General features: G+C 42.1%; 11 protein-coding genes and 2 long non-coding RNA genes across 24 annotated transcripts in view; 4 read left to right on the top strand and 9 right to left on the bottom strand.

The window, feature by feature from the left end:
* stxbp5l (syntaxin binding protein 5L) overlaps nt 1-109,811 on the bottom strand; it is a 124,932-nt gene extending 15,121 nt beyond the window's left edge. Inside the window, exons 1-23 of one of the 3 annotated variants that reach the window (XM_061841069.1) lie at nt 108,319-109,811; nt 106,376-106,586; nt 105,991-106,185; nt 85,400-85,497; nt 45,392-45,473; nt 40,120-40,220; nt 34,724-34,858; nt 28,791-28,854; nt 26,924-27,007; nt 26,288-26,411; nt 23,159-23,234; nt 22,848-23,002; nt 22,691-22,763; nt 22,365-22,629; nt 22,206-22,273; nt 20,228-20,268; nt 18,482-18,696; nt 18,094-18,275; nt 15,967-16,092; nt 12,871-13,022; nt 9,147-9,212; nt 4,613-4,717; nt 1,106-1,159 (exon numbers count right to left, since the gene is read on the bottom strand). In XM_061841069.1, the coding sequence (XP_061697053.1) occupies nt 1,106-1,159; nt 4,613-4,717; nt 9,147-9,212; nt 12,871-13,022; nt 15,967-16,092; nt 18,094-18,275; nt 18,482-18,696; nt 20,228-20,268; nt 22,206-22,273; nt 22,365-22,629; nt 22,691-22,763; nt 22,848-23,002; nt 23,159-23,234; nt 26,288-26,411; nt 26,924-27,007; nt 28,791-28,854; nt 34,724-34,858; nt 40,120-40,220; nt 45,392-45,473; nt 85,400-85,497; nt 105,991-106,164 (2,440 nt within the window). In that variant the 5' untranslated portion in view covers nt 106,165-106,185; nt 106,376-106,586; nt 108,319-109,811. Of the gene's footprint in view, nt 1-1,105; nt 1,160-4,612; nt 4,718-9,146; nt 9,213-12,870; nt 13,023-15,966; nt 16,093-18,093; nt 18,276-18,481; nt 18,697-20,227; nt 20,269-22,205; nt 22,274-22,364; nt 22,630-22,690; nt 22,764-22,847; nt 23,003-23,158; nt 23,235-26,287; nt 26,412-26,923; nt 27,008-28,565; nt 28,675-28,790; nt 28,855-29,254; nt 29,331-34,723; nt 34,859-40,119; nt 40,221-45,391; nt 45,474-85,399; nt 85,498-105,990; nt 106,186-106,375; nt 106,587-108,318 lie in introns of those variants that run through there. The other 2 variants (XM_061841070.1, XM_061841071.1) reach the window with 2 other exon arrangements.
* Nucleotides 109,812-118,845: 9,034 nt separating this feature from the next.
* Nucleotides 118,846-127,711, bottom strand: gtf2e1 (general transcription factor IIE, polypeptide 1, alpha). Its single transcript, XM_061841398.1, has 6 exons — nt 127,532-127,711; nt 126,594-126,889; nt 125,030-125,187; nt 121,391-121,586; nt 121,045-121,283; nt 118,846-119,740 (listed from the first exon to the last, which is right to left on the bottom strand). Exons 2-6 carry the CDS (start codon nt 126,884-126,886, stop codon nt 119,280-119,282), a joined length of 1,347 nt encoding a protein of 448 aa, XP_061697382.1. The 5' UTR covers nt 126,887-126,889; nt 127,532-127,711; the 3' UTR covers nt 118,846-119,279.
* Nucleotides 127,712-127,902: 191 nt separating this feature from the next.
* Nucleotides 127,903-134,080, top strand: rabl3 (RAB, member of RAS oncogene family-like 3). Of its 2 annotated transcripts, none has more exons than XM_061841422.1 (9): nt 127,903-127,997; nt 128,275-128,389; nt 128,744-128,835; nt 129,801-129,930; nt 130,020-130,134; nt 130,270-130,420; nt 130,543-130,614; nt 133,026-133,064; nt 133,198-134,080. In XM_061841422.1, exons 1-9 carry the CDS (start codon nt 127,989-127,991, stop codon nt 133,252-133,254), a joined length of 780 nt encoding a protein of 259 aa, XP_061697406.1. In that variant the 5' UTR covers nt 127,903-127,988; the 3' UTR covers nt 133,255-134,080. The 2 variants fall into 2 exon arrangements, with proteins under 2 accessions (XP_061697406.1, XP_061697405.1); XM_061841421.1 differs by having other exon boundaries at nt 127,964-127,981.
* A 476-nt stretch (nt 134,081-134,556) lies between these two features.
* LOC133512115 (granzyme B-like) lies at nt 134,557-138,475 on the bottom strand. Its single transcript, XM_061841423.1, has 6 exons — nt 138,338-138,475; nt 137,564-137,737; nt 137,322-137,469; nt 136,928-137,063; nt 135,041-135,307; nt 134,557-134,966 (listed from the first exon to the last, which is right to left on the bottom strand). The coding sequence occupies exons 2-6, from the start codon at nt 137,616-137,618 to the stop codon at nt 134,802-134,804; spliced, it is 771 nt and encodes a 256-aa protein (XP_061697407.1). The 5' UTR covers nt 137,619-137,737; nt 138,338-138,475; the 3' UTR covers nt 134,557-134,801.
* On the bottom strand, nt 138,352-144,974 carry LOC133512112 (UDP-glucuronosyltransferase-like). Its single transcript, XM_061841420.1, has 5 exons — nt 144,007-144,974; nt 142,775-142,906; nt 142,579-142,666; nt 140,719-140,938; nt 138,352-138,634 (listed from the first exon to the last, which is right to left on the bottom strand). The coding sequence occupies exons 1-5, from the start codon at nt 144,862-144,864 to the stop codon at nt 138,352-138,354; spliced, it is 1,581 nt and encodes a 526-aa protein (XP_061697404.1). The 5' UTR covers nt 144,865-144,974.
* A 5,863-nt stretch (nt 144,975-150,837) lies between these two features.
* Nucleotides 150,838-158,620, bottom strand: LOC133512272 (UDP-glucuronosyltransferase-like). The gene is made up of 5 exons (XM_061841734.1): nt 157,695-158,620; nt 156,286-156,417; nt 156,090-156,177; nt 154,843-155,062; nt 150,838-153,108 (listed from the first exon to the last, which is right to left on the bottom strand). The coding sequence occupies exons 1-5, from the start codon at nt 158,553-158,555 to the stop codon at nt 152,826-152,828; spliced, it is 1,584 nt and encodes a 527-aa protein (XP_061697718.1). The 5' UTR covers nt 158,556-158,620; the 3' UTR covers nt 150,838-152,825.
* A 24,950-nt stretch (nt 158,621-183,570) lies between these two features.
* Nucleotides 183,571-184,999, bottom strand: LOC133512274 (uncharacterized). Its single transcript, XR_009798149.1, has 3 exons — nt 184,879-184,999; nt 184,208-184,276; nt 183,571-183,845 (listed from the first exon to the last, which is right to left on the bottom strand). It is a non-coding gene; the product is annotated as an uncharacterized LOC133512274 (long non-coding RNA).
* serp2 (stress-associated endoplasmic reticulum protein family member 2) lies at nt 184,871-189,855 on the top strand. The gene is made up of 3 exons (XM_061841735.1): nt 184,871-185,005; nt 187,234-187,306; nt 189,423-189,855. Exons 1-3 carry the CDS (start codon nt 184,922-184,924, stop codon nt 189,461-189,463), a joined length of 198 nt encoding a protein of 65 aa, XP_061697719.1. The 5' UTR covers nt 184,871-184,921; the 3' UTR covers nt 189,464-189,855.
* A 1,645-nt stretch (nt 189,856-191,500) lies between these two features.
* On the bottom strand, nt 191,501-226,731 carry LOC133512359 (TSC22 domain family protein 1-like). Of its 2 annotated transcripts, XM_061841916.1 has the most exons (4): nt 196,001-196,031; nt 195,316-195,553; nt 195,014-195,065; nt 191,501-192,932 (listed from the first exon to the last, which is right to left on the bottom strand). In XM_061841916.1, exons 1-4 carry the CDS (start codon nt 196,014-196,016, stop codon nt 192,666-192,668), a joined length of 573 nt encoding a protein of 190 aa, XP_061697900.1. In that variant the 5' UTR covers nt 196,017-196,031; the 3' UTR covers nt 191,501-192,665. The 2 variants fall into 2 exon arrangements, with proteins under 2 accessions (XP_061697900.1, XP_061697899.1); XM_061841915.1 differs by lacking the exons at nt 195,316-195,553; nt 196,001-196,031 and adding an exon at nt 223,396-226,731.
* A 37-nt stretch (nt 226,732-226,768) lies between these two features.
* Nucleotides 226,769-251,024, top strand: slc15a2 (solute carrier family 15 member 2). 5 transcript variants are annotated; one of them, XM_061841920.1, is made up of 23 exons: nt 226,774-226,909; nt 226,990-227,127; nt 231,125-231,263; nt 232,631-232,718; nt 234,528-234,669; nt 235,580-235,844; nt 237,234-237,324; nt 237,399-237,476; nt 240,110-240,192; nt 240,310-240,393; nt 241,633-241,722; nt 241,800-241,844; nt 242,006-242,041; nt 242,888-242,976; nt 243,050-243,131; nt 244,110-244,235; nt 245,010-245,174; nt 245,885-245,931; nt 246,000-246,107; nt 247,580-247,679; nt 247,771-247,914; nt 247,989-248,093; nt 249,586-251,024. In XM_061841920.1, exons 3-23 carry the CDS (start codon nt 231,255-231,257, stop codon nt 249,805-249,807), a joined length of 2,199 nt encoding a protein of 732 aa, XP_061697904.1. In that variant the 5' UTR covers nt 226,774-226,909; nt 226,990-227,127; nt 231,125-231,254; the 3' UTR covers nt 249,808-251,024. The 5 variants fall into 5 exon arrangements, with proteins under 5 accessions (XP_061697905.1, XP_061697904.1, XP_061697901.1 ...); XM_061841917.1 differs by having other exon boundaries at nt 229,677-231,263; XM_061841922.1 differs by lacking the exon at nt 226,774-226,909 and having other exon boundaries at nt 229,677-231,263; nt 235,580-235,672; nt 235,745-235,844.
* A 96-nt stretch (nt 251,025-251,120) lies between these two features.
* On the bottom strand, nt 251,121-258,263 carry hspbap1 (hspb associated protein 1). 3 transcript variants are annotated; one of them, XM_061841926.1, is made up of 8 exons: nt 258,161-258,263; nt 256,835-257,036; nt 256,548-256,732; nt 253,455-253,591; nt 252,758-252,929; nt 252,422-252,505; nt 252,243-252,353; nt 251,121-251,613 (listed from the first exon to the last, which is right to left on the bottom strand). In XM_061841926.1, the coding sequence occupies exons 2-8, from the start codon at nt 257,031-257,033 to the stop codon at nt 251,263-251,265; spliced, it is 1,239 nt and encodes a 412-aa protein (XP_061697910.1). In that variant the 5' UTR covers nt 257,034-257,036; nt 258,161-258,263; the 3' UTR covers nt 251,121-251,262. The 3 variants fall into 3 exon arrangements, with proteins under 3 accessions (XP_061697910.1, XP_061697908.1, XP_061697909.1); XM_061841924.1 differs by having other exon boundaries at nt 258,057-258,213; XM_061841925.1 differs by lacking the exon at nt 258,161-258,263 and adding an exon at nt 257,949-258,057.
* A 166-nt stretch (nt 258,264-258,429) lies between these two features.
* On the top strand, nt 258,430-286,910 carry slc49a4 (solute carrier family 49 member 4). Its single transcript, XM_061841923.1, has 9 exons — nt 258,430-258,730; nt 264,286-264,379; nt 267,992-268,272; nt 269,494-269,623; nt 275,580-275,688; nt 280,146-280,213; nt 283,621-283,748; nt 284,009-284,191; nt 286,774-286,910. The coding sequence occupies exons 1-9, from the start codon at nt 258,430-258,432 to the stop codon at nt 286,887-286,889; spliced, it is 1,410 nt and encodes a 469-aa protein (XP_061697907.1). The 3' UTR covers nt 286,890-286,910.
* On the bottom strand, nt 283,880-288,075 carry LOC133512363 (uncharacterized). 2 transcript variants are annotated; one of them, XR_009798176.1, is made up of 3 exons: nt 287,939-288,073; nt 286,759-286,941; nt 283,880-284,225 (listed from the first exon to the last, which is right to left on the bottom strand). It is a non-coding gene; the product is annotated as an uncharacterized LOC133512363 (long non-coding RNA). The 2 variants fall into 2 exon arrangements; XR_009798175.1 differs by lacking the exon at nt 286,759-286,941 and having other exon boundaries at nt 287,939-288,075.
* Between the last annotated feature and the right edge of the window lie 283 nt (nt 288,076-288,358).

Raw genomic sequence — 288,358 nt, 5'->3', positions numbered from 1 at the left:
TTCATGGCATGAATAATTTATATTGCTTAAAAAGATGGGAAAAACAACTGGGTGGCTACTTAAAATCTGTGTGCACGTTGAGTGAAATCTGCATCTAACAGGGAGCCAAGCAATAACAGCCACCCCCCCATCCCCAAGCTGTGTGTGGGTTTTATCAGAAAGATTTCAAACAGATGCAAGACAGACTCGTTTTGGCAACAGCAATTGGCGGAATGTTCCACAGGCAACTGGCGTAGAGAACAGAGAAGGACAGTAGAATCCCAATGGAAAGAATGCATTCACATCATTCATTCAGAAAATATTGTGATGTCACTCGAAATATAATGCACTACCGTTCAATTGGTATTCCCGTGAACAGAAGATGGATGTTCCGAATTTTAACATGAGCATCAGTTTTCCTTTGCCTTAAATATACTTTCAATACAGAATAGAAATGTTTGTGACTTTGAATTTTTGGTTTGGGCTTTTGCTCTGGCTGCAAGGGAAAAAAGAACAGGTTATTGCAGTTATTACACAGGCACTCGTGTACGTGGTTTGAGAAGCAGAAAGTTTTTAGGCAAGACAGCACGTGGGATACTGAAGAAGCAGAGCAAAAAAGGGAACCCACGATGATGTAGATGCGGTTAGACATGTATGGCAAGAACGTTCAGGCACTGCGATGCTGTTAAAGAAGAAAATGATCCAGTTACAATGGGAGAGGCAGTGCGTGATCCAATCACTGTCGAGCAACGCTGTCAATGGAGGAAAGGTTGCAGAAAATACAAGCGGATGGACCAGTCAAGATTACGTGATAGAGAGCTTCATGTCGAAATAAGAGCCATGGATTACAAGTGGCCTTTTGTAAACACTTGCAAAATGTCGAAGAAATGAATGTAGAAGACTGAGATCAGAATCACGAGACACTAATGGGAAGGAAATGGGCAAACACGTCAGGCCTTTTCATGGGCTGGTTAAACGGAGGGAGTGACAAAGAAAACAAAGGAGGAAAAAAACTGAAGAGAAAGTAAGAAGAAAGCAACACAAAAGCCTAGAAAACATGACAAAAGTAGAAACCGAATGACTCAAAGGAACACACGTGAAAACTGCTGGCTTTCGCCTACCGTACCAAGATTGGTCTTAAGATCTGTTGGCAGACTTAACTTTCTGCCGGGTCCCTTTACTGAAACAAAGGAATAGGAAACAAAGCAACAGTTAATCCTTTCGAAAAAAAGAAAATAAAACTGAAAAAATGAAATAGAACATAAGGGCGGCTTAGTCTCGGTCAAATGAAGAAAAAAAAAGAAGAAAAATAAGAAAAACAAAATGGAAATCATTGACATGAAACCTGATCATGCAAAATGCAGCAGGTGCAGATTTTTCATTGCATGCCGCATTGACGTTCCCTGTCAGCACTCTCAGCAATCGCTAAGAAACACGATATCTCATTTGGCTTCATGTCAATAGGCGCACTGGAAAAATAAGTAAACCTGTTTGTGTTACAATATAAACAGCTTTCACTCTTGAAAAGAAAAAAAATGATCTGCAATTGTCTTTTTTTAATTTAATGTTTCAGTCTTGTCGCGCTTAAACATCGGATTGCTCAGAATGGGAACGTCTGACAAGGAAGGCAAAATAAAATGATTCGACCAAAAAATAACAGACACCGGGGCCAACAAAAGTACTTGTAAACCACATTTTGCAAGCATTTAAGTGGAAATCAGTAATTATGAAATTTAAAACTTGAGATGGCATAGTGAGTTTTCCTGTCAAAACAAACAAAAAAAAGACAGTTTTAAGGAGGATAAAAAGTTTGAATGAATACAGTCAACTTGTTTGAATATGTCTGGCTCGAAAGTACATCATTCTTCGTGTGAATGGCCTTGTCGGGAGCTTGGTATTGACGATCATTTGAAAGAAAAATATGTTTGCTTGACTCCAGTGGATTAGTAGCGTTGATTAAATTGACTCTTTTCACTGAGCAAAAAAAAAAAAAAGGGAAAAAAAACCCTCCTTTGTGGCCTTCACAATAAAGTGCCTTGACCAGATGCTGCAGAAGTCAAAACACAGGAAAGCCTTGCATAATAAAGCGCTGATATAAAATATTTCGAAAAAAACTAAACACCTAAGGGCTGATTGCTTATTGCAAAGATGAACATATTTAATCATCACCGTAATCTTTTGTTTTCTGTCTCCATTATGACACGATCAATGAATATCCCCAATTCCCCTGCGGGTGTTTGGTTCGTGGGATCCTCTTGTTACACCATCAAGCAATGACAATTATTCACACATTAGCCGTGAAGTGAACGTGGTGGCGAGCCAAAAATTTGGAATTGCGATTTCTCAAGTTCAACGCAATTAACATCACTGCAGTAGACATCGGACCATCTGGTCAACTGCACCGTACAGTAATGCCTACTGATTAATAATTAAGCGTTTTGATTACGGAAAGAATGTTGGCCCCAAATAAGCAAGGGCCGCTTTTCATCAGTAACACATTTAGGAAAAGAGACGAGACAGGCAGTCATGAATGTGTAGCAGAAGAGAATATTTAACGTTACGCGTGGCAATAATGTAACAGCATGTTTCGTCACCGCGGCAAATACATTTTTGTGTGCGGTTCCGGTGGAGATGCCACAGACATGCATGGAGTGAAGCACTAGAGGAAAGAGAAGTGTCCCACGGGAATGCGAACCCTTTCCCGCCCCTTGCCTGCCCGCCATCAAGGCTCCTATTGGTCAAAGTTCATATACATAAAGCAAACATGTCCACCCAGTGATGAGAGTCACCTGCATGAAAGCATGGAGGACACTGACAACATTAGAAAAGCCTTATTCTAGAACACGTCAACATTTAATCCGGGCATTTATTCAATTTTTGCATTTATTTGATGTCCAACTTAAGATCCAGATACTAGTATTCACCTTGTCCTCGTGAGTGAGAGAATTCAGGGCACAAGTAGGTCAAGTTTGGCAACTACAGTACACTAATGAGGCAAAACCAGCTGTGTGCTATTTGACATCGGTGTGCTACTAGTACTACTAGTGGTGTTCTAGAGTTTCACTACTAGTACTACTAATTAAGTTATAGTCCACTAATTAAATTCTAATAGTAATCCCTGTGAAGTTCTGGATGTTAAGATGCAGTATTACCAGTGAAATTATAGATGTTAACTAGAAGTAGTAGTAGGATACAGTTGTCAACAAGTGCCTCACTAATAATGTACGTAGTTGTCTGACTCATGTCAAAGTTGTCCTACTAGTGAGCTCAAATGGCTTTATTGATCATCACAAAACAATTCTTTATACTAGTAGAATGACAAGGGTACTCTTGTAGAACACCAGTGTCTTCCTAGTAACACTTTTTCCACTACTGTGACATTTCTACACACTAGTAGGCCAACTCTGGAATACTAGTAGAATAAGTACATGTTATTAGTGCGGCAGAACTACTAGTAGTTTTGTTTGTACTACTAGTGCATGAGATAAGTCTCATGGTTGGGCATAGTAGTGTTACTAGTGCTCCATCCTAGATAATCTTAAGTTTGAATTGTGTACTAGTAAGCCAAAAGTGGTACTAGTAGTGTATTTTATTTTATTTTTTGTCTTACTGGCTTCCAGTCAGGTTTAGAATAGATTTTAAAGTTCTGCTACTGGTCTATAAATCACTAAATGATTTGGGTCCTGAATACATGAAAAAAATGCTTACGGAATACAAACCCAGTAGAGCTCTGAGATCGACTGACTCGGGTCAAATAGTGGAGCGCAGAGTCCAAAGCAAACACGGTGAAGCAGCATTTGGTTATTATACTGCACACAAATGGAATAATTGCCAACAGGGGTGAGGTCAGCCCCAAGTGTGAATGTTTTTTTTAAATCCAGGTTGAAAACTCTTCTTTTTCCTCATGCTTTTTAGAATATATCCACTTTTTGATCACATTACTTGCACTGTATGCAGTGTTGTCTTTTTTTTAATATTGTCTTTGTCATTTTTATAGTTTTTATCCCGTTTTAAATGTTTTATCTCTTTGTTTTCAAATGCCTTTAATCATGTAAAGCACATTGAGTTACCTCATGTATGAAATGCGCTATGCAAATAAATTTGCTGTGCTTACTGTGCGCTAATAACTAATAATGCGCTGAAGTGTCTTACTAGACCCGACGAAGACCTTAAGCTGGATATCAAGGGTATCGATTAAATGCTCAAAGAGCTTTCCATGTTTTTGCGGGCTCTCCAAGCAACGTGGTTAACGGCTCTCGGTTGTGAACAATCGTGTTGTGTTGTGGCCCGATTGTGCAGTTTCGGTTTTAATTTAAAAAAACAAAACAAAAAAAACAAATGGGGGCAATTTTTTTTTTTTTGCTTTTGCAAATCAATTGCCATGAGAAAAACATGCCCCCCCCCTTTTTAACATCTTACGTAAGTCCTCAGTTTAAAAAAAAAAAAGAATAAAAATTCGCAGGTGTTATTGCGCACAGTGTGGAAGCCCACTTAGCATGCATGGTGCAACACTGAACCAGACACCCGTCCAAAAAACATCCCACTTGCCATTATCAACTTAATTGCTGCGTACGGTGCAAAAGCCACAAACAGATGTCGATGAGGCGGATCGGTGACACGTCCCTCCTCTTACCATTGTCCAATAAGTAAAAGACTGGGCTGCAGTGGCTGGCTCTCAGACTGGCCACGGGCTCTGGCAGGACACGTGGGTCATTGTGAAGGGAGGTTGGGTAATGAACTGGAATAGGAGATCCAACAGAACAGACAAGACTTTTCAGAGCAAAAGAGGAGAGAGAGAGACACATAATGGGTGAACTTGGGAAAAGAAAGACTTGCCAGTAACAGTAGTAGTAGTAGCAGGAGGAGAACAGTAATGGGAGGTTATTCATAAAGGGAACGTTCATATGAATATGAACTGAAGTGAACTTGTTGCGAGAAAAAGCTCGGTGTAGTGTTGCCAAAAAAAAAAAAAGGTGCACATCAGAGGAGAAGCCCACGCGCAAAGCAATTGTGTCTGTCATCGCCTGACAACACGAGAGCCACCGAGGTGAAACAATGATGCGCGCCGGTGCCGCCCACCCAACCCGCTTTGTTGGAAAAGGAGCATTCCAAGCGCACAGGTTTCAAACGCTCCTTACGTGCCACTGCGGAATCGTGACTGCAACTGCTGGCTATATTTGGAATTTGGTGAAGGTAGGTGGTTGTGGTGCATAAAGACAGCAATTCTCTGGAAGGAGCATTTTTTTTTTATATTTGTGACAAAGAAAAATCATTACCATAATTATTTACACAAGCACATATATGCAAATGTGCTTGAGCGAAAATGAAATCCATTTATCGCTGTAAAATGAAACACTGAATGCAGTGCATCATAAAATAACTGCGGACCTTGGAGCAATTTAATGAGCTGAAATATTGCACACAGTGAGCATAAATCAAAGAATTTCAAATCTGTTCCCGTCTTTTCACAAAACCACCTCAAGAAGCTGAACCGGTGACATGATTTCAAGCACACCGTCTTCCTCCTGTGCTATGCTAACGGCTAAATATATCCTGCCACGCAAGGCACAGCTCAGTGGCATGTCAGCTTATTAGCCCATCTCCCGACTCGCTCTGGCCCTGCTATATTACTGCCAAACACGGTGCAAAATGTCTTCGAAAAATGGCACCAGCACAGATCAACCGTGATAGGGGGACTGCTTTCAGGCAGGAGAAATGCAAATGAATGCACCTAATGGCAAAAAAAAAAGGAGTGCAAAAACAAAAGGTGGGGAAAATTGGACAGGATGAGGCAGAGTTGAGAGACACGAAGGCTGGATTATTAAATAAAGTAGCCGGCTTTCTCGAACATGAAGTACAGGACAACGATACGGCCACACGAGAGCTGGACCATCAGGAGGTAAGCAGATAATTCTTATCTCATACATTTCCTCCATCTCAGTTCGCATAACCTCGTACAATCTCTACATTTGAAAATGACGAGCTTATAATGCAACAGAACGACCGTGACCTTTTCCACATCACGCTTCTAAAAGGCTGCCAAGACTTGGCCGGTTACTCCGTTTAATTTCCATCATCTTCTTTGCTTCCCTCCTTAAGAGACCCGACGGCCTGCAGTCGAATGATAACAATAACAGACTGAATAAGGAAAGTGAAGCTGGAAAAGACAATTTCCTTCATTGGTAGTCGCTCCTAAAAAAAAAAAAAAAAACCTTTTATTGTCTGTTTTATGATGGAGGTTACTTTACAAAACAAACATTGTGCTGTAATAGAACCACGGATCAAGATCATCACGACAACCGCATAAAACAAGATGGCACTCTGGAGAGCGCAGACCCAACAATCGGGATTTGCACCAGCACCAAATTGTCAACAAGACACTTAAAAAGCTGTCATCAAGTATCATGCGATATTACCTCGCCGGATGTATTTCAAACGACTCGGGGAGCTGTCAAAGACATGATGAAAAGCTAAATATTGAAAAGATTTGCTTATGGAGCCAAGCCCCGCCCCTATTCCCCTCAAATGCAAATGAATGGAAAGGTTTCAAATTTGTGATCTTATCCGAATGGGCACATTTACATGGATGCTATCCTCAGGACACGCGCAAGCACGCAGTTGATAATGTATCCTCCCCCACTGTTGCCATGACACTTTGGAGCTTCAATTACACACCTCACTTTGTGCCTCAAATTGCCTTGGCACAAATCCCGAGCTTATTCATACCACTTGCGCTCGGCCACTTATGGCTCTCTCTCTTCTCCCGAACGAGGCAGCAGACTCGAACCGCTGTGATCTATCTGCCTGACCCCCCAACACGCCTGGCCACCAAAATAGAGTATTAGTAATACATTTAACTATGATGTACAGCAAGACTGATGTCATACAATGGCCACTTAGCTGCCAAATTATCAATGATCGTGTTTCATATCCGGGGCAGAGCCGCTTCCTCTCATCAGCCTTTTTTTTTTTTTTTTTACACTCACTCTGATTCATACTTTTATTTTTATGTGAGCTGAGAAGTAATTTACAGAGGTAAAAAAAAAAGACACCGGATTTGCACAACAAAGTATTTATATTTACACTCAAAATTACTCAACATTAAAACCTCAATGCTCAATTGTACAGCTTTGGATCAGGGAGCAGGTGGCTGTCCATAAGTCAGACTTTGCAGGTCTCTACAAGCAGTGGAAGTTTTCGGTATGTGCCATATATGTGGTCGGCATTTCTGAGGACAGTCAACGTTCCCCCCACTGACAAAAAAGCTAATATTTTCTCTTGACGTTTGTATGCCAATGGACCTTTCCGACCTGTCAATCACGCGTACAATAACAGCCAATCAGATAGCCGCATTCTCTTAAAACCTGGCTTGACACGCCCCTCTTGCCGTATTCTCCCACAAGCAATGCTGGTTGTCAGTAGCGTGCGCTTGGAAAAGTTCATGTTACGAAGAAAATGGTCCTCAGATGCGCTTGGGAACATGCAATTTTGATGAAAGATATCCTGCTGGGTTACAAAGGGCTCGGTTGATTCATTTTCCAAAGCCTAAAACAGTTGACGAAGTGTCTACGATGGATTAAGGCTTGCGGAAGAACTCACGTACAACTAAATGTGAACAATATCAACAAACACAAGGCTGTAACTTTGAAGGTAAGTCAGGGAGAAGTATCTTCTCTAAGTGTAATTGAATTATTATCAGAGAACAACTTTCACTTTGTTAGTGTATCAGTGACCTGCTGAATGAAGTGTGTCACGTTTTATGCAGAAGAGTCGGGTTAGTGATATGTAAATGCGCGATATGTCATGCAAGAGAAATGTCTATTTGTATCACATCTGACTTTTAAGACAGAGCACTGGTTTACGTTATGAACCAAGTCAAACTTTTTCATCTGGTGACTACGGTACTGACTGAGTTAATCACCATAGTTTAAATGTAGAAAATTGAACCTAACTCACTTATAAAGGATACAATGATATTACTCGTGATCTTTCCAAGTAAAAACTACTCACCCTGCTTTACATGTGCAGTACGATTCCACTATTTTATCTTGCTGGATTTCAATATGAAGTTTGTGAGGCGTCAAACTTTTTTGCGTCGATTGCCAACGTTTCACTGTAACTCAGCCATTGGGTCCTGCTTTGTCCAAAATCTTAATTCCGTGTACATATCCTTGTGTGAAATACTTGAGAACTCTCTATGGAACTTTCTTGGACAAGTCTGACACATTTGGGAAAAAAAAACATACCGTAATATTATCTGGGATACGCGATAAAGAATCATCTTCAAACCTGTTCTGTTCAGTTGCCATTTTGGAAGCTTGTGGGACATGGCAAATGTAGCTAAGGGGGTCGGAGCTTAAGATCGCCAGTCGGAAAAGTCCGTAATAACTGTGCTTATCAATGTGAGAGGTTGTGATCAAGTTTATCTCACATAAGAATATTAATTAATTAATATTTCTGTATTTTGAGGAAGCAGCTAAGTTTAGCTCGTTGTTAGTTCGGATGGGCACCGAAAGGGGTCTTGGGCCGGCTGCAATTTCAGTTAAAATTGAAATAAAACTGCTGACAAGTTTATTTTGATGTAATAGCTGCCTAACAATTTCCCTTCTGAAGTACACATTTAATTGTAAATTCATAAAACACGTTTGCATTCATGTCATAATAAAAACTGTATTTTAAAGTATGTTTTCCTTTCTTGTTTGCAAAGTTAAGTTACATGAAAGTTAATCCGTTTTTAATAAGGCAGCAACAGCAAGCATGTATTTGCAGCGCAGCAGCTTGACCACCCCGCAGAAATGAAATATCCCCGTCCCCAATCAGAAAATAAATAAAACATGACTTTCCTTTCTTCTCTAGCAAACAGCTTACATCCCAAACACGTTGTGATCGCTCATACGCAACACCGAACATTATGAACTTAAATATGAAACCAACAGGTCATGTAACAGCAGCACATTTGATTTTACCAACCAGCTTATATTATTTTACTGCCCTTCTTCATCCATTCAGCAACATTTTAAAAGACGAGACAAACAATAAGTGACACCGGCCTGGTGAAAGCATACCGTATGTCTCGCTGAGCCCCGAAGGTCATGGCCACCCCGCATAGCATCAATTCATATACTAGCATGATTGTGGTGTTGTCACACGTGTGCGCGGGAGGTTACCTGAGGTGGGCGACTTGCTTCTCTCCATGTCAACAGACTGCTGGTTGTCAGATAGTTCAGTAAGGCCTGCCACAGCCCATGGCAGTCAAGAGGAAAAGAACATAGTATACAGATGCTGCGTGTGATTATTTTGACATCACCGCTTCAACAGATTCAACGGTTCCAACCTGTTTGGAGTCAGCCACTCGGAGCCTTGAGGGGGACAAAATGAACTCTTGCGTTCATATTTTTGGATATTGATGAATATTGTCAAGATTTTGAACAACGTTAGTTAGTCCAGTCAGATTCACAGTTATTTGTCGCAGCTTTGCAATTCAACTATATTTTTTCTTCCACTTTTAGGCACAAAGTGGCTGAATCCTGGTGTGACCTGCACTACAGTCTGTCCAATATAGTCTTCTAATTCAAATTGCAGTGGCATGTTGACATGGTAATCATCCATCCATCAATTTTCTTCGCCGCTTATCCTCACGAGGGTCGCGGGGAGTGCTGGAGCCTATCCCAGCTGTCAACGGGGAGGAGGCGGGGTACACGCTGAACTGGTTGCCAGCCAATTGCAGGGCACATGGAGACAAACAGCTCCACACACGATCACACCTAAGGGCAATTTAGAATGTCCAATTAATGTTGCATGTTTGTTTTTTTTTGGAATGTGGGAGGAAACCGGAGTGCCCGGAGGAAACCCACGCAGACACGGGGAGAACATGCAAACTCCACACAGGTGGGTCCAACCTCAGAACTGTCAGGCCAACGCTTTACCACCTGATCCACTGTGCCGCCAACATCTATATTCTGTAGTGCAAATCTCACACTGAACCAAAATACCGTACAAACAACAAAGATAAAAACAAATAAGGCAAAAACACATACGGGATCGGAATCTCTTAGCATGCATCATGCACAAGCGATTACTGTGATTTCATTTTTCTTGTCCCAGAATTCAGTTTTTGGACAAACTGACCACGTATTGTTCTCTCAACCACTCGAGTCCGCTTTCCTTTCAAAAATAGAGTCCATCAAATGGATCTTTCATAACTGGAGCGGACTAATAACAGACCCCAAGGAGTGGCTGCTTCTGCAAAGGACAAACCGCTGGACATGACTGGAACAGGCAGGTCTGGTTTATTGGCTAAATTAGTTAGGATGTTTTGTCAGGAGAACAGACACAGACAGCTTCGTTCCAAGCATCTCTTTGGTTTGCCTGGGTTATTCCCTTTGCAATAATCCTGTTGTCTGAGCAATCTTAAAACACACACTAACACACACAGACTCCGTATAACCTCTCAGCTAGGCTTGACTTACTCTGGTAGGATGTACGGATCCTTTTCTTTGAATCGGAATAAAAGTTAGACAGGCCTCGCATGCAAAACTCTGTCAGGCAGGCCCGCATGCCCACACCAGCAGCCACAGAGTCACCGTTAGGTTGAAAAAGGGAGGAGGGGGGAGGTGGATGAAGACGTGATGGTAAGGAGGAAGTAGCGGGATGGTTAGAGGTTTGTGAAGGAGAGCGTGAGTATCAGAATGAGAAAACAATTCCGAGATTATTTGGGATGGGCCAGGATTATGGAAAGCAAGTGTGTGTGTGTGTGTGGGGGGGGGGGGGGGTTGTAATGAAGGAAAAAAAGGGAAAGAGAAAAAGAACACACGGTCTTAGAGTGGAAAAGAAAGTGAAATCGAGGAGCAACTGAGCAGCAGAAATGCTCACGTACTATTCAAATGAATTAAATAAACGTATAAATAAATGACAAGAGCACCATTAGCTACAAGCAGCATCTCACAATCTTGCCGTTGTTGCATCATCTCACTTTTGTGTGGTTGCTTAAAAGTTTGGAGAAGCACAGAAAACTTAGTAACAAAGAGATAAAATGTGTCATTTGCTGGAGTCGTCTGAGCCTCTTGTTCAGCGCTCGATTCTGTTAAATCTCGCACCACCTGTGGTGCGCGAAAAGGCCACACTGGCTGTTTTCTTTCTCTCCAAATTGATCTTGTAAAGCCAACACAGAGAGACCTTTATAAGCCATAAGAGCGGTAGGAGCCAATATCAGCTCTTATGCAACAGCCGGGGAAAAGAGTTACCTCTCAAACGCAAAAGTAACCCTTCCATCTACCTGCTCGATGCCTTTTTTTTACACAAATACCAAATACCTTTAACACACGTTCGCCACACTTCTGGGTATTATGTAATGTGAAAATCCCACCACTTCAAAAAGCAGCATAGGCGTCTAAAACATTAAAGAATGTAGTTGATAATGTATTCAGAGATAGGGTCAGACATTTTGACAGATCATTAGAGTGGAAAAAAAAAAAATAAAGAGTCTTTTGACAGTGAAGATCAGTTTCAAGGAGAAGGGGGGCGAAGGTCAGGTGGGACGACAAAGACCTCTACGGCTTGGGACTAAAGGCCTCAGTTCAAGCAGTGCTAAAATATAGACGGGACACAACTGAAAGGGACAACATGCATAATAATGCAACTCGGACTGACACACATACCCTGTTAACATGCACCTCATATCAGAGTGCAGATGTGTGACAGGCATATACACGTGGATGGATGTTTTTTTTTTTTTTGTCTTTCTAATACATGTGTAATAAATGTGTGAGAGGAAGCAAGCGAGAGTAAAGGAGGGAAAGGGAACGTTTTGTCGGACGAACATTGGCATCGATGATTCATTGTTAGTTCTTTTAGTATTTGCAAGAATTATCAAGCTAAATTAAGTACTTAAGTTCTTCACGGGTACTAATGTATTTAATGCGGTTTCCAGTTTGATACGCACTTCTCAAATAAGTCATTTGCTCAAATTATTTGGGCGTGACTCACATTGTCGTCATTGCGCCTGTGAGCCTTTTTCCACAAATTGCATGGTTCAATCATTTTCTTTCTTTATTTTTTTAAATAAATTGGTACCAAGTTGTGTTGATGATCCCTGGTACAGAGGAATGCTTGGTAGAACAACTACAAATTAAAATACAATCTAAAAATGTCCCTTAAAATGTGGAAACCAAATTCTAAGAATTTTTTCAGCATTAAAACATTGGATACATTTTAGTTAGATAATAACAATACCTTTTACATTGGAGGAGTTTAATCCATACTAATACATTATTGGTGTTAAAAGAATTTTTGCAAAATTGTCACGATAATCTTCATAATTAAAAATGTGGAGCTGGAGTGTCAATTCATAAATTAAAAACATAAAGGCACGTTCGAGTTCAAATTACCTCAGGTGTTTAGATTTTAACCTCAATCTTTGGGATTTTATTTTATCCACTTGAATGTTATCTTTTTAAAAGTATGCAAAGTTTCCCTAGTTAAAACTCTGTTGACGTTAGGAGGCAACTTCAATTTGTTCACCCGTGTTGATTGATTAAGGCCTTAAAGGGAATTGTAACGGTTACGGGGGGGTGGGGGGGTGGAATCTAATTAAACCACCTGGATTATTGATTATCCATGAACGCTACTTGTGGATTTTCTAGTTTAAACATAGATCAGCCCCAATGTATGCAAGCACCTGCTGGGAAGCGAGAGAAGGAGCAAAAGAGTCTGCAAAGAAGAGGAGCGCCTACATGTCACGGCCAAATAATTCTCTTGACATTTATGTTGGTATTCAGTGTGTGTTAGTTGGCTACATGCATACACAGAAAAGTGCACGTGTGTGTGTGTGTGTGTGTGTGTGTGTGTGTGTGTGTGTGTGTGTGTGTGCGCATGTGTGTGTGCGTTTGCTACCTGAGGTGGACTGTCGGTTCCTACGGGGGGAGCGGGTAAGGCGTTGATAGGGATCGGCGGCTCCGTACAAATCCAGAGTGGACATGCACAACAGGACAGTTTTCTGCAAGTAGTCGACCACCGCAAGGCCGTTACAGTTCCCGAACGCCAAACTGGGGACACAAAAAAATGGAGACAAATTACACACTTGATAGGATTATTTACATGGAGGAGAGGAATTTCACTAGGGAACCTTTAACGTCTAATACAATGGTGCCTTGAGATACAATATCAAATCATTATTCCACATTGAAATGAATGGAAAAGCCATTAATCCGATCCAGCCCCCCTCAAAAAAGCAACATAAATGTTTGTAATTACACTTCTAATCAGGGAAATAGTACTATATACAGTAATTTGGTACTTTAGAAGTCATGCAAATAAAGGAAGATTTTCATCGCTACATGGCTCCTCTTTTTCCCTTTAAATTCAGTGCTAGTAGCACACTGACAGTCTTTGACGAGGCAGAGCACAGAGAAAAAAAAATCCCCAAAAGAAACTGATTTTCTCAAGCCCGGGAGGTCAAAGTGCAAAAAGTATATTTATATGGAACAGCAAGCAAACCTATCGCCCCCCCCCAACGCAATCATTTGTGTGTCCTGACCAGTGGGCAATCTCGGATTATGCAGACCGGTCTGTCAAATTGGCAAACATGCTCAGCAAGCCTTGTGCTTGGACAAAAATCAAGATATGGTAGATTTTCCACACCGCTGCAGATGCGCTGTCTTCAAAAATACAGCCCAGTTATAATACTTCATGTCACCACATTGCTGTTTTATTTTGTTTTGTTTTTTGTCAGCAGGATTATGCAAAAATATTTCACAGAAACATTTTGTGGATAGCTGGATAAGACTGGTGATCCAAAATTGCTTTTGGAACACTGGGGACATTTTCCTTTTACTTCCCCAATAATGCATTGATCTAAATGACAAAATTCAGCGACATAGACAACGGCAATATGTGAAGATGATCCATGTGCTGCCACTCCAATTTTGGATTGTTTTGTCTCGGCAGATCTGCCCCTCTATATTTCAGTTACACTCGATTTCCCAAAAGCTCCATAACCAATTGCTATTACTCTGCTCGAGACCCAGTTTAACATTAAGGTGACGGATCAACACTGATGGCCCCAAACACACGAAAAGCCTGCATGAGAAATGTGTTTGTGTTGTTGTTACGGGGAGTCACTCCTCCTTCCATTTTATCTTTCAATTATGTTTGTTCTTTTCCTTTGCTTTCCTCTTCCCGTTTCTCTGCGACCACCGCAGCCTCGTAACCACACTTCCCTTCTTCTTTTTTTCTTTGAAAGTGGAGAAATATGGAAAAAAAAACTGGCATCCCCAAAAGGTCAAAAAGCACAGATTTGGAGAAAGTTAGATGGAGAGAGGAAATAAGTGCCGCAAGAGAAAAAGTGCCCAAACAAACATCCATCTTAGCACTTTGCCTTCTCTTCTTCTGTATGTTGACATATACGCTGCAAAAAAAGGTGTACTTACTGCAGAATTCCTGAGAAAAATGTAATAACGTTGTTTACACATTCCCCGTTAGATGCCGTAACCATAAGAACATTCGCAGCAATGACATCAAATAATGAGCTAGAGGACAGTATCGACATCCTCTGACTCACGTTGCAGTTTTGCCTCTCAAAAAACTGGCAAGGAGATCAATATTATAATTTTCCGTCGCAAAAGGAGTCGGAATGCTGGCTGAATCAAGAGGCCGTACTCTCCTATTAGTTGTTCTGTAAGACGTGCGGATTAGTCACCGTAATTTCTTCCCAAAAGAAAGCCGAGGAAACCTCAGAAATGTAGAACGTTTTGCTCGACAACCACAGCGATCCATAACAAACGTGTTTTATGGTAATGCCACATTCCAGATTATTTCAATGCACTGCATGTGCGTGTGTGTGTGTATGCAAGCGTGTGCATGCGCATCTGAACGTTTGCATCATTTTTAATTATTATTGCCAGCCAATCACAAGGCATATGCAAAGTCTCACATTCACGCCAACAGTCTGGACAGTGAACCTAACACTTAGCTTTTGTGTAATGAAGTATATGTAAACCCCACACACTAATGGAGTTTCCCGATTCATTCACGCTATGATTGACTGCCTACTCCTCCTATTCGTGCGTGGCCCTAATTTGAATCCGCCTCCCTCTCAGACAAGGCTCCATAGATACTAAGATACGGTAACTCCAGGCAATCTGGTTATCAATTGATGAGCAGTCAACAGAAGACCAATAACTGTAATGCCTTAGAAAAGAAGCAAAATATCATTTGAATAAAGTCTAATTAATCTCTATGCAATTACATCAAAGTTTAAATATGATTTCTCAATCAATGAGAGGAGAAAAAGCAATAGAGAGATGTTTGTCAAAGCGTTGGAGTTGAGTGTGTATTCAAGCCGCAACCAGGTAGACAAGATTCTTGTCGCCTTTTCAAACATGGCAATGAATCATAATGGAAAAAAAAAAAGATTCAATTTCCACTGAAGGTCTGAGTCAAGGAACATTTTCCCAGTCGAACATATTTAACAAATGTTAAATGTAATCAAACCTGTATTCTGGATATAGAAGTAATGTGGGGAGAAGGCAGAACCTTCAACTACAACAACATGATTTGTTAACTACTTTACATGGCGTTTTGAGTACAATAGCCCCCGGATACGGCCATGGAAGCCATACAATACGGGCGGTGCAAAGTAGAGAACATTATTGCGTAGTGCATGTCCATGCCACTGTAATCAAGTGCTTGTTTGGCACACAGACAGAATCATTTAGCACTTGCACAGCTGGTTAGTTACAGTGATTCCACTGTAAATTAAAAAAAAAAAAGAGATGAGGAAAAACAGTTACAGTAATCTGCTCCAGTTTTCCACCAACTGCTTTGATTGAACAATCGCAGTGAACTATCCAAGCTCCATACACTTGAAATCCTCAACGAGGTAAGCTCGCCCTGCAATCTTAACAACTAGCTCTGCTTTCCCCTGCGAGACCCCCACCACAGTTTATTTTCCCCTGCGGTTCTTGACAAACATACAACCGGGTGACTCACAGGCCATAGGCGGAGTTGATGTCCAGGCTTGAAATCTGCTGTGGAGGTTCTCCATCGATCCAAGGCAGCTGGATCACGAGCTCTGCTTGGTAGCCAGGCGGTACCCGCACCACCCGATCCTTTACTCTTAAATAAAAAACAAACACAAACATTGAGATTATTTACATAATGTTGCATTTGTCATTTTATCTAAGCAATCACTAGTTAGCGTAAACATTTCTGTCCAAGAACATAACGGCATTTTCAGCCAATGTCATGTCATGATCCAAGCCCCTAATCCTCACGAGGGTTGCAGGAAATCTGGAGCCTATCCCAGCGAGCTTCAGGCGAAAGGCAGACTACACATTGAACTGCTCACCAGTCAGTTGGAAGGCAGATAACAATCACATCACTGAGCGGGAATCGATCCCACGCTGCCCGCATCAAAGGCAGGCATGTGTACCACTACACCATCAGTGTTTTCATGCAATGTCTCATTTTCCTTGTCCTAGCATCAAGTCACCTACTGTAATTCCAGTTAAGTTCCTTTAGTACATTTCCCCATTGTGGTCTGACATTCGAGAGCTCCTGTGACACCACTAGTAAAGAAACTCTTCTCTGGTAGTTGACCAAGAAATGGAGAGAAACGGGAAAATGGCTTCCGTGAGAATGACTCACCTACCGCTCTACTTCCGCAGTTAGAAAATGTAAAGGAGTCTGTGCTGAAAAGAAGAATGGTGAGGTGAAGTGCTTGGAAGTAAAACCCAATGGTGGCTGTGATTTACATTTCTCCGGGTACACGGTAAGCTAAGAGATGTGGGTGAAATTCAGACATGGTAAATGTCATTGGTGGACTGGCAAATTGACTGACTTTGCTGTAATTTCTGGCACAGCCGTGCTCGTTTTATGGTGAAGTGAACAGACTGTCTCCTGGCAGGCCAACCATTGCTAAGAAATGCAAATACAACCCAAGCCAACCTTGTGAGAAAATGTAAAGATGACAACTACGGTTTTGTTCCCAGTCGGTCCCTTTAGAAGTCGCTACTTCACTATTTGGGAACTTTACAAACTACTTAAAGCTCCACTGTCATGCCTATAAACATTCTAAAATAGATATTGTAACGAAAAATACATATAACATTATTCACGTCAATGTCTATAGGAAAAAATAAACATGAGCAGAGATCTCGTCATCCACGCGCAAAGTTGCGGAAGTCTCATTCGACATCCAAGTAGTCGCCATATGGCCTGCAACGTCATCAGCAGATGTTACACTGGGGCATTCGCCAGTGCAAACACGTAGTGGCACTTGCTATGGAACACAGGTGCTATTTTCGAAGAAGAGAAGATCTCACAATCGAGTGACGTGACCGGGGCAATATTACTCGATCGTTTCGAGCTATATTTAGATGATATGCGGATCACTTCTAATTAACAACAGACTCCCCGACAGCATGACAGTATGTAGCGTACTCAGCCACGAGCCACGACACATTCAGCACCCCTGACTTATGTACGCGGATCTTTTGTTACATTCTGAGAGGATTACGTCTCCCCCCCCCCTTCCCAACAATTGTTTTTTTTTTTTTAGTCGCTCTATACACGCCTACCTGTCATTTAGAACTCACAAAGCTCTCGTCCTTTGCACCCGTGCAATCCATTTTTCACGACAAACCGGGTCTTTTGGAAAAGTATGACAAGTAAATCCATCCTTCCGAGTGTTCGAACAATAACCAGCAAAACAACGAGCCGGCATTTTGGCTAACACGAAGGAACAACGAGCTACTTTCCAGCAGGTAAAACACGTATGAACACATGAGCCTGCCTGAGTACGCTGCTGCTGTTAACGACACTCCCTGCTTTTTCTCAAAAACAAATCCCTCGAGACGATTTTCATGGCGGGAGTTACAAAAAGCCATATATGTCAAAATCATGTTTTGTGGTAAAAAAAAACGGATGGGTCCATTCCGGCTGCCTTTTTTTCCATTAATCACATACTAAAAATCATGCATGTCATGACAGTGGAGCGTTAACTATTTACAGCATCCACTCGATTTATCCCCTCAACGACAGGTCCCGCTGGATACATTTTGATCTTTTTGAGGAAATCAGAAAAACACCTACATTTTTATTTACATAATGACTCACTTAAGGCAGGGGGTGCTGTCTTTGAAAGACTCCGGTGTTCCGCCGGCGGGGCTCACTGGGTGTTGGTGATGGGCCTGAGGGGAGTGGGAGCCCGAGTGAGGCTCTGAGAAGCAGGGATTGTTTTCATTTTCAGATGGCGAGATGACATCCTCCGGATCGCATTGCAGTCGCACCTCTAGAGACTGGAGAACACACAAATATTATCTTCCATCATGCGAGATGACTTTATTTTCTCATTTTTGTATGGCAGTGTTGATGTCTGACTCGCTGACGTTCCATGAAAATGTTAAATGCTTATTACAAGAGGTTTGACATAAAATACAAAGAAGCCTTATAACAACAGAATTTTTTCGACTTTCTGTCTATTAAAACGTTTCCTCCCACTCACCACAATCTGGGTGTTGGCATCATATTTGCTGAAGCGGTACAGGATGATGTGGGCCGAGATCCCCACGACGCAAAAGATCCGACTTTGGGGGCACCAGTTGACCATTTGCACCGCAAAGGGGTCGTCATCCGCCAGCTCCGCTGCGCGCCCCTCGCTGGGTTTTGGCTTTTCAAACACTTTGGAAGTCTTCAACTTGTACAACATCTGCAGTGTAACTATTTGGAAAAATGTTTATTTGTGAAGATAACACAATTACAACAAAATGCAACACCTGCGCGCTGTGACGAAAAGCGGCATCTAAAATTGGCAGGAAGCGAATTCCCTAGGCTTACAATTTGAGGTGTAACAACACATTAAGGTCTAGGAGATCTCGGGCTGCTCAACATTGTTTTCCTTTCCTAACATTTTTCATGTTTGTGGATAAAATGAAAGTATATACAGTATAATTCAACAGTTGTTTGTGTATGATGTGGTAGATATGTCTTTAAAAAGTACTCGCGTTCAGTCCAGTGTTCTCCAAACCTTATATAAAAATTTATTTTAGAAATATCTCATTGCGCGCTGTCAACAGCGCAGTACAGTGAAAATAAATGGGATCTAGTCTTACATAAATACAAATTTCGAACTGATTAAGTGAAATTGGATGATTTTCCAGAGTGGTGCGGCACAGTGGTTGTCAATCACCGGTCTGGTCGGATCTTCTTGAGATCTAATGTGTCTCTCAGGTCTATGGAACTAGATATCGATTGCCCCTTAACAATATAATATAATAATATAAGACTGTTCAAAACTGAGACGCTTGTGTGAAATAAAACAAACCATTCAATGTGTAGAATGTGACAAGTGACATTTTTTACAAGCATAGGGCAGATATTCGCAAAAGGTGAGTGCGCATACTGTACACTTGGAGCAAAAAAGCACTAACTCATTATAAACATTATGGCAACCAGGTAAATTATAAATAAAACCAATAAGGAGTGACAACATTTAGTAATCACTTAGCATTGTTTTTTTGCAACAAACAATAGAACACAACAGAATAGTTATTTTAATAGATACAAATACCCAATGTTTATTTAGGTGAGAAACATAAACCCGAGTTAGCATATTTAGCTGAGGAGAGTGCCAGGAGGCGGATTCTCAGTCTTCATCTCCTTGGAAGATTTTGAGTGGAAATGACAGCAACTTCTACTTTTAGTGGCTCTAACAGAATATCTGCACTTTCCATATCTGTTATTGACCAATACTGGCCACTCAGGTTTGAGCAGTACTTGCACCATTTGCACAATTGACACCGTTCCAGATTATCGCAGTACTACAGTACTAGTTGCTTTAAACTGCGTAGATTTCTTGAGGTCTCTGAGCCATTTGCACAATGGTCACTGTTCCAGACTATTAGTCAATTTAATTAGCTCTAAATTGCAAGAGGACTCTGCATCAATTTCACAGTTGTCCCCCAAAATGTATTTTCTGTCAAATGGTTCGTCATACCACAGCAGCTCCCAACTACCAAAGACAAATTCCTTGTGCCTTTTAGACATACTTAGCAAATAAAGACAATTCTAATTCTGAGTCTTATCAATCAATATTGTGAAAATATGGGGTATCTCCTGAATAAAGTCAAATTCTTGCACAGGTCTTTAACAAGTTGACAGTTTTAATAAGTGTGTCGTCAAGCCAGAGATGATCATAATGTGATATTGGTAAACACGCCCGTCAAGAAATTGTACTGGTGAGTGGACTTACTTGCAGATGCGTCCCAAAACTTGATCGAGCCATCTGCATGTCTGGACAAAAAATGGGCCAGAACAGTGATAAATGGGAATAATTTAAGTCTTGCGTAAGGTTTCTTCAGATGCAAATTCCAAATGTACATAAGTGGCTCGCCCTTTAACTGTTCCACAATAACTATTTGTTACAATAATAAGGATGGACAAACCAAAGCTGTGCATGCCACATACAGAAATCTGCGAGCATAAACATGCTGAATGAAAGACAATGTTTATTTTGTTTCCCCGTTAAAAAGGAAACGAAATTCCTTGTTTACTATGCGGCAAAAAAAAAAAAAAAAACACCAAAACAAACACACTCAAATGTGAGGTAAAACGTGACTGCAGAGGAGTCATGCAGCAGCAGAGACCAGCTTGCGTGTTTGCTTCACAACAGTTTAACATCTCTGCCAACCTCTCAGAGTGCGGCATGGCCCCACTCTGCGCTGTGCTCATTATGCTGGCCTTGGCGTGGCTCCAAATCTAAAATTATTAAGGCGCACAAAAGAGCCCATGCAAAACACTATCATCTTATCCTGGGATGGATTAAAGGAACTCTTGAACGGTGGGGGGGGGGGGGGGGGGTGATACATTTTCTTTGGTTGGCCGACAACAGGACAGTAAAGATATATAAGTACTGAAACATTGGGTTCTGAAGGTCCAGAAAGGAGTAGGAAAAAGTTCAAATATTTAAATCCTAATCTTTCACGAATACTAAAAATACATAACCCATCAATTTATTATTAACGAATAGAGCTCGTGCACGTGACGTCACCATTTTCACGGCGCCATTTTGCCGGTCAAAAAGAGCTGCTCAACAGCGTGGGGGACATTGAACCAGAGCAGAATATACACAGTGCCCGAGAATAGTTGTGCTGTTGGTTGTTACAACAGATGAGACAGATATTCAAAGAGGTCATTCTAGGGAATACCAGCTGAAAAAAACTGAAAATATCGATGGATTTCGGCAAACAAACGTGATGGATGCTGCCCAACTAAATACACACGACTGTGTAGCGATCACTTCACTTCAGGTAGGAATTATTATTCTCAATCTCAAATTACCAAGAAGTATTGAAAATGCCTAATTGGCTCATTTGAGAACAACGCAAATTTGAATTAAAAAATACGACAGGGAGTCGTCTCCAACGCAACACGCTTCCATGTACGGAGGACCCGATTCGCTGTCTTTTTTTTTTCCAATCATAGTTAATGAATGCGAGTTTGTGTAAAACCAGGGGTCATTTATTTAAATATTGGTATTTGAACAGAAAAAATCTGAGTGGCTCCACCGCTATGTGGGATTTATTCTTGATTGGGAACAGATCCAGCAATGAAGTATTTATATGCGTCCAGACTTTTCTACGCTTTCAAACTCTTCTGTGTAAATCTCAATGATTTACTCACCAGATCCATGTGTGGATCCAGTTGTCAAAGACAAGCGGAAGCAGGTTAACAGTCCAATTTCTTATCGGCAAAAACATCGACTTCGGCATTAAATACGGGTCCTCTATGCCGAGTTTATCCAATTTTTCCAAATACCTTCGTTTATTATCACCTTCTAAATGTTTAACGGTATCGGACAAAAGTGGGTGTCATGCTACAAGACATATTTTTGTGTCGTCTCCATCCGACTTAGCATTGAAGAATGCTTTGCTAGACCGGCAATATGGCCAGTCACGTGATTTTATGACATAGGTGCACGAGCTGTAAACTGATGACTTCTAACTTTTCCAAGACACGAGCCGCAGTCCACCTGATTTTTATTTTTTTTTTGCTCTGATTTACGGGCCGAAAACTACGATTGATACAAGCGCCGCACGGTTTTCAGAAAATTATGGACATATACGAACGCTGTTTGGCGGAAGGGAACTGATCCTAACTCACTCCACAGCAAGTAGCAAATTCAACTCACATCTCAAGACATGGCTATAAAAACAATATTCAAGGCTTACCCAGTGATGATGATCTCCGGGTAGGTGTGCGAGCCCAACGTCCACATTCCCCCACTAACTGGCCACTCCTGGCATGTTAACAAACAAATGTTTGTGTGTTTTTCCAACCCCCAAAAAAATCCTCTCTTTCATAAAAAAGGTAGTTGATTTCCAAACTACCTTTTGACTGAAGCCGGTCTTCTTGTGTTTAGCTCCTATGGAGTAGAGGACAGGGATGATGTCTGGAGGGCAGTCGGCAAAATAAGCCGTGCATGTAACTGGAGACTCGTGGATGTCCATGGGGTAAGGGTTCTCAAAGACGGGGAAGCTGCGGAAATCGCAAACAGAACAGACGTGAATGTCTGAATGGGCCTCCTTTGTTCTGTCTTTATTTCTCTCGTAATTAGTCTCGTCCCTCGGAGGGTTCCGGGTAATCTCGCCGCTCCTTCAAAGACAACAAGAAAGGGCGTCACATCAAAACGACTTGAAATCGGTGAAATACATACTTGCTCTGCGTCAGGTCCACCACTATTAAATCCTTTTCTAAAAGCACCACCACCGCATAAGGATCCTGGACTTCTGAAAAATAAAAAGGCAAAGAAAATACCGTACAGCGCCTTGAATTCATTCCGATGTCGCCTTCGTTCTTTGCTTTGCCGTTACCGTTATTGTAAGGAGTCTCACAAAGAGTCATGAACTCGACAATAGCGTAGTCCATCTCCAGCACCGTAATGGCCTTGCCGTGCATGATGGTTAACGTGGGCCGCCGTCCTGCCTTGTCGTACGAGAGACCTCCAGAGAAGATGATAAAAGGCTCACTGCGGGCGAGAAAAAAGTCCTCAAAACACGACATACCAATATTTCACATGAACAATTTTGGATTGAGAGTTGCAGCAAGATGATCTTTTGCATTGCTTAACAACAGTAATACACGATTAACGCTCAGTGGTTGCGTTTCGGTGAAACAAACTCACCTGTTCCTTGAGGTCTTATAGTCCACTTTCAATATCGGTTTACATGATTCCTTCCTCCCATCTTTCTGTATTTTACCTGGAGCAGAGGAAACAGCAAAAGTAATGCGCGCCATTTCAAAAGTTGACATATTCCGAATGGCCTTATGGACCTGTCAAAATAATAAACATGTTGTCAGCTCAGTACGAATGTCAGCTTAACGCCCTCATTATGCCGTATCACGTGAAAGCCTCAAATCACGAATGCAGTCAAAGGAAGGAGATAACGGGGCCTGCTATTTTTGTGTCTATTACCAACAAAAATGTCAGGCTAGACTGCATCATTTTTTTTTTTATCCCAATGGACAAGTTATTTTTTGTTGCTTCCTTCAGTATTCCACTCATTACAAAGATGGCAAAAGCACTCACACCCAATACTTAAAGCTCCACTGTCATGCCTATAAACATTATAAAATAGATATTGTAATGAAAAATACATGTAAAATTATTCACTTCAATGTCTATACGAAAAAATATATATGAGCGGAGAGCGTGTCATCCATGCGCAAAGTTGCCGAAGTCTCATTCGACATCCAAGTGGTCGCCATATTGCCTGCAACCTCATCAGCAGATGTTAAACTGGGACATTCGCCATTGAAAACACGAAGCGGCAACTTGCTCTGGAACACCGAAGCTCTTTTCGAAGAAGAGAACATCTCACAATCGAGTGAAGTGACCGGGGCAATATTACCCTACCGTTTCGAGCCATATTTAGATGATATGCGGATGACTTCTAACTAACAACAGACTCCCCGACAGTATGACAGTATGTAGCGTACTCAGCCGCGAGGGACGACAATGCCGCAGCCCAGGCGCGATGAGCTGGTCATGGCTGGGCCGCGCCCGGGCATACACGACGCCGCCGACGATGGCGCAATCAGCCGCGAGCGACGACTCATTTAGCACCCCTGACTTACGTACGAGGATCTTTGGTTAGATTCTGAGAGGATTACGTCCCCCCGCCCTCCAACTATTGTTTTTTTTAGTAGCTGTATACATACCTGCCTGTCATTTGGAACCCACAGAGCTCTCGTCCTTTGCACCTGTGGAATCCATTTTTCATGACGAACCGGGTCTTTTGGAAAAGTATGAAGAGTAAATCCATCTTCCCCAGTGTTCGAACAATATCCAGCAATACAACGAGCTGTCATTTTGGCTAACACGGAGGAACAAAGAGCTCCCTTCCAGCAGGTAAAACTAGTATACGCACGTAACTGCCACCAACATCACTTCCTCCTTCTTCTCGAAAACAAATCCTTCAAGAGGATTTTCATTGTGGGAGTAACAAAAAGCCATATGCATTAAAATCATGTTTTGTGGTGAAAAAAAAACGGACGTGTGCATTCCGGCTGCCTTTTTTCCATTAATAACATACTAAAAATCATGCATTTGATGACAGTGGACCTTTAAGAAAGAGCACAAATACTGAAACAAAAACAAAACAGGAGACTCTGGTAAAAGTAGAAGTTCAGATTCAACGCATTTCCTTAATTGTAAATAAAAAGTCAACAAATACAAATTATGAAACATACTTGAGCACAAAAGTAAAAAACTGCATTAAAAAATAGTGTCAATTATATATGATATCAATTTTGATAATGAGGCATAATTTTTTTTAGTGGGGGTAGTCAAAATCCACAGATTACAAAGAGTAACAAATGTTGGCCAAAGTAAGCAGTACAAAGTATTGAAGTACAGGTGTACATTATTTTCAAATGTCATAAAAACTGTTCAGACCCGCAAAGTTTAGTTCGTGGCGAAGCAGGAGATTTATTTCATGGAGTCAGCAGGTGACGAGTTTGTGAATGACGGCCGCTCGCGGCGGGACGTGCGAGTGTAACGAACGACACAAATGGGGGCCGGGGGGTGAGGGTGTGGGCGGTGGCGTCCACAAAGGATTACAAAGTCAGTTTGAAGCCAGAGCGGCAAACCAACATGGCCAACAATCAGCGTCTTGTCATGTTTGTTTATTTTTAGGCCTTCTTACTACTGGAGAGTTTTGATCCCAAGAACATGACTATTGTTTGCTTTGGCCGTATTACCTCAGCTCAGAAAGTTGATATTGGCCTGGCGTTCCCGTATGTCCCTTAATTTGTTATTTGAAACTTTTACTTTTTATTTCGAGTACATTTTTCTCCTCTTGGTATTTTCCTTGGGATCCACACCCTGAGTCAAAACTAAAACCTCACCTCAGGGTTGGAGATGCTCAATTATCTCCGTCAAATCAGATTAGGTTATAATGTTTATTTTTTGGTGTGTGTGTGTGTGTGTGGTGTGTGTGTGTGTGTGTGTGTGTGTGTGTGTGTGCTAATCTAGAATCTTATTTTGTCTTCCTCAAAGACTGTCTGGAGGAAAATTGATATCTGGACAGCTATTAAGACCCCAGATTGACAGGCCTGCACCCATAAGTGACAGACGTGCTTGCAGCTGACAATTACATGCTGTACAAGCCTGACTGAAGAATCCTCTTGTTGTCATGAACAATACACTTGCCTTTCTTTATCCTCCACTCTCTCGTCTCCCTCTTTTTCCATCTGGTCACTTTCACACTAAGAATATACGCACTATAGAATTTGAATCTTTATTGTCGTGGCTATAGCAGTGATTGCCACACACAGCGTGTGACACATCATCGGGAGTGCCACGGCAAATTACCCAATTTCACTTAATTAGTCTGAAAATTATAATGATGTATCTTTGTTTATCCATCTATGCTGGTGGCGCATGGTGGCAGGGAGAACGAGTAAATGTTTTTGGTTTTTTTTTTCACTAGAGAACAGAAGGTATAATTAACCTGTGTATCAACATACAGCCGAAAGATTTCATACTGAGTAAATATTTTTATGGATAAATTGAGACGAGATCATCATTTTAGCACTTTTTGTGATATTTTTGTGCTGTGAAATTTTTCTCATGTAAAAAAAAAAAAAAAAAAAAAGAGTCCCTTGGTTTGCTAAAGACGGGTACACATTGTATTGAATAACATTGCAAAACAGGCATGTAAGAAAAATAACGTCCCACCTCTCTTTTTAAGAAGGTCCAACTAAATGTGAAAAATAAAGCAACGGACTGTGGCTTGTTTTTGATTCTCACCATGCGGGAAAGTGACCTGGATAGGCTTGGAGGTGTTTCTAAGGTTCCACAGGGTCAGGCTGCCGTCTGAGTGGCTGCACATAAACTGTTTGCCTTCATGATGCCAGCTGACTGAGTGGATGGCCTAAAGCAAAGAATATTGTTTTGTTAAGCGCATCTCGTGCACAAGCAAGGTAACGCAATGTACTTTACATGAATAAAAGCATTTAAATATAAATAAATAAAACAATTGAAATGGGGGGAAAACAGAGAAATGATCTTTATGTATTAATCATGCTATAAAAAAACAAATGCAAAATAAAAAAAAAACACTCATATATGAGTCATAGCGCTAGCAAACTTAATATAAATAACATTATTATTTAAGGTTAATTTAAACAAATAAACATGAGGATAGACTGCAGATACATTTCTTCAGTTCTCCATAGTTTTTTTTTCGGTGATTTGTCATCCGACCTGTGGGTAAGTCTAATGCTAGTTCTGTTCAAGTATGATGGTTTAAAATATAGAAATCTTGCTGTATGTGAGGAAAAACACAACCAAAATGTTACCCGGAATCTAAATCGTATCAAATCTTTGATTATTTTCAGAGTGCATTTTAAATGAAAATAGTACACGAGTGCTGCACGAGCTGACCTCATCGTAGTAGATTCGGAAATCCGCCTTTTTGGCCCTGAGGTCCCACTGTACTATTGTACCGCTCTCGAACCCGACCAGAAGCTGGAGGGGAATGAAAGATTATTAGTTAGTCACATAATGCACGCACTGACCCATTTCATTGCAAGCATTATTTCCAGAACATCTTCTTTGTATTTTTAGGCCGCATTACATATTCCTGTAACGTTTCCGCTGATGTTGAGTAATATAGTCAATTTTCATTGTGACAGCAATAATGTAATTCCATTTTTTTTTTACCCTGGCGTGCATTTCTGAGCTTTTGTCAAAGCACCACAAACCGATGATAAAAAACGGAGTACACTACACTGATGCACGCATGCAAAAAGTTTTAGCAGTTGCATCACATATTCAGTGCGTGCCGCGTTGTGCTTTCCTTTTTATTTTGTTATGACATACAAGCCCCCTCCCAAAAAATATATTAAACAAAAATGAGAGCCCCTGTTATTACTTTCTGGCTCATGTAGCTAACATTTTAATAAATAAAGGAACACGGCTTTCACATCCAAAACTGAATGAAAGTCAGGCAGAGTCGCCAAAATTCCATCGGCATGGATGGAAATCGATTCCAGAGGTGGGCTGCTTTCAAGAAAGAGGCGGAACGTTTTCATCCCGCTGAGAGGAAAGACTTTGACATCTCGCACTGGAAGATCAAGAAGTTGAGGGGAGGCGGGAAGGAAAAAGACGGAAGAAATTGTGCAGTCAGCTCGAGTTGTCTCAGCTCTTTCGGTGCAGTCCTGCAGCGTATGTCATTGATATGCAAATATACACGAGCCGTGTGACCCGTAATGCCGTCTTTAAATTCAAAATTCACTTGAAGAATATTCCAATTTCGCTTAAATGCACAAATGGCGTAACTCGGGCGATTGGAAATGGAAAATGGTATTTTCATAAAAGCTGTGTCCTTCAAAACATGGATTTCATTATCTCCTGCATTAATATAGTTTTTCCCTTTAGAATAACCGTTTTTATTACTATAAAAATAAGCACAGTAATATTGTAATATCAGAGCCTATCAGGGTGAGTAATTAAATGTCTAACTTCATGTGCAACACTTGATTGCATTCTCAATTAGAGAAACACATCCAACAGGTGTTTAGTCATTTAAGGCTCAGTATTATCACCCATTTTCAGATGGCATTATGCAAAATTGAGATGGAAAAAATTAGCCAGTAACGTGATCCCCCCCCCCCCCCACAGTTTTTTTTTTTTTTTCTGGAATTATTTTCTATTTTACGTTGTATTTCAACACACTGGGAAATGAGTCATTTAATTCGCCGAGATGCTTGAAAGCATACAAAGACTCGGAGCTCTTAACCTTTTCTCAGACCATTCAAACATTGTTATGATCATCGCCGTCACAACAGCGCCTTGCAAGGATTACAACCCGCATCGCGGCCTGAAAACGAAACGATTCGACTTTTCGTGAATGCGGCATGAAACGAGTTTGTCAGACGTCGCTTAGCCCGGCGAGCGGCGGCGGCAGCTGCGAGCGTGCGTCTTGTATTTCTGTCTTCACAGCTTGTCAAGTCTGATTTCTTTTCAGCGGCCATGAGAAAAGAAAAAAAAGGACGCGGGGCAAAAATCAACACTCGTCAATGACCTTTTTTGCACTCATGGGCTCCTGACACTTTTCGTGACAATGTGTCTGCCGCTTGACACGAAAGCAACACAGCTGAAATCTCTTCAGTCTCTCAAGAACTTCATGTATTTGTGCACCCGCGCGGCTGAAGCCAAGAGAAATGGATTGCCACCACGTTATCGTAAGGATCGACTGAGAGAAGCAAGCCAAAACGAAGGCCTTACTTGTTTTTATCATCCTACTCACCTTGCCTTCATCCTTCGGGCTGTCACTCAAGTGAACTACGGGTCCTGGATGAGTTTTAGTTGAGCTATAAAGGAGAGAAAAGGATAAGCGGGGCGAGGGACAATGTCAAGAAGCACGTTCAATAGTTTGGATTTCTTTCCTTCTGTTATCAACTGCGGATGTTTACTTTAATGTACGACTCGACTACCGGCAGCCCGAGTCATAGAGTCGTGCAAACAAAAAATAAGAAGAGGTTCACAACTATTGTAAGCAATGTTCCCTCTAAGCTGCTCAACTGTGAATGGTAGCCCGCGAGGACCATATAAGCCGCACGCGAGGTATGTTCTAAAAATACCATGGGCCACAAATTGTTACTATTATTTGTGCTTTAAATTCTGAATCTGACTTGCTTATGTGAATTCAAATTTTAAAATACCTGTAATGTCATTTACTACAATAAATTAAACCAAAAATATTTTATGTACGTGTAATGAACTGAGTCGGAAATTTGCCGCAAACAGGTCACATAGCTCTTCATACGATCAGTCCTCACGAAGGTGCCCTCACCCTCAAACAGGTTGCTGAGCCCTGCTCTACTTCCTAGTTTACCTGACACCCCCCTCCCTCCATTTAAAAAGGGTACACTCATAATTACAAACACCGGGATATGTGAATAATACAAGAAAAAGTGGTGAAACTGGATGAGATTTTTTTTTTTGGAGTAAAAAAGGTCTGGTCTGAAGCCAAAGTAGAAAGCGCAGGATGAGATGGTGTATAATGTTAAAATTCCACCTTGGCACAGCCTGATCGAGGATGAAAGCACCGACGATAAAATGCCCATAAAGCTGATTCTGTATTTTAAATATAGGAGGCAACATAACATTAAAACAGTTTTGGAGCATCATTCAGCTTTCAACATGCATTGCGAAAGATATTCCGCAAGCAATACCTCAGTTTTACACCAAGAAAAACAGACGGGGTTATCATTGTGGGTTAAAAAAAAATGGTGTATTGCGATAATGTCTGTCCACAAATATCTCTCATCTTAAAGTAAAACACGAGCCACAGATGCTATTCATAAGCCCATTTATGGCATGTTACATTGTGTAAGTGTTAAGCTAGCAGTGTTTAATGAATAGCTACTGTATGTGGCTGTTTTAAATTCATAACATATAATTATTTATTTATTTATGTACAGGGAGTCCTCGTTTTAAAACGTTGTCAACTTAAAACGTTTCGACTTTACAAGGCCCGTCCCCCGTCCGCCATTTTGTCTTGCAAACACGCTCGTTTGTGTTTGCGCAGCGGGAGTATCTTCGGATTTTTTGCCCTCCTTTTAAGACATTATGGCCCCAGAGAAGAAAATGGTGTCTTCTAGCAATACTTCTGCCAGCTAAAAGAAAATCCATTACCATGGAAATCAAGCTCAAGTTCACAGGTGTCAAACTCAAGGTCCAGGGCCAAATCTGGCCCACCACCTGATTTTATGTGGCCCGCAAAGGCAAATTCTGAGTATCAACTTCCATTATTCAAAAAAAAAAAATCTGTACTAAAATTTCAAATTGTTATATCATAAGTGATAACATTGAGCTATTGCAAGCAATATTCTGTGCCCAAACAACAGAAACAATTCAAAAACACATCACCCTTGATTTGTGATTACAAAACTAGCTCATACATTTAATTTGTAAATATTAGGAGGTGAAAGATTTTCATAACTTTCATACATTTCAACATTCATAACAGCCCTCTGAGGGAAACTGTGACTACAGTACAACGTGGCCCGTGACGAAAATGAGTTCGACACCCCTGCTCAAGATCATTAAAAGATTGGCGAAAAAGGAGAAATACCGACAAACATCGGTAAAGAGTTAGGATTCAGTCGGTCAACCGTGGTGACAATTATTAAAGACATTAAAGAAATGTATTTAACGCATGTGAAGGGTTCCGTTCCTACGTCGCATACAGTGATCACAAAACAACGTTCGTTGATATTTGTCAAGATGGAGAGGCTACTTATGTTATGGCTTGAGGAGCAGATTCCTTTGCAGTAGCTAAGCACAGCCTCCCCTTCTTCTTCTCCATCCACCTCTCAAGTACAGCATCTTATTTGTTTATTCCAATGTATTTTTTTAATAAGAAGTACAGTATGCTGACGTAAATTCTGATTTTAATGGCGATGAAATTCGAGTTACATCACCATCATGGGAACGGAACCCGTTTGTAACCCGAGGACTCGCTGTATTCGTTTCCTATCTGCCAAAAGTTGATTTGAGTTCAATATATAGGACAGTGCAAGAAAATAAACCACCAAACCAGCGAGCCATCACACAGGTCTTTTCATGCGCTCATTCCTGCTTTTACTGCACCACGCAGTAAATAAGATCCCACTGTCACAACCTTAAATGTGTACACTTCTCGCACATCTACCAGCACTCGCAGCACAATATAAGCATTCACATTGCTCGGTGGGTGACTGAATGCCCCCATCAGGAGCAATCAGGAGAGCCTTTTCACATTGTGTCCGGCATGCGGATTGGACCTTTTCAGATGGGGCTTCTTTTGGTGGGGGTCATGAATATAAATCGTAGAAATATTATTTGAGAATTACGTCATTCCCAGGCAGTGAAGTTTGCTAGCGGGGAAAAAATTTTCCTCTTTGAATAAAAACTCTGTATGTCAAGAGGTGACTAAATGAAAATTGATTGCAATTTTTTTTTTTTTTTTTTGTCACTGTCAAAGCAAAACACACAGACACAAAATGATAAGGGAAACTTTCTCAACCTTTTAAACTGATTGGGTGAATTACATCAGTCATCATCTTGTAAATTATATAAAATTAATGTGCATAATGGCTACGTATGCGTTAAAACTTTGCTGCCGATACACAGCACTTTACCGCCGTTTGTTTGCATTGTGCGGGTAACAAATTGTGTCGTATGGAAATTGTTTTGATGATTGACGCGTCGCACAAATGCAGCCTACGGTTATCCTACAAATCCACCTTGGCACAACCCCCCGAGTCACTTGGCATTGAGCATGCGGCATTGACATGTGCAATCTGCTTTGAAGCCCACGTTCTTGAAAAGGTCGCCTGTGAAATCTTACATACTATAGTTAGCCGAGAGAATAAAGAATAATTTTATATATATGGGGGTGTCAAAGTCATTTTTGTCGCAGGACACATTGTAGCTCCCGTTTCCCTCAGAGGGCCGTTATTAATGTGAAACCATAAAAATCGTTTATCGCCTTATAATATTGACACATGAAATTTATTAATTACTTTTGGAATCAGAAATCAGGGGTAATGTGTTTTTCAACTACTGCTGATGTTTGGTAACATAAAAACGCTTGCAATACCTCAACATTATGATTTATAATAGGGCAATTTGAAATTTTGGTACAGATTTGAACAAGAATCACGGACGTTGATGCACATGATTTGCCTTCGCGGGCCACATAAAATCATGTGGCGACCCAGAATCGGCCCCCAGGCTTTGAGTTTTGCACCTCTGATATAGAGAGATGGTCAGTGCATTCAAGTTCTTCTGTCTAGAAGGGTTTTTAATCCACTTTGAATTCAAACAATAGCACCAGAGTGCTATATTACAATAGATTTTTAACTACATTAACAATTGATGCATCTTTGAGTGTCCCCCCCCCCGCAGGGGAGGCAGGGACGTAGAAAATCGATCACATTGTTGACTTATTACACGCGTTTCCCAGAAAGCAACTCCGCCGCGAATAACGCAGAAATCGGCCCAAACTTCATTCACAGGTTCTTTCCAAGAACCCAAAGAAGTTGAAAGAAATATGTGTTTGGTATTGATTCAGCATCTGAGACCTATGCGGGGAGAGTCTTCCCACGCAGACACACAAACAAACAAACACACGCATGCACACAGATACGCACGGTGTTATGACTGCTGACTGTAGTTTGGGTTGTCACAAGAGAACAAGATGGCTTGGTGTGGAAGTGGTGAGTGACTGACATGGTAGCATCGAGCTTGTCAGTGTAACACGAGAGAGTGTGATGTGGGTGGGTGATGGGTTTTTTTTTGGTGGGGGGGAGGGGGCAGTTATCAGATGCATGAAAGCCACATTGGTGTAATTGATGGAGATACCGCTAGTTGATGTCATGCCGCTACCCAAAATGTGTCAGTCATAACAACTTGGACATTCTCATTAATTTCTTCCTTTTGGATGCTTGACAGTGTTATCTTCTAGGTATATATATATATATATATATATATATATATTCCTAAAATCAAAATTCGGTTTTACTGTTTGCTGTCCATTTATAGAGCTTGTGCACCTACGTCATAAAATCACGTGACTTTTGTTTACCTCGCCATATTGCCAGTCAAGCTAACATTGGTCAATGCTAAGTCGGTTGGAGATGACACAGAAATATGTCTTGTAGCACGACGCGAAGAGTCTTGTCCGATACCGTCAGACATATAGAAGGTGAAAATAAACGACAGTATGTGGAAAAATTCGATAAACTCGGTGTAGGGGACCCATATTTAATGCCGAAATCGATGTTTTCGCCGATAAGAAATTGGACTGTTAATTCGCTTACGCTTGTCTTGGACAACTGGATCTACATGTATCTGCTGAGTAAGTCGTCGAGATTTACACGGAAAAGTTTGAAAGCGTATAAAACTCTGGACGCGTGCGAATACTTTGTTGCTGGATCTGTTCTCAACGGGGAGACGGCTCGTGAACACGGAAGTGTGTTCCGTGACACGTTAACCTATGCCGAAATCTATCGATCTTCAAAGCTAGTATTCAATACAAGTGCCAATATTTAACCTCCCGGTTTTACACAAACTCGCATTCATTAACTATGATTGGAAAAAAAAAAAGAGGACCATTGAGTCGGCTCCTCCGTAGCATTTCCCAGGAAGTATTTATAATCCAAAGTTGGCTCATTTGAGAACAATGCGTTAAAAAAAAAAAAGATGGAGTCGTCTCCAACGTATACGGAAGTGTGTTGTGGCCACACGTTAAACTTCGGTAAACTCCTCTATGACAGACTTTTTTTTTTAAATATGCATTGTTCTCATCAGGAATAAATCCCACATAGTGACGGTTTTGACAGCTTGTGAGCGCGAAAGTGTGTTCGACAACACGTTAACCTTTCCCGGAATCCATCGTGTGTGTATTTTGTTTGGGCACCGTCCATCATGTTTAATTGCCGAAATCCATCTATCTTTTCTGGTCTTTTCAGATGGTATTCTATGGAATGTTGTCTTTGAATATCTGTCTAGTCCGTTGTGACAACCAAGAGCACAACAGGTCTCGGGTATTGTAAATATCCTCCTCCGGTTGAATGGCCCCCACAATGTCGAGCAGCTCTGTTTGACCGGCATTATGGCGCCGTGAAAATGGTGACATCATATGCACGAGCTCTATATGCAATTCAAACGGTGGTTAATTTTTCACTGACATTTGCATTCTTAAAAGTCAAGACTTCATCAAGACATTTGCGTTTAAGGTCCTCTATGTCAGTACGAGGCCCCAGTGACCCCCCACCTGCACCTGAACTCTGGCATACCTCTGCGACAGATGCCTAATCGAGTAAAGCACTTTTTATTTTATTTTATTTTTTAAATGTCTGATGATTCAGCTGGCCAAGCACCAGGACATCGTCAACGGGTCATGTTGCACTCATGTCCCATCTTTCATTTCTGGGCCATTCCACCGAATCGGTGGCAAATGTGTCCCCAGGAAATGAGCAATTACGTGTAAAATACATTTTTAGATTGTAATCAAACTGTCCTATTAGAATCAATGCCATGAGGGTTTGTTTCATGTGATTGCTAAGACTACGCTAAAAACCCACCCCCCGTTCCCAATTGGGTGGTCTGGCCCTTGTACACTTTACATCAGACGCGGCAGCGAAATTGCACCCGCCCTCCGCCGCTGGTTTCCGAGGGTTTCGAACTCACAGTTCGATGGCTTTGTTCCACATGATGACATATCCGGACAAAATGAAGGACTCGATGTTGACGATGTGCGTGTTGCCGCGCTCCGTCCCGACATAGAGCCATTTGCTCTGAAAGGGAAGGTGGCAAAATGTGATCCTGAAGAACATAGAAAGAAAAGGAGAAAAAATAAGGTTAGAATATGCATAAAAATTGGTATATATGTGTGCGCATGTGTGTGCTTTCATGATATCTGGGGATTGACACAATAGTGTGTAATGTATTGTGGCCATTGCCGTATACTCACCAGATTTCTTTATCGTCAATTTCAGCTCAGTGTCAGCTTTTAGTCAAATTCAGATGCAATTTTTGTCAGGCACTCTTTGAGGTACTTGTTGTCATGAATATTTTTATGGCTGATGGAAAAACACCGAACACTAACAACAGAACAAACATGTCGGCAAAATGACAAACTCCTGTTGACTGTTAGCCGCCGAAGCAGTGACGGTGGAAATGTAACACGAAACAGCATCATGCGCGTCGTGTCACGATCATATCGACGTGGATAAAATGAGTTTTGATATTTGCCTTTATAAATGGCAGCTGTACCATGACTCATGCACAGATTTCATAGGCCAACTCATCCCTGGAATTTGCATTTAATACTTGGCAGAAACGCTCCGTATCTTTTTACCCCCTCCGGCGCGCGGTGCCTATCATATAAGTATCGTTGTCTATGCTCTGCCCTCCCACCCTTTTTTTACGGCCTCTTTCTTAATTTGAACATTGAACATTTAGAGAGCAATTCAACACCGTTGCCTGAAAAACAAGCATTTGATTGAATTAATGCGCAGCAACACACATTGTATGTATTTATCCTCTTTATACGCTGCAGTATAAATTGTAGTCGGTGAATAAGCCATCACCACAGTCAGCGCTGAGTTTTCCATTTGAGCCACGTTGTAGCCATATTTTGTAAAGTTTCTATTGACCTACGGGAGCGTTGCAGGCTCCCACCTCAGAATTTCGATTCTGAGGGGATGGAATCGTGATTGTGGAAAAATATGGTTTTGGACTGTTGCTCTTCTCAAGCACGCCACCAGTACAAGAGCGGGAAGAAGAAGAAGAAAAAAAATCCTCTCTCACTTTGAAAAATCAATTCATATGTTTAAAAGTCTGTGTGCGTGTGTGTGTGTCATGGTTAAGTTGCAGGTACTCATGCAAGAGCCGTCTGCGGGTTTTGCCAGCTGAGAAGCCATCAGATGAAGCAATCTATGTGACATAACTCCTTGAGAAAAAATGAAAATACACGAATGCAGCGCCATTATGGTGAGAGAACAAAAAATGCAATTGTTGAAAACAGAAGTGTCTAAAGTTCCAATTATGTTCAATAATATCGTTATGTGAAATAACTCGGCGCAAGTAATGCAGAGTGGCAGCGGCAAAGAAGTGACTGACAGCTATCACAACAAAATTATTGCCTCCAAAGTCTGCAAGTCAGTCACGCTTTATTCTGAGGGACATTTTGAGTCGGGGTGTTCAACGCGATGTTGTTTCTGTAGGTTGAGCCCGCAGACACGGAGTTAAATAGCAATTCACCGGCTTTGAAGGATGATTCACGAAGTTCCTTCTTTTTTTCTCCTTTCGTTCCATCTTTGAATGCGATGCGCGGCTCGACTGCCGAGGGCTGCAGAGCCCTCCCACCCTATCGCGCCACAAGACAGGTGCAAACTCGTTCAAAGATCAAAACACCGTTGCAAACCTTCTCCTCTGTGGGCTTGCGTGGGCGTGCGTGTTACGCAGATCAGCTGTGTAATACACAGTGTGCATCCAAGATTTAAGAACGCGCCGTTTTATTCAGAGGGATTTTAAGAATGAGCATTAAACACTCACTTTCTTGTTGGAAAAAAAATATTTATATATTTATATATATATATATATATATATATATATATATATATATATATATATATATATATATATGTTGTGCATTTCCCTGGGGCACAAGTCTCACAACACACATAATTAATTATGTGATATCATATCTGTGCCGGCTCCAGTTAAAAACAGGACAGATGGGGAGAGATGGCGCAAGCGCATCACACATTTGCCACACCGCCAGTCGCGAGTGCCCTAAAATGCTTTCGCCAGCTTGCTTTTTAAGAAGAAAAAGGGGCAAAACCCCCCCTGAAATGAGCAAATTATGCTTTCAAGCTTTGAAATTATAGTCATCATCCAAGCATCCTTGTAATTTATAGAAATATGTACTGGTGAGGAGGCTGGTAATATTTGCTAACATTAATTTTAGTCGACAAGTGAACCTGCTAACACTGCTACAACCAGCACTGAAGAAATATTGAATTATGAGACCGTGTGTGGTGATACTGATATGTCCATCCATCCATTTTCTTTGCCGCTTATCCTCACGAGGGATTGCTGGAGCTTATCCCAGCTGTCAACGGGCAGGAGGCGGGGTACACCCTGACCTGGTCGCCAGCCAATTGCAGGGCACATAGAGACAAACAGTAGAACTCACAATCGCACCCAGGGGCAATTTAGCGTGTCCAATTATTGTTGGATGTTTTTGGGATGTAGGAGGAAACCGGAGCGCCCCGAGAAAACCCACGCAGGCACGGGGCAGAACATGCAAACTCCACACAGGCGGCGCTGGGATTGAACCTGGGTCCTCAGAACTGCTGGTAATTCAAGTTAGCGCTTTGAGATATACAGTACATCATAAGAAACATGACTTGTTGGCTAAATTAATTTAAACATTTAATAGGGGTGTCAAACTCTTTTTTTCTCACGGGCCACACTGTGGTTCCGGTTTCCCTCAGAGGACCATTATGACATCATTAATTTATGATCTACTTTTAGAATCAAAAATCAAGGCTAATGTGTTTTTCAACAATTCATGTGTGGTAACACAAAAATACTTGTAATATCTCATCTTTATCATTTACGATGCATGACAATTTGAATTTTTTGTACAGATTTTTACAATAATAATTGAAATTGGGCGGCACGGTGGCCCTCCTGCCCGTTGACAGCTGGGATAGGCTCCAGCACTCTCCTCGTGAGGATAAGCGGCAAAAAAATGGATGGATGGATAATTGAAATTGATACTTTTGATTTTTGATTTGCTTTCTAGACCACATAAAATCATGTGGCGGGCCAGATGTGGCCCCCCGGGCCTTGAGTTTGGCACCTGTGATTTAGAAGAACTGGAAAAAAACAAACATATATAATTGTGCATTTTATTGATATTTCTTTTGTATTTATTAGCAATGCTTTAATATTTACGACAACAGTAACAGTAGTCGCCGGCCCGCTCATTTAGTTTTATTGTCGCCACTTGAGCTCTCGCTGTGCTTCTCTGCAGCACTCTGTGGTCAAGTTTGACGCACGTTCACCCGCGAAGCTCTTTTCCTTGTCACGCTTGCCAAGTGCTTGCTCATGGCGCAGCGGAGAAGCGGCCATTCATCATCCGCGCCGCCGACGCGGACCGCAGGGTTACGGGAAGTCAGAGCCCATCTCCGCCGACACCGGGCGGGAGGCGGGGTCAGCGCCAACCGATCGCCAGTCGTGAACGGGTTACCTCGCCGTTCGGCCAATGTCAGAGAGGACAAGGCCTCGCGTGTGGCTCGAGATGGGATAAGCGGCATGAGGGACGGGTAAAATGGATGCCTGGATGGCAATTTTTCTACATTTGAAGTCATTTAATGCTTCTGCTATTCTGTGAGAAGACAACCCTGTCGATGAATCAACCAAGAAGCAAAAAATATAGATTCTTCTGATCAAAAGCTAAAAATCCTTCAAGCACACTCACTTCAAATATGAGGTATTTAAACAACGTTGATATCCATCCATTATCTACCGGTTTTACGGGTGGGGTCGCGGGGGAAGTAGCTTCAGCAGGGATACCCAGACTTCCCTTTGCCCAGCCACTTCTTCCAGCTATTCCGGAGGGATCCTGAGGGATTCTCTCAGGCCAGCCGAGAGACAAAGTCTCTCCAGCATGTCTTGGGTCATCCTCAGGGTCTCTTTCCAGTGGGACATGACCAGAAGACCACATCAGCGAGGCGTCCGGGAGGCATCTGGATCAAATGCACCCAGCCACCTCACCTGGCTCCACTCAATGCTAAGGAGCAGCGGCTCGACGCTGAGCCCTTCCCGGATGACCGAGCTTCTCACCCTTTCTCTAAAGGCTCCGTCACACCGTGACGTTCTGGTCAACGTTCTCTGAACATTTCAATCGTTCTATTTTTCAGCGTTCTCAAATGAGGATGACACATTTGGAGTGTGATTAACGTGTGTCTAACTCATGACTAACGTGTGTCTAACGCACGAGAAGCGTGTAACAGCGACCAAATAAAAGCCATTAGCGTTTGCTAATGTGTCACTGGCGCGCGACGAGCGATTTGTCAGCATTAGACGAGCGTGTTGAGCGTGTGACTAAACGGGTGAATAACGACAGAATGGCGTTTTGCTCGCGTGTAATTTTTACAGTGGAATGCGTACGAAAACGTTGGAAATTTCATACTCACTTCAGTTGTTCTCGAGAGTTCTAACAGTCAGCATCATGCCGGCTAGACGAAAAAAAGGTGGGGTGCGGACTTCAGCAACTAGCGCTGCAAGTAAGAATGCAAAGCATCGGTTTATATACCCCCATGCATGGACGTTCGGGAAACGCTCGAATGACGCTCAATGGACGCCAACGGACGTTCATTTGACTTTTGTTACACGCTGTGTGCGGTTGGGGATTGTTCAGTGGCCGTTGACAGGTCGCCAGTGAGTCGTTCACTGCAAAGCAAACGATTAAGTAACAACCAAGTAACGCAAGAGTAACGACTGACTAACGATAGCCAAATGCGCGAACGCTAGTAAAACATTCCACGAACGTTCTTGAACGTTCTGCAGCGTTTAAAATTAAACGTTGATGAACGCTGGTCTCGGGGTTAGGGTTTTTGGACCGGCGTTCTCCGCCGATTCCCAGCGATCACTGATGTTCACTAGCGTTCAAACAACGCTCTTCTGGCGCTATCCCGGTGCCCATGGGCGACTACCAACTTTTCCTGAAACGCTATAGAACGCTGACCAGAACGGCATGATGTGACGGGGCCATAAGGAGAGCTCGGACAACCTGCCCCACCCCACCCATTTCAGCCGCTTGCATCCGGGATTGTGTAAATTCGTGACCGAAAGAACAATGTCGATAAGAAATGAGCTAAAAGGAACGCTGAAATGTGTTTGCGAGAGGACTGCTGCTGTTTGAATGTTTACATTTTTGAGTTGACATCGCTTTGCAAAAGCTGTTGTTTGCCATGTGCGTTGAAAAGCTGATGCCTGGAGCCAGGCAGGCTGCGTTCGGTACTACTCGCGCGTCTTGTTTTGAGCGCACCGTGTGACACGACACACACCTTTCTCTGTTGAACTTGAGCGAATGCAGGATCGCTGGCCGCCTCTGACGAAGATTCCACAAGTGCAACGTGTCATCTGCGCAGGCCGTGACTAACGCGCCCTGGAAGACAATTAACAGCACTTCAACAAAGCAGAGTTGTGGAATATCGCAAGGATTACAATTTGTCATTTCGCTCGGTGCCCTTTCACAAGATCTGGAGGCAACAAAATGAAAACGCCCTGAGGTTTAAAAGGCTTAAAGTGGGAAATATGTAGTGGAGTCTTGATTTGTTGCGTCATGACCACACTCATAATTCAAATTTCAATTGTTTTCATTTCTAATACTGTACTTGTATTTGTAAAAAACAAGTGAGAAAATATTTGAGTAGAATATAAGGTAGCATGGTGCCTCAGCCGGTAAAGCGTCGGCCTCACACTTCTGAGATCCCGGGTTCAATCCCGGACTTACCTGTGTGGAGTTTTAATTGGACACTCTAAATTGCCCCTAGGTGTGATTCTGAGTGCGGCTGTTTGTCTCGGTGTGCCCTGCGATTGGCTGGCAACCAGTTCAGGGTGTACCCTGCCTCTTGCCCGGTGACAGCTGGGATAGGCTCCGGCACTCCCCGCAACTCTTGTGAGGGTAAGCGGCAAAGAAATGGATGGATGGATAGTTATAGTGTCTGTCTACATGTGTTGCTCCACCAATTGAGTTTGAATATCTGTTGCTATTCATCAGCCCATCTATGGCATTTTTTTTCGTTTAGTTTGAAAATTAACAGCTGGGATAGGCTCCAGCAATCCCCACGACCCTCGTGAGGATGGACGGAGTAGAATATAAAGAATCAAATAGTTTGTGCATTCTCATTATTCCTTGTGGCTCCTTCTGGTGTGCGCAAGTTGAAAATCGGGTGCATATAATACGGTCGTGAAAACACAAACAATACTATGAGTGAGTCAGTAATCTGTCTGTATTAATGGTTTTTTCGCAGAAGACAAAGAATATATGCCCGTCCGTCTTGCTATATTGCATGTCTAAATGTGTTGCTGCACCTTTGTAGCCCAAAGGTGCAGCAACACATTTATGACCTCGTCTATGCCTGGCCCCTGCCTCCCCGCCATGTGTTTCTAGGTTTTTATTTTGAAGAAGTGTCAATCCATCCATCCATCCATCCACGTTTTAACTCACCTGGTCAGGGTTGCAGGAGAACAGAATACAAAGACGTTATTAAAAGCAATAACCGAGGGACTAACGCGAACAAATAATTGATGAAAAATGTATGCCGCTCGACCCTCGTTCAAGGCATAACAGATTGTATTTACAATGAAGTGCCCCTGGTGAACTTTTCAGAAGGCTCTTAAGTCTGGAGCCCAGGGAAGAATTACTATTAGATTAAAAATGTAATCTTGGTATTAAACAGTGTACAGCAGCTTTTTCTTCTTATTAATTTCAGTTTTATATTATCCGCTCAGTAGCCACAGGCCACCACATTTTTCACATGAATCACTTTGCATAATTGTCTCCTCATTTTAAGAAAAATTACCTTTTTTTCAGTGGAAGTGCATCTATTAAATTGAAAAAAAAAGCACCACAGCGTATGACTTTTAGGGCCCAATTTTCATGACCGGCCTAACTGTGGTGCAGTGGGCAGCAAACTCGAGGTTGTTGACCAGCGACTCCCGACAGTTCTAAAACTGGACAGGGTGCACCTCAGTGGGTGTGTCTACAACCACATTCACTTGCCACCAATCAAAGTGGCTCCTATCACTCCCTTTAAAGATGGCATAATGACAGTTTCGATGGGGACGTCTCTGTGCTGAAGAGGATGATGGGTAATGGACCTTTCCGACCTGTCAATCACTCATACAAGATTAGCCAATCAGATAGCCGCATCGGCTTGAAACCCTGGTTTGACACGCCCCTCTCGCTGGTTCTGGTTGTCAGTAGTGTGCGCTTGGAAAAGTTAATGTTACAAAGAAAATGGTCCTCAGATGCGCTTGGGGAACTTGCAATTCTGATGAAAGATATCCCGCTGGGCTACAAAGGGCCCGCTGGATTCATTTTCCAAAGCCTAAAACACAGTTGACGAAGTGTCTACGATGGATTAAGCCTCACAGAAGAGTGCACGTACAACTAAATGTGGACAATATCAACAAACACAGGGCAGTATGTTCGAAGGTAAGTGAGGGAGAAGTATCTTCTCTGAGTTTGATCGAATTATTATCGGTGATTTATACCTTGCAGGAGAACAACTTTCATTTTGTTATTGTATCACTGACCTGCCGAATGAAGCGCGTAATGTTTTATGCCGAAGAGTCGGGTTAGTGATACGTAAATGTGCGATGTCATGCAAGAGAAATGTCTATTTTCCTATTTGTATCACATCAAATTTTTAAGACCGAGCATTGGGTTCGATTAGGAGCCAAGTCAAATGAATACACCAACTCACTTATAAAGTCTACAATGATATTACTCGTGATCTTTCCAAGTAAAAGGTACTAACCCTGCTTTACATGCGCAGTACAACTCCACTATTTTATCCTGTTGGATTTCAATATGAATTTTGAGAGGCGTCAAACTTTATTTGCATCATTCGCCAACATTTCACTGTAACTCTGACAATGCGTCCTGCTCCGTCCAAAATCTTAATTCCGTGTACGTATCCTTGCGTGAAATAGTTGAGACCTCTCTGTAGAACTCTCTTGGACAAGTCTGACGCATTTGGCAAAAAAAAAAGCATACCGCAATATTATCTGGAATACGCATTAGAGAATCAACTTCAAACCTGTTGTGTTCAGTCGCCATTTTGGAAGCTTGTGGGACATGGCAAATGTAGCTAAGGGGGGCGGAGCTTCAGATCGCCAGTCGGGAAGGTCCATTGCAGCGTTCCGAGCAACTACTTGATTTAGCATTAGCTCAGCAAGGACCTGCTGGAAGCTCAGACGTATTGCTTCCATTTCTCTTCTGTAACTCCCCGAGGTCTTGGCCTTGCTTTCGACTAACATCTCGGCTCTTGCTCTCGTGATTTTCAATTATTATTTATATGTTTCCCTTCCTTGTGGCATTGAGAGTAAAATACCAGTCAATCTACTATACACGCTTATCCCCAAATAAAATGTGTTTTTGTTTTCCAGTCACAGTGGTAAATACTAAGGGGGGGGGGGGGGGGTCTGTGTTGAATTGACTGCTTTAATAAGGTTGCATATGTTATAAAACTGCATGCTTTACCAACCGATTTTAAATTGTGGATGCACTTTAGTCACCATTTCAGTTTTTAATAATCAGTCGTTTACACGTAAGAAATTTTCCAGAACAGACTGGATTTGACCTGCGGTCCAAGACTTTTACCGTACAGAACTCTCTCTGTAAATCTATAACTGTCTACAAATTCTACGACATGATGCCGAGTTTTCCGCATGCTTCGAGCAAAAGGTTTGCTCTGACAATAAAAACAACCTTGTGCGGGGGCAACTTCATCAAAGCGTTACAATTGTTGGCGGGGTCCAAAGCACTCTTACAAATAAAACTGTGACAGATTATGAATGATGGATTTGAAGTAACCTTCAGTTTCCCCCACGACAACCGCAGGATTTTTAATGAAGGCTTTATAAGCGCTTTATTAACACGAGGAATCTCTTTTGATATGTGTTGTTTACAATGTGGGAAATGGAAAAGTAAATTTAGATCAATACCCCTCACCAAACCTCTGTAGCCACGGTTCTCTTTTCAATACATTATTCATTTAGCAAAATAATGCATTCAGAAGAGGCAAACAAACAAAATAATTAGTCTAATAATATCCTGCACAACACAACCTCTGATCATAATTATAATTCTGCTTAATGTTTCTGCGCATGGAAGAGAGAGAGAGAGAGAGCCGGGATACGGTAATGGAATTCATTGTCGGATGATTGACAACCTACGGGGATGTTCGTGCCCCGGAGTGACGGTTCGCACTGTCATGCTTGAACATGATTCAAAGTGGCCGCTTTTGTGCGCGTAGATGAAGTCAATACATCAAAGTAAATGTCAAGAAGCAACGCTAAGGAAGTGGCCATTAGCTGGCCAGCAACAGCCCACACGCTTGCATGCACGAGGCGAGCAGATGTGACGAGGAGAAAACCTGCAGTACGTTGATCACACGGTCACCGAGAAACTGTTCTGTTAACCTCTTTTGAAATATGACCACATTTGGATGATTGATTTGTTTATAGTTGCGTTTGTTTGAATCCCTGTTTATGTCATGTCTTCATTTACATCCTCATACAGTGAAGAAAATAAGTATTTGAACACCTTGCTATATTGGACGTTCTCCCACTTAGAAATCATGGATGGGGTCTGATATCAATGTATGATTTTTTTTACCAATCTATTTGTGTGATACAGCTGCAAATAAGTATTTGAACACCCATGATGGTCAATTAAAATAGGAGTGGAGCCCCATACAGAATATCACCTCGTGGAGTCTCAATGATCCTTAGAAAGGTGAGGAATCAACCCAAGACTACACGACAGGACTTAGTCAATGACCTGAAAAGAGCTGGAACCACCGTTTCCAAGAAACCTGTCTGATCTAGAAAAGATCTGTGTGGAGGAGTAGGCCAAAATGCCTCCTGCCATGTGTGCAAACCTGGTGAACAACTACAGGAAACCTATGTAATTGCAAACAAAGGCTACTGTGCCAAATATTAACATTGGTTTTCTCAGGTGTTCAAATACTTATTTGCAGCTGTAGCACACAAATAAATCATTAAAAAAATCATACATTGTGATTTCTGGATTTTCTTTTTAGAATATCTCTCTCACAGTGGCCATGGACCTATGATGAAAATTTCAGACCCCTCCATGATTTTTAAGTGGGAGAACTTGCAATATAGCAGGGTGTTCAAATACTTATTTTCATCATTGTATCTTACGCTCCCTCCAGCATCGTCCACTCCCATTTTTTTTTTATTTAAAGTACGATATTGTTTCACGTCTGTCTCTCAACAAGAAAAGTGGATAACTGCATCACTTATTAAACACATCCCATGGGTGGAAATTGCTTTCCATCACTTCATGCAAACAAAAAAGAAAGAAAGAAAAAACATTCAAATGTGTCTGTTTAAATACATATTGGACAAAAGTAGTGACACCCAAAACTTAACCAGTGAATCATTATCGCCTGAGCTATTTTGTACAATTTTTGGGTCCGTGGCAGCCAAGCCCGTCTGGCAACACAAGTTTCCTGCATTAAAACTCCTTCAGCAATAATACACAGGTCGTAATGCTTTGAGCAAGTCGTCAGGACTTACCTCATTGATCAGAAACTGAAGTTGAAGAACCGCTGCGCCGCTCTCGTGCTGACAAAAGCAGTCAACCCCGGGTCGTCCCAGTCTGATGACATCACAGAGTCAAGGAATAATGTGTGTTGCTCGAACCAAAACTAAATGTACGACTGATTTGCTATAAATATCAAATATTGCGACAAAGGTGTCAAGGCGTGGAGGCCAGATCAGTCAGCCGACATTTTTCTTTTCATATGACCCACTAAAGCAAATCATGTGTCGTCTGTTCCAAAATTGAAAACTTTCTTCACTTTTAATAATGCGTGTCGATACCTGCCCTGCGACTGACTGGCGACCAGTTCAGGGTGTAGTCTGCCTTTCACCCGAAGCTAGCTGGGATAAGCTACAGCTTTCCCGCGACCCTTGTGAGGATAAGCGGCTTGGATAATGACACAAAACATTATTTCATATAACACGATGTATGGGTAAGTTGAATATTGGCATTTTTTTTTTACCTAAAATTGTAATCACTAACGTGCTAACGCCAAACCCAAATGCTAATCCTTTAGCAAAAAATAATTTGGGTTGTTTCGAATTCTGTTCTTCTTTTTATTCATTTGTATATGGTCCTCTGAGGCACACCGTAGCCTGAACCTTGTCTGGAACAACAACAAAAAAGTTTTATATCCCTTCATCCCCCTTTAGTTTCCATTTCTTTAGCGGTGGTATCTTCACCGAAAGCTACCGCTCGCATGTTTTTTCTAATCCGACCGCAGAAGGTTCTAAATGCACAGCGATGTTTGATGATTATTGCGTTCCTCTTGCCCCACTTCAGGGCACTCACGTTAGCAGTGAAGCATCCGTGCAAGTGAGGCCAAGGAGGAACAAAACCGGGAACGTCCCCGCTGGCTGTCTCTGAGTCAAGTAAACAGTGTTCAGTCTGCGAAGCTAATTCAAATTATTTTTACGTTTCATGCTCTGAACACAAAGGGGCCTTCTGATTTTTTTTTTTTTTTTTTTGGATAAAAAGTGTAACTGAACAGAAATCAAACATACGGTTTTGTAAATAAAATGCACAGTGATTTGCATTATAATGATTCTGCCAGGGAGAGATTTGTGGTCTGAGCAAATATGAGTAATGCACCGCATAAGCTGTATATAACACTTCTGATGATACCTCCGGTATATGGTCAAGTGCAACAGAACATCCTTTTGCACCAATCTGCAGAGCACATTGCACACTTTGAGTTTTTAGTCGTGTATTGTGAATGTCTTTGTGTGCAAGGTCCTCCACACTACAAATATTCAAGGTAGGTTGAACTTCTCCACTTATTGCCTTCAAACATTCCTCGAATGAACAACCCAAAAAAAACCCGCAAATTCACCGGGGATGAAATGCTAAGAACCTTGATTTAACGGACCACGATTGAACTGGACCGATAATCGTGTTCAGCTGGAAATCAAACGCACCCTTCCCATACTCCTGTAAGGTAAATTTGAACAAACTTTAAACGTTTTCAAACATTTGAAAGTTATATTTTAAATATCGACTGTTATTTCCGGCCTACAGAGTGCCCCTGGTTATAAGCCTCACCCAGTACATTTGTAAAGGAAATACCGTTTGGTACATACATAAGCCGCATCGGTGTAAAAGCCCCAAGTGCCCACATTGAAACATGAGATATTTACATCAATACACAGGAAGAGTATTCAAAGTTTTAATACCTTAGCTTAGCTTAACATAGCAACAACACCGTAGCAAGAACAGGGCTGGTAAAAAAAAAAAAAAAAAAAAAAAAAAAAAACCACCTAAATCAGTGAGATGTGGCAGTAACACAGCAGCAACATGCTACCGTGATGCTAATGCTAGTGTGGCGCTAACGGTAGTGCGGCCCTAACAATGGCGTGGCGCTAATGTTAGCGCGCCGCTAAAAGTGCCGGTTAAAAAAATAAACATACCGGTAAAAATCACAGAGACACGGCACTAACACAGCAGCAACACGCTAGCACAGCACTAACAGGGCCGGTTAAAAAAAAACATCCTTAAATCATTGAGACGTGGCAGTAACACAGCAGCACCATTCTAGCGTGATGCTAATGCTAGCACGGGGCTAACAGGGCCGGTTAAAAAAAAACATACCAGTAAACATCACTTCCTCGGCACATATATTCACTGTTAACCTTTTCCACTCGAGTGCCCCTTTGCGGCCGTTAGAAAAAAATGCACAAATTAGCAGCATCACCATATAAGTCGCAGGGTTGAAAGTGTGTGAACAAATTCGGGGTTTATAGGCCGGAAATTACGGTATTTCCAACAATTTTGTACAGTACGAGGTGTTTTTAGGGCACAAAAAAGTGCTTCAGTTTAACGGACTAGTGGATTTCCCGTTGACCCCTCCCTTCTTTTAGTCCATGAAACTGAACTTCCACTGTACAGGTCACTGGTTATTTGTCCATTAAAAGTAGGATGTTCACGATATAAACATGGCTTTTCGAGGTGAAGGCTAAAGAGAAAATAAAATCCTAAATCCCCCGTGTGTGTATGTACACGCATACCACAACTGGCTTTATCCGTGTGGGAGCTGGTTTGCCTTCCCTTCATCCTGCAAAGTGAGATTCGTCTCCACCTCACTTGGCTTGAAGTCTACGCACAACATCATGCGAACAGCTCGGGGCCAGGTGATTGTGTAACATTTAGGAGCTGCAGTCACATATCCGTTGCGTTATTTTGAGAACAAAACGTGTAAAGCTGTCATGAAAAGCCGCTCGGTATGTCATCAGGCGGCGTTGCGGGAGATTGAATAGACTTTGAATCCAGTCGTGGAATAGCATCTGGGTGCTTTGATAGGGAAAGAAAGATAACCTAAAATGGTACTAGACATTAACGGAGGGCAAATAATCCACATTTGAATGAGCACACCTTCGTTGAGCCTCACATCCTGCATTTGCCTGAATTCTGTCATTAGGATTCCTAATTCAGTCATTGAAGAAATAAGGTAATGCTTGTATAAGTTTGTGTTCTCAGTTATTAAGCGCGCATGTATTATCTCGACAATTTTGAGGTTAGCATGTTTGCCTCAATTTTGCTAAGTCTTGACCTTGGATCTCATCTCAGACCCTCCTCCTGTTTGGATAGTCACCCTGCTGTTGAGTGTTTTTTTGTTGCTGTTTGTTTTTTGTTTTTTATATGTATTCCAACTTATTCCAGGTTTCCCCAAACCTACAAGGTAGTTTAATTAAAGACTGAACCCTTCATAGGCATGAATCTAATGAGTTGTTTGCCTACTTTGAGCCCTCGGATATATTTAAAGTGGAAAACCAGTGCTTTACATGAAGAGTGTATCAAATGGGTCATGTAATATGTACCCTATTTTGGCAATGTGATATTAAATCCTCTCATTTAAGAGTGTTTTGAAAATATTTTTATCGACAATTACGAATTGTCAGGGGCGCTGCCATTTTCACGAGTCACATGACCTTCGTGCGCGGATGTGACATGTACTGTGCCGCAACAAAGGCTCGATTACATGGGACACCATTTATGCGCAGCGCTGATTTATCGGATTTATCCTCATGTGATGAAGAAATAGCAGTATCGGTTGATCGGGAAGACGGAGGAATACTTCCATACAGATTTGAACTTTTGGTTGTAATTAATGTTGAATATTCGGATGGTTCCTCGGACGGGAATGACGCGGAGTCTCACGAGCCGAGCTCCCAGGCGGCGGCCGTTAGCCCCAGGCGGCGGCCGTTAGCCCCAGACGCCGATGCTACGCTAAAGGCCTCCGCTGGCACCGAAGCTCGGGTAACGGCCTCCCCGGATGTCGAAGCTAGGCTCGCGGCCCCGCCTTCGGAGCTCACTAGTCAAACTCCACGTCATTTCCGTCCGAAGAACCATCCGCGGCTGCCGGCCCAGAGCTCCCAGGGGCCTTTGTTTTCGCACTTATGTCACGTGTAGGCCTAGGGTACATATTACATGACCTATTGGATACACTGTTCATGCAAAGCACTGGATTTCCCTTTTAAAAGGACTCACACTTTAGATCCTCCATACTACAATTTCAGTGACTAAAACTATAACACACTAATACTGTTGTGATGCATTTGAGTGACTTGGGTGCAGGGAACGTGGGTTCCGTTCAGCTCAGTAACAGCGTCAATGTGAGTGTGAATGGTTGACTGTCTCTATCCGTTCCCAGCGACTGACAAGGAACCAGTCCAGGATATTGTCGGCCTTTAGCCGTGAGTCTGCTGGGAAAGGCTACAACTCCCGGTGGCCCCGGAACACCATAAGCGAAATAGAAAAATCGATGCATGGAGACCTGTAAGGTCCAGAAAAGCAGTACTTTGAGCTCTAGGGACTGCCCTCATCCGGAAGTCATTGATTAGCGTCAATGGAGGGTGGCTGTTGGACCAGAGAGAGCAGTTGCAGAGGAAGACTGCAGCAAGGGGAGGATGGTGAACAACAACTGTGCCTTCTGGAAAACCTGCTGACTGGGTTGGAACTTAACCCTCGGGCGTGAAAGGCATGCAAAGACACTTTTTTTTTTTTTTTGCAAGGACTCCCACAGTTCGTGGCGTCATAAGAATCTGAGAAAACGAAGGAGCAACACATTACGAGCAAAGCAATAAGACTACATCTTAACCATATGAGTCGTTAAAGTTCTCAAGATTCTTCGGCAGAGTCGAGACCGACACGTTCCACTGCATCTAACTCCTGACGTTCCTTTTTGTAAGAAATCCTAGAACACGTTCAGTCGAGAAAAATATTACACGGATTTGCTCCGGGAACTCAGAACTTGTTTTGAATCGCTCCCCAGTATTGTGTTGACTACGACTACTGATTCCAGGCACTTAAGGATATAACGGCCACTCTGTGCATGTGATTTAAGTGCTTAAAAGGGAGTGGACGGAAACAGATTTAAATCATCAGTCTGTGTCAGCGTGCGCCATTCCGCCCAAGGTAGACGGCTCTGGGCAAAACATCTCATTCAAATTCACGTCACACTCGGGGCCACATCAAAACAACCGAGACACTGTCAGAACACAAAGCTGATGTGAAGGTGAACCGCCTACATCCATACGAGGGATAAACACCGTAGCGCTGCCAGATAACGGCATCGGGATCTCGACATCAGACATGCCAACGGATAAATTGTTTCGGTTGAATTATAGCCATCTCGCCCGTGAAAACAAAAAACAATTGACACTAAAAGTCAGCGTTTTCCCAAGCAATTTTCCTGCCAGAAATGTGCTTTATACACTTATGAAAGGCATGCGTTTGTTTTTTGAAACAAAACATCTCCTCTGATTGGCAGTAGAAAGAAGCCATCTTGAAACTTAGCCACTTTTTGTGCTGACTTCCTCAATATGAGGTCACGCTGTTGTCGGCAGTTTTTTTTTTATTTCTTTTTTCCGCTATAACAAGATATCAAGCACATGGACTATTATATGTGGCTTACCTGGTGGACATGCAGAGAGAAAAATAATAAGTCACAGTAGAGTGAAAATTACATTTTCCCCGCTGAGTGGGCAAGAAGCAAAGGAACGACTCCCCTTCAGCTGAAATGAGTTACTAAAAAAGTTGCACTTTTTTTTTATTCCAGCTTGTTCAAAACGTTCCTATATTTCCTTGCCAGACATTTCTGAAAATTATCTTTAATTGTGTTGATTAGTCACCACATTTATGAGACGGTGCAAACGCGTAATTCAACTTCAAATGTGCAGGTGCATTAGCGAGTTCCAGATGACGATCAACAAAGAGGACAGAAAAAGCAATGCTGAAGGAGCAATGGGGCAAATTTACTTTCAATTACTCATGTAAACATTCATTTGAAAAGAACACGGTTGCCAGGTACTTTCCGTGGTAAAAATTAACATGCGCTACTCTGTACATTTGTAACATCATGAAAACTAACAGAGCCTTTATGTCCAGATTTGCACACTTGATTATGCAGTAATGGATTTTTTTTTTTTTTTTTTATACCAGGAGAACATTTAAAAATATACATAGTGCCAATGTTCTGCTTTTGTGGTCGAGCCATCTGGCCACTCACCGATATTGTGTGCATCTGCTTTATTCCGAGTGCCTGACAATGAGTCATTCTCTCCAACGGGCCTCTGTACTGTCACTCGGCAAGCTCCAGTCCATCACTATATTACTCACTTCACCATGCGTAATACTAAGGGTCAGCTATTATTAACTTTGCTTTAAAAAAAAAAAATAATTCTATATTCTCAGTGGGCGGCAAGCTGGATTAGCTGGAAAGCGTTCACAGTTCTGAGGTCCTGGGTTCAATCCCGGCCCCGCCTGTGTGGAGTTTGCGTGTTCTCCCCCGTGCCTGCGTGGGTTTTCTCTGGGCACTCACTCTAAATTGCCCCTAGGTGTGATTGTGAGTGCAGCTGTTTATCTCAATGTGCCCTGCGATTGGCTGGCAACCAGATCAGGGTGTACCCCGCTTCCTGCCCGTTGATAGCTGGTATAGGCTCCAGCACTCCCCGCGACCCTCGTGAGGATAAGAGGTGAAGAAAATGGATGGATGAATTATATGTTTGTTTTTTCCAGTTCTTCTAAATGACGGGTGTCAAACTCAAGGCTCGGGGGCCAAATCCGGCCCGCCACATGATTTTATGCAGCCCGCAAAGCCAAATCTAGAGTGTCAATTTCATTTATTCTTATAAAAATCTGTAAAGAAAATTTCAAATTGTCATGCATCATAAGCGATAAAGTTGAGATATGACAAGCACTTTTGTGTTACCACACATGAATAGTTGAAAAACACATTACCCTTGAAATCCGATTCCAAAAGTAGATCATAAATTGATACGATAAGACGATGAAATATATGTATTGTTTCACAGTCATTACGGCCCTCTGAGGGAAACCGGAACCACAATGCGGCCCGTGAGAAAATTGAGTTTGACACCCATGTTATCAATATTTAAATTAATTTAGCCAACAACTCATGCTTCTTATGATGTACTGTATATCTCAAAGCTTTAACATGAATTACCTGCAAGACATATCAGTATCGCGGCACGGTGTCTCAGCCAGACCCGGGTTCAATCCCGGCCCCGCCCGTGTGGAGTTTGCGTGTTCTCCCCGTGGCTGCGTGGGTTTTCTCTGGGCACTCACTTTAAATTGCCCCTAGGTGTGATTGTGAGTGTGGCTGTTTGTCGCGATGTGCCCTGCGATTGGCTGGCAACCAGTTCAGGGTGTACCCCGCCCCCTGCCCGTTGACTGCTGGGGGAGGCTCCAGCACTCTCTGCGACCCTTGTGAGGATAAGCGGCTAAGAAAATGGATGGATGGATATTCTCAGTCATATCGGTTACACTAATATGCAAAAATTAAATAGCCACATCTTGACTTTTTTGGTTGAAGTCATTACGCCTACAATCCAAACAAAAATCCCGCATTTATTCCAGTCCACCGCCTCCTCTTTTTAACTTATAGTGTAGCGCGTCTGCAAATAGATTCACTTAGCATGTCATTTCTCAAACCTGAGACGATTTTACGCGTTTAAATATAACATATCCGAAGGGCAATTCCAAACACGCATGCAAAGGCTGAATGAGATGTGGTGGGGAGAACTTTTACGCCGGTATGAACATTGATTAAATCCAAGAGACCAAAATTGTTGATACTTATTCTCTTTTCGATTCAAGCTTCGGTTTTGAACTCGGCGTTTTGCACATTTCAGTGCACTGTGACAATTAGTATCTTCCGGGTGTACTGCTTTAAACGCAAATTCCTCAAAATTACCAGAGCCGGCGATTTATTTTCAGCGATGTCTGTCGGTGGCTTCCGAATCCATCATTTCATTTGCCACTTTCTGGCGGTTCTATCATGAAAAATGTCCGAGCTATCCAAAGCACGAAACTGAGCAGCATTCATTTAACTTAATGAATGTAATCAACAATTAATATTGATTGAAATAGTGAGTAATGAGTTAATAACGAGAGTAAAACGAGGCTTATCAGTCTTTTTTTTTTCTGACACTTTTAAATAATGCAACAAATTGACCCAGATGCATTATTGCTGTTCCTGAGAAATGACAATAACAGTAAAGTTATATTAGCTGTTAAGTTATGCTGTTTTTTTTTGTCTTGAAAAAGTATACATTCTTTTCGAAAAACAATCTTTTTTATGGCTCTAGATCTATTTTGTTGTTGCCTGGAGCTTTCTTTTTGTTCAGAGCGCTGGCATTTAAAGTGAATGTTGATCAAAGCATCCAATTTCTCAACAACAACAAAAAAAAAATAAAGATGGCAGTTTGATAGAAGACTGATCCCAGCATTAGGTCTCTAATTGACCTGAGATCCACTTCTCCACATATCTCTATCATTCTGTGGTACAAAAAAAAAAAACAAAAAACATTTTCATCTTGTGGGATTTGAAATGACTTCTACCCTGACTACTTTTTGGATTCTTTACCTTTTAATCTTCTTTGCTTGATCATATGTGAGAGGTGTATAGTAATTTTTTGGGCTTCTTTAGTAATAGTGGTAAAACAGTGAGAGAAAGTCAGCAATTTAAACGGCTGAAGGACACCAGCTTATCTAAACGCACCATCAGTACTGGGGCACCCCAAGGTTGCGTCCTCGTCCCGCTGATCTTCTCACGCTACACAAATCACTGTAACTCAGTACACCCAGCTGTCAAACTCTTGAAGTTTGCAGATGACACTACAGTCAGTAATCAAAGACGGTGATGAGTCTGCGTATCGACAGGAAATGGAGAAGCCGGAGCTTTGGTGTGGCCAACACAACCTGGAGCTGAACACACTAACCTGACCTGAAGTGGGAGACAAACATCAACTCCATCCCCAAAAAGGCCCAACAGAAGATGCACTCCTGTGGCTTCTAAGGAAAGACGCCCAGTCACAAAAGCTGCTGAAACAGTTTTACAGAGCAGTTCTCCAATGAGTACTGTGTACCTCCATCACAGTCTGGTTTGGTGCTCTCATAAGAAAGGAAAAACTCCAACTGCATCAGACAAAACTGGTGGAAGGATTGTCGGCATCACAATAGCCACCCTCAAGGAATTCCACGCCACATGAACTCGGACAAGAGCGGGTAGGATCCTATCAGACCCTCGACATCCTGGCCACCAGCTCTTCCAGTCCCTTCCCTTGGGTAGGCTCTACCAAACAATACAAACCAAAACTAGCAGGCATTCCAGCAGCAACATCTCCACATCAGTTGCTAATTATTACTAGCCTCTCGCTCCTGAGTCGGATTTGAACCATTTAACTAAGGAATATCTGCGACATTTGCACAATCGACACTGTCCCAGATTACCGCATGACTGGTCCCTTTAACCTGCATACATTCCTCAAAGTCCTAGCGCCCTTTGCACAATGGTCATTGAACTAGGTATTTAAATTGCTCTAAATGCTAGAGACTCTCCATTTTTTGCACAATTGTCCAAAAATACAAAAGTGTTCCATCATTGCCAGCTTACTAGCAACCCTGATTGCTTTATGACTGTTCCCACAAAGTCTTGATTTGATGTCTCACAAGTATTCTCTGCTCCGACTACCGGATTCACAATCCTTGTGTGTTGTTGACATATTTGGCCAGTAAACAGGATTCTGATTATAAATAAGAGTATCAGTATCATCCGACAGCAGAGTGGATGAAGAACAAAAAGTGGAGGATGCGTAGCGACTGCTTGTATATTTGTGCGGCTGGTTGTTGATGCTTTTCGACCACATTTGAAAGTGTAAGTTTAGACAGCTGCTTGACAAAATGGTGTCTCGTTGTGACTGACACTTTCAAATACACACTCATTGCGACAGTTGTCCAATAAAGGTCATGGCGAAATGTGATTGTGGGAGGCGACATAAAAAGGGACATCAATCATTTTGCCTGGATTCAGTTTTCTTACCCTCACCCAAAGCGCTGCCATTAACACCTTCACTGCCATGGACGGCTTTAGAAGTCTCACATGCATGCTAACTGGGAAGGCTGGTAGTGAATGGTGCCATCGCTAACAACAGAGCGCACATGAATTATCAAATCGATGGCACAGCATTTTCAACGCCCAAGGCAAGGTAATTCAAGGACTCCACAAATCTGCCACAAGTACTATGAAAATACGAGTATTCATGTTTGTTCATCAATCCATTTCCAGTAACGCTTGTCCACGTTAGAATCACGGATGATGTGGTGCCAATGCCACCTGAGAGCCGGTGTGACGGTCTGAGCGCTCCCATTGCTAAAAGTTCTTCTTGAGGTTAATGCGCATGCGCGTAGAATTTTTTGAATTTTTCTACTTTTTCTACATCCGTGCCAGTCTGAAACTTCCCCATCCAAGCTTTTTCCGTGTGTTCATTTTCGCTCCACGTGCGTTGCGCTATGGGCATCTCACAAAGCCGAACACAGAAACAAATGTGAACGTATTGTTTGTTATTTATCAACTGGAAAGCACGTTGCAGCATTGAACAAGAATCAACAGAGGGTTGTTCGGGCTCAGTCATTAAGGCACACTTGGGATAGTGTGAAAGTAAGTGTCACATCACCCGAACAATCCTCTGTTGATTCTTGTTCAATGCTGCAACATGCTTTCCAGTTGATAATAAACAATAACAAAAAAATACGGTCACATTTGTTTCAGTATTCTTTCGTTCGCTGTGTTCGGCTTTGTGAGACGTCCACGGCGAAATGCACGGGGAGCGAAAATGAACACGTGGAAGAAGCATGAATGGGGAAGTTTCAGACTGGCACGGATGTAGAAAAAGTCAGAAAAATTCCAAAAATTCTACGCGCATGCGCATTAATCCCAAGGGGACTTTTCAGCACGGGGGACTGCTCAAATCGTCACACCTGTGTACACTCTGGACTGGTCTCTAGTACATACTGTACAGAGGAGTAAATACCAATGGTACTGTAGTGGTACATGTTGCTGTCTTTTCCGCAGAAGGCTTGGGTACAATTCCTGGTCACTGCACCAATGCGGCCGCTACCGATCCGAAGCCTGGAAAAAAACTGGTGGATTGCGTCACCTGGGCAACGAGTGACTCGGCGTGGTAAACCCTATCAGGCAAAAGTTGCAAGTCACAAATAACTTTCTTTTCCTTTCGGCATCTAATCGTCATCTAATTTCCTGAATGCTCCTCTCTAACACAAACTGCCCTCAGGTCTTCCCTCACTACATCCATCAACCTTCTTCCTTTCTTCCTTTCGTGGCCTTTTGCCCGGCAGCTCCATCCTCATCATCCTTCCACCAATAGACTCACTCTCTCTCTCCACTGGACGTGTCCAAACAATCTTTTGTTGTTATATTAGGGATGCACCGAAATGAAAGTTCTTGAGCAAGACCGAAAACCCGATGGATGAATGAGACTTTATTGGTTATGTTTTTAAGTCGAAATCAGATGAGTAAGATCGAAAACCTCAAAATTAAAAATCAGTACTATACTTTTCAAACAAACTGCATTATTGAGGGATAGGATTAGATGGTTTATGCACGGACAATAGTATATAGTAGGTTTTTATTTTGTGTAATGAACTTGTATAAACCCCTATCATCTTGCTTGTAGCATCATGTTATCAAACATAATTAAACCGACTATATATTGATATTGACTGACAACATGAATTAAAAAACGAATGTGTGCACCTCCCATTAAATGTTCATTCTTCTTCAGAAAAAGAGCACTGTATGTTGGGACTACTGTAAAAGCATACTTTATCTTTTATTGAAAATAGTTGCCACGATGTCCTCATTCTGCGAACATTTATAAATGTGTACTGTATTTAAAATGGGGAAAAAAATGGACACGTTAAAATATCTTATCGAGATCAGGGACGCTTGTTGTGCGAGCCAGCGCCGCAATCGCCGTTGTCAAGCAATTACACACACTCTGGCTTTTGTGCACTCTTGGCTGTATCCAAACGAGCAGTTCAGTAAGTAATTAACCTGCAGACGGGCTGTTCTTGAGGGAAAGAAATTGTTCCTTCGCAACTTGGCGAATGTCTGCGGCAAATGTTTCCGTAAGGGTCAAGATAAGCCTACAGAACTGTGGCCTCATCAGAAATGATAAAAAAAAAAAAAAAAAAAAAAAAAAAAAAAAACAGCACACCGTACTTGCAACAGCTGGGGATGGCGAACAAAGCCAGCTGACTATAAATGTTGAGGGTCAGCATATTTCCTGTGGTCGCATTAACAGAAACAATTATTTGCAATGACATTTTCCAAAAAAAAAAAAAAACAGATGGTCCAGTGGGTTGTGTTATTCTCTTTCAAAATGCCACCCATAATTCAAGAGATGGGACAGATGAGACGGTATTGTACGCGCGCGCGAGTTCCTGCTCCGAAGAGCCAACAATAACAAATTAGCCGCTCGTGGAATTAGCGACTCGGGGGTAGTAATTTGTAAAACAATGACTCGAGTACACCGCCTCATGAAAAAGGACAAAACGGCCACGATTTATTATTTTTATAGTATGCAAATAAGAGCCTGTCTCCTGCCCGTTGACATCTGGGATAGGCTCCAGCACTCCCCGCGACCCTCGTGAGGATAAGCGGTAAAGAAAATGGATGGATGCAAATAAGAAGCAGACCCGTAATTTCAATGTAAATGCAAATCGCTAGGAATTCAAAGATTCCCATGCCATGGTCGATACTGCTTATCGATCCGATTACTTATTGATTCTCTTATCTGTTCGGAATGAGTGAGGAAATAAAATACTCTGAATGATATATGATGATGTTATCAATTTCCCATTGTATAAAAATAATTTAAATCGTCAGTGGAAAAAAATATCATTCCAAATATCTTTTTGGTCAGTATTTAAACCAGTTCCAAAAGAAGGTACACTATTGTTATGCATATTATAATATCCCATTCGTGGGCGGCGTTCCATTTTTGGGACATCATGATTTTCACGCATTATATCCTTCAGTATATCAAAAATATGTAAGTGTTTTAATCTGAAGCCATAATTTGGTATCAGGAGAGGATAACTCATCGGTCAAAGTTAGCACGGAGTTATTTCCCTTTCCTTCCTCACCCAACATGGCTGCCTCAAGTGCACATGGAGCGTTTTCCAAGAGAAGAAAGGGTGAAAGGTCAGTATGCAAACAAGTTTGTCTTCAAAATGCTAATCCGTCAATATTATTAATGCGTAAGTGTCGTTCTAGAATAAGAATTAATTCATAAACATATCTCTAGTATGTAGCACTTCACATACCCGTCCCAGTTTTGGGATGCTTCCCGTGAGAGGGTGCATCTTTTTTGTCCTTTGTTTTATGCGTTAAACGAAAAAGAAGTGTGATTTCCTTTTATCTCAATAATGCAAAAAAATTGCCACCCTGCCCATGAATGGGATAAAATACAGTCCAACAGGGGTGTCAAAGTAATTTTTATCGTGGGCCACATTGTAGTTCCGGTTTCAGAGAGCCATTATGACTGTGAAACTATTTATTGTTACGGTTTATCGGCTCATCATATTGGCACATGAAATTTATGAATTATTTTTGGAATCAGAAATCTAGAGCAACTGTTGTTGCTGTTTGGTAACGTAAAAACACTTGCAATACCTCAATATTATGGTTTATGGTGTGACAATTAGACATTTTGGTACAGATTTGAACAAGATTCACGGTCGTTGACATACAGGATTTGCCTTCGCGGGCCACATAAAATCATGCGGCGGACCGGATCTGGCCCCCGGGCCTTGAGTTTGACACATGTGCAGTAGGATGTTGTTTTGGCATGAGGTATTCCGTTGCACATCTGAATTCAAAACTGGTACAGGTGCGACGAACACATCAGGATGTAAGTGACAGTCCCTTCCTCTTAACGTCGTAGAGATTAAACTCTATTGATTGTCGGATTAGCATTACTGAAAGGAGGACCGATGTTGTATAGATGTATGATTTTTTACATTCGGAGAACCAGCGGTTTCCCTCAACAAATCCCTTCAAACGCGATATCCGGCCTTTGTGCGAACTGCTGACCTCGAAAGACTCAACAAAGCCAACCGGCGGCAGAGAGACGTGTGCGTTTTCGCACCAATTCAAAGGGAAGCACTACGGAGCCTGTCGGAGATGCGGGTTTTGATTATCTTGCCGGGCCAAACGGATGTAACGCTCTTTCCATGAGCAAATTTACAAAGCTCTCCGTTCTATTCACAAGACTCTGCAAAATATTTTTGCGCACGGGTGTGTTTGTGGCGGCCTTTTAAATGGCAAACGCCGAGCTGTTTGTCAAGCGCCGCGGTGACGAGTCCAACAAGATTTTCTGCTCCACGGAATATGTGAAGCGGACAAAAGCGCTCGCCGCGGCCAAGCCTCGCAGGATCCGCGCGTCGCCACTCACCGAGCATATTGCCGAAGCCCACCGAAAACTCTGCGGCAGTCGAGAGCCAATAGCCTCCGTCTGTCACTTTGTCTCGATAAGGTGCCGTTTGACAACAGGAGATATTGATTCAGCTGTCTGCGGCCTTTTTATAGAAGCCAGCGCCATCATTATGACCCATCGCCCTGCCTGCCTGTTTGCCTCCCCATCAACAAAGAGACAAGGCGAGGATAAACACGAGTGGGAGGGGGAAACGACGGCGAGGGCGGAATATAGCGATTGCGATCATAAACAATAATCAAATGACGGGGGACTGAAAAGAGAAATAAAAGGACGGCGGCGAGATTGGGGAGGAAAGAAAACTGCAAGTTGAGGGGGCAGCAAATGGAAAAGGAGAGAAAACTTGCTTGCAAGCAACTGAAAAGCAGCTGGTGAGCAAGAAATACTGTCGGAAAGAAAAAAGCTACTAGAAGGTAGAGAACGTTTGTCTCTATTGGATTTACTGAAAAATCGTCATCACTGACACATTGAAAAAAAATTCATCTCCTTCGGTTGTTGGCATGTTGGCAACCACCAGGCATTATTTTATTAATAGACTTTAGGCGAACAAAAAAAAGAATAGACTGAGAAGAAAGATCATTTTGTAAATTGGATTAGCAACGTTGCGGTGCAGCGGACGATTAGCTCGACAGTTCTGAGGACTTGGGTTCAAATCTGTCCTCGCCCTGTGCGGAGTTTGCTCCCACATACAAAAAATATGCACTTTACTGTTAATTGAAGACTCGAAATTGTTGGTGGTTTTGACTGTTCGTGCGCACGGTTGTTAGCTTGGATGTGGCCTGCAGCTACGAGTTAGGTGGGATGCCAGCGACCCGAGCCGGGATAAGCAGGTGGGACACATTACCAGAAGCTATAACATACTGGTCCGTTTAAAGTACTTTATGCACTATAAGGCGCACCGCATTATAAGGCGCGCCTTCAATGAATAGCCTATTTTAAAACTTTTTTTCACATATATGTCACGACCCATCGGAACGGCGGTAGGACCCAAATGCAGGAGTACACAGGAGACGCAGAGGTAATTCGGGAAAAACGCTTATTAATCCAAGATCGGGCAGGCAGTCAGGTATAGCAGCGGTAATCAGGACGTCGGGCGTAGAGAGCAGATCAACGGGCAGGCAGGAGTCGGTACACGTGAGATCGATCAAGGAAGCCAGAAGTGTCAAAGGAGTGAGGGTTACAGGGTCGGTCGGAGGTCGGTACACAGAGGAATACGATCAGAGATACAGGGGTGCTGGAACGGGGCATGAACGTCAACGATCTGGCGGACGACCAGGACGTCATCGGGGTCCTATAAGTACGAGTAGTAATCAGCCGAAACTAGGTGCAGGTGTGTGCTGACTAATTGGCTGGCCACGCCCAGCCTGGGCATGATGCCAAGAGCATGACAATATAAGGCACACTGCATTATAAGGCACATAGAATAGACGCTACAGTAGAGGCTGGGGTTACGTTATGCATCCATTAGATGGAGCTGCACTTCTTCTTCTTTTCCTTTCGGCTTGTCCCGTTAAGGGTCGCCACAGCGTGTCATCTTTTTCCATCTAAGACTATCTCGTGCGTCTTCCACCAACTGTCCTCATGTCCTCCCTCACAACATCCATCAACCTTTTTTTTGGTCTTCCTCTCCCTCTTTTGCCTGGCAGCTCCATCCTCAGCACCCTTCCACCAACATAGTCACTCTCTCGCCTCTGAACATGTCCAAACCATCAAAGACTGCTCCCTCTCACCTTGTCTCCAAAACATCCAACTTTGGCTGTCCCTCCAATTAGCTCACTGTAAAGAGATCGTATCCATCTTTTTTTCTGTCACGCTTGTCCTCATTAGGGTCTCCTGAACTTTTGATTGGAATGTGGGAGGAAGCTCGCAAGCCAGGATAAAAACTTAAAGGGAGAGCAAGTAAACAACAACTAGAAGGTCACAATTCAGTCAAAGGAATCATTATGTTGCTTATCAGATTTCTTCTTCTTCTTTTCCTTTCGGCTTGTCCCGTTAGGGGTCGCCACAGTCTGTCATCTTTTTCCATCTAAGCCTATCTCGTGCGTCTTCCACCAACTGTCCTCATGTCCTCCCTCACAACATCCATCCACCTTTTCTTTGGTCTTCCTCTCGCTCTTTTGCCTGGCAGCTCCATCCTCAGCACCCTTCCACCAACATAGTCACTCTCTCGCCTCTGAACATGTCCAAACCATCGAAGTCTGCTCTCTCTAACCTTGTCTCCAAAACATCCAACTTTGGCTGTCCCTCCAATTAGCTCATTTCTAATCCTGTCCCACCTGCTCACTCCGAGCGAGAACCTCAACATCTTCATTTCTGCCACCTCCACTTCTGCTTCAGTGCCACCGCCTGTAATGCGTACATCATGGCCGGCCTCAACACTGTTTTATAAACTTTACCTTTCATCGTAGTGGAGACTCTTCTGTCACATAACACACCAGACACCTTCCGCCAGCTGTTCCAACCTCCTTGGACCCGTTTCTTCATTTCCTTACCACACTCACCATTGCCTCTGTATTGTTGACCCTAAATATTTGAATTCATCCACTCTTACGACCTCTTCTCCCTGTAGCCTCACTCTTCCCCCTCCATCCCTCTCATTCTCATTCATGGAGCTGCACTAAAGGCTCAATATTGATCCATATATAAGGTGCACCGGATTATAAGGCGCACCGGCGGCTTTTGAGAAAATGAAAGGCTTTTAGGTGCGCCTTATTGTGCGGAAAATACACTAATTGGACCATATTTAGAACAAAGTCATTAACCATGCTAGAAGTGACGCAGTCTTTGCCATGTATTTACTTTGCACATTTCCGATAGTGAGACGTTCTTACTTGGCGCCACACGATGATTCCTTGAGGCATGTGCCCAAACATAGCAGCCCTCCCACACATACCTTCATCAGACAAACGTGTAACGAGGTTTTATTGCGTTCCCTCCGCAGTCCTTACACTCCGCTCTTTCATGTCCCACATACCATGTTGGTCACATCATGTCACATCCGACGCTAACAGTCCGTGGATTGCACAGATGCGTCTGGATCAAGCTTGGTTATAAGGAAACAAGTTGGTTGTCTCAATACAGCTCCACTTATTAATTAGGTAATATATCATAATTATTAGTCTATCTTTCTCTCCCCCTGTTCTACTGTCTCTATCACTTCTTTTCCTACATGTTGCTCTTCAGTTCTTCGAATTAAATGGGGTGTAATATTCTGACTTGGCTTGCAAAATTACACAAGTACACATCCATTCATTTTCTTAGCCGCTTATCCTCACAAGGGTGCTGGAGCTCATCCCAGCTGTCAACAGGCAGAAGGCAGAGTACAGCCTGAACTGGTTGCCAGTCAACCACAGGGCACATAGAGACAGACAACAGTCGCACTCTCAACTACACTTAGGGGCAATTTAGAGTCTCTGATGTGGGAGGAAACTGGAGTACCCAGAGAAAACCCACGCAGGCATGGGGAGAACATGCAAACTCCATCATTGAGGCATAAAAACACGGCCGCCCCACTGACAAAAAAATGGAGAAGTCGTTTACGGCAACCTGCAAAATTAAGCCCACACATGTGCATAAATTAACAATAACCCAAGACCAGTTCACACTGAGGGATGCCTATCCATCCATTCATTTTCTTCACCTCTTATCCTCACAAGGGTCACAGGGAGTGCTGGAGCCTATTCCAGCTGTCAACGGGCAGGAGGCGGGGTTCACCCTGAACTGGTTGCCAGACAATCGCAGGGCACATAGAGACAAACAGCTGCACTCTCAATCACACCTACGGGCAATTTGGAGTGTCCAATTAATGTTGCATGTTTTTGGGATGTGGGAGGAAACCGGAGTGCCCGGAGAAAACCAACACAGGCACAGGGGAGAACATGCAAACTCCACACAGGCGGAGCCGGGATTGAACCATGGTCCCCAGAAATGTAAGGCCAACGCTTTACAGCTGAGCTACCGTGCCGTCACATGTATACATCCACTGTTCAAAATATCGTTTAAAAAAAGTTTCTCATGAAATAAATTTGACTTTTTTTATCCCCTCAGAAGCAAGGCTGTACCTTCAAACGCTACAGTGCCGTTTTTGGCTCAGCAAAAGATACCGCCAAGTCCCTGTAATTACATTTCCATCTTAAATTCAAAGCGTTCATCTGTTTTTCCCTGCCTGCATCCTCCGTGCACTCATCCCCAACCAACCCCCCCCCCCCCCCCCAATTCTCTCACCATCTCTTCCTCTGTGTCTTTGATTAAGGCCTTTAAAATCTCAAGTTTATGCCTCACAAACGTCGAGTCACATTGTGGGAAGATAAATCAGCCCGATTCGCCGCTGCTGCCAAGAAGCGATCTTTCATCCCATCCTCAATCTCTTCTCATCTTCTCTCAGGCGTCTCTGTGTTCATCCTGGCGTTCACGCACCAACGCCTACACAAACACCTGCTCGCACGAGAAGGCGCACATCCTCTTCAAGGGTGCGCACGTCGCTCGACCGGCTCCCCGCACACGGGCGCGCTTTCCCGGGTGCCCTTGAGCCTGAACGCGACACCTTTCGCACGCGTACGTACGCAGCGTGACGTTGCCTTGCATGTTAAAGCCTCGGAAAGGTTTCCGGTAGAGATTAAGAAGGACACCTGGGGTAAAAAAAAAAATTATAATAATAATTTAAGAAAGTGAAAATGAACATCTCATGAAGATGGAAAGAAGCCAAAAGGAAAGAAATGATGAGGGGCCTACAGGGACATAATTTAGCATTACGTCTCACAAACATGAGGGAAACACGCTCATCCTCTCTCATATAAAACTAAAATTGTTTAAAGGGGAACTCCGGTCGTTGAATTAAAAATGTATCAGATAGTTCATGACATATGTACTGTACCTTGAAATTTTGAGGTTAATCCGACATCATCTAATGGTGTTTTGAGAAGATTTTCATCGGCAATTACGAATTTTCACGGGTGCCGCTATTTTGGTGAATCACATGACCGAGGCGTGCAGATGTGACGTATTACGTGCCCAAACAAAGGCTCGCTTACGTTGTGACACGATTATGGACAACGCAATAGCGGTAGAGCTAGAGATAGATAGATAGATAGATGGATAGATCCAATGCCAACAACTTTTTGGGGGGCGATTTGTGATTTTCTGGCTAGGGTTGTCCAAATTGTTTTCTCTCCTTGTGCTTTTACATTTATTATTTTTAATTTTAATTTATTTCTCATATTTATTAATATTAATTAATATGCCTTCGTCAGGACCTCTTCTGAAGAGAATTTAGACTCTGCATTCAAATTCATCCATCCATCCATCCATCCATTTTCTTTACCGCTTATACTCACAAGGGTCACGGGAAGTGCTGGAGCCTATCCCAGTTGTCAACAGGCAGGAGGCGGGGTACACCCTGAACTGGTCGCCAGCCAATCGCAGAGCACATCGAGACAGCCACACTCACAATCACACCTAGGGGCAATTTAGAGTGTCCGATTAATTATTCTTGCATGTTTTTTGGGGGATGTGGGAGGAAACCGGAGGCACGGGGAGAACATGCATACTCCACACAGGCGGTGCCGGGATCGAATCCGGGTCCTCCGAACTGTGAGGCCAACGCTTTACCAGCTGATCCACCGTGCCATCTATTCAAATTGATTTCAAGTCAGATATTAGACAATGTTTTTTGTGATTTGTGATTTTGTGAACACCAACAATTAGTGTTTCAGGGGTGTCTGCCTGAGGGTGTTTCAGAATTTTTTTAAAAATGTATTTTGTATTTATCATTTATATTTATTTATTCATTATTTTAATTATTTGTCATTTTTATTTATTTTATTTCAGTGTTTCAGGTCTTTCAATCGTTGGTTGTGCCCAAATTTAACCAGACTACAACCATATAAGTAGCCGTAGTTGCATAGAAATATGACAAATGACACAATTTCAGTGGACTTTTTGACAAAAGTTGAATGAGTCTTATGTCGACACTGAAAATGTGATCGAGACATTCCGATCCGGTAATCCGGGAGCGCCATTATTTGACATCACGCGACGGGAGTGTGTGGGGGAAAAATAAAGAATAAAACAAAGTTGGGGGGGGGGGGGGGGCAATTCTAAAAATAGGCCGTCGCGGTGACGGGAGAAGACAACAAGATTGCTGAATGACTTCAGCTCTGCAAGTATGAGGCGAGAAGGCGATAGCAGTGCTGCTAATAGCTCATTATGATGCAGATGGCAGTGCTGATGAGGATAGGTCATGACTTTGCTTTGTATTCCTTACAGATGGCAAACTGCTGGTGAGACCCATTAAAACCACAGTGTCAGTCAAACTTTTCTTTTGAAGTGTATATCGCCCAAAAGATATGCATGCACGCAAGAGTGTGTTTGGGTAGAGGGCACCTAATCCCGCTATATACCTCTTCAGTCAAAGGCCTTGAATGTAGAATAATTCTGAAGTTAACCAATATTTTCGAGAAAAATACCATAACACTATAAAAGACGTCAACGCGGGATGTCAGCTTACCTCGTGAGAGCTCAGTTCAGCGAGCATTGAATCTGCACATCCTGCAGCTTTTGCGGTTAGGAGGACGGGGGGTTAAAAGCCATTAAACAAGCGAAGTCGTATTCAAAGCAGCTGTTTACGAATGATGCAAAATAAAAAATATTTTTCTGGGCAGTGTAAAAATTTTTTTTACTCGCTGCCATTATTCGGTGAAAAGCCAAATTCCTAAAACAGGCGTGCCAAACTCATTTTTCTTGTAGTTCGGGTTTCCCCCAGAGGGCCGTTTTGAATGTGAAACGAAAATGTTTAACCGTCTCATCATTTTTACATAATCAATTGATGAACCAGAATCCAAATCGGAAATCAAGAGTAACGTGTTTCTCAACTATTCATGTTTGGTAACACCAAAATGCTTGTAATATCTCAACTTGATCCTTTATGATATTTTAAAATTTCAGTACAGATTTTTATAAGAATCATGGAAAACAAAACTCTAGATTTGGCTTCGAGGGCTACATAAAATCATGTGGCGGGCCGAATCTGGCCCCCTGGCCTCGAGTTTGACACCTGTGCCCTAAAATCTTGCTTGTGTGGCATCTTGGTGCCAAGTAAATACGTTGAAGTGAGTCGAGGAGCTCCATGTAGTCCTTTGCTGATGTCATGTGGCATCTATAGACAATTCATTACGTATTTTTGCTATTTATGGCTCACATTGTAATTTCTGCTAAGACTTGGGAAGTTAAAAATATTGAGTATTGTTTGTGTGTATACCAGATCAGATGGTACCGGTCTGCATATCATATGGAGTATGAAGTATATGTGTGCCTGAAATTATTTTGTAAAAATGAATGCTCCGGTTTGTGAGATGGAAATTGTGGCGTAAACAAACACGCCACAAACAACAGCGGGCAATTGGGCAATTTTTAAGGCGGTTATTTAGGGCAAAACATTTGAATGCATATATTCCGTATTTGCACCATCCCGTGCTGTGTCGACACACACGTTTATCAAGTCCGATGCATTCATTCGACGGCACAACACCCAATTTCCATTTAGAGTGAATTGACACACGCTTTGAGCATAGTTCCCCTCTGTATGCATCAGAACCTCAAGTTCACTCTCCCCTGGCGCCCCTCCCCCTGTCGCTTTTGCAACCGTTTCATTTCCACATCTCCCGTGTTCACCGCCCTCGAGGACCATCTTATCCATCTTATCTAAAGTTTAGTTTTTTCCCCCACAATTATCCACTCGTCGTCTTTCAGGGGCCCGAGGAACGGATAAATTAGTCACCGAGTGGATGAACCCAAACATGAGATGACGAAGATGGGGAAAAATTGCTGCAATTGCCCCAAGTTCTCTCACTCGCTGGCTCGGGGAGGTACTAGTGAGAAAGAGATCTGATATTACCGTGAAGAAAACAAGTATTTGAACACCCTGCTATAGTGCAAGTTCTCGCACTTAGAAATCATGGAGGGGTCTGAAATTTTCATAGTAGGACCAAGTCCACTGTGAGAGAGATAATCTAAAAAGAAAAATCCACAATTTATTTGTGTGATACAGCTGCAAATAACTATTTGCACACCTGAGAAAACCAATGGTAATATTTGGTACAGTAAACTTTGTTTGAAATTACAGAGGTCAAACGTTTCCTGTTCTTGTTTACCAGGTTTGCACACACTGCAGGGGGGATTTGGGCCCACTCCTCCGCACAGATCTTCTCTAGATCAGACAGGTTTCTGGGCTGTCGCTGAGAAAAAAGATTTTCGATTGGGTTTAGGTCTGGAGACTGGCTAGGCCACACCAGAACCTTGATATTCTTCTTATGAACCCACTCCTTGGTTTTCCTGGTGCGTGCTCATCAGCTTAAGACGGGCCTTGACATGTGCTGGTTTAAGCAGGGGAACCTTCTGTGTCATGCATGATTTCAAACCATGACATCTTAGTGTCTTACCAACAGTCACCTTGGAAACGGTGGTCCCAGCTCTTTTCAGGTCATTGACCAAGTCCTGTTGTGTAGTCCTGGGCTGATTCCTCACCTTTCTAAGGACCATTGAGACCCCACAAAGTGATATCTTGGATGGGGCTCCACTCCGATTGAGAGTGACCATCATGTTTAGCTTCTTCCATTTTCTAATGATTGCTCCAACAGTGGACCTTTTTTCCACCAAGCTGCTTGGCCGTTTCCAGCCCTGTGGAGTTGTACAATTTTATCTCTGGTGTCTTCGGACAGCTCTTTGGTCTTGGCCATGTTACAAGTTTGAGTCTTCCTGATTGCAACGGGTGGACAGGCGTCTTTATGTAGCTAACGACCACACCAGGTGCAGATTCAGGATAAAACATGGAGTGGAGGTGGACTTTTAAAGGAGGACTAAAAGTCTTTGAGGGCCAGAATTCTAGCTGATAAGACATGTGTTCAAATACTTATTTGCAGCTGTATCACAAATGGTTGAAAAAAAAAATCATACATAGTGATTTCTGGATTTTTCTTTTTAGATGATCTCTCTCACAGTGGACATGGACCCACGATGAAAATTTCAGACCCCTCCATGATTTCTAAGTGGGAGAACTTACACTATAGCAAGGTGTTCAAATACTTATTTTTTTCACTGTAGGTCTCACATGTGTCTTTTTGAGGCACAATCAGCATGAGTTCTATGGGCATGATAATGTCATATACCGGGAGAGCACATACTCTCTATTAATATGTGATAAAAGGAATATAAGTTCCTCTCGGTGGACGTCATTCACTGATATTGTTAGTTACGTACACAGATGTACACGATCAGGATTATGAGTTACAACATTTTGGGGGAAAAAGGCTTTTTAATTTTTTTCCCCAACGCATTTCCGAGCGCTGAACGCGGTGAGACAGCGCACCTCTTTGAAAATGACGACTCATATTATTAATCCACTTGAGTTTCACAAGTGTCGACTGACACCTTTCTACAGGCTCTTCTTGTGCTGTTGGGGGTTCTCTCCGAGTACTCCAGCTTCCTCCCATCGCCCATAAATACATTTTCGCTCTGAATATATCACGGGTGTGAGCGCGAAAGCGTGTCTGTGATCAGCCCGGAGTGAACTCCGTCTATCGGAAACAAATAGTCGGCTATGGAATGATAACACGATTTCATGAGATGGGCAAATATGTTGACGTTCATTGGCAAACACTTTGCTCACTAAACGCTCTGGATAACTATTCACCGCCGCCCTCCCCACCAAGGGAAGTGGAAGCCAGCAGTCACGGCCCAGACTATTGTGAGATTCACTTTTGCCGTCAGCAGCCCACCAGGGAACCCACGCTCAGAAAGTCTGCATGGCCCGATCAGGTTAAAAGTACAACCCGGTTTCACTCGGAAACTCAAAGTACTCTCGCCGACGATGTCCCTTCAACGGCAATTCATGTACAGGAAACGCTTGTTTATCGCGGCGCATTCGTTCCAGATCCACTTTCACGATCATATTTTGTTGAACCTCTGCTGTTTTGTTTAAAGATGACATTTAAGTTTACTGTTTTGTTTTGTGTGTTTTGTGTGTCTCCCCTATCTTGGCCAATAAAGATGATTCCGAATCTGATTCTTGCCACGACAAGCCCCGCCCACAACATGAATCATCTTCTTCTTTTACTTTCGGCTTGTCCCGTTTGGGGACGCCGCAGCGTGTCATCTTTTTCCATCCAAGCCTATCTCGTGAATCTTCCTTTCTAACACCCACTGCCCTCATGTCCTCCCTCACAACAGCCGTCAAACTTTTCTTTGGTCTTCCTCTCGCTCTCTTCTTTGGTAGCATCATCCTTACCATCCTTCTCTCTCGCCTCCGGACATGTCCAAACCATCAAAGTCTGCTCTCTCTAACCTTGTCTCCAAAACATCCAACTTTGGCTGTCCCTCTAACAAGCTCATTTCTAATCCTATCACTCCGAGCAAGAACCTCATCATCTTCATTTCCGCTACCTCAAGTTCTGCTTCCTGTTGTCTCTTCAGAGCCACCGTCTCTAATCCGTAGATCACTACTGTTTTCTAAACTTTGCCCTTCATCCTGGCGGATACTCTTCTGTCACATAAAACACCAGACACCTTCCGCCAGCTGTTGCAACCAGCTTGGACCCATTTCTTCACTTCTTTACCACACTCACCATTGCTCTCGATTGTTGACCCCGAGTATTTGATGTCATCCACCTTCGCTATCTCTTCTTCCTGCGGCCTCACTCTTCCCCCTCCACCCCTCCCATTCATGCAGATATATTCTGTTTTACTTCGGCTAATCTTCATTCCTCTCCTTTCCAGTGTGTGCCTCCATTTTTTTATAATTTTTCCTCCGCCTGCTCCCTGCTTTCACTGCAAATCACAATATCATCTGCGAACATCATAGTCCAACGGGATTCCAATCTCACCTCATCTGTCAGCCTATCCATTACTACCGCAAACAGGAAGGGGCTCAGCGCGGAACCCTGATGCAGTCCCACCTCCACCTTAAATTCTTCTGACAACATGAATCTCACCTGGAAAAAGTGAAAATCCACGATACATAAAAGAGCTGCGGCGGCTAGCAGCTTCTGCATAAGTATGCAATTTTCTGCTCTCCCACCATTCAATAAACTTCTGAAAAGTGTATCAGCGACTGCGGTGCTCCTTCCTCACATAAAAGGAAATATTGCACTAAATATACTGTCAAAAAAATGTTGATATAGCAAGTGAACACTGAATTGCCCAATTGAATGCGAAGCAATTACATGTAATCAAGAGTTTTGTTTGCTATTTGATAGAGTGCAAGAGAGACTTGTACTTTTTATTTTTTGGGTTGGGGGGGGGGGAAATTGGCCAGATTTATTTTCGAATAGCTCCATAAGCGTTTGCATTCATTACCTGGCTCGCTCGTGCATCATTTCCCATGTCTGTCTCCTCTCATCAGGCCTCCTCTGCAGCGGTAATGAGCGCTAATATGAATCATTTTTCCATCATCTGTGCTGCATTTGCCAAACCAACAGGAACACAAGTGAACGCATGAAAACCGGCAGAAAAAAAACGTTATCGAAAAGCCCCCCCTTTTTTTTTTTTGTTTTTGTTTTTTTTGTCGGATGTCTAGACGGCGACGCCTGGACGCTTGTCGCAACTGCTCCCGGCCCGGGCGATGAGGTGAGGAATCGAATTAACAAGAGAGGCAGCTGGCACACGAAAGGCCCTTCGGCGAGGGTCTGTTGTTTAGAAGATAGAATGCATAAATTCAAGCAATATGATGTGCTACGCTGCTTTGCGACACCTTGCTGGGACTCGCCGTCCCTTCCCTCTCCTCGCCGACGACACGGCGGCTACAAATTGCGCTTAAAAACACTTTCGCCCCTAAGCTCCGCATTTCTTTGACGTTCAGTGGTAACGCTGGAATGTATCGACATCTCCATGGCAACCTACCAAGCCCTCAGCATGCTTTTGACGAAAAAAAAAAAGAAAAAAAAAGCCAAGGTCACACACTGAAAATGTCCAAACGGTCGAAGACGCTGATTGAAGGAATACGTGTATTAAAAGGCTTCAGTGCAGACTGATTTAGTAGTAATGTCAAAAGTAGGGATCGTAAATTATAGGGATATTCCTTTTGTGTGCGATGATAAATGAATTCATGCGCCTGCTAACTCATGCGTTATCAGTGATACAACGGAAACGGCCAACAGTGTGTTGCCCTACAAATCAATCAGTGATTAGCAGTGAGGACAATCAGTAGATAATTAGAATTAGCAAAGTCAGCGGGGACATTCTTGCTTCGGCAAAGAGTCAAAAGTTCCGCTAACACAGTGAGCTGAAGTTCATTAGCATATATTTGCCAATTGCTTTTGATTTGAGCGAACAAAACGTTGCGCTTGAAGGTTACTGTTAAACGTCGAGGGTTGTACAACGGCGTGTAACGGAAGCCGAGCACAATGGGCCTTAAATATAGGTCCAACTGTTTTTCCAATGTCTATTAGCTTGAAGAAAATAAGTATTTGAAACACCCTGCTATATTGCAAGCTCTCCCACTTAGAAATCATGAAGGGGTCTGAAATTTTCAACGTAGGTGCATGTCCGCTGTGGGAGAGATAATCGAAAAAGAAAAATCCTGAAATCACAATCTATGATTTATTTAACAATTTGTGTGATACAGCTGCAAATAAGTATTTGCACACCAGAGAAAAACTAGAATTCTGAATGTTTTGTGATCAGATGAGACCAAAATGGAACCTTTTGATCATAATTCCACTAACCGTGTATGGAGGAAGACGAACGATGAGTTCCATCCCAAGAACACCATCCCTCCTGTGAAGCTTGGGGGTGGTAGCATCACGCTTTGGGGGTGTTTTTCTATACATGGGACAGGATGACTGCACTGTATGAAGGAGAGGATGATTGCGGTCATGTATTGTGAGATTTTGCCAAACAACCTCTTTACCTCAGTCAGAGCATTGAAGATGGGTCCCGGCTGAGTCTTTCAACATGACAATGACCCGAAACACACAGCCAGGAAAACGAAAAGAGCGGCTCCGTAAGAAGCATATCAAGGTTCTGGCGTGGCCTAGCCAGTATCCAGACCTAAACCCAATAGAACATCTTTGGAGGGAGCTGATACTCTGTGTTTCTCAATGACAGCTCAGAAACATGTCTGATCTAGAGAAGATCTGTGTGGAGGAGTGGGCCAAAATCCCTCCTGCAGTGTGTGCAAACCTGGTGAACAACTACAGGAAACATTTGACCTCTGTAATTGCAAACAAAGGCTACTGAACCAAATATTAACATTGATTTTCTCGGGTGTTCAAATACTGATTTGCAGCTGTATCACACTAATAAATCATTTAATAAAATCATACATTGTGATTTCTGGGTTTTTCTTCTTAGATGATCTCTCTAACAGTGGATTTGTACCTACGATGAAAATTTCAGACCCCTCCATGATTTCCAAGCGGGAGAACTTGCAATACAGCAGGGTGTTCAAATACTTATTTTCTTCACTGTATGTGGAGCTCCGAGATACTACATAATATCCTCTGAAATATGACACCACCATGTGACACAATGACGGCACACACGTTGACAGATCTAAACACGTCCACATACAGTCCCACCCCGTTCAGGGAAAATGTTTGAGTACGACTATGCACAAGGGACACAGCCCTGCATTTGTTATCTGCGTGAGTTTAGACTAGACCAGGATGAAATGGAATCAAGTGTGGAAAAAAAATAAGAAAAGCCATGGAATGGAAAAACAAGCCCAGATTATGCTCAGCTAGTGAGACAGAAGCGATTATTGTTTTCCATTCTGTTAGCAGTCTTTCTTTTGTCATCCTCCAAATCAGCGCCATCTGTCCGTTCGAGGTATCTACGAGCATCTCGGGTGGTGTTTCTTTTAAGGAGCTGATGCGTGTCCTCTGGGCTCCATTATTACGACGTCTCGGTGGGGTGGGAGACCACTCATTTCCTTTTGAGACCATAATGAGGCCATCAAGTGTCATTGGCTCCCATGATGCTCTGCAGTTTGTTGGCCTTTGCCATTCAGGCTGAGTCTCACTGCCGCCGTGTCGTTTCCAACGTGAATAGCGGGCTGGAGGATAATGGCCGGCATTTCCTGGATTTCTATATATGTTTTTTTTACTTTTTGCAGGTCCACTCTGGTCGTCCTCACTCTTCATTTTACACGCACTTTTCTGGCAAATGACACCCATCTATTTTTCTGCATGTCTACCTTTACTCTTATCACCCTATGATTTTCCAACGTGGTGGGGAAAGTGGAAAACCTCTAGTTAAGGTCAAGTGTCATCCCTATAAACATTCTAAAATAGATATTGTAAAGAAAAATACATATAACGTTATTCACTTCAATGTCTATATGAAAAAATAAATACGAGCGGAGAGCACGTCATCCATGCGTAAAGTTGCGGAAATGTCATCCGACGACATCCAAGTGGTCGCCATATTGGCTGCATCTCCTGTCCGTGACGTCACCCCGGACGTTCGCCATTGAAAACACGCGGTGGCCCCTACTATGGGACACGCCCCTTCAGACACGGAAGCTCTTTTCGAAGAAGAAAACATCAGACAACCGAGTGAAGTTACAGGGGCAATGTTACCCTATTGTTTCGAGCCATATTCAGATGATATGAGATCACAGCCAAACCGCCTCCCCTTCTGATCCACTTCCGCGGCGGAGCTGAGCCACCCCGACTGACAAGGAAGGCGGCTGGCTGCAACGAGCCACCCCGGCCGACAAGGCCGGCAGCCGGGTTGACTCTTTTTCGGCGCCGAGGTGGCTTATCATGGCGCCGAGCGTTGTTCATAGCCGCCGCCGTCCGCGATGAACAACGCCGTCGAGCCAGCACATTTATCTTGAGATAGATCTCGGATCTTTTGTTACGTTATGAGAGATGGATTACGTGGTCCGCCCCCAACTATTATTTTTTTTAATAGCTGCATACACACCTACTTCATTTGGAACCTACGAAACTCTCGTCCATTGCACCCGTGCAATCCATTACTCACAACGAACCGGGTCTCTTGCAAACTTATGAATGGTAAATCCATCCTCCCGTGTGTTCAAGCAATGTCCGGCAATGCAACGAGCCGGCATTTTGGCTAACACGAAGGAACAACGAGCTACCTTCCCGCAGGTAAAACTCATAGAAACAAACGAGTCCACTTGAGGCCGGTCCTGCCATGTGCGTCACTTCCTGCTTCTTCTTGAAAACAAATCCCTCGAGAGGATTTTCATGGCGGGAGTTCCAAAAAGCTGTATACGTCAGAATCATGTTTTGTGGTGAAAAAAACTGCCGTTTTTTCATTAATAACATACTAAAAATCATGCATTTCATGACAGTGGCCTTTTAGCGCTTTTGATTTGAAGTACTGTGTAAACTTTATGACGCCAGTCCTGGAACCTTTCCAACGGGCCGTTTACGTACCGTATGATTGGCCACTTTTATTGAGGTTGCCTGCCTGGGTGCCTTCGATGACCCCCCGGTATGCAGTACGGCTGTAAAGCAATTACTTTAAATGACAATCATCCTTCTCAGACCTACAGTTCCCCATATCCTCCTAACTGTCATTATTTGCTCCTTGGGAGCAACAGCGAGGAGGTCGAGGAATGAAAGGCCAGATGACTAATAATAGCGCTGCTGAAAATAAATGTCGGAAATGCCACTTTTTTTTTTTTTTTTAAAAATCAAGATTCATACAATAGAATTTATTGCAAAGAATCCAACTTGGCAGAAAAATATAATATCCTGTTGAGTGACCCTTATACTGCATTTTATTCTTTATCACGTTTAAGTATTATGTTAGCTTACATGTGCAAGAAAAAAAAAATATTTGTAAACAGCTTGACGGATATTTCATGGGTGACTCACATCGGCGTCGCTTTTAAATGTGCCGATGTTTTGCCGGTGGAATATCACAGTCGCATCCTGCGATACGCGCGTGGTAACCTTCAGCTCTAAAAAGCCAGAACGGCGAGAAAAGGACTCTGGGTAACCTTTGATATCCCACAATAGCAAGAGGATGCTTTTGTGTGAGGAAAGGACAAAGTGCAAAGTGCAAGCGAATGACATGGCGGTGCGACAGAGGATCTGTGGGTCTATTTTTGTGCTGTCGCGGGGCGTAATGCTGTTTGCAAGGTGCAGCGCGACGGCACCGTTCTAGGCTGGAATGTCACTGTGCCTTCTTTAAAAATGACTTTGCGCTCCAGATTATCGACTGGTGGAGAAAAAAAAAAGAATGGATATATTTGAACTGGCACGGGGGCAAAAGGTTCAGCAAGCGATGACAGGGTCAATGGCAAAAATTGTTGGTGTAAAAGCACATACAGTATCACTTCCTTCGATACCAGTCCAAGCTCACCAAGAAAATAACAACTACCGGTAGGTATTCATTTTGTAGTAAAGTTATGATCGTGAACAACATCAAATCCTGACTCATCCATACATTGAAATCCTTATACAGTGAAGAAAATAAATATTTGAGCACCCTGCTACATTGCAAGTTCTCCCACTTGGAAATCATGGAGGGGTCTGAAATTTTCATCGTAGGTACAAATCCACTGTTAGAGAGATCATCTAAGAAGAAAAACCCAGAAATCACAATGTATGATTTTATTAAATGATTTATTAGTGTGATACAGCTGCAAATAAGTATTTGAACACCTGAGAAAACCAATGTTAATATTTGGTACAGTAGCCTTTGTTAGCAATTACAGAGATCAAACGTTTCCTGTAGTTGTTCACCAGCTTTGCACACACTGCAGGGGGGATTTTGGCCCACTCCTCCACACAGATCTTCTCTAGATCAGACAGGTTTCAGCTCCTTCCAAAGATTTTCTATTGGATTTAGGGCACACCAGAACCTTGAAATGCTTCTTATGGAGACACTCCTTGCTTTTCCTGGCTGTGTGCTTCGGGTCATTGTCATGTTGAAAGACCCAGCCATGACCCATCTTCAATGCTCTGACTGAGGGAAAGAGGTTGTTATCCAAAATCTCACAATACCTGGCTGTGGTCATCCTCTCCTTAATCCACTGCAGTCATCCTGTCCCATGTGCAAAAAAACATCCCCCAAGCATGATGCTACCACGCCCATGCTTCACAGTAGGGATGGTGTTCTTGGGATGGAACTCGTCATTCATCTTCCTCCAACCACGGTTAGTGGAATAATGAGCAAAAAGTTCAATTTTGGTCTCATCTGACCACAAACCTTTCTCTCATGACTCCTCTGTATCATCCAAATGCTCATCGGCTTAAGATGGGCCTTGACATGTGCTGGTTTAAGCAGGGGAACCTTCCGTGCCATGCATGATTTCAAACTGTGACGTCTTAGTGTATTACCGACAGTCACCTCGGAAACGGTGGTCCCAGCTCTTTTCAGGTCATTGACCAAGTCCTGTCGTGTACTCCTGGGCTGATTCCTCAACTTTCTGAAGATCATTGAGACCCCACGAGGTGATAGCTTGCATGGGGCTCCATTCCGATTGAGATTGACCGTCATGTTTAGCTTCTTCCATTTCCATTTGCTCCAACGATGGACATTTTTTCACTGAGCTGCTTGGCAATTTCACCGTAGCCCTTTCCAGTCGTGTGGAGTTGTACAATTTTGTCTCTGCTGTCTTTGGACAGCTGTTTGGTCTTGGCCATGTTCCAAGTTTCAGTCTTCCTGATTGTATGGGGTGGACAGGTATCTTTATGCAGCTAATGACCTCACAGAAGTGCATCTGATTCAGGATAATACATGGATTGGAGGTGGACTTTTAAAGGCTGACTATCAGGTCTTTGAGGGTCAGAATTCTAGCTGATAGACAGGTGTTCAAATACTTATTTGTAACTGTCTCACACAAAAATTGTTAAAAAAAAAAAAAATCATACATTGTGATTTCTGGATTTTTCTTTTTAGATTATCTCTCTTACAGTGAACATGAAGCTATGATGACAATACCAGACCCCTGCATGATTTCTAAGTGGGAGAACTTGCAGGGTGTTCAAATACTTATTTCCTTCACTGTACGTAACATGCTAAACAAACCTTGAACATGCAATCAAGCTGATTGGAAAATGTTTGTTGATCGGTCAATAAACGTCACTCATGGGGCAAAGTCTGGTCCTGATTAACTGATCTCACCAATCAGCTTCCAACATTACTACTATTATACTGCACTGGTTTATTGTTGCTTCTGCCATTAAATGGAAGCACATTTAGATGTTTTGCCTGTCACTATATGTCTATGGCATAGATAAATGAACAAGGCACGAAGAGTTTCTGGTCAGATGAACAGGGATCGTCACTTTTTGACACAAATTTGATGAAACTGGATCATCTTCTGGAACCCTCTTAATGAGCTCTCATAGCACCCTGACTGGGTATCACCAAACTATGCCATATTTTTGATTGACACACATTAATAGATCTAACTTGTTTTCAATGCTTACGGTACTTCTTTCAAACTCAAGGCATGGGGGCAAGATTTGGTCCGCTACCTCATTAGAAGTAGGATGCAAAAGCAAATCATAAGCACCGATTTCCATGATTCTTGCTCAAGTCTGTAACTAAATTTCAAATTTTCATATGTAATAAATAATTACAATGACATAATACATTTTTTGCTACCAGGAGCCTTTTTTTCCCAGTAACTTGAACAACAGTCAATGAAATTATTTGACTTCTGATTTCAAAACTAGTGGTCTATCAAATTGTTGTGTTTTTGTGATAATTTGATGAGATCATGAAACAAATGTAATTTTGTACAGTCATAAGAGCCCGTTTAGGCAAACTATAACGAGAATGTGCCCCGTGATCAAAAGACAACTCTGGCCTAGGATCTTTTTTTCAAAGCGTTGGCCTCACAGTTCTGAGGACCCGAGTTCAATCCCAGCCCTCCCTGTGTGGAGTTTGCATGTTCTCCCCGTGCCTGCGTGGGTTTTCTCCGGGGACTCCGGTTTCCTCCCACATCCTAAAAACATGCAACATTAATTGGACACTAAATTGCCCCGAGGTGTGATATTATTTGCAATTACGGCTGTTGTCTCTAGGTGCCCTGCGACTGGCTGGCAACAAGTTCAAGTACCCCGCCTCCTGCCCGATGATGGCTGGAATAGGCTCCAGCACTCCCGTGACCCTTGTGAGGATAAGCGACTCAGAAAATGGATGGCTGGAAATGTTTTGTTTTGTTTTTTGTCCATCCCTCAGTGTTAATTGGTCTTGGCTGATAGTTAATTTATGCAGGTTGTCGGAAACGACTTCTCCGTTTTTCTGCCGGTGGGACGGCCATGTTTTTATGTCTCAATGATTATTTTTGCACCGCTAATAATCTCTCATCTGAGTTTAAATTATAATGTACAGCGGCTGTAATTTGCAAAGAGTGACACATCTCCACTGAGCAAATCTATCGACTGGAGATGATAATTAATGCACCCTTCCGTCAACTGAAGGCACGCTCACGATAAGATGCAAGAAATGGGCTAAATTAGCCGGTCTTGATAAGCAACATCTGCTTTATTACATTAAAATTATCATCACATCCGCACGGCCATTCAGTGAGCACCAGCCAGCAATTAGCATTTGACTAACACTGAGCGATTTTGCACTCAAAATCGGTCAGAAAGAACATGAGCATATATAGTTTATGCAGCTGCAATTCAAAAAACAATACGACGGCGCAGTGATCAATTAAGCCTTCAGCACCGTCTCACTGTGTCATCGGCGGCCCCGTGCGAGAAGCCCGCAGACATAATCGCTACGTTGCTCTCAGTAGCTCGAGTTACTCCGGAGCGCGTCCAATGCCGTAATCAGATCCGAAAGTGTGCGCGGTGTGTTTGCACACACACCGCGCTGGTGTTTGCATAATTTTTGCAACCACAAACGCTGCGTTGCGTCCAAACTTGGGCTCATTATGCGTCGGCACACGCTGTCACAGAGAGGCATGATCAGTCTTGCCACAGATGCATTTGCTCCTAATTGAATATCTCCCGATACCATTTTACAGCTCTCTACTTGCAGAGAAAAGCAGTAGTACTCGTAGTCGAAATGATAGTGATGGGGTACATTTGCGTAGCACCCAACGGAAGAAGGGAGCAAATTGCGTAGCACCATGTTCACGAAGCGACGACTGTGCTCTGACGGCGAGACAGAAAAAGGACGATGTCATTCCTTTCTGCCTGCGTCTACCTTTTGTCAAGTCGATTCCATATTTCAGAAGAAGGAAAGTTTTTTGAGAGAGAAAGAGAGAGAGAGAGAGAGACTGGCATTAGAACTCCAGCTAGCGTAATAACAGCACATTATCACAATGGAATAGAAAAGCCTCCAGCCAGTCGTCAAGCTCCAGTTCACTCGTGACCCTGAACAAGACACGTGAGAATGGAGTAGACCTTGCAGGATTCAGGTCTGTGGTGTAGAAGCAATGAAAATCAGCTCCTTTTTTTGTTTTTTTTTTTGTTTTAGTGACAAATCATTTAAAAAATAATAATAATAAGGCACAAGCACCACCCAAACACCGCACAGCAAAATAATCTGCATAAGTAACGCGGCAAGTAGAGAAAGGTGCATGAAGTGAGACGTCTAAGCATCTTGTATTGCACGTAGAATATCAACGCTAGAGAACAGCGCGGAGGGATGTAATATGAGTCACGGGTGATGAAACTGGAAAGAAATGTTACTTGTGTTATATCATGGTAATATAGCGATAAATATTAAGAGTGCGCTGATACAGATAACCATGGGCTGTCATAGAAATAAGCATTTAATGCCGCGCTTCGACTCCCTGACTATTCAGTTTATACAACCCAGTGAAAAAGACAAAATTGAAGCCAGAAGGCTACTAGTACACCGGACGTTTACTGAATGTGCCACTTGTGGGGACACAATTGGAGCGTGCATCTCCTTTTATGACTGCAAAAATGAGAAAAATAAAATAAAAACTTAAAAAAGGAATTCGGCGAAGATAATGCATTTAAGAAAAAACACAATACACTGTGACATCAGACAACATTAGAAAGTGACCCCTCTGAAATTTCCCAATTTTTCTTCCTACATATGTATTGTAATTTTGCAAAAATGCGTATCACACATGGGCAATCATTACGTAAATCTAATCAGAGTGGAAATATAATGAGGCCAGTGGGAAGTCTACCTCTTTAATACAAGCAGGACAGCCACTGGTGAAATAAAAACATCCATCCATCCATCCATTTTCTGAGCCGCTTATCCTCACGAGGGTCACTGAAGTGCTGGAAGCTACCCCAGCTGTCATCAGGCAAATGAAACAGAAACGCAGAATAATTTCAGATCTTTCTGTTTTCCAACGCCAGTAAAGCAACATAAGTGTGACTGGCCGCAATCGGAACAGCCAAAGCTAGTGAAGCTGACCGATATTTTCATGCTTATTTTCAAAGCGGCGCAGACGCATAAAGACGACCTGACATTCCGCAGCGTTATGGCCTGGCAACGGCAGCAGATGGACCAGTTAAAAAGTCCGCCCCATGACTGCTTTGTTAGAGAGAGAAACATGCTGGAATCCACCAAACAACAAGTTAGCATGAGGGTGAAATGTTTTTTTTTCCAATGCTTGTCTATCATAATCTACATCCATCCATCCATTTTCTTTGCTGCTTATCCTCGCAAGTGTCGCGGGGACTGCAGGAGCCTATACCACCTGTCAACGGGCAGGAGGCGGGGTACACCCTGAACCGGTTGCCAGCCAATCGCAGGGCACATAGAGACAAACAGCCGCACTCACAATCACACTTAGGGACAATTTAGAGTGTCCAGTTAATGTTGCATGTTTTTGGGATGTGGGAGAAAACCAGAGTGCCTCGAGAAAACCCACGGCGGCACAGGGAGAACATGCAAACTCCACACAGTCGGGGCCGGGATTGAACTGTGAGGCCAACGCTTTCCAGCTGATCCTCCGTGCCGCCCCGCTTCATAATATATATTTTAATTGAAAATTAAAACACACAAAACAACAGGTCTCACTGCATTGTGCTATAACAATATCAGTAACATTACCGATAATTCAACTTTGACTCGACTTCCTTCACATCGTGTTCGACTAAAGTATCTGAAGTCATCCAAGCTCCTGTTCGGCCTACAACGGGGCCAGAAGAGATTTAAGGCCGTTTCTTGTTTTAGCGCTTATGCTCACCCGCAGCACCGCCCCGTGTCCCATTTTTCTTGTTTGGCGTATCCGCTGACTTTCCGTCCCGCTGCTATAATCTCAATCTATATGCGGAGCTCACGCAGCTACCGGTGGCGAGCCTACGCACGCGTTGTACCGCGGCGAGGAGTGGTGCGCACCTAAGCAAAACGTATCAGTCTGTGGGCAAGAGTAATTACAATTAGCCGGTGTTGTGTTTTATGAAGAGGCGGCGATTTGAGGTGAGGCTTTTATTTGTTCAAAAGCGGAGGCTGGGGGGGAAAAAAATGGCAATCTTGCAAAATAATTACTCTCATGACATGGAGTCACTGCCTCCACCGAAGTGGTTATTAGCGGCGGCGTAGTGACGCAGGTAAAGGGCAGGAAAACAGAACCGAAATACGAACCTAAGTCGAGATCTTGGCTGCGAGGCAACTGGCCCAACCTCTCCTGCACTCTGCTGCACTGGATATCAATCATTTTTAATAATTCAATCAGTAAACTCTACTTTTAGTAGGAGCACATTTAAACGAAATGCAATGTGTTCTTTTGGGGAAGGGGGCGGGGGGAAATTTTGCTAAGTAATTGCACGTCTATTAGTCTTAAAGCTATTGTTGCTCTTTGTGTCAAATTCAGGCGTTCTGCAGCACTGCAGAAATAAATGGGATAGCACTGACAGGGGGGGGGGGACACCGGGGGAATAAGGCTGTGAAGGGTAAAGAAAGGAAGTGCGAATGTAATAAATGCAAGCTAAAGTCAAGAGGAGTTAAAGGCGATGGGGGGGCAAGGCAAAAAAAAAAAAAAAAAAAACACGGTAAAAACAGAAAGTGCGGAGAAAGAGAATCAGCAAACGGCCCCGTGAGAGCACGGCGAGATGTGCGCAGCATGCCGATCCAAACGCTAAGTCACTCAAGGGCTTCTGTGCAGCCGCAGTGTCGGTTTTGCTCCGCAGCCAAGCGGCGCAATTCCGAGGGAAGAGATGACGCGATTAGAAGACGCGCGGAGGAGATGGTGTTGCTTCGTTTGGACGAGTCTATCACGTAATCAAGATGAGTTTTAATAGCTTTTCATCGGCGACGTCTTGATCCACCTTGCACTCTCCTGCGCGAGGGTTGCCGTTCTCACTAATGTTCAAACAATATTGCAGACTTTCTATCGAATTTTTTTTTTTTTTTTCAATTTGTCTTTTGCAGCAGAACACGCCGTCTTGTTCATCATCCAGCCCAGCAGGCCCGGCGGTGCGACAACTGCGGCATCGCTAATAGTTTGCCGCCTCTTCCTCGGTTTCCCCCAAACGGGGGACGCTCGGGACGCCGTTTATTTGTGAGAGCGCAATCTCCTACCTAGGTCCCAGTGAGGCGGCGTCTCCTTTCCTCGTGACCGGGTCTGTCGGAGGGACAGCTGTGAGCCCGCGACATGACAGCCGAGAAACGCGAATTGACAGGGCAGAGAGGAAGAGGAGGGGGCAGAGCTGTATTGAGCTGTACATTCAGTACGTATTTGACATCAGGAAGATCTTACTTAGCACCACTGGTGCTCTACTGTATTGTGGTTCATCCTTCGTGGACTCGCTACATCGCAGATTTGTCACCAAGGGTTTATTACGGCTTTTTACAGTTAAGTATACAAACAAGTCTGAATGTAGTGTTGTGCGCATTTTTGTAAGCTACATTTGTATGTTTTGCTCTCCCCTTGTTTGTTAAAGTAGCAGTTGTTTGAAGGCATGCTAATTTACGTTAGCCCGTTGATGGCGTTTCGCACATACAGTATTATTCAGCATGAAGCTGGCGGACTTTCGTGAGAGGAAAACTTCATGGTTTGGTTGAAAGTTTGAATGTCTAAATATACAACTCTTAACTTGCTTTTGTTGCAGTTGGTAAAGTGTTGGCCTCACAGTTCTGAGGACCCAGGTTCAATCCTGGCCCAGCCTGTGTGGTTCTCCCTGTGCGTGTGTGGGTTTTCTCCGGGCACTCCGGTTTCCTCCCACATCCCAAAAACACACAACATTAATTGGACACTCTAAATTGCCCCTAGGTCTGATTGTGAGTGTGTCTGTTTGTATCTATGTGCCCTGCGATTTGCTGGAAAACTACTTCAGGGTGTACGAGGCACTGCCCGCGACCCTCGTGAGGATAAGCAGCTAAGAAAAATGGATGGACGGGTTTAGACGTTGCATGACTAACAGCCAAAAGTGGAGTACCGGATCACAGTTTGCAGTTTTAATCATTTTGACTACAGAAGATCATTTTGAATACTGTACAACATACGAATAAACATACAAATGTATGCTACAATTTCATGATTTGCTCTCCCTTGTTTAAGTGGCATTTGTTTGAAGGCATGCTAATTTACGTGAGCCAGTTGATGGCATTTCGCATATACAGTATTATTCAGCATGACACTGAAGGACTTTTGTGAGTCAAAACGTCATGGTTTGAATGTCTAAATATACAACTCTTAACTTGCTTTTGTTTTGTGTCAGTTTTACTTGAACAAGTTCAAAGTGTTTAAAAGAAGGGGTCACCAACGCATTGCCCTTGCGTGGATGGTAGCCCACGAGGACCATCTAAAAATACCACGGGCCGCAAATATTTACTAATATTTGTGCTTTAAATTCTGAATCTGACTTGCTTACATGAATTAAAAATTTAAATACCTGTAATTTCATTTACTACACTAGATTAAAACGAAAATATTTTATGCACTGTACGTGTAATGAAATGAGTCCGAAATTTGCCGCAAACAGGTCACGTAGCCCTTCATACGATCGGTGCTCACGAAGTAGCCCTCAGCTTCAAAAAGGTTGCTGAGCCCTGGTTTAAAGCCTGTAGGAGGGGTACAAGTCTATGTTTTTTTTTTTAAATTCTGTAGATAGTGGAAGTGGAATTATTTGATCTAGGTGTCACTCGATGTCGCTGGCATAGGTAGAAGAACAATGTTGAAAACTGACTCGGACCGCAGAGGACTTTGAGTTTTGGAAATAGAGGGTCAAGGTTCAATTTTTGCTGGGGGTAAAAAATATTGTCGCAGAGACATTAGTTTGCATAATCATTACTGCCGAGACGCTCTTGAGCAAGGCACCCAACCTCGCAAAGCGAAGCTCGGGGCCACGGTCTTTGCGCTCACCCGTCTCAGTCTACATCTCTTCTGGCGAGCTTGTGTGCGTTTGTTGTGCAAAAACAAAAACTATGCAACAGTGTGTAAAGTGAATTTCCCCTTGAAGGACCATTGATTATTATCGCGGATAAAACCAAATAGGTTCCTCCTCAGCACGTGCCCCCCCCCCCCCCCACAAGGGTATGTGGGGCGAAACAAAGCCTGTTCATACCCTTGGCAGAGGTAATGAAAAAAAATATATTTGGGGGGAAACAAAGATAAGGCAAAACATAAATTCTCTGAGGTGACGTTTGCCGTTTGCCCTTCTTATGTGTCTTGAGATATGATCTCAACCTGTTGATTTTTTTTCCCCCCAGCGATAATGTGTGCGGTATGTGATTTTACCGGCATTTTGTCCACCTGTTCGCATCCACACAGTCCACGTGGCTAGCCCGAAAGGATACATCCGAACACCACCTGATCTGGAGCCGATGGCCAGGATCTTCTGCACGGGGTCGAAGGCCAAAGCCGTGGGCTGGTAGGGGAACCCGTGGCGCACCGTCTGCAGCACAAAGCACAAATAATAACGGATGAGCTCGACGTTTTGTTCGCAATTGTGACATTCGACTGTTCAGTCATCAGCCGAGGCGGCGCCTTTTCCCGAAAAGTTCATTTCGCAAAATCTCTGACATTTAATTCAATGAAAAACTATGAATGAATGCCTCTGGGCTATATGCCACAGCCAATAATAGCCAACAAGGTGTTTTCGCAGACAGCTCCCCTTGCATGTCTGAAAACGTGATTACATACCGCTGCAGGAGTGTATAATAAGCGTGTGTGACAAAAGATTAAGTTCAAGTCAGCGCATATTTTCGAATCACAGGAAGATGGAGCAACACAGAATGTATTCAGAATTCATCTACAAGGTGAAATACTTTTGCTTTTGTTTTCTGTAACTCGAGGTTTTGAAGTTTCTGTGTTTTGCAGAATGATGCTATTGCCATCAATCAATAAAATAAAATGTGATCAAACCAAATTGTTGTCTGATAAACTGGAGGAACTGTGGTACTGCATGCGCAAGTCTGGCGTGGCGGAGAAATATGTTAGAATAGTACAGGACATGTATGAGGGCAGCAGAACGGCGGTGAGATGTGCCGTAGGTCTGTCAGAAGAATTTAAGGTGGAGGTGGGACTGCATCAGGGATCCGTGCTGAGCCCCTTCCTGTTTGCGGTAGTAATGGATAGGCTGACAGATGAGGTGAGACTGGAATCCCGTTGGACTATGATGTTCGCAAATGATATTGTGATCTGCAGTGAAAGGGCGGGGGAACAATTAGAAAGATGGAGACATGCACTGGAAAGGAGAAGAATGAAGATTAGATGAAGTAAAACAGGGTATATGTGTGTGAATGTGAGAGGCAGAGGGGGAAGAGTGAAGCTCCAGGGAGAAGCCATAGTGAGGGTGGATGACTTCAAATACTTGGGGTCAACAATCCAGAGCAATGGAGAATGTGGTAAGGAAGTGAAGAAGCGGGGTCCAAGCGGGGTGGAACAGTTGGCGGAAGGTGTTCTGGTGTGTTATGTGACAGAAGAGTGTCCGCAAAGTTTATAAAACAGTGGTGAGGCCGGCCATGATGTCCGGATTAGAGACAATGGCACTGAAGAAACAACAGGAAGCAGAACTGGAGGTGGCAGAAATGAAGATGTTGAGGTTCTCGCTCTGAGTCAGCAGGTTGGATAGGATTAGAAATGAGGTCATTAGAGGAGCAGCCAAAGTTGGATGTTTTGGAGACAAGGTTAGAGAGAGCAGACTTCGATGGTTTGGACATGTTCAGAGGCGAGAGAGTGACTATGTTGGTGGAAGGGTGCTGAGGATGGAGCTGCCAGGCAAAAGAGCGAGAGGAAGACCAAAGAAAAGGTGGATGGATGTTGTGAGGGAGGACATGAGGACAGTTGGTGGAAGACGCACGAGATAGGCATAGATGGAAAAAGATGACAGACTGTGGCGACCCCTAACGGGACAAGCCGAAAGGAAAAGAAGAAGAAGAAATCTGATAAGCAACATAATGATTCCTTTGACTGAATTGTGGCCTTCTAGTTGTTGTTTACTTGCTCTCCCTTTAAGTTTTTATCCTGGCTTGCGAGCTTCCTCCCACATTCCAGTCAAAAGTTCAGGAGACCCTAATGAGGACAAGCGTGACAGAAAAAAAATGGATACGATCTCTATACAGTCTGTCAAACACAATCACAAAGGCCCCTCACTCATTTTAGTTAAAATATGTAAAACTTTAGAAACTGTAATTGGTTTTCATCAGATTCCCATGCTGATTGTGAAAAGTAGGAAGCACCTAGCTACACTTTTCAATTATGTTCACCTCGTCGAACACTCGTTTAACGACAACTTATTAAAAACAACAAGTATTTCCGAGCCGGTACAGTAATTCCACGCAGGCCTCCAACATGCACGCGAGTGTGCGTAAGATGCACATAATTAAAGATCACCGTGACGATGCAGCGGAATTTTGATGAGCTGCACTCTGGCTGAAATTCAAATATGAAAAGATGTTTGCAACGTCAGCGTTCTTCTAAAAAATGGAAGTCAAGGTCAGAAAAAAAATACTTGAGAGGGTTACCGCTGATTCGCGGCAACGGTCAACGTGAAGCAGCCGCAGACCTGAGAAGGTCAAAGGCCGCTTCTCTCCTTGTCTGAAATTCCTTGCGTGCGCAGCGGCTCTCCGCCATTTTTCACGTCAGATTTCCTAGCCTCAATTACAGTAATCTACTCCGCTCAGATGTGGCGGCACGGACATTACCGGCCTACAAAGTGCACTCTGATGGAAGCCGAATTATAACGCGAGTGAAGCTTAGAACACATTTTTTTTATCTGCAGCATATCGAACGAAACCCAGAGGTTGTTTGTTTCCGTACGACTGCTGGAGGTTGTGTAACCTCTCCGCTCTACCTCATCTCCCGGGCCTTTGAGCTTTAATTAGGCGTGCGCAGGCATGAATTTGGACGGATAATACGAGCGTCTGTGGACAAACACGATGAATTCGCTCAGCGGTGATCCAAATAGAAAATGAATAAACCAGAGCAATAAGACGGCAGCGCGAATGCGGTTTTTTGTGCTTGCTTGGAACAGTTAAATTCCCATACAAAATAAACATTACTTTCTAATACATTTTACAAGGACAAAAGATTAGTATTTTTATTCTTACAGCATTTATCAGCTGGGGCCTATCCAAGCATAAACTGGTGGCAGGGCATTTGCACGGAAAAAGATTGCCGCCGACGACTCGCAATCGCAGCCACGGGGAATTTAAAGTCTTCAGCGAACCTCGGCGTGGATGTTTTTGGAATATTGGAGGAGGTGCAACACGCAGACGCCACCATTCGAAAGCTGAACCTCACAACCGGGAGGCAGAATTGTTGAATGCCTGCTGTGAACTGAATGAATCCTTTGCACTCCACTATTGCAATCATCACGAGAACGCGACGAGAGTGAAACACCGCTGGGATCATGCATTTTGAATTTTGAACAATATTACACCTCTAACACTCAGTTTAGACAACAAGCTATCTTATTCTTTTTCTTTCAGCTTGTCCCATTTGGGGTCGCCACAGCGTGTCATCTTTTTGCATTTAAGCCCGTCTCATCCATCCTCCTCTCTAACACCCACAGTCCTCTTGTCGTCCCTCACAACATCCATCAACCTTTTCTTTGGTCTTCCTCTCCCTCTTTTGCCAGGCAGCTCCATCCTCGCTACTCTTCCACCAATATTCCCACTCTCTCGCCTCTGGACATGTCCAAACCATCAAAGTCTGCTCCCTCTCACCTTGTCTCCAAAATATCCAACTTTGGCTGTCCCTCTCATGAGCTCGTTTCTAATCCTATCCAACCTGCTCACTCTGAGCAAGAACCTCAACATCTTTGTTTCTGCTACCTCAAGTTCTGCTTCCTGTTGTTTCTTCACCGTCTCCAATCCGTACATCGTGGCCGGACTCACCACTGTTTTATAAACTTTGCCCTTCACTCTAGCGGAGACTCTTCTGTCACATGGAACACGAGACACCTTCCGCCAACTGTTCCACCCTTCTTGGACCCGTTTCTTCACTTCCTTACGACCACCTCTCCTTTGCTCCGTATTGTTGACCCCAAGTATTTGAAGTCGTCCACCCTCACTATGTCTGCTCCCTGGTGCATCACTCTTCCTCTCCCGTCCCTCTCATTCAAGCACGTATATTCTGTTTTACTTCGGCTAATCTTAATTCCTCTCATCTTGCTAATTGTTCCTCCGCCTGTTCTCCGCTTTCACTGCAGATCACAATGTCATCTGCGAACATCATGGTCCAAGGAGATTCCAGTCTTACCTCGCCTGTCAACCTATCCATTACTACCGCAAACAGGAAGGGGCTCAGCACGGATCCCTGATGCAGTCCCACTTTCACCTTAAATTCTTCTGACACGCATACGGCACATCTCACCGCTGTTCTGCTGCCCTCAGACATGTCCTGTACTATTCTAACATATTTCTCCGCCACACCAGACTTGCACATCCAGTTCCACAGTTCCTCTCTTGGTACTCTGTCTACAAAGATACAATGTAGCTCCTTCTGACCTTCTCTGTACTTTTCCACGAGCATCAGACAAAAGAATATTACTATACAGAGACTATACTTTCAAAACATTTCAGGCCACCGAAGGCAGCTTTCTTCACACGCAATTTTTAAGGAATCTTTGGGATGTTTCTGAAAATATTCCGACTTCACAGATGCCAATTTGAATGAGGTATAGTTCATCATTTCCTTCCACAGTGTCGTCTGTTGCCTCATTGAAGAAGCCGCGTCGAAACCAACGAGCCGCGGAGGACACCCATTCATCTACGTCAAACGAGACGCACTCACACACACGCACAAACAAAGACACGCGCTTATCCTCTGGGAGTTTTCCGCCAGACCCCGTTAGTTGCCCTGACCCCACTCGAGTGCTCTGTTGCTGGGATACAGAAGATCCGCCCCCGCGTATACATACAAGAGAGCCAAGAAGTGGATGAGAAGTGCATTTACGCCGATGATTCCGAGAGCAGCTCATACATATTGCAAGGCCGACGCCAGAACGCCGATTTTCCGTCTCTTTCGGTGTATCCGTCTCAGTAAAGACAGATCGATCCTTCCATCTTCCATTTATTTATCTAGAAGCCTCAGGGTCGTGTTTTTTTACCTCAGAGGGGGAAAAAAAAAAACCACTTAGCGGATGCCATTTGAATGAATACTCGATATATTTCCAAACATTGATGTGAACATTGCCCGGACGCCCACAACGGAAACTAAAACACAAAAAGGAGCCCCTACATGTAACCAGTCTCGAAATCCTCCGGCCGTGGACCTGCAGCCAAGGACCGGCGCTAAGGCCGCCAGAAGCTGCGTTACATCATCTCTGCTTTGGCATCCTCATCTTACCCCCACCCCCACACACACCCCTTTTTGTCTCGCTCCGCTGCGTCGTTTGCTTCTCGACGTCCACACAACCTAAAAGCGCACAGGCCCGATGTTCTGTTTGAAAGTTTGCGCCGTGGATCCTAAACCTCGCAGACGTCTATATCGTCTGATGCCACCCACCGCTCTCCTTCCATTGCTCTCCAAACAGTGCTGAGCTGCAGAGATGGTCTAGACCTCCGTTTCTATAAATAGAAAGCGGCACCCGTGTCTCCTGCCGCCAGCCGATTGTACACTGAGCGGCCGTAGCTACGAACTTTGAGCGTAATTATCACGCCGACGCTTGTTTTTGACGACGGTTGAATAAAAACGTAATTTACATTTACGTAAATATTAACAAGAACTAAGCTGCGTCATTTTCAGGTGACAGGCTGGAGATCTTTTAACAACCATATTTATTGATTAAGCCCGTAGCTTACAAATATTTCTTCAAAATTCCCATGTCCTAACACACAGGTGTCAAACTCGAGGCCATGGGGCCAGATCCGGCCCGGCACATGATTTTATGTGGCCCATGAACAGAACTCGTGTGTTAGCGTCCATGATTCTTGTTAAAATTTGTACCAGCATTTCAAATTGTCGTATTGTAAATGCTAATAATGAGATATTGCAAGTATTTTTGTTTTACCAAACATGAACAAGAGTTGAAAACCCCGTAAACCTTGATTTTTGATTCCAAAACTAGCTCAATGAATTTCATGTGTAAATGGGATAAGGCGATTAAAGATTTTTAAGGTTTCACAGTCATAATGACACTCTGAGGAAACTTTTAACTACTACAATGTGGCCCGCGACAAAAATGAGTTTGACACGCTGCCCTAACCAAATGTCCCTGAAAAAAAGAAAAACTCTTATACGTTTTGATACCATTTGTAACGGATTTAAAATTGGAAAAAAATGCATGATTTAAATTGGAATGTTTTCAAGGTATTAGTCATATAAAACCCGCATGCATGATGTTAAATGTCCATTTGTCGATATACCGATCCATCCATTGTCTGATAATAGTAGAAAAGTTAAGTTAAATGAGACCTTAGTCTCAAAGTGGGATCAGGAACTACAAAGATAGCATCAAGAAGTCAGGATGAAACGTGAGTCAGGTAAAACCATCCCGAAGCTCTTTGAGGACTCAAGACCTAGATCCATGCCCGTTAACCAATTTAAAATGAACTCTACCAAAGAGGAGTGATCAAATATCCAGCCAGAATTTTTCCACAATCTACAAAAAGAATTTCATCCAGGTGAAAATAGCTAAATATTACAAGGATGTGGCGCACTGTACCCACCTTCGGCCATGATGTGTATGAAAATCACTCCATGTAATCTTATCAGATCTACATTGTTACAGTTTTTTATTTTTGTTTTTTTTTTTACCCATGTGGCCCTTTTGAAATAAATTTAGATAGAAGCACAACCAAAATCACATGAAGTCTACTGGTCTAAATAAGTCCTTTATCCTATGTGGATTCAAAGAGAGATTTGTCAACAGTAAGAGTCTAATGGTGTCTACTAACAGACAGACAGACAATTTCCATCATGAAGAGACTGAGGAAAATGTAGATCATTGCTATATGCCAAAAACACCCCCATTGTTTTTTGTTCTGCTGAAAGCATTAGATTGGCCGCTGATGCTCAGCCCGATAACCACTTCCTCCTGCACGGCGCATGAATGCAGGCACTCGAGAGCGCGAGCAATGATAAGTGTGCGCCGTGAGAGCTCAGAGGCTGAAAACAAAAGAAAAATCCCAAAAGCATCTCTCTGCGCCGACTTGAATGGGCGAGTACTTGAACTGGAAACTATACACCTCCTTGACGGTAGCAGGCTGTATTACACTTTATTTCATTTCAATTGAAGGATAAAACAAAACAAAAAAAGTTATATTGACCTTTAACATACTTTGGAAAATGTAAATAAGTTTGGGGGAAAGATCACTACAAGAAATTCACATTGCAACGGCTTAGTCTTTAGCATATATTGTAGTACTGCTCACGTTAGCAACGCGGCTTCTGTACGTAGCGGCCATTTTATGTATCTCACAATCTCGCCACGGTCATGTGGTGAAAGACTGCACGTTTAAAATTGCCCAAAAAAAGGGCATGGAATGGCACATTTGTCTTTTGTGCTGCGGTTTAAGCTCATTGGCTGGGACTGATGTCTTTTCGTTAGCCGGCTAGCTCTACGACATCGCCAGCTAGCCGGTTACTAGCTAGCGGTGGGAGAGCTGTGGCGTCATGAACTCTCACCGCCCTCGGCTGCATCGACAAAGGATGAAGTGCTTTCTTTATTTTTATTATTTTTTTGTCATTGTTTGTGTAAAAAGCCCTATAAAAATGTGAGTCATCAATTTTACAATATTACAGATACCGTGTCGGTGAATTGCAGAAAAAAAACACTAACTTTTTCACTTGCAATTAGCTTTTCTGATAACATTACTACTCGGAATTTTTCTTAGTAGCATTCTGAGCGATAATTAAGAGTAACAAAACAGAGATGCAGTATTTTACTTTCAATGTGTGACACACTGAGCCAATGACAGCTACGCCGTGTGGGAAGAAGTGCAACTGAGCCTTGTACACGGCTTTGTCGAGATGATTTGCAAATGGAAAATAATGTTTAAGTGGAGGCAGTTAGTCTTTGGCAATTTTGCAGTGTGACCTGATTAGCTCATAAATGCGGTCACTCGTAACCTGAGGTACGCAGCATACACAGCATACGCATTTCCACATCTTTGCATACTTATAGCCTGAAAAGTACCACGACTGCCTCCGCATAACAGGCGAATCCGCCCTCCCCTTGCCTGGCAGCATTTAACCAGGCAAACCTCTCAGGTCAACGGAAAAGATTGGCCATATGTTTTCCGGAGATAAAACCGAAACCGTGGGTTCCGCAGAGATGAAAGCGTTTCTAAGAATGGAGGTGAGGAGATTGTTGTGATTTTTCAACGGGGCTTCCTGGAGCCGATTTACAGACGAAATTAAAAATACTCTGAAGGGATTGTGATCATCCCTGATGAGGAAAGTACACTACCTGAATTTAAAAAAAAACTTTACATAGTGTTCTACTCGATAAATATATTCTAATTCGCATGTATCAATTCTAAAAAATATCCAGTATTTTTCCATCCCACATGGACTTGCAGGGAGCTGGCGCTTCTCCCAAGTGATGTTCACCACCAGTCAGTCACAGGTGGGGGAAATACGGAGAGAGGCGACCATTCACGCACTCTTTCACTCTGTCACTGAATGCATACCTGTCAATTTGTACGGTTTAGCCGTAGTTCATACGGATTTTGTGGTGAATCTTACGTATACGGCCGTATATCGCGAATCATACGGATTCTGAAAATTTCCGTTTGCTTTTGCCCAGGATGGCGCTAGTCTACTCTATTGTGGGGAAAACCCAAAGCTGTGGAATTCCAAACGTAGCCTGCATCAAAGATTTTTTGTTGCAGCAGGCATGATGTTTAGCGCAGCGGCAAAAATGTTGATTTAGATGATCAAAATACTTTCATTTCCGGTAACTTTCCGCTAAATCCTTGGCCCGGAGCGAGCACCGCCGAGCCGGACACCTAAACACGGGAAACATGGAGGCTGCGGCCGAGGAGCCACTGGTCGGCTCTCGGCTGCCTGTCACAATCGATCAAATTAACGATACGCCAATGGTGACGCTGACCTATCGAGATACGACTAATACGAGGATATAACTTGACTGCAACAAAAAGTGCCATTTTTTCATTTTGACTTTGATCATTTGTGGCTCAAATTAATTTGACTTAGCTCGTAGCTAATGTAGCGTGCATGGTCGCTAGTTAGCCGCCTGGGCCTCATTACAAATACATGGGATTATTGTAGCTGACATTGTAGCTCTCTTGCTAGCATTCTAGCTCATGGTCGTGTTTTAATAACAGCTGACAATAATAGAATTGAATGCTGTGTTTTCACCACAAGGGTGTCATATGTATGTCAAGATAGACGTTATACTTTAAGATATTATCATTATGGAGATCTACAATAAAAAACTTTGTGTTTTTTCCTTCCGTTATTTTGACATATAGTTGGCTTCGGTATGTTATAAGGATTTTTGGGGTAGTTTATACAGGTTGGCGCTCTGAAAAGTTGACAGGTATGCCGAATGGAAACGGAAACCATGATTTACACAAGCGGACCGTCGTACCGTCAGTGACTAAATGCTTAAAATTTCCACCGAAACACCTTCAAAGCCCGTTCCGAAAGGCCGGCTTTTAATCAGAGCCGCTCGGCGACATCGACCTAAAAGCAATATTTTGCTTTTTCTGAAATATGCTCTTCGAATTGAGTAAGTGGTGCCAAAGTGAATTCATGTACTGCTTTATTTGAAGGAGAAAAAAAATAAAACATTGCAGGCTCTTTTTGAAGAAATCTCAAATGTGAGTGAAAATAGTGTATTATAAAAAGACCGCTAAGAAGATGTGTTCTGAATGACGCTTTGCCAAATGTTCTTTGGCAAGATTTAGGCAGGGGTCGCAAAAAAAAAACAATTGTCGCTGGCCAGATTGTAGTTCCGGTTTCCCTTAGAGGGCTGGTATGACTGTGAAATCATAAAACCGTTTGACCGCCTCATCATATTACACATTTATGAGCTCGTTTTAGAATCAGAAATCGAGGGGAATGCGTTTTTCAAGTATTCATGTTCGGTAACACAAAAAATGCTTGTAATATATTACCGTTATCATTTATGATAGGTGACGATTTGAAATTTTGCTCCAGATATTAACACGGATCATGGAAGTTGACACACTACATTTGCCTTTGCGGGCCACATAAAATCATGTGGGGGGCCAGATCTGGCCTCCGGGCCTTGAGTTTGACACCTGTGTTTTCGACTTTGTTTGACTTGAACCCACGCGTTCAAGCAAGTTCTTTACACTCATTCTTTATCATTCTCATAGAATTCTCATAAAAATTTGTGTTAACATTCTAAACATTCATAGCATCATAAAATATATATATATTTTTTGTGTTTTAATTAAAAAAAACAGCACTGCAGTCAATACATGAGAACGCCTTACATATGCTTGTCCTTTCATCATCCATGTACATAAAATAAACCCCTAGATTAATGGCTGATTGAAGATATGTAAACATGTCCTTGAACAATTATGCCGCCATGGTTACAGAAAGCAGAGTGCCTTGCGTCTGGTGGTGGCTGAAAGTGTTTTTTTTTTTGGGGGGGGGGGTTGTTTTTTAATACTGTAGCTCCAATAAAGCAACAAAATTAAACTGGGTTAATATTTTTTTTTGTTAACTAGGGATTTACGCACACTACAAGCCACACGTCGCTAAAATGTATTAACGTGGCGCTTAAAGGGCCACTGTCATGAAATGCATGATTTTTAGTATGTTATTAATGGAAAAAACGGCAGCCGGTATGGACCCATGCGTTTTTTCACCACAAAAAATGATTTTGACGTAAATGGCTTTTTGTAACTCCCGCCATGAAAATCCTCTCGAGGGATTTGTTTTCGAGAAGAAGCAGGTAGTGACGTAAAGGACAGTGGCGCCCCCAAGTGGACTCGTTTGTTTCTATTAGTTTTACCTCCGGGACGGTAGCTCGTTGTTCCTTCGTGTTAGCCAAAATGCCGCTCGTTGCATTGCTGGGCATAGCTCCAACACTCGGGAGGATGGATTTACCCTTCATAAGTTTCCAAGAGACCCAGTTCATCGTGAAAAATGGATTGCATGGGTGTAAAGGACGAGAGCTTTGTGGGTTCCAAATGACAGGTAGGTGTGTAAACAGCTACTAAAAAAACCCTGATAAATCCCACTGGATCTTCGCAATTATTTCCAAAGCGCGACAACGAGGCCCTCTAAAGCAGGTTAGCGAAGCAGCGAAATCCCGCTGGCAGTCTTATTTTTGCCTCGCTCACCCGGTTTTCTCTCAAAGCAAATGTCATTATGTTCTGAAATGACCACGCCGGCAGAACATCTGAAGGAAAGACAATTTACGAATGTACGCACAGCTAGCTTGCTAGCTACTGATCGTCACAATTTCACCAGATAACCACCGATGCGGGCAAAGGTGCTCTAAATTTAATATAATAATAATCAAAATAGTGGAAAAATATGCAAATATCAGTACAATTCAGTACTACATAATTCTCAGTCTTTGCACATTTTCAGCAATTATGTCCACATAAGTAAAACATGATGGGAAACAAATCTATGAATTTACTTTACACAATCTTCAGGTCTGTTCATAAATGGCTTTTTTTAATCATAAGCAGCAGTGTTTGGAGCAAGAACCGGGCCATATTTCTTTCCTTGATCCTGCCAGAAGTGTTCTCTCCTCCTGTGCCAGCAGAACCAATTTTTTTATTTTTTTTTGGAGACAGTGATTGCGGAAGTTTACTTAAGGGAATGAGAGCCCGTCGCCGAGATTGCACACGTTGGCGTCACTCGGAGTCTTTTCGCACCCGACGCCGACGAGCCCGCCTGGCCGAAAACGCCGCAGAATTGCGTGGTCCAAGCGAAGGTCAAACATCGATTCTCTGTCCTACTCTTTCTTTTTTTTTCTTCCCCTTCTTCCATTTTAGCTTGACATCACCTCCTTCTTACTCCCGAAACCCCTCGAGGCCTCTGACACGTTGTAATATGAAACTAGGTGGAAGTCCGTCACACTGACTCATCACACCCGCTGAGCCTCTGGAGGCTTGCTGGGAACAGAGCCGCACGAAACCCTACAAAGGATCAGACGGTCACCAGAAGGGACCGGAGCAGCCTCGTCAAGCTTTATTATTATTATTTTTTTCAACGTTAACCAATGGTCCGCAGCTTTCCCCGAATCACAACTCCATCATCTGGTTTCTAATTGTTTTTGTATCGATCGCCGCTTCTAATTATTCCCGATGAGTGTTACCATGTGCAGTGCTGCTAAAGCAGGGTACACACACGCACACACAAATAATTGGGACAAATGATTATTTTTTATGATCAAAGTCGGGAGATCTAATTGTCTGATTATCCTGTGGTATTGGGGTCACTCAGAGGATCCTTAATATCGGAGTGATGAGGGCCCAAAACTGTTAAAAACTGGAGATAGCAAGCTAATGCTACTAGCTAACCAGCTAATGGTTGGTTTCTTCCAACCATCAGTTTTCTTAGCCGCTTAACCTCACGAGGGGAGGGCTAGAGCCTATCCTAGGAGGCGGGGTACACCCTGAACCGGTTGCCAGCCAATCGCAGGGCACATCGAGACAAACAATCTGACTCACAATCACAACTACGGGCAATTTGGAGTGTCCAATTAATGTTTCATGTTTTCGGGACGTGGGAGGAAACCGGAGTGCCCGGAGAAAACCCACACAGGCACGGGGAGAACATGCAAACTCCACAAAGGCGGGTCCAGGATTGAACCCGGACCTCAGAAATATGAGGCCAACGTTTTCCAGGTGATCCACCGCTGGTTTGTACTTTTTTTAAATTGTATTTCCAGGCAGTTCCCCATTCTCCGTGGTACCACGCTGGTTAGGAGCTGGAGACTCGCACAACACAGTCCTTGAGCAGTAAGAGTACACTTTTACCATCGTAGTCGGGGTCTCTGGAGTTTCACAGAATCATAAATGTAAACTCCCAACGACACGGGAAAACGGTACGTCTCAGTCGTTTTTGCACGGTTCAACCTCTTCACTACAATGTGAAAGCAAAGTGAGCTGTGATGAGTTTTTGTGTGATGCCAAATTACCGCAGAAGCGGTAATCCTCCCTCGGCCCGTGGCTCCAAAAACAACTGAGGCCGTTTAATGCTGTTTGCATGAAACTGAATACAAAGCATCAAGTTGAACCAGCGCCACATTACTATACTGCTATTTGCAAAATTACAGTGATTAGGAGGCGGCACGGTGGCTCAGCTGGAAAGCGTTGGCTTTCTGAGGTCCCGGGTTTGATACCGGTCCCACCTGTGTCGAGTTTGCATGTTCTCCTGCGTGGGTTTTCTACGGGTACTCCAGTTTCCTCCCACATCCCAAAAACATGCAACATTAATTGGACACTCTAAAATTGCCCCAAGCTGTGATTGTGAGTGTGTTATAACCATTAAGCAACAGATATTCTAATTCAAATGGTGGTGCAACACATGCAGACAGACACTAGAACTATCCATCCATCCATCCATCCATCAATTGTTTGTCTCGATGTTCCCTGCGATTGGCTGGCAACCAGTTCAGGGTGGACCCCACCTCCTAGGATAGGCTCAAGCCCTCCCCGCGACCCCCCGTGAGGATAAGCGGCTAAGAAAATGCATGGATGGACACTTATGAGCAGGTGCTGTCAACATTTGCTAGCACAAACCCTGGCACAGACCAGAAAGTCTCATTTTGAGGACACTTTAAGTGACACAATCGTGGCCCGATTGTCCAGGAAGAAAAAAAATGCAAATGATATGCATATAATGTGACGTGGCATCAAAAATAAATATTTAAAACCTGTAAAAACTCAGGAGCAACTCCAGGTTTAGGAAAGCTTTCGCCCACGTTGGAAAGATGAATGTTAGCGTGGTCGTTGAAGCTTATTACAATTCCTATCAATACTCCGCAGGGGGGGGGGGGTCTATCTGGATTTAAAGAAAGAAATGAAAATAGTAATTACATCTTCCTACAAAATGCGTCCTATCTGATGATCCTAATCGGCGTCGAAAGGATTGTTTCATTCCGCATGATTCTGCCGGCAGAAAGAGTCGTCGCAAATCTCCTTTTAACGCTAATAATTTTTGGGGAGGATATTATAAATGGAAATGGCCTGGACATGTCCCAGGGGTGCTCGTTTTAACAAGCTCTAGATCCGAAAATATAGAGCAGTTAGCACTCAAACACGTGTGATAATGACTGAGTGTCAATTGGCCTCATTATTGGGGCGCACAAGGGTTTCTTTCTTTTTTTTTTTTTTTTTTTTTTTTAAATTGACTTCAGGCCCTTCAGCAATCTTTTTCCTCAATTCATTGCAAGTTTGAAAATAGTTGCTGAAAACATGTAAAGAGCGAGAACTATGTAGTACTTGACCGTAGAGGTAAAGCATTAAACTGTTTTGCACCATTTCAGTTTTTCAGATTTTTTTTAAGCTAGAACAGGGTCTACTGATGGACTTGGGCCTTGACATGAGGTGCCCCCCCAACCCCACTACATAAACAGACTTCCGATGGCCAGACCACAAAAATGCATCACCTTCGTTGGCGTGGTCACATTCGAGTGCCTTGTCGTCGGGTGCGATTACGTGCATGTCATCCAGACAAAGGTGAAAGAGGGATTCTTCTCCAAAAGTCTGATTGGACGCCAAAGCATTGGCCTCACAGTTCTGAGGTCCCGGGTGAGGAGTTTACGTGTTCTCCCCGTGCCTGTGTGGGTTTTTCTCCGGGCACTCCGGTTTCCTCCCACATCCCAAAAACATGCAACATTAACTGGACACTCCAAATTGCCCATAGGTGTGATTGTGAGTGCAGCTGTTTGTCTCAATGTACCCTGCGGTTGGCTGGCAACCATTGACACCGCTGACAGCTGGGATAGGCTTCAGCGCTTCCCCAACCCTTGTGAGGATAAGCGGGTAAGAAAATTGATGAACGGATGTTAATCCTTTTCTCTGTCCTGTCAAATTGAGAAGACGTTTATTTTCACTTTACAGGGTCTTTAATCTCATTTGTGCTGAGTCACGTAACCCCGGAAAAGCGCCAATATTTGACGGGTTCTTCCGAAACACAAAACCAATATTTTGAATATCCAATCGACAAACTCCTCTCAAAATCTTGCAGCCATAATAGGCAAACGTATGCACGTAAGTGTCGAACTTTATATGCATTATATTATTATAGCGATATTTTAAGCAGACTGGTCTTTTTTTTTTGTTTTTTTTTCCCAGCGTTTCACCTCCGTGTAACCCGGAAGTTGCGTCGGTAATGTTAATGTTTGGGGCTAATGTAACACATTATAGCCTATTGTGGGAAGACGTGAGCGGGTCAATTTGAAAGCACCGTTGGGTGAGATCCAAACCGAGAGCGCGACTCCAAAGAAGCATTGTTCTCACGGTCGTTTTGCCGTTTGTTACAGCGGAATTACGCAAGAATTACACAGCAGATTCCCGGTCATTTCGTGGCGGGGTGGCACATGTGCCCATTCCACTTTAATGCCAACGTTTTCTTCTTCAGAAGCCGAAATGGAACGGACCTGTCATCTTACATTATCTTCGGGTGTTCGGATGAAGCATGACCCCAATGGAGTTCACAATGTGATACGTTGGAATCACAGCGGCGCCCTGAGATACAAAGTGAATTTGTTCCGCGGCCGCGCTCGTAACTCAAAGCCTGCGTTCATCTTTCGCAAATGGAAAGAGCAACGTTGCCGATCATCTATTACAGCATCACAAAAACAACAACAAAAAGTGTTGTAATGTGTTTTTGAGAACACTGATGAAACTGAGACTAGTTATAGTGTCGCCGGCATGCATGTTCTCCTGGTGCCTGCGTGGGTTTCCTCCGGGTACTCTGGTTTCCTCCTACATCCCAAAAACATGCAACATTAACTGGACACTCCAAATTGCCCATAGGTGTGATTGTGAGTGCAGCTGTTTGTCTCAATGTACCCTGCGGTTGGCTGGCAACCATTGACACCGCTGACAGCTGGGATAGGCTTCAGCGCTTCCCCAACCCTTGTGAGGATAAGCGGGTAAGAAAATTGATGAACGGATGTTAATCCTTTTCTCTGTCCTGTCAAATTGAGAAGACGTTTATTTTCACTTTACAGGGTCTTTAATCTCATTTGTGCTGAGTCACGTAACCCCGGAAAAGCGCCAATATTTGACGGGTTCTTCCGAAACACAAAACCAATATTTTGAATATCCAATCGACAAACTCCTCTCAAAATCTTGCAGCCATAATAGGCAAACGTATGCACGTAAGTGTCGAACTTTATATGCATTATATTATTATAGCGATATTTTAAGCAGACTGGTCTTTTTTTTTTTTTTTAAATTGACTTCAGGCCCTTCAGCAATCTTTTTCCTCAATTCATTGCAAGTTTGAAAATAGTTGCTGAAAACATGTAAAGAGCGAGAACTATGTAGTACTTGACCGTAGAGGTAAAGCATTAAACTGTTTTGCACCATTTCAGTTTTTCAGATTTTTTTTAAGCTAGAACAGGGTCTACTGATGGACTTGGGCCTTGACATGAGGTGCCCCCCCAACCCCACTACATAAACAGACTTCCGATGGCCAGACCACAAAAATGCATCACCTTCGTTGGCGTGGTCACATTCGAGTGCCTTGTCGTCGGGTGCGATTACGTGCATGTCATCCAGACAAAGGTGAAAGAGGGATTCTTCTCCAAAAGTCTGATTGGACGCCAAAGCATTGGCCTCACAGTTCTGAGGTCCCGGGTGAGGAGTTTACGTGTTCTCCCCGTGCCTGTGTGGGTTTTTCTCCGGGCACTCCGGTTTCCTCCCACATCCCAAAAACATGCTAAATTAATTGGACACTCTAAATTGCCCCTCGGTGTGATTGTGAGTGCAATTGGTTGTTTGTCTCTATGTGCCCTGCGATTGGCTGGCAACCAGTTCAGGGTGTACCCTGCCTCCTGCCAGTTGAAATCTGGGCTCCAGCACTTGTGAGGATAAGTGGCAAAGAAAATGGATGGATGGATAGTTATAGTGTCTGTCTACATGTGTTGTACCACCATTTGAGTTAGAATATCTGTTGCTTAATGGTTATAACAACAACACTGATGCTATTCATCAGCCCATCTATGGCATTTTCTTTTGTTTAGTTTGAAAATAAAAATCAACTGGAAGTAGCAATAGACAACGTGAAAATTCTTTTTATTTTTATAAATTATTATTTGCTGACCTGGTTGTTATAAATTAAACAGAGTCAAAGTGTCTTCAAAAACTTTTAAGTCAGGTCACTTGTATCTCAAGGCACCGATGTATCCAAGAATTGCTTTTTCACTCAATTTGAACGTGTTGAAGTGAGCGTCACATTTTTTTGGTGAAATGACCAATCCGCACCTCAGATCCTCCTCCCCCTTTGCTAGAAATGAGAGGAAAGATTCAATGAGCCTTTGGGCCACCTGCTTCCTCATATTTCTCCACTGATTTGGTTCAATCCGACTTCAATAAAAGCTTCTATCAGCGCTTCTGCAGACTGCTTTGAAATAATAATAATAAAAAAAAAAACATGCATGAAACGGAATCCACACAAAAGGAGCAATGGCATCTTCCCACACTGCAACGTTAAGAACACAAGTCATGACTAACTTTGGGATGTTGGCCTAAAAAACTCCCACATACAAACGCAGGCTAGTGCACGTGTTGCCGTCACCATGACAAAGTCAAAATATTGCTCTGTTGCTAAACTAGGTAATGTTTTTTTTTATTTGCCTTCAAACACATGATACAGCAAACAAGAGCATCTATCCATCTGTTTTCTTTGCCGCTTATCCTCACAAGGGTCACGGGGAGTGCTGGAGCCTATCCCAGCTGTCAATGGGCAGGAGGCGGGGTACACCCTGAACTGGTTGCCACCCAATCGCACCCACAATCACACCTAGGGGCAATTTCGAGTGTCCAATTAATGTTGCATGTTTTTTTTTTGTTTTTTTTGGGACCGGAGTGCCCGGAGGAAACCCACGCAGGCACGGGGAAAACATGCAAACTCCACACAGGCGGGATACGCGATTAAACCCAGGACCTCAGAACTGAGGCCAACGCTTTACCAGCTGATGCACCGTGCCGCCGCAAACAACAGCAAAAAACGAAGCAAAAAAACAAAAACAAACAAAAAAAAAAACATAAGGAAAAACTAGCAGAGACATGACTGACAAGGTGTCGATCATTTGGTGTGCACGCGCAAGCCATGCCCCCCTGATTTACGCTGACCTGTTACCTTGGGCTTCAGGAGCTTTAGAAAAACCTCCATAAAAAAAAAAAAAAAAAAAAAAAAATACCCATCCCTTGCTTTCCAGCAATTGGTCATGAATAAGACAAGCAAACAGAAGGAAAGCGAAGGATTGTAAAATGATGCGGAATTCCTTTCTGCTTGACAAGCATTAAGTTCATCACCTCTTTGTTTTTTTTTTTAATTGATTCCACAGTCCAAAAAAGAAATCTTTGAATAACTGAGCGTTAGAATCTCATTCCGAAAATGTCGTACGCCCAGTGAATCAGCCGTGTGACTGCCATCGGTTTTGTTTGCGCTCTTAATTTTAGCTTGACGTTGATATTTTGGGAAAGCGGATATGCGTTCTTTGTGACAATTCAACAGGACTTCACACTTTGATTTCTGAGAATCGCGCTGGTGCGCATCAGCGAGGAGGTACGGCTTTAGTCTGGCCCAGTGGGGAGTTGGCAAGTGAGGCGATAATCGAATCTTGCGAACGGTTTCAACGCCGCAAACTCCCCCTGAAGGATTTTGCTCTGTTTGTAGTACAGTTCAAGAAGTAATGTGTGATTTTGTTTTCTGTTAGCGGTACACCATACTCATCTAAATTATCCATCCATCCATTTTCTTTGACGCTTATCCTCACGAGAGTCGCGGCGAATGCCGGAGCCTATCACGGCTGTCAACGGTGCAGGAGGCGGAGTACACCCTGAACTGTTTGCCAGCCAATCGCAGGGCACATTGAGACAAACAGCCGCACTCACAATCACACCTATGGGCAATTTAGGGTCTCCAATTAATGTTTTTGGGATGTGGGAGGAAACCAGAGTGGCTGGGGAAAACCCACGCAGGCACAGGGAGAACATGCAAACTCCACACAGGCGGGGCCGGGACCGAACGCGGGTCCTCCTCGGAACTGTGAGGCCGACGCTTTACACTGTGCCGCCATTTAAATTATATATTTTTTTAAATATATTTATAAAATAAAATATTTCAGGTTGTGTGGAGTTAATCTATGATACAAGTTCAAGTCTTTCAATTGAGGTAGTGAAAAAAATAAAGTTTACCACCATTTTCTAATTTGCTGATATTCATGAGTAAATTTGTATGTATTTATACAGCTGTAATAATATAAAGATCACCTTTTTCCCCCAATAAAAAAAAATATTCCAAATGAAGATATTTGTATTTGAAATGTGTGAGTTTTGTTGTTGGTAGTTTAAAGAATAGAACAACAAAAGTTCATATAACTCAAATACAATCAAAATCTGAGAATTTGATATTTCCGCAGCGGTCTCTTGATTTTCTATGCTTAAACTAACAACGGGCAAACCATTCCACTCCATCTAAAATATAAACACCTGAGATGAGTGTTCTTATATTTTATTGGGCATAACTAGGTGAGGCCAAAGTTCACGGAGAAGGCGGGATGACAGCATGAGATAAGAAGTCAAAGTCTGATATGATCCGACACACGAGCCAGACTCGCAAGCCGTCCACCACCTTTGAACTCCCGTCTGGCCCGGGAAACGGATGGCAGGAAACGAGTGATTGCATCCCCCACCCCCCACCCCCCACCCTCCATTGTGTAATTCACGCGCGCCGCTGAGGTGGAATTCAACGCGCCTGTGCGTTTTACACGAGAGCCGCACTCAATTCGGCGTATTTAACCGCAACAGTGCATTAAAAACACTCAGCGAGGGGGCGCAGCTTCCCGCACGGGACTCGACGATCCCGCCGCTGGTTTTCCAGCACTTTCTCCTCCCCGGATCTGCCTGGCGAGCCCGCTCGATGAGCGAGGTTGCTCTGCAGCATCCTATTCTTGTGAATCAAGCGCCTCCTCCCTCGTCCAATCCCTTTGTAGAAAAAAACGATAACATCCCACCTCCCCTCAACCCCCACCCCTCCACTCCAAAACACGGCACCGCAAACAACCCACATTCTCTCGGGTTCTTAATGAATTATTCACAGGGCTCGCTAAAATTCAACCCTTTCCTTTGGAGCGCGAGGAATAATCACTGCAGTCAGCGCGGAAATGCATCGTGCTATAAATACACCTACTGTATAACCCCAGCACACGCTAGCACGCACATCAGCAGCACTCCTCCTCCTCCCCCCTCCCTGAGTGAAAAGCACATCAACTATAAGGACAGTACTGCAGGGTCCCTTTTGTGTGCACTTTGTATGGAAGGGAGGGACACCAGTTATGTCATCGGCTCCACACCGTTTCTGCGCGCTTGCTGATGCAACACGAGGATTGCGATTCACCGATATGCTCTCCGGGTGTTTGGATCGCATGTGGTGGCGGTGGTACTGGGGGGGCTTTACACACACACACACACACACACACATGCTGGTGGGAGCTTACCAAAACTGCATCCACACATTAGCTATGCCAGATGTGCACCCATGCAGATGAACGACTAATAATTTCATTTAACAGGCTGCAAAACAATGAAATGAAATGAGGTTGAAGGCATCGCTCGGTTCTGTTGTGGAGAACTTTCACCCAAGCACCGAATGACCAAATATAAATTCAAGCTAAATTGGCACCAGAGGACGCCCGAGGGTGCTCCGTCATCAACGCAACGGGTGGGGAGCGCGCGACCAGCGGCCGGGCTGGACCGAAGTGGCCGTAAAAGGGAACAAAGCTTAGTCATGCACCCACCTTACACAGCTGAAAGTTTTCCGACACGAGCGTCTCTTGCACGTCGATCTCTTTGGGGGTCGGCGCCGCGGCGGTGGGGGTCCCGGCGGCGCTCCCGCACGACGGCGATCCAATAGTCCCGCCGCCCGGGGACGAGGTGGTCAAGCCGTCCAGCACCTTCCGGAACTTCTTCATTTCGGATGTCTTTGTTTTGCGCTAATGTGGGAAAAGAGTGCGGAGTGAGGCTGTCTGCAGAAGCAACGGCAAGAAGCTTCCGCTCCTGCAGATGTGTCAGGCACCGCGGTCCGCGCGCTCTCCTCCGCCGTCTTTAATTGCGATTTAAAAAGTCATACGGGCGCCACATCCTGGCTGCCGTCCTCCCAATGAATGTGTCTGGACCACTCACCGCCTCACACCCGCCGCCGCCACCGCCGTCGCCGTCGCAGATGTGGCTCGCCTACAGCACAAACTTCAGATCCTAAAGTAGGACCCCCGCGGCTTGGAGGAACATCCCACACATCAGCGACGGTCGCGGAGACACGCAGCCGTGCTCCGACGTGAGTGGAAAACACACACCCAAAAAAAAAAAACGAACTTTCTCCAGGCGGGATCCACTCCTTCAAAAAAAAAAAAAAAAAAAAAAGGGGGGGAAAAAAAGAAACACTTTTGATAGTGCAGAAATCCGCACAATCCACAGACACGTACTCTCACACACACATACACACACACATACATACATACACGCGCACACACGGATAAATGCTGGATGTGTGGTCGAGGATGGATGTGCTTGTCACTTCAGCACAAACACACGCGCGGAGACTGGAGCTGTCCACGGTGCTGAAAACACTCAGCAAGCCTGGCGCCACCCCCTTCGCTCTCTCGCTCTCTCGCTCTCTCTCTCTCTCTCTCTCTCTCTCTCTCTCTCATACACACACACACACACTAATGAAAATTTCGATCAAAAGGGGCGAATCTACGGCATTCAATTACATCGGTGCCTTGAAATGCAAGTGACTCAACTAGCGAGCGTTTCGAGATACAAGCCAACAAGCCAATTACTCGTTTTATATGAGCACCGTATGATGACAGTGCCATTTAGAATTAATAGGTATCTCTCCCCCCCGCAAAAAAGAGATCTCAAGCTGTTTTTTATTGCGGTTTGTCAGCTAGCTTGAATCTCACGCAACTGTTAGCATCCGTGTGTCCGGAAATATTTCACCGTTTCTAAATCCGCAAGTGCTAAAATATGAAAAATGTAGTTTTTTTGCCTTTTTTTAAAGAACCCTAAGGTTTTCTATTCAGTTCACTGCCTTTATTTGCGATGTGCTGATCTCAAACATTGAGTGCAAAGCCCACTGCCTGCCTTTCAAGCCTCTATTTGCCGAATTTTAATATTTTATCATTGTACTGGCAAGGCACGGCCTACGTTCAGAAATGTGAGTGAACGTTCATTTTGTTCCATTGCTGCGAGGCTCTTCAGGCTACCACAACATGCTAACTAAAAACCTTTTCAGCTGAAAAGATTCTCTGAAGATTTCCCAAAGGAGCACTTACAGCTTCAAACACATTTGAAGTATGACATATGTATTTCCATAGTATTACGTTGAATTTAACGTGTGTCTGAATATATCTTGCATATTGGATGTTCAATGGTGGTTTTTTTTCCTTTTTTTTGGGGGGGGGGGGTTTATGGAATAGTAACGATGCCAAAAACACTAATAGGCACCAGCTGATGAACGTGAGCAAAGCGCCATTAAATTTCCCCCGTGGGTCGATTAGGCTTCTAATTGTGGCGGCTGCGAGAATCGGCGTGGCCAGGCCGGTTTGAGACTATTCTTAAATATTTTAACAGGCGGCAAAGGCATAAAAAAGCATAATTGATGTTTGCACAGATGCACCAATTAACAGGGCCACAGTTGAACATCAGATGGGAACAGCCTCTTTTTTGTTTTTGCTATTTTCTTTTCTATCATAAATGACGGGATTTGTTTTTTCAACCCCCCCAAGTTTTCTTTCTACTTCAAACTTTTCAGATGAGAACGGAATACTTCTTATCCTCTGTTTTTACTCTATTTATAGTTTGCGCGGTACTTGCATTGAAAGTGGCAGCGCCTGCATAAAAGGTATCAACAAGGCGATTGATATGAAAATGTGAGGATGAGACCGGCATCCCTGCATGACTCGAGACCAATTTGAAAGGTTAAAAAGGAATTAGATGAATAGATATGTAAAGCAGAGTGCGCAATTTAATACGGTAATCGCATTCGTGCGATACCACCGGGTATAAAAAATGATAAGACCAATTAATGAGCACAGTGAAAGAATAAAATCAGGTATGATAATTACCTCATTTTTATGCTCAGGACAAGTGTTATTACATAAGCGTTGACACGGCTAGCTAGCCTCTGCCCTCCGGCATGTTTGATGTCCTCCATTCTGAACACGGCACACATGCCCTCCGTGTCCTGTTCCGCATTCTGATTCAGATATGAAGCACTGATCATCTCTAAAGGCACAGTTAGACAATACAGGTAAATATATTTCCACTGCGCAATTACTGACATGTTTATTAGATTTTTTTGTTTAGGGTGGGGGGCAATTAATAGTAAAAGGAGTTTTATGTTTTGGGGTTTTGTCTTCACTGACCGATTTCTGTGGGAGCATCGCAAAATAGAAGTACAGAGAAAAGACGGTAAATTCTTCATAAAGTCACTGAACTGGAGTATTATTATATAGTAGATGTGCTCTCACTTTAGAGGCAAAAGGTTTTCCCGAAACGTTGGTTCAATTCCAAACTATGCTAGAACTATGTGGTACCCCGCTGTGTTGATATAGCATTTGACATGTTAACGACTATTTCAATTTTCCAGATTTTTGATGCGGGCGAGTCGCTGCTTCCCCAATTTCTAACATCTCGACTGCTTTTTTTTGTATCGGCGGTTATCTGGAGCACTTGCGATTTGTAGTCAGCTCGCTAGCCTACATGTCGAAATGCATTTTCCCTTTCGATAGTCTGCTGGCACGTCCGCATTAGAATATGTTTCAGCCACCGGACCCTCTAAGCGGACATATTTTTGGGACTCAAACTCAAATCCTAGATGAAGTAGCATCCGTTTTCCCAGGTTGTAGTACTGGCTCAATAACGACCCGATTTTTCACAATTTCCCAGCCTCATTTTATATACTTTGTGCTTTTTTTGTGTGCTCTTCATCATTACAATTTGGCAGGATTGTTAACAACACTTATTTTCATTTGTTTTCCCCTTAAATGGATTTTTAACTACAGACCGTTTCGAGGCTGGATTATGAAATATTCATTGCTGCCTAGCAAATCAGAAAACGGTTAGTGAGCAAAGTGCAATTTACGCATGACGATATCAATACATTGCTATGCTATGTTCAAATACAATCTGATATGCATATAGTAGACACTCGCTTGACATCAATCTTACATTTCGAGGTCAGAAAATGTGAATAACATATTATTCCCTTTGAATGTCGATGTCTAACAACAACATCAACCCTGTTCTTGAGTTTGGGAGTGGCTGCAGATTCCATTTTGGCCTACTCAATTTTTGATGGGGGGCCGGGCCGACCTTTGGTTTACATTTGGACCACAAGCTGGGCTTTTAAATGATTGATGTCAAAAACCCGCGTGCAGCATTTTCACGTTTTTAAAGCTGCGTTGTAAACTGTCCAGGTCCGTTCTTCAAGTTTTGCAGTCGACGAGCTCAGAAATGATTTGCATTTATGAATAAGAGCGGGCTCAGCTGGATCGGCACATCAGGCGTCATTCCGCCATAATCCAAACACTATCCACATCCCACCCGAGCCCCCGTCAATCGTATTCTTCCAGGTAATGCCCGGTGAGTGATTTACAAAGATAAAGTAGTGCCACAGAAGCTGTTTTTAATCAATTACTAATTAAGAATTCCTTCCTGTCGATAGGTCCACGAGTAATTGAGACAAGGTAGAGAATGTGAAGGCTTGAAAGGAGGCTGCGACGCTTCGGGCTCTCTTGTTTTCCATATCAATGGGCTGGCGAATACACGCTTAATTTTTTTTTTGGGGGGGGGGATTCATTACAGACCAGCAGATGAAAACAAGAAATCTCTCTCTAATTCTCATTTCAAAGCTCGGATGCCTTGAGAGGAAGGGCTCTTTAGAGACAATGCAGAATGCAAATGGGATGTGACTAATGGGAAGAAAGTGCTGATTAGTTTTTCATCAAAGCTGACCTCCCTTTACAGAAAGAGATAAGTGAGTGCATTACTCCTACGAAATACTTCATAGCCAATAAGACACCTTATTATATCTGTATTTCTCAGGCCAGACCCGGTGCTTTGTCGCAAAACAGAAGTGCATTCAGCTACACGATAACCTTTGCCGAAATGCATCGATCTTTAAAGCTAGGTTTCAATACAAATACCAATGTTTAAATAAATGACAACTGGTTTTACACAAACTCGCATTCATTAACTATGATACGGGAAAAAAAAAAAAGGACAAGTGAGTCGGCTCCTCCATAGCGTTTCACAAGAAGTATTTATAATGCCAAGTTGGCTCATTTGAGAACAATGCATTAAAATAAGACGAGTCGTCTCCAACGTACACGGAAGCGTGTTGCGGCCAAACGTTAAACTTCGATAAACCTCTCCGTGACACTTTTTTTTTCTTTTTTTAAATAGGCATTGTTCTCAAATGCGTCCAATGCCTATTTAAAAAAAGAAATTAAACCACTGAGATAGGCTTCAGCCCCCATACACAGAAGCGTGTTATGGCCATACATTAACCTACGTAAACCTCTGTGTGACCCACGGTTTATTTTCTTTTTTTAAATATGCAATGGACTCATTTTAGAACAATGCATATTAAAAAAAAAAAAAGTCTGTCGGGAAGAGGTTTACCGAAGTTTAACGTGTGGCCGCAACACACTTCTGTATACAATGGAGATGACTCCCCGTCTTTTTTGTTTTATCGCATTGTTCTCAAATGAGCCAACTTGGCATTATAAATACTTTTTGGGAATTTGAGATTGAGAAGAATAATTCCTACCTGAAATGAAGCGATCGCTACACAGGCGTGTATTTGGTTGGGCACCATCCATCACGTTTAATTGCCGAAATCCATCGATCTTTTCTCATTTTTTCAGCTGGTATTCCCTAGAATGACCTCTTTGAATATCTGTCTCGTCTGTTGTGACAATCAACAGCACAACAGGTCTCGGGTATTGTGAATATTCTGCTCTGGTTCTATGTTCCCCCACCCTGTTGAGCAGCTCTTTTTGACCGGTAATATGGCGCCGTGAAAATGAGGACATCACGTGCATGAGCTCTATACATACTTGGAATTCTTTTAATCTTTCAAATATGGCAGGATCGTTAACAACACTTAACTCTGTGCTTTTCCATGAGAGTGTGGTTGGGGTTAGATTAGGGTTAGCCAAGTAAGAAAAGACACTTATCTTCTTCGCAGTTGTTAATTTCACATCTGGGAGTTGCTCGTGTAAGTGCCCCAAATGAGTGCAGATGCTAAAATGAAAGAATGAAACAATAACAGTGTTTTCACCGCAATCGTCGGCTGGTTAGCCAAACAGCAACATACACTGTTTTGACAAAGGCCTCCATATGGCTGCAGCGCTACAGGCAACTGCTTCCCTTGATTCCAGCATTATCGTCTTGAGAGAAACAATAGCATTGCGTTCTCTAAAAATATATTCAAATAGCTCCAAATTGTGTATGACGGCAGTCAAGTCACAGTATATTCGTCTGTCTGATGAAATGATTTCACCTAAATCCAACTTCGGCGCTTTCGGGTGGTGGCAGATTCCGATGGCCGAGGTAATCGGCGCATACAAGAGGCGATGATTGTTGATAAAAACATTTCAGTTTGGTTTTAGGGGGGAAATCTATTGAAGGCGAAGCATTTGGAGTCATGCATAATTGCGCTCGGGGTCTCTTGGACACGTTGAATATGAGGCTGTCAAGTCAAATGTCTGAGGCCTATTTGTCTCTTAGATTGCAAGGAACAAGGAAATTGGTTTCTGGGTGTCGAATCACTGGCGAGGGCATACTGTATGCGAAAGGCTGACAGTCCCCGCACAAAATGATGACACCAAATAGTTCCAAGGATGAGAATGGAATGGAAGCAATAATAAAAGGACTTTTTTTTTTTTTTTTTTTTGCCATCTCCGAGTACACCGTTCACATTCACGTCGCTTCGGAAGTTGAGGTTCAGCTTTGATGCGAAGAGAATTTTTCTTTTGTTAAAGTACATCCATTTTCTGAGCCGCTTATCCTCACGAGGGTCACGGGGAGCCAATCCCAGCTGTCAACGGGCAAGAGGCGGGGTACACCCTGAAGTGGTTGCGAGCCAATCGCAGGGCACATAGAGACAAACGGCCACATTATCAATCACACCTTGGGGCAATTTAGAGTGTCTAATTATTGTTGCATGTTTTTGGGATGTGGCGTGCCCGGAAAAAAACCCGGGCAGGCACGGGGAGAACATCCAAACTCCACACTGGCGGGGCCGGGATTGAACCCGGGATCTCAGAACTGTGAGGCCAACAGTTCCCAGCTGAGCCACCGTGCCGCCTGTTAAAATAAAAATGTGTTAAAATATTTCAGACTATGATGGAACTGAGGCCAAACAATAACAGTAATATCATATATAAAATTAAATGATTTGGATCAACTCAGTGGGTTCTTGGTCTTTGAGCCACTCCTCCACAAATTATTAGTAGTTACATATACTGTAAACATTTTGTGTAATCTTGCAAACTGGCAATTATTATGCATCAGACTGTTTACAAAGATGTATCACCAAAAGGAAGCATACCGTACACTGTAAGTAGCAGATGGCACCGTCACAAAATTGCAAGTCACCTTCACCACGAAGACGCTGGCACTTGCAGCTGTCCCACCTGAATGGTTTCCCGGTCTACATAAGTCCTAAGACCACACGGCATGTTTTCATTACGCAACGTGCCCAAGCGCGGCAATGTACTGCTGAGCAGCACTCCATTCGCGAAAGAGCGGCCTTGATGATGAAACGACGGCATTGGAATTTATGGCTGTGACTTTGTGTACAGATTGTTGCACAAGTTTTTATCTTGGAGATTACAAGTCATCAACTGCGAGTGCTTATTTACAATAAGCCTTATGCGTCCATTTCATTGACAAAAATTTAGGGTCCCATATTTTTGGCTATTTAAACCTCCATAAAGTGAGTGACTCTTTAACATAGACTTTGTATGTGTCCCGAAAAAAAGACTCCGCTGACAGCTACTTATGTTTGACCCAATTTCGTATCCACGTTGACCATATTCACCTGAGACCACCCCCGTTCTTGTGATTGGCTACCTTCGTGTGGAGCCCCTATTTGTGAGAGAATGCTTATGTTGACAGCGCTGGCTCGGTAGCAGAGAGGTAGGCAGAGATTTTCATGAGCGATGTAGATAAACTTGAGAAATGTGACTTTAAAAAAAAAAAGACAACAAATAAAAAGGAATGTGTGGATGATTTCAAGTCATATTTCAAGTTTACTGAGACACCATTGACCCAATACAACATCCCAGATACTAGTATAAGTTGTTTAGGTAAAATATGGGACCTGTAAGAATTTCTTCTTCGGCACTCAAGCGTCTTGCTTTGCTCTAATATTGTAATTTGACTCGTAACTACTGAATTTAATGTCTGCTCTATACGAGTAAAATCCACACTGAGAATCTGACCAATTTTAGTACTATCGAGAAATTTCAGCCATTAAAAGTAAAATAGCAAGGGTAAAAAAGACCTAACCTTTAGCTAAATGCAGTTCAATCACCTAGTGGTTTTATTTTAGCGGTAATAACTGTGTCACAGAGCGGAGTGAAAACAGTATTGATCCACGGCCCACAATGCAGTTAATAAAACCAGAGAACCCCTTCGACAACATAAGATTGAACTAGAGCGTAGAATGGAAATGAATGACTGACACGTTAATGAATCGTTGCTATCCCTGTAGCCCTGAAAGTTTAATTACGCCAGGAGACTTTTGCTGGGTGGCATAGAAACAAGTGCTGGCATGATGAGTCGCTGACGTCAACGAGACAAACTCGTGGGACTTCTCCCACGGGGCCTGGCGGTGGGCGGAGGAGGCGGTGTGAAGCCAGCATGGGAGCAGACAATGAAAGAAAATTAAAGGGCCTATCTAATCCTGTGTACACCGTCATATTTATGGACTTAAAAACGGTGTCTGCTGGAAAAGAAAATCCCCCCCGAGATCGACTTTAGACTTGTTTTCTGATTAAATGCTTTGAGTTTTAGCTAGATTTCGGACTAGCCACATCTTGGTCACAACGTAAACCGCAAAAAGTGAGGATATTTATCCGGAGGAATTTTTGCCTATCTTGAAAGTCTGGATGTTTTTTTCATTTTTAGACAATAAGGGAAGATAAGGACAGTGAAAAACATTAAGGCTTTTTTTTTTTTAATTGATTGTTCAAATGTCTCCTTGAGGAAAGAGGACACGTCATCACACATGAGCGAAGTGCTTGTCGAGTCATTTCCAAATGTATAAACAGTTTCGCTTGCACAGTTTTGCATTGATCGCATCACAAATGCACCTCAGATGTTTGAAAAGAATTACGATGAATGACAGGTTTCGCGCGGCGCTACTTTCGTAGTATTTTATAAGGCTTGAAAGACTGATATAGTTTGGGGACAATTGTGTTAAAACACGGGTTCTGATTTTGTGACATATTAGAGCAGGGGTGTCAAACTCTCTTTCTTGTCACGGGTCAGATTGTAGTTACAGTTTCCCTCAGAGGCCCGTTAGGACTCATAAAATTGTTGAATCTTCTCATCATATTTACACACGAGATTAATAAACTAGTCTTGGAATTAGAAATCAAGGGTAATGAGTTTTTCAACTATTGTTCAGACCCCACTGGGGTCCCACTCCCCCTGAGGGCTTGCGTCAGGAAGGGCATCCGGCGTACAAACTGTGCCAAACAAATATGAGCGTTTCATCTGAGATGACGCGCTGTGGCGACCCCTAATGGGTCAAGCCGAAAGAAGTTCATGTTTGGTAACACAAAAATGCTTACAAAATTTCACAAGAATCATGGAAGCTGACCACATGATTAGCCATCACGGGCCACATAAAATCACGTGGCGGGCTGGATCTGGCCCCCGGGCCTCGTGTTTGACAAGAGTGTATTAGAGGCCGTTTGTACAGTAACGTGATCAGGAATCCCGTTGCAGACTCAGGTTGTAACCTAGAATGCCTGGTTAGTGGTCTTATACCACCGTACACTAGAATTGGAAGAAACTGAAATATGTACAACGCTATCACTTCCCACTAAACTTAATACATAATCACTAAAGGGGCACCATTAATTCTAGTGTAGGGAGCAGAACTGGCCCAGGCAGAAGTTAGAAGCTAATCAGGCATGGAAATAGGTGAGCACTCGTGCCTGTGCCCCACGGGGTGAGAAATGATCAGAGGTCATGCTGTCGGTCTTTCTGTCAATAGTCCACTCAAATCAAGTCTCCGCAGAGCTTGAGCGCAGGCGGCTCAGTGGTTGCACGAAGACAAACAAAAGGGTGTGACGGATTAGGGAGGTTGGAATTATGTAATCAGAGGTAATCGTAAGATATATTCATATCTGTTCTTGTAAAGTTTTTTCCGTGAAAGGACCCCAACTAATACTGGTGTACAGACGTACCGAGCAGCTAGCGCTATCTTCTTTGAACATTTCACACCGATGCCGATCACAAGCCCGACTGTCTTCGTGAGTAATGGGGAGCAAATGATACCTTATAGCTCTAAAATCAGTAATCAGAGAGTTCATTTCGGGATTTATGGTTGAGTGCCTACTTTTAATAATTAGGCATCTAGTCTGGGGGAAATAAATCAGTGTGATTTCTCAGGGTGGCATCTAATATCTGTCCTGCGGGGTGCGGGGGGGGGGGGGGGGGGGGGGATCAGTGGTGCAGTGATTAGACATCTGAAATCTCTTGTCATTTTTTACCGTGACATAGAAGAATGGTTCAATTTCATTTCCCTGTACCTGAATATGTAACACCTCATACAGTCTTAAAGGGTAGCTTGATAGAAGACTTCCATTAGGACAGATGATGAATGCAGATGGATGGATTAAATCTTTAAAGCACTCTCAGATTGCTAAGAGGGTCACGGAAGCGACTCGCAAGCCGAGCGGCGGTCGGACGAACCGGGCCGATCATTAGGCGCTTCATCTCCAGGCTTTATTGGATGAAGAGTGACAGCGACACCGCGATCAATCAATCCTTACATAATCTTCTCGAGCCAATCGCGCAAAGCATTCATCACTCGAACCTGTCCTCACCCGCGCACTCGTGCACAGCCACAAAACAAACACACTCCGCCTTTGTCCTCTGGACGTCACTCTGATTGTCACAAATGAAGACAAACCGAAAAGGATAGAGACCACAATAATCCGTTGCACCTTTACGCAGCACGTTGTCTTTGCAGGTTTTACACCCGCAGTTGTGGTTTCCCTTGTCGAATTCAGTTCAGCCGCTTTCTAACCTCCTCACGCAACGTTCTCTCCCGCGCTTGCCTCACCAGATCAATGGCGCAGCGTGGGATTAGGATTTTAATTGCACTGTCCTGAAGGGTAGGAGCCGTTTTAATGAGGCCGAAGCCCGTTTTCCTCCTGACCTTTGAGGCACTGCCCTCCAGGTGTCCATCCTCTATCACTTAAAAGAGATATATGGGCAAGAGGGGCTTCCCTCGAGAGGTGCCCGACCTCACCAAGGTCGTCTGCAGAGCTTGACATCTGAACAGATATTTGGTTTTTGTCCAAACAATTTAAGCAAGACATACACTGCCAATCCCAGCAGTCATCAGGCAGGAGGTAGGGTACACCCTGAACTGCTTACCGGCCAATCGCAGGGAACATGGAGACAGACAACAGTCGCACTCACAATCGCGTCTATCTAGGGGCTCCAATTAATGCATGTTTTGGGGAGGTGGGAGGAAACCGGAGTACCCGGAGAAAACCCATGCAGGAACGGGGAGAACATGCAAACGCCACACAGGCCTGGCCAGGTTTTGAACCCTGGACCGACAATGAATACGAAAATAAAGATATCACAGATAACATGACTAAAAACTATTAAATACAAGTCAAACATTGCTTTGTTTTTGTGGTGCTATATAATAGAGCTGAATGATTAATCAAACACACCCACTAACGGACAAGGACTTCCTCCTCCACTCATCCAATCACATCCCTCCAACCGTTCATCCAGTCACAAAGCACTTTCATGACTTCACGCCATTTTCACGGCGCAACTGGTAAGTTAGCAAAACTTTTCTTTTAAAAAACAGCTCCTCTGTTGCAGAGATGAAAGTGGACTTTCCTGAAAATACTTGAAAATACAAATATAAGCACTGAAGGTGCGAAGTACTGCTAGGCATGCCACAATGGAAAATTTTTGGAAAAAAATGGATGGCTGTGGTGCATTCCGGCGACATCTGTGAACAAAATTCAGACAAAAAAATTGAAAGTAAAATTTCCAAGTCCTGACCCCAAAAAAAAAAAAATTAGGCAGAAGTTCCCCAAGGGCCAAGCCCAGATTTTTTTGCCCCCCCATCTCATCATCATCTCATAGCACAAAATCACATTTGTCATTAAAATATGCTTAAAATATGCCATCTTATCTGAAGACAAATGAATTAAGTAAACTATTCAGTAAAAAGACATCTAAAATTTTCCTTTTCCCCACATTATACACATTTTAGTATAGATATAGAATATACACAAAAATCTATCCTAGAATTTCTACACCGTATGAAACATATGAAAGAAGTTGATCTGTAGTAATTACTATTACTGATACACTCGACCACATTGCTCACTATCTTAGATATAGCTCTAGTAAAACTAATAGTATAATCAGTTGCCTTTAATATTTTGAGATATATATATTTAACTGACTTACCAGGTTTGTCGACCTTTCTAATGTAGTCGGACAAAAAAATCTTCGTTCAAGTCCTTTTCTTCAAGCCGTGACCACTTGAACGTGTTCCGAACACTCGCGTTTATTGCACGTATGTCAGCTTGCCCGTCTACTTGTTTGAACATTGCGCAGGGGCCATACCTGGCCGATCACGCATGAATTAGTTTACACAAAACGCTATTGAAATAGTCGACAATCAATGATTAATCTGCCTTTTGTGTGCACACGTGCAACCTTTGCGGCTTCCGTTCTCGCCGAAATTTCGAAATCTCCGCGATATGGCGAGGTCATGAGAATGCGAGAGGAGGGGGCGTTACTGTTACTAGTATTACTGACTCAACATGGCTAGGCTCGTGAAAGCAAAACAACGAACTTAAACACGTGTTCGTTCAATGTTGTCAACTAACATCCAATTTTTACACAATTTTCCGGAGGAATTTTCATGAAAATTTGAAAATCCGGAGGACTTTCATCACTGCTGTTCGTCAATGCAGAAATCACATCACCTTATGACAATGTACAAGTATTAAAAGTATTGGCTGTTTCTCTGTTGAAGATATTCAAGAATGTACCTTCCATTCATGCAGGGAATGGCACTGAAGCCCAGCAGGGCCACTTTTTTTTTAATATAGCAGTCTATTCCAGAGGAAAGGGCAGCAGAGGCATTTGTCCTCTGCACACTGCTGTTTTAAAACGCTGTTTGCCCACGTCTTTTTAGTCCGATTACATTGACATTTAAACATGCTGGGTCTGACAAAATTAAAGCGGTCGAAATGAAAGCGTACTGAGATGAGTACAGACTTGGCGGGCTCGATGCGACTCTTGTACAATTTAAAATAAACGTCTGTACTTAGTTTAAAAGATGGAAAGACTACATGGTTGTGGTGGTGGTGGGGGGGATGTTTATCATTTCAGACTGAAATGTCACAACACATTGCTCGAGCCTTTACGTTCACTACATACTAGACATGATTCACCCTTCACAGCTTTACCGCGTAGAGCCGAAATTAAAGGTGAGATTTTGGTCTTCAGTTACACAGCCGTATTCATTTAAAATATTTTTTTTTCCTGAAAAAAAAAAAAAAAGTGACCGCTGGTTTTCCCCAACTGTTGAACGAAACAGCTAAAGAGTAACATATTGGCACAAAATGCAGATAGCTAGCTTGCAAGATGAACATACTTGGGAATGAATACTATACACAGAGTGACCTCTGAGCCAACACTGACTGACTTGGGAAGCAGCATCTTGATGAGTGGATCCACAGGCGCGTCCCGAGTAAAAAGACGCAGCGCGGCAAAAGGGAAGTGTGTGTTTTCAAAAGTACATGTCTTGGAAGAGTTTTTGCCCCATTTCAATGTAGGCTTCCTTCTCCTGCGCCGACATTTGCTCTACCAACTCCGGCCTCTGGCTCACTTCCCCATAAGAGAACGGCCGGCCTCCCACCGTCACGGTCGGCTCATCTCCCACCTCCTCAAAGTCGTCGTCGTCATCCTCTTCCTCCTCTGCGACGCGGCGGGGAGCGGCGGCAGCTGCGCGAGGGGGAGGAGCGGACGGCGCCTCGTCGTCGGATTCACTGGTGTCGCTCTCCGAGTCGCTGGCGTTGGCCGAGGCAGACGCCAGCCCCCTGGCGGCGGCGATCGCTCCGCCTCCGCCGGGCGCTGGCGCGGCTCGCTTCTCGTGGATCAGCAGGGCCCGCATCACCTCCTCGTTTTCATCAGCCTGGGCAGTTCCGGGATGACTAGCTCCGTCTTGGATCCTGGTCGCATTGTCACCCCCTGAGAAACAAAAACACTTTACAGGATAACGACATTAAATAATTTAGGTAACCTTCAAGTAAAATATTCACCAAAGACCAACTTGTACATGCTGTTCTAGAAGAGTGGATATTAATAAGCAAAGCTTGCTTATTCGGAAGACATCCAAGTCTGTGATCATTTCAAATCAAGCAATTATGTTTCAAAACACATCTGGCCATGCCTGGCTACGTGCCCTCAGCTTTTGGACAATGGCAGCATAAGTTAGCTCAGTGAAGGGTACTGACAGAACGAGATAACCTGCTCTGACCCAAGATGGAATGCCATGGCAACGAAAAGAAGATTTGAAGGTCATTGCGCAAGAGTCAAACGGACAGAGTAGATTTGGGTGGTGTTTTTTTTTCTACATTCAATCGTTAGGTTTGATCAAAAGAGCTATGTTTAAGAGTAGAATGATAGGACCAATCCCAGTTGTAAAAAGAAAACTATTATAAATACCCTACAAAAATAAAAGGTTCACATTTGACTCCAGATGTCAACCAAGCACTAGTTTTACATTAAATGGCCTTTCGAAATGAAGCTCAGTTTTTTTCAACACAGTTCACAAGATACCACAAGTTGGGGCCAAAGCAATAGTTTTAAAGCAGAAAGGACTTTGACAGAAAACCGTTAATTACCGTAATTTCTGGCCGACAAGCCGCAACATTTTTCACACGCTTTCAACCCTGCGGTTCATGCGATGATACGGCTAATTTGTGACTTTTTTCTAACGGCCGCAAGGGGGCAGTCGAGAGGAAAAGGTAAGAATGAGACCGGTGAAATATATGTGCCGAGGAAGTGACTTTTACCGGCCCTGTTAGCGCTTCGCTAGCGTTAGCGCTGTGCTAGCCTGTTGCTGCTGTGTTACTGGCGTGTCTCCGTGATATTTACCAGTAAGTTTTATTTTAACAGGCCCTGTTCGCATTAGCGCTAGCGTTAGCACTATGTTTAGCGCAGCGCTAGCGTTAAACTCTTTCTGCGTACCGTCTTTCTTTGTAAATATTTCGAATTTCAATGTGGGTTTCAATGCGGGAACTTGCGGCTTTTACACAGCTACAGTGTATGCATGTACCAAATGGTATTTCCTTTACAAATGTACTCAGGAGGCTTACAACCATGTGCGCTCTGTAGCCCGGGAATTACGGTAGGTGAAAAATCTGCTAGTACGTAATTCTGTGGGAAACGAATCAGAAATACGTGGGGAACATGACACATCATTTAAATTACTGAGCAACCTCACAATGTCAAAGAAAAAGTATACGATGAGTGAGAAAAAGCCTACTTACGGTTCTTGAGCATGTCCGCCTCGCTGTAAGCGCCCTGCACCGTGCTCTGGGTCAGCCAGACGGGCCTCTCCTTCGATGCTGTAGCCTCACTTGCTTGCTTCTGTAGGTCGTCCTGCTCCTCCATATTGATGACAACATTCTGCGTGTAAAGGTCAGCGTAGGATGAGCCTTTGTTGGACCAGGCTTCCCGGTGTGCGCCACTCGCAGCATTTCCTGCTGCCGCCGCATTACGCTCCCGGCTACAGGAAAAACATGTTATTGTCTTTCTTCTGCTAAGATTTATGTAAATTGAAATCTTCAGGACAGGAGGCGGGTCCACATCATGACTAAGGTGGCAGAAACTGACCTCTGCTTGAGGGCGGGGATTTCTGTGGGCTCGGGTTCCAGCAGATCATGAGACAAATTCACATCCTCCGTCTGGCGCAGTAGCACGTAGATGGGCTCGATCTGCTCATTAAATCGCGCCACCAGTGTCTTGGCGTCCGGACACACAGATTCATCCTCTTCTACCTCCGTCTGACAGAATGTGCAACGGAAGGTACCTGTGTGAAGAGCGCCATCCAGATAAAAGTCTCTCTGTTGACTAGCGACCATGAACAACCCAACTACTACTGGATGTCCTTCGTTCTTGCTGTCCTTGTGTTAAATTCACCGGAGGGGTTACATTGCGTTGCAGTGGTATGAAGCAAATGCACTGAACTCACAAAAGTGTAAAAAGATACAAGCATGGATTGGTCATAGACGCATGCAAACATTTTCAGATAAAGATTTGTCACAAGTCAAAGGTGAATATTCCACAATCGCACCACAGAAAGCAACAGTCTTTTGGATCTGCTTTGATCTAATAGGTATGTAAGGCTAACTGTATTTTTAATTACTTTGAATCATTCACAACCCTTCAATTACTTTCTATTCTTCATTTTAGTTTTCACCTCCATCCATTTTCTTTGCCGCTTATCCTCACGAGGGTCGCGGGGAGTGCTGGAGCCTATCCCAGCTGTCAACGGGCAGGAGGCGAGTACACCCTGAAGTGGCTGCCAGCCAATCGCATGGCTCATGGAGACAAGTAACACTTGCACTCACAATCACACCTACGGGCAATTTAGAGTGTTCATGTTGCATGTATTTGGGATGTGGGAGGAAACCGGAGTGCCCGGAGAAAACCCACTCAGGCACGGGGAGAACATGCAAACTCCACACAGGTGGGTCCGGGATTAAACCGGGGTCCTCAGAACTGTGAGGCCGACGCTTTACCAGCTGATCCACCGTGCCGCCTTAGTTTTTACAATTAAAGGACTATAAGGCGCACCTAAAAGCCTTTAATTTTCTCAAAAGCAAACGGTGCGCTTTATAATCTGGTGCGGTTTATGTATGGATCATTATTGGCCCTTTAGTGCAGCGCCATCTAAACGGATGCATAATGTAACACCAGCCTCTACTCTAGCGTCTATTCTATGCGCCTTATAATGTGGTGCGCCTTATATATGAAAAAAAAAGTTTTAAACTTGGCCACTCATTGAAGGTGCGCCTTATAGAGCTGAAAATACAGTAAATAGATGGACTGTTATTTTGGATAAATGACAAGTTTAAAATACATTTCAAAAGCGTTCTGCTTTAATGACAGCGAGAGCCCCTATTTCACCCCCCCCCCCCCAAAAAAAAACGATCAGCACTGTAGTTTATTCCACTGTGCATCTTTTCCTCAGGGGGTGGGGGGGATGCTATGGACACTGCATTGTGGTGCTGAGGGGTTTTGGACCTTGTGTACACATCCTCCGCTTCCTGCAAAGGCCATCTGCTTCCCGTGCTGAGTTCACTGTCAATAATGGGAACTGTTCCAGCAACAGCACATGCCTTGTGTCTGCTATGTGTGTTATTTAAAAAAAAAAAGAGACAACACCCGCAAAAGCCCTTCCCGCCGCAATCTACAGCAGTTCACCTGAAGTCGCTTACTGCACACACTTGAACTAGACTTTAACCGTAAATGTGATGCAGTCATTGTATCATGTCATGCTTTATATCAAACAATGCACATGCTTACATTTCTATACTGTGTCTTCAATACATGAGCTTGAAAAAGACAACATTAGCGATGTATTATTGTTGGGGGGGGGGGTTCGAAGACAGCGCTGTAGAGACACCACAGATGAGGCTGGTCACGCTCGCAGTTGTCCAAGCACAATGAAAAATTCACTAGTATGAAACTGAAGCCCTTTTGCTGCTTTTAAAGCAGATGTTGAAACACTTTAAGAAAGATGAAAACTGTGCTACAAAGCCTATGTAGCCTCAACTTGATGAAAAACAAAAAGCCGAGTTTTTCATATTTTATTTCCGGATCCAAAGTGAACATAATGCTGTACCACGTGTGAAACTAGCAGTTGTTATCTTGGGGGGTCCTCCACTGGTCAAACAAAAGAATGCAAGACTGCTTTATCCCCACATTAAAAATGTGCAAAAAAAAAAATTGTTATGCATACAGTATACAGCTGAATTGTGGCCATATTACATTTCTGTCGAAGTACATGTGATTTTTATGTGGATTCCTTTGGCATGATGAGTCGACTGAAACTGTGGTATTTTGCATTTGGTTGCATTTGACTAGCCAGTCAAAGCTGTACGACAGTCGTATAGAGCTCGTACACCTACGTCAACGAAGTCACATGACTGGCCATATTGACGGGTCAAACACAGCATTGTTCAATTCTAAGTCGGTTGGAGACGACACGAAAATATGCACGACGCCCAGAGTTTTATCCGATACCGTTAAACATTGAGAAGGTGATAATAAATGAAGGTACGTGGAAAAATGAGAGACACTTGGCATAGAGGAGCCATATTTAAGGCCGAAGTCGAAGTTTTCACTGATAAGAAATTGGACTGTTAATTGGCTTCCATTTGTCTTGGACAACTGCATCTACACGTGTATTTGGTAAGTAAGTCGTCGAGATTTACACGGAAAAGTGTGAAAACGTAGAAAAGTCTGGACGCACGCAATGACTTCGTTGCTGGATCTGTTCTGAGTCAAGAATAAATCCCACATCGTGATGGAGCCACTCATATTATTTTCCAATGCAAATACCAACATTTAAATAAATGACCCCTGGTTTTACACAAAGCCGCATTCATTAACTATGATTGGAGGACGGCGAGTCAGCTCCTTTGTACACGGAAGCGTATCGCTGCCACACATAAATCTCTCTGCGACAGTTTATTTTCTTTTTTTTAATACGCAGTGTTCTCAAATGAGTCAATTTGACACTATAAATACTTCTTGGTAATTTGAGATTGAGAAGAATAATTTCTACCTGAAATGAAATGCTCTCTACACAGGCGTGCGTTTTTGGTTGGGCACCATCCATCACGTTTAATTGCCGAAACCCATTGATCTTTTCTAGTCTTTCTGGTATTCTATAGAATTATCTTTTTGAATATCTGTTTCGTCTGTTGTAACAACCAACAACACAACTAGTCTCAGGTATTGTAAATATTCTCCTCCGTTTCAATGTCCCCCACACTGTCGAGCAGCTCTTTTTGACCGGCAATATGGCGCCATTAAAAATGGTGACGTCACGTGCACGAGCTCTATAATTAATACAAAAGTTGGATCAATGCCCAACTTAGAATATGCACCGTACCTTGCTAACAAAATCAGGATACAAAGTCACACATTTTGATGACTACTATATATGGGTTGCTTAGCGCAACGTGATGATTGGCAAAGAAGAAAATGATCACAATACATCCACACCACAGCCACGAGTTGAGAGGAAAGTTAATTACACATCTGAGTAGTCATATTTTGCAGGCAGAATTATCTCATTTCAGTCTTGTTGCGGGTAGTAATGGGCAACACTTTTGAATTCACACAACAATAAAAATAAATATGTCTTCACTAATGCCGCACCACTTTAAATAATGTAGAGGAAAATTGCTGTTTTGCACAACAAACACGGTACACAGTCAGGAGGTAACAACGATCGTTTACCTGTCATGGGGTCAAACAGCTGATTGGCTTCGAGATCAGTGAAAGTGGAGAAGCAGCAGGGACACCGGAACGAGGCACGGTTGGTGGAGTCACGTTCATCTGTCTCTATACGACGTCTCATGTGATCCAGTTTGTACTTGACCACGTTTACCAGAACCCTGTCGTTTCAGATTGGAGCATTATTAACATAACAGCAAATGGCTGTTTGATGTAGTCATACTTCATTTCACAATATTGCATCGAGTACCATTGAAAAAACACACGCTCTTTTCAAAGAAGAGAACATCTCACAGCCGAGTGATGTGACCGGGGCAATTATACCCTATCGTTTCGAGCCATATTTAGATGATATGCGGATCACAACCAAACTGCACGCGTCCAAACCACCTGCCCGCCCGATCCACCTCGGGAGGATGGATTTAGCCTTCATAACTTTACAAGAGACCCGGTTCATCGTGATAATTGGATTGCACGGGTGCAATGGACAAGAGCTTTGTGGGTTCCAAATGACAGGTAGGTGTGTATACAGCTACTAAAAATAATAATAGTTTGGGGCGGACCACGTAAGCAGTCTCTCATAACGTAATAAAAGATCCCCGTACGTATGACAGGCGCGGTAAATGTGTCGATGTGCGCGTCGGACGGCGCCGGGCTTGTCGGCGAAGGCTGCTGTGTCGGCTCGCGGACGGCTGCAGCTATGAACAATGCCGCACTTAGTCGCGTGTGACAACAACGCCATAAAGTAGCCTGGTTCGGCTCCGTGATAAGCCACCTCGGCGCCGAAAATGAGCCACCCTGGTCGAGGCGCCGCGTCTGCCAGTCATGGCTTCGACGAAGGCTGCGCGTCGGGCTTGCGGACGACGGCGGCTCTAAACAACGCTGCCAACAATGATGCACTCACCCACACGCGAGGACAACGCCGTAAAGCGCCCCGGCTCGACAGCGTTGTTCATCGCGGACGGCGGCGGCTATGAACAACGCCATAAAGCGGCCTGGATCGGCACCATGATAAGCCACCTCGGCGCCGAAAATGAGCTACCCTGGTCGGCTACGACGAGCAGCGACAGCCCATCTCCGCCCCGGAAGTGGATCGGAAAAGGGAGGCAGTTAGGCCGTGATGGCATATCATCTGAATATGGCTCGAAACATTAGGGTAATATTGCCCCAGTAACTTCACTTGGTTGCGTGATGTTCTCTTCTTCGAAAATAGCTTCCGTGTCAGAAGGGGCGTGTTCATCTCCCATAGTAGGGTCCACTGCGTGGCAAATGTCCGTGGTGACATTACGGACAGGAGATGTAGCCTATACGGATGACGCGCTCTCTGCTCATATTTATTTTTTCGTATAGACATTGAAGTGAATAATGTTATATGTATTTTTCATTACAATATCTATTTTAGAATGTTTATAGGGATGACACTTGACCTTTAAGGCACAATTGTACCAGAGTCAAAGTTCTGCGTTGGTTTTACCCTTCTTGGTGGTGGTGTCACCAACCTCGTAACAGCCAAGTGAAAATAAACCAATGCAAACGAGTTAGCATGGTGCAATGAACTACGAATCACCTGTAATTGATAAAATAGTAGTTATGCCGAGTCGTCTTGCCGTCAGGGGCCGTCTCCACTCTCATACGACACTTGACAAACTTGTCGGCTTTCAGCGTGTTGAGTACGGAGCGCAGTTGTTTCCGGTCAAACTTGAGCAGCTCCAGCATGTCCTCCTCGCGGACGCACGGGTTGCGGATGAGCACATCCAGGGCCAGGGCGTGCTCCACCCCGTAGAAACCCCGCACCACCATCTTGGCAAGACGCTTTAGTGCTGCGGGTACCTCGGTCAGGAGTTCTGGTTCTATCATCATGTGCTGTGGAGGGAGGCGGTCCCACATTACAGAGATTTACTTTATAGATCAGCTTCGGAAACTTTCGGAAATTTTCTGCTCCAGACGACTGAAACACTGTTCAGCAAATAATGAAACTGATTTCATTCATCTCAATACCATTGTTGCATAAATAAGTATTTCTTTGTGTTTATTGTATTTACTATTTTCTTTTACTTTTGCTTGATTTTACTAGCCTGTCTGCAAATAGGTCAACATTGCAAAGGAGAATTGGCTCTCAACAAAAAAAAAGATTAAATAAATAAAATGATTAGGGAAAATTAAGACAAGCCTCATCCATATCCTGCAAGATATCCTTATCACAGCATTCATCTAAGTCAGGAACAATCATACATAAAATTTCCAGAACAACATAAATGCAATTGCAATAAGCTTAAAATATATTCAACAGTTCGAAACTTTTTATTTTACCTTGTATTTATTTTAAATTTATTTATTTTTACAAAACCAAGTAACATTGCTTGCGTTTTAGATTGTAGACACCCAAGTTAGGTATCTTATTATATCCAGACGGGGAGGGAAATTACGTAAACGATGTTAAAATACAGCAGCTATGATAATGAGGTAAAACTGCTAATTTAGTTCTTTCTCATGAGTTCAACTTACCTGTTTCTCCTTGAAACTCCGAAGAGATACAAAATCTTTCCTCCGTCAGAGAAAAGACAACATTCTTGGACTTAAACACGAAAATCATTGAGTTTTAGGCTTGTCACCAGCTAAATTTGCTAGCATGCTCCCTGGCTAAATTTGAGCAGCGACTCCGGAAAGAAAACGCCAACCGGAACAAAACGGTTTTTTTTTTCTTTTTCTCGAACCCCAATTGGCAGACACGGACGTTCAGCCAATAAAAAGCCACAATGTTGAAACGACAGCTCAAAAATGACCAATGGCATTTAAATATGGGCGGGGCCTACATGTTTTCTTCTGGCACGCACCAGTCAGATTTTGCATGGACATAGATATGAAAGGGTACGTGGGGCAGAACAATGTAGATAATAGGCCTTTAGTCGTGCCTATATAGTAGCCACCTTGGTAGGGTTGATGATCCAGAAGAAGGAAATATATGGACACTGTAATTAAGTCATAACTTGCTAATTCCTCAAGTGATTTTTATATTAGTTACGGTTTTGTCGATTTAAAAGCGTATGACATTGATAAACAACATTAAAAGAATTTATATTTCTTGAAAAAAATTACTTGACTTCACAGTTCCATATCATGATTGTAAGACGTTTTAACCAGCCTTATATAGCACAATGTCCCAGTATTGTCAGTATATTGCTGTTGTTTTGTTTTCTTATCGCGCACATAAATGAAATACGTTAACGATTTTGACCTCCCTATTCTAGCTCTCCACCGGAACGGAGTTCAAAATGGGCGTGTCGTATCGCCCACAAAATATCAGCGAGCGTCAGATCATGGCTTCTCTTGATCGAGTAAAGGTGTTAGTTTTAGGCGATTCCGGTAAGTAAGTCTATTTTGAATACCATTAGTCTTCATGACTGTGTATGAATGCATATTATATTTCCTTGCTCCAAAGTCCTGTGTGCTGCAGTAACTTGGAAACATGCCCTGCTTCAGCCTGTCTGTATGTTTACATGCAAGGCAAAAGCGACGGTGACGTTTTAATGTGGAAGATTGCAACGTTCCAAACCTCGTTTTTTAATTTCCTTGCTATAGTTAATATGAATGCATTCTTTGCATACGTTGGAGCCACTTTCATAATTGTATTAGCTAGAACTCGTTGTCCACATGTTCTTTTTATGTAGTAAATAAGGAGTTGTACATTGTATTCTTATCTACTCTGCTTGCTCACAGGTGTAGGAAAGTCCTCCCTTGTACATCTTTTGTGCCAGAACCAGGTTTTAGGAAATCCATCATGGACTGTCGGCTGCTCAGTCGACGTACGGGTAAGATGATATTTCATTGGGATTCAAAGATCATGTGTCATCCTTATAAAACATTCCAAAATAGATATTGTAATGAAAAATACATGTAACATTCACTTCAATGTCTATGCGAAAAAATAAATATGCGCAAAGTTGCCGAAGTCTCATTCGACATTCAATATTACCCTATCGTTTCGAGCCATATTTAGATGATATGAGGATCACGGCAAAACCACGTGCGGCCGAACCACCTCCCCATCCTATCCACCTCCGCACGGCTGTGATAAAAACAACACCGCCCGCGAGCGAGGGCGACGCTGCAGCCAAACCGCCTCCCCGTCTGATCCAGCTCCGCGGCCGAGATGAGCCACCCCGGCGGCGCCGTGTCCGCCGATCACGGCTTCAGCCAGGGTGGCACATCAACAAATTTAGCAGCCCTGATTTACGGATTACGCCCTCCCCCCAAACTGTTATTTTTTTTACTAGCTGTATAAACACCTACCTGTTATTTGGAACCCACAAAGGTCTCGTCCATTGCACCTGTGCAACCCATTTTTCATGACGAAGTGAGTCTTTTGGGTAAGTATGAAGAGCTAATCCATCCTCCCGAGTGTTCGAACAATACAACGAGCCGGCATTTAGGCTAACACGAAGGAACAACGAGCTACCTTCCCGCAGGTATATCTGGTATAAACATACGAGACCGCTTGAGCGCGCTACTGCCTCCAATGTCACTTCCTGGTTCTTGTCGAAAACAAATCCCTCGAGAGGAGAGTTACGAAAAGCCATATACATCAAACTCATGTGTTGTGCTGCAAAAAAAAAACTGATGGGTCCATGTCGGCTGCCGTTTTTTTCATTAATAATATACTAAAAATCATGCATTTCATGACAGTGGACCTTTAAGCTAATAATGCTGTTGGATTTTGTTAAGTGCCCAAAGAGTATTTCATGTTGTGAACAATTAAATGAATTGTGCACTACAGGTCCAAGACTATAAAGAGGGAACCCCAGAGGAGAAAACGTACTACATTGAACTATGGGACGTCGGGGGCTCGGTCGGCAGTGCCAGCAGTATCAAAAGCACCAGAGCAGTTTTTTACAATTCAGTCAATGGTAGGGTTGTGTCCGTGCGCTGACAATATTTATACACCGTACCGTTATGACTTGTCCTTGTTAGTTAACACCTCCCTTTTAAATTTCAGGAATTATTTTGGTGCACGATCTGACAAACAAAAAATCCTCTCAGAATCTCTATCGCTGGTCACTGGAAGCTTTAAACAAGGATTCATCACCGACCGGTGTCATCGTCTCCAATGGGTACGCATTTTTTTTTTCCCACAATTCCAATTGTCGTGATAAATGATGTAGTTTCACTTCATGTCATTTTCATGTAACTTTATGTAATTTACCTATAAAAGGCATATTGTGTTTAAATATTTTTTTCCCCCGCAGCGATTATGACCGCGAGCAGTTTGCCGAAAACCCGGTGCCGCTGCTGCTCATCGGCACCAAGTTCGATCAGATTCCCGAGAACAAACGCGGCGAGGTTCTCACGCGGACGGCCTTCTTGTCCGAAGACTTCAACGCGGAGGAGATCAATCTTGTACGTCAATGTCGATTTGTTCCATTGACGGATAATGCAACCCCGTCCGTGTCTTAATCGACAAATCAGATGCGGCATCTCTTAAGTTAAATTGAAATCTCAAATTTGCTTTGTCTCTCCAGGACTGCACCAATCTGAGATATTTGGCCGCAGGCACGTCCAATGCAGTGAAGCTCAGCAGATTCTTTGACAAGGTGAGATGAACGGAGTGAAACGTGCAGGATTTATTAACGTGGATTAAAAAACAATCTACTATTCCACCTCCCGCCCTCCGTCATCAAAATTAGAGCTGTAGTCGAAAGAAGGAAGGAAGGAAAGTGACATCACTATCGGCAACTTTTATTACATGCTCCGTGTAATCATCTAATTTCCTTTACTGCAGTTTTGTCTAAACCATACTTTTATATGAAAAGGTTTTTGTTGTTGTTTTTTTTATTTATTTATTTTAAATATGACTCCTCGTTTTGTTTTTTTTTAACACAGTGTAATGTTCAAAGTCAAGCCCATAGAAGTGAGTGGGATTCAAAGTTTTAATAGTTTTTGACTTTTCTTTAGTTTTAATTTGTATTTTATTTTCAACTTCAGTTAGTTTTAAGAGTGTGTTTGTTTTTATGTTACTTTTTTAATGCCCTGGGTTAGTTTTATTTATTTTTTTTTTTGTAATATGGGATATGGTTTCAGGTAGGAGATTCAAAATGTTTACAAACATCCATCCATCCGTTCATCCATTTTATTGGCCGCTTATCCTCACAAGGGTCGCGGGGAGTGCCGGAGGCTGTCCCAGCTGTCATCGGGCAGGAGGCAGGGTACACCTTCAACTGGTTGCCAGCCAATCACAGGGCACATTGATACAGACAACAGTCGCACTCACAATTACACTCATGGACAATTTAGAGGGTCTAATTAATGTTGCATATTTTTGGGATGTGGGAGGAAAACAGAGTGCCCGGAGAAAACCCACGGAGGCACAGGTAGAACATGCAAACTCCACACAGGCGGGGGCAGGATCAAACCCAGGTCCTCAGAACTACGAGGCCAACAGTTTACCAGCCGATTCAGCGTGCCTAGTTTTAACTTGGATTTTATTTTCAACTTTAGTTAGTTTTGGTTGGTTTTTAGAGCGTGTTTGTTTTTATGTTTCTCTTTTCATTTGATGCCCTTGGCTAGTTGTTTGTTTGTTTTTGGTTTTTTTAGTAACATGGGATATAGTTTCAGGTAGTAGTAATTAAAAAAAAATTAAAAAAAAAACTTTTGAGGCATATATTTCCAGAAAAGCTTAGACACCAAATTGCACCACTTTTAGCTATGTCTGCTGTCCTTGTATATGTGATCATTCTAAAGTCTTTGCTTGTTTAAATGCATATTTTTCCAGGCCAGTTAAACACTCCTGGAAAATTGCAACCCACAAGAAAACACCACAAGGGGGGGGAAATTCCCTACACAGTACAAACGCCAGTCTTTGACATGTTAGCATTACACAATAGAAAACAATTTCATGTCGGAAACATCCCCCACCCCACCTCCCGCAATAGCACCCTGTGCACAAGTCAGAAACCGACACTGCATTTGCGATGTAATAAGAAAGAAAAGAAAATGAGTATTTGAACCCCCTGCTATAGTGCAAGTTCTCCCACTTAGAAATCATGGAGGGGTCTGAAATTTTAATCGTAGGTGCATGTCCACCGTGAGAGAGATCATCTCAAAAGAAAATACAAAAATCACAATGTATGAATAACGATTTATTTGTGTGATACAGCTGCAAATAAGTATTTAAACACCTGAGAAAAACAATGTTAATATTTGATAGAGTAGCTTTTGTTTGCAATGACAGAGGTCAAATGTTTCCTGTAGTTGTTCACCAGGTTTGTGATTTTGGCCCACTCCTCCACACAGATCTTCACTAGATCAGACAGGTTTCTGGGCTGTCGCTGAGAAACACGGAGTTTCAGCTCCCTCCAAAGATTTTCTATTGGGTTTAGGTCTGGAGACTAGCTAGGCCACACCAGAACCTTGATATGCTTCTTACGGAGCCACTCCTTGGTTTTCCTGGCTGTGTGCTTCGGATCATTGTCATGTTGAAAGACCCAGCCACAAACGCATCTTCAATGCTCTGACTGAGGGAAAGAGGTTGTTCCCCAAAATCTCACGAGACACGGCCGCGGTCATCCTCTCCTTAATACACTGCAGTCATCCTGTCCCATGTGGAGAGAAACACCACCAAAGCATGATGCTACCACCCTCATGCTTCACAGTAGGGATGGTGTTCTTGGGATGGAACTCGTCATTTGTCTTCCTCCCAACACGGTTAGTGGAATTATGACCAAAATGTTCCATTTTAGTCTACTCAGACCACAAAACTTTCAGAATTGTAGCTGATAGACAGGTGTTCAAATACTTATTTGCAGCTGTATCACACAAATAAATAATTAAAAAATATATATACATTGTGATTTGTGGATTTTTCTTTTTAGATTATGTCCTTCACAGTGGACATGCACCTACGATGTAAATTTCAGACCCCTCCATGATTTCTAAGTGGGAGAACTTGCAATAGAGCAGGGTGTTCAAATACTTATTTCCTTTACTGTATTTTATCTCCAAACAGGTGATTGAAAAACGGTACTTCACTAGAGATCCAAGTCAGGTAAGTTTTGCTTTTGGAGGGTTTATTTCTGTTTATAAAATTACCTAAATTGTACTTTTGTTATCCCAGCTTTGTCAAAATGTACTTCTTTTCAAGGCAGTAATAAAACGGATGCCATGTGTCTTATGTGCAGATGACGGGCTTCACAGACCGAAAGCGCTTCAACTTCAAGAGTTTGCACTATGACTGACAACGCGGTCTGCGGTTCAACTTTGGCAAACAGAGATGTTCTTTCCCCACACCAATCTCACCACCTTTTCACTTTCACTTACTCTCTGCATTGTCAATTCAAATTCTGTTTGTCAAAGTCGAAAGCGCACAGTGCCTTGTGATGAAGAACTGAGTAGGAAGATGAGAACAATTCTTTTTCATTCACGTCGGCAATGTTATGAATATGTCTACTGCGAGAATTAGTTAAAAATGTTCTACTGTAAATTCACGGTCAATAAACCAGATTGGCAAAGCCAAACCAGATAGATGCAATATTTTTTTTTTTTTAAAGTTGTTTTCGTTGCCTTGCTAATTAGGTTTAAAAGAAAATCTTTTTTTTAAAGACTAAAATGCGGAAACATATATGCAGAGTGCGTCAAAAAGTATAAGCACGTATGTGTGCATATATATATATCTGTGTGTGTGTGTATGTTTACAGAGTGAATCTGAAAGTATTCCTATGCTAGCCATTTTTTGTGTGTGTGTGGAAATGACAAGTGCAAAAGACTGTACATTGTTTTTTTTCTTTTGTTGTTTGTTAGCTTTTACATTTTGACGATGCCAAAAAAGACAAGTGTGATCGATGGGCTTCGAGCAACGGTGGGACCAAGTCATTGCTGTGTGAGTCACAAGTCAGTTTCAAGTCTTCGGGACTTAGCTTTCTCAACTTCGACTCGTGTGCAAAGACGAGACTTAACTGTGACTAGCAAATCGAAATGACTTCGCCGCACCGGTGGCGTCTTGCATTATTTTGCCAAATTGTAAAAGTGCCAATTTGGCTGGAGTATAAAAAATTTGGATCTTAACTGTACGTTTGGAGCTTTGTCTGTGACGCATCTTTTTCATAATGAGTGCTGGAAAGCCAATGATACACTTTTCTCCAAAACGTTTCTTTTAATCATCCATCCATCCATTTTCTTAGCCGATTATCCTCACAAGGGTCGCTGGGAGCGCTGGAGCCTATCCCAGCTGTCAACGGGCAGCAGGCGAGGTACACCCTGAACTGGTTGCCAGCCAATCGCAGGGCACATAGAGACAAACAGCCGCCCTCACAATCACACCTAGGGACAATTTAGATTGTCCAATTAATGTTGCATATTTTTGGGATGAGGGAGGAAACCGGAGTGCCTGGAGAAAACCCATGCAGGTACGGGGAGAACATGCAAACTCCATTGGATTGAACCTGGGTCCTCAGAACTGCGAGGCCAACGCTTTACCAGCTGAACCACCGTGCCGCCTCTTTTACTCATCCATTTAATAATTTAAAACCGGCTCTTCAAAATGTGGAAAGATCTATTTATTTGGCATGATCATATTCATCCGGGAATATATATATCTGCCAATAGAAAATGAAAGGCAGAAGCAACATCTAGCCATTTTTGCTTTCCAATTATTTGCGTGCAATATTAACAACAGATTTTCTTTCTGAATAAACAGTAGCTGCTTTTGTTCTTAGAACTAAGAGCAATCAAGTCAACGTGCTATCGAGTGAGCATTTGGCAAGTAAAACGGAATAGTGTGGTGGGCTCATCCCACGACCTTCCTCTGCATCACCTCCTTCATCCACGGAAGGAAAGGGTGGACTTTAGTGAAGACATGCGGTTTCGTGCGATCACTGCAGTCGTCTCGGTAAACAAAGGCCGTTATCCCTTGAATCTTGGTGTTGCAGATTAATGGTCCTCCGGAATCCCCCTTGAAAACAGTTTGTCTGTGTTATTTGATAAATGTGCCTGTGCGGAAGTTTATGCTTGATAAGACGGCATTACCCCACAAACTCCTCCCCTCTGATCAGGCCTGGTGCATATCATGTGATCTGACTTAAAGTGGTATTGCCAAACGTTTTTGCACTCCAAGTTGAACTCGATCTTCTCTGTGGTCTCCTTCAGTAGGTCTGAAGTGGGTGACTCCTCACATCGTCCCACAGTTTGGCCCCAGCCAGCAACAGTACATCTCGTACGGGCTGGGATCGCCCCATCCTTCTTGGGCACTTGCATCACTTTGACGTACTTGTTCAGTTTGGCTTTACGTTCCAACTGTAAATCATGCACACACTCTGGTCAATGATTTAGAAAAGTCAAATACTGTATTTAAAGGCCAAGTGTCATCCCTATAAACATTCTAAAATAGATATTGTAATGAAAAATACATATAACATTATTCACTTCAATGTCTACACGAAAAAATAAATTTGAGCGTCATCCATGCACAAAGTTGCGGAAGTGTCATTTGACAAATTCCAAGCGGTCGCCATATTGGCTGCATCTCCTGTCGCTGACGTCACCCCGGACATTCGCCATTGAAAACATGCTGCGGACCCTACTATGGCAGACAAACACGCCCCTTCTGACACGGAAGCTCTTTTCGAAGAAGAGAACATCACACAACTGAGTGAAGTTACCAGGGCCATATTCCACTATTGTTTCAAACCATACTCAGATGATATGCGATCACAGCCAAACCGCTTCCCCGTCTGATCCATTTCCGCGGCGCAAATGAGCCACCCGGCCGACAAGGCCGGCGGCCACCTGGGACGAGCCACCCCGGGCAACAAGGGGTGGCTCATTTTAGGCGCCAAGGTGGCTTATCGTGGCGCCGAGCCGGGTCGCTTTACGTCGTTGTTCATAGGCACCGCTGTCCGCGATGAACAACACCGCCAAGCCGGGGTGCTTTACGGCGTTGTCGTCGCACGCGGCTGACTGCGGCATTGTCGGCAGCGTTGTTTAGAGCCGCCACCGTCTGCGAGCCCGATGTGCAGCCGGCGGACGGGCGCTTTGGCCGGGGTGGCTCATTTTCGGCGCCGAGGTGGCTTATCACAGAGCCGAGCCGGGCTGCTTTACGGTGTTGTCGCTGCACGCGGCTGTGTGCGCCATTGTCGGGAGCACTGTTCATAGCCGCGGCCGTCCGGGAGCCCACACGGCAGCAGCCTTCGCTGGTGAGCCCGACGCCCTCCGACGCGCACTTCAATACATTTAGCACGCCTGTCATACGTACGCGGCTCTTTTGTCACGTTATAAGAGACCGTTTACGTGATGCACCCAAAACTATTTTTTTTTTTTGTAGCTGTATACACGCCTACCTGTCGTTTGGAATCCACGAAGCTCTTGTCCATTGCACCCGTGCAATCCATTTTTCATGACGAAGCGGGTCTCATGGAAACCTATGAAGGGTAAATCCATCCTCCCGAGTGTTCAAGCAATGTCCGGCAATGCAACGAGCCGCCATTTTCACTAACACGAAGGAACAATGAGCTACCTTCCCGGAGGTAAAACTAATAGAAACAAACGACTCCACTTGAGGGCGGTCCTGCCATGTACGTCACTTTCTCTTTCTTCTCGAAAACAAATCCCTCAAGAGGATTTTTATGGCGGGAGTTACAAAAAGCTGTATACATCAAATCATGTTTTGTGGTGAAAAAACGCATGTGTCCATGTCGGCTGCCGTTTTTTCATTCATTACATACTAAAAATCACGCATTTCATGACAGTGGCCCTTTAAGTAATGCTAACTTAACACACAAGTTAGATTCGATCAAGTCACTGTAACATTATGTAGCTTCCTCAAGCTCTCGTTCCATACATTGAGAAGCATTGATTTAGATGCGATGAGAACGATATTTCACATTTTAAATAAAAGTAAACGTGGCTTTTGTTTACCTTTAGGAGCATGATGTCGTGGTTGTATTTTCCGTCGAATTTTGAATGAGGGTGGAACTTGGCCACGGGGATCCGTTGCTGGGTTTTCTCGTGCATGCCTACGTTGTGTGCTCCAAGTATGACGGTCATCTCGGGCCTGAAAAACCAAAGGAACAAACAAACATTTGGTTTTTATTCATAACACCCATCTGAGCAGAATGTTGTAAGTTTTTCATTTTCCTGCGCGGGTTTTGCATGCTTCAGTTTCCTCCCTCGGGCCAAAAGATGCAAGTGGATGTGTTGAAAGACATCGAAATCAAACTCACGGACAGTTGAGTTAATATATGGATGTTACAAAAATGGAATGATGGAAATGAGAGCACTTGGCTGGACACGTTGTCGCTGACAAACTCACTTTTTGCAGTGGGCTGCAGTCAGAACAAAGTCCTCGCGGATTAGAATCCCGCCACATACGTGGGCTCCTTGGTATTGCAGTGATGCCATGTAGGGTTTGGAATGAGGCTTTGCAACCCGCCCTCCCACGATGGTGCTCCCTGTTGAATCTGAGGGTGTAGAAACGGGACGAAATGGAGATGCAGATTTCAATTTTTGGACTTTGCAAAAAAGAAATCAGGACCGTGTACAATGTCATCTTACCTGCAACCCAGGAGAAGAGATGAAGGGCAAATGCGGTGCAGTAAACGTGCATCATGATTGCTGCGCAGGAGGTTGAGCGCTGACTGATCAGACGCGTTTGGAAAGATGAGACACCCTCAGTCGTTAACCCAGAAAGGAAATTGATGGGAGGTGCTGGCAGATGTAGTGATGACACTTTTTTCAAAAGAGAAAATCTTCAGTACTGCACATCTACAAGCTTTATGAATGTTCCGCAAATTGATTTAAAAACCAAAAACGAGTATTTTCATGCTTTTGCACTTTGTGAGTTAAATTTGCAATTTGTGTAGAAAATGAAACTAAGAAAATGTCTAGTGTGATAAGTCAACATGTTCTGAAATCTGACTTGTGAATGAATGTTGAGATTTTTTTAATTAGATTTGTAAATCGTTTTTGTCAAACATTGCAGCTTAATTAATCGCTTAATTTGGATTTCACGTTCCATATTCCTGATTTTTAACAAATAGACGTGAAAGTAAAAGCCCTTAGCCCAAAAGAGAATTAAAAAAGTTCTTCACGATCTCAACAAGAGTGACTTTATTTACTGTGTTTCAAGGTTGAGGGCAGTCTGGGAATCGACCTCATTAATGTTCTTCAAGATCAAACACTTAAGATAAATCATCAAACTAAATCTTGCTGTTAAATCAAAAAATATTTCTTTTTTAAAATCATCTTAAAATGGTGCCGCCGCACATACAACACACACATCCATTCATCCAACATTCCGATGGTCATACAACTTTACATCTCATTTACATTTCTCGGAATTTTTACTCGGATTTCCTCTTTGCAGTCCCCTTTGTGCAACACTTGCGGGTGCAGAACAAGCAGCACTTAAGAGTCACCCACAGAGCAGTCACAACCACAGTGAGCAGGAAAGCGACGACATCCAGGCTGTGGTATTGGACCCAGTTCAAATCGTGTGCCGCTGCGCGCAGATGCGCTGCTCCTTTGTGTCTCATCACAAACTCGGTCCAGAAGGCAGCCAGGTCCAAAGGCTGAACAGGGCGGTCCAGGTGTATCGCGGACAATTTCACCATCTTTTCTTTATAACTACACAGAGGCAAATACATATGCGTGATGATACACGATACCGATGATGGCCGATGAAAATAATGACACATTAGAAATGGAAAACTATACTCAAAACTGGATTGCAAGAAATAACATTTGGATGCTTAGCATGTCAACATTGCACAATTCCATGCTAATTATGGCCCACTGGACACCAGGCGATTGACGCTTGCGTACGTAACCAACTTGCTGCAATGGAAAAACAGCAACATCTGGTGTTCTCATTGGGGAACAACATTTTAAAAGGCCACATATACGTACTATCGAGATTTTTTTTTACTGAATTACAAACAACATGGTGCAATGGACCTTTCCGACCTATCAATCACTCGTACAAGAATAGCCAATCAGACAGCTGCATTGTCTTAACCCCTGGCTTGACACGCCCCTCTCGCCATGTTGTCCCACAAGCAATGCGAGTTGTCAGTAGCGTGCGCTTGGAAAAGTTCATGTTATGAAGAAAATGGTCCTCAGATGCGCTTGGGGAACGTGCGATCCTGATGAAAGATATCCTGCTAGGTTACAAAGGGCCCGCTTGATTCATTTTCCAAAGCCTAAAACACAGTTGACAAAGTGTCTACGATGGATTAAGACTCGCGGAAGATCGCGCGTACAACTAAATGTGGACAATATCAACAAACACAAGGCTTTATCTTCGAAAGTAAGTGAGGGAGAAGTATCTTCTCTGAGTTTAATTGAATTTTCATCAGTTCTTTATACATTGCAGGAGAACAACTTTCACTTTGTTCGTGTATCACTGACCTTCTGAATGAAGTGTGTAATATTTTATGCCGAAGAGTCGAGTTCGTGATACGTCAATGCCCGATGTCACGCAAGAGAAATGTCTATTTGTATCACATCGGACTTTTAAGACAGAGCACTGGGTTCCATTACGAGCCAAGTCAAATGAATACACTCACTCGCTTATAAAGATTACAATAATATTAAACGTGATCATTCCAAGTAAAAAGTACTCACCCTGCTTTACATACGCAGTACGGTTCCGCTATTTTATCCTGTTGGATTTCAATATGAAGTTTGTGAGGCGTCAAGCTTTTTTGCATCATCGCCACCGTTTCGCTGTAACTCTGACATTGCGTCCTGCTCCGTCCAAAATCTTAATTCCGTGTACAAATCCTTGGGTGAAATAGTTGAGGCCTCTCTGTAGAACTCGCTTGGACAAGTCTGACGCATTTGGCAAAAAACATACCCCAATATTATCTGGAATACGCGATAGAGAATCGACTTCAAACATGTTCTGTTCAATCGCCATTTTGGAAGCTTGAGGGACATGGCTAAGGGGGCGGAGCTTAAGTTCGGCACCGGAAAGGTCCATTGTCAAGGAAGACGCAGTTTGCCCTGGGCACCGAGCTATATTATAATCATACAAAGAGAGGAAACGGGCAAAAAATAAAGGATAAAGTGAGTTTATATATTATACATATTGCTCCATTCATTGATTGTACTCAATTAATTTGGCAACAGACACTCCACACCTTGCATGAAATTCTAAGTTTAAAAAAAGTGTTACACCTTATCCTGCGATCTAAGTTGTGAACCACAGCAAAGGTCAACAGTTCAGTTGTACTCGGCCGCAGTGGGCCGACACGACAAGCAGGTGTAAAATGACATCGGACCTTGGCTACGTTTGAAAGAAATCACGAGTACATCTGCAAAATACCCGTCTATGACCTTCCTTTATCTGGCTGAGAGTTTGTTGACAGTAAAATTAATCTAAGTATTTAAAATAAATAAATTAATAAAAAGACTATCCAATTGATGGTTTTTTATTTTCCTCTCCCAGGATGTCCACTTTCTGCTGATCTGTGACTTTAAGTCTTATCTCTGTTTTAAACTGCTGATGAAATTTGGGACTCCAAACTTGTGGCCATTTGCGTCTGAGAAGTTTCTGTTTGATGGCATGGTCCTGTTGGCCAATTATTATTTCCCATCTTGGTATCAAAACATAAAGGACACAATGAACCGGACTGTTAAAATACAAATTCTAATATGGTATTTATTTACATTTTAATTGAATAAGGAAAGGTCTAGAGTTGCCTCACCGTTTGTTGTTGATAATATTTTTCAGAGCCACCAGCAGTTCGTCTGTCTTCACCTCGTGCATACTGAGCGTCTCGGCAACGCCACGCGCCACCAGGCGACGAACATTGTCCGGCTGATCTCCAAACAGTGGAAACATGAGCATGGGAACGGCGTTGCAGAGGCCTTCATAGATAGCGTGGCTCCCTCCGTGGGTGACAAACGCTTTGGCCTTGGGGTGAGCTGGGAGCGTGAGGAAAGAATTTGAGGTCAAGGAGAAGAAATCACGATTGGATTTAATACCATCTGTGAGAAATCAATTAATTTGTATTTGTGGAGTACTTTTCATGAATCAATTTGTATAGCACCTAGCACTTCTCATACAAATATTGCATTGCAAATTGCTCTACATAACAAAAACTGCCACATTGCAGACAGACAGATAATGACAATGCTGTCGGAAAAATCCATTGATGAGGAAGGTAGGCTAGGGTAAAAGTGACTTGAATAAAAGGACCTATAAAAATTACGATAAAGGAAAAATATTAAAAAAAAATGGTGCCTTGAAACGTGGATTACCCCTCAGACTTCGTATTGTGCTTTCACTTGCAAGCAAATGGTGGCAAAGAACTTGTCTCATATCACAAAGCAACTGTTTGGTAGATAGTGACTAATTCTTCCAAACGAGGCTTCAAGCTGTTGAATGCCACTCCCAGGTGATGTTTACTGTCAAACTAAACATCAAACAATGAGAATTACCTCATTTAAACAACAGAACTGCTTGACCATCTAATAGCTGCTACCTGACACATAATGACAAACGCCATAGAGTCGTAGGTCCAATCATTTTCTTCGGCTTAGCTGAGGATGTGTGACATGGCCAGGAACTTAAGCAGGGAAGCCAAAAGTTCATCCAGCTTTTCTGGATTGATCCCAAGGTGTTCCCAGGCAAGCCGAGAAATGTAGGTAGTATCTCTAGCGTGTCCTGGGTTGTCCCAGGGGCCTCCCCCCGGTACGGTGTGCATGGAACACCTCATTAGCCACCTTGTCTGTTTTCTCTCAATGCAGACGAGCAGCGGCTCGACTCTGAGCCCATTCTGGATGGCTAAGCTTCTCAGCCTATTTCTAAGAGTGAACCCAGACACCCTGTTAAGGAAACCCATTTTGGCTGCTTGTATCCGCAATCTTGTTCTGAATTCATCCATCCATCCATTTTCTTCCTCTTCTCTGGGTCGGGTCACAGGGGAAAGTAGCTTCAGGAAGGATACCCAGACTTTCCTTTCCCCAACCACTTCTTCCAGCTCTTCCGGAGGGATCCCGAGGCGTTCCCAGGCCAGCCGAGAGACATAGTCTCTCCGGCGTGTCCTGGGTCGTCCCTGGGGTCTCTTTCCGGTGGGACATGCCCGGAACACCTCAAATAATTCAACTGAATTGGTTTTGTATGTTTTTTAATCAAAACAATATTTTACTGTAGTGTTATTTTTCAAATTTTAAAAATATCTTGTTGAATTTTTGTAAGGCGGTTCCAATGAATTAATGGCATTTCCGTTCAGTTCAACGGGGAAAGATGATTTCAGATGTGTTTTGAGTTTCAGACGTGATCACAGAACGAATTAATTTTGTTTCTCCAGACGATTGAAATGCAAAATAATCAATAACAAACAGCAGTCACTAACTGCAATAACAAACATAATAAATTAAATACAAATAATTGATCAAACTACAAAAAAATGATCATGAGACAAGAATATGCATTAAAAAGAGAAAGCTAGACATTAAAAAGTAATATAATGTAAACGCTAGCCTAAATCTTGTTCACTTTTGAAATATGACTACCATTGAAAATACTTAGTCAACAATTTTGGCCATAAAAGCAAACCTACCTAAAAGATCATTCTGAGGTAGCCACTTCATCAGTTTCACATTCTTTGGCACATTCTTAAGTTCAACTCCAGTGTATCGCCACAAAACCTGAAAACACACAACCATATTTACTGCATGCAAAAATTGGTTCATTTGGGCCACACGCTGCAATATGCAGTGCGAAAATGATATTTTTTGTGTAACTGGTGCCATTACCTTCTGTGGAATCTGCCGAAAGGCTTCAAGGAATTGTTGCGCTTTCTCCTGCGGCATTTTGGACACCATGGAGCCCAAAGTAAAGACGATAAAACCATCATCCCCTGACCCTTCGACGAACTCCTCCAAATCCTGCCGCAACCAAACAAAGCATTGTTTTCAGCACGTAGGATGTAGAACAACAACATGCTGGTGTACTTCAGGTTTATGTATTGACTGATTAAATGCCAAATCAGCCAGAGCAGACATGGATGCCACCATCTTATCTAGCCTCTGCTCCTCACTGCCAATCACAAATCTAAGCGCATCTTTTGGAATTCAAATCTTTTTATTCCTTAACCTTTGTGATTCTCATCGTGTGGCAGTGGGTATTCGTAATGTCTTTAATGTGACACTCTGGTAAACTTTATCAGTACCAAAGAGGATTAGGTTGGTCAGTGGTAGCCATTGCAAAATGTGGGTTGAAACCTGCAACAAAGAACCTCACCTGGCTTTTCCAGAAATTGAATGACCTTTCCTTCAAGTACACCCACATCCTCTTGCTCATGGAGGAACAGAAAGTTCCCGTGCAAAAAACAGAATCCGAAGATGCCCTAAACACTGCTACTGTTAAATGGACCTGACAGTGGTGTGTTAGTGGAATTTCACCTTTGCCTTTCACCGCAGAAGTTGCCGTAGAGCAGACGTTTGGTGAAGCGGACAACTAGTGTGATAATTATTTAGGTCATGGCTACGACCAAGCGTTCATCCGACCACTTGTCCCTTTTTCGTCGTCTGAAGACGCAACAGTAATGTACAGGCACTGAAAGGTTAAGGTAACCCTAACCTAACCCTTAAACCCTAACCCTTAAAATTTGGGTTTCTTGCAAAAGTTAACTCCCACACGCTAAGTCTGCTGTCATACACATACAGTTTTAGGTTTCTTCTCGACAAAGGTAAAAATACTATTACGGAGTTCAAAGTCTACTCTCATTGAGGAGCAACACAAGTGCAGTCTGGTCTGGCTGCCTACAACAACTACCATGCCCACTTCCGCATTGTCCCATGAATGGTGAAGGAGGAAGCAAAAATGCACAAGTAAGCGTGTGTGTGGTCCGTGATAAAAATACTTATTCTAAACCGGTAAACGGTGCAAAAAAAAAGGTTGGGGAACACTGCTGCAGTGTACATAATACACGGTAATAATTATCCAGATGCGATACGTCACTGGCTACAGTGGTTGGAATACTCACCGCGGGCAGGGGTTGGTGCTTTGCACAGTTGATACCGCCAATAAAAAACATGTTGGGCATCACGGGTTTGGGCCACTCCAGGACAAAGTCGTACCTCAGGAGCCAAATAGCGCCATGGCTCAACAGTTTCATGTAGCTCATGCCTTCCTCCACATACTCGTTGACCAGCTCGTCAAAGTGGGCATACATGAGATGACACACATAAGACTCCGCCAGACCCATAACGTTGTTTTTGACCCTCTCTGTGAAGGTCATGACATCTGTGTTACCAGAGTAGAATTTGGGAACATAAGACAACGGAACGGGACACCGGTTAGCCTTGGAAGTTAAGTCGCAGGGAAGCCCGGAAAGGAAGTAAACAGCCGGGATGCCAAAGATCCGAGCCAGGATGGAGCCGCACGGGAGGAAAGGGTCTGTCAGCACCAGATCGAAGGCTTCACCCCTCAGCTGGCTCAGCAGAGGCTGATTGTCAAGGAGGCTTCTACAGCCTTTTGCCTGGAATGACGTAAAGTTGACCAAAACGCCTGTAAGGAAAAACACGTCGTCTAACACCGGAATCTCGAAGATGGTGTCCGTGAGCTGCTTAAATTTGCTGTCCAGGAAGGCTTTGTTGTAGGGCACTTTGTAAACCTGAGTCCTGTAGTCCTCTTTGCTTTCGATCAGCAGACTGGTCTCAGGGACCAAAACCAACACGTCATGTCCTCTGTGTGTCAACTCCTTCACCAAGATCTTCATGCTCAACCAGTGACTCCCATCGGCTGGAATTACCAGCACCTTCCCCCCCTCTGTGGACCCCAGAATGGAACAACACAGCCCAGCCAGCAGTCCCAGTGCGGAAAAACACGTCCTGACACACATCGTCTTCTCTTCCTGGCTGCAAATGTGGCCAAACTACAGGAAGAGCCTGTCGCAGCTTTTGTGTGTGGGAGGGTCTGTGTGTGTGAGTGATCATGTGGTCCTGAGAGCTGTTTTATCTGGCATCTCCTGAGCGTTATGTAATTAAATCAAGGAGGGGCGTAACAGTGCACCAGTAAATCGTTTGCTGTCACGTCTTTGTTTATTTTCTTTTTTTTCTTTTTACACACACATTTCTTGTCACGTTCGTGTTCATTCATTTACAACTGCGTGTTGCGGGACTTTGTGTTTTCACTTTGCAACTTGCACGGAGTAAGCTACGCATACGTCAAAGATTTAAACAGACAAATAGTTTCATGTTTCTGATAGTGTTTTTGTCACATTCAAGTGTCAAATTAGTCTGCACTTGGCTTTAGATTTTCGAGTCACGACGGCTTTGCTTTCGGCTTATACAACTGATTTGTGCAAACTAGTGCAAAGTTTACTTTGAGCACGCCTTTACTCCCCCACCCGCGAACACATGGACATGATGGCCCTTTTGCCCATATCTCCCCACCCCCCACCGCCTCTCCCGACATTTCTTTCTTTATGAACACTGCCTTTCTGAGGGCATTTGTTAACATAGTTTGATCATTTGCTACGGCTACAACTTGAAACTTTGGAAATTCTGATTGCACTTCTAATGCAACGCAGGACAATAGAATTGCCCATAGTTTTCCTGTTTTTCAAAACCCTTAATGGGCAAACTCTTACGGGCTTCTCATACTTTGAAAACAACAGTTTTTCCTCAGTTAATATGAACAGAAATGCAATGATACTAATAAAAGATTAATCTTAAAAACAATGGTATGCGTTTATGAGGAAATCATGAAAAAAAAATATTGTAATGTTTGCCGGTGGTTTACTTTTCAGTCTATTTTTAATTTTGTCAATGTGTAATTTGAGACGGCCAGAACACAACCAAACAAAGTAGTGCTGCACATACAGGAGACTCATTTTAAAATAGTACAGTTTGTTGCAGTGTTCTATTTTTGTTTTTATCATGGAAAGCAATTTTGACCTTTACTGGCAAGGTCAAAAACATCTTTCTAGTACTACTAGAGGGCATTCTCACTGTTACTTGTGGTACTATAGACAGGAATGGTATAGCAGTGCATAGTACTGTGGAGAAAAATGCCCAACTGGTGCTACCAGTGGACATTTTGGTGGTACTAATAAGGCCCAGGAGGCTACGAGTGCATTATGCATACCTAGTACAGGTTGTTGCATTGTCCTATTTTGGTTTGTATCATGGAAAGCAATTTTGACCTTGACTTGTAAGGTCAAAAACATCTTTCTAGTACTACTAGAGGGCATTCTCACTGTTACTTGTGGTACTATAGACAGGTATGGTATAGCAGTGCTTACTACTGTGGACAAAAGTGCCCAACTGGTGCTACTAGTGGACATTTTGGTGCCTCTAATAAGGACCAAGAGGCTACTCGTGCATGACACTTACCTGTTAATTGGTCCTACTAGCATTTGCAGGAATTTACAGCTACGTTTAACAGCATGCTAACAGACCACAAATAACACTCGTAGTGGAAAAATGTGACTAGTAACAAACAGTTCTACTAACGCGCCCTAGTTATTCTCCAAGTTGGCCGTGTTGTCTTACTACTTTTGACAACAAAAAGCATACCAGCACATGGACCATGAAATGGATATTAAAATGTATGCTGGAAGGTGTTGAGCAAACCAGCCTTCAAGAACAGAAAAGAACTTGACACAGATCCAGACAAGCTGTGTAAGTTGAATAAAACTTACACACCGATAATGTAGCTAATTTATGACAAATTTGGAGGTATATCTGGGATTCATTGAATCAGAAGTTTCCAAGTTATATTTTCTTTTTTTGTTGTTCATTTTTTCATTAAAGTTCTGGTAAGTCCTGCACCCCCACCCCCACACAATTCCAGTTATTGCTATACCCCCATCCTTGAATGACTTGCATGTTATCTTCAAACATTAACTGACGTTCCAGTCTGCCTGCAAGCAGGCACGTACACACACACACATGCACGCACGCACGCACACACACTACCTTAAGAGTCAACACATGCGCGCGCGCACACACTTCCTTAAAAGTCGTGCGTGAATTTGTGTTCTCCCTTGTCCCTATTTCACCCCGCATACACACACACACACACACAGACACACGCGCACACAAACACACAAAAACTTGCACAGATCCAAACAAGCTGTGCAAGTTGACTAAAATTGTTCCATACCGATAATGTAGCCAATATATGACAACTTAGGAGGTATTTCAGAGTTAATGAAATCAGAAAATTGGGAAGTTTTAAAGTTATATTTTCATTTTTTTATAGAAGTTCTGCTTATTCCTGCACCCCCATACCACCACCACCACCACCGCTACACACACACACAAACATTTGCAGAATTATGCCCATGCCCCTTCCTTGAATGACTTCAGTTTATCTTCAAATTCTCAATTTCAAATCTTGTTTGCCTGTAATCACGCACATACACGCACATATTTTCTTATGCATTGTGCGGACCATGTTGTTTTGAGTTCTTTGTGTGGTTACCCACTTCCACTGTAGCTGCAAATCACATCGCTATCACTAGAGGGGTTCAGAGAGTCAGAATATCACTTTAGATTGCAAGACACTCAAACTCAAAGCCATGATTTTTTTTCTTCTGTAGTTGTGACGACCGGCCCCTGTTGCTCGGCAGATTTGACGGCACACACACACACGTTTGGTTTTAAAAATTTCTCTCTCAATAGTCGTCAAACATGAGACACTGTATTGCTAATATTTTGCAGACTTTATTCGGCGACATGTAGTAAAGTTTACAAAACAGTGGTGAGGCCGGCCATGATGTACGGATTGGAGACGGTGGCACTGAAGAAACAACAGGAAGCTGAACTGGAGGTAGCAGAAATGAAGATGTTGAGGTTCTCGCTCGGAGTGAGCAGTTTGGATAGGATTAGAAATGAGCTCATTAGAGGGACAGCCAAAGCTGGATGTTTTGGAGACAAGATTCGAGAGAGCAGACTTCGATGGTTTGGACATGTTCAGAGGCGAGAGAGTGAGTATATTGGTAGAAGGATGCTGAGGATGGAGCTCCCAGGCAAAAGAGCGAGAGGAAGACCAAAGAGAAGGTTTATGGATGTGGTGAGGGAAGACATGAGGGCAGTTGGGGTTAGAGAGGAAGATGCAGGAGATAGGCTAAGATGGCAAAAGATGACACGCTGTGGCGACCCCTAACGGGACAAGCCGAAAGGAAAAGAAGAAGAATTCAGCGACATGTAGTGCTTCAAAATTAACCCATGTGTTTTTTAAAAATGTTATTATTGTAAGGTTCCTCTATTTTAAAATACAAGTGAGATGTAAGACTTGTTAGTAGAATACCTTGATTTTTGTTGAATACAACCAGTTTTTAGACAACCGTCAATCCTGTCTAATAAAAAAAAAAATCTTGATCCGTATTTTATCGTTTTTTTTGTGACGTAATTGAATTATGAACTTAACTTCCCTCCAATCGCAATGGCAGAGAATTGGTTCTGCATCAACAGTGCCGTGAAAAAGATTTCTCATTAGGGAAATCTATCAGACAAAGGTTTCAAATCATCAAACCAATCTTAATATAACTCAGAGACAACCAGAGGAAGTACAAAATGCAGTTTTCATATGACAATTCAATTTATTATGGCGCAAAAAAAATCCAAACCTTTCTGACCATCTGTGAAAAACTAACCCTCTCTTGTTAAATCACAAAGTCACTGCGACTAACCAAATATTTGGGAATGGTCTTCAGTTCAATTTCACAAGCCACACCACTTTACCACCATACTTGTTGAATCAAGAAATCACTTCACGAGAACTTGAAGTGGGCTACAAGATCTCAAGAACCAATGTAACATGTCGTGATCCAAAGAAATCCAAGAAAAACTCAGGAAGAAAAGTGATTGAAATTCATCAGTCTGGAAAAGATTACAAAGCCATTTCCAAAGCTTTGAGGCTCCAGCGAACCACTGTCAGAGCCATTATCCATAAAAATGGAGAAAACTGGGAAATGTGGCAAACCTTCCCAAGAGTGGAGGACCTACTAAAACTACTCCAAGAGGGTGACAACGACTCATCCAGGTCATCAGAGAAGAATCTCGAACAATATTTAAAGACCTCCAAGGCCTCGGTGGCCTCAGTTCAGGTCAGTGTTCAAGACTCTTTCATAAGAAAGACACCGGCCAAAAATGGTATCTATAGGAGAGTTACAATGTGAAAACCCCTGCTGTCAGCAAAGAATACAAATGCTTCTCTCACATTTGCTTAAAAAAAAAAACATTTTGATGATTGTCAGATTCACCAGGTGGACATTTATTAAAACCATTTAAAATAAGGAGGAGACGCTCATTACCAGTTTGCTTGCAGGCAAGAATAACGGAGAAGAACTGTACCCAACAATACTCAACTATGCTCTAAAAGCAGTCCTAATCTGACCCCTTCTTCAAAAGCATTTTTTTCTTTCTTTCTTGATTTACTGTGTGCCACACAAGTAAGTGAAAACTGCTTAGTAAGGCATTTTGGAAATGATAAATGTGGCAAAACTCATTTTGGGTTATCTTCAGGTGGCTTCCAACAGACTGTCTCCTTCTAGTCTTCCGCAGCCAGCTACTTCCTCTTTTGAGCGCAGATCTGTTTCCTGTTGAATCGCTAAATAAAGCTCAATAGTAACGCATTTCCTTATTGCAGCAAACCACTTCCTTCATTGCGCAACAAATTCATGATAACTATATTTACAAATATCTCAACAATGATCCTCAAGACATTTGGAGGAACATTATGTGGACTGACAAGTTAAAAATTAAACTTTTCAGGTGTAAAAAATGGCCAGAAAAATGCCAACGGTAAAGCATGCTGGTGGCAGCGATTGTCTGGGGCTGCTTTTCTACTTCAGGCCCAGGACAACTTGGCATGATTGATGGAACAATAAATTCTGCTGTGCGCCAGAAAATCCTGAAGGAGAACATCCGGCCATAAGTTATTGACGATTTATCGTTGACATTTCCCCCAATATTGTTCCAAAAGGTTCCAAAAGAGTAGCTTTCTTACAAATTCAGCCATCTAGAGAATAATTAGCATTTACTGTGCAGCCCCAATCATCACATTTTTTTTTTTTTTAGCATAATGGCTTTGTAGGTAGATAGAAAACAAGATTCAGCCAAATCCATCCAGTACTTCCTGACATACAGTATGCCGTTACTAGTGAAATTTTGTAATTGTATTTAAAAAAAAACTATATTAACATGGCAACCAACCTGATGTTTTCAAGTTTTCTATTTTTTTTTCAAGAATGACATGGGTTCATAAGTGTTAAAATTTGAATGTTAGCTTTATAATTTCCCTGTAGAAATGTACCTGCTACGCTTTTCTGTAGTTCTATTGCCTTTTCGTCATCTGCAAAGTAGAATAATACAAAAAGGACAAATTTTAAACCACTGAAAATAAGGTGAAGACATACATCCTTAAAATCCATCTTTGGATGCATTGATACAGCAAACTATCCATTTTCTGACAGTGACTTCTTTTTTGTAATCCATCTAAGGACACATTTAGCATTTGAAAACTTCTTGAATAACCTCACATAACTTAAATAAAATTCTGTTCAGTAGCATTACTCTGTATGTGATAAGTTGCATTGGTCCAAAAATCACAGAATATGAAATGCACACACAATGGACACCTTTTGCTAAATCTGCTGTAATTCTGAGTGACATTGCCTGTTTTACGTCCTCACAATAAAAAAAGAAAAGAAATCGAGACTCCGTCCAGTTATATATATTTTTGTTAACTTAACAACAGTTTCAATCTGTCATAAAATGCCGTGGACAATTCACAGCCAACCAATGCGTGATGAAACAATAAATGAGTCTTACCTCGATTAGTAGTAATTTGTTTTCATGATGTATTTTATTTTAACTGTTTTCCACAAAAAAGCTTTTCACCAGCGTCATGGTGTTGCCTCAGCTTCTCCAGCCTCGCTAACTTTGTGTTTCTGACAATGCATTCACTTACACAAGGAAAATCAGAATACCGCAAATATCACGTTATAGGGAGATTTGCAAAACTCGCACACTCGACTCTTGAGATTCAAAACTCTTATCTCAAGCAAGAAACCCACAAATAGTTCACACCAACATCAGTAACTTGAGCAATTGTTCATTTTACTATAAACGTGGTCAATATGGACATTTAAATCTGTACCTGCAGTATCCATTCAATGCATGAAGCAATTGCCCCCCCCCCCTCCCCCTTATTGTCATCTGACTCTCCCCGCCTCTGCTTTGCTTTGATGAACGCAATGACCTTGGACTTGGTTCAGGGTTCCATGTAACAGAAATACAGTTTGAGGAATACAGTGTACTGGACCTCACAACTCCAAACTTTATTTACATTTTAGTGTCAAACTTATGTGATAAACATGAAATTAAAAATAACTTTATCGGCACCATGTTTAAAGCGACATGGCGAGGTGACGTCATTCGACACACTGTGTCAAAAAGCTGAGAACGCGGCTGGATTTTAGTGTTTGGTTCCCTCTCCTGGACGATGTGACGATCACTTTCAGAATATTCATCATGAATGTATGAACTCTCAGTTAAATTGAGATGTCTTTTTAAAGCTTCTTAATCATCATCATAAGTTTTAAATATTTATATGTAAAGCTCGGGTCACAACAATATTCTAAAGAATTCAAATGTATCTGTCTGTATGTGTGAGATAAATTAAGGAGACTACTGTACTGCACTACTTATAAAGCTGATGTTTTGGGGTGGCGTATGAATCCTTTACTCATCATGTAATACTACTCAGATGTTTTGGCAGATGTCCTCCAAAAAATAATTTAACTACAAATCAAATTAAAGGAAGGAGCAAACCCTGTACTGCATTTAGTTACTCATGACAAAATTGTACTGAGATGTTTTGGTAGCTGTCCTACAAAAAAATTGTGTAATTGTAACTTGCATTAAAGAAAAAAGCCATTGATATTGTATATTGTACTGTATTTTCAGTTTTTTTCTTTTTTTATTTATTTCAGTGTCTGGTTGTTGCCAAAAATTAACACAGAAGAGAGTCATTTCCTCATGAGAGTGCAATAGTGATTAATGGAACCTGCAAAAACAGGACAACGAAGGGAAAAGTCAAAAGCCAAGATCTTTGCCAACACTATATGGGAAAATTAATATATGTTGATCCCTGAGGAGAATAATAATATACATTAAAATACTTACACTAGTCACTCAAACAGGGAAGATGCAGTAATGATTGCTGAGCAGGTTGAGCACTGGCTGTCCGAAAATTGTTCAAAAATGTATATAGGAATGCATTTTCATGCTTTTATGTTTTAATTTCATGTGACGGCTTAATAGAAGGCCAGAGTTAAATTTGCAGTTTGTCTTCTCACATATGCTGTGGTCAAATATGGTACTAAGAAAATGCCCATTATGATTGTCTACCTGTTCTGAAATTTGAATTGTGAATGAACATTAAGATTTGTAATTACATTTGTAAATGGTTTTTGTCTAACATTGGTGTTTAATTAATCACTTCATTTGGATTTCACTTTCCATATTCCTGCTTTTTAACAAATAGAGGTGAAAGTAAAAGCCTTAAGCCCAAAAGAGAATTGTAAAAGTTCTTCACGAGCTCAACAAGAGTGACTTTATTTACTGTCTTTCAAGAATGAGGGCAGTCTCGGAATCGACCTCATCAATTTTCTTCAGGATCAAACCCTTCAAATGACAGCAAGATTTAGTTTGGCGATTTAAGTAAAAAATTATTCCATTTTTAAGATCATCTTAAAATGTTGCCAGCACACATACAACACACACATCCATTCATCCAACATTCAAATAGTCACAGAACTTTACATCTCACTTACATGTGACAGAATTTTTACTCGGATTTCCTCTTTGCAGTCCCCTTTGTGCAACACTTGCGGGTGCAGAACAAGCAGCACTTAAGCGTCACCCACAGAGCAGTCACAACCACAGTGAGCAGGAAAGCGACGACATCCAGGCTGTGGTATTGGACCCAGTTCAAATCGTGTGCCGCTGCGCGCAGATGCGCTGCTCCTTTGTGTCTCATCACAAACTCGGTCCAGAAGGCAGCCAGGTCCAAAGGCTGAACAGGGCGGTCCAGGTGTATCGCGGACAATTTCACCATCTTTTCTTTATAACTACACAGAGGCAAATACATATGCGTGATGATACACGATACTGATGATGGCCGATGAAAATAATGACACATTAGAAATGGAAAACTATACTCAAAACTGGATTGCAAGAAATAACATTTGGATGCTTAGAATGTCAACATTGCACAATTCCATGCTAATTATGGCCCACTGGACACCAGGCGATTGACGCTTGCGTACGTAACCAACTTGCTGCAATGGAAAAACAGCAACATCTGGTGTTCTCATTGGGGAACAACATTTTAAAAGGCCACATATACGTACTATCGAGATTTTTTTTTACTGAATTACAAACAACATGGTGCAATGGACCTTTCCGACCTATCAATCACTCGTACAAGAATAGCCAATCAGACAGCTGCATTGTCTTAACCCCTGGCTTGACACGCCCCTCTCGCCATGTTGTCCCACAAGCAATGCGAGTTGTCAGTAGCGTGCGCTTGGAAAAGTTCATGTTATGAAGAAAATGGTCCTCAGATGCGCTTGGGGAACGTGCGATCCTGATGAAAGATATCCTGCTAGGTTACAAGGGGCCCGCTTGATTCATTTTCCAAAGCCTAAAACACAGCTGACAAAGTGTCTACGATGGATTAAGACTCGCGGAAGACCACGCGTACAACTAAATGTGGACAATATCAACAAACACAAGGCTTTATCTTCGAAAGTAAGTGAGGGAGAAGTATCTTCTCTGAGTTTAATTGAATTATCATCAGTTCTTTATACATTGCAGGAGAACAACTTTCACTTTGTTAGTGTATCACTGACCTTCTGAATGAAGTGTGTAATATTTTATGCCGAAGAGTCGAGTTCGTGATACGTCAATGCCCGATGTCACGCAAGAGAAATGTCTATTTGTATCACATCGGACTTTTAAGACAGAGCACTGGGTTCCATTACGAGCCAACTCAAATGAATACACTCACTCACTTATAAAGATTACAATAATATTAAACGTGATCATTCCAAGTAAAAAGTACTCACCCTGCTTTACATACACAGTACACTTCCGCTATTTTATCCTGTTGAATTTCAATATGAATTTTATGAGGTGTCACACTTTTTTTGCATCAATCGCCAACGTTTCGCTGTAACTCTGGTCTGTGACTTGAAGTCTATTTCTGTTGTAAATTGCTGATGAAATTTGGGACTCCAAACTTGTGGCCACTTCCGTCTGTTAAGATTCTGTTTGATGGCATGGCACTGTTGGTCATTTATTAGCTGCCATCTTCGTATCAAAATGTAAAGGACATAATGAAGAGGTCTGTTAAAATTCTAATTGGGAATTTATTATTATTTAATTGAACCAGAAAACATCCATTTATAGGTCAACACCTTTTGTGAATTTGGCCATTTCGCTCTTTGTTACAGGGAACATCATGTTGTGCAAAAGAAAATGCAGAAACATTGAACAGATCTACATGCGAATATAAAAGTTCAGATGCCAAATTAAGTTTGCCTGCAAAAGTTACAGTTAATTTTATATTCAACCTGAAGTTTTATCCCAAAGCGGAATTTTCCCAACGTTTTGTGAATAGTGTGTATTTTTCCTGTTTCAACTTTATTACATTTGTCCCATGTTGAAATCGCAAGTACTGTAATGTATACTTCTCTAAAATCCAAATCACACACACACACACACACACACACACACACACACACACACACACACTAGAATCAAATGGGTTGTTTTTAAGATCCACATCCGAGTTGCCTTACTGTTTGTTGTTGATAATGTTTTTGAGAGCCACCAGCAGTTCGTCTGTCTTCACATCGTGCATGCTGAGCGTCTCGGCAATCCCACGCACCACCATGCGGTGAACGTTGTCCGCCTGATCTCCGAACAGTGGAAACATGAGCATGGGAACGGCGTTGCAGAGGCCTTCATAGATACCGTGGGTCCCTCCGTGGGTGAGGAACGCTTTGGCCTTGGGGTGAGCTGAGCAGCGTGAGGAAAGGGTTTGAGGTCAAGGAGAAGAAATCATGATTGGATTTAATAGCATATCTGAGAAATCAATTTTATTTGTATTTGTTGAGTACTTTTCCGACAAATATTGCATCGCAAAGTGCTCTACACAACAAAAGCTGCCACACTACAATCTGACTGATCATGATAACGCTGTCAGAAAAATCCATTGATGAGGAAGGTGGGATAGCGTAAAAGTGATTTGAGTAAAGAATCATTAAAATATTAGAAAGAAAAAATAAAAGAAAAATAGTGCTTTGAGGCGTGATCAGCAGTCCCTCTAACTGCAATGAGAACCATAATAAATACAAATAATTTATCAAACTACAAGGAACAGAATCACAAAACAAGAACATACAGTAAAAAGAGAAAAACGAGAAGCATATCAAGGTTCTTGCGTGGCCTAGCCATTCTCCAGACCAAAACAAATACAAAATCTTTGGAGGGACCTGAAACTCCAGGTTTCTCAGCCCAGAAAAGATCTGTGTGGAGGAGTTGGCCGAAATCCCTCCTGCAGTGTGAGCAAACCTGGTGAACAACTACAGGAAACGTTTGGCCTCTGTAATTGCAAACAAAGGCTACTGTACCACATATTAACATTGGCTTTCTCAGGTGTTCAAATACTTAATTTGCAGTTGTATCACCCAAAAAAATTGTTAAAAAAAAAGTCAAACATTGTGATTTCTGGATTTTGCTTTTTAGATTGTCTCCCTCACAGTGAACATGCAACTACGATGAAAATTTCAGACCCCTCAATGATTTCTAAGCGCGAGAACTTGCAATATAGCAGGGTGTTCAAATACTTATTTTCTTCACTGTAATTTATCAAACTACAAGGAACAGAATCATAAGACAAGAATATATAGAAAAAAACAGAAAAACAAAGCTATACCTTAAAAAGTAATATAATGTAAAAGCGAGCCGAAATATTTTCACTTTTGAAATATGACTACCATTGAAAAAACTTAGTCAATAATTTTGTCCATAAAAGCAAACCTACCTAAAAGATCATTCTGAGGTAGCCACTTCATCAGTTTCACATTCTTTGGCACATTCTTAAGTTCAACTCCAGTGTATCGCCACAAAACCTGAAAACACACAACCATATTTACTGCATGCAAAAATTGGTTCATTTGGGCCACACGCTGCAATATGCAGTGTGAAAATGATATTTTTTGTGTAACTGGGGCCATTACCCTCTGTGGAATCTGGCGAAAGGCTTCAAGGAATTGTTGCGCTTTCTCCTGCGGCATTTTGGACACCATGGAGCCCAAAGTAAAGACGATAAAACCATCATCCCCTGACCCTTCGACGAACTCCTCCAAATCCTGCCGCAACCAAACAAAGCATTGTTTTCAGCACGTAGGATGTAGAACAATGTGTTTCATAAAAATAACAACATGCTCGTTTACTCCAGGTTTATGTATGGACTGATAAAAAACTACCCATAGTCTGTGGTCTAGTTTTATTGTTCCAGATCCTATTCGATGTACATTTACTCAGAATCCCTCCCACAATGTCCATAGTGCAAATGTCTACTTTACATAAGGCATTTTTCACACATTCTGTGACAACCGCATTGTTTTTTTAATCTCTTAAACATGCAAACAAGTTTATGGACTGCTTCATGGACCAAGGTTTTTAACTAATCGGAAACTGGTGGATGCATGCAAAGACAACACGAACTGGCAGTCCTCGACACTGTCGGTATAACGATGTGCTCGTCAGCCGTTGTTATATTTATAGTTTGATTGAAGCTATCGTGAGCCCGATCAGCCACAGCAGACACAGATGCCACCATCTTATCTAACCTCTGCTCTTCGTTGCCAATCACAAATCTAAGGGCTTCTTCCGATATTGAAATCGAAATTTTCAGAAAATGAATATATATATTTATATATATATATATATATATATATATATATATATACACACACAGTATTTTGTCATTAGCAAGCAAAAAAACTATTACAAGGAAATGAGTGATAAAGAATACTCCCACAGTTGAGGATTGGGTTAAAGTGGTTCAAGATATTTTTAAAATGGAGACGTTAACTTTCATTTTGAAGCAAGAACAAGACAATTTGAAGGACATTGGGAAAACTGGACAAAATATGCCATAACATCAAAAAATGTGACTACATAATGTGAAATCAAGTTTATCTTAATTTTGTCCATTGGTTCCCACCATTTATTCCTTTTGTTGTTGTCATTATTACTGTTAATTTTTTTTTTTTTCTTAGCGTGTTATGCAGTGTGTTTTTTTTTAAACTCATAAGTATTGCATTTTGTCTTGTTTTCAGAACAGGTATCACCCAAAGGTTCCGATACCAAGAAAATTTGAAACCTAAAATTTTTTTTTTGCTTGAAGCAAATATGTAAATCATTGTACATTGTTTTTGGAACATTTGCATTAATGTGTGCAGGTTGCTAAAGTTGTTGTTTTTTGTAGTCAAACTAGCAAGTAAGTCAGTGCTTTTGATGATCCTGACTGGCCACCAGTGAAGGTCTAAGCCTGAGCTTATAAAGAGGAAATGTGTGCTGTAGCGTACATGATACGCGAGTGAGTGAATCCAGATGTGGCTATAGTGGTTGGAATACTCACCGCAGGAAGGGGTTGCTGCTTTGCGCAATTGATACCGCCAATAAAAAACATGTTGGGCATCACCGGTTTGGGCCACTCCAGGACAAAGTCGTACCTCAGGAGCCAAATAGCGCCATGGCTCAACAGTTTCATGTAGGTCATGCCTTCCTCCACATAATCGCTGACCAGCTCGTCAAAGTGGGCATACATGAGCTGACACACATAAGACTCCGCCAGACCCATAATGTTGTTTTTGACCCTCTCTGTGAAAGTCATGACATCTGTGTGACCAGAGTAGAATTTGGGAACATAAGACAACGGAACGGGGCAGCGGTTAGCCTTGGAATCTAAGTCACAGGGAAGTCCGCGGAGGAAGTAAACAGCCGGGATGCCAAAGATCTGAGCCAGGACGGAGCCGCACGGGAGAAAAGGGTCTGTCAGCACCAGATCGAAGGCTTCACCCCTCAGCTGACTCAGCAGAAGCTGCTGGTCGAGGAGACTTCTACAACCTTTTTCCTGGAACGTTGTAAAGTTCACCACAAGCTTTATGTTGAAAAACAGGTCTTTAAACACCGGCGACTTGATGAAGATGCTCTCCGTGAGCTGCGTAAATGATCCATCGAGTTCGGCTTTGCTGTAGGGGACTTTGTAAACCTGAGTCCTGTAGTCCTCTTTGCTGTCGATCAGCAGACTGGTCTCGGGCACCAAAACCACCACCTCGTGTCCTCTGTGGGTCAACTCCTTCACCAAGATCTTCATGCTCAGCCAGTGACTCCCGTCTACTGGCATTACCAGGACCTTCCCCCCATCTGCGGATCCCAGAATGGAACAAAAGAGCCCAGCCAGCAGTCCCAGTCCAGAAAACCACACCCTGACACACATCGCCTTCTCTCCCTCGCTGCAAAAGTCGCCAAAATAGAGGAAGAGCCCTTCGCAACCTTTGCTGGTTGAGGTGTGTGCGTGTGTGAGTGAGCATGTGGTCCTGAGAGCTGTTTTATCAGGCATCTACCAAGCGTGATGTAATCGAAGCAAGACGAAGGGGTGTAAGATTACACCAGTAAATCATTTGCTGTCACGTCTTTCTTCAGTTTCTTTTTTTTAAACGCACATTTCTTGTCACGCTCATATTTATCCACTTACAACTGCATGCGTTGTGGGACTTTGTGTTTTTACTTTGCGACTTGCACAGAGTAAACTACGCATACATCAGAGATTTAAACAGACAAACCGTTTCATGTTTCTGATCGTGTTTTTGTGTCATTCGGGTGTCAAAAATGTGTTTTATTTGTCTCATTAGTCTGCAGTTGGCTTTAGATTGTCGAGTTACGACGGCTTTGCTTTCGGCTTATACAACTGATTTGTGCAAAGCAGTGCAAAGTTTACTTTGAGCATGGCTTTACTCCCCCACCCGTAAACACATGGGCATGGCAGCCCTTTTGGCCTCCTCTCACTTTTTTTCAGTCTTTATGACTGCTGCCTTTTGGGGGGATTTGTTAACATAGTTCAATCATTTTACCATTTTCCACAGCAACAACTTCAAACTCTGGAAATTCTGATTGCACTTGCCCACACTTTTTCTTGTTTTTCAAAACCCTTAATGGGCAAACTCTTCAGGACTTCTCATATTTTGAAAACAGCATAGTTTTTCTCTGTCAATATAAACAGACATGATATTAATAAAACATTCATGTTAAAAAACATTATAATGGTATATCATTCTGAGGAAATGTAAAAAAAATGTGTTGTAATGATTGCAAGTGGTTTACTTTTCAGTTTATTTTTGTCAATGTGTGATTTGAGGGAGATAGAACATCTTGCTTGCGAGTTGACATTTTGGTGATTCTAATAAAGCCCAGGAGGCTACTGAAGCATGACGCAAACCTCCTAGTAGGGCCTACTAGCATTTAGAGTAATTTACAGTTAAGTTTAATAGCATGCTAATAGACCACAAATTACATTAGTAGTGGAAAAATGTGACTAGTAAACATTTCTACTAACGCACCCGAGTTATTCTAAAAGTTTGCCGGGTTGTCTTACTACTATTGACAACAAAAAGCATACGGGGATTCCTCAGGTTAAGATGGTCTCGACCCAAGACGTTTCGACTTGACAACGCCCGTCCCAGTCCGCCATTTTATCTGGCCAATGCTTGTCTGTGTTTGTGCGCCGGGAGTATCTTCACATTTTTTGCCCTCCTTTTTAGACATTATCGCCCGAAAGAAGAAAGCTGTGTCTTTTGGCAATCCTTCTGTAGCCAAAAGAAAATCCATTACCATGGAAATGAAGCTTAAGATCATAAAACGAGGATTGAGGACCTGGTTCCTTCAAAATAGCTAAGCACAGCCTCCCCTTCCTTTCCATCCACCACTCAGCAGTAATGCTAAGTACATCATCTTGTTTATTTTAATGTACAGTGTCTTGGTTCTCAAACACAATCCGTTCCAGAAGACTGGTTGAAAACCAAAACGTTCGAAAACCAACGCACGTTTTCCCATTACAATGAATGGAAAATGAAATAATGCGTTCCAAGCCTAAAAAAGTTTAAGCGATTTTTTTAGCTTTTCCTGATAATAAACTGCATAGTAGAGATATATAGTTTAAATACTTTATATAGTAGAATCATTTAAGTAATGTATTTAAAATTTTAAAATGTATGCTTTAGCCTAGTAGAGTCTGCTAGGCTGGGAGTGCATTGCAGGCATCTGTAGCGACTCGACCCCAGCCCTATAAACCTTTTTTTATTAACAAAAGTGTAGAATAACTTTAAACAAGCAATAATGAGGGTGGGGGGGAAACAGACAAATTGTTTTTTATTTGCACAGAAAGTACGTAACGTAAAAAAAAAATAACGCAGCTAGAGGTATGGTTAATGGAACAAAAGAAAAAAGCAATCTAAAACAACAGTTTCAGATGTCTTCGGTGGGGTTGACTCGCCCCTTTTTCACAAATAACGAGTAATATTTGTTTCTGCCGTCTTTTAAGCACTTTTCTGAAGTGGCTCATAATAACATCATTAAAAATTTTGCAGTGCTCTGGAACATTCAGCTTTATTCAGGTGATGAAGTTCTACAAAATTATGGATGTCGTTCCATTTAGCACAGATAGCTTTAATATCGGCAGTTGAGACATCTCTCCTGCCTTCAGCCTCATCAGACGACATCTTCTCCCTTCCTCGCTGACACTATCCCCAGCTAACTGCTGCTCGTTCACGAAAATAAGAAGCAACTTTTGGACTTCTTCCAAGATCTGTGGCCTCTGCTTGGTCAACAACATCACTTGTTTTGAGGGCATCCTTGTGTTTCAGAGTGGTGCTGATCGTCGATTTCGCCATGCCATACGTCTTCGATAGCTCAGAAACACGCACACCAGATTCATGCTTGGCTATCAAATTCTTCTTGAAGTTGACAGTTTTACACACCACTTTTCTATTTCAGCACCAGCAGTTCCACTTGCCTTCTTTGAAGCCATGAATGGGGGTTAATGTTGCTCAATTTTAAGAAAATAAGTCACTACAGTACTGGGAAAAGTCCACGAGCAGAGGACTGTGTGAGTTAACTGGTTGCGCCGCGTCACGCGCATTACGTCTTTTCGGGGGTGCGTTCGAAAGCACAATAATAAATCGTCGTGGGTCAGCTGGTCGGGGTGTTCGAATACCAATTTTCGTTCGAAAACCAAAGCAAAAAAATCTTGAAATTTTCGTTCGAAAACAGATTTGTACGAAAACCAAGACGTTCGAAAACCGAGGTCCCACTGTATTTGTTTTTTATACGTAGTATTTTGAAGTAAATTCTGACTTTAATGGTGGAATCCGACTTAAGTCAAAATTCGAGTTAAGTCGGTACTGTAGGAACGGATCTCAGTTGTAGACAGAGGACTCCATGTACTAGCACACGGAACCTAAAATGGATATCAAATGTATGTCAGGAAAGTGTTGAGCAAACTAGCCTTCGAGTAGCAAAAAGAAAAGAGCTTGCACAGATCCAAACAAGCTGTGTAAGTTGAATAAAACTGTTACATACCGATAATGTAGCCAATTTATGAGCTATGTTTTGGTCAATGAAATAAGAAAATCAGGAAGTTTTAAAGTTGTATTTTCAACTTTCAACAAAAGTTCTGCTTATTCCTGCACCCCTCACCTTGCACACACAAAATTGCAAAATTATGGCTAGATCCCCTTCCTTGAATGACTTCCATGTGTTATCTTCAAACATAAACTCTGACGTTCTGGTCTGTTTGCCTATAATCACACATGTATGCACACACATACACACACACAATTCTTTAAAAGTAGTGTGCGTGACTGCGTGTTATCCTTTGTCCCTTTTCAACTCTGCATACGCCCTCCACACATACAAACACTCACGCACGCTTGCCACAAGCATTGTTAAGTGGCGTGAGAACCCTTAAAAAAAAGAACCGACTTTGGAGTGGTGGATAACATCAGACTAAAAAAAAAAAAAAAAAAGTCATTCGTGGAATTCACAACGTGCCGCGGCTCGCTTTGACAATTACCAAGAAGTAAACAAGGACAGCGTTCCCTTTGGCCTTATTAATAACAACCCAAGAAAATATAACTTAGTGCTGTTTCTTTTCAGTCGCTAAACTGTACTGATCATATTAAGTGTAAGGCCTGGCAAGATATGGGATTTAAGTAAAATATTCCCCCCCCCCAATTCAATATAGAGAAAAATACTGCCTCCAGCACTCCTCCGACTCTTGTGAGGATAAGCGCCTTGGAAAATGGATGGATGGAAATGACGATAAGACAAAACGAGTTTGGGTTTTTGTTTGTTTTTCCCACTTCTGGGATTTTCTTTTTTTTTTTGTCTTTATCCAAAACGTAACACAATGTTCTACATTTTTTCCCCAGCATCAGCTATCAACTTCCATGGAGAAGAGTGTGTTCTCCTTCTTTACGGACAATTATGTAAAAATAAAATATAAAAATAAAAAATAATTTTCGTTTGGATAAAAATCAACTTTATTAAAACCCTTATTACATTTTATTAATACTGTACGTGTTTAAAAAAATAGACAATTCAACATCAACCTAATGAAAAATATTCCCTTTGGGGTTAATATTGAGTCATTTGAGCCCTTGAGCCAGTGGTGTGCAACGCTCCAGTGTTGGCGGGGCCACAGAGATGTATTTTACGCCCCACCCCCACACAGAAAATGGAACAGTATGTTTTTTTCACATGCTATACTGGTTTCGCAACGCGCCATGTTTAAAGCAACATGACAGGGTGACGTCATTAGACACACTGGGTCAAAAAGGTAAGAACACATCTGGATTATAGTGTTTGGTTCCCCCTCCTGGGCAAAGTGGCCATCGCTTTCATAATATTGAAGGTGAACGTATGAGCACTCTGTTTAATTGACCCCTCCGTACAGGGCACTTAACCACGCCTCCCGAAGTGACGTCACGCCACGTGCGCTGACGTAAGACAAACAATACGTAAAAAATGGCAAAAAGGGACAAGCCGAAAGAAACACACACAATACAATACAATACATTGTTAACTGAGACAGACGCCATGCTTCTGATTTCATTCAAATCAACGATATATTATAGATTCTAAATACAATACATTCTGAACTGAGAGAGACGCCATGCTTCTGATTTCATTCAATCATTCACACGTACCAATGTTATGCTAGCGGAGAACGTCTTATTCATTTATACGAGACGTGGATAAAAATCAAATTTAGGGCATATCTTCGTGCAAACACAGTCTAGTTAAGCTTCGGCCGTGAGTCAGCAAGAAAGCGACACGTTTGTGCAGTCCGATCATCGCTAAATATCGCTCAACAAAGAATAAGTGTGTCAATCGTTCACACGCAGTAGTGTTATGCTAGCGGAGAACGTCTCATTCATTTATACGAGACGTGAATTAAAAATCAATTTTAGGGCATATCTTGGTGCAAACACCGTCTGGTTAAGCTTCGGCCGCGAGCCAGCAAGAAAGCGACACGTTTGTGCAGTCCGATCATCGCTAAATATCGCTCAACAAAGAATAAGTGTGTCACTCGTTCACACGTCGCAGTGTTATGCTAGCGAAGAACTTCGAATTCATTTATACGAGACATGTATTGAAAATCAAATATAGGGCATACCTTCGTGCAAACATATCTGTTCCGGTTGATATTAGATGGATTTAGTTGAGGATGCGGTCTTCCACAAAGTTTGATCCATCGAAGGCATTTTTCGTACTGGGTCTTCGGTTTTGGAAAGGGTACGAATGGAACTCCACCAACTAGCCTTTCAGGATACCTGTCGTCACTATTACAAAGTCCGTGACTACACCTCTTAACCATATTTTTTGTTAAATAACCCAAATACGCGATAAAACGCTAACATAACCTATACTGGACCATGCAATGTTGTCTGAGAAAATGCCGGGAGCAAAAACGGGTTTTGGTTTATGCAGATCTCTGGCCTCTGATTGGTCAGTGATGTGGATTGCGCAATATCCACAGAGGGGTCAATTGAGATATCCTTTTTAAGATTCTTAACCATCATAATCATAATAATAACTTTTAAATATGTATATAGCAACCGAGGGAAAGACCAATATTTGAAAGAATTTAAATGTATCTGTCTGTAAGCATGCTACTGGTAATTCTAAATAGATTATCTTGAGAAAGAAAATGCCAAATTTATCAGATCATTTTTTTTTTCCAGTCATAATTTAAATCTACATGTATTTATATAGCACAAACGATAAAGTAAAGCGACTACCTTTGTACTTATAAAACAGATTTTGGGTAGGCCTATGCATCGTTTACTCATCACGTAATTTTACTCAGATGTTTTGGTAGATGTCCTCCAAAAAGAAATTAAATACAACTTGGATTAAAGGAAGGAGCAAATTATATCCTGTATGTATTTAATTACTCATTATATAATTGTACTGAGATGTTTTGGTGCATGTTCTACAAAAAAGACGTAAGTGTATTAAAGAAAGAAGCAATTATTTTTTATACTATACTGCATTTGAGTCTGTTATTATTATTATTTTTTTTAATCTAAGAGGCTGGTTGTTGCCAAAAATGAACACAGGAGAGCGCCATTTGCTCATGAGACTGCGATGGCCATTAATGGAACTTGCAAAAACAGGATGACAAAGGGAAAAGTCCAAAGCCAAGATCTTCACAATAGGGCCACGTTTGGATTTTTAAACCTGCCAGATGGTCAGGTCATTCGTTAATGAGGTATGTCAAATAGTTAATTCCGTTTTTTTTTCATAACCGTTTTTACTGTTTTGATGTATAATTCAGAATTAATTTGGTCATTTTAAAAGGTACTTTCGAACCCCACAACGTTGTTGAATACAGTACAGTGTGTGTGTGTGTGTGTGTTTGTATATCATCTCCACAGCTGTGTTTGATCATCACACCAATGCAGCAAACAGGAGTATCATTGTCAGGAGCACCTAAAAGCCTCACGTGTCACCCACACAGTTTCCCGTTGTGGATCAACACCTGTGCTGCAACAAGAGAGTTCATCTTTTTCATGATTAATTGATGACGTTGCAGCTCATGCACTAATAACCATACGTCAGTAACAAAGACGGTCTGCGTCCGCATCATCACCAACTGTGACCTTTCATCTTAATTTGAAACCTAGAGCGACCAACCATTTTGTTCGACAGCTTTTGCACCCTCCAATGAAATCAAATGCAAAATATTGACTGAATTAACTTTTCTCTATTTCGGTTGACACCATCAGTGAGGTATTTAGCCAGCACTTTATCATTGTGGGTTTTTTTTGTATTGTTGAGAACGCCGCTGTAGGCTAAGAAATCTTTTTTATACTTTGCTTATCTACCTTTACCTAAAGCAGTATATATGAATATATTAGATCCTTGGGCATTTTTTAATAAATGTATTTTTGGATAAACAACATCCAGCCATCCATTTTCTGAGCCGCTTACCCTTACAAGGGTCGCGAGAAGGCCAGAGCCTAGCCCAGCTGTCTTCGGGCGGGAGGCCAAATTTTCCAAATTTCTTCATTTTTGACAGATATTCAAGAATTTCTTCCACCGAATATTGTATCATGAACTAAACATTTGTACGTTTGCAGTAAGTAGTACTCGGTCGTCACTATTTTCCATGACATCTGATTTCCAATCCAATTTGTTATTATATATATATAACAATTACATGCAAGGCCAATTGTTTACATTTTACTGAAGTGAACTACATCCATCCATTTTCTTTGCCGCTTATCCTCACAAGGCTCGTGGGAAGTGCTGGAGCTTATCCCAGCTGTCATTGCGCAATGGGCGGGGTACACCCCAAACTGGTTGCCAACCAATCGCTGGGCACATAGGAGACAGACAATAGTGGCACTCACAATCACACCTGAAGGTAAATTAGAGTCCTCAATTAATGCATGAAGAGGGAGGAAACCCACGCAGGTACCAGTAAAACCTGCAAACTACACACAGGCGAGGCCGGGATTTGAACCCCTCCAACCACTCTAACCAGTTGCACCACAGTGTCGCCTAGGTAAATTAAACGTTATGTTAAAATAAACCAATAAAAGTAATCAATTTCAAATACTTGGGCAATGATGCATTCCCATACCACGAGAGGGAACCCTCTTACCACTAGTGACACACCAAACTTTTTTTGGTAGTTTCCAATGTCAACCATCTTCAGCTGTTGGTAGAACCATGTGATAGAGATGAAGTAATTAGTTCATCAAGTCAAAATTTGACTACTTACAGCACCAGCATGAAAAGAAACCACCAAATAAACAAACTGACTGAGTGTTATTATTCTCCAGGGTATTTTTTTGTCTCTACATAGGCCTACTGCACAGAAAAGAAGGTCAGTCGAAACACTGAGGAAGACATCAACCAAATTAATCCATATGTCCAATCAATCAATTTTCTGAGCCGCTTGTCCTCACAAGGGTCGCATAAGTGCCGGAGCCTAATTTCCTTAAACAAATGATCACGGCAACTCAACATTTTAGCTTCAAATGTGAACACTTTCAGTGTACCCTATATTGGATAATTCAGTTAATATACTTCACAAGAATACAATTTCAGTAATGCAATTGAGTTTTTGATATACCACATACATTATTATTGATTATAGAGTCAGCAGGTCATTTCTTCTAGACAATCAGGGCAGTCGAATTCGAAAATGTGCCCTTCAAGATTTTTATTCTATTAAGGTATGTCTTAGCAATACGATTTACTGGTTTATTCCATTTTGCCGACACATCGGTTTCAATTAGGTCGACCGATCTTTGATGCGCATTTTACTCGAAAACAAATGAGAGGAAAGCATTTCAATCAAGGTAAACGCGATGAGAGGTAAGCATTTGCCGTTTACTGCCCCTATAAACACTCCTTCAAAACGTCGACTGACCTATTGTAGAGTTTGCAGAATGCGTTCGGATGAACACAGTAAACATGATATCCCAACATGTAAATTTACACATGGCTGTAAGGACACAGGCAGCGTGACAGCAATCAAAAATGAAGTGTGAGGGCATGCAAGCGAACCAGTTTAACGCCACTCCTTTTTTCCTCTCACGCTAAGGCTTGGTAAAAACATGTGGATTCTTCAACTTTTAATAGAGCTTTATTTGCGACAGACCCCACCAATGACAATTAAAAATGAGGGATTTTTAAATGTGTTCAATATTTCCAACTTAAAGGGGAAATCCACTTGTTTGCATTAACAGTGTATCCAATAGGTCATGTAATTTTGACAATGTGATGTTAAATCGTCTCTCATTTAATAAGTGTTTTGAGAAGATTTTTATCGGCAATTACGAATTTTCAGGGGCGCTACCATTTTCGCGAGCCACATGACCTACGTGCGCGGATGTGACGTGTTACGTGCCGCAACAAAAGCTCGATTACATGGGACACCATTTATGCCCGAGCCGTGCGAGCGATCTCCGGGGCTCGGGGAGCGAGCTCAGGGCTCGGAACCGCTCACGACTGTTTATGGAAGTATTCCTCCGTCTTCCCGATCAACCGATACTGCTATTTCTTCATCAGATGAGGATAAATGCGAGAAATCAGCGCTGGGGATAATGTAATCAAGCGTTTGGAATGGCACATAACCCGCCACATCCGTGAACGTAGGTCATGTGACTCGCGAAAATGGCAGCGCCCTTGAAAATTCGTAATTGTCGATAAAAACCTTCTCAAAACACTGTTAAAAGAGAGGTTTTAACATCACATTGTCGCAATAGAGTACATATGACATGACCTATTGGACACATTTTTAATACAAACCAGTGGATTTCCCCTTCATGTTTGTAGGGAGCGCCAACTCATGAATGTATAAACTGTGAAGTGGAATATAGCCAATCAAAGAAGCACCCTAGACTGACAAATACAGAAATGAACAGAAATAAAAACAAACGCCTTACTCAAGCCCATCCAGTCATTTCCTGAGCCGCAATCCTCACGAGGGTCGCGGGAGTTCTGGAGCCAATCACTGCTGTCATCGGGCAGGAGGCGGGGTACACCCTGAACTGGTCGCCAGCCAATCGCAGGGCAGGTTCCCGGTTTTGACAACCTAAGAAAATCAGATCAGTTTTTCACGAAAATCCCATCAGACATGAAAAGGTCTAGCATATGATGCGTTTGGTCAAGAAGGACAAAATACACAGCTCGAGTGTCTTGCTTGCATGTCCTGGCCCATAGAGGTTAAATGAGGACACGCCAATATATTGCAGACTACTGACCTAGTTCCCCGCCAAGAACAAGCATCCCACCTTCACCTCGTAGCGTTCAATGTGAACATTTTACAGCAATTTACAAACAGTGTTTATACTAAGAACTAAAAATTCTAAGATCACAGAGATGGCCTTGAGATTAAAGTTCAATTTAAAAACATGATACTATTATAACAATTATATTTCTATTTGAAATAATATATAACATAATCAACTCAATTGGAAAGAACTTGAGTTTGTGCATCATAACTAATTCTTTCTACGTGTCGACGCAGTGTTTCTCTAACTATCCATTGCTTAAACGCCTCATTTAATCCTTTAATGGATTTAAAAAATATTTACATCATTAGGACAGACATATTTACTGTGCATACAAATTTGTTTTGATGACAAAGTTAAGAGTACAGCACTTGTCCTGTAATAACATTTGTCTACTGTATTTTCCATCTGGGTCATCGGTCAGTACATTTACATGTACACGTTCTTACGATAGCCGCAAGCAAAGCGCCGCCATCCCACCTTCGCCTCTTTATTGGGTACACCTTGCTCATCCTTCATTGGGTTTCTCTTGCCTTTTATTTGTCTCCAAAAGATGCTGGAAACTTTCCTTTTAGGTTTTATTCTTATCAGGACCCTGAAGAGATTAACTAATAGAAAATGGATGGGTTGATCAAGCATCATAGTTTACATGTGTAAAATGCTGATTTAATATTATTTTAAAAATACAAATCATGACCCTCCTGCCCAATTGACGCCTTGGCCTTTCTGTAATTGATGATGTTGTTATTTGATGATATTTTAACCAGATCTTGAACAGTTTGAGACTATATGCTTTAATGACCTGTTCCCACGCCACGTTCCCATCAGTGCAAGCCTCACTTATCACTTGCCGTGTCATGTATCACTCCCACAGGACTCATAACACAAACGCACGCAGCCCACAGTCATATGAGCCACGGAGTGGAGCTCAATAAGTTTGCGTCTGTGAGAGTGCACTGTTATCCGGACGATAGTCTGCAGCCACAAAAGCTTTTTGTGTGCCCGAGCGAAACACGAGTAAATAAGCATGACACGCAACATGGGCGTCACCTTAGAACGCTCCTGCACAGCAAACTAACCCTGAAGGCCTTGTTAACGTTCACATAGTACATCAGGAGTCACCAATAGAGTGCCCACAGGCCTGTTGTTAAAAAAAAAAAAGAAATAATAAAGACAGCAGCCAAGACCAAGTTGTTACTGTGGCAAAAACATGGAGTCCTAAAGAAATTTCCTCAGATATAACAATTACTGCAGTCATGCTGAAACCTGCATTTTTCTTTTGTCGTTCTTGGTTGCAACTACGACTGTCACTAGCAAAAAGGTTTGAGAATCTCTAATCCTATATATATTTTGTTGAGTACTTGAGTTATCACTGCTGCCTTCGACCCCCGTTTTTTTACAATTAACATGCATTCTACTGTCATCTATGATGGCTGTTTTTCTATCTTTAACCCATTCATAGACAGGGTGGCAATTTTTTGCCTTATTGAGATAAAAGTCTCTTAACAGGCCACAACAAAGGAAATAACACTTCTTTTTCGTTGAACCCATAAAACAAAGGGTAAAAAAGATGTACCCTCTCACGGGCTGCGTCCCAAAACTGGGACAGGTATGTTATCAGTTCTGTGAAGTGGTACATACTAGAGATGTGTTTATTAATTCATTCTTATTCTAGAACAACACTTACGCATTAATAATACTGATGGATTAGCATTTTGAAGACAAACTTGGTTGCATACTGACCTTTCTCCCTTTCTTTTCTTGGAAAACGCTCCATGTTGGGTCAGGAAGGAAAGGGAAATAACTCCGTGCTAACTTTGACCGATGAGTTATCCTCTCCTGGTACCAAAAATTATGTCTTCAGATTAAAACACTTGAATATTTTGAAATACAGAAGGATATAATGCGTGAAAATCATGATGTCCCAAAAATGGGACGCTGCCCACGAATGGGTTAACCCAGCATATATTCGGTGTATGACATAAAACTGAACACAAAATGCTAACCCTTGTTAGGATTAGCAAATTAGCGATGAGCATTTTAAGTAAAATAAATTAACTACAATTCACATTACTCATGAATGATATTATATGTACAGCTCACGTGTCTGAATTTTTATAAATCGACTTACAGACCCTCGCCTCTGTCATTTCTGGCAGTTTTTCACCGTTCCACCTGTGCGTCCGTTTACAACAAATATCCGGGTGGTAAACATGGACAGTGACCAAAATGTTCCGGACGGCGCAAATTGGTTTCGAATGCTGAAAATGTGCTTTCATTCATATTTTTTATTACCTTGAGGTAGAATTTTTTTACACCCACCAAATTTTGGGGTCGAGTTACATAATTTTTACAGAGCCTTTTTCACAACCCACCTGTATAGATATTAAGAATGATAAAGAACATGTTTTGTTTAAAAAAATAATAATTCTGAAGACATGTATCGGTTGGTGTATTGTATTTTCAAAAACTGTTTCAAAAACCATTGCTCACAATAATTACACTTGTCATGATCATTACAATATCAACATATCATTCAATAAATAAAATTGAGTGAGACACTGAACTGATCGGCAGCCACTTACATATTGACAGACGAGCATTTACACTTGCATTCACGCCCATGGACAATTTTGCTTGTGTGTGTGTGTGTGTTTTTTTTTTTCAAAGGAATGTGGGAAGAAACCAGAATGCCCAGTGAATAGGCATCCAAGCATGGTGAGAACTCCATGCAGGAAGTGAAGAGTCACACCAAAAACCTCAAACCAAATCTTTCAAACGTCTATTACTTACACCTGAATTGGGGTGAGAAGTGCGATACCCCCTGGACTGGTCATTGGCCAATCGCAGCCTTAAAATGCCTTCAATATTTGATTTTTTTTTTTTTTAATAGTATATGTTGTCAAAATGTTTTCGAAAGTACAAAAAATGACAAAACAAGTGACCGATGTCATCAGGAGAACGCAACCTGCTCTGCCTCTGACCTGTGGTTTACCTCAGAGATGGAAAACTGCAAATCCACAATGCAAACATGCACGCATTTTTGAGATTCCATTTCACTCGCGGACAAAATAAAAAGAAATAGAAGATGAAACGCAAAAACCTGTAAGGAGATTCTGTCACTTTGCTTTTAGTGATGTTAACATTTACAGTAGTGATACTAAAGAAGCCAGATATAGACAAGTATAAATAAACAACTGCGTGAAGGATTGGTGTTATAGTCTTCCTCGGGAAGCACATTGGAACAATGGTTGTACTGGTGCAAGGCTCATTAAAGACTGTTTTGGAAATCTGACGAAGAAACAAGTAGCTGAGTAAATGTATAATGCTGTGTGTTGTGAGGTAAAAGTGAAGACACTTTTGTGGATTTTGTCTGGCTGTGGCCCAGGTGTCCCTGTGTCCTTTGTTCTTTAATTGTAGCCCCTCATATCTGCCGAGCAACAATACGATGTGAAGAAAATAGATTGACGTTGCAGTAGTTATGACCCATTAACTAACGCCTGTTAAAACATAAATGATGCAGCAACACATGTAGACGGACAATATACCGATTCTCCCAGGCATATGTTCTTCATCCTCTGCCAAAACAAAAGATGAATACTGCTGCAGCTTACGGAGTCATATAATCATGAAACCTCTTTTCGTGTGTTATAAGTCTGTAATATAAAGCTCCCTGGTGGCCAAGGGGCAAACGCCAGGAGGAGCACAAAGTCAATGGGCATTGAAGCATGAAGTCACGATGTACAGAGAACATTCTTTGATTGTATTTCATGATGTTATTAGTGCATGTGGTAATTGTTCATTTGAAACCAAAAAAAGTTTTTTTTTAATAGGAGTTCTATTCATTTAAATGGGGAAAAGAATCTTCTTCTTCTTCTTTTTCTTACAGCTTGTCCCATTAGGGGTCGCCACAGTGTGTTGTCTTTTTCCATCTAAGCCTATCTGGTGCATCTTCCTCTCTAACCTGTTCACACCAAGCAAGAACCTCAGCGTCTTCATTTCTGCTACCTCCAGTTCTGCTTCCTGTTGTCTCTTCAGAGCCACCGTCTCTAATCTGTACATCATGGCCGGCCTCACCCGTGTTTTATAATCTTTCCCCTTCATCCTAGCGGAGACTGTTCTGTCACATAGAACGCCAGACACCTTCCGCCAACTGTTCCACCCAGCTTGGACCCATTTCTTCACTTCTTTACCACACTCACCATTGCTCTCGATTGTTGACCCCGAGTATTTGAAGTCGTCCACCTTCGCTATCTCTTCTCCCCGGAGCTTCACTCTTCCCCCACCGCCCCGCTCATTCATGCACAAATACTCTGTTTTATTTGGGCTAATCTTCATTCCTCTCCTTTCCAGAGAGTGGCTGCATCTTTCTAATTGTTCCTCCACCTGCTCCCTGCTTTCACTGCAGATCACAATATCATCCGCGCAGATCATGGTCCAACGGGATTCCAGTCTAACCTCATCTATCAACCTATCCATTACAACCGCAAACAGGAAGGGGCTCAGCGCAGAACCCTGATGCAGTCCCACCTCCACCTTAAATTCTTCTGACACACCAACGGCACACCTCACCGCTGTTCTGCTGCCCTCATACATGTCCTGTATTCTACCACACTTCTCCCTGGCCCAGACCTCCATATACAGTACCACAGTTGCCCCTCTTGGTACTCTGTCATAGGCTTTTTTTCTAGATCCACAAAGACCCAATGTAGCTCCTTCTGACCTTCTCTGTACTTTTCCACAAGCATCCTCAAGGCAATTAGTGCATCTGTGGTACTCTTTCTAGGCATGAAACCATACTAATGCTCACAGATACTTACTTCCGTCCTGAGTCTAGCCTCCACTACTCTTTCCCATAACTTCATTGTGTGGCTTATCCTCTTTAGTCCTCTGTAGTTTCCACAGCTCTGTACATCAGATTTGTTCTTAAAAATGGGGACTAGCACACTTTTCCTCCATTCTTCTGGCATCTTCTCTCCCGCTAGTATTCTATTGAATAAGTTGGTCAAAAACTCCACAGCCACCTCACCAAATCGCTTCCATACCTCCACTGATATGTCATCGGGACCAACTGTCTTTCCATTTTTCATTCTGTCCAGTGCCTTCCTAACTTCTTTCTTACTGATCAACGGCACTTCCAGGCCATTCACGCTTGCCTCCTTTACTCTACCTTCTCTGCCTTCCATCTTCTCCTCTAAATGGGGAAAGAAAGAAATATAGAAAAAAGGATGGCTGAGTAAATGTCCATTTTGGAGGGGACGGAATGCACCCTTAAATTATACTTGGTAGTGTAAAAATGTTCTTTTTTTTTGTTTTGTTTTGTTTTTTGAAAGTTACACTACAACTGGAAAAGTTGCAATGTGTTATCATTGTTTTCCTCTGCTGTGTTATATAATTCATCCAGAGTAAGTGTGTACTGTACATGACATCACTTTGCACGTTCGGTGGTCCGCCGCCTCCCTCGGGCAGCAAACAAACAGTTTTTGTTGGCGCTCAGCCTGATCCGAGCTGGGAATTTCGCCAAGTCCACAGAGTTGGAGACCAAAATATACCCACACACTCCCGCTCACGTTCCCTCAACCGAGCGTTTGTCTCGCCCCGAGGGTTTTCCGAGCTCGAGCTTTCCACACATGAACGCTTGAGGGGTTTTTGTAGATTTATTTTGTGTCATAACTTCTGCTCAGGTGAACAGAGATGGTTTTTAATTGAATCAGTGGCATGTCTAGCTGAACTGCTGCATTCAAAGCGTGCTAAACTTTGCTTTTACCCACCTTTTTTTTTTTTTTATTCTGCCGCGAGCTGCTGGCATCACCTGTGAGCAGCGATCCAAAACATACTCGCATACGCACACACAGAGCAGCTGGCCATGAGCTACTGTAGGAACTTGCTGTCAGCATTTTTTTTTTCTGTCCATGCAGTCACGCCAGTTGTTGATTTTGGCTTTCTGAAAGAGAGAATTGCACCATTTAAATGATTTTCGGGGCTATTTTGAGGCACGTCTGCGTCAACTTGAAGTGGTGCTTTTCCAGTAAACAGTCGTTAAAATGTTCATAACTGGTCACTTGAGCATCAGAGGAAAATGTGATTCTGCGCTTTCATTCATAATGGGGGTAAAATGTGAAAAATGAAAGCGTGTATTTCTACATTAACCATGACAAGGTTGTTGTATTTGTCAAGTTTAGTCACACAACACTCAAGGAAAACTAATACTAGGACCACTATACCGAAATTCTAGAATGTTTTGGTTTATTTATTTTGTTTATGTTTTCGTTACTATTTGTGCTGCATACCTAACTTTATTATTTTTTTCTGGTTACAGTTTGTCACTCCCTCTTCATAATTACAGTAATTGACTGGTAATTACGCCGCTTTAGAGCGCGCATATTCTTAGTCCTGCCCGACAGGGATTGGATCGTTTAGTAAAGTGACGTCGGCCTTCTCCCGCCCCAAGTGTGCGTGTGTGCCCCCCGTCCTCTGTTCTTCTACTCTCTCGGGTTTTCACCCTGGTCGACATTGTGTCTCTCTTTTGTCCGTGGCGCTTTTGTTTCCCCGAACGGTCGCAGAGTAAAACAGCAGTGGTTAGCTGCTAAAGCAGCGTGCTGGTTTTGTGTCTCAATACGCTCCGACAATATGGCTCCCACAGGCATTGCGACTTAGAACGGACCAATTCGGGGTTCTGTCGCAAGTGAGGAATGGAGCGCCGGAGTAAAGTGAGGACCACTTGTAACGATGAAATCACAGAAATTGAGATCAAAAAAACTGTCGGGCTTTAAACCTAAATGTAGGCCAGCGAGTCTTCACATTTTTGTGAGGGTTTAGTTGTTTATGTACATATTGTTCGTTCCAAATGCTTTCACGACCAGAAAACTTTTTTTGTTTGTTTTTTTTTAAATGGAAAGTTTCCAGGCGGGACGGTGAATCAGCTGGTGAAGCGTTGACCTCACAGTTCTGAGGTCTCGGGATCAATCCCGGACCCATCCGTGTGGACTTTGCATGTTCTCCCCGTGCCCGCGTGGGTTTTCTCCGGGCACTCCGGTTTCCTCCCACATTCCAAAAACAAGTAACATTAATTGGACACTCTAAATTGCCCCTAGGTGTGATTGTGAGTGCGGTTGTTTGTCTCGATGTGCCCTGCGATTTGCTGGCGGCCAGTTCAGGGTGTACCTCGCTTCCTGCCCGTTGACAGCTGGGATAGGCTCCAGCACTCCCCGCGCCCCTTCTGAGGATAAGCGGCAAAATAAGATGGATGGATGGATGGATGTTTCCAAAGTGTGGTACAATGCTGGAACCATTTTTCACTAAAAACTGATCAAAACTGTTGGGTCCTGCCTCTCAACTTGGTGACATGGCAACATTTTGGAGATGCAAATTTAAAAAAAAAAACTTTTTGCATTTCTGCGTGTGTGTGGCCTGCTTCTCTGCGTGGTGGTGGGCAATATAAATATGTCCAAAACTTTTGTTAAAACAAGATCCAGCCCGTCATATCATTTTATGTGGCCACGCAAATGTAAAACAAGTCTAGTTTTCTTTTCATTTGTCAGAAAATCTGTACCAAATTTTCCAAATTTCTTAATTTTTGACAGATATTCGAGAATTTCAAATCAATCAATCATGAGCTAAACATTTGTACATTTGCAGTAAGTAGTACTTGGTTGTCACTATTTTCCATGACATCTGATTTACGATCCAATTTTCATCCATCCATTTTCTTTGCCGCTTATCCTCACAAGGCCCGTACACCCTAAACTTGTTGCCAGCCAATCGTAGGGCACATTGAGACAAAGAGCTGCACCCACAATCACACCTAGCGGCAATTTAGAGTCTCCAATTAAGTCTACATGTTTTTGGGATGTGGGAGGAAACCGGAGTGGCACGGGGAGAACATGCCAACTCCTCACAGGCGGGTCTGGGATTGAACCCGGCACCTCAGAACTGTGAGGTCAACGCATTACCAGCCGCTCCACCGTGCCACCCACAACAATTACATGCAAGTCAAATTGTTGACATTTTACTGAAGTGAAACGACAATATCACAAAAATAACTTTATCATTCCAGTCTTATTGGAACTTAATGCTGCTGAGTTATTTCTGTTAAAATGTGTCCAATATAGACATTTTGGCAGCGTATCATTTTACCGATATGAGCCGTGTCTGATGAAACTAACACCTTGTACTTTAGTTGTCTGATGAAATGAACATCTAATTTGTCTCTGACAGTCTTCTATTTGTATCACGTCTAGCCGCGGGATGCAAATGATTTACTTATTCCGACAAGTACGCGGTTATGGGACCACACCTAAATTCTCGAGAACTATTTGAGAAGCGTACTTCAGCTCACCTCACGTGCGTACAGTTCAATGTATCTATGCCATTAAAGTCCCGACTTGTTTTCATGTCGTGTGACACAAAAACCTAAAATGTCTGCCCCTCCCCCTTCAAAAAAAAAAAAAAAAAAAAAAGATAAAGCATGTTCCCGTTGTTACTATTAGATGTTTATCGACTGGTAGTTTAGAAACGTGCCCAAACACTTGATGGGTGTTGAAACTGGGATTCAAAAGGCCGGCATAGCTGAAGAGGGAGGGGTTGTGTGGCAAAACTTACATGGGTGTGATGTGAGGACTTTCACCTCTTCCCTCATTTGTCTTTTTTTATATACCGGAGTTGTGTGCGGACTTCCTGTTGAAGTTTCTAATAAGTTGAAAGTGTAATCAACAATTCACCGGGTCAGAAGTGACTCAGCCGCTCAACGGAAAACTGGCATTGAGCCATTGTGTCATTCTGCCGTATCGCATATTTCATAACCCACACAATGCATGACAGACCAGAAGTGACTCCACTTCAAGGTTGGATTCGTGCTTTTGTGATCAAATACGACTATCGCGTCACAGTGTTTCAAGAGGAAGGTGTGTAAATAATTATGAGTGCTTTTTAAACTGAATGCAACTTTTAAACTGGGAAAAAATATTAAAAAAACGCTAATCTTTTATCACTGACGGAACTATTTCTGACATTTCAATATTACATTACGATGAAAAGGGATGCAAAATGTACAACCACAATTGTCTCCTTCGAAGGCCGTAAAGTATTTGGGTTTTTGTGACTTGTAAATGGAAAAACGTAATGAAACGGAGTGAAGAAAATAAGTATTTGAACACACTGCTATATTGAAGAGTCTCCCACTTGGAAATCATGGAGGGGTCTGAAATTTTCATCGTAGGTGCATGTCCACTGTGAGAGAGATCATCTCCAAAGAAAAATCCAGAAATCACAATGTATGATTTTTTTAACGATTTGTGTGATACAGCCCCAAATAAGTATTTGAACATCTGTCTATCAGCGAGAATTCTGACCCTCAAAGACCTGTTAGTACGCCTTTAAAAGTCCACCTCCACTCCATGTATTATCCTGAAACAGATGCACCCGTGTGAGGTCGTGAGCTGCATAAAGACACCTGTCCACCCCATACAATCGGTAAGACTAAAACTTGCAACATGGCCAAGACCAAAGAGCTCTCCAAAGACACCAGCGACAAAATTGTATGTACAACTGAACACAAGGGCTACGGAGAAATTGCAAGGTGACGAATCAGCCCAGGACTACACGACAGGACTTGGTCAATGACCTGAAAAGAGCTGGGACCACCGTTTCCAAGGTGACTGTTGGTAATACACTAAGATGTCATGGTTTGAAATCACATTTGGCACAGGAGGTTTCCCGTCTTCAGTTTGCCAATGATCATTTGGATGATACAGAGGAGTCGTGGGAGAAAGTTTTTTGGCCAGATGAGACCAAAATGGAACTTTTTGGTCGTAATTCCATTGACCGTATTTGGAGGAAGACAAATGATGAGTTCCATCCCAAGAACACCATCCCTACTGTGAAGCATGGATGTGGTAGCATCATGCTTTGGGGGTGTTTTTCCTGCACAAGGGACTGTACAACAGTACTGTATTAAGGAGAGGATGACCGCGGCCACGTATTGTGAGATTTTGGGGAACAACCTCTTTCGCTCAGTCAGAGCATTGAAGATGGGGCGTGGCTGGGTGTTTCAACGTGGCAATGACCCGAAGCACACACCCAAGAAAACCAAGGAGTGCCTCCGTAAGAAGAATATCAAGGTTCTGGCATGGCCTTGCCGGTCTCCAGACCTAAACCTAATAGTAAATCTTTGGAGGGAACGGAAACTCCATGTTTCTCAGCGACAGCCCAGAAACCTGTCTGATCTAGAGAAGATCTGTGTGGAGGAGTGGGCCAAAATCCCCCCTGCAGTGTGTGCAAAGCTGGTGAACAACTACAGGAAACGTTTGCCCTCTGTAATTGCAAACAAATGCTACTGTACCAAATGTTAAGATTGGCTTTCTCAGGTGTTCAAATACTTATTTGCAGCAGTATCACACAAATAAATTGTTTAAAAAAAATCATACATTGTGATTTCTGGATTTTCCTTTTTAGATGATCTCTCTCACAGTGGACATGCACCTACGATGAAAATTCCAGACCCCTCCATGATTTCTAAGTGGGAGAACTTGCAATGTAGCAGGGTGGTCAAATGCTCATTTTCTTCACTGTAACTGCTACCTTATATTTAAGCTTATAGTATTTCTTTCAATTTACGTTGTTTTGCTTATTCACAGAATCCCTTATAAAGAATGTACGGGAAGAATGTTAATAAATGTTTTTGATGAACACAGCATTTTGCAGCTTTGTCACACTGTATCTCTTGTAAGCAACATTAGCATTGCACGTACCGCACACCTGTGATACTGAATTTGTTTGCAGACAGAATGTCAAGTGAACCTGAGCTGCAGTACACAAACCTGCCAGGCCAGCATGTGTGTATATTTTACTGTACAATTACACACGAAGCTCTGTCTGGATGCGCAGTTAGCGCAGCATCAAGGCCAAGCGCGAGTCAGCCAGAAAACACGTCTGGCCGTCGCGGGAAAAGAAGCGCGCTTGTTTTGGGCGTAACGACTTTCAACCGGGCGAACCCGCCGATCCGTTTTCAAACAGAGCTCATGTTGTTCATGCCACGGCCTCTCACGCAGATACTTCCACGCTCATCTCTCTTGACCTGAATACATCTTTTGGGTTTTTGGGTTTATTTTGCTAGCTTGAACGAGTGTTTACCTGCCACTTTGGATACATTTCCGCTCTCCAGTGAGCATCTGCGCTAGGCTTTGACATAAACAAGCTAGAATGTAGGTCATGGACACGCCAATATAAATGCTGAACATATTTAAACGTGGGAGTGGTTCGAATATGAATACGAGCGTAGTGAGGGCACGGGATCTCTGGCGTTTGTCTCGTAAAAGTCAGCTCCAGCCTCTCAGTTCACACATGCGACACGCTAACACGTCTGGGTGTCCTCCTGTTGACATTTTGAATAATTATGGGCCCGAAGGGTTGTAAACTCCTTCTGCAATCTTTCTTTCTGCTTGCCAATCGCAAAGATATGTATGTCACAACAGTGTTATGACATTGCGTTATCTGCAAGGCGAAATTTGAAGCACTGTTTGAACAGGTGGATGGTGGAAACTAGACGCCTCGTCTGCATATTTGACATCAAAAGGATCTTTTTTCGTACAATCGAGTCGTACCGGTCGTCATTTTAAAGAACTGGGATTCTTTTTTTTTGTAACTCTACTTTATCATAATTGTCTTTTGTGTTTTTGCAGTAGAGCAGCACAATAAAGAAGCATTTTGTCGTACTTTAAATCAGCTTTGTGTTCAATTATACTGGCCCAGAGTTCACATTAAGTCAATTCAGGTGTAAATTGAGATGATATCGTCATACTTTTTGGGACATTTTTGTTTGGTGGTTTTCCTGATGTAAAATGTGTGCCTTGGCTCAGTACAAGTGGTGAAAATAATGTAAGATGCAAGCAATACGAACCGTTCAATTATATATATATATATATATATATATATATATATATATAAAATTCACAGCCTACAGAGCGCAACTGGTTACAAGCTTCACAGAGTACATTTGTAAAGGAAATACCATTTGGTACGTACATACCTGTTTGCGGCAAATTTCAGACTCAGTTCATTACACGTACATAAAATATTGAAATTTATTAAATATTGATAAAATTAATAAAATATTGAAATTTATTGATTTTTATTATTAGGATAGTCAGATTAAAGCACAAATTATAGTAATTTTTGGCGGATGGTATTTTTAGAACATACCTCGCGGGCGCCTTATATGGTCCTCGCGGGCAGCTATTCGCCGCAGCTGTGTAAAAGCCAGAAGTGTCCACGTTGAAACACGAAATATTTACAAAAAAATAGGGTACACAGAAAGAGTTTAATGCCAGTGCTAACACTAGCACCGCGCTAATGCTAACTGGGCCGGTTAAAATAAAACTTACCGGTAAATATCACTGAGACAAGCCAGTAACACAGCAGCAACACGCTAGCGCAGCGCTAACAGGGCCTGTAAAAGTCACTTCTTCGGCACGTATATTCCACCGGTCTCATTCTTACCTTTTCCTTTTTCATTAGAAAAAATGGACAAATTAGCCGCATCACCGCATAAAGCGCAGGGTTGAAAGCGTGCGAAAAAAGTCGCCGTTTATAGGCCGGAAATTACGGTAATTTAGCGAAGGATAGGGAAATTCCAAGTCGTTCTGACAATTATCATCACTATATATTTGTGAAAGATGTCTACCCTTAGTGCTCCAATGCGTTTAGTATATTGTTTCACATGAAACGAAATATTGTATTAAAAATATTGATCTCATTAGCTGCAATAACAGAATCATCTTTTTTTTTTATGAGAAACTGTATGGCAAATGCTGATAGCAAGGAGCATCCTTCCGTCATCATTCAGAGTTTTGGAACTCTACAAACAGCTTCAAAAAACATCCAATCATTTTACAATTAAGATGATGATTAAGATGCTAATGCTGGTGCCGCGCTAAAGCTAGCGCTAACACAGGGGTCACCAATGCGGTGCCCGCGGGCGAATTGCTGCCCGCGAGGACCATATAAGGCGCCCGCGAGGTATGTTCTAAAAATACCATCCGCCAAAAATTTTTCTATTATTTGTGCTTTAATCTGACTATCTTAATAATAAAAATCAATAAATTTCAATATTTTATGCACGTGTAATGAACTGAGTCTGAAATTTGCCGCAAACAGGTAAGTAGCCCTTCTCACGATCGGTGCTCAGGAAGTAGCCCTCAGCCTCAAAAAGGTTGCTGAGCCCTGCGCTTATGCTAGCATCATGCTAACGCTAACAGGAGCGGTTAAAACAAAACTTACTGATAAATGTCACTGAGACACGCTAGTAACATAGGAGCAACACACTTGTGCAGCGCTAACGCTAGCGCAGCACTAACGCTTGCGCAGCGCTCACAGGGCCAGTAAACGTCACTTCCTCGGCACATATATTCCACCGGTCTCATTTTTACCTTTTCCGCTCAAGTGCCCCCTTGGGGTCGTTAGAAAAATTGCACAAATTAGCCGCGCCACCGCATAAACCGCAGGGTTGAAAGCATGTGAAAAAAGTCGCCGGGAATTACGGTACATCAAAACAACATTTGACGATACATGCTGCTCGCTGGCTGACGAACAAGAAATTTGATCATCCAACGTCAAGAATTTATTGTACTTCTGTTGTATTTCGGTGATTAGCATTTCCTTTCCCTTGCAGCGGTTGTCTGCAGCAAAAAAAAAAAAAAAAAGTGTACAGTACTATGTTACAGTGCAATTGTGCAGCCATGTCTGCACGCACGCACACTCAGACAATGCTCACCCTTGGGACATCAAATTGTAAATCTTGAAAAGCAGGTCACGCTTTGATGTACAGCCCGAGCATGGAGAGAGAAACTATTTGTGGTTTTAGTGCAGCATGCACGGCAACGAAGGAGGGAGGGAGGGTCAAGCAACACTTTCTCAAACATGTTGATGTTCCCTATGCGTGGATGTTGTCTCACTACGAGTGTCTATGTATGTGTGAAATGGGATAAGCATACTTCTGAGGAAAATGTATACAATAAGTTTCCCCTGACCACCCCCAACTTTCATTTTTTTTTAAATCCAGTCTGGTTTTAATTCACTGGTCGGGATGCCATAATTTGCACCGTTCACTGTGACACGCCGAGGTTGTCTCCGGTCTCCATTGTTGGACTGCCTAAGTAACATTGACAGGGGTTGCTAGGCAACTAAAGCGGGTCTCTCTGAGCAGCTTGTCAAACGGAGGGTATGACGCAAGTCGGCGGTAACGGCTTCGAAAACAATACGTGAATTCATTGGAATAGTAGTTGTGTTGGTTTTCGTTGAGAAAAAATGAATCAATTTTTTTAAATTCAAAAGTGTCTTGGCTATGTTGTATGCTTCGAGAAACCTGAGGTATGGGAGATAAATGTGATTTGTCTATTTAATCTAATTTTATCTAATAATATGCCAAAAACATTTCAATAAAATACATCAATTAAAGGTACTGATCATTCATCCATTCATTTTCTTACCCGCTTATCCTCACAAGGGTCGCGGGGAGTGCTGGAGCCTATCCCAGCTGTCAACAGGGAGGAGGCGGGGTACACCCTGAACTGGTTGCCAGGGCGCATAGAGACAAACGGCTGCACTCACAATCACACCTAAGGGAAATTTAGAGTGTCCAATTAATGTTGGATGTTTTAGGGGTGTGGGAGGAAACCGGAGTGCCCGGAGAAAACCAACGCAGGGACGGGGAGAACACGCAAAATCCACACAGGCGGGTCCGGGATCAAACCCGGGACCTCAGAACTGTGCGGCCAATGTTTTCCCGGCTGATCCATTGTGCCACCAGATACTGATTATTAAAGGAATTATGTGTGCGGATCGCTACAGATATGCTTTGCTAGTCGAACTTGGGTGTGACAAGGTTTGTTCTGACTAAACAATGAGAGGACAAAAAAAAAATGTTGATATCATTGAGGACAAATTTATTTATCTGATCGATTGAATAAACAGCCCCGTTGCTAATATAACTGAAACTAATTCAGCCAACACGGCTGAATCTGAAGGCCTTGGGCACAACAGATTCACATGGCAACGCATAATATATATAAGATGTATCAATTCATCCATCCATTTTCTGAGCATCTTATCCTCACAAGGGTCACGGCCACCCTGGAGCCTATCCCAGCTATCTTCGGGCAGGAAGCGGGGTACACCCTGAACTGGTTGTCAGTCGGAAGGGAAGATAACAAACAACCGTTCACGCTCACACCTACGGGCAATTTAGAGTCTCCAATTAATGGATGTTTTTGGGATGTGGGAGGAAACTGGAGTGCCCGGGAGGGGCGCACAAAGACCCGGGGAGAACATGAAAAGTCCACACAGGTGGGGCCCGGATTTGAACCCCGGGTCCTCAACTGTGAGCCAGATGTCCACCGTGCCACCATATACGCGTGTCTATGTACCTGTATATAGATAGATAGATAGATAGATAGATAGATAGATAGATAGATAGATAGATAGATAGATAGATAGATAGATAGATAGATAGATAGATAGATAGATAGATAGATAGATAGATAGATAGATAGATAGATAGATAGATAGATAGATAGATAGATATAGATAGATAGATCTAACATCCACACACTGTACACTTCTCAAAGAACATGCAAATTTCGCACAGGATGGTCAGAACACTGAACCTCAAAAATGTGCTTATACATCCAATTCCAGTGTGCTGTCCTACTGAAGAGTATATTGGAGTAAAATATTTACCCCCATTAATACGGTAACATGCTTAAAAAAAAAAAAATTGCATACTTACGATGAACTATGATGGCTGTGAATGTGAGGGCAAACTTGCAGGGGAGAGGTGCTGGATGGACGGCTTGTGCTTCACATATTTGACAGAAATAAAATAATCTCCACTCTGAATTTTCTTGTTACCCTTTCACAACGTTATATAAAATGGAAAAGCAAATTTCTGATTTGATTCATTTCTCACTAGGCGTAGGATAAACCTACTACTACTACTACTACAATATTTTGTCCTTTACCCAATATATACTGCTACATACACTATTACAGTTATTTTATGTATTATACTTTTGTTTAGTTCAGTTTTTCAAATGAAGTCCTCCTGGCCCACTTGTGAAGCTTTGTAGCACTTCCCGAATTGATTTATTGGTTTCCGGAAAACACTCCGCAACAAATATACCCCCAATGAAGAAAGGCCAATCAAAGCACGAACATAACAACTTGCACTGCTAACGTTAACTTCAAGTTTTTTAAAATCAGTATGTCAAATATATACAACTCGGGAAAAGCCATGCGTTACCATACTGATATTCCAATCCCTTGTTCTGAAAATATTTCTGAATTTCCGGTTGCAGACCGTGTAAGATTCCTGAGCTTGATACCGCTTGAAGCTAGTGGTATCAGCCTACATATTCTAGATTACTTAATAATAAAATAATAATAATAAGGGACATCTACCGGCTGGTTTGTCCAGAGTGGCGCTTTCCAGACGTTTGGGAAGATGGTGGCCAAACAGAGGATCCGAATGGCGAACGAGAAACACAGCAAGAACATCACGCAGAGAGGAAACGTGGCCAAGACGCTGGTGAGCCCATTAAACTGTCAGCATGATGACATTAGCCCGACAAAAGCTGTCATCCAAGTCCCGCATGCTCGTCCCCCCCCCACCCCTTCCAGCCTGGTTCGGAGCACGAGGGAGGGTCTCCGGTCCTGCTCTTCATGCATGCGGAGACTCATCACGTTGGTTCCGTGTCATAAATCACGATATTACGGATGTAATTAACATTTACTCACCGCCCCCTCCTCACCTTGACTTGGATGGAGGAAAACAACGATGCTCGGTGGATTGATTGCCCAAAAAAAAAAAAAAAAAAAAAGTTTCATTCACAGCACCTATTCTCATATTAAAGTCATATTAAATGGTGAGTTACAGTTTTCACATTCAGATCACCTCACTTTATTATCAATAATAATAATAATAATGTTCAAATAAATCATGGACAGCTGTGGGCCTGTGAAGCCCTTTGAGACTCTTTTAACTCAAATAAACTTGACCAATCATAGGTTAAAAGCCTTTATTGGACAAGACCATTAATTAAAAAAAAAGGGGGGGGGTTAACCCTCCCACATGCTTTAAACTTATTTTTTAAAACATGTTTTAAACAGAAATATGTTTGAACACACACACACAAATCATTTCAAAAAATACGTAGAAAATACCGTACCTATTGTTGTGTCTTTACGTGTGTCTACCTTTAAGAGGCGGGACGTTGTGGGATGGCCTATGACAGCAAGTCTACGTGTGAGTGTCAGGGTGGAGCTGTGGCCGACAACAGCTTGTGCATGAGTGTATGTATTCCCTGGCATTCAATAAGCGAATATAAACAAACATGCGGGGGCTTTACAGTAAATAAGTATGGAAATAAAAAAAGTTAGCATAAAGCAATATCACAATGTAGTGCAGAGCGTTTCTACTTCAAACAATTATGAGTTGCTTTCCATTTGGGGGAAGGTGGAGCCGACCCCAGCTGTCATCGGGCAGGAGGTGGGGTACACCACTGATCTTAAAAAAAAAAACAAAAAAAAAAAAAACGACTGGATAGCACATACACATCTAGCGGTGTGTCGATTGGTTGAAGCCAGTTGGCCGCCACCTTGGTACTCCCAAAACGTGTAGAGGACATGGTTTATAAATTGGATTATTGCAGGGTTTTTCTCAAAGTTTGGCATGTAGAATTAAAACTGGTCATGTGAGCTTGACATGCTTCCAGTTCTGGTAACATGAAGAATTTTTAATTCGACTTGGTAAGCCAAAAAAGGCTAACATATAACACCGTGACTAGCAAGAAACCTTGCATATTACCGAGGGCCTGATTTCCGTGACATGTTCACTTTCCCCATAATGCGCTGTGAAGCACTATCATCATAATGTAGCAAAAAACTAAGCATTTTTTTGCCATAAAAACATTACATTTTAAGTCAATCAGTTAGATATATATTTGGAAATAAGGACTTGCAATGGGAAAATACATGCTAAACGCATTGTTCATTTGTTGTCTCTGTGACGTCGTATTTCAGACAGAAAATTTAAACTTGTTTCCTCGTATTTGACAATCAAATACAATTTGTAGAGTTCTGTATTATGAAATTCATCAAAAATTTCACTGAAAATGTGTTTTGTTGCTCATCCACTGATGACGTTTGGGAAAATATCGACATTGCTTTTTCGCGAAAAACCGTCGGCCTATAAAGGTGAAGCAGAGAGTGAACAGTGAACAACAAAACTTTTTTCAAGTGAATTAAGCTCATCAGAAAATTTAAAAAAACCTTTACAAACAAACTTAAACAGTGTCAAAGTAAATCTTTCTAACTTACCTGTGGAATGTTTTCTCACAGCCATGAAACTGGCGATTAACGTACAGGTCGGCACGGTTGTTTTGGGAGTATCAAGATGGCGGATGGCAACGTCAGTTTTGGTGGCCAATGAGCCATCCACTCCTTTTTTTTTTTTTAGATCAGTGATGGAGACAGTCACACTCAATCACAATCATACCTATGGGCAATTTAGAGGGTCCAATACATGTTTTTGGGACGTGTGAGGAAACTGGAGTAAACCCACTCAGGCATGGAGAGAACACGCAAACTACACACAGGCAGGGCCGGGATTTGATCCCTGGTCCTCAGAACTGTGAGGCCAACGCTTTACAGCTGCATTACCGCGCTGCCTCTTTGCAATCGTATTTTTCTAAAAGAGATTGTACTCTTGCTTCGACTGTGCTCATGATAATAATGTTGTGTGCGTGTTTCCCATAGCGACCACAGGAAGAAAAGTATCCAGTGGGCCCCTGGCTGCTTGCCCTTTTTGTATTTGTTGTGTGCGGATCAGGTACGTACCTCATGTAGCATGTTGTCGTTAGCTTCTTCCTCTGTTGGCGAAATGTGAACTGCACACACTGCATGTCAACAATGTGCATTTTAGCGAAAGTTTGGAGCAATCGCCATGCAGTAGCAAATAATATAAATTCCTGGAATGAGCTGTGTTTTCACAAGAAGATGTAGAAGTAAATGTGTGTGGAAATTGAGAACAGGTCGTCATGATTTCAGTACAGTAAATGTACTTTTTTTTGTATGAGGGAGTGATTTCAGATTTTTATAACGTAAAATACGTTCCTTGGCTCAGTAAAGCTTTGGAACACTTTTTTTTTTTGTTTACTGTAGCTAAGTTTACAATGGAGTTATTTAAAAAAAGTCTACACATCCTTGTTAAAATACCAATTTTTTTTGTGATATTAATTCAGATACACATGAAACCCAAGATTGACCTTTTTGGCCATAATTCCAAAAGGTATGTTTGGCACACAAAAAATAAAAACAGTATACCTACAGGGAACCATATTGGTGGCAGCATTATGCTTTGGGGCTGTTTTTTTTTTCTTTCTTCAGTTGGCTCTAGTAGAAGTAAGTAAATTTGAGCTGTTCCAAAAAAACAGTCAATCCTAGCACAAAACCTTAAGGTTTGTGATCGAAAGCAAAAAATTAATAATAACAACTGTTGGAGAAAGCCTACAGAGCTCATGCACCTACGTCACCGAAATCACGTGACTGGCCATATTGCCGGTCAACCAAAGCGTTGTTCAATGCTAAGTCGGTTGGAGACGACACGAAAATACGTCTGCCAGAGTTTTGTCCGATACCGTTAAACATTTAGAAGGTGATAATAATCGAAGGTATGTAGAAAAATGAGACACTTTCCATAGAGGACCCATATTTAATGCCGAAGTCGATGTTTTCGCCGATAAGAAAGTGGACTGTTAACCCAGTTCTGCTTGTCTTGGACAACTGGATCGACACATGGATATAGTGAGTAAGTCGTCGAGATTTACACGGAAGAGTTTAAAAGTGTAGAAAAGTCTGGATGTTGCTGAATCTGTTCTCAATCAAAAATAAATCCCACATAGTGATGGAGCCACTCAGATTTTTTCAATACAAATACCAATATTTGAATAAATGACCCCTGGTTTTACACAAACTCGCATTCATTAACTATGATTGGAAAAAAAAGACAGCGAATCGGCTCCTCCGTACACGGAAGCGTGTTGCGGCCACACGTTAACCTACGTAAACATCACTGTGACCTATGGTTTATTTTCTTTTTTAAAAAAGGCATTGGACTCATTTGAGAACTGCATATTTAAGAAAAAAAAGTCTGTCGGGGAGAGGTTTACCGAAGTTTAACGTGTGGCCACAATACGCTTCCGTGTACATTGGAGACGACTGCCTGTCGTTTTGTTTTTTTTAACGCATTGTTCCCAAATGAGCCAATTTGTCATGATAAATACTTCTTGGTAATTTAAGATTGAGGAGGATAATTCTTACCTGAAATGAAGTGATCGGTACACAGTCGTGTGTATTTGGTTGGGCACCATCCATCACTTAACTTCCAACATCCATTGATATTTTGTCGTCTTTTCAGCTGGTATTCCATAGAATGACCTCTTTGAATATTTGTTTCATCTGTTGAAACAACCAACAGCACGATAAGTCTCGGGCTTTGTGAATATTCTGCTCCCGTTCACACTCTCTCACATCTCTTTTTGACTGGCAATATGGCGCCGTGAAAATGGTGACATCACGTGCACCAGCTCTATTGGAACATTGACATTTCTTTGGGGTTAATCAATGGCAGTTGAGTGCCGACTCTCATTTAACATGCGTTTGTGAACATTAATTTGGTTCATCAATTGTTAGAGGGCACACACAATTGTGCAACCACATTTCAGTCATTTCATTGTTTACCTCTCTTGGAAAGGATAAAAACAAAATGTACAGGTTGTACGACACGAGGATGGACAAAGTCTTTTTTGGAAGATCAAAGACACGGCATTTTAACAGGGGGTGTGTCGACTTTTGCTATCCACTGTATATACTCAGCTCTAAATCACCAAGTGAGGTTTCATGCACTACCTACAAGTTGTAAGATTATTTCCCCGCTTTGCTCTCAGCCATATTTCAGATCATCCAGAGTATCCGCATGGGAATGTGATCTCGAAGGAGCACCTCGACACCCCCCCCACCCCCCACCCCCCTCACGCTATCACTGAAGCTGGACAAGGGCACACCTCTGAACCCCCCCACCCCCCATCACCACTATGGCCCAGAGACAGCCTGCAGGCTTCGGAGAGCATCGAGCCGCCCCCGTACATTGACCGCCACCGCCTCCTGCCCATTCCCATTCACAGTGTGGCGCCGACAGCTTTTCGACGGACAATCTCAAAGCAACGCCGGCAGTGTCTCGTTACTCACTGCGTGAAACGTGTGCACATGTAAATGTATGCGAGTGCAAAAACGTGCGAGACTGTTTACGCACGCGAGTGCGTGTCCGGATTCCGGCAGATGATGTGCTATTCTTGCCTGTTGCAGTATTCATCCGCTTTGTGTATTTTATTATAATAAAATTTGATCATTTAGTCAGTTCCTTTTTTGCGTTGTTGTGAAACATCCGTGATGTTTTTCATTAGGATGGCAGATGAACTCCACTCAACTGAACCGTTGCACCCCCTGACCAGATCTGTAACAAATAAATCAATTACAGAGACAATTTGATCATGAACAATCTTGGCTGAGTCGAACTGTGAAACACAATAATGGACAATTTCAGCAAACTTGGTCACAATTGATTATTGGGTGGAAAATCCTGAAGCTAAAATCTTAAATGGAGCTTGGATTTTATGTTGGGATGTTTTTATATGACTTTCAACTCAATTGGCTTGGGGTTGAAATTTGAAAAAGAAAATCCCATCCATCCATCCATTCTCTACCACTTCTCCGGGTCAGGTCGCAGGGGAAGTAGCGTCAGCAGAGATACCCAGACTTTCCCTTTCCCCAGCCACTTCTTCCAGCTCTTCCGGAGGGATCACGAGACGTTGCCAAGCCAGCCGAGAGACAAAGTCTCTCCGTCGTGTCCTGGGTCGTCCTCTGGGTCTCTTTCCGGTGGGACATGCCCGGAACACTTCACCATGCAGGCATCCGAATCAGGTGCCCCAGCCACCTCATCTGGCTCCTCTCAATGCGGAGGAGCAACGTCCCAACATTGACCCCCTCCCGGATGACCGAGCTTCTCACCCTATCTCTAAGGGAGAGCCCAGACACCCTGCGGAGGAAACTCATTCCAGCTGCTTGTATCCGGGATCTCGTTCTTTCGGTCCCGACCCACAGCTCGTGCCCATAGGTGAGGGTAGGAACGTAGCTCGACTGGTAAATAGAGAGCTTTCCCTTTCGACTTAGCTCCCTCTATACCACAACGAACCGATACAAAGCCCGCATCGCTGCAGACGCTCCACCGATCCGTCTGTCTATCTCCCACTTTATTCTTCCCTCACTCGTGAACGAGACTCCAAGATACTTCAAATTCTCGTCAATACAATCAGTCGTGCGTGAATAAAGTGACCTGTGGGGAAAAAAATAGATCTGGCCTTTCTGGGCCCATTTCATTGGAATTTTAATTTAAAAAATCTCCTTGCCCGAGTAAATAACTAATCAAACAGAAGGCATAACTAACGAGCTTATTTGCTGGAAACTGATGGGCACACTCCTGCGGCCTCGCGCTGACCTGTTACGGTTCAGGAGCTTTGCTGCAACTGGCAGAACATCCACGTCTGGAAAATGAAAAGAATGCCCATCTCTCATTTGCCAACAACTGAGCAAAAACAGCAGAGCGCTGGACCCTCAGGCAGCTGAGAGGATTCAGAAGCAATGTGGAATTTAGTATTGCTAGCACTGCTCTATAAAATACAAATATTAGCTTTCATAATGTCACAGTTATGGTTGGCTGTTTTAGAATCACGACGGCATGTGAAAGCGGCGGTCTAATTAGAAAAGGTCAGCGAGGCAACACTCAAATCTCGGTAACAGACGCAGGTTGACCTACTTTTCGATATCTTCTTGAATACGCACGCGCGCGTGAAAGCTCTCGTCGAGCTGCGCAACTTCCAGCAATACTGTATAATAAACACCGACTGCCACACCTGCCGGGCTAAACCTTCCAATCCACCCACGCAAAAAGGAGAATACCAACACCACAAACATTTACCATTTTAATGAAACTTGAAGTGCAGCTTTCAAGTGCAATTGCAGTTATGTTATGTTACAACTTCTCATCCAGCCTTGCAGAAACATGCACAAAAAACGTCATGAGCATACAACCGATACACAGAATGTAGTGGAAAAACATCAAGAAGTTGCAGGTTGTTTCTTCTAATCTTGAGATATTCATACACTGTTCAGCCAGAAGTATTTCACTGTCCAAAAACAACAAACAAAAAGAAAACTAAAAATCATAAAAAAGTGCAATACATCAGAAAAGAAAAAAAGAGAAAAATGGTTGTTCAGTAAGAGTGAATATCGCAGTGGCGGTTAACAGACTGTTTGCTGCACTTTTGTCATTTTAAATAGCCAAACTCCTTTAGATCCTGAAAATACAAGCTTTTAAAAATAGACAACAGTCGGTCGGGGGCGAGGCAAACACGTCGTCGCGTGTGCCGTGTGACAAAGATACTGATGCGTCTGTTCTCTTCCTCTCGCTATTTTACATGTTTACTTACACTATACAGAAATATACACGTTTCTTTTGCCTGCCAAACAATGTTTCAATTCCATGCCACTGCAGAGAGATAAGAAATGTGAAAAAGAAATACTGAAAATATAAGAAAAAACATCTCTAAGTTTGTTTCACCAAAGCCAAGTAAACTGTTATGCAAAGTCTGGAACTCCCTACCACCCCCCCACCCCATTCCAGATGGGGACCTGGTCTTGGTATTTGCTCACATTCGTTGTCATTCTGGGAAGGCCTTTCTTTTCTTTCAACGTAACAGTTTCTAGGCATGAGACATATTTACACAAAAACAAAACAAAAAATCAAAAACCCTCTTCTCCTTCCACAAGTAACATTAGTAAAATTGACATCGCCTAAAATCCACACACAGGCACAGTGATCTTTTCAGCATGTGTTGAAGAATGTGGGTTTTGCTTATTGTTGTGAAGACATTCTAGCTGATATGTCCACTTTTTTTTTTTTTTTTTGGCAAATGTTCAATGAGTCGCAGGATTGTCACCTTGTTCAGAACTTGTCCCACTGGATGCAACCTTCTCAAGGATAAATATGTGCAAATTCTTGGATCAACACCAACTCCTCCTCGTCGTCGTCGTCGTCAGCAGAAGCAGTGTCGAGTCATTCTCGGCACGCCGGGCTACGCCGAGGGCCCGGAGGTGTGCGAGGCAGCTTGAGCGAGGGTGGGAGCGGGACCCGAGGCGGCGACCGTCGAGGAGGCCGGGGGCGGCGAGGCGGTCTGGACCTGCGCCTGGAACTGAGCCATCTGCTCCGGGCTGGCCAGCGTCTTGAGCAGGGTGTTTTCCTGCTCCAGCTGGGAGTTGCGGTCGATCAACTCCTTGATCTGCTCCTTCAGGACTTCCACCTCCTCGCGCACAGCATACATCAGGTGACTCTTTACCAGGTCCTGACACATACAAAGTAGCATGTGTTAACGACTTTGCAAAAACTTTTTTATGATTCAGGCGCACATTTAAAAGAGACCTACATCCCTTTTATCAAACCTGGGCCTGGGGGGGAGCCGTCCGTCCTGGTTAGGGACCGTAGAACCAACCAATTGAATAGTTTCTCTAAAAGTATTGGATGGTCAATTCCTGTGATTTCATTTGGGTATCAGATCAAAAGATAAAGATAAGACAAAAGCGGGACACCGGCACATCCTTTGTGCGTGTTCTTCGTTGGTTTTCGCCTCTTCTTTGGGGTCAGGAGACTGTAGGCATCAAAAACTGGGAACCAAAATATTTTTAATTTGAACAATTCCAGGAGAACCGGAATGTGAGTCCCAGTTCCAATTGGTTCTCGATGTCCAACCCTGATCTGAAGTCAATGGGTCACAGACTTGATGCAGTTTTTGCAAGTATGGCTTATGCCACCAAATAATTCACTTGAAGTTCATTTGATAATTCATCGCTTGATCTGAAACCCAAATGTCTTTGGTATGCAATGAAAACAAAGGAATAGACTTTGCGTTCCAATACTTCTGGAGGTATATAGCAATTGAAATACATTCAAATTTGACCAGAACCTGCACACCTTATGGATAAAAATACATAATTCACTTCCCACACCACACATGGAGTTTGAGATAGATTTGTGGCAATCCAAGAGGAACGGGCACATTTAAAAAATAAATCAATAAAAACAAGAATAAATATAAAAACAGATGCGTCTCCATAAGGGGCATTAACTTGTGGAATGATTATGAACTGAAAATACGCAATGTAAATGTTTAAAAAATGTGTATAACAATATAATAAGCATAATGAAGAAATACAATAATCATATGTAACAAAAAATATTGATTGAGTAAATGTATATATAGGAGAAACACTTTTAGGTTAAGCTTAGGATGATGAAGTTACCAACGTTAGCTTGAATATCAGTTGCTAAAACTCCTTGATTCTTTGATGGCTCCATTAAAGTTTGTTTTTCATGGCCCAACTATCTTAAGAGTCCTAAAACATATAGAACTAGCTTCTTAATCACTTTTTTTCCCCCTTTCCTATTCCTTTTGATATTTCTGGTTTTGTGACTGCTCGTTTTGTTTTTCCCATTCGTCAACAAATTGACTCGTTAAGTTATGAATCACGGTCACATCAAATGTCTGTGAGTGCTTTAAAAACAATTATCCTCGGGAATAACTCATGCCTTAAACAGGGATTTCCAAATTCTTAAAAACTATAGCAATTTGCAACAAATTGAAGGGGGGAAAATACTTGCTGGTTAAAACGTATTAGTTCAGCACTATTTTCCATGAATTACTCCTACTTGCAAGCAATATAAAACAATTTCATACTTATTTTATAAAAATTAAAAAAAAAAAACATACAAAATGTCTTCATAATGTGATGTAATATGAAGTTGAAATGACCTACTTATAGTGGTCAAATTTAGTGACTCGGAGATCAAGAAAGCAATTTAAACAAAAATTCAATTTTAAAATAGTATATGGAATTTCTCAGCCAAGTGAACACTTTTTCCCGCTTTACATAAATGCATGGACGTGTGTACGAGTAACTTAGCCAAACAAAACAGCGAAAAACAATACAGAATGTGCGCTTCATACCCAAATATGGCATAATTTCACCATGAAAGTCCAATTGCGTTTACGTTACAGCAGAGAGAAAATTCAGCCAATCAGCGCTCTAGATATATTTACCCACAGAGTACATTACAGCTTGCCTAGCAACAGTAACGACTAACGGCAACAACAGAATTGAAAAGTATTTGGGGGAAAACGCAAAGAGTTCATACATAACTGTCATAAAACGTTTTACACAATGTTTTATATTGGCTATACGAATCCATGCAGTTGAAACATGCTAAAGTTACATGGCTAATTTGTGTTGGTACGGTCGGGGTACAATAGTTCTTTGGTCCTTTTCGAAATATATGTATTTTTTTTAACATATTTTAGTCATTGGTTATTAACCGTCGAAAAATCCTCCTTTAAGTGTAATACTGGTAGGAAAATAGGTTTAAACTCACCATTGCCTGTTCGATCTTGTTGTCGATGGCCACAACACTTGCTCCCGACGAGCTGTAAAAAAAAAAAAGATATGTTGATGAATACCAAACTAAAAGGCATTTCAGTGGCAAGCGAGATGTATTAAAACATGTAACGCTATGAGAAGCAATACTCCCCCCCCCAACGACCCCCACCCGAGCCCGTTGTTGAGCATCCACGGAGGCAGCAGGTGAGGCAGTCCAAAAAAAAATTACTAAATAAAAAAGCTAACCATTAGCCACGACGATCGCTAAGAGGATATCTTAAATGTGATCGAGTTTACCCGCTCTCGAGCTTGACGTGCGAGCTCTCTGCGCTCAACAACGACGACAGGAACGAGATGGAGACATTTCGGAGCTGGCAGACGCCGAGATCCATCGCCACCGTGTAGCAAGGCGTATTCATGCCGCTCTGCGCGTTGCGGGACTTGGCGGACAAAGCGGGTCCGTGGACTCTGTGGACTCCGTGCCCCGACACGGACGCGGCGCGACTGGCTCCCGGAGACGCATCCACGCAGGAGTCTCCGGATTGAGAAGCAGACGACACGAAGAAAAAAAATGAAAAAAAAAAAAAAACGAAAAAAAAACCCCAAAACGACTCAAGGTCAGCTCGGCTCAGCTCAGTTCGGCAGCCGATGCCCGCAGCCCAGTACAAGCTCGCTTTGATGCCTACCCCGTGACGTAGACGGGAGCTTTGATGCCCGATTGGACGAAACTGCGCTCATTTGCATAATATATTCAAAAACGCCCCCACCTGCCGCTCAGCTGACACGCATTTGCATAGAATATTCGAGTAGCAAGATGAAGTGGATGAAACCGGGAAGAACCGGATGAGACAGTGAGAGAGAAATGAAAAGAAAACGGAATCGTTCATCTAAAAACGAGCAGATGAGAAAATCATCGCGACTATTTAGTGACAATATACACATCAAACTAATACTTTACCACTTCCTTGTGAATAATACCCACCTAATATTGAGTCCATCACGTTTATGACAAAGTGTTCGGATTAAGATTCAACGTTATCTGATATTTTGAAGACCATTTATGTAAAATTGATAAACATTGCGTGCCAAATGGCATCAATGCTGTGGACACAGAGCTCATTTGTGCACCACACATCCAATAACGACCATTGAGTGCCCCCGTGTGGGCTTGTATGACACTGCACAAGTAATGAGACATTTTGACGGCATCTTAAATGTTCAAAAATATTTTTTTCGAAAAACTGATGATTGAATGTCGCTTAATATGGCTCAGATATGGGGGGAGGGGGATCACTTGTGGAGTTTGAGACCTAGTATGGATCTACTAACTTTTTTCTCCCACCGAGTCTATCAGATAATCTGGCGTCATTATTCGTGTAATTTTTTCAGACCAATTCTAATTCTTAAAGGGGAAATTTAACACACGTCAAGGCAGGCATAAAATGCCAGAGTTAAAGGGGCACACGAATAGCGCGGTGCTTATTCAGCAATAGGATACATTTAGCCTCTCTAGACATTTAGACTTTGTTGGAAAACATCATAAAGATCAAAGAAAATTGAAAACGGGGCTTCCTTTTGACCAAAGGAAACGACAGCACTGTTTCAAATTAATCTGACTCCTTTTATGATTACTGACCTCATCAAGTGACTGAGCTTGCATGCTTGCTTTTCTTTTGTTCTGTCCTTTATCTCTCCGCTCAAATATTTATGACGCACATGTTTCTGCATTTTACATTTTGTTTACAGCTGTTTATGTATGATGGAAATGTAAATCTGAAATTCTTAAGCAAATGTAAATCCATATTGCTATTCGTCTGTAAGACCACTATTCTTGATGCATATTACATAAAATTATGTGCTATATTTTTTCATGAATATATTTTTAAGGTCTCTCAAGCATCTTCGCGCAGTGGCCTGTTGCTGTAAAATATTTCGGGGAACCCTCATCCTCTCCATTTATAAGCATTGGTCAGGAGTAACCTTTGCTAAAGTTTACTTAATAGTGGCATCGAGGGACTTTTTACACACACTTTCAGGATTTGAATTACATATCTAAGTACTTCTGGATCATTTTACTCAGAAAAATTCACAAGCAAACAAATTCTGGAGAGGCCCTGTGCCTTGCTCAAAAGCATCACAACAATAGCCAGGAAGCAGACCACTATCTCTCCAACAATTGGTTGCCATTCTTACACTTAGTCCATCATAGCGCTGGAACCTGAACCTCCCGTTCCAAAGTCTAACACTTTATAGATAAGGTAATGCTGCCCCATGCTTGATTAGTGGTGCTACTAAAAAAAAAAAAAAAAAAAAAAAAAATTGAACCTGGTACACCTTTTCAACAAAGTATCATAATCGAGTAGAGAATATCATTAATGCCAGTTTAGTAGAGCAAGAGTCCATAATAATAATGAATTGTATTAGTGCATGTTCTGCCCTATTCAATGTTCAAAAGCCTTAACAAAAAGCATAAAGAATATCTGGGCAAAAACTTCCATCCAAACAGCGGTAGACAATTTTTGTATCCCCATAGGAAAAAACAAATTCTCCTTTCGCTGACAGTGTTCTTGCATGCACACCATTAAAGGCAACTGTCCCATATTCCATATACACACCTAAATAAATTGTGTATAGTTTAAACATGACACCATTGATCTATATCCAGCCCTCCACATGGAATTCATTTCTTGAAATTGCCCTTGATTAAGTCAATATATCAAAAGTCATTCAATTCCCATAACACAGAAGTGTCAAACTCATTTTTGGCGTGGGCCACATCGTACTTCCAGTTTCCCTCAGAGGGCTGTTATGACTGTCAATTCATCAAAATCTTTAATCCCCTCGAACTACCACACAAAATACCTGAAATGGTTTTGGAATCAGAACACAATCCTAATGTGTTTTTCAACCATTGTTCATGTTTGGTTACACAAAAAAGCAAATAACCCTACATGTAGTCATTTATGATATATGACTAAGAAAATTAGAACAGATTGAAACAAAAATCATGGAAGTTGTTTTGCCACCACGGGCCTCATAAAACCATGTGGCGGGCCAGATCTGGCCCCCAGCCTTTGAGTTTGACATCTGTGCTATGAGACAAAACTACAGTAGGAGTAGCAGTAACAAAGCTGAATTTGATTATGAATGATATCCGATTCTGTACAATCGGACAAATTGCAAATACAGTTGATGATAGCAAAGGGAGTTTGGCTTTTTGTTTTTTTTTTTTTATGATTGGCCTACAATGTTCATTTTCATACGTTATACATGCAGATTCCTCGACCTGTACAACATTACGGATGTCATTCAAGTTGGGAGATACAGGCATGGGGCAAACAGGGGAATTCATGTATATGTTATATAGTCCATAGAAGGCCTTATTGCTAAACTGACACATTTAGTACCTGATTGTTTTGATGTCGTCTGCCAACATTCAGTTCCAGGACACACTTAAGCTAAAGTGCTTAACGGGAATCTCTAAGACACTGAGCTCTTCCGCACTCTGTATGATCGCGAGGCAAAGCCAATTATATAGACCCAAATAGACTGTAAAACCTGAGCGCTTCAGGAAGAAACGCAGTGAAGCTCCCGAACAAAAATGCTACTCAACCAGCCAGTGACATGAGACAAGATGTCACTACTAGAAAAATTCATACATACGTTACCAAGGTTTAATTGGTAGCATATGATCAATTATTTGGCTAGTACTCCAGGTCAGTAATTCCCAACCAGTGTGCCAAAAAAACTCTTCAGGTGCGCAAAAGGAAATGATCAAAATACACGTAATTGGTCAGAAAATTATTATTTAGAAAAAATAATGGCTCTTTGGTCATTTATCCATGCTAGAGATATTTAATTACACAGAACAAATGCTATTCTATTAGATAGGAGAAAGTACATAATTGACAGGTGTATCCATTTTTGCTGCATTCGTAGGTGTGCCGTGAGACTTTTCAAATAGGAAATGTGGCTTGGACCAATAGAAGTTAACAAATCCCTGGTCTAGGCTACTTCACATTCTATTCTACAAGATGATTTACAAACAGCCAAAACATCCGATCAATAAGAATTATGTATCAAATGTTTAAATGCCAAAAAAGATTCTTAATTTGTCTCAATATAACTAGGTCAAAAATCAAAATATTCTTTAATCAATTCTCAATGACTTCAAGGTGCACTAGGGAGTAGCCAACAGGATAAAGACCAAATGACTTGCTAGAATTCAGTCATTAACTAATTAGGGAAATTGGATCAATACCAGAATGATAACATAACACTGACGATTTTTGGGGGGACTGAGATAAACGATTGTGATCCATGTAGGGCAATCTAAATTCTTGCTTTGCATGGATAAGACCTCCATTGTGTGCAACACAAATGGCGATATCCTTTAAAGCAGGGGTGTCAAACTCATTTTTGTCATGGGCCAAATTGTAGTTCGGGTTTAGTTATGACTGTGAAACCATAAAAATCATTTTTCGCCTCATCATATTGACACGTGAAATTCATGAAAAGAAAAGGTTGATGGATGTTGTGAGTGAGGACATGAGGACAGTGGGTGTTAGCGAGGAGGATGCACGAGATGGGCTTAGATGGAAAAAGATGACTCGCTGTGGCGACCCCTAACGGGACGAGCCGAAAGAAAAAGACTTGGTATCAGAAATGAAGGGTAACGGGTTTTTCAACTATTGTTGATGTTTGGTAACGTAAAAATGCTTGTAATACCTCAACCGTTATATGACAATTTGAAATTTTGGTACAGATTTGAACAAGAATCACAGAACTTGACATACATGATTTGGTGTTGCAGGCCACATAAAATCATGTGGTGGGCCGGCTCTGGCCCCCGGGCCTTGAGTTTGACACATGTGCTTTAAAAGAAGGACAACATTTTTAAAAACATATTTTAAACCCTATTAACCCTGACACTGCATACCTGCCTCATTCAAACTTTAAGCCCTGAAATGGAATTATAGACTAACAGATGCTGTATGGTTCTATAAATCTTGCTTTACAGCCTAAAGGCACATATATTTAAACACAGATTTACCACTGCAAAAGCATAATTCTTATGGTAAAACCAAATGGAGCCTCCCGATAAAAAATGAGCATGGCTTGGTTAAGATTCTTTATTTCAAGAATCATGACCATCTTGAAGGGGAAAAAGGAGTGATTGAATGCTTCATGTCTTCCTGTAATGTGGAGAATAGGCGACTTCATGTGAGAACAGATGGAGAAGCATGATGGCAGCACAGTTACACCCCCCCCAAAAAAAAAAAAAAAAAAAAAAAACTATATATGGAAAGACTGACCATGAGAGAAAGGAGTTCAAATACCCACAGCATCATAGAGAATTAATACAGTTGGTATAAATGTGTTTCCGGAACAGCATATTGCATTCACTGCAGGTATATTAAAACACGCATCACTGGACACCCATTTACAGCGCTTAGTTTGTGATGACGTTCTTCAACATCCATATAAGCGTGCAAAGCATGAATGACTGAATCAATAGAAAGTTCACAGAGAGAAACGCACAATGCGGCCTTGGAGGCTTTTGTGTGCAGCTCTTGTGCTGATTGGCCAGGCGACGCGACAGAAGACCCGTCTTTCGTTTACCTTTTGAGATGCTGCTCCAGCTCCCAGAACAAAAGCTTCATTGCCATCTCGTCATGGCCCTGAACACGGACACCGCGCACTCTCATGGGGTCTTCGGTCTGAATGAACATTTAGAATTCAAACGAGAAGAGTGCGTCTCGACCCTCTTTGGTTAAGGTTGCCTAAAAAAAAAAAATCCTCGTTTCTTGTAATATCTGGCAGAAGGATCCAAAAGAGGTCCCTATAGATGTATTAGTGGTAACAACTTCACAGGCATTACTGTGTGTGTTCTCCCCATTTCCCTGTCATCTATTTGTGTTTGAATGGCTGTGGGTGAATTACCAGACAGAAGCTGGGCGAGTAGTGACGTGTGATCATGTGACACAGCGAGTTACATAAACTATCAACAGAGATTAGCATGTGGCCCAATGATTTCCCTCCTGCTCCACCGCAAGCCTCCTTCCCAGAAAGACACCATACAGTAAATTCTCCAACACCATCGCGTCAGAATCCCCACATTTCCACAACATAACTTTTAAAAAGTTCTCAAATTTTCTCTACCTCTGATCCTTCCTAATTATCATATTCAATTAACCTAAAAAAAAAAAAGGTTTTTGAAATGTGAGAAGGAAGCCAGAATCTGGACAAAACCCACAGAAGCATGGGACGAGTATGCAAACTCCATCTGGGAAGGCCAGAGTCCAGATGCAAACCCCAGACATCAGACATTTTCGCAAACATGAAACACAAATAATGTGTCACACAAATACAGACTGTTTAGACTGGATGGGATAAACTCATTACTGATGAGATTGTCTTGAATCAATCTAAGGAAGGTAACTGACTGATCTTGCAGTCAAATTTGCACAAGCAATTTTATTTTAGAGTTGTTGATTTTTCCCTTGTTCCTGCAAGAAAAGTCCACCCTGGAGCCTCATATTCCAGTCCTCAGTGTGGCAGACAAGAAAGAGCACGGGTCTCGGGGTCTTATCTTGTCATTTCTCATTGAAAGGACGCCTTAAGATGGCCCAAAAATTTTGCCAGAGAGAAACGATAACAGACACTAACAGAGCCACCGACGGCATCGAGTCAGCAGGCCAAGAAATAACAGGTAGGGGAAGAGCACAATGCTGGGGATTTTACTTGAACTAACAGACTTCATCTGTCTGGATGAATCAGAATCACACGACTTTGGGAAGCGCCAGACGGTTACTTTAACTCAGCGATGTCATGCATGACCACAGGCCTGAAAAACTTCAAACGGTCGACAGTTTGACAAAGGCAGATGTCACAGCGTGACACTGGGTATTCTGGAGAAGCCAAAACACACGCATTTTTCTTTTTAAGAAGTTTATCAGATTTCACGTAATACCCAGCTATGGAGTTGACATTTCTGATAAAGGCAAAAGAAAGAAAATCCAATCCTTCTGGTACAATGAAATCATACTTGAATAATTAAATTCTGCACCCCAACTAGACTTCTTTTCCTTCAGAAAAAAAGTGAGTGCCATTAGTTGACCTTTACTTCCTGACTGACGCCCCCACAACACGTACAGTGTGGCAGCTGTAAAGCTGAAATTTATGGTGGCATTAAAAGATAAGTGCTGCTGTATGAAACCCCAAGCGCTGTAGAACAAAATCAAAGACTGACTCAGCACATTTATTTACATATTTAGGTACACATTCATCAGCCGTACGACAGCTGGTGCTCAAGTTTTTAAGACTAATGTGACGAAAGTGAAGTCGAATAGTTGTTTTTTTTGTTTGTTTTTTTTTTTTTTAGAAAAAAAATGAAACTAAGCTGCTATATTTCATTGAATGTCTGTCAAAAAATAATCCATGACTGGTAACGCAAAAGAAACAATAGTGCCTGGATATACGAGTTTAATAAGTTCTGTGACTATGTTTGTAACGCAAATACTCTTCTCAAATGATTTTTCCCTATTGAAATGAATGCAAACACCTTCAATCTGTTCCATCCCCCCTCAAAATGTATTTAATAAGATAGCAATCTATCAGCTAGTGCTTAAAATAATTAAAATCAAAGCAGAACTATAAACTAAACAAACTAATAATAAATAGAATGAAGAATTAAACCCCTTTCCCATTTTTTTTTTTTTTTTCAATGAAATTCAACGGCCATTGTGTTGACGTATGTGCCTTGGCCACCTTGGGGCAGTAAAATAGACATACCGCACAAGGAGATGTCTTGACACAGTTCAGCAGTAATAACGTGTTTTTATACATGCATCGGTCGTATACGCGCTATAAAGAATAAGACCTGATATAGACAACTGTGTGCCATTCCGAATGACGTTAAATCAACTGGATTTACCACAGGTGGAGTCCATTCCACTTGTAGAGGCGTCTCGAGAATGATGAACCTGAGCTTAAGTGTGAGTGTTACAGCAAAGGGTGTGAATACTTATGTCACCGTGATGTTCAGTGGAAATCAGATGGACCTGAGCTTAAGTGTGAGTGTTACAGCAAAGGGTGTGAATACTTATGTCACCATGATGTTTGAATGTTTACAGTTTTTCATAAATTCACGCAAATGTCTGAAAATGTTTTTAGTACGTCTTTATGGAATATTTGATGCAGATTTAGAATACATCTGTAACAGCAAGATGTGGAAAACAGGAAGAGTTGTGAATACTTTCTGGTGGCACTGTGTCCATTTTTGAACCCATATCCTGCAACCTCTCTGACACAGAGTACATAGTATGCTAGGCTACATCTCCCAAATTGACAATGTGCAAAAGAAGACACTCATGCTTGTAAAACAATGTGGGAAGAAAACTAGTCCACATGCAACAACATAAGTATCACTGTGGGTTGGGTGCAATATTGCCGGTGTGACGGTCTGACCGCTCCCCCGTGCTGAAAAGTCTCCTTGTGATTAATGCGCATGCATTACTAACAGGGGAACTCTGGGTACATAGCAGACGCTTACTGGGAAATCCCCCGGTCTCATTGTTCCCCTTCTTCTACATAGAAGTAGCTAACATACGCTTTATCCTAACCCTAACCTAACCTTAAAACAGAAGTTGATTAAAAAAAAAAAAAAAAGATATACACATATACGTAGGTTCCCTGTATTCGTCTTTCTGAGACGTCCATTGTGAACATGAATACTCGGCGACAAGTTGTCGAATGACATGTTGAAGCATGGATGGGGACGTTTCAGACTGGCCAGAAGTTTACAAAATATACTCGCACGCGCTTTAACCACAAGGAGACAATTCAGCACCGGGAGTGCTCAGACCGTCACACCGGCTGTCATGTTCTTCCAACCAAAGATATATATAAAAAACAAAGTAAATCTCTTGCTTGGTCTGCTTGGGAGTGGGACAGTACGGTAACAATTACACGACTTTGCGAGACAATTCAACCTCATCACCTCCTACTTTTGTGCAGCGTCCAAATTGAAAATGCCAAAACTAAGTGACTAGTGACTTGTCAAGGTAAAGTTAAAAATGTCATTGTGGAGTACTGATATTAAAACAAGTTGACCAGTGTGTACAACCTCTACTATTTCAGAGACGATGCATTGGGCGCAATTTGAGTTACGCCTAAACTCTCTGTCGATGCTACACCAGGTGGTGAAGAAGCTTCTTACAGCGCGCTTAGCTGTGGGGATTCAACAACAAACATGTTGCTAGGTGCTATCCGGCACAAAACAAGTTATTAAACGCTTATCTTTATGGGTTTGTGCGTCTCATAGGAGCAGTAAATTCTTTTCGCACACATATTTGCCTGGGCTATTCTGGTTAGGATGGTGCTCAAACGACTGGGGAAAAAGCTGAATGCTTCAGGAGCGTTTTCAACATAATACTTTCGCTTTGCGACTGAAGCCCGAGTAGAACCAAAACTGGTATGTATGGACTAGTATATTAATAGTGAATAAATACACTGATACTTTTTTTCATAAATAATTTTGTAAATGTTCAATTTTTAGCCATTGCATTTGTGTGTTCAATCGTGAAACAAAGGTCAACTCCAAGTCCATTCATCCGTCCATCCATCTTCGTAGCCGCTTATCCTCACGAGGGTCACGGAATTGCTAGAGCCTATCGCAGCTGTCCACAGGCAGGAGTAGCAAGTGCAATGACTTTTGTTACGTCAAAAGGTTTTGCTGTATGATTTTACTCTCAACAGAACTTATAGGTCAAATATTGCACTATACATCCTATTGGTGCATAACATACACTTTGCTAAAAATTCCATAAGGCATTTTGATCAAAATTTAAATCAAAGGTTTCCAGAAAAAGGGATAAAACATTTATCAATCCAGTATGTTTTTTGTTTATATTTTTTTACTAGCATGTATTGAACTAATTTTAGGTTTGGAAAGCATTGACAACCGTCCTGAAAATTTGCTTTCGATAAGTCTAATTTTTGGGGTGACAGTTTTGCTTTAATAGAGGCAACTAATGTCTGGTGATGGTGAATTATAATCTCTGACTCTAAATAAAAGAGGTCTCGCATGTCCTAGCAATGAAGAAAAAAAAAAAGCCCTATTGAATTGTTGAATTGTAAAGGCTTTTGGCTGAACTGTAGTTTGATAGTTTAGTGTGTGCACAGACTTTACCAGTAGGGCCTGGCAGTGGTTTTCCATAGTCAAACCCTGACTATGGAGAATGAAACAGAGCAACTGAGTGAGGCAGCCATAGAGCGGGCTCGGAATGATGAGTGGCCACTTTGGCCTCCAAGAGAGAGATGGGTTCTATGGGAGCGTTTGGGCTGACGACAGCACGCCGTTAGTGGTCACTACGTACGAGGCAAGTGGCGGCAGAGAAGGAGAAAGTGATATTCCGGTCGACCAATGGTGCAGTGTAAACTTATTTTTGATGAGTCATAGTTATGGTTTCCCTCATGAGGCCATAATGACCATGAAAACCACAACTGTATAGTCACATCACTATTATTCTTCATTTACAAAATTGCCATGACAATTGATTATGACTAGACTTTACACCGATTTGATTGGCCTGATCGGATCCGCCGATAATTGACACTTTGTTGCTGATTGGTTTTGATGTCGTAATTCACTGATTCCATCAAATATGTCACTGATCGACTCTAAGACCTTTGCTGTCGCCATCTTGCACAATACATCTTAATCTAAAAGCTGGTTTATGTTTACATATTAGTATTTATATCTAGATTTTTTTCATCTTTTCAAGTAGAACTGTAAATACCTGACGCCTAATAAAGTTATTTAAAAAACAAACTGCAATGAGCGAGACAAGAGGGCTGAAACAAGACAACACGTATTGTGCAGATAAGACCACAAACACAAATATGCTTTTTCATGATTGCACTATGTCAGACGACTGCTATAAAATCTTGTATTACGATACCACGGCATCCCGTTATTTTAATTTTATTTTTTTACAATCATTGGGCTTCATCTACTTAACTCAACTGCAACCAACTACTATCAGACTTTACACCAATTTAATCGCCCTGTCCGGATCGGACAATAATTGGCATTTTTTTGCTGATCGGTGGATCGGTTTTAATGTTATAGCTTACAGATCGATCAATGGAGTTATTGATCGGCTGCAAGACGTTTACTCCACGTTGTTGTAAACACAGTATAGTATAGCACAGTATCTGAATCCAAAAGCTCAATTTATTTTATATAGTGTATTCCTGTAATATTTTTAGTGTCTTGCAACGTAGTACTGTAAGAGCAGCGAGTTGTGCAATGTTTTTGGCGCCAAGGCACATACTTTACAATTGAAAAATCTCACAACAGACCAACAGACAAAAATGTCACAAAGACGCCAACTGCTGTATGTACTTACTGCCATCGAATAGAAGATCATTCATTTGTTCTATCACTCGGGCTCAATGGCATGAATACATGAACGATAGTTATTGTAAAGCTATATTTTCAAACAATTAAGTACACAAGTATACACAGTAAATGAACAGGTCATTTAAATAGACTCACTGCACCATCTTGTGATCAGATTGGTGATCAGTTAATTTTTTTAAAACTTGCTGATCAGTGATCAACTGCAAAAATCCCAATTGTGTAAACGCTAATTGTTATGTCAACAAAAAAATTAATTTAAAAATCACACACTGGAAAATTGTGGCTCATAAGTAAGCAACTATTCACTTTGTTTATAGATGAATTGGGGAAAAATGCTTATATAATTGAGTGATGTAAAACTTTAAAATCTGTTTGGCAAGAATCATGCAGCAGATACACTTTAATTGCTTTAGTGGGCCACATAAAGTGGTCAGGTGGGCTGGATCTGGGCCCCGGGACTTGAGTTTAAGACCTGAGCGTGAGACTGTGCAACAATGGTTGGTCTTGACTGACAAATCACGATTATTCTACTCACTCACAGTCGTATGTGCAAGGAACAGAGGACAATACACGAAATACTTTAAGCTCGGGACAATAACAAATGTTTTCCATGAGAGTACATGGTAATAATTTCAATGTATGTACAATAGTTTAAATAAATAAATAAAGAAGAATGGAATGGAGAAGAAGTATAGAGCATTTAGTACAGGTGGGTCTCCGGCTTTTGCTGACAGCAGCAATGAGACACTTGAACACAGATGCACATGTACACACAAAAGATCCACGTTACATAAGTGTGCGTGAGCACGAGTTTTGAGTAATGTGGGGTGAAAACTGGCATTAAATGGATTAGCAGCAAAAGAAAGCAGCGCCTCACGTTCATACCGGACAAAATCATGCCAAGCGAAGCAACCAGACAACGACTTCTTAACGACTGCAACAGCAGTTGGCCACTTAAGCACCAATCCTTTTGTTTTCTATACAATGGCAACCACATTCTACCTAAAGAAGGATCAACAGTTACACAGACCCACATCATGATTTTCCTGTAGTTTCGACAATATTCATGCTTCTTTTTTTTAACTATGCAAATGAAAATTGGGAGTCTCAACTGGAATATGGAAAACTACTGAACTGACTTATGAAATATCAAACACAAAAGAAAACAGTACGTCATTGTTTGGTTGGGTTTTTACTTTTTCTTTGTTTAATTTGTGTGCCTTAAAGCGAGATCACGAGTGTAGACGACGTGCAGCAAGCCGTGGAGTGGATTAACTAAATAGGACTCCCTCGTCGGCGACGGCAGCAGAGCTATCTATGATAAGCACAGTTTAGGAGCAAACAACCGACATGGCTTGGACAGTGAGGTCATTACAAACCTCCAGACCAGTTTCACTATGCTAGTCCTCCTTGTATTTCTGCTCCGATATTTATTTTCACAAGGCGTGACATTGTGTTCCTGCTAGTGAAACATTCTGAATCATAAACTACATAGTAAGAGGTGCAATAATTAATTGATTAATTGGCAAATAACTGATTAGAAAATTACTCAAACTATTTTATTAATCTCTTAATCTAGAGGCCCTTTTCAAACTGTCCAAATCCTTGGAGCTTTTGCCTCTCACAGTAAATATTCATATTTCTGTTGACCTATAGGAAAGCAGACTAAAAAAACATTGGAAAACATCTCCTTTTACTTTGGAAAACAATATTTTTATGACCTGTGAACCAAACCAGTTATTCAATCATACATACAATTGGTTGTGTATTATCTACAGTGTCCATTTGAAAAGCCGATTTGAATAACGGGATGGAAATTAAAAACATGCCATATTCCATTAATTGAAAACAATCAACTGATCACTAGATATTGAACTGAATTTGGGATAACTTGGGACAGGTCAACAAAAGACTGAGAAAGTTAAGAAATGCTATTGAAAACAATACACTATTTAAACCTGTTTGGAACATTCCAAAGGGCAACAGGTTAACTGGAAACAAATGAGTGTCATGATTGGGCATCAAATCATTTCTGAAAGGCTTAGTTGTTACTTTTAGACAATTGTGTAACAATGTAGTTCTAAACTCAATTTATCTTAAAAATATAAAATCCTACTTATTCCAGTGTTTCTGAAAATTAACGGTGGATACACTACTGACTCAATCACAGCTCAACAGATAAGTCGATGTGGTGCGTTGAAGTCTGTCCTGTTTCCAGTTTGGTACAGACCGGCTGGTGAGCAGCGCCATCTCGTGCCAGATGTAGAAAATAGCTCATAAACAGTAAAAATCCTTCCTTTCAGAAGAAAAAGTACAGATTTCCTAAATGATTAAGATTTCGATATTAAATAATATACCGTATTTATTTTAAACTTTACACATACAGGCCCAAAAACACCACACAATTTGGATTCAAACTTGCATTTTTATGGTGCCTTTTCTCAATTTAGTGGTTCCAGCCATGGATGAACAGCTTAAAGTAATGCTTTGCCACTTATTTCAACTACATTCAACAATGTTCATTCCTAAAAGGAAAAGGACGGAATATTATAAGGACTGGTATATACATTTGTAATAAGTGTACAGGTCAGCTTTGCGCAATAGGATGACATGCATTCTTACCATCCATGGGGCCCTTTTCCAATTTCTCTGTGTGAGGTTACTTTTAAAAATTAAGACAATTTACATAATGATCTTTTTAGCACATAAAGCCATTTGTTTTGTTATCTGTGTGTCACTACTCATTGTATAGTTCTGATGTTTTGTGCTCCACTTTTGGTCTGTATGGCTGTTTGCAGCATTTCTTCACCTCTATGGCGTAGGTGTCAAACTCTGGCCCGCGGGCCAAATATAAATTTCAATTAATATTAGTGCTGGCCCACCGGTATTACACACCTGTCTGGTTCCATTTTAAAAGGTTAATTTGTTCAACCTTGGTCCACGGCTTTGTTCAATTTAAAATTTTCCCCCACTGTGAATTTGAGTTTGACACCCCTGCTCTATGGAACAATCTGCCAAGGTCTGATGGAAACTCATCTATGGCTGCAATATAGTTACATGTTAGTGATCATTCATAACGCACTGCGCCTCAGTTTGAATTGATGCAATGTTTATTATCTGTGTTAGTTTTTTCAACAAGCAACACTTCAGCCAGTCTATGGCAGTGATTTCCAACCTTTATAGAGCCAAGGCACATATTTTACAATTGAAAAATCTCACGGCACACCAACAAAAGTAAATGTCACCAAAAATGGATAGATTAATTACTGTATGTACTTCCTGCCATCTAATAGAAGAGGATTTTTTGTTCTGTCTGTCATTGTGCCTCACTGGCATAAATAGATGAATAAAGATGCATTATTTCTTGGAAATAAATGGGTTTTTTTTTTAGCAATTACATAAAATTGGATAACTTCCCACGGCACACTAATGTACCCCGGTACACTGTTTGGGAATCCCTGGTCGATAGATTGTTTCACTGGGAAAAAAAAACTAAAAATATTCACAACTGAAGACTTATTTCATAAACCAATCTATAATGAAAATACCCCATATGACAGCTCTGAAATAATCAAAATGATGTTTTGCAACTTCCCTTCATAATAGTAACATCTGGTTGGCAGGTATGCTGATGTGGCAGTTGAAATGTATGACGTGTGTTGCCTTAAAGGCACATTTAGCTCGGTGCGTGTAGGACGTTTGGAGCTTGCCGACCACACGGGGTCAGTGTTGTATTTTTTACAAGGTGAAAGCGCATGGAAAGGATTCAGTGGCACTGTTAAGTGATGTGTCCACATTTGGCAAACTTCTAGGGCTAAGGAGTTGGGTGCATTTTGTAAATGGGTGAGTATTTAACAAAAAAAAAATGCATTTGGGGTTATAGAAAATCTGAGGGGCACTCTTAGCGGCTTAGACGCAATACACGTTAGACAATGCCTACAGCAGCCCGACAGGCATTTAAATCAACCAACATAAAAGAGAAGCAGCTGGCTAGACTACTGAGGATTAAAATTGAGAGGGGAAAAAAAAAAGTAACCGAGACTTCAACTCCCACCAACCCCCTCCTGTCGCTTTCCATATTCAGCAACAGTGCATTGAGAAGAGGATTATCTTGCACAAAGCACGATTGGAGGACTTTGAAACCCTACTTACTGGCCAGAATGTCTGCAACAAACACCATAACTTAAAAACAAACGAGCCACATAAATAAGAAACAGCGAACGCTGCGGTTTTCCAACGGATCGCATGGAGTGTCATGTGCTCGCCATTAAGTGGTAGAACTGAATTCAAACTAATTGAACACAGAAAGAAGGGAGGATAAAACAGCTGAACGTTGGCACCTCCACCAGAGTTATTTCTGGGGGGGGTTCCGTCATTTCTGAAGCTAACCGTAGTGTTGTGGCTACAGGAATGCAAAGCATGATTCAGCACATTGCCAGGGTATTTAGCGGCATGATAATGCGAGATCACAACTGAAAAATACATCAAGACGTCATCATGCTGAATGACGCAGATGCGTTACCGATCAAACGGTGATCTCCATTCAGAACAGAAGTCAAACATTGAGCCTCTGTGAAACAAAATCTTTACACGGTGAATCAGCATTTGTGTATTCCCAGAGCTCCACTGGATCAAAGCAAACACTCGTGATGACTGATCGGAAAATTTTTTTCTGCGGCGGTTTTCAAGGAGAAACTTTTCACACAGTGCTAAACTGACTCAAAGGCATTTATGAATGAACTGTTGGGAATGAACAAGGGCAAGTGATTTAGAGAACTGGACCAACATTCTCTGGTATAATAATCCATTCATTGATTCTTGGGAATTTGGCCCATTGTGAGAAGCTGCTAATAAATCATTTCTTGGGACAATGGACCTTTCCGACTGGCGATCTTAAGCTCCGCACCCCTTAGCTACATTTGCCATGTACCACAAGCTTCCAAAACGGCGACTGAACACAACAGGTTTGAAGTCGATTCTCGAACGCGTATTACAGATAATATTGCGGTATGTTTTTTTTTTTTTTGGCCAAATACGTCATACTTGTCCAAGAGAGTTCTACAGAGAGGTCTAAACTATTTCACACAACGATATGAACACGGAATTAAGATTTTGGCAGAGCAGGACCCAATGTCAGTTAAAGCAAAATGTTGGCGACCAATGCAAAAAAAAAGTTTGACGCCTCACAAACATGTTGAAATCCAACAGGATAAAATAGTGGAATCGTACTGCAGATGTAAAGCAGGGTGAGTACTTTTTACTTGGAAAGATCATGAGTAATATCATTGTAGTCTTTATAAGTAAGTTAGGTTCGATTTTCTACAAGTGCATTGAAACAATGATGACAGTCAGTAGTCACCAGATTAAAAAGTTTGACTTGGCTTGTAATGGAACCCAGTGCTCTGTCTTAAAAGTCAGATGTGATACAAATGGGTAAATAGACATTTCTCTTGCATGACATCGCGCATTTACGTATCACTAACCAGACTCTTTGGCATAAAACATTACACACTTAATTCAGCAGGTCAGTGATACACTAACAAAGTGAAAGTTGTTCTCCTGCAATGAATAAAGCACTGATAATAATTCAATCAAACTCTCCCTTACCTTCGAACATACACCCTACATCGTTCACATTTAGTCGTACGTGCGCTCTTCCGCAAGCCTTAATCCATTGTAGACACTTCGTCAACTGTGTTATAGGCTTTGGAACATGAATCAACCGGGCCCCTTGTAGCCTAACAGGATATCTTTCATCAGAATTGCACGTTCGCCAAGCGCATCTGAGGACTATTTTCTTCGTAACATAAACTTTTTCAAGAGCACGCTACTGACGACCACCATTGCTTGTGGGACAATATGGCTAACAGCTCCAGACTGGGAAGTTAAGATACTTCCACAAGGTCAGGCAGCAGCAATCTTTCCAAAATAGCCAAAACTGTCATTGTAAAAGGAGTTCTGAGATTCTGCCATTCCATTCTAAAATCCTGATTACCTTTAACCAGATTCGGTCAAGAAAGTACAACTAGCAATCCTTAGCTTAGTCTATAAAGTTAACGACATACTAGATAAACTTGTGTCCCAAAGACAGGCATGCACCCCAAACAAAGTTAAAAAATGTAAAAATTACTTTATGATAATTATTCAGTTGACTCTCACATTTCAGGACATCTATTATTGTCAAACTGTGGACAATGAGTCTGTTATAAACTGTCATCACACTATTTAAGGAGCAATTAAACACTAAAGAATCCCTGTCTTCTTTTGCTTTCAGCTTGTCCCATTAGGGGTCGCCACAGCACGTCATGTTTTTTCATGTAAGCCTATCTCCTGCATCACTATGGAATCAAATATTTATACCAGCAAACTTGAAACAGTGGAAGGGATGTATTTAACGGAAACTGCTTAGTGCGCATAGCTGAAATTAGAAACCAAGTCAAACCTAGATAAATGGTTGTTACAATGGTGCATCTCAGCAAACTGGAATTACAAAACTTCATCTAGTTCTCCAGTTCCACTTAGAAAATTAAGACTCCCTACACAGGGTGAACCTTCCAGCTAAACAAAAACCCATATTCTGATTTCACCATGTCCAAGATATTACAATGTTACATAAAAACAAAGATTTTAACATGGAAATTAGCATAATTTCCGGCCTATAAGCCGCAATTTTTTTCCACACGCTTTCAAACCTGGGTCTTATGCGGTGATAAGGCTAATTTGTGCATTTTTTTTTTTTACGGCCGCAAGGGGGCACTCGAGTGGAAAAGGTTAAAACTGAATATATGTGCCGAAGAAGTGACTTTTACAGATATGTTTTTTTTTTTAAACCAGCCCTGTTAGCGCTGTGCTAGCATGTTGCTGCTGTGTCTCAATGATTTTTACCAATATGTTTTTTTTTTTTTAACCGGCCTTGTTAACGCTGCACCAGCATGTTACTGCCGCGTCTCAGTGATTTAGGTATGTTTTTTTTTTTTTTTAACTGGCCCTGTTAGTGCTGTGCTACTGTGTTGCTACTGTGTAGCTGCTGCGGCTTTTTATTTTTTACACCATTTTTTTTTCTTTTTTTTTTTTTTTTTAATCAGCCCTGTACATGCTACCGTGTTGTTGCTATGTTAAACTAAGCTAAGGTATTAAAACTTTGAAAACTCTTTCTGTATACAGTCTCTCTTTGTAAATATCTCGTGTTTCAATGTGGGCACTTGCAGCTTTTACACAGGGGCGGCTTATGTATATACCAAATGGTATTTCCTTTACAAATGTACTGGGTGAGGCTTATAATCAGGTGCGCTCTGTAGGCCAGAAAAATTACGGTAGGTTGGAATTGGTGTAAAGTATTTTATTTAGTTTTTTTTTTTTTTTGGGGGGGGAGGGGTTGAAGCACTGAAATACAATGAACTCTCCTACAGTATTCTAATTTACTGAGATGCCCCCTGTAATTGAACAAATCTTGGAGAGAATTTTCTTTACTATAATTGATGAATGTAAAACTGACTTAAAAAAAAAAACAGTTTAAGCAGTAGTGAAGGTACGCCAACAAGCCACAATATTATGATCATTTGTGACGTCTAATGAGATGCAAGCCATTAGGGCTATCAAAGCATCTGCCATATAAGTAATCCTTCTTGATTGACACTGCTAAAGAGGTACTGGCATGTTTAGCATTGTGGTCGTACTGCATTAAATCATATAAAGCATTGTTTATGTCTTGGTTACAAGTTACTTTGCTGAATAAGAAATTCAAAATTAGATGGCTAATGTGTCACAAATATTTAATTACATTTTACAGGCATTTTTTTCCTCCCAATACAGGCAAAGCTTTTTTTTGTATGCTTTTTCAAGTCAAGCAGTCATAATGCAGCGCCCAGTTAGTTGTGTTTGTGCAAAGGGTGAAAAGGAGAGCATTTTTCTCAAATGAATGGGTTAAAATACTACCCATTATCATCCATTACAAGTCATTAGTACCGCCGTTGCACTCATACACATTGATGGATGAACAAACCATCAGATGGAAGGAGGCATTGACAAATAATCCACATAAACAGTGATTTAAATATATTTCCTGACGTGTTCAGGGCTCTTTTTTTTTTTTTTAAACAAGTGATATTTACTTCAGTATGTTGCTCTCTAAAGTGACTGTCAGAATAAAGACGGAATCAGGGTGATAACGCTGATAGACAAAAAAAGGCAAGCGTCAGTGAAAGCTTCTAACGTCCATTGTTAAGAGGCCCAACAACAACTGCTCAGGATTTCCTTGCTCATCCTACCGTTGACACAAGAGGCGGGGTTTCATAGATCGCAAACATATCCACTAACAGCACGTCGCTGCTCTGTTGTTGATTTCTGGTGTTCTCTCGGTTGGCCTGTGTGGTGAGAATGAAGGGGTGGGGATTGGGGGTTGGGGGGTCGTACTGCAAAACAAATAACAAATGCTGTTTACTTTGGGAGAATCCCTTTTGTCACATGTGACCAAAACACGTGAAGTCATAAAAACATCACTCCGAAACAGTGTTGTACATTTGCAAGTTCCATGTTGATAGTGCAGAAACGACTGCAGAACCTTGCATATGTTCAAATATAATGTGACTACGGTATGTAGAATGAACACATATGGATCCCCTCGTTCTGAAATAAAGAATGAAGAGACTAGCCTGGTTTATATGGGGCGGTTAATCGGTTTAGAAGCCCAAACCAAATGAAAACGCTTAACGCTTCAATCTGAATAAAAAGGCCAAATCCCAATGGAATTTCATTCGGTTTCACAGGGTTGGAATTTACTTTTACCAAACTGATCAGAAGACAATTTTCACAATGTCTAAGTGGCTCATTCAGAATCGGCGGAAAACGCTCTGTCTGTGGATTCTTCAGTTTGAGATAAATGTGCAGTGACGCCATTGTTTGTGTACGACATAAATATGGCGGGTGCCAAGGAAGATAGCACGCAACGAAGATCTTGATTTTAACTTTTATAAGTTGTTTTTAAATTGGACTTAAAAAAAGTCAATCATAACTGGTGCGCTGAATAGACGACAGACTTATCTTAAATGACGTGGGGTTCCCAATGAAGTGAGCACGTGTGGCATGCGCACTTTGTTCTGATTAAATGTAGTGCACATCATGTACCGTAATACCCAATCAGAATAGATTATGTCACAGGTAAACAGTTGACCAGAAACCTTCATTCGGAATTATTTCAATTGGAATGGCTGACCAGAGATCTTCAACCAAAATTATTTCAATTGGAATTACAAAAGACTCTCTATGTAAAATCCAGCTACTGTGTGGTTGGACTGCTCAAGTAAACTCCTGACTGAATAAGGTGTCTCCACTGAGGTTATGCTTAATGTTGAACATTTCCATGTTTGTGTTAACTGGGGACTAAAACACATTACTTGGAGAGGCAATGATGTTTTAATTGACTTCACCTTGGTGGCGCAAGCTGTTTAGCCCCGTGTCTAGTCTACTTATTAGCTCATGGGCTTGCAAACTTAACCGTGTGTGTTGTGGACTATAAACAACTCGTAACAAAGCGCTGATGTTTTAAATATTGCCGTGGTGGAATGAGGTGTTTCGCTCCCAAATTCTGTAGCTTGTTAGCTCACAGGCTAGCTTATTAGTGTTCGATCTAGAGAACACAACAAGATTAACTATCTTAAGTACTTTTCTTAGGTATCTCTGTTGTGCGACTTTACGAGTTGCACATAGGGCAATGCTGTGACATATTGGACAAAACCAACACCTGAAAGAGTGTCCACGGGCGTTCCGTGAGCCCACTAGCGGCTAGCTTAAAAAGTGATCCACACGCTTCCTTCCTGTCCATTTTGTTTGTTGAACAAAGAGTTGACAAATGAATTATCATGACAGCGCTAATTGTGTGCAAGTTACTGCAAATGACTTCACATAACGTTTCTGATATTATACATATTCAATATACCGTAATTTCCAGCCTATAAAACGTGACTTTTTTCACACGCTTTCAACCCAGCGGTTTATATGGTGATGCGGCTAATTTGTGCATTTTTTCCCAAACGGGCGAAAGGGGTTACTCGACCGGAAATGGAAAGAGAGACCGGTGGAATATATGTGCCGAGGAAGTGACTTTTACAGATTTTTTTTGTTTTTAAACCAGCCCTGTTAGTCCCATGCTAGCGTTAGTGCAGTGCTAGCGTGTTGCTGTGTTACTGCCGCGTCTCATTGATTTAGGTATGTTTTTTTCTTTAACCAGCCCTGTTAGTGCTGTTCTACTGTGGTATTTTCTTTACAGATATACTGGGTGAGGCTTATAATCAGGTGCGCTTTGTAGGCTGGAAATTACGGTAGTTTTGACCTCATAAATGCCCCTTGGCTGACATACGGGGTAACCAATTCATTTCCAGTATTCAGTAGTGTGTGCTAGGTTATGGTTCACCGTTTCTATTATTTTCTCTAGAGAACTTAGCTGCCAATTTGGTGTTCACAGTAATGTAGTTACAGCTGGGCTTCTGTGAAAAAGTGTACTGTACAGCCAAGCACTAATTCTTGTGTTTCATTATTCAACATTTCCCATCATCAAATGCCTAATTTACGGTAATCCCTCATTTATTCCAAGGGAGAGTTTTAAAATCACCCCCGCAACGTGAAACCCGGAAAGCGGCGACCATATAATTTTGATTTACAAACTGTATAAAATTCACCAGAATTTTATTATTCTTTTCCCCACTCATAACATCTACCATACTCTTAAACACCTTTTAAACTTAAATTCTTAAAACACACAGTAATGTATGAGCAATCTGAAAACTATAAATCCTACAGCCCGAACTGGCACATCACATATTGTTTACCACACTGGTATTTTCGTCGCATAAACTTAAACCTGCAACCCACAACAAAAACCTCCACTAAGAAAGAGAATAAAAGGATTTTATATAGCTGGGCCAGCGGTGCTCAGGCTAGTTCCATCTGGTCCTATCTGCTGTGTCCTCAGTCATGGTTTCAATCAGCTTCAGTAGCCCTGACTAAGTTGCATTGGGTCAGATGGGTCACTTCCTCCCTGTGTGAATTGTTGGGATCACACTGAGCTCAACACAATGAGCAACACGTCAAGTATGCACTGGCTGCCTGCAATGCCAGGGGCAAGATTATTTTGTGTTTCAACCGCCTGGTACAAGATCGACAAAATTGATTCATTTTGGACAGCACACCCACCTTAGTATTGAAACAATTACAAATTTACATTCGTAAAGCATGTGCTGGGCAATGTGTACAAAAATGAACATTGTGGCTCATTTTATACAGTATCAATAATACACCTCAATATAGTACATTTTGAGTTATTCAGTTAATATCTCAAAATGTACTACATATTTAATATACTACCTTTTCAGTTATTATTATAAATGATACAACATACAATGTTTACTTTTTTCCCCCCACCTTATTTGGAAGTGACAAACAGATCTGTCACAAACAAGAATTGCCTCCATTAGTACTGCAATTGGAGGTACAGAAATCTTTTTTTGGGTCTATCTTACTGAGAATTCCATCGGACAATCATATAAAATATACTTTCACTTGGCTGAATGGCAATTAGGAATATGTGCACGAGAAAATGAGATGTTTCACCAAATAAGCACTTCCCCCCAGTAAGTTCATATTGTGCAAAGTGGATAGCAGTAAACTATTTTCTTGCTTCAAAAAACATTTAAAGTGAGCCAATTTCAAATTAATACATTGTAGATTTCAGTTTATACATTGTATTTATTGAGTGTATCAAAAATATAAGAATTAAAAGAAGTAACACGGGTTTTTCATCTCATTTTAAATGTACCATTATTTCCCAAATGGGGTATCTGTCTGAACACAAGGGGTGTCATTTAAAAAAATTACGTCGATAAAAAGGAGAAGACACAAAGAAGAATGTGGTCATTTGCCGTATTGTATCTTTCCTTTGAGTGCTAATCTATAAATAGTGGATTTTTTTTTTTTTTTTAACGCTGTGGGGAGCCCGGCAGTGCAATGTCAAAATATTGTTAAAGATTTAACATCTTGAGTATGTTGACTGTCATCGCCGTTTCTGTTACTGGCAATTCATTGAACGTGTACCTAATTTAACTGACAGAAAGGATATTAAAGAAATGGCTCAGACATTTTTCCTGTCATGCCCACAATATACTCTAGATCACAATATCACCCAGCACTAGTAAAGAGTATTTCTTGACTCCAAAATGACAAGGTGTCCACAATAGCTCTTAATATTTTAGGTACTGGTACTTGCCGAGAACAGTTTGTCAGATTATGAAGATTTCTCTTTCCCCCACCCCACCCCCAATAAAAAAAATGACAGTGTGGTTGATGTGGAGAGAACAAAAGCCGGACAAATGCTCTGCAGTAGACTGCTGCATACTTAATTCATCCTTGATGGACACACACAAACGCGCACAAACACTAACTGTACGGCGTCGTGGTGGAACATCACCTGAAGCAGAGAAGCTATGAAATAAAAAAGGTATAATCTGCAATAAAATACAAAGCCTAGTTGCAGTTTATTCTACCATTTTTTAAAAAAAAACCTGAATGAAATATTGTACACTATATTCTAGCACTAAAATGTACATAAATGCATAATTATACAATTAAGTGATTTGAATGTTGACTGCTAATTCAGTGTCTAAACAGCAAAAGGCTATATTAAAATGACAGATTGTGTTTTGTAAGTAACAAATATGCGTTCATCTAAAACGACAAGCCGAAAGGGAAAGAAGAAGAATAGTTAGAATTTAATACCACCACTATATCATATTTTGAATGAATAAAAATGGAATTTAAAGTTCCATATTTTGTAATCTTTTATTGCAATGTATTTACTATTTTTGTTTTTTTACTGTGGTATCATTTCAAAATTGGAGATACTTTATGCAGGTATTGTATCGATGGCGGAATTTTAAAATTGCGACAATGCTGCTAAACAAATTTATCTTTGCCTACGCAAATCCGGTTTTGTTACAGAAGTGTGTTTTCAAATAGCATGCGTGAGTCATTGGTGTTAAAACCTTACACTGTGCTCCTAGGTGTCGATACAGCTCCCACCTTAACTCTCCTATGTCTCTGACACTACCTCAGATGCTGCAAAATACAAGAATCAAAATCAACCACCCCCCCGACCCCCCACCCATTCTGTATCAAGCCAGAACATCACAAAAAAAACATGTCTGAAAAACAATGAGAAGGTGACAGCACTTTATGTTTATGTCTCCATTTATATGCAGGTAGCCCACCAAAAATTGATTTGTACAATAGAAAAAGCCTGACTTGAATGTAAAGACCTAAATTTGACCAAGTTCAACTTTTTAAAATACACCCAGACTATTCGAACACAAAACAAATGCTTCTCACGTATAGACTTCCACTGATCAAATATCAGACCCACTTTTCTGCACATGCTCATCTCTATTACTGACACTCACAAATGCCCACAGAACCGATAAGATGCCATTTGATTTAAAAAAAATGGAATTAATGAGATGAAGATTTGATTAATTAGAGGAGCAAAAGATGGCTAACAATACATTAAGAACAGACTGGAGCTGATCGACACAGTCTGCAAACAAGCAACACCAAACTGCTTTAATCTCGTTTGTTGTGCTCTGCTGTAGGTTTCCCTTGATTATTCTACATGAGAGCCGAAGTTTACGGGAAGTAGCAAAGTCGTATGGGACACTGACTGCCCAGACAAACAGCAGAAGAGAAAAAGGCTTGTGTCACTTTGGCTGCACTGACAACTCAATGAAATAGAAAAAAAAAAGGTCATATTGCGGACAAAGCGTTATCAGTTTTGAAACTGTGACTTTTTAAAACGCCGATATACTTTACAATTGTAACGGGCCCAAACCTAATCGATCTCACAGCGAATTACCAGAGGAATGCTGTATTTGATCACTATCTACACAGCGCTTTGGTTATGATTTCGCCATTAACTCCACCATTCAACCCACCTAAACCAAACATGAACCACCATGATTACAAATAAGACCTTCCACTCCCCGACAGTCTGAGGTACGGGTGGGAGATACTGTCTATCGAATGTACTCGATATGTCATGGGTTGTTGCTCGTGAGCTGTATAAATTGAGTATGTCGCGACTGAGTACATATCCTCATGTAATATTTTCTTCTTTCACGCTCTGCCGGTGCGTCTCTCACAATAAGCAGCAAACTCCACTGCCCATCCAGAATACTCTTGCGTACATGTTTTTGCATGGTCTTAAAATGGAGATTTTCAAAATCAGATTGTAGTGTCTGCTTAAGTCATTATATTGGTGTCATTTTATGAAGCAAATGGTTGATTTTAACATTTATAAAGTGATTTGCAAGAGAAACTGAATATCAAAATCTATGTCACAGGGGAGGAGGAGGTAAGATATTGGTTTTGGGCCATATTGTTTTGTTTCTCCCCCCAAACATTCAGTTGGTCTAGTGAAGGCGTGAGATCCATCTCTCTGAGACTGGGAGAGAGCAGGAGTCAAAATCAACTCCTGTGTCAACCCTAGTCTGAAATTATGTTCAAAGAAGCAACACCACATATTGTGAAAGTACTAATGGTCCACAGACCTCACCACCAATCTGTTCTAAATACATTCCTGCCAGATAGAGTTCATCATGTTGATGAGAGGAACTGGCTCCTCCACAATGAGCAGACTGAAACCTTTATTAATGCTCTGTGCCAAGATTGGCTCTAGATTTGTCTCCAAACTAGCGGGTAATGAGAACCACTATGACAATTTAAAAGGAAAACTAATGCCCTTTTTGAGTTCTGTTACAAGTTTAAGCTAAGAAAGCAGGAATCAGATTTGTTTCCTGACAGTGGGCACATTTCAGTTTAATCTCAAATAAAAGATGTCACTACCCCACATATACCGCCATAACATTCTAGTTCAGTGACAAATTTTATGGAATTGTAAGCAGGCAGATATACTGATACTATATTAAAAGTTCCTAACAATTGGAACATTTATGGTTTAAAGTAATGGCAGCTGTTACGTTTTTAACAAGGCCATAAATCAGGATCGCTGACATCATACCAAACTTGATTAAGCGGGAAAAAAACAAACAGGTTTCAAGTAAAAGCAGCAAAAGTCTCTCTGAAACATCTCCTATACAATCATTGTGCACATTGAACATTTCTCCCTCTGTATTGAACAAAAGAAGAGGGTGTACCTTGTCGGCAAAAATCCTCAAAACCTCACTCCCACCGAGTTAAAATTACACTGCTCTCAGTCCTTTGTTGAGAAAAATAAAATCATCTGGATGTGGGGATGACTAGTTTAACACCCCACCCCTTTTTACATAAGAAGCAATAGCTTGTAATTTATTGAAAATTAAGGAAGACATGATCATGGGGGTAAAATAGCATATTAATGTTGAACAATACGAGCTTGCAAACAGGTCTTGTTTTATTTATTTTATTGCTATAATGGAGCCAATGTACCTCCATAAGTGACTACAGGAAAAACAAAAGCAAGCTGCGTGGAGCAACTGTTGCAGTCGTGCATTAATTAATCCACGACCCTAATAAAATATATGGAAATTACTCAAACAAAAGGTGAAAATCAAGCCAAATGTAATTTAGAAAAGTCACTGGTGTATATCCATGCATCCATTTTCCGAGCAACTTATCGCGACAAGGTTCAAGGGAGTGCTGGAACTTATCCTAGCTATCTTCGGGCAGGAGGAGGAGTTCACCATGAACTGGTCGCCAGTTCCGACCATCCACACTTACTTTCACACCTTTGGGTAATTTTGAGTACTGGTACTCAATTAACCTACCATGCATGTTTTGGGGACGTGGGAGGAAAACACGAGTGCCTCGAGAAAACCTACGCAACTCTACACAGGCAGGGCCGGGATTTGAACCCTGGTCCTCAAAACTGTGAGGTAGACGCTCTAACCAGCTGCCCACTGTTGTATATTTCCAAGCAATCTTGTTTATTCATCACTGACATTTAAACGTATTTTAATCACTGTGCACCACAGAGTTTGGACATGAATGGCAGCTTTCTTTCCGAAAAGAACACCATCATAAAGGAGCTGTGATCACAACTCTTGAAGGCAATATTGTCAACTTTAAAGTCTTTCAAATTCTAGTTATCATCAAAGACAATAATCCATCTGATCCCTAAAGATTTCACATTCCTCAGAGTTACACATCATGTGATAACATTAACCAACCTTCAGTATCCATCAAACCACAGAGGGAATTATGGCTAATACACTATCAGCCTTAAATGACACTTCGATTCTTAAATTCACATTTTACATTCACGTGCTAAAAAGTATTGTATTGAAAACACTATACAAAAACTGAAGTGTTTCACTTTAGCTCATAGTTGGATTTCAACTTCTAAGCAAACATTCAATTCATACAAGATAACTGTAAAACGTAGCTCGTGAAGAAGAGATTGTAACAAGAGTGCGCTCGGAAGAAAATCAATAAGCTTTTAGTGAAGGTTTAAGGTGTGAACAAGTCCATCTCTTCCCTCAAAAGGTCACCCATAAATGGCAGAAATATCAAAAACCTCTCTTAAAATAAGTATTTTGTACACCCTGCATTACAGCACAAGAAGACACAGCAGTGAAAGTATTCTGAAAATGTAGACAGTGAGGACCGAAGTAGACACGCTACTAAAATGTCAAATCAACTTCATCAGGAGAATATGCGTCAGAGCCAGATGAGCCTTGCGTTATGTTCCACTGACACAGGACAAGATCTGATTGTAGCAGCCTGGTCACTGTCTACTAATTAACTAACTAATAAGGCTCTTCCTCCTGCAGAGCTGAGACAATGACCGGACCGACTCGAACCCTGCAGTTTTGCAACTCAAATGTTGAGCTGTTCAATAAACACACGGACAAACTCAAGGTTTAACAAAAATTCAGTGGAAATTTAAAAAAAAAAAAAAAAAAGTCTCTTACCCATCCTCCTCTCCATCCAGAGTTTTAAGACCAGCTGATGCAGTTAAGGCACTGGCGATGGTAGCGTTGCCTTCAGCTTCCTGACCCTGGCCAGCGTTCGATCCAGATCCCGAGTCCCCGCCGGAAAGCTTTGGCAATCCCAGCAGAGCGGACTGGTGCTGAAGGAGGAGTCGCTGGGCATCCTGCAGCTGAGTAGTAGTGAAGGTGGGCAGACTAGCATAGAGGGCGCTAGCCTGAGCAGCGTGGGCCAGGGCCTGGGTACTGCTGAGGTCCTGGGACAAACTCTGGGGAACACCCTGTGGGAGCATTCTATTGTTGCCTACATTGAGAACTTGTGGCAGGGCATGGGGGTCAGAGTTTGGAGGCACACTGGGTGCAGCCACCTGGCTCTGAATTGTAGTGGGTAACTGGGTGCACAGACCAAGGTTTTGGACTTGAGTTGGGAGAGACTGTGGTTTCTGTTGCTGGAAATCCAGGTGCGCAGCAAGGCTCGGTGGCTGTTGAGCTGCTACTCCGACATGAAAGGCAGTACTGGAGTTACTAGCCTGGAGAGACGAGGGCTGGTGGGGTTGACTTTGGAGGATTACCGGTGACTGCTGGAGGCCTCCCATCATCTGACATGCTCCATTACCTTGCCCTGAAGAACTTAGTCCAGCTTGGTTCAATCGATGCTGGGAGGCGGGAGCTTGGGGAATACCTTGATGTGCCTGGCTGTACTCGGGGGGTCTCATTTGTACCGGGGCAGCAGATGGGTGTTGGGGAGGTGCGCCATAATGCTGGTGCTGCTGAACACCCACAAGGCCTTGTGTGGAGCTTGGGGGTTGGTTCGCAACTGCCTGCGCGTAGGTAAGCTGTTGCTGGGGCGACGCAGAAATAGGCATTCCACTGGTGATCGAGTGGCTGTGCACAGGTACAGGCGGATTCGTGTGTGGGGGAGTCGAGGCAACCATGTTAGTCTTGATATTTGAATGGGTGATGTCTTGGGGATTTAAAAGCGGTTGCGATTGAGACACACCCATACCCACGAAGCCACCGGGAAGGCCTGCTTGAAAACCCTGAGGAGGGGAGGCGTATTCCTGTGCGTGTTGGGAAACTGGGGGTACCCCAGTCTCCCCGCTGCAGACACTTTCCATATAATGGCTCACTGTGCTCATAGTACTACTCACAGAGCTACCACTTGTGCTTTCCCTCTCTGAGGACCCAGCAAAGTTCTCAGAGACAAACTGCCGCATGCTGCCAGCATCAGATGTAGATGAGCAAGAAGCAGAGTTTGGGGCGTCCTTGTCATAAAACTCAGTGCATGTCCATCTACCCTTCTTGAAGGGCTCGGAACTCGAGTCCAACTTCACCACCCTGAAGCGAGAACTGGTGTGAGCAACCACTGTTGCAGGCGCTGGGGAAGGTTGAGCAGGAATAGATGAAACGGTAACAGCGGCGCTCATAGACGCGGAAGCCTGTCGTCCCTGGATTCCACTCGAGGCACTGGCAACAGTAACAGCTGAAGTGGTTGTCGTAGTCAGAGACATGTTAGAGTTGAGAGTTTGTTGTTGCTGAATCACTGTGTTATTGTTGTTAGTCATGAGGTTGCCCCCAGATGCTGCGGAGCCACCTCCACCACCCGCAGCACCGCTTTTCGGATTGAGAGGAAACCCTCTGGAGCTGTTGCTCGCACTCGTGCTTATTCCCCCCCTCATAGGCACATTGGCAGAGCTCAACGTATTCACATTACTAACACTGCTGGTCTGGGGATTAACTATACTAACTGGAGTGCCCGTAGCAGAGCTGTGCATTCCAGGAGTGGATCCCAGGCCCACCATCACCGCAGGCTGAGAAACAATGTTTGCAGGGGGTGCCTCTTGAGAGACCCCAACATTAGAAGGCATTTTCTGAATGACAGAGGCATGGGTAGCTGAGGCGCCCACAGAACCAGAAGACAGTGGGTAGCCCTGGGCGTGGTTCTGATGGTGAGGATGACGGTGCACAGTCCCATTCACCATACCCCCACCGTGCTGCGGCGCTTGATTCAGAGAATGGGGGTGTGAAGGCTGGTTTGGTGACAGCAGCCCTGGAGTTTCAGCCTCGTGAAAATTATTCAGCGTCTCCTCAGAGGAGCTCCTCTCTGCCCCGACTACGTCGTTAGCCCGCGAAAGAGAGACGTCCATGATTTCCGACGACGACAGATCCTCTGTGTGGGACTCATCCAGGTCATCGTAGCTCTCCGTGTCCTCCGCAATACTGTTGTTGGTACTCACAGATATCTGCGCCGGCGTCACGCTCGTGATCTGGAAACCACTCTTCTTTTTCATCTGAGCCCCAGCAGACTGCGTGGCCTGGGAATGTAGATTCAGGCTGTGGGAAGGAGGATGGTGGGGACCCGGGGAGGATGAGCCAGCTGGAGTTTGGCACTGAATCAACAGGGAGGTCTGATATTCTTCAGCGGCCGAGCCGTGGCTGTTGGTGGCCACCGGTGTTGACAGCGAGGAGCCGCTCCCGCTGCCGGTGTTGCTCCCCCTTCTATGAAAGGCAGCCGGCTGCGACATCTTCCTAACACTGCCAGAGTCTCCGGTGGGGTCCGGATGATGCATTTTAAGAAAATCCGGGCGGTAGTCGGTCTCTGACAGTATGTAACAAAGTTGAAGCACGTTAACGCCGCCGTTTTGACGAAACTACGATGAACGGACAACACAACCCCCTCGAAAAATTTGTGATTATTATTGATCAGACGGTCTATCTGAAATAAAGGCGAAATGTCGCACTACTGGCTATATTCACTCCCTCCTCCCGATAAAATGTTCGAATGACACGCGAAGCTGGTAGCCGCTTTACGTGTGGCTAGCAAGCTAGCGTCAGCTGACACCAGTTGTATTTTACCGGCGTTTTCAGTTTGTGGTTTTTGGTTACTCACGAGTTAACATACTGTCCGGGATAATGGCCACGCGTATTAAAATTAGGGCAACAGACGAGCGACCGAGCAAGTTTATAGCTACCCGCTACTCGCCTGGGAGAGAAGTAACGTCGGGCTTAGCTAGCTTCAAGTATCCATCATCGCTGAGCTAAACACGGGCTCCAACTGAGACGTATTTAGGTATTCACGCTCAAAGAAAGCTACAAATGAAGCGAGCTTTTATCCGTGGCACCGTGACGTAAGTCCCGATACGATCGCTAAACGGTGGCGTAAAAAGGTTTAATCCATCCCATTGAATTTCCACGATGTGGCGCTTGGTTTTGCTGTATCACCGGTCCTCCCCAATGGCAGCGTTGTTCGGTCTGTGTGTTGTAGCCTCCTCCTTTCGCCGCAGCTGTGGCTCTGTGCTGCTGGGACCCGGGCGGGGTGGAGGGGAGGAGTGCTCGGCAATATGGCGGCCGAGCGTGCTGTCTGCCGTAGACGTTACACGTACATAAATTCCGTCGGGGGCGCAAAATTCGCTCGTCGACGTCGCCGCCATGATAGAGGTGGCGAAGTGGGGCCATCGGTCTCAAAGCAAGATCTCACGACTACACCCCGGCTTTGATGGTATTTATTATGTCGTTTTACGATTGGAATTTGGTGACTTTGTGTTCAAGTACTTTGAAGTGTTTTTCCTAAACATAAAGGGACCCATGGGAACAGTTGTCAGATCGAAAGGTGGCTCTGGCATCAGGTCTTGGCTCCATCAATGGTTCGGAGCAACTTGGGCATCCGATAACTCATAAGAGCGTTTTATAAAAATAGTTGTCAATATAAAGTAATGGGTAAGTCAAATCTTCCACATGTATCTTAATGAATGTTTCACTCAAATAGTATTTTCTTTAAATCATTTTCATTCTCTTAAATGCTGCCTCGTCGCAGCAATGTTAATTCTTTTATTAAGAAAAATAGTGAGTGCAGTCATAACGCAAATTTTTCCATTGGAATGTAATCATTTAGGCGACACGGTGGATCAACTGGTAAAGCGTTGGCCTCACAGTTCTGAGGTCCTGGGTTCAATCCTGGACACGCCTGTGCGGAGTTTGCATGTTCTGCTCGTGCCTGCGTGGGTTTCCTCCCACATTCCCAAAAACATCCAACATTAATTGGATACTCTAAATTGCCCATAAGTGTCATTGTGAGTGTGACAGTTGTCTATGTGCCCTGCGGTGTACCCCGCCTCCTGGGCGTTGACAGCTGCGACACGCTCCAGCACTCCCCGTGACCCTCGTGAGGATAAGCGGCAAAGAAAATGGATGGATGGATGTCTTATAGGAATCCATCTGTCAAATAGGATTTTTTCAAATCATTTTTATTCTCTTAGTTGCCGCCTCGTTGCAGCAATTTTAATCCTTTTATTAAGAAAAATAGTGATTACAGTAATAACTCAACTTTTTCCATTGAAATATGATCATTTAAAACATTTTTTATCAACATTTTTGCATCACCAAAAATAAAAAAACACTTTTGTACTTTAGTTGCTCAAATGTCATCCTTTCCTCCATCCATTTTCAAAGCAGCTTATCCTACTTTTAAGATTATTTTTTGCATCAAGACATTGAATAATTATTACTTATATCAAGAAGAAAAATCAGAATCTTGCTTTTATCCTTTCCCCGGAGGCCTTTTTTACTTTCATCGGAAAAGCATACCAGAATTAGTTTCATCATCCAGAAATACAAATATTATTTTATTGGCTAAATAGTTTTGAATTTTTCACCAAAAAGTTTTCTTTTGTCTATGAAAGACTGTTTGTGCGCATTACCGCTCATCAAGTCATCAATGCGAATGTGTGCCCTATTTTTTTTAAACACAAGATGTCGCCACAGAGACACCAAAAATGACTATTAACTGTTTAGTATCATATTTATCTCACTATAGTAAGTTATTTTGACATGGTGTAAAACTATATAATTGATTTAAATGTAGTTAAGAAATGTTTGATTATTTTTTAACTCTACCTGTCAAATACTTTTTGTTCTAATTTAATTTTATTGTCAATTTGCAGTGACTGATAATCTATAAATGATAAATGCGTCAATATTGTAAGACACCAATGGAAAAAAACAGGCAATAGTAATGGAGAAAATTAAATCATTTTAATCATGAGATAATTCTATTTTTATTACTATAGTTCATAACTATTGTGATCAAATATTCTTTTTAAAAATGGAATGCTGAGGTAAAAATTGTTTATTTTCAATGCTTTGGATTTTATTAAATATATTACATCAATTGATTATTTGCTGGCATAAATCTAGAAATTAATTGGAATTAATAAATTCTTCATGAACAAATTTTAAGACAAATGAGCCAAATTAATTGGACAAATATAGTTTATGATAAAGCAGTAATTCATACTCAGTATTATGTTATTTTACAGTAATTCACTGAATTACACATGATTAACCATAATTTGAAAGTTAAAATTAATGTTAATCATATGTTCTTTTATTTTTGTTTTTTTATTTACAATAAATCAATTCAATTATTTCAAAAGCGGCGGCAGTTCTGAGGACCTGGGTTTGATCCCAGCCCCGCCTGTGTGGGATTTGCATGTTCTCCCCATGTCTGCATGGGTTTTCTCAGGGCACTCCTGTTTCCTCCCAGATCCCAAAAACCTGCACCATTAATTGGACACTCTAAATTGCCCCTAGGTGTGATTGTGAGTGCGGCTGTTTGTCTCGATGTACCCTGTGATTGCCTGGCAACCAGTTCAGGGTGTACCCCGTCTCCTGCCTGTTGACAGCTTGGATAGGCTTCAGCACTCCCCGTGACCCTCGTGAGGATAAGCGGATAAGAAAATTGATGGATGGATGTCCATGTATGATCCTGATTGTACATCTGGTGGATGTGCTGTTGATCTGGTGGTAAAAGGTGGACTACACCATGAACTGGTCACCCGTCAGCAACAATAATCGATGTACTGTTGTGGTGCTCGAATGCCAGCCACGTGGAAATGTTGCCACATTCAACATGGCCGTCACTTAGGAGCGTATGTCAGATCGATTTAGTCATATTGGCAATCTATGACCCAAAAAACGGAGTCTTCCCAGTCTGTCTACGTTACTCCACAGTGCCACCAAATCACAGCGGCCAATTCTAGAACTAAAAGAAGGCAGTTCAAGTGACAAATGGAAACTATTTTTGGACACATTGTATGGTCCCGACGGTTGTTGTATCGAATATCCGTTATAACGAGGTCCACTTTATATAGTTTCCATCGTAGTTCGATCGGTATCCATCATCCACCACGGTTTGTTTCAAGTTAAATAATATTTTAGACATTAAAGGGTGATTCCTATCCCATCTTTTTTTTTCTTTTATGCATTAGACATTCTACGATCGGCTGGCGGCCAGTTCAAGGTGTTCCTCGCCTCTCGTCCGAACATAACTGGGTTGGATCCAGCACGCCAGCAACCCTCGTGAGGATAAGCCGAATGCAACATAAATGAATGAATGAATGGCTGCTCCTCGTTAGCATGTCTTGACCACTAGAGGGCAGTAAAACACAGACATCGACATTTCGTTTTTTTAATGTCAACAAGGACAGTGCTTCGGTCCCAAATATTTGCTCACAAGTTAAAAGAAAAAAAAAATACTGTATTTTGAGAAACTCGCAAGACTTTCGCCTACCTCAGATGACTAAGCAATTTAATTGATCTTTTATTTAATGCATGTATTATGAAATGGTGACATGGTGGATGACTGATTAGCACATCTGCCTCACAGTTTTAAGGACCTGGGTTCAAATCTGGTCTCCCCTGTGTAAATAAATTAAAATCCATCCATCCATTTTCTTCACCACTTATCCTCACAAGGGTCGCAGGGAGTGCTGGAGCCTATCCCAGCTGTCAACGGTAGACCCTGAAGTGGTTGGCAGTCAATCGCAGGGCACATAGAGACAATCAGTTGCACTCACAATCACACCTAGGGGCAATTTAGAGTGTCCAATTAATGTTGCATGTTTTTGAAATGTGGGAGGAAACCAGAGTGCCCGGAGGAAACCCACGCAGTTACGGGGAGAACACGTTAAGTCCACACAGGCGGGTTCCAGGATTGAACCCAGGACTGTGAGGCCAACGCTTTACCATCTGATCCACCGCGCCGCCCAAGTATTAAGATCGAGAGTAAATAACATTTTTCAACATATACATCTGATAAATGTATTTTTGTTATATTTTTTATTGTGTTTATTTTTCAAGAAAGGGACAGTCACTTTCTTGAGGGTTCATGCTTCATACATTTTTTTATTCATTTGAAAATGTCTATGTGCGTTCATCTGAGATGACACGCTGTGGCGACCCCGAAAGGGACAAGCCGAAAGAAAATTTTGTGAAATGTTTATATTTACTTTATTTCGTTTTTTTTATGTCAGGGTGACGTTTTTTAAATGTAATTTATTTAACCAATGTTTTATTTGTCCTTTTTATAACAAAAAAAGTACAACTCGTGTAATCTAGAAAATCCATTTATTTTGCTTTACTATTTTTTTTTTATTATTATTTTTTTGTCGAATGAAAAGTGCACTTGCTCGTCACGCCCCGCAAACACACACCTACATGCGCGCACAAATTTACACGCTACCGGTCACGTGACGCCCAGTTTAAAGAACTGCAAGACGAATGTCAACAGAAGAAGAAGAAGAAAAGTCACAGTGTACGCTTGTCCAATGTGAGCTCGCGTGTTTTGTAAAATTGGGACTTTTTGGTGTGTACAAATGCTGTTTAAATATGCCCCGTGACATCATCCTGTGCGTACTTCAACGTCGTGGGGAAAAAGTTGTCGGATAGAAATCGCCTTTTCGGAATCGATTCCGAGAAGGAGGAGGAGGCGGAGTTTGGGGTGTTCTCTTGGTTTTGGGGGTCCACTCCATCTGCTCAACAGCCACTGAACGCACGACGCCGTCAAGATGAACAAGGTAAACAAAAACTTTGCTTTTTTTTCACTATGATTTCTGTGGGGAGGCAACAAACAAACAAAACTTTCTCGTCCGTTTTGGCTATCAAGTGCATAAACCCCCCACACTTCACTTTCAAAAGTTTTGCTTTTTACCTTACATCATGGGGATAATGTAAAAAGAAATAGTTTTTGATTGATTCCAAGATCGAAGCTAAATTGCCTGAAAAATATTTTTTTTTTCTCCAAGATAAAACGCTCGGTGGCTTTTCTTTTAACTTTTTCCAGAGAAAATTCACATTTGGGCGTACAGCACATGAACACATCACACTTTTCAACCGTTAGTTTTTGCTTTCATCGTACGTACGATAATTTTTTTTTCTCGATGAAAAAAAAGTATTATTGGAAAAAAAGTTTCTTCAAAATACAACAGCCGAAGGCTTAGAAAAACGAAAAAAAACCGTAAACATCCGCGCGTCTCGGCCGTAAACGCGTCATTGAAAGTATTATTTAGTATTGCACTTGCAATACTAAAACTCATCATGCTTAAAAACCTTTCACGTTTTCTACTTTTTCCGGTGCCGCATTTAAATCCCATGGGACAAATCTGGAATGACGCAATCGCGCGTCTTCTTTGCCCATTCCACGGAGCTCCGCTTCACTTCCGGTTCAAGGGGCAACCGCTTTGTACGCAGACGATCGTGGTGCCCCAACACTCAAAGCGTCCGCGAGCGCATTTTGGGAGTCCTGCGTGAGCCACGTCACTTCCGACTAACGGTGGCTCACGGCCTCACACTGTCTCATCACCGCAATAATTTGCAAATATAAAAATCAAATGCATCATTTTGTTTGTGTAAAGCTCTGCCGGTTACATTTTCCCAATGATCAGCACAGAAGGGCCGTTTTTCGTGCCAATTAAAAGAGCATGAAAACGAGAAAATGTGTCTTATTTGAAGTATTTATGAAGATATGGAGGATTTTATTTACCCATGTTAATGTAAAACACTTTATATTGACATATTATTTTGATATGCCCCAGATGCTGCGAGCCGTCGATGGCTGTCAGCATAATGAGGAAAACACATAAGCAAATATTTAAACAATGTTGTCGTAATTGGTAACAATTGCTCCCCATACTTAATTAACGATAATCTCTAAGGCAACGTTATTAACTTTTTGTTAGGAAAACATGGGAAAAAAAATTTTGTGAAATGTTGTGAATACTTTCCGAATGCACACACAAGTGAGAGATGTTGACTTAACTCCTTCACCACAACACACTTATCCACCGTGTATTATTCATATCATTCATTTAGTGAGAAAAAAAATGAGTATATAACAAAATGTGATTTTTTTTTTATTTTTTTTATTGTTTGTTTTAACTTTCAGAAACTGTGTGGGACAAACTACCCGGCCAGCATCTGCTTCATCGTTGTTAACGAGTTCTGCGAACGTTTCTCCTACTATGGCATGAAAGGTCACTCCTACATGAAAATACTGTGCACCAAATACAAATATACTGCAAATGATGCGGTATTATACTCCAGAGTGTCTTCTCTTTTCTCTTTAATACTTCAGTCTCCTCTTTGCTGCTCCTTAGTGTCCACTTTACTGCAATAACCATCTCTGCTGCCATGTTTCGCTCCATAGTCTCCGCTTCGGTGCAATGTTCAACTCCACGGTCTCTAATTTTGCTGCACTCCACAGTCTCTGATTGTCTCGCATTAGATCACAGTCTCCACTTTTGCTTTTCTAATACTCGCCACATTCTCCACTTTGCTGCAGCGTAGCGCTCCAATCGCTGCTTTTCCGTATTTTGCATTCCAGAGTGTCCGCTCTGCTGCAACAGCCTCCAAAGTCTTGCTCCAAAGTCTCCACGTAACTTGCTATATCCACCATAGTCTCAATATTGCTGCAATATTCCTCTCCAGAGTCTCGGCTTTGCTGCTTCGTTATTACTCCACAGTCTCCTCTTGGCTCCATGGTGTGAATGTGCCATTATAATTATGTATTTAAAAATACGGTAGGACAGGCGGCTCGGTGGTACAACTGCTTAAGAGCGTTGGCCTCACTGTTCTGAGAACTGGGGTTCAAATCCTGGCCCCACCTGGCTGAAAATTGCATATTGTCACCATGCCTCTGTGGGTTTTCTTCGGTCACTCCGGTTTCCTCCCAAATCCCAAAAACGTGCATTTATTGGAGACTCTAAATTGCCCCTAGGTGTTATTGTGAGTGCGGCTGTTTGTCTCGATGTGCTCTGCGTTTGGCTGGAAACCGGTTCAGGGTGTACCACGCCTCCTGTGACCTTTGTGAGGATAAGCGGGTAAGAAAATGGATGGATGGTTGGACAGGGGGAGGGCGTGTTATGCAGTGATATGCTGAGGACTGGGAAAATATTGCTACCCCCTGCCGGTAAGGGATGCAACAAGAAGAAACTTGGACAGGACAGGACAGAGATAGCCAGCCAGGCTGTGCTCCCAGTAGCAGTGTGACCATTAGCTGGCATCTTTTTTACATTTTTGAAAAAAATACTGAATCAGCTCTGAATGAGGCCTCTAAAATCCTCCATGGGAAATAAGATTTACGTTAAAAAAAAATAATTGATGACTGAACCCAGTTTGAAAAGTCACATTCTTGTAAACTTGGGGACTGGCGAACATTTTGACCAGAAAATTGTCAGCCAATCAGAGAAGCGCTTCCTTGAGTAGCAGACAAAACCAAACGATTTTTGCTTTATTTTGACCAGATTCTCCCTCGAAAGTTATCGTACAACCTTCCGTCAAAAGCCCATTTTTTTCCCCCAAATTCTTGCTGCGTTGTACTTCAACTCACCGTTTTGACAAATCTCATCACATTGCTGCTACCATTGTGGGTTAGTGAGTGAGTTTAATTTAAACAGCTGTGGGAGGACGGGCCGGGAAGTTGACAAATTCATACGCATTGTTGATAGCCATGAGGAACGCCAATTTTGGTGAATCAACGCGGTGACTGATCACATTCATATTAGTCATCGGCAGGATTGCATGATCATGTTATTTTTAAATACTGTATAATGTTAAATGCAATGACACACTCAGACTCATCAACAGATAAGGGAAGGGTGAGGAACCAGGGCTCCCCCTTTAGGTGGCGATGGGAACTGCCAGACAGGACAACACCCATGTCCCGGGACCCACCCGCCACTTCACTGTCTCCCGAGTCCACAGTCTCCGCTTTGTAATCTTCCTCCGTCTCCCGTTTCCTGCGTGATGAGGACCTTGTTGCCTTTGTGTTTGTTGGGTTCCAGCGGTGTTGACGTTGTACTTCCTGACTTACCTGGGCTGGGACCACGACCTTTCCACGGCCGTGTACCACGCCTTCAGCAGCCTGTGCTACTTCACGCCCGTCCTCGGAGCCATCATTGCTGACACTTGGCTCGGGAAGTTCAAGTCAGTCCCCGTGTGAACTCCGATGCGTCCGGGCCCCCCGCTTCGCCCCCTCTTCCTCCCCCCCCCCCCCCCCTCCACAATCTCCCCCTTATCCACCCCCTGTCAGTGTTGGTTCTCGACCAATTTTTGTGGGAGCAAGTTAAGGGCCAGAATATTGTTTTGTTAATTTTCTCCACCCTAAATCCTACTGTACCCCCCCTCCCTTAATATCTTCAGTGTCCTACATTTATCTCCCCTTTTTCTTTTTGACACCATCTTCTCATCCCCCATTGTCCCTTTTTAACCCTCTATGGACCTCCCTCCGACCACCCTTTTTTCTATCCCCTTGCCTCCCCTACTTCCCATTTCTCAACACTTTATCCCCAAATTTGATCCTCCTTTGTCTCCCTTTATCTGTCCTTCTTTTTCCACCTTTTTTAAGTCCTTCATCCCCCGTTTATCACTGAGTCCCCGTTTTATTACCCATTTGTGCCCGCATATCCCGCTTTTCTCCCCTCTCCATTCACTTTAATCCCCCTTATATCATTTGATCTGTGACCTATTTGGCCGCAGATTGGCTCCCCTCTACCCCCACTTTAGTTACCTTTGTCCCCCCCTTTATCCTACTTAACTCTGTAGTTATGCACCCTTTGTCCCTTCGTAACCCCACTTACTCCCTTTATTCTCTACCCCCCCTTTCTCACCCATTAGCTCCCGTCTATCTCCCTTTCGTTACCTTTGTCCTCCCTCTGTCCCCCCTTTCTTCCACTTAACCATTTCCTCATCCCCCCTTTGTCTTCTCTTTATCCCCCCGTAACTCCTACTGGTCTTCCTTTGTCCCCCTTTCTTCCCCTTCTCTAAACCCCATGGGTCGCCAATTTGTCCCCCTTCATCTTACCTTTGACCTCTTGGTGTCCCCCTCCCTTTGCAGGACCATCATCTACCTGTCGGTTGTCTACGTGTTCGGCCATGTGATCAAGTCGGTCGGCGCCGTTCCCACGGTGGGAAGCAACAGCGTGCACATGTATGGATGCCTGTCGACCACAGACCGCTCGCGCCGATCGGCGTTTATTGACAGTTTCTGTGTGTGTTCTAGAGGTCTGTCCATGACGGGTTTAATTTTGATCGCCTTTGGAACTGGTGGAATCAAGCCGTGCGTGGCCGCCTTTGGGGGCGACCAGTTTGAGAGCCAGCACGTGAGTAGAAAATTGTTTATGCGGGCGGCAGCCTCCAAGGTCTTATGATCGACTCAGGAGCCCCCCCCAGCATTCACAAACATAATTTTTCTAGGGCGACTCACTCTAACCCTTGTATGTATTGGACGGTTGATGATCACAGCTGTGCAATGAGCCACATGCTGCTACACTAAGTCGAAAGTCAAAACGATCATCACAACAGTGCCGCTGATTGCAATTCAAGTTGAATGGTTGTCATCAATGTTAACATTTTACCTCAAAGGAAGGATCAGATTTAAACAACTAAAATGTACTCCGTACACCTTATCCTCAAACAGGAAATAAAAATAATACATTTACAAAAAAATAACTGTAACTAAGAATCTAAATAAGAAACGATAGAAAATTTAAAAAATATGTAATTACTGTATTAACTGTTATTAATTCAAAGTTTAAGTTCAACCAATTTTCTAAACAAAGGTAATAAAGAAATGGAAAATTTGTAACTAACTAAAATTAAACATGGACTTAACACTCAAATTACATTAATTACAGTAATTCAAAAATAAATGCAAAAGTAATCAAAATAGCTCATAAAAATATGAACATTAAAATGTGTAAGAAAATATAAAAGATTTAATAAACATAAAATAATGTTTAGTATTTATCATTAACAAAATGACATTGAAAGTTATAGAAATAAAAAAAAAACATTAACATTGAATATTAAAATTGAGAAAACATCCATCCATTTTCTTCGCTGCTTATCCTCATGAGGGTCGCGGGGAGTGCTGGAGCCTATCCCAGCTGTCAACGGGCAGGAGGCGAGGTACACCCTGAACTGGTTGCCAGCCGATCGCAGGGCAAATAGCGACAAACACCCGCACTCACAATCACACCTAGGGGCAATTTAGTGTCCATTTAATGTTGCATGTTTTTGGAATGTGGGAGGAAACCGGAGTGCCCGGGGAAAACCCACGCAGGCACGGGGAGAACATGCAAACTCCACACAGGCAAGTCCGGGATTGAACTCGGGACCTCAGAACTGTGAGGCTAACGCTTTACCAGCTGATGCACCGTGCTGCCGAATTGAAAAACTAGTGGAAAAAAAATTAATTAGAAGTCATTTTAAATAGGAAATTAAATACACAGTTTTCATCAATCAAAAATCTTACTGAATAAAAGTAACTACATAAAATAAATACAAATTGAATCAAAATATGTTATAACCAAGGGTCACTGATGGTTTAGCTGGGATAGGCTGCGGCACTTCTGCGACCCTTGTGAGGATAAGCGTCTTGTAAGATAGACGTAGTATTTCATAATAATAGAATTAAATTCCTTTAAATCAAATGTAAAAGTCCTTTGGGTGCCCTTCACAATTTTTTTTACAGTACTTTTTCTTGTCAGGTCACCGAAAGGATGAAATTCTTCTCCATATTCTACATGGCAATCAACGCCGGCAGCCTCCTGTCCACCATCATCACGCCCATCCTCAGAGGTGAGTGCTGGTACCCACTGGCGATGGCACCACCGATGGTGACCCGGTCCCAAAACCACCCTCCCACCCCACAGGAGACGTGCAGTGCTTTGGCGGTGACTGCTACGCTTTGGCCTTCGGCGTGCCCGCCGCTCTCATGATGGTGGCGTTGGGTGAGCACATCTCGTCCTGTCCTACTTCCTATTGACAGTAAATATTATACATTTTACAGTTATAGTCATTAATTGTTAGTGTACAGTATATGTGGAAAAAAAGTTTTTAAAAAATGAAAAAGAATGCTACTTATGTCCATGTAAAATAAAGACCTAGAAAATGTATTTATTTTTAAATTTGACTGATTTAAAAGTAAAATAAACACAAAATATGTAAAACTTAAATTTCATTTTTATACATGCACACGTAAAATAATGACATAATAGCACGAGGTTTTCGATTCCTGCCGGCCGAGCGGCTGATCCTGAGCGTTTCCGACAGCGAGTTGTTGTCCTTCTGCACGGATCGCCGCTCGCAGTCTAAACAAAAACGTCGACAAAAGATAACGCCGCTTACAAACTTGCAAGCAAACGCGGCTGCGCACCGACGGCAGCTTTGGAACATTTTCGTGTGTCGTTCTTAAAAAGAACCTGTTTTGATATTTGCTTTGAAATAGCAGTGCTTAAAGCTCCAAAATAAACATTGCGGTGTTTCTAAGAAATCATCATAAATAAGTATGCCTCAGAATGACTGAGACCAGGATAGGCGAGATCAGAGCAACCTGATAGGATGCCAAGTCAACAAGTGCTTTTAGCATTTCACGTTTGATATTTTAATTGCAAATTAAAAAATGTAATCAACAAAATAATCCATGTCCTGAATGAGGTGCACATTTTGTCCTGGAATTCATCCATCCATCCATCCGTTTTCTGAGCCGCTTATCCTCACAAGGGTCACGGGAGTGCTGGAGCCTATCCCAGGTATCATCGACCAGGAGGCAGGGTACGCTCTGAACTTCTAGCCAATCGCAGGGCGCATAGAAACAAACAACCAGTCACGCTCACATTCACACGTATGGGTAAGTTAAAGTCCTCAATTAACGTACCAGGCACGGGGAGGACATGCAAACGCCACACAGGCGGGGCCTGGATTTGAACCCCAGTCCTCAGAACTATGAGGGAGATGCTATAATCAGTCTTCCTCTGTGCCTCATTTTGGAATTTGTCGGGAGATTTTTTTGCTTCAATACTATAGACGTCGTGCTGCTCCTTTTGGTATGTGCACTTCATCCACTTGTAGGCAGTATCATGCAGAGACGTGGCTCTCTACAGAACTGGTCAAAAATTCCTCACTCAACCAGAATAATCTGAATTGTCTTTGCAGAGGAGAAAGAATATTACACTTTGAACATAGAGCTCGTGCACGTGACGTCACTATTATCACGGCGTCATATTGCCGGTCAAAAAATGCTGCCGACTGTGTGGTGGACATTGAACCGGATCAGAATATACACAATACCCGAGACCTGTTGTGCTGTTGGTTGTCACAACAGATGTGACAGATATTCAAAGAGATCATTCTATGGAATAGCAGCTGAAAAGAGCAGAAAAGATCGATGGATTTCGGCAATTAAACGTGATGGATGGTGTTCAACCAAATACACCCGACTGTGTTTTGTGATCACTTCACTTCAGGTAGGAATTATTCTTCTCATTCTGAAATTACCAAAAAGTATTTATAATGCCAATTCAGCTCATTTGAGAACAATGCGTTTAACAAAAAAAAAAAAAAAAAAAAAAAAAAAAACGACAGGGAGTCGTCTCCAACGTAGCGTGTTGCGGCCACACGGTAATCATCTTTAAGCCTCTCCCTGACAGTCTTTTTTTTTCTAATATGCATTGTTCTCAAATGAGTCCAATGCGTATTTAAAAAAAGAAAATAAACCGTCGGTCACACAGAGGTTTACCGAGATACAATGTGTGGCCGCAACGCGCTTCCGTGTACGGGGGCTGAAGCCTATCTTAGCGGTTTCTTTTTTTTTTTTAAATACGCATTGAACTCATTTGAGAACAATGCATATTTTTAAAAAAACGTCTGTCACGGAGAAGTTTACCAAAGTTTAACGTATGGCGACAATACGCGTCCGTGTACGGAGGAGCCGACTCACTGTCATTTTTTTTTCCCAATTATAGTTAATGAATGCGAGTTTGTGTAAAACCAGGGGTCATTTATTTAAATATTGGTATTTGTATTGAAAACATCTGAGTGGCTCTTATCACTATGTGGGATTTATTCTTGATTTAGAACAGATCCAGCAACGTAGTATTTGTATGCGTCCAGACTTTTCTACGCTTTCAAACTCTTTCATGTAAATTTCAATGACTTACTCAACAGATGTGTAGATCCAGTTGTCCGAGCCAAGCTTACGCGGGTTAACAGTCCAATTTCTTATCGGCGAAAACATCTACTTAAATTAAATATGAGTCCTCTATGCCGAGTGTCTCTCATTTTTCCATGTACCTTTGTTTATTATCACCTTCTAAATGTTTAACGGTATCGGACAAAACTCTGGGCGTCGTGCTATAAGACGTATTTTCGCGTCCTCTCTAACCGACTTAGCATTGAAGAATGAATTGCTTGACCGACACTTCCGGCCAGTGACGTGATTTGATGACGTAGGTGCAAGAGCTCTATTGTTATATTTGCCTACTTGTATTGCTCCACTCATATCTCAAGACACCCCACTGTAATTTCAAATCCAAACAAATTTCAAACCCACAATTGTTGTTTGAGTTGTGCTTTGTGTGTCCAGTTGTGTTCATTTTAGGCAGCAGCCTCTACCGGCGCAATCCTCCGGAAGGCAACATATTGATGGAGGTCTGCAACTGCGTCGGTGTGAGTCAACAGACATTTTGCCGTCTTCCCGTTTTTTATTTTCTCCTTTTTGTCAAGAATCCCATTGAGTTCCATGTTTTCTTTTATGTTTTTTTTTTTTTTTTTTTACACTGACAGTTTGCCATCAAGAACCGCTGGAGGAGATCCAAATACGAGTCGAGCAGGAGCCACTGGCTGGACTGGGCTGAGGATAAGTACTCGGTAGGGTCTTTTCCCTTGCTAATGCTAACCGCTAAAGTTGCTTTTTCTTCTTCTTTTCCTTTCGGCTTGTCCGACAACATACTAGATGAAATGTAGATATTCAGCCTAGTTGCTGTGACTAGTCTTGAGCGATGATAACGTGTTCTGATTGGACACTTCAGAAATGATTTAAATTTGTTTTCCTCTCTCGGAATTTACATTTGAAGAAAAAACAATTTGAACATTTTCAATAATTACCAAAAGAAATCTCACGCCTGTCCTGATCAAGTTGCACATTTTGTCCTTTGGATGTCTTGGAACATATAAAAGCAATATTACTGATGTAAATGCCACATTTTTTAAAAAGGGGGGAAACAACAAAAATAATGTATGTATATCCTAAAAAAAAAAAACAAACAAAAAAACCCCCACTTTTATTATTTTTTTATTTGATAAAGCTCCCCTTTACATGGATGCTAATTATTGCCACTTCCAGGGCTCTGAAAGCCTTATATCAAAGGACCATCATTTTCAATATCACATCAGAGAAATAGTCATTTTTATTTACATAGTACTAACAACACATTGCCTGTGTAATCTTGCACTTAAACAAGTTATTTGTTTTTATAGCAACACAACGGAACAGGACACAAAACATTATACTTGTCAGACTGGATTATTGCTCAGATGTTATGTGAGTTATGAATTCTTAAACCGGATTTGAATGACGACTTGCTGGTTGATTGTCATAAAAAAAAAGAGGATGCATAGTAGATGTAAAGTAGAAGTAAACATAATGAAGATTTATTTGGATTGAATAGCAGTTGCCACACAGTCAACTTGTTTAATTTTTAAAAACATTAATATATACTTGTAAAAAAATGAGGAACAAAATTATAGTCAAGAAGTCTGAATGGATGTTTTTAGCAAGCAATTTTTTATATTTTATTGGTGTTGTGACTGCAAGTTAAAAATCTTTCCAATTGAATTGATTTTATTTCTAGTGAAACTGATTTATTTTAAGACAGTTTTTGACTTATTTTTTCAAAATTTTCCGTGAGACAAAAATTTAAGAATATTATCTAGTCAATCTGCTATGATTAAATTGGAATTTGCTGAGAAATGGAGAAATTGCTGTTACCTTACCGGTCATCGCAAATCAATAATCAATAAAAAATTGACAAGGACCAACAACAAAAGATGTGCTCATTTTGACACTTTTTAAAAAAATATGTATATTTTCTTGACTTCTTCCAACAGAAGCGTCTGATTGTGGAGATCAAAATGGTTCTGCGGGTTCTGGTGCTCTACATCCCTCTGCCGATGTTCTGGGCTCTGTTCGATCAGCAGGTCCCGGAATCCGATTTGTTGATTCAGCGTGGCTAGAAGGACAGTAACAGTGCTCACAATGCGATGTTCGATTCCAGGGCTCCCGCTGGACGCTGCAGGCCACTCGGATGAACCTGGCCTTTGTAGGTTTGGTTTTATGTCATGTAATCATTGTCCGTTGTAACTTTGTTTTTATGAGCCGAATGGATCACCGCTCGTCAATTTCCCGCCCGATGAACTTCCTGATTGATTTCTCGGGTTAAAAATTAATCTTTTATTGATTTTTCTTTGTGTCGCATCTCAGGGAGACACCATCTCCATCAAACCCGATCAAATGCAGGTATGTGCTCACTTGCACCTTTTGTGGAAGGAAGTGGTATTATATAATACCTTTCTGGATCATTATGATCATTTTCTTTACAAAAGTAGTAATGAAAATAATTATTCCAAAAGTGACTGATGGTGTAGTGCAGGGCTGTAATTTTTGTTGTGGGCCACATTTTAGTTACAGTTTCCCGTTATGAATGTGAAACCATGAAAATCTTCCACCTCATCATATTTACAGATGAAATTTATGAGTTGGTTTCGTAATCACAAATCAAGGGTAACAGATTTATGAATTATTGCTGTTGTTTGGGCACAGAATATCGCTTGCAACATCTCAATGTTATCATTTATAATATGATGATTTGCAACTTTAGTACAGATTTTTTTACAAATCATGGAAGTTTATTCTCATAAATTTCGTTTGCGGGCCACATAAAATCACGCGGCGGGCCAGATTTGGCCCCCGGGGCTTGAGTTTGACACCTGTGGTGTATTTTTTTACAAATCATGGAAGTTGATTCTCATAATTTTCGTTTGCGGGCCACATAAAATCATGCAGCACCCCAGATTTGTGTTTGACACCTGTGGTGTAGTGGTACACTCGCCTGACTTGGGTGCATTCTGCTAAGCGAAATTTTTTGGAAAAATGGCGAAAACGATTCTAAAATGGCTGTTTCAAACCAAAGTGGTTGTTTTACTTCTTGAGACTTTATTTTTATTGATCTACTCAGAGTAGACACGCCTTCCAACTTTCCTGTTGCTCAGTAAAACTGTATCTTTGCAAAGATTATGTGAGGTGTTATTGAACGTTTGGTGTTTAATTATGAGTCCTGTCACGTCATTTTGACCTCTGTGCTAGACATTGAACGCACTGCTGATTCTGGTATTCGTGCCCGTCTTCGACCTCCTCATATACCCGCTGGTCTCCCTCTGCAGGATCAACATCACGTGAGTTCCGCATAATCACCTTTTTAACGACCATATGAAACAATAATGGACCCTGCTTCCTCCTTTTCCAAAGGCCGCTGAGGAAAATGGCCACAGGGATGATTTTCGCCGCGTTGGCATTTGGTGCCGCCGCCTTGGTGGAGGTCCACGTGGTGGTACGTCAACCGCAAAGTTTGCTCCGACCTGCCAGTCAGAGGATGGAGAAATGTGGTCATTATTGTAATTTGCAAATTAAAGAAATAGTCCTCTTGCTAAGCTAGTTGAAGTCACATTTAATTAGGTACTACAGTGATGCCTCGGTTCTCACACACAATCCGTTCCACCAAACGGTTCGAGAAGTGATTTGTTTGAAAACCGAATCGACGTTTCCCATTACAATGAATGGAAAAATAAATAATGTGTTCCAAGCCTAAAAAAATTGGCTATTTAAAGCATTTTTTAGCTTTTCCTGATAATAGACTGCATAGTAGAAATACATGTATACTTTAAATGCTTTCTATAATAAAAATAATTTAAGAAATGTATTTATTTTTTGCTTAAAATGTATGCTTTAGTAGTAGAGTACGTTAGGTTGGGAGTGCATTGCCATATCTGTAGCGACTCGGCTCCCAGCCTTGTAAACTTTTTTTAATTAACAAAGTGCAGAATAACTTTAAACAAGCAACTTGCCTTCTTTGGAGCCTTGATTGGGGGTCAGTACGGTAGTTCTCGATAAGAAGAAAAACAAGTCACTACCGGGGCACGTCTGTGGACAGAGGCTGCATTATACAGAATAACAAAAAGTGTGCTGGTTGCGCTGCGCACGTTATGTCATTTTTTTTTCGGGGGGCGTTCGAATTGACAATAACAAAACGCGTCGTGGGCGGGTCAACTGCTTGCGCCGCGGGCATTATGTTATCTCCTGTTTTTTTTCGGTGGCGTGGGAATTCACAACAAAGCACGTTGTGGGTCATCTGGTCTGGCCGCGCGCAATATGTTATTTCCGGGTTTTGTCGGGGGGGATACGAGTACCGATTTTCCAATTTCCTTTTTTTTCTTCCCCCCTCTAAATTGTTGTTCGAAAACAAATTTGTTCGAAAACGGGGACGTGCGAGAACCGAGGCTTTACTGTATTAGTGTGTTACATTTTCTAGAAAACTGAGGTGGCCCCAGCGCCGGCGGGGAAGTGTCTGCTGCAGGTCTTCAACCTGGCACCGGGGGACGTCCGTCTCCATTTTCCTGAAGGCGACCCTTTTCCACAGCCGCTCCTATACCTCCAGGTAGCTAGAAAAATAAAATACTACTGTATTAAAATTAAATTTTTTAATTTGAATATGTACTTTTTCCAGGAAAAAAACTAATATAAATAAATGGAAATATTACAAGAACAACAATTTTTATAATTTTTTTTTGAATTTTTACAAGCTATTTTTTTGAATAATGTATTTAAAATTAAAAAGTCATGTTACATTTAAAAAAAAGAGAGAATTTGTATTCAATATGATGGTGATAAATTCATTTCCCAAATAAAAGATCATATATAAAAGTGGAATACTTAAGATGAAAAGTTGTATTTTTTTCATAACAAAAATATACCTACATTAGGTTAAAAATTATTTCATTATTACTTTAAAAAAATAATTAAATACAAAAAAAGAAAGTAGTATTATGGTAATCAGAGGTCATATTTTTATATTTTGATTTGTAAAGTTAGTCCTTTTTTCAATTTATTTTTCTTTTCTTTTTTTAAGATAATGTATTTTTAAAATGAAAGTTAAAATATCACAATAATGAAATTAATTCTTTAGATTCTATTTTTTTTCGAGGTAGGGGCAGGGGTCCAAAAAAGTCTTATTACAAAAAAAAAAAAAATCTTGATCGAAAGTTGGATTGTTTAGTAAAATGATTGAGTTAATACGAGAAACTAAAGTCAAATGAAATATTCTTCAATAAGAAGTTGAGTTGTTTAGATAAAATCATACTTTGACCCCAAATCGTTAATACTATAAATAAAAAATTACATAATGAATTGCATGTCGTGTGTTTGTTGTTAGGACCCCCCTGAGTACCTTACGCTGCCCTTGGGGGCGCCCCGCATCAACATGACCTTAGCTGTCCACCACGAGGGGGTCGTCACTGACTGCAACGTCACGTTTGGCCAACAGGAGGCGTACAGTCTCATCCTGCACCCCTCTGACGCTGGAATACGCTGCAAACTGGTGAGCCACCGAAGGAGCGACAGATTTTTTTTTTTTCGAGGCGACGGGGGAGAAGACCATCATAAAAGAAAATTATGAAAGTAAAATTAAAAGCAAAGACCGGATTAAAATTTTTAAAAATTACAATTATATTGGTTATAGTCATGTGAGAATGAATTTGGATTATTTTGAAAACAGTTGTATTTTCAAGGGGAAAATTCTGTCATATTCCAAGAATCTAAAATAATTAATTTTTGTATCCTTCTGAGAAAAAGTTCTAACCCTGTCAGATAAATCATAATCAAAGAGTAAACCTATTTTTTAAGAATTTTTTGAGTGTTCTTTTTTTATTTTTCAAAAATGTATACCATTATGATAATTGTATTGATTTAAAAAAAAAAAAGACAAATCCAAGATTTCAGTGAAAATTTAGCCAGGTTAGAATATTTTGAATATTTTTTTTTTCCAAGGGAATTGTAGTTTCTATAAATTAAAAGTCACATTTAAAAAAAAAAAAAAAACAATTGGGTAATATTACAAAAAATGTTTTATTGTATTGTTTTCGGAGAAGAAAATAAAACAAAAATATATTTCCTTCAGATTAAAGTCTTGTTTGCGTCAAAGAAAAAGTGTTCAAATGAGATTGACATTGCATCCTTTTGCGAGGAAAAAGTGAAGTGGATTGACTTCACGTTCCCACGCTTGAAGACTGTTGATGTTTTGGAATTCAGGTGGAAGATCACATCAAGAAAAACACCGAAGGAGCGCCTCTTCTCAGGTGAAAATTCAAAACATGGGCAGCACTGTCGTCGCGATGCTAAGCTAAGATAACGTTGCCGCGTGCAGGTTCGTTAACACGCTGTCGGAGGCGGCCAACGTCACCGTGGGAGACGAGACTTTCCATGCCGCCGCCCACTACAGCGTCTCTGCCAACAAGACAGTCCAGTGGGGAGAGTGAGTGCACATTTGCGTCACTTCCTGTCTCGCTCATACATGATTTCACTCTGCAAAATTACATTTTGTAATCATGTCTCCAGGAGACAAAAAAAAACAATGCCACAAAAGAAATTTGATAACTTTAAAGAAGCAATTTCAGTCTCGTTTTGGTTATTTGTAGCCACTTAGCAACAAATTTGGTGGCCATGTTGATCATGAGTAAACGCCCAAAAAATCTTTTGTTACACTGTGCCCTAAAATATACAGGAAATCCACCCTTTTGCATTGAAGCAGCTATTTCAGTATCATTTTAGTGATTCTTTAGGGATCCTTTTGTGAAAAATTCAGCCCTCAAAGCCAGTTTCACTTGGCGACATCAAATTTGGTACGATAGTCTATCATGAGTAGACCACTGAGCTAAAAAAAAAAAAAAAAAGACTGGATAGCTCATTGGCCACCATAACTGAAGTCGCCATCCGCCATCTTGATACTCCCAAAACAACCATGCCGACCTGTGCAGCGACAGCGATTAACTTCAGTTAATTGGCAGTTTCGTGGCTGTGAGAAAACATTCCACAGGTAAGTTAGAAAAATTTACTTTCACACTGTTAAAGTTTGTTTGGAAAGGTTTTTTTTAAATTATTTTCTGATGAGCTTAATTCACTTGAACAAAGTTTTGTTTACGGTTGTTGTTGTTGTCTGTTCACTCTCTGCTTCACCTTGATAGGTCAACAGTTTTTCACAAAAAAGCAATGTCAATATTTTCAGAAACTTCATCAATGGATAAGCAAGAAAACACATTTTCTGTGAAATTTTTGATGAACTTCATAATAGAGAACTCTGCAAATTGAATTTGGTTTTCAAATGCAAGGAAAAAAGTTCAAATTTTCTGTCTAAAAATGTGTTTAGCATGAATTTTCCCATTGCGAGTCCTTATTTCCCAAAATATATTTGATTATCTTAAAATTTCAGGTTTTTATGACAAAAAAATGCTTATTTTTTTAATGTCATGATGATAGTGCTTCACAACGTATTTTGGGAAAAGTTAACATGTCAAGGAAATTGGGCCCTACGTAATATGCAAGGTTTCTTGGTAGTCACGGTGTTATATTTCTTTCCTTTGCACTTAGCTTTTTTTTTTGGCTTACCAAGTCAAACAAAAAATCCTTAATGTTAATGTTATGAACTGAAAAAATAAGCTCACATGACCAGTTTTAATTCTACAAGCCAAACTTTGAGGAAAAACCCCACCATAATCCAATTTGTAAACCATGTCCTCCACACGTTTTGGGAGTACCAAGATGGCGGCTTCAATCGACACCGCTAGATATGTATGCGCTATACAGTCTTTTTTTTTTCCTATTAGATCAGTGGAGTAGACCACAAAAGAGTCTCAAGAAGCCATGTCCAAAGAGGGACGGAAAAACTGGAATTGCTTTTTTCCGATTCTTGTCAAATTTGAATCACGTATACTCGATTTGTTTTGTCAGCTATACTAAAGTGAGCTGCACATTTGGGTCAAAGACATGCCCAGACCTGGACCTTGGTCTGCTGGACTTCGGTGCCTCCTACACTGTGGTCCTGCTGCAGGTCAGGAAGTTCGCTACTCTCAGACAGGAAGTGGCTTCATTCCTTCTCAGGATATTCAGTATTTTCTTTCTTTTGTTTGTCATCTTCACAGGAGTCTGGTAGGATGACAGCGCACAAGATGGAGGACGTCCACGCCAACAACGTGCATGTGGCCTGGCAGATCCCGCAGTACGTCCTCATCACGGCGGGCGAGGTCATGTTCTCCATCACGGGCCTGGAGTTCTCCTACTCGCAGGTTTGGGTTCCGGTCTCAATCTTGACCGTTACCGGGGCCAGGAAGCGGCTGAGCAGGGTTGTCGACGCCCACAGGCCCCCGCAAACATGAAGTCGGTCCTGCAGGCCGGGTGGCTGCTCACGGTCGCCTTCGGGAACGTCATCGTCTTAATCGTGGCGGAGGGCGCAGGCCTCGAACAGGTATTCTTTTGATTCGAAAAAAAATTGACACTGTTACATTTCGGGGGGGGAAAAAACTCAAAAGACCTGATTTTTTTATTTCATTTAAATTTATTTTTATTGATTTTTACTTTTATCGGCGTGTGGGTTTTCTCCCACATCCCAAAAACAGGCATTGATTGGAGACTCGAAATTGTCCTTAGGTATGATTGTGAGTGCGACTGTTGTCTGGCTTTGTGAGGATAAGCGGCACAGAAAATTAAAAAAATAATAATTTGTATTCAATATTATGGTGATAAATTCATGATAAATGTTTTTTTAAGAGGTCATAGTTTTATATTTTGATTGTAACAGTAATCCTTTTTTAACAGATTTTTTTAAAATAAAAGCTAAAATATCGCAATAATGAAAATTCTTTATATTCTTTTTTTTTTTAAGGGGATTGGGCAGGGGCCAAGAAAAGTCAAATTGATAAATTAATTTCCCAAATAAAAAGTCATATATAAAAGTGGAATACTTAAGATGAAGAGTTGTATTTTTTTTTCAGAAAAAAAAAGTACTTTAAATATGTGAAGTTACATTAGGCTCAAAATAATTTCATTATTACTCAAAAAATTATTTTTTAAATACAAAAAAAATAAAAAGTAGTATTATGATAAATGTTTTAAGAGGTCATATTTTTATATTTTGATTGTAACAATTCTTTTTGAACTGATTTTTTTTAAATGTATTTTTTAAATAAAAGTTAAAATATCGCAATAATGAAAATTGTTTAGATTCTTTTTTTTTTTTTAAGGGGATTGGGCAGGGGCCAAGAAAAGTCAAATTGATAAATTAATTTCCCAAATAAAAAGTCATATATAAAAGTGGAATAATTAAGATGAAGAGTTGTATTTTTTTTTTCAGAACAAAAAAGTACTTTAAATATGTGAAGTTACATTAGGCTCAAAATAATTTCATTATTACTCAAAAAATTATTTTTTAAATACAAAAAAAATAAAAAGTAGTATTATGATAAATGTTTTAAGAGGTCATATTTTTATATTTTGATTGTAACAATTCTTTTTGAACTGATTTTTTTTAAATGTATTTTTTAAATAAAAGTTAAAATATCGCAATAATGAAAATTGTTTAGATTCTTTTTTTTTAAGGGGAAGGGGCAGGGGTCAAGAAAAGTCAAATTACAAGAAAAATAAAATCTTGATCAAAAGTTTAGTGAAATGATTAAGTTAATACAAGAAACTAAAGTCATATGAAATATTATTTTTCAATAAGAAGTTGTGTTGTTTACCCCAAGGCATTAATACTATAATTTACATCTATATTTTTTATTTTATATATATATGTATGCGTGAGAAAATACATCTTATCCCCTCACGTTCATCATCAGGTGATTTTTTTTTTTGTTGTTTTTCTTGCATGACTTGTACATTTTTGTGAATCAAAATGCGTTTTTTTTTTTTTTAAATCTGCAAATGGCACACACGCTAACGTGACGTGTGTGTTGGTGCAGTGGAAGGAGTTCCTGCTGTTCTCTGGTCTGCTGCTGGCCGTGTGCATGGTGTTCTCGGTCATGGCTCACTTGTACACGTACGTGGACCTGAGGAAACTGGACAAGAGCTACCCCAGCGATCACAACGGCCGCCAACGCGGCGCCCACCACAGCGACGACGACGACAGCGTCGACACGCTCAACAAGAAAAAACAAGACCTGGAGCGCAACACCAGACTTTAAACGCAACCGCCTTCGGGATTTGGGATGGCCCAAAATAAATTTATGGGCAAATAATTGTTTTTGCATTCCTTTACACCAGATGCTAATTGTTAGCATGAAAGGCTAATTGTCGAGTTTACGCACAACGTTTAAACTTTTTCTCATCATCTGTGTTTTTCAGATTTCTTTGTGGCATCCCCCACGAAAACTACAACTACAGTACTGTGTAAAAGTATTGGGCGCCTTCTCTAATTAGTACATTTTGGATCAAACAAATGTAAAGATCAGACAAGCGAACTTAAAATGCAGGTTTTAAATTGTGACTTCATTTAGTTAGGAAACAAAAGTGTTCGGTTCGCTGGCCTCGATGAAAGTCGTGGGCCCCAAACTAAAACTAAATAATAACTGGTTAGGTCCTCCTCAGCAGCAACAACGGAAATAAAAGATTTTTTTGAATAACTGGCAAGAAGGGTTTCCCATCTCTGCGAAGATATTTTGGACAACTTTGACTGTACCGTAATTTTTTTTTTTTAATTGTTTTGGGGGGCCGAAACAGTCTCTCTAAGGTCATGCCACTACATTTCAAATGTAAAGTCTGGATATTCTCTTGGGGTGTAATTTGTAGGCCGGCCCTTACTGGGAAGGTTCATTCACCGCTGTTCCATGTTTCCAGGGCACATCGAAACAAACTGTTCACACTCACGTTCACACCTACGGGCAATTCAGTCTTCAATCAACCTACCACACATTTTTGGAATGTGGGAGGAAACGGGAGTACCCGGTGAAAATAGGCAAGGCCGGACTTGGCCCAGTTGTCCAAGTCTTTCCCATTTTTCAATGGAAAAGCCACACTTCAACATCACCAGTTCATTTTACAACAAAAAACAATTTTTTTTTTTTTTACTTTGTCAAGTTCCAAACTTGGCGGCACAGTGGATCAACTGGTAAAGCGTTGGCCTCACAGTTCTGAGGTCCCGAGTTCAAACCCGGACCCAACTATGTGGAGTTTGCATGCCCCCTCCCCCTTTCTTCCGGGTACTCCAGTTTCCTCCGATATTCCAAAAACATGCAACATTAATTGGACACTCTAAATTGCCCCAAGGTGTGATTGTGAGTGCGACTATTTGTCTCGATGTGCCCTGCCCTGGATGGAAGATCCCAACTTTTTTTCTCTGTAAAAATCTGAATTTTCACAAGTTTCTGTCATTTTCCTGTAATAAAACAACTTGAAAGTGTAACTTTGTGTAAAGTGAACTTGTGTGTCGCTGACGCTCACTAATGAATTAAACACTTTTTGTTGTTTATTACGACTATCAGGCATGTTAGTCATGGTTGCGATGGGAAAAAAAAAAGTTTTTGTCACGAAATGAGATGGATGATTGGAAGCGACGCGCTGTATTCGAAGCTATTGTTCGCTTTGATGCCTCCTCATTTGCATAAAGGTGAGCGGGCGCTTGTGACCTCATCAGATCTCGTTTATTCTGAGAGCGTTGACGACGACCTCCGCTTGTCCATCAGGAGCCGGGTAACCAAGGCGACCACGTCGGGATGCAGCAGACACTCCAGAAGGTCGTCTGTGCCGACGGACGCCTCGTCCGTCGTAGAAGGGGCGACGGCGTCATCTTTGTGGGCTGGGGGGAGGCGGGGGACAGGAAGCAGACTCGGTCCGAAGGGGATCTGGCTTCGGATGCGGCCGGCACGGTCGCGCTTGTTGGGGCGGGGACCATCTTCGGTTTCCGAGGTCGGTTTGGTCTTCTGTTGCCGAGCGCAGGCCCGCAGAGCCAAGTTGATGTAGTGCATGTTGTCATTATGGGATGGAATGCTCTCCTGCAGACACACACGTCACTGATTAGCCATCAGATGTGTTTGTGTGTGTGGAATTCACACATTGTTCCACTATCTTGTGCTTCTTTTTTTTGGCATTCGTGTTGTCTATCAGTAATTAGCAACCAATCACATTGCTCTACACGCAGGGATCATAAAAAGTTTGGTAGAGCTGGGTATTGTTAAGAACCTCATAATTCGATTTGTTTATATTTAAGTTGTGATATTTGATTTCATTGACACATTGATTTCAATGCTCACATGTTGAATTATTAAGAAGTAGGAAAACTAAAGAATTGGTACCAGGTCTGGACTGAACAATGTGTCCAAAAATTTTTTTTCCATTTGCATTGTGAGCTGTAAGGTCTTATGTAAAATTTAATTATGTAAACTACACAAATAAAATGCCAGTTTTATATGAACACTGAAAAAGTAAAGTGGATGCAAACTTAAATACTATTTATGATTGTTTGGAAACTATGATAAATTGGTTACACCTCAAGTGTGCACATTTTTTGCGCTCTCCAGCAGCCGGATGGGGAATCGATTCTGAGGACTCAGAGTCAATTTTGAATTATTAATATTTGTGTTACATCGATTCGGTTTTTACCCCCCCCCCGATGATGTCTCACCTCGGTGGGGTTGAGCCAGCGCACGGCATCGTCGTCACCCTGCACGCTCTTCACGGCGCATATCACAGTCCTCGTCACTGCCTCGCCCAAGCGCGCCACGTGGTCATCTTCCTATGTAAAAATTGATAAATCGATCACTTAATAATGAATAAAATATTAAATGAGTTTTTGTGGCTCACCAGCTCGATCCAGGAGTTTACGCTGACGGTAACATCGTCAAGAGACTCCACGTAGTGCCACCAGTGTCTGGGCACAAACAGAACCTGAACACAGAACAACAAAAGGGCTTACTGTACGCCTGCACGCACTTCCCGTTTCAACCGCGAGATGGCAGCATTTATCCACTGGAGCTCTCCATTGGCCTCAATTTGTATCATGATGATGTGTGTTAGTGTTTATTTATCATTGTGTATGTGTGTTGGGATACATTTGATGAGTGTGTATTTATAGTTTCATGAGCATTTATTGTATTTAATGTTTTGTGTAACGTTAAGCCAAACAAAAGCTCGACTCACCTGCCCGGGCAGTAAGGTGACAACATGCGCGGTGGCGTGCCGGAAAGCGGGAAACCTGGCGAGGTCGGGACGCGGGACGTTGACGCGGCTGAACACGCTGGACTCCTCGTACGGGATCCTGCTCGGGTAGAGCTTGGACGTGTCCTCCGGAGGAAACAAGTGCCAGCACTTCCTGCGCGCGCACACAGAACGAACAACAACAAGAAAAATCAAACTTGAAGAAAGAAGCCTCAAACGGCCAGCGAAAGGGAACAACTTTGGTGAATACTTTATGTTTATGGACTGTTTAGATATATTTTGTGTATGTTTAGTAAGTGTGAATTTCAAAGGTGTCAAACACATGGCCGGGGGCCAAATCCAGCCCACCACCTGTTTTTATGTGGTCCACGGAGGCAAATGATGAGTTAATTTCCATGATTCTTGTTCAAATTTGTAACAAAGTTTCAAATTGTCATCTCATAAATGATAATGCTGAGATTTTGCAAGTGTTTTTTTCATCAAACATGAACAATAGTTGAAAAACCCATTGATGTTGATTTCTGATTCCAAATCTCGTTCATAGATTTCATGTGTAATTACGATGAGACGATAAAAGATTTTTAAGGTTTCACAATCTTGAAGGGGAACCGTAATCAGTCTGATGCGCCCATCGTGCCGCAATCAACGCCGGGGTCAGGCATTCATGAACCAGTCTTACCGTCCTTGTACCTGCAGAACCAGGTTGCAGCCGTAAGAGTCCAGGTGGCACGGGGTGTTGGCGCCCAGGGTGCCGATCCACAGCGTGCTCTCTTTGCCGTTACGGCCCTCAAACCCGAACGCTTCCCACTTTACGTCCTGTCACACACAAACACACACGCACGCGCGCACAGCATGAAGCCATTAGCACACACATAAGTGGTTGTCGGTAAATGGCAGAGCGGTCAACATCGCCCGCACATTTCAACGCGCTGTCAATTTTTTCCCCGGCGCTATGAAAATTAATCTGCCAAATAAAATCTTGAAGTGTGTGTGTTTGTGTTTGATGTCTTTATCTTAAGGAAGAAGCTGCACATTTTAATTGAAAATGCCCCCCCCCCCCAAAAAAAAAAAAAAAAAAAAAGTGATTGAGTGAGAAAAGGTCCGATCATTTGGTTTCATTCTGTTGATATGTGGACACCGCCTGGAGCTTTTTAATAATCACTTCACCGTATAGAAATTATCGAGGACATACTAGACTCTTTATGTCTTGTGCGCATTCTCATTGGTATTCGTACAATGTTTTGACTTTGTCTTTGAGTTTTGAGTGCAAGAAGCTCCCGCAAGCCAAACATTTATGTTTATGTATCAGTATGTGTGAGTACAGTATATATTTTTGTTGTTGTGTGTGCAACTGAAGACTTAAAATTGCACATAGGTGTGAATGTGAGCATTGTTTATGTGTCCTGCGATTGGCTGGTGACCAATTCAGGGCAAAATGGATGGATGGATGGGGTAATCACAACACCCCTCCTGTCCCCCAACCCCACATTTATTTCTACTAATGTATTTCGTTTTCATTTATATGAGCGCTGGACTTCTATCATTTCTACCTTTACACTGGATATGTTGGTGCTGAGCGTATGGTGTAATCCATCCATCCACATTTCACCATTTAATAAAAGACAGCTAACGTCGGAGGAGGCGAGGGATGATGTCAGTTTTGAGACCAAAGTACCAAAATGTTATTAAGATGGTTTCCTGCTGCCATGACAATAATTTGCATTCTCTCCATTTTTTAACTTTATTCCCATCGTTGCATTTATTACTGCACCCCTGCAATGAATGTGATCGGTCTTTTTGTATCCGCCCACACCTTTTCCTCCCTCATTCTCTCCATTTCTCCTTGCAGCCACTGCACACGTGAGTGTCAGTTCTATTCTCACGCGCTGTACCTCCGTTTTCACGACTTCGCCACACGGTGACTGCCTCCCCTTTTACAACACCTGGGTCGATCCCAATTACCACTTTGGGCATAGTTGCGACCCTCCCCGCACTTTGCACACCTTCTCTTCCCTTTGCACGTCAAAGCGAACCTTTGACACTTCTTGCACGTCATTGGTCTCGGTCCATATTCCCTAACAGCATATGCCGCGAATAATAAATACACATTTTCTGCCAGCGTCTCTTCAAAATACTAACGGAATGCTCTTACTATTTCTTTTCTTCCCATTTCGTCACTTCGTCTCGTTGCCTGCCTTATTGTTCCGCCTCGAAATTCTCTTTCATGTCCTCCGCTGAAACGTCTCGCGGTATTCCCAAGACCACCCTGTAAACCTCAGTCCCCACCTGACTTTCACTCACCACTTTTCACTCCCCCACTTCCTTCATCCTGCACTCTTTCCTCCTTGCTCCTCATCCCCACACAATACCATCAAGCTCCCTGGTATAATGTATTTTTGGTATTTATATATTTGGAAATGTATATAACTGTATTTTTACAAATTTGTTCCTTCATTTCTTCTCACCTTCTACTAAGTTGGAGATGTCAAGTTGATTCCAGTTGTTTATATTCACCTCCCCACTCAAAAAGGTCCAAAAATAAATCAAGTTATATAAATTTCGGTTCACATTAATGGTGGATTTTTTTTTTAAATGATTTTATCTTGAACAGACACCATTGTGGTGTTTAACAAGTATAAACATCTATCCATTCATTTTCTTCGCCGCTCATCCTCACAAGGGTTGCGGGAGTGCTGGAGCCTATCCCACCTGTCAACGGGTAGGAGGCGGGGTACACCCTAAACTGGTCGCCAGCCACATCGCATGGCACATGTAGACAGACAACAGCCGCACTCACAATCACAACTAGGGGCAATTTAGTGTCCAATTAATGTTGCATGTTTTTTGGGACTTGGGAGGAAACCACAGTGCCCGGAGAAAACCCACGCAGGCACGAGGAGAACATGCAAACTCCACAGAGGCGGGGCCGGGATTGAACATGGGTCGTCAGAACTGTGAGGCCAACGCTTTACCAGCTGAGCCACTGTGCAAATAATATAGTATAAATGCACCTCTTGTAGATTAATTTTCCCCAATCTGTTATTTTACAAAGATTTTATTCCATGTATTTTATTTTTGAAATTAAGTGATATTGTTCAGCAATATCTGAATTTGCACATTCATATTTTATTTACTTAGTTTTATTTTGTTTGATATCCAAAAAAATACTCAAGAGTTTCTCATTACTTGGGTAATTTTTTGTTTTGTTTTTTCCATGTACTTTCCCCACTCGTATTCAAGTAATTATTTGGATGACTACTTTTTACTTGAGTCATATTATTCTAATCTAACGTAACAGGATTCTTACTCAAGTACAATATTTGGATTCTCTACCCACCTCTACTACTCGCTGATTCCTTCGCAGAATCATTTAAATTCAGGTCCCACCGAAAATCACTGTCTTCTATTTAGCGCCTTAAAGTTCCTGGAGCTAAGATAGGATCTTTTTCCTAGTCGGCATCCTATTACCAAACATTTTGCCACGCGCCTCCACCTTCTCCCGGACTGCTCGAATCCCCCCTGTGAACATGGGTTCCGCCAGTGCCAACATTTTTCCCCGCAGAACTTTTTTTTTTTTTTTTGTCCCAGCGGAGCATCGAGCCAGATATCCTGCGTCTACATGGCCAAAGTATTCCATTTTTTTCCCACAACCCTAATTTGGTGTATGGTGTCTTGTGTGTTTAAATTGTGTGTAAACAAACGAACAAGCAAATGAACTCCAAACAAACAATCTATGGTATAGAGCTACTTTCAGCCTGCTTGAATAACATACCTCAAACATGTCGGGCTGGTGTGCAAACATCCTGGCAATGTACTTGTAGTCGGCGTAGGCCCAGAACTGAGAGCGGGGGTAGTCGCAGAAAGAGCCCACATCCTCCCCTTCTTCACCTTTCAGCCAGCTGAGGAACTGACCCATGCCGGCTTCCACGTAGCAGCACTGAGTTTCAAACTGAGGAACTGCGGGAACAGGTCGACCAAGGAACCCGATGACGATTTCCATTGGGCTAGGTGATGGCGGTTGTCACGAATGCACGTTGTCCGTTCACTCGTTGCTCTTACCGTCGGTCTCCTCTTTTCTCCCGAGTCGGAATCGGACGGGTCTGTCGCCGAGACGACGACGCAGGTTATCTGCGGTCCAGCCAAGGACGGGCCAGCCTTGCGTCATGTTCAAGAAGACGGCGGGCTGCTGTAGACGAGCCACAATCCTGTTGGCCTCCTCCGGGGCGAAGGCCGGGATGTGGGTGGCACCGGCGGCCATGGCCTGTAAACACACGCAGTGTTCAGTGGGTTTTTGGTCAGGGTTTTTTCCCATTTAATCATCACTAATGATAGCAACACATTTATTTGTTGTAGGCCCATTGAATTATATTTGCAAGCGACCATCTCTTAATGTTGAGTACCATAAGGTTCTGGCTCCACCCCGTCCATCTATTTTCTCTGTTGCCTCGTAAATGACATGACGTGTGTGATTTATTTTGTTGTCTTTTATTTTTTTGTTTGTCTAGTCCCCCCTCAAAAACACTATAGAAATCTAAATTCTCATTATTGAGTACTGGCGGGTGTTATTCCTTTTGTTTCTTGTGTCCATCTGAAACTAAATAGTCGCAGGTGTCGTTATGGCTATTGTCTACATTTGTTCTCGCTGTTTGTCTCTTTTCTGCCGATCCCTGCTCAAATCAAGTACCACGAGGATGCTGTTAATCCTGGAGTTATCCTTTATCCTTGTGATTTGTTGTCACACTTGCAATGTTGTTAATTGCTCTTTGTTGTCTCTTTTCCATTGTCTCGATTTGAGTACTCTGAGATGTTTGCTTTTTGTTATCATTTCTGATATGCTACACCAGCAGGTGGTATTATTGCTTTTTGTTGTTTTGTCACTAATAACACTCCTAGCAGGTCTTGCCTCTTTTCTCTCTCCACCTTTTTGGGTCCCTTGAAATACACTAGATAATTTTTTTTTTTTTTTCAAGCAGAGGGTGTTGTTACTGATTTTTGTTCTCTCTGCACCATCTCAAACTACATACTAGCAAGTGTGTAACTATTAACAATTATAGATGTTACTGGTAAAGCTAATGGAAAGCTAGTTAGCCTGGAACCCATTTTTTAGCTTCACTTTAAAAGTCAATATCGCAACAGTTGGTGACAGTATAAGGTCGGTAGCAAAGTCAGCTACATTTCAAATCTCAGCTTTGAGAGTGAAACGCTTTGTCTGCTGTCCATCTTAGCTCGCTCGCTAACTCGTGGAAGTCGAGCTCGAGGGAAAAAAAAATCGGGTACAAACCGTCCTCAGCACGTGCAGCGAAGGTGTGGGCGGAAATAAACAAAGATCACATGACAGTGACGTAGGTGACGTAGCCGTTTTCGATTGGCTTTCGACGGGCTCACTTTGTGAAACTACTCCATTTTGGCTCCGCTAGGCATCGACGCCGCCACTCACTCGCCATTTAAAGGCGAGCTATCATGGCGGATTAAGAGCCGCAGTTTCCACAGCGGAAAGCGCCTCCTGCACGCATGCGCACTCTGGTTCCGTAACCGTCGTCGTCTGTTTTTGTTTGTGCCAGCGACTGAAACAGATACTGGTACCGAACGTTTTCTGCCTCTGTACGACGACCAAAGGGCAAATTGATCCGGAAGCGATCCCACGGTGTTGCGCTATGGGTGCCGCTTCGAGCACCGAGGCCGAGAGGGAGCCGCTTCTCGTGCCGTCCCACGCCGCGACGTCGAGACCTCCGTCGCCTGTCAACAGCCGAGTGTACGGCCGAAGATGGCTGGTCCTCTGCCTGTTCTCCCTGCTTGCCCTTATGCAGGGGATGGTGTGGAACTTTTGGGGGCCCATTCAGAACTCGGCCGCTCACGCTTTCGGCTTCACTAAGTCCGACATCGCGGTGCTGGTCCTGTGGGGTCCGGTGGGTTTCGTCCCGTGGCTGCTCTTCATGTGGCTCATGGATAAAAAAGGCGAGTTCTGATTAATATGTCAAAAAAAAAATGCTTATAGGTTAATCTCTTGACTTTAGCACCATGTGATGTCAATTGTTCTCAACAAACAAATATTGTTACTATTGGAAAACCATAGCTTTAGTCAGCTAACATTCAAACATTTTCTGAGCTGCTTATCCTCACGATGGTCGCGGAAGTGCTGGAGCCTTCCCTAGCTGTCATCGTGGAGGAGGCAGGGTACACCCTGAACTGGTTACCAACCAAGCGCAGGACACATCGAGACATAATAATCACACCTAGGGGCAATTTAGAGTTCATGTTTTTGGGATGTTGGAGGAAACTGGAGTGATTGGAGAAAACCCACAAAAGTGCAAACTCCATACAGACGGGCCTGGGATTTGAACCAAGATTCCTCAGAACGGTGAGGCCAACGCTTTATAGCTGCGCTAACATGCCACCCACTATATTTCCTTCTCAAATAAAATTAAATCTGGCATCTCCATTGCCATCAGCGGCCCCAATTTTTGAAATGTAGCTTCAAACCTGTTTTATTTAGTTTTTAAAGTAGCCGGTATGAAGTCAGAATCATCTTTGTTTGACAAATATGTAAAATCAGATGGGAATTTTGTCTCCAGTAGTTGGAGCTGCCCTCGAACCACAACAGTCAATCATTTGACACAGATCACTTTTAGGACACAAAAACACAGTCACTGAATTTTAAGAGGTTACCTGTATATATGGTAATGGCAGAATAATATTATTGTTGTTATTTTTTGGGGCGAGTCGGGTGGGGGCAATTAACCCCCTAAATGCCGAGTCCTCTAGCAATTAATTAGCAGTTTCAAATGACCAATAGGACAATGGTCTGGTGGAGTGACCATTTTGCAAATGGCGCAGATACTTCTCAAGTACGTTGGCCTCCAGCCTCTCCGCTTCCTGTCGATACCCAGACTCATCACCGTCTGTGGTGAGGCCGATGGATGGGATGTCGTCTATAAACTTCAGGAGTTTGGCAGCCAGGTGATTTGAGGTCCAGTTGTTCACGTAGAAAGACAAGAGCAGCAGAGAGAGGACAGAACCTTGGGGCGGCCCGGTACTGATGGTGTGTTTGGGGATGATGGTGTTGAACACAGAGCTGAAGTCCACGTACAGGATCCTTGCGTAGGTTCGGGTGCCGTCAGTGTGTTCTAACATGAAATTGAGTCCCATGTTGACTACACAGAACTGTGACGCTCTTAAGGGGGTCCAGCACGGAGCCCTTTGAAGGACTTCATGATCGCAGATGTCAGGGTGTCAGGCCTTTAGTGATTCAGACTCAAGATTGCAGCTTTCCTCGGGACTGGAATGATTGTGGAGTGTTGGAAACAGAATGGTGCTTCACACATTTGCAGAGATTTATTGAAATGTGTGAAGACTAGCAGTAGTATAAAATTTTATTTTACATCATAGGACAGTCAGTGCTTGTATTTATGGAGTTTGTGGTTGAGTTTTGCTTTGTTAAAGTCGCCAAGAGTAGTGAGGGATTTAGTCAGGGTGTTTGTTTTCAGATTTGTTTACTTACTTACTAGCATTGGGGTGGAGGTATTAGCTTGGGGAGGAATGTAAACACAGGTGAGGATGAAAGATCTAAAGTCACACAGCGAATAGAATTGACTTACAGTTCAAAAACGTCGATTGTAAGGACCGGCTGCAGTGTTTGCTGAGCTCTGTGATGTCCATCAGTGTACCTTTTTTTTTTATATATAGAAGCATATTTCACTAGGTTTTGATTGCACTGATAACTTGTGACACAATCAGCCTGGTGAAGGTGGAAGCACTGTAAGATTACTACGCCATCGGCAACGCGTTCGTATGATCAGGTCTCCGTAAAGCACGGGGGATCGGAACATTGAGTCTTGGTCGCCGTGCGCCGTCCAACACGGCGCCCCTAGTCAGAGAAAAAATTGAGATGATTTGCCAAATTTTCTGAAAGAAAGTCCAGGAAAGATTCACTAATGTCTATATATATCCAGCCATCCATTTTTCTTTGCCGGTTATCCTCACTAGGGTCGCAGGGAGTGCTGGAGCCCATCCCAGCTGTCAACAGGCTGGAGGCGGGGTACACCTTGAACTGGTTGCCAGCCAAATGCAGAGCACATAAAGACAAACAGCTGCACTCACAATCACACCTAGGGGCAATTTAGTGTGTCCAATTCATTTTGTATGTCTTTGGGATTTTGGAGGGAACTGGAGTTCACAGAGAACATCCAAACTCCACACAGGCGGGGCCGGGGGGTCCTCAGAATTGTGAGGACACTGCTTTTACCAGCTGCTCCACCGTTCCGCCTGACTATATATATATCATAGCAAAATATAAACTGATATCTCAAATGAAACCAAACTACGAACTGAATTTTAAACTAGTGGCTTTTTTTCATTGACTATATGATGAAAGAAATAAGACTTGTGTTCCAGATGTTGATACTAGAGATATTCAATATCGCTTTTTTTCCAGACCATTATCATTTTGAGTATTTGCTCTTCATTTTAGTATTGAGTCACTTACTGTACTTCAAGTGTAATTTATGAACAACGCAAGTTCCAACGGGTAATTCTCTTAAATTTAATGAGCGTCCTGCGCAACTCATTAATCTGCTCGCTGTTTCCAACTCGCCACTATTCTCATAAAATGACGCAAAATGTCACAGGATACGCGGCTTGGAAAATGGAGGTGGACCATATTAAGAGGCAGTGAAACCTAGTGTCAAGTTAGCATGTCATGCAGAGTGCGATTGCCTTGTGACTGATGTGCAAAATTGCACAACTGTTCTTGTGACGTTGGAGTCAGTTCAGACAAAGTAAAATAAGAGGACAGCTGACAAGCTTGTCATATCCGCAAGGTCCCCACTCAAGTTTACCGCAAGTGGACTTGGCCACTAGGCCGAGTGTTCAATTGGGTTAGTGGTGTCGTTAACCCTGTCAGACTTCACTGCTCGTAGCTGTCGAATGGACTCTGACTGTCTGTCTGTCTGTAAGTGTCTGTGTCTCTCTGTATCTCTGTCTGTCTTTCTCTCTCACTCTTTGTTTCTGTCCCTGTCAATGCCCCACATTCAACCTGGCCGCCACGAAGGCACGATATTTGGAATTGTGTCCATTTTCAATCTGTGACCCGGAAATATTGTCAGTCAGCGGCACATTGTATTAAACAACAGTGGCTGATTCTGGAGCTTACAGACATTAGTAAATGAGTTTCTTTCGGCTTGTCCCGTCAGGGGTCGCCACAGCGTGTCATCTCAGATGAACGCACATATTTGTTAGGCACAGTTTTAACGCCGGATGCCCTTCCTGACGCAACCCCTCTCGGGGAGTGGAGGCCCCAGTGGGATACGGCAATTTAAATTAAAAAGGGAAACAAACGGTCTATTTTGTCCAATATCCTTTATATCGGTGTCCTTTTTGTCGAGGTTCCACTGTATAATCTAATACATATTAAAAGTAGTCAATTAATGATTTAATTACCGTAATTCCCGGCCTACAGAGCGTACCTGGTGATAAGCATCACTTCATTTGTAAAGGAAATACCATTTGGTACATACATTGGCTGCAGCCGTGTAAAAGGCTCAAGTTCCCACATTGAAACACGAGATATTTACAAAGAAAGAGAGTACACAGAGAGTTTAACGCTAGCGGCGCCGTGCTACCACTAATGCGAGCGCTACGCTAACAGGCCCGGTTAAAAAAAAACATACTGGTAAAAATCACTGAGTCACGGCAGTAACATGCTAGCGCAATGCTAACAGGGCCGGACCGGTAAAAGTCACTTCCTCGGCGCATATATTCACCGGTGTCACTCTTACCTTTTCCGCTTGAGTGCCCCCTTGCGGCCGTTAGGAAAAAAAAATGCACAAATTAACCGCATCACCGCATAAACCGCAGGGTTGAAAGCGTGTCTTATATGCCGGAAATTACGGTATGTTGTTATTATAGCGTAGTGCTTTTGATAGTGTTTAGGCCTTCAAAAAAGGCCTTGAGGTTCTGATATTATGCAAAAACACTCATTGTAGGTTAATTGAAGACTCTAAATTGCTTATAGGTGTGACTCTGTGTGCAAATGGTTGTGTGTTTCTATGTGCCCTGCGATTGGCTGGCGACCAGTTCAGGGTGTACCCTGCCTCTTGCCGGAAGTCAGCAAAAAAGCGGTTTGGAAAATGGATGGATGGACAAAAATAGTCTATGAATTGAATACAAAAATGGAAAAAAAGACATTTCTTTGGAAATAATATAGACTTGTAAAAATGTATATAAACATGCTGAGGTAAAAATATAGAACTATAGACTCAATATGGATGGCAATAAAAATGTTTGAAAAGTGTACGTATGTGAGAAAATAATACAGAAATATGTACAAATATTAGATGGAAAATATCAGACTTAAATGTACTTCATATTAGGGTCTGAAATGTTGTGATTTATCGTTAGACTATAAACTGTGTCATCCCTACGGCTCAGGAACTTTAACTTCTGCGGTGTGTCCTCCTGTCCTACTTTGACCTATAATGCGAGAGTGGGTTGTCGGAATGCTATTAAAGTGCTCCTCGCGGCCCTCAAGTCTCGAGGGTCTTTTGAGTTATTCCACTTCAACCGGGTGAGAAAACAAAAAAAGCAAAGGCACCTCCGACTGCTTTGCGAGCGCGTCTGACCTCGCTGTTCGAGTTTTGCGGTTTATGGTCAAAGATTTGGCGGCGTGCTCCGTTCAAACACAGTCACTTTTGCGCTGGCCTCTTTTTGTGGGACTACTCGTGATCGACCTGCCAACTGAATTTCATGTTTGTAAGTGAAAACTGGGTTTGGGGGACTTTAAAATGGTCACTTTAAAGAAAAATGGCAATCTTCCAGTTTCTTTTCAAGCATGACCTCTGTCTGGAGACTTTTTTTTTTTAGAGTCAAAGTGAAACTGTCACATTAATAGAGGGAAGTTAAGAGAGTTTCCCCAATAAGTGCATCAAAAAGATCACTTCCACATGGAAAGGCAACAATTGAGGAAGTTCGAGCCTCGTCACATGTTTGCAGCCGTTACTGACGGGACGGCAACCGGTCACAATCGAAGTGGGCCGACCTAGTTTGGAGAAGAAGTTCAGACAATGCACAGTTTAGTGCGACAAATAATCAAATAAGTGACGTACTGGCATGCGTGTGATGTTCACGTACGCATGTGATTCACGTGATCACTCCTCTTACAGATGTGGGGTCAAATGTACGGTTCGCGGGCCAGAACTGGCCTGCCAGGGGGTCTAATTTATGATTTTTAAAAAGATTTCCAACACAATAAATAAATGGAAATATTTTTGAATTGTAATTATTTGCAACAAAACAATAAGAAACATTTGGAATAGTTGTTATTTATAGCTTTTTAGGTCACAAATATCCAATCCAAATCCACTTGAGATCAAATTGCGTTGATTGCGGCCCAGCAACTAAAATGATTTTGACAGCCCTGGCAGTTTCCAGCTGCACAATAGAAATGAACAATTCTTGCAGGTGTCTTTTTTTTTTTTTTTTTTCCATCTGATCGCATCTCTTCTCGTCTCCGGCAGGTCTTCGGGCATCCCTCCTGCTGTCGGCCTTCTTCATGCTGCTGGGGGCGGTGCTCCGGAGCCTCCCCCTGTCGGACCCGGCTCTCCGGCGCTGGTAAGACTCCTCCTTCTCGTCATCGTTCTCCTCCTGGTCATCCTCTTCATCAGTCATCCTGCCCCTCCTCTGCCTTCTTCTCCTCCTCGTCATCCTCCTTTCCTTCCTAATCATTATCTCTCTATTCCACCTCTCATCCTCCTCCTATTCCTTCTCTTTGTGCTCAACCTCTTCCTCATTGCCTTTTTACTCCTAATCCTCATCCTTCTCCTGGTCCTCTTTTCTTTAATCCTCCTCCTTCTTTTCTTTCCCCCCTTTTCCTCTTTCACCTACTTCTCTACCACTTTGGCGTGCTTCTCCTCATCCTCCTTTTCTCCTCCTCTTCCTCATTGTTGTCCTGTGACGCCGGTGGCGAGGTCAAGCATTTATTTCTTTAATCAAATTCCCACTGCTGCCGGGGCAACTGAATTGAAACAGCGCTGGTCTTTCTTTTCACTCATTTAACAAGATGCATAAAAGTCACTTGTTGCCATCACTTATATGAAAATTTCCACTGATTATTATTAGGCACTGTCGTCAATTTCATGAATTGTAGAATAGAATTATAGGACAGAAGGCCTTCCTTGTCATTGTCTGGGTGGCGACAAAGACATCTGGGATGAGTGGAGCGATTGCATCCATTTAAAAGACAAACAGTTGAGGCGATTAAGCGTGCCGTTGACTTTTTATGCATTATCATGAAGGACTGTGAAGGATCCATCACAACTGTAAAGTGCCATTTATGTAATACACAGTCGGTTTTTTTTTTTTTTTTTTTCAAAAAGCAGTTTTAACGTTTTTCTTTAATCCATGCCTACCACTCAGCAATCGGGTGCGCTTGTCTGGCCAGCTCAAGGTCAAAGCGATCAAGGTTCCGCCCGCCGCTGCCTCAGTGCATGACGGGATTGACGCAAGCGTGCCGGTTTGACGCCAGGACAAGATGGCCTTGTAGGATAACAAGCGAAAACGCTGACACGCTTCATTTGCGAACTAATTGTCAGCGGGTCGCAGTTGTTAATGGTTGACTCAGGTCAGGCCGCTCAAATGCGGGTGCAGCGTTCACCAGTTAGTAACGCTTAACAGGAAAACAACCCCAGAAATGGCCACAAAAGCACGAGATTGTTATCCTAAAATTTATTTTGATGTTAAATATTTTAAATATTTTTCCATGTATTTTTGTCCTTCATTATCTTTCTTTTTAACGTGTAATTTGGCATTGCATCCCCCAATATTATTCTGTGTGTGTGTGTGTATTCCAAAATTGTCACACTTTTAACAAACATTTTTAATATCAGCCATGTCTAGGAAACTAGTGTTTTTTTTGTAATTGTTCCCCACACCTTTATATTACTCTATTATTCACACAATATATTTTTATTTTCCCTATTTATATTTTTGATCACTCAATATTTTTGTACTTTTTGTATATATTTATATTCCCCTCCTGCCCCTTCCCCCATTATTATGGGGGTTATTTTAAAACTAATAATAATGTTAGAAACTTGGAATTTCTGGGTGATTTTTTTTTTTTTCCAACTATTTTGTCGTAGTATATGATGTAAAAAGTCTCCCAGCACAAATATTTCATATTTGATGAAAAAGGATGATATTTGTGCATAAAAAGGCTACAATTAACCACAAAAGACACTTTTTGATATTGACTATTAAAAAATACTATATTTTTATCTTATGTTTTATATTTTTTTAAATATATTTAGTTGTAGAAAATCTTCATACACACATTTTATATTTTTGTGTATATGTTTGTGGACAAAAAGGCAATAGTTGACTGCAAAAATAATGAAAAAAATGTTGGCACAAAAATGCAAGAATTTGCTCTCCAAAGTTGTTGTCACAAAAGCTACCGCATAAATTTGTGCAGCAAATTTGTACTTTTCCTCTGAAATGACAGCCTTTGCTATTAAAACCCTCTATTTGCTTCCAAAAAGGCTACATAAAACGATGAAAATATTAACACGGATGACTTGGGTCAAGTGCAGATGCAGCATTCACCGGTAGATGTCACTGTAACAGAGACAAAAAGCCAGTGTGAGGACTTTTTCAGCTGTTGCTTTGGTGTGAACCTTGATGCAGACAGTTTAGCACTCTTATGGACAACTTCAGATCATCTCATTAGCTACAAAATTACACTTGCGCAACATACTATAGATCAAATGTAATTAAATTTCATTCCTTTGAGATGGACCACACCCTCAAGAGATGTATTCAAACACTGCATTCGTTGACAAAAAGGTTGCTTTAAAGCCATGGAAATATTGTTTTGCCTTGAATACACAATTTTCCATTAATAACACTGTAACGAGACACACAGCTTCGAAAAAGTTACCTGTGTCTCATTAGTCCATGAAATGTTTTCTCAAGTTTTGGGAATCATGCAGATGTATTTTTCTTTTTCTGTCTTTCTTTTGTCTCATATTCATCTTTGGATGTCCCAGATAAACACATTTACTTTCCTGTTCCAATACTTTTGGAGGGGACTGTGTTTCCCGAACACTACAAAACCAGTACTAAATTGCAAATAAAGAGCCGCAAAGCTTTTCTTTTTTTTTTTTTCAATTTCTTGGGACTTTTGAGGAAACGTGTCTTCCAAATTTCCCGCAATTCCTTTCAAATCATCACATCGCTGCTGGTTGGAGGCAGAATGAATGCAATTTGTTTTTAGTCTATTCTTCTATGAATTGCTCTTTTTCTTCGTCCTTTCTTACTCGCAAACTGGGAACGTGCCATTTATGTGCGATGTAGCCTCCGACAGCCGGCAAAGTGTCAACAATATTCCAACTGCGCCAAAATTCACAAAGTTAAAAAATTGCCTTTGCGGCAGTGAAGAGTGAGTGACACTGTAATAGGCTGTTTGTGTATTGTTTCCATGGAGACGAGTCCTGCTTTTCACATGCTGACTCTCTTACACACTGCACTTTGTTTTTGTGGTGCTTAACTCCAAACTTTTTGCTCACAAAAAGCAACATTAATACAGTACATAAAAATATGATTGTTTCGCCACTCAAAAAGTGTTCAGGAAAGTCTGTGTTAAGCGGTTCTCTTAGACTGCTCTACTTTGTATATACAGTAGGCCTTGGTTCTCGAACATTTTCGAATAAATCGGTTTTAAAACAAAAATTTCAAGATTTTTCAGATTCAATCATGGCCCCAAAGAAGGAAACTTCCTTGTTTAAAGTTATTATAATTATTCTGCACTTTTGTTAATAAAAAAAAGTTTACAAGGCTGGGGGCCGAGTCACTACAGATACGGCAATGCACTCCTAGCCTAGTGTACTCTACTACAAAAGTGTACATTTTAAGCAAAAAATTAAATATATTTCTTAAATTATTTTATTATGTAAAGTATTTAAACTATACATGTATTTCTACTATGCAGTTTATTATCAGAAAAAGCTAAAAAAAATGCTTTAAAAAGCCCAATTTTTTAGGCTTGGACCACATTATTTCTTTTTCCATTCATCGTAATGGGAAACATCGATTCAGTTTTCGAACAAATCACTTGTCGAACCGTTTGGTGGAACGGATTGTGGTCGGGAACCAAGGCATCCCTGTATAACCTTATTTTTGTTTACAAAGATGCCTAATTTGGAGGTCGTGCTTTGCTTGTTGCAGGTTAATCCACGGTGGCCAGCTCCTGAACGGTTTGGCCGGTCCCACCATCATGAGCGCCGGCCCCTTCCTGTCCACCACATGGTTCGCACCGGACCAGCGAGCCACCGCCACCGCCGTGGCGTCGCTCTTCTCCTACCTGGGCGGGGCTGCCGCCTATGTGGCGGGACCCCTGCTCGTGCCCGCCCCCAACGGCACCCAGGGGGTGGGCCACCGGGTGTCGATGCCCACGCCCGTTTTGGATGGGGCCATCCGGGAGAAGATCCAGCTGGTTATGTACATAGGTACGAGCTCCATCTAATCGATAGTGCATGGGTTTGCTTTAGTTTCAAATTATTTACATCACAGCAAGGGACAAATTCAATAAAAAAAATAAAATAAAATAAGAAGGCAATGAAGGCAAAAAAAATTTTGTTGGTGTGAATATTATGCTTAAATGATTCTGAACATTAAAAGCATGTGGCACTGTCATAAGATGGCATCTGGCATTTTCTTCCATCTTATTTCCACCTCACTTATTCAACACTGCAAAAACTCAAAATTTTACCAAAAACATTTGTCCTATTTCTAGTCAGAAGTAAGGTGGCCACGACAGGTCACAATTGCAAACGTCACAATACAACGACATGAAAGCCACGACACGATATTAACACCCAATGAAATGCAGACGTTACAATGTAATAACATTAATTCATCCAGCCATCCATTCTTAGCCGCTTATCCTCACAAGGGTCGCGGGAGTGCTGGAGCCTATCCCAGCCATCATCGGGCAGGAGGCTGTGTACACCCTGAACTGGTTGCCAGCCAATCGCAAGGCACAGAGATAGACAACAGTTGCACTCTCAATCACACCTATGGGCAATTTAGAGTGTCCAATTAATGTTGCGTGTTTTTGGGATGTGGGAGGAAACCAGAGTGCCCGGAGAAAACCCACGCTGGGATAGGGATAGGGAAAGCGTGCAAACGCCACACAGGCGGGGCCGGGATTTGAACCCCTGTCCTCAGAACTGTGAGGCCAACGTTCTACAGCGGCACCACCGTGCCACTGAAAATCCTCAACTGTTGCCGAATTAAAATAATTCTGCAAGGACAAGCAGGCCAAAATATGTCCACAGAGAGATAATAGACTAATAGCCAATCAAAGAAAATGCTTGATTTCAGTTCTCGCATCTTAGGGTGGCCCTTTTTTTCTTTCTTTCTTTCTTTTTTTTTTTTTTAACATAGGGCCAGGCAACTTTGGATAATTTTTTCCCATTAAAAATCCAATTACCATTTAAAAACTTATTTGTATTTCATGTTTACTTTGGTTATCTTTGTCTAATAAGTTTGTCTGACGATCAAAACATAAACAAGTGGGGAAGCTACACCCTCCCCCGCAAAAAAATCAGAATTTGAGAACGAGCCAGTAGTTTTTCATCGCACTCTGTATATTGTCACCCGTTTTTTTGCGATCAAAGCACTATATTTGTTTACAAAAGATTTTCGTGCCTGTGCTCCATGTCCAGAGCTGGCCGCCATCGCCGCGCTATTTGCAGCTGTCCTCTTCTACTTCCCCTCGCGCCCACCGCTACCCCCCAGCGTGGCCGCCGCCAGCCACAGGCTCAGCTACAGGAGCAGCATCTGCAGACTGCTCAGGTGAACGCACACACACAAACACACACAGTTTAAATATCTGTATCTATATCCTCTCATCCAGCGGGGTGAAACCCAATGTATAGGTGCCGAGCGTGTTCGGATGATTGAAGGCTCTAAATTGCCCATAGGTGTGAATGTGAGTGCAATGGTTGGTTGTTTCTATGTGCCCTGCGGTTGGCTGGCGACCACCTCAGAGTGGACCCCGCCTCTTACCGGAAGGCATCTGGGATAGACGCCAGCACGCTCGCTGCTCTCGTCAGGATAAGCGGTTGAGAAAATCGGTGGATAAATTTCTATTATTTAGTAATTTTTCCATAGTCTTGAGATCGTTGTAATTTTAGTTTAGCATTTTATATTACTGTGTAATTATTTTAGTATCTTTATTAATCTTTCTTTTATTTTTGCCTTATATTTATTTTTGCGGTTGTGTATTGGCATACAATTTTTGTTATATATTTTATTTAAAATTTTTTCCCCAAGCATGTATGTATTTTCTTTTTTGCATTTATTTTATATATATATATATATATATATATATATATACACACACACACACACACAGTATATTATAAATCCTTTCCTATCCTGTCTGTCCTCAATTGTTCATCCCATGTTTTTGTCTTTTTCTAATACTTTAAAAAGACTCATTTTTAAATCTTTTTTTTGTATTTTTATCAGCGAATGAACGGTATGCGCTTGTTGAATTCAGTGGAATCTTTCATGAAGCTCCTTGCCATCTGCTGAGTTCTTTATCAAAGAAGCCGCCATCTTTGCACCCAGATTAATTACAGCGCCTTGATAACATTCCATGTGGGCAGCTCGTCGGTTCCCCCTCAAGTTGCGACCGATATCCGTAGACCCGAAAAAAAAAAGTTTCAAGGGGTTGTTTTCCGCTGAGACGATTTTGCAAAGAAGCGGCATTGCCCGAGGTTCCGGCCATGGATCAAAAACGCTGGAGACGCGCGATGGCGGCCTGTGAATAAATACCTTCAGTGTGTGCCCAGTGGGCTCGGACGCTTTGGATGAACTGCCAAGCGGTCGTCATCTTTCTCACAAAGATAGGCCAAGTTATCCAGGACATCCGGGTTGGCCGCGAGTGATAGGCAGCCTTCCAGGCGGCGTTTTATCTCAGCGAGACAGCATCAAGCATCCGAGTGTTGAGCTGCTGTGTAAATACGCCTGCATATCACCGAAATAGAGGTAGAAGCTACGCTAATTCAATAAGTTTGTCCGAATATTGGCCAAAATGAACGCTTTAAAATAAAATGGTCTGTTTTGGGCATTGTTTCTTGAGACTTTAGACAGGACTGGCTGGAAAATTTCATGGGGCTACGGGACACTTGTTTTGGGGGCTGAATTTTCTCAAATTTACAAGGGTTCTGGAAATGACTGAAATCAGTCTAAATTGCTGCTTAAAATGGAAATTACACACCCCCTGTGTCATCTTTCTGTTAATGTTTTGACTTCGGCGGCACGGTGGCTCAGCTGGTGACGCGTTGGCCGCACAGTTTTGAGGTCCCGGTTTCAATCCCGGACCCTCCTGTGTTGCATGTTCTCTCCGTACCTGCGTGGGTTTTCTCCAGGCACTCCGGTTTCCTCCCACATCACAAAAACATGCAACATTTATTGGACACTCTAAATTGCCCCGAGGTATGATTGTGAGTGCGATTGGTTGTTTGTCTCTATGTGCCCTGCGATTGGCTGGCAACCATTTTAGGGTGTACAGCTGGGATAGGCTGCAGCACTCCCGTGACCCTTGTGAGGATAAGCGGCTAAGAAAATGGATGGATGGATGTTTTGACTTCAGACTGACCTGTTTTAGCCACAACGTCTCCAGACAGGGTTTTCTTTTTAATTTAAAATGGCTTACTTTAATGAGTATCCCTTGCAGTACCTTAGCCACATGTTAGAATTCCAAAGGTGTTTTTTTTGGGGGTGGGGGGGGGCGTCATGCCAATAATCATTGCGGACCAATGAAGCTTCCAGTTCTCCAGCTAGCCTGCTGCTACTTAGCCTTCTGGCTACTTAGCCGCTGCAGCTGCACTCTGCTTCGGGTTAACCTTCTCCCATTAAATCTGCTTCTTGCCGCCGTCACATTCTTCAGCAATGGCTTCCTTTCTGCTTACGTGGTGTTGGTTCTATATGATCCATACAGTGCCTTAGAGTGCTAAGCTAAATGCAAGCCTCCTACAGCAGAGACCTTGATTTGTTTTAAAACAAACTTGATGGAGATTGGGGTCTGGTGACAATTCCGAACTGAAAGTGGATTTTGCAGCAGATTTGTTTTCAAAGTCAACTGCTGTGCATTATCTACGTTTACAAACAGATGCAAGTTATGCGCTAGCTAAAGAAAACCAGGACGTGTTTCCTTCGGGTGGAGTCGAACGTATCATCAGCTAAGTGCCATTTGTCCTTGACGGGCCCGACTGGAGATCAATGGATCACCATGACAAAGTTCAAAGCTAAAGTGATTACAGCGGTGTGTGTGTGTGTGGTGTGTGTGTGTGTGTGTGTGTGTGTGGTGTGTGTGTGTGTGGTGTGTGTGTGTGTGTGTGTGTGTGTCTGCGGGGGTAGCGGTGGTCTCATCAATCCGGTTGCTCAGGCAGTTTGCATCTTTGATTAAAACAAAACCATAACTTAACGCCTTCCGTCGTGATGTTCAGCCCCATAATTAAGACTGCAGATGCCAGCAGCTGGAAGCGTTGAACTAGTGAAGGATTTTTAGGCCGAGCTGGGAACCAAGCACAGCTAACAACATTCAGTAGACTTGACACCTGTTCCCTGGGGAAGTTGGACATCCATTACGCAAACATGCCGACTTCAGTGAACCCCTTTGAATTCGTATTGAAATTACTGTACATTTTCAGAAGTCGTCTTCTTCTTCTTTTCCTTTCGGCTTGTCCTGTTAGGGGTCGCCACAGCGTGTTAATTTTTTCCGTCTAAGCCTATCTGGTGCATCTTCCTATCTAACACCCACTGTCCTCATGTCTTACCTCACAACATCAGTCAACCTTTTCTTTGGTCTTCCTCTCGCTCTTTTGCCTGGCAGCTCCATACTCGACACCCTTCAACTAATATACTCACTCTCTTGGCTCTGGACAAGTCCAAACCATCGAAGTCTGCTCTCTCTTTGGCTGTACCTCTAACGAGCTCATTTCTAATCCTATCCAACCTGTTCACACCAAGCGGGAACCTCAACATCTTCCTTTCTGCGACCTCAAGTTCTGCTTCCTGTTGTCTCTTCAGTGCCACCGTCTCTAATCCGTACATCGTGGCCGGCCTCACCGCTGTTTTATAAACTTTTCCCTTCATCCTAGCAGAGACTCTTCTGTCACGTAGAACACCAGACACCTTCCGCCAACTCTTCCACCCCGTTTGGACCCGTTTCTTCACTTCCTTACCACACTCTCCATTGCTCTGTATTGTTGAAGTATTTGAAGTCGTCCACCCTCGCTATCTCTTCTCCCTGGAGCTTCACTCTTCCCCCTCCGCCCCTCTCATTAATACACATATATTCATTTTTTTCTCTTCAGATAATCTTCATTTCTCTCCTCTCCAGTGCATGCCTCCATCTTCCTAATTGTTCCTGCGCCTGCTCCCTCCTTTCACCGCATATCATGATATCATCTGCGAACATCATGGTCCAAGGGGATTCCAGTCTAACCTCATCTGTCAGCCCATCCATCACCACTGCAAACAGGAAGGGGCTCAGTACATTTTCAGGAGTAGTTTGAATATTTTGCCCCAAGTCAAATGTCACTTCGAAACTTGAAACGTGTTAGACGTGTCTATCGTGAATAAACCTACAAGAAAGTCTTACAAAAGCCTGTCCGAAAAGACCCAAAGTCTGATATTGTGGTTTGAAATGTCCAATTTAGTGTAACTTTGGCTATTTCCAGGGGTCGAGAAGTCAGCTCCTGAAGCCATATTGCATAAGCCATATGATGAGGAATAACAAAGTATTTGCCTTTTCTTCACTCCGCATGATGGGTTAGCGTCTCGAGTTTCCTGTCTCTTTTTGAGATGATGTCAGGATGCCTCCCGCATGACAACGAGGTGGGTGGGGGTGGGCAGGAGGCCAGAAGAAACCAAAACAATGGGGTGGGTTTCATGTGAGTGTGTGTGTGTGTACGTATGTGTACGTGTTTGTGTAATTTGTGCGGTAAGATGATGGGATTTGAGCTCCTCCAGCAGCCCACAGCTTTCAAATGTGTTTTTTTGCCCAAAGCCATTTGCCTCATTCAGGAATCGGTGCAAGGCTTTCATGTCTTATTTGTCCACCGGCTTCAGTGATGTCTTCAGAAGGGATGTGATGTGAGGAGCATGTGCCCGCCGTAGCTGTCTGGATACTCTTCTCAAATGAATTTGGGAAAAAAAAAACATATATGTATTGTATAAGTCATGGTTTGGGTTTCAAGATGGAGTTAGAGTTAAAAAATGTGGTTTTTAGCCAAAGTTATGGTTTCCAACAAGGTTTAGGATTTCAAAGTAAGGTTTCAAGGCAGAGGTCAGTTTTCAAAGTAGGGTTTTAAAACCTAGGTTGGGGTTTCAGTCGTGATTTAGGGTTTGAATGTAGAGTTTTAAGGATAGGGTTCGTTGTTTGGTTTTCAGTTCTTGGGCCACTCCTGTTCAGCCTGTATATGCTCCTCTTGGGGTCAAATTCTTCAAAACTTTAATTTTGACTACCATAGCTATGCAGATGACACACAGTTACTGCATATTTAGCAGTGTCTCCAGATGACTACAGTTCAATTGAGGTATTGTGCCACTGTGCAAATCAGATAAATAACTGGATGAGCCAAAATTTTCTTCCAACTAAATCACAACAAAACTGAGACAATTGTTTTTGGCAATAAAGAAAAGAATTGCTGTTAGTAAACACCTGGACCCTCTATCTTTCAAATAAAAACAAAGACCAAGTCCGAAACCTTGGTGTTCTGATTGATTCAGACCTGACTTTCAACAATCGTATCAAATTAATCACAAAAACTGCCTTCTACCATCTGAAGAACATATCTAGAATCAAGAAGGCTTGTATGTGTCAAGCAGACCAGGAAAAGCTCATCCATGCTTTTAACTCAAATAGACTTGACTACTGTAATGGTCTTCTGACTGGACTCCCCCAAAAAAGTATTAAACAGCTGCAGCTCATTCAGAATCCTGCAGCTTGCGTTCTGACCAAAACAAAGCGGTCAGAGCATATAACTCCAATCTTAAAGTCCTTGCACTGGCTTCCAGTCAGCTTTAGAAGATATTTTAAAGTTCTGCTACTGGTCTATAAATCACTAAATGATTTAGGTCCTGAATACATGAAAGAAATTCTTACGGAATTCAAACCCAGTAGAGATCTGAGATCGACTGACTCAGGTCAAATAGCGGACCGCAGAGTTCAAAGCAAACATGGCGAAGCAGCATTTAGCTATTATGCTGCACACAAATGGAATACGTTGCCAACAGAGGTGAGGTCAGCCCCAAGCGGGAACGTTTTTAAATCCAACTTCAAAACTCTTCTTTTTTTTTTCTCATGCTTTTTAAAACATATCCACTTTTTGATCATATTACTTGCACTATATGCTGTTTTAACTGTCTTTTTTTTTCAATATTGTGTTTGTCACTTTTTTTGTTTTCATCCCGTTTAAAATGTTTTATCTCTTTGTTTTCAAATGCCTTTAATCATGCAAAGCACATTGAGTTACCTCGTGTATGAAATGTGCTTTACAAATAAATTTGCTTTGCTTTGCTGTGCTTCAAATTAGGGTTTCAATCTGGATTTCCTTTCACACAAACTGGGAATATGTGTGACCTTCAACACCGTTTATTGCCCTTTTTTGTGTGTCCAGTGGTACAAAGAGGCGTTTTCGAGCTAGCGCGTGACCTTATGCACAAGGGCACGCTCAGCACTTGTGAAATGATGATGATGATGATTTTTTTTTTTTTTTTTGTGTGTGTCCTGCAGTAACCTCCGCTTCCTGATGATAGCTCTGGCTTACGCAGTGCCCACAGGAGTGATCGCCGGCTGGGCGGGCGTCCTTGACATGATCCTCACGCCAGCCAAAGTCAGCCAGGTACGGGCGCGCTCAGAAGTCAGCACACATAACGCACGACGTTCCGAAGGAAGAAGCGTTTGATTTTGACAGATGGATGTTTGTGGAATCTGTCTGCTCCTTCCAGACAAGAAAATATATTAGTTAACGTCACATCTTCCAAAAAAATTGCAACTTCATGAAGTTACAACTATAGCTTCACAATTTTACAATTATATCCTGCCAAGATTGGGACTTCATCAGCGTTACTGATGGATTTCTTTCGCTGTAATATTATGTCTTTGTCCTTGTAAGATTAAGATTTCATTTTGCTAATGTTACGACTTGCTCCTCATAAGTCCATCCCCCCCCACCCCCCACCCCGACACACACACACACACACATACACGTACACATTTTATGGCTTTTTTTTCGCAAAAACATAACAAACTTATGTTCTCTTAAAAAATTTGGATTTCATTTTTGGAATGTTACAACTTTGTCCTCATCAATGATTGACTTTATTAATCAAAATTACAATTTTATTTTGGGGAATCTTATGAATTTTTCCTCAATAAAAAATACAAATCTACTCATCCATCCATCCATTTTCTGTACTGCTTATCCTCACTAGTGTCGCAGGCGTGATGGAGCCTAACTCACACACACACACACTGTAAATCACTGCCCTTCATAGCATACATGTTTTGGTTTTAATGAAAAAAAAAAAAAGTCATGATGTCTCCATGCCTCCAGCTTTTTGTCACATTGTTTGAGTATTGCTCGCCGTGTGCAACGTTTTCCATCTTGCCGTCCCCTCGGAGGACAAGTTGCAATCCAAGTGCGTGGCTCTTTCCATGGGTGTGTGCGTGCGCGCACGAGGCAACACAGCAAACTGCCTTTTCCGCTCCATTTGGCGCACTTGAAATTTCGATAGCTTTGGCGCGTGTGAGCGGCCTATCGGCGTGAAAGAGCTGGCAAGATAATTTCTTTTCTTCAACATTGCATCTTTAAACTGGAAAGATTCTCCCACCATGAATGATTTATTTGTGTGTGCTTACAAGCTGGCATCGGGGGGTTGAGTTATTGAAGTTTTGCGTTTTATGGTGAATGAACGCCCACGAGGAATTGTGAAAATAATGCTTTGTAATTTGGCATCACCCATCTGTCTCATACACGACAGCTGGATATTTCTAAAATGGCGGTACTGTGGCCACTTTAAAGCAAAATGGCAGATTTCCTGTGTTTTACGGGACGGTTTCTTAAAAGGTTTCTGTTGGTCCACCACTGAATTTCAGCAAAACTGGAAGGGCCCTACAATTGACCAAACTGACCCTAAAATGGCAAATTTAAAGCAAATTGGCATAATGTAATTCCTGGACAACAGAGCGCACCTGCTTATAAGCCTCACCCAGTACATTTATAAAGGAAATACTATTTGGTACATACAAAGGCCGCAGCCGTGTAAAAGCCGCAAGTGACCACATTGAAACTGACATTGAAACATGAGATATTTATAAAGAAACATGGTACACAGAGAGTTTAACGCTAGCGTCGCGCATGCGCACAGGGCCGCTTAAAAATAAATAAATTAATTAATACTGGTAAAAATCACTGAGACACGGCAGTAACACGCTAGTGCAGCGCTAACAGGGCTGGAACGGTAAAAGTCACTTCCTCGGCACATATATTCCACCGGTCTCACGCTTACCTTTTCCCCTCGAGTGCCCCCTTGCGGCCGTTAGAAAAAATGCACAAATTAGCTGCATCCCTGCATAAACCGCAGGGTTCAAAGTGTGTGAAAAAAGTTGCCGCTTCTAGGCCGGAAATTACGGTACTTCCTGTACCTTTTCGGGCATGGCCTCGTCATGCCTACCTGCTGTTTTAATCAATGACAGTGTCATGAATTAACATTTTTATTTTGCGTATTAAATTAGTCTTTAAGCATGATTTTGGGGTGGTGGTGATTATGTTTGTGTGCAGTGGTATACGATGGCAACACAAGCTCTAATACCGATTAAGGCTGACACTCTCATGCCATCAATTAATTGGATGAAATACATTTTGCATTCAAGATTATTATACCATATTTTTCCCAATTACTGTGGGTTTTTTTTTTACTGTTTTTTGTAATTTTTAATTATTGTTTAATGAACCAATATAATACAAGAGGGAGTGAGGTACTCACTAACCTTATTGAAACTGAGAACTACTTTTTGGGTACTGAATCATCTGAAGATTTATTAGTTTAATATACACTTTTGAGACTGTTTGAGTTTCATCTAAACTTTATTCATACTTTGGCTTCAAGTAGCTATTATTTTCCAAGTAAATTAAACTTTTTTTTTTTTCCAATAAATTGTGATTCAGTTACTGGTCTTGTCATTGACTTCTCCGAAAACAGGGAAACAGTTGGATCATTGTCTTCCAAAGAAAAAGCAATGTTTGATCATGTCTTACTTTCATGAAACACAAAGATGAATAGTCTGCTTTCATAAAAGGCTACAGAAACCTGAGCATATTTACTGTTGAAATCCCCCAAAAATTTGGACAAATTTGAGTTAACCTGTCTCTAAACCAGGGGTAGGGAACCTATGGCTGGCGAGCCATATCTGGGTCTTTTGGTGGTTGCATATGGCTCGCAGGGCCCTCATAACGAAATACTGTACGTGTGTTTTCTGGACGTGCGGGGAACGCAAATGACACGAGAAGGTTTGTCCTATTGGGGTTGCCGTAGTTTAGTGTGGAAGTCAATGTCCACAAGTGCAAAGTCGAACGCAGATCGTGTCGGAACAACTAATTACGGAAACGCTTTTGACAAAGGTCGCTCAAAGAAAAAAATACGAGCATGGCTCTCTCATTTGAAAAGTTTCTCGACCCCTGCTCTGAACAATGATTTCATTTTAAATTCTTGTCGATTAATGCAATGATCGATTTGTTGTCCACTAATCAATTCATTAGAAGACCTCTAATATCGACATGAACAATGCGGTTTTTGGTAACTCAAGCTAGGTGGCATTTTTGGGGGGATTTTTTTTTTTAAAGTATTGATTTGGGAGATGCAAGGATTCTGTGAAGATATACTGCAGGCATTGTTGAAAATTTGGTAGCAATTCGACAGTCTTCTTTAAGACTTTATACATAAAAGACCTCCGAAAATGGGAAAATATGACCATAAAATGGCTTTCGGTTAAAATTGCAGACTTCCTGCATCAGGTTTTCCAAAGACCCTTTTTGTTGGGCAACTCATGATAGTTATTGCTACACAATAGTGTTTGCATATTGAGCCCGACTTTTGGAGCTGCTAACAAATAGGACGCACACTTCTAAAAAAAAGTTGCTGCATTTTAGATTGCGGTAATGCCCTTAAAACATCCCCTTAAAATAACCGTGTCAAGGAAGTCAAGTGCCTATCCCCTGGTTTCCAGCATCTATTGACATTGTCTACTTGAAAATATTTTCCCAACCATCAATTTTATTGCCACTTCCTGGAGCGAGGCCCAGACAGCTCCCTGTCGAGGTGCAGTTCATATTGAATGCAGTAGCCTTGAGCGCCTCTTGGATGTAATTACCTTGACAAGCTGCAGCAAATGTGTTCCACACATTGTGCCTCACATCAAACAGCTTGTACCCCAACACTGTTAACCATGACTGCAGCCTTCAACGCCACTGCTGACGCTCCAGTCAGGTAGCCCCCCACCCACACCCCCTCCCTACACCTCCCCAGCACACAGACACACACACACAACACTTGTTATTATGCTCCAATGTGAACCCAACAAGCTCCCCCGTGCTGGGAGTTAACTTTTTTTGCAAGGTGAGAGTGGAGCGGCTAGGACTGGGGGAGTAAAATCTATCTCGAGTTTGGACCTCTCTAGGTGCACTTGGCACGTTTTTCTTGTGTTTGTGTGACTGGATCCCAAGTGGACTGGTTGGATGTGATATTGGATTGTGTGTGAAATGTTTCCTGGGACTGTGGGACGAATGTAATTACTGTTTGGCATCTTCATGGTTAGTCTCGCAGGATTTATTTCATAAACTCGACATACTGTCTTGATGTAGATTGTGACGACAGGAGTGGCTAAGAACATAATTGCTCGTTGTTTTATACAATCCTCTTTAGTACACGGCGTAATATTTGAAATAACTGGTCCATATAATTGGCTGATTATTCAAATCGGTGGATCAAATTTTCCCACCAAAGACCTGCAAGTGGTCCGAATTAGCTGCTGCTTCCAAGCAAAATATCACTTTTTGAAAACATACAAAGGATTCCCAAAAATGATCAAAGTCACCCTAAAGTGGTCTATTTAAACCAAATTGTCCACTTTAGGGTGATTTTCGGGCTTCACTTCTTGAGACTTTTTTTGTTTGTCTGCCTATGATAGACATATCCACCAAATTTTATGTTAACAAGGGCTGAATAAAAGCATAAAAACATGTGAATGAATGTCTTTTGAACGAAGTGGCGTTTGTGTTCATTTTGTCCTTCTTCTCAGGTGGACGCCGGCTGGATCGGCTTCTGGTCCACTGTGGGCGGCTGTGTCTTTGGGGTGGCCATGGCCAGGTAAGCCACCGGAGCAGTCCTGGCATTTTGTCCTACCGTTACCGGGAAAAGAAATTACACATAAAGGCATTAAAAGGCCTTAAAGGTCCCATATTTTGGTCCTTTAGACCTCATAGAGTGACTCTCTTCATATTGGATTTAGTATAAAAGTGTCATCCATCTTCAAAAAAAAAATACATCTACATACAAATACAATCCAGAAAATGCCCCTCTGACAGATGCTTCTGTTTGACCCGGAGTTGTATCCACTTTGTCCATATTTGGCTAAAATCACCCCCTTTTTCCTTGATTGGTTGCCTCTGTGTAAATGCTACAGTTATGAGGCCAGCAGCAAAATTTTGAGCCAACTTGAGACGTTTGAGGGTGAACTGTCTGATTCCAGAAATAATATGCCTCATAGTACAGTAATTGAGCTGAAATGTTATAAATGTATGAAATAGTTTTTATAAGTACTGATGTGAAAGAACATGCTTTAGCCCCAAAGATGAAAAAAAGCTGGACTTGACAACGGCACCAACTTACAAATCCAATTCAAAATCATTGTCGAGGTTTAAACCCAAGTTTGAGACTTTTGTCCACTCCGCGATCGGGGTTGCGTCAGGAAGGGCATCCGGCGTAAAAACTGTGCCAAACAAAGATGAGTGTTCATCTGAGATGTCATCCTGTGGCGACCCCTCACGGGACAAGGCCAAAGACACTTACTTACTTACTCTTGATAATGTATTAAAGAGCCCAAGTCAACAGAAGGCATTTTGGGGATGTGGTAGGAAACTGGAGTGCCCTGAGAAAACCCACACAAGGCAGGGAGTAAACACGCACACTCCACAAAGGTGGGGCCGGGATTTGAACCCCGATCCCTTTTTGTTCAGTGGGACATAAATCTGTCTGTCATCCGGAAAGCAACTAAAACAAATCCCATGCTCTCTCAGGATCAGGATGGAACCCAGGGCCAGGAAATACAGAGGAAACCACAGGGGCCCTAAGATTGAACCCTGTGAAACCCTGTAAGACAGTGAGTGGTGCCAAGTGGGACTCAGAGCCAGAGTTCTTCCTCCCAGATAGGATCTAAACCATTGAGTGTTGCCACTAATGCCCACCAGATGCTGCAGATGAGCCAACTGAAATACTGTGGCCCAGTATCACAGTCAGGAGTCAGCTCCAGCCGAACAAGACATACATAGTCACCATAATCATTAGCCTGAATGATGCCATTAAAATGTCTTTTAAAAAACAACACTGTACCTAGGCTTGAAACCTCTTTTAAAAAAACGAATCGAATCCCAACCCATTTTTGAAACACTAACCCAGCCTTGAAAGTAACAAAAGGGACTCATTTCTGCAGTGGCAGTGACAATAGAGATGATTTGTTGTTGACATCACCTCTAAAATGGATCCTCTTGTTGTTGCATGAGCTGTGCTCTGCGCTGTTAAATGAACTGCACTCGCGAGGACAGTGAGAGCTTCAAACGGAGTCTGCCTCCATCAGTTAGCTGTAAGCTGCTTACGGTTTTGGGGGATTTTGGGGTATTGATATGTGCTCTGATCCTCTCAGCAAAGAAATCGGGATTTAAATGAAAGCCCAACTTAAAAAAGCTCTGGTGATGCTCGTGTTGTTGGAAAGCCAATCAGCATCTACAACTCAACTTACACAAATTTGTATTTCTTAGTACTTTTACTTCTTGATACTGCAGTTCTTACAAACCCAAAAGTTGGGGGACCTTTCAAAAGAACTCCCAAAAGAATAGGTTTCTCGTTTGACCCGTGACAAACTGTTTGTGCACTTAGAATTGAAGGAATTGCCTGTCCCAGAGCTTAGTTGACCTCTCAAAAGTACGACTACCGGTACATCCAATAAATTTGGCATTTTATTTTTACCTCTTGGAGTCTAATTAGAGAAAGAGTTTGTTCCTGGTTACTGGACCTCTTGAAATTTGTACCCCACTGATGTGGGTCTTCTTCTGGCCCCCAATACATGTCAGTCTTAAATTCCAGCAATTTATAGTTGTGGGAATTAAAAGATTCCAATCCGATATGTTCAGAGCCGCCGAGGTTCTGAGACTTCTCCAAAGGCCTACCCCTTACTAACCTTGCGGGGTCCTTTTTTTTGGACCCTGATAATTTGTCTGTCCATTTAAATTCCAAGCACAGATTCGGAGATGATATTGTGATCTGCAGTGAAAGCAGGGTGCAGGCGGAGAGACAATTAGAAAGATGGAGGCACGCACTGGAAAAGAGAGGAATGAAGAAGTAAAACAGAATATATGTGCGTGAATGAGAGGGGCGGAGGAGGAAAAGTGAACCTCCGGGGAGAAGCGATAGCGAGGGCGGAGGACTTCAAATACTTGTGGGGCAACAATACAGAGCAATGGAGAGTGTGGTAAGGAAGTGAAGAAACGGGTCCAAGAGGGATGGAACAGTTGGTGGAAGGTGTCTGGTGTTTTATGTGACAGAAGAGTCTGCTAGGATGAAGGGCAAAGTTTATAAAACAGCGGTGAGGCCGGCCACGATGTACGGATTAGAGACGGTGGCTCTGAAGAGACAACAGGAAGCAGAACTTGAGGTGGCAGAAATGAAGATGCTGAGGTTCTCGCTCGGTGTGAGCAGGTTGGATAGGATTAGAACCGAGCTCATTAGAGGGACAGCCAAAGTTGGATGTTTTGGAGACAAGGTTAGATAGATCAGACTTCGATGGTTTGGACATGTTCAGAGTCGAGAGAGTGACTATGTTGGTGGAAGGGTGCTGAGGATGGAGCTGCCAGGCAAAAGAGCGAGAGGAAGACCAAAGAAAAGGTTGATGGATGTGGTGAGGGAGGACATGAGGACAGTGGGTGTGAGAGAGGAAGATGCACCAGATAGGCTTAGATGGAAAAAGATGACGCGCTGTGGCGACCCCTATCGGGACAAGCCGAAAGGGAAAGAAGAAGAAGATTTAAAGTCCAAGCACGCGCACCAGAAGCAGCGGTTTGAAACGTCAACTTGAAAACCCAAATTTGAAATTGTAAGTCAGTACTCCTGGGAAACCAGATCCGTGACTTAAACATACTTTGAAACTTAACTTGCAACCTTTCGCCTGGCTTCTTGGGAGAAGAAAAAAAAAAATCTTGGTAAAAAAAGTCCACTGCGAAGCAACCCAAACATTTTGAGGGCTTTTATGCATATTTCAAAAGTTTCTCTTTTAGTTCTGTGGAAGTTGGTGCCAGAATAAATAAAGGAAAGACTAAAAGTTGAACAAACAAAGAACAGTTTTAAAGAATATCAATTGTGAAGGTGGACGAAATCGATTCAAATTGGATTCTTGCAAGGGGGGTGAAAAATGTAGAGATTACATTTCGAGGCCATATCACAAAGCGGACATATTTATGAATTGCTTCTTTCGTGGCGTCCTTGCCGGCCGGCGTCCTTTGCAGGTTTGCAGACTCCATCCGGGGGATGCTGAAGCTGATCCTGGTGCTGATGCTGGCCGGCGCTTCGCTTTCCTCCACCTGGTTCACGCTCACCTGCCTCAGTCGCCTCACGCACTTGCCCTCCAACGCCGGTACGCTCGTCACGCCTCGGGAAACCATTTATCGATTGACTGATCGATTTTTGCATTTACAAAGTGGCAGACAGCAAAATATAATGGTGTGATTTCTGAGCTATTAATAAATATGCATGAGTTTGTGAAGATGTCGGAAGGATTTCGTCATTATCGTTATTATGATGGCATAAAGACAAGAGTGTTATTGTTCAGTATCATATTAATGTGCTCATCAACTGTAATGTTTTTATTTGTTGTTGTTGTTTCTCCCGTGGCAGCCATCTTGTACACGTCGTGCATCCTGGTGGGCATCTTCATCAACAGCAGCGTGCCCATCTTCTTCGAGCTGTTCATCGAGACGGTCTACCCGGTCCCTGAAGGCATCACGTGCGGCGTGGTCACCTTCTTGGGCAACCTGGTCACCGGCCTGCTGCTCTTCTTCCTCACCTTCTACTGTACAGGTACCTCAACACTGGCGGCGTTCTCACACGGGCGCTACAACGCCAACAAAAACACACGTTTCATTTTTCGTCTCGCAGTCTGAAGTCAAATCAGACGAGTAAACCTCAGTCGGGATCACCACAAATATTTAATTTCTCGAGGACTTCATGTTGACAGCATTCAGTTTTGACCACAAACTCCCCCACCGGTGGCTTTCTTAATACCACGGCTGTGACCAGAACCCCCTGCGAACTTGGCCCCCCCCTCCTGCTCGGTGCCGTCGCCCTTTTAGTCCTCCTCGTTTAGCCGAGCGCGTCGGCGCGAATACAAAGCAGTGCGGAGGCGGTCGAGGCTTCCGAATGCCTTTCCCCGCACACGAGAACTGTTCACCACGAGGGAATAATTGCAGCACTTTCTCAGTAGATTATTTCCCGTGTTTCTTCTTATTTTGACAAAGTTTTCAGGCGTCTATGAAGTGAGCGACGCGCAGCCGCCTGTTCAATGATCTTCCGCAACTGAGAGAGTTCACTCGCTCGCTCGCTCTCTCACAAGAGCTTTTTTTCCCCCTTCCGAGAAAAACATTCGCAGGGAAGCGTCAATCAAATTTGGTTGAGGTTTATTTCTGTGTGCGTCATAACCACGTAACATAACCGAAGGTCACATTAACATAAATGCATCCACCACGTCAAATATTGAACTAGTCGGTGGTGAAGATGAGCAGGCCTACCGAACATCTGACCTTACCTACTCACCGACTGACTACAGTTCAGGTCTCCATTTGGCGGTCAGCTACTGACAGACCTGTTAACCAAACTACCTCCCGATCTACCTAACAAGCAGCCGATTTTCTGACCTACCATTTAACTAACCCACCTACAGTATCCACTGACAGACTTACTGACCGAACTACCTAACCTACCTACAGTACCTACAGTGAAGAAAACGAGTATTTGAACCCCCTGCTATATTGCAAGTTTTCCCACTTAGAAATCATGGAGGGGTCTGAAATGTTCATGTCCACCATGAGAGAGATAATCTACAAAGAAAAATCCAGAAATCACAATGGATGATTTTTATAACGATTTATTTGTGTGATACAGCTGCAAATAAGTATTTGAACACCCGAGAAAACCAACGTTAATATTTGGTACAGTAGCCTTTGTTTGCAATTACAGAGGTCAAATGTTTCCTGTAGTTGTTCACCAGGTTTGCACACACTGCAGGAGGGATTTTGGCCCACTAATCCACACAGATCGTCTCTAGATCGGACAGGTTTCTGGGCTGTCGCCGAGAAACATGGAGTTTCAGTTCCCTCCAAAGATTTTCTATTGGCTTTAGGTCTGGAGACTGGCTAGGCCACGCCAGAACCTTAATATGCTTAATCTGCACTCCTTGGTTTTCCTGTCTGTGTGCTTCGGGTCATTGTCATGTTGAAAGACGCAGCCACGACCCATCTTCAATGCTCTGACTGAGAGAAAGAGGATGTTCTTCGAAATCTCACGATACATGGCCGCGGTCATCCTCTCCTTAAAACAGTGCAGTCGTCCTGTCCCATGTGCAAAAAAACACCCCCCAAGCATGATGCTACCACGCCCATGCTTCACAGTAGGGATGGTGTTCTTGGGATGGAACCCATCATTCGTCTTCCTCCAAATACGGTTAGTGGAATTATGAACAAAAGGTTCTATTTTGGTCTCATCTGACCACAAAACGTTCTCCCATGACTCCTCTGTATCATCCAAATGGTCATTGGCAAACTTCAGACGGAACTTGACATGTGCTGGTTTAAGCAGTTGAACCTTCCGTGCCATGCATGTCTTAGTGCATGGAAAACGGTGGTCCCAGCTCTTTTCAAGCCATTGACCAAGTCCTGTTGTGTAGTCCTGGGCTGATTCCTCACCTTTCTAAGGATCATTGAGACCCCACGAGGTGATATCTTGCACAGGGCTCCACTCCGATTGAGATTGACCGTCATGTTTAGCTTCTTCCATTTTCAAATGATTGTTCCAACAGTGGACCTTTTTTCACCAAGCTGCTTGCCCCTTTCCAGCCGTGTGAAGTTGTACAATTTTGTCTCTGGTGTCTTTGGACTGCTCTTTAGTCTTGGCCATGTTACAAGTTTGAGTCTTACCGATTGTATGGGGTGAACAGGTGTCTTTATGCAGCTAATGACCTCACACGGGTGCATCTAATTCAGGATAATACATGGAGTGCAGGTGGACTATTAAAGGCGGACTAACAGGTGTTCGAGGGTCAGAAATGTAGATGATAACCAGGTGTTCAAAAACTTATTTGCAGCTGTATCACACAAATAAATCATTAAAAAAAAAATCATACATTGTGATTTCTGGATTTTTCCTTTTAGATGATCTCTCTCACAGTGGACATGCACCTATGATGAAAATTTCAGATCCCTCCATGATTTCTAAGTTGGTGAACTTGCAATGTAGCAGGGTGTTCAAATACTCATTTTCTTCACTGTACTTCCCTACCTTTTCAAAAAAAAAATTGACAACCGTCCGATGTTTTTCAAAGACTATTTTCTAACACGGTAGCAGTCCCCTACACCCAACGATTGGAACAAAACCTGTTTTGTGCGCAGATTTGTCGTGGCTGAACTGGTGCCTGACGGGCTCGTGCGTCTTCAGCCTGGTGCTCATCCTCTTCTTCCGGGAGTCGTACGACCGCCTCTACCTGGACGTCTTCGTGTCCGTGTAACCGCACGCGCACTACATGGACACAAAAACGTAAGACCTGCCGTTGCACAAAACTTGGCAGGCCGAGAAAAGAAAAAAGGGGCTTTTAGCAGTTTTTTTTTTTTTTTAACTCAAGGTTTACTCTTTCTTGTTTCCGGGTGGCGATTTTTTTTTGGAAGCCCTGATCGCTTACAAAATGGACCCCACCACTAAGCTGCCTGGCAACAAGCCAGCGGCCAAACAAGAGTCACTTTTTATTGATAATATTGTATTTTTTGGGGGGGACTGTTATGTTTCAGCATCAAGGTGCAGAGCTCTGAGATTGGTCGCTTGTCCTACCGGCCCTTTTAAAGGTCATTCACGAACGACACTTTTGTCGCGCTTTTAAGATGACGACGCCATATTTGTTTGTGTGTGTTTGGGGAGGGGGGCACTAAGTTAAGAACGCTTTCATTGTGGACCCTCTAAGCAAAGGGGGGAAAAGGGAAAAATCTTTCAACCTTAGCTACACACCACTCTTCTTTAGCTAGCTAACTAGCTAGCTTATTTTTCCAGTACATATTTTTCTTACCTCATCAAGCTTCTGCCTTACTTACCTCCTTGCTACCTCCATACCTACCAGCTGATTGGTCCTCCCCTCCCACTAGCGACCCGACCTGTGAATTTCCTCGCTTTCATACCTTGTTTACGCAACTGACATCGTTTACCAGACTCGCTTGGTGTAACCTCGCTGACGTGTGTGCATAAAGTTCATGACACACGTGCTGCCCTCACGACACGTTACAAGTTAGACAGCTAGCGAACTTATAAAGAAACGCCGTACACGAGGCGTTCTTTTCTCGCTTTTGTGGAGGTTTCTTGCGGTAAATGAATTCACAAATTTGTAACTAAAAGATACAGAAAAATATACATTACACTGTGCGCTGTGTGCCATTTTGCAAAATACAGGTAGCTAGCTTATTTATGCTAAACAGAGCAATAGCGGCATCAACGATCACTTGTTTACATCGAGCTCTCAAATAAAACAAAATTGTGACCTCAACCGAATGTCTGTGAACATACAATACTTACAAAGACGAAAGTTTCCCAAGGTTCAAACATTTCGAACACATTCGACGTAGTGAATGAGTTGCCTTCAGACTTAATCTCCACCATGCTCAAATTCTTACCGGAGACATGTCCAAGATCCGCTATAACGCACAGAGCACTCACTCCGCTTAGAAACCGAACAATCCTCACAGGTCAAGAGGTGTCATTCTGACGCTTTGTCTTTGAAAACATTTTAACGCACCGCATCTTGAAATAAACACATTTTTAACTAACTTATTTATCTTACGAAATATACAAATCTTTCAAGGAAAGACATGACATACGTTACCATGCTTCCCTTACCTCTTTTACCTACCAACCTTCCCGAGCTTTTCATCACTTTCCATCCACGTTGTTATCGTCGTCGTCATGTTTTGATGTTATTTTCACACAAACGTGCAG

Source organism: Syngnathoides biaculeatus, chromosome 14 (genome assembly GCF_019802595.1).
Source record: "Syngnathoides biaculeatus isolate LvHL_M chromosome 14, ASM1980259v1, whole genome shotgun sequence".
Taxonomy (NCBI): Eukaryota; Metazoa; Chordata; class Actinopteri; order Syngnathiformes; family Syngnathidae; genus Syngnathoides; species Syngnathoides biaculeatus.
This window is presented reverse-complemented; position numbering and strand designations above follow the sequence as displayed.

Bases quoted from the DNA above. Each gene is read 5' to 3' on its own strand.
- gtf2e1 (XM_061841398.1), bottom strand. From the start codon at position 126,886: ATGATGATAGAACCAGAACTCCTGACCGAGGTACCCGCAGCACTAAAG. The intron at 121,284-121,390 runs GTCAGTTTCTGC...TTTTTCCTGTAG, and splicing joins ATCCCCGCCCTCAAGCAGAG to CCGGGAGCGTAATGCGGCGG. The intron at 119,741-121,044 runs GTAAGTAGGCTT...TTTGTTTCTCAG, and splicing joins GGCGGACATGCTCAAGAACC to GGGGTGACAATGCGACCAGG.
- rabl3 (XM_061841421.1), top strand. The intron at 128,836-129,800 runs GTAAGATGATAT...TGTGCACTACAG, and splicing joins GCTGCTCAGTCGACGTACGG to GTCCAAGACTATAAAGAGGG. The intron at 130,421-130,542 runs GTACGTCAATGT...TTGTCTCTCCAG, and splicing joins ACGCGGAGGAGATCAATCTT to GACTGCACCAATCTGAGATA.
- LOC133512115 (XM_061841423.1), bottom strand. From the start codon at position 137,618: ATGATGCACGTTTACTGCACCGCATTTGCCCTTCATCTCTTCTCCTGG. The intron at 135,308-136,927 runs GTAAACAAAAGC...CATGATTTACAG, and splicing joins ACGACATCATGCTCCTAAAG to TTGGAACGTAAAGCCAAACT. The intron at 134,967-135,040 runs GTAATGCCGTCT...ACTGTTTTCAAG, and splicing joins AGAGGGGAGGAGTTTGTGGG to GGGGATTCCGGAGGACCATT.
- LOC133512112 (XM_061841420.1), bottom strand. From the start codon at position 144,864: ATGTGTGTCAGGACGTGTTTTTCCGCACTGGGACTGCTGGCTGGGCTG. The intron at 142,667-142,774 runs GTAATGGCACCA...GTGTGTTTTCAG, and splicing joins TTCGGCAGATTCCACAGAAG to GTTTTGTGGCGATACACTGG. The intron at 140,939-142,578 runs GTAGGTTTGCTT...TCACGCTCCCAG, and splicing joins ACCTCAGAATGATCTTTTAG to CTCACCCCAAGGCCAAAGCG.
- LOC133512272 (XM_061841734.1), bottom strand. From the start codon at position 158,555: ATGTGTGTCAGGGTGTGGTTTTCTGGACTGGGACTGCTGGCTGGGCTC. The intron at 155,063-156,089 runs GTAGGTTTGCTT...CACGCTGCTCAG, and splicing joins ACCTCAGAATGATCTTTTAG to CTCACCCCAAGGCCAAAGCG. The intron at 153,109-154,842 runs GTAAGGCAACTC...GCCTCTGTGTAG, and splicing joins AACATTATCAACAACAAACA to TTATAAAGAAAAGATGGTGA.
- serp2 (XM_061841735.1), top strand. From the start codon at position 184,922: ATGGTGGCCAAACAGAGGATCCGAATGGCGAACGAGAAACACAGCAAG. The intron at 185,006-187,233 runs GTGAGCCCATTA...TGTTTCCCATAG, and splicing joins GAAACGTGGCCAAGACGCTG to CGACCACAGGAAGAAAAGTA. The intron at 187,307-189,422 runs GTACGTACCTCA...CTTTGCTCTCAG, and splicing joins ATTTGTTGTGTGCGGATCAG to CCATATTTCAGATCATCCAG.
- LOC133512359 (XM_061841915.1), bottom strand. From the start codon at position 225,980: ATGCATCATCCGGACCCCACCGGAGACTCTGGCAGTGTTAGGAAGATG. The intron at 195,066-223,395 runs GTAAGAGACTTT...TTTTTTTTACAG, and splicing joins CTGGATGGAGAGGAGGATGG to CTCGTCGGGAGCAAGTGTTG. The intron at 192,933-195,013 runs GTGAGTTTAAAC...TGTATGTGTCAG, and splicing joins ACAAGATCGAACAGGCAATG to GACCTGGTAAAGAGTCACCT.
- slc15a2 (XM_061841920.1), top strand. The intron at 241,845-242,005 runs GTAGGTTTGGTT...GTCGCATCTCAG, and splicing joins CTCGGATGAACCTGGCCTTT to GGAGACACCATCTCCATCAA. The intron at 247,680-247,770 runs GTCAGGAAGTTC...TCATCTTCACAG, and splicing joins ACACTGTGGTCCTGCTGCAG to GAGTCTGGTAGGATGACAGC.
- hspbap1 (XM_061841926.1), bottom strand. From the start codon at position 257,033: ATGGCCGCCGGTGCCACCCACATCCCGGCCTTCGCCCCGGAGGAGGCC. The intron at 252,354-252,421 runs GTGAGCCACAAA...ATTTTTACATAG, and splicing joins TAAACTCCTGGATCGAGCTG to GAAGATGACCACGTGGCGCG. The intron at 251,614-252,242 runs GTGAGACATCAT...GTGTGTCTGCAG, and splicing joins GCTGGCTCAACCCCACCGAG to GAGAGCATTCCATCCCATAA.
- slc49a4 (XM_061841923.1), top strand. From the start codon at position 258,430: ATGGGTGCCGCTTCGAGCACCGAGGCCGAGAGGGAGCCGCTTCTCGTG. The intron at 258,731-264,285 runs GCGAGTTCTGAT...CGTCTCCGGCAG, and splicing joins GTGGCTCATGGATAAAAAAG to GTCTTCGGGCATCCCTCCTG. The intron at 264,380-267,991 runs GTAAGACTCCTC...TGCTTGTTGCAG, and splicing joins GACCCGGCTCTCCGGCGCTG to GTTAATCCACGGTGGCCAGC.